This window comes from Tachypleus tridentatus, chromosome 3 (assembly GCF_004210375.1).
Source record: "Tachypleus tridentatus isolate NWPU-2018 chromosome 3, ASM421037v1, whole genome shotgun sequence".
Taxonomy (NCBI): Eukaryota; Metazoa; Arthropoda; class Merostomata; order Xiphosura; family Limulidae; genus Tachypleus; species Tachypleus tridentatus.
The window spans coordinates 73,436,410-73,724,767 of record NC_134827.1 but is presented as its reverse complement, the minus strand read 5'-3'; the positions used below and the strand labels follow the sequence as shown (position 1 = coordinate 73,724,767).

Below are 288,358 nucleotides of genomic sequence, written 5' to 3'. Positions count from 1 at the left end.
GTGTGGTGGTGTATTACTCTATACAACATTCGGGTTGAAACTGAGTTGTATGAGTAGTGGTAGAGGCTACGATATGGTGTGAAGGTGTATTACTCTATACAACATTCGGGTTGAAACTGAGTTGTATGAGTAGTGGTAGAGGCTACGATATGGTGTGAAACTGAGTTGTGGTGTATTACTCTATACAACATTCGGGTTAAAACTGAGTTGTATGAGTAGTGGTACAGGCTACGATATGGTGTGAAGGTGTATTACTCTATACAACATTCGGGTTAAAACTGAGTTGTATGAGTAGTGGTAGAGGCTACGATATGGTGTGAAGGTGTATTACTCTATACAACATTCGGGTTGAAACTGAGTTGTATGAGTAGTGGTAGAGGCTACGATATGGTGTGGAGGTGTATTACTCTATACAACATTCGGGTTAAAACTGAGTTGTATGAGTAGTGGTAGAGGCTACGATATGGTGTGGAGGTGTATTACTCTATACAACATTCGGGTTAAAACTGAGTTGTATGAGTAGTAGTAGAGGCTACTATATGGTGTGAAGGTGTATTACTCTATACAACATTCGGGTTAAAACTGAGTTGTGTGAGTAGTGGTAGAGGCTACGATATGGTGTGGAGGTGTATTACTCTATACAACATTCGGGTTGAAACTGAGTTGTATGAGTAGTGGTACAGGCTACGATATGGTGTGAAGGTGTATTACTCTATACAACATTCGGGTTAAAACTGAGTTGTATGAGTAGTGGTAGAGGCTACGATATGGTGTGGAGGTGTATTACTCTACACAACACTTTAGCAAAATTGTTTTGCATCATTTGTGATGTGAAACAGATAAGCTATAAACCAGAACGCACTTATGACATAACTGTGATTCATTAATTGGGTCAACTGTGTGTGTGTGGGGATAACATGGTGTGGGATTCGTTTAATAGAAACATTACTTAAGGACAAGATTGTGTTGTATCAACCACAATGGAGAAAAATATGGTATGAAACAGGTAAGGGGCCATTATAAATTATGTTTGGTGTTACACTGTTTGTATTACACCTTGCCGAACCACGTTCTGTATTCAACAATAAGACAAGTAGAATTTCCAAGTGAGACATTTTGTGTCTTGTATTTAAGTGAATACCTATGTCGCTAGATGAGGAAAGAATTAATAACGGTTCTAAACTGCTATCTTCTAAAGGTGCATTATTTCAGTACTTTTATAGAGATGTTTAACCCTTAAACAGCGGTAATGCTGTAGGTAGTAGCATCAGTTGATGATAGCCGCCATTTAAGGGTTAATAACTTGAATACCACAGAAGGTATATACACTGATAACATGTAGGATGTGTTTTTGTGTCGACACAAGACGGCTGAACTGTTCCCAATAAAAATGTCTTTTTCTATTGACACAACATAAATGCGTTGAAATGTCTTACAATAATAAAGATTTGATTTTTACATTTACACAACACGAGAGTCCCCCAGTGGCACAGTGGTATGTCTGCGGACTTAAGATACTAGAATCCGGGTTTTGATACCAGTGGTGGACAGAACACAGAAAGCCCATTTTGCTTAACTTTAACCAACTAAACACATCGTACGAATGTTTTTAATGAAATATTAGTCGTCAAAATTTGTTCTTCTGTTGATATAACGTCAGAATGTTGAAATTACCTGTTAATAATAAAGGATCGTTTTATGTTAACACAGTGTAAAAACATTGAACTAACTGTTAATAATAAAAGGATAGTTTTATGTAAACACGACGTAAGAACATTGAACTAACTCTTACTTATAAAAGGTCGTTTTATGTTAACACAACGTAAGAACATTGAACTAAATTTTGGTAATAAAAGGTCGTTTTATGTTAACACAACGTAAGATTGTTAGTTTGTTTTTGAATTTCGCGCAAAGCTACTCGATGGCTCTCTGCACTAGTCGTCCCTAATTTAGCAGTGTAAGACTAGAGGGAAGGCAGCTAGTCATCACCACCCACTGCCAACTCTTGGGCTACTCTTTTACCAACGAATAGTGGGATTGACCGTCACATTATAACGCCCCCATGGCTGAAATGGCGAGAATGTTTAGCGCGACGGAGATGCGAACCCACAATGTAAGAATATTGAACTAACTCTTACTAATAAAAGGTCGTTTTATGTTAACACAACGTAAGAACATTGAACTAACTTTTAGTAATAAAAGATCGTTTATGTCAACAGAAAGTTGAACTAATTGTTATTAATAAAGGATCGTTTGGTGTTGACACAATGTAAGAATGTTGAATTACCTCCTAGTAATAAATGATCGTTTCAGATTAACACAACGTTGAAACGTTAAATCAACTCTGAGTAATAAAAGTTTTTTTTGTGTTAATGCAACGTAAAAAGGTTGCCTTCTCTTATTAATAACTTTGTCAGTTACTGATAGAGTTAATGAATTTGAAACAAGTTGTTATGTATAGTCCTTATATTTGTTTAAAAATAGCTACATAGATGGTGGATGTGGCTTACGCATTCCTTCCCTCTGGTCAGGCCTGGCATGGCCAAGCGTATTAAGGCGTTCGACTCGTAATCCGAGGGTCGCGGGTTCGATTCCCGGTCGCACCAAAACATGCCTACCATTTCAGCCGTGGGGGCGTTATAATGTAACGATCAATTCCACTATTCGCTGGTAAAAGAGTAGCCCAAGAGTTGGCGGTGTGTGATGATGACTAGCTGTCTTCCCTCTAGTCTTACACTGCTTAATTAGGAACGGCTAGCGCAGATAGCCCTCGAGTAGCTTTGCGCGAAATTCAAAAAACAAACCCTCTGGTCAACAGTTTCAAACGACGAATAGCTGAACTTGGATGACTTCTACTTCTCTAAAGTTCATGTACCTCATTAAGCACGTAGTTTGAACCTAAATTTTAATTGATAAACTAGAGGAAACAGAACAGTCATCATCATATCTCCTAATTCGAAGTGTGTTTATGCAGCAACACGCTACGAGCCATGAACCCTTTGGTTTCGTAGTCCAAGCACGCTAACCACTAGACAACACCCATTTTCTGCTCAGGTTGAAAATAATAATACCAAGTTATTTTCACCGGTTTAAGTGTAAAGAAGTATGACATTGTAACTTATCACAGCTTGTTTATGATATAAGCGAAAAGCAGAGACTAGAATGAAGATTACATCACTCATCAGGATACCGCGCAAGACGCCACCTCAGAGGAGGTAGGGAAGAAATAGAGAAGATTACGTCATGTTCTGTTTCACAAAGTGTCATCAGAGGGTTTGTTGCTAGGTCATCATGAAAGCTCGACATGACAGTGGATCGTCAGAAACGACTACAGAATAGTTTAATGAACAGAGGATACTGACACCATGCAATGACATCAACAGATAGGGTGCATTGTTAAGCCGCCTTTAAATATACGGACGCTGCCTAGGCCCATTAGACCTAATTCCTAACCGTTTCTGTTCGTTACAGTTTACATACTAGTAACTTCTAATATATTAAGTGTATCTTCGCAAACTTTAGTGGACTTTCAGTAAACATTATAAAGCTTTTGCAGAAGAAAAATCAGATATTTAATGAAGTATTTTTTTATTAATATTTGTTCGTGAAAGTATCGATTCATTCTTTTTTAACTAGTACGAGATTAAAGCGATTTTAATTTTAAGATTAAAAATACTTTTCTTTGTCTCAAAAATCTCATATTTCACTTGAATAACCTCTTGAATGAATATATAACTTTTTTTCAGTAAAACTTTATATTTTTTCTGTTATTACGTTTATTACTTGATTCTTCAGCCTGTAGAAAATTCATCAAATATAATGAAAATAAGAAATTGCAAAATCAGAAATAAAATCAGTAGCTTTGGATATTTTTGCTTTATTATAAATCAAGAGGTTTCAAAGTACGTGCCCAGATAGTTCCAACTGTTAACATATCTCATAATTTTTTGTGTTTATTTTACTTTTAATATCTAAGGTTAAACGCAGTGTAAATAAAGCTCAAATCATTGACTGTCTGAGCCCGTCTTCGCGTAGCACACCGTAATACGTAAGACACTTTAGAGAGCAAGAACCTTCGTGCGAAACAAAAAAAAAAGTGTCATTCATACATACTCTTGCTCCAAGAACACAATACTGGTCTAAACAGTTTATGTTTCCTACCACACTTACAAAATAAATTTCCAAGGGTAATAGAATTGGAATTAGAATGTGTGAAAACATTTATTATATGGTTAATAATTGTGCTGGTTCAATAAACATTGTAAGTGTTAAGCCTCGCCGAGCCATTTGCATTGCAGGTATTTCAGTACTACTGTTCGTCTATTTGTATCTGTCGCATTTTCCATCATATGTATATGAAGGTGTTATTTAGGCACATACTGATAAATTTGTCTACCCTCTTGTTTTAAAGTTGCCAAGTTTCGAATGTGATATAATGTGGTTTTAAATTTACCTCAGTTTAGAAAATCAAAATAACACAAATACAATAGGCTTAATAATGTATTGGCCTACAAAAGTATACTATTTCAGCTACCGTACATTACATATGTGTATAAGAATACATGTACATATTATTATTTACTCATAAAAGTTTAACATTTAGTTATTTACTCTCAATGTTGTAAGAAATATGAGAAATACATTGAAAAACGTAGTGTCACTAAACTTTATCTATACTTGCGGGTGGGGTGTGTAGAGAAAATAATTTATGTAGGCTTCAAACATTAACGTTTGTCAAATAAAAATATATATGAAATTAAAGTATTAGTATCCTCAAAAGCCCTGTACTTTACTAGGATCTCTAAGTAAAGTATTTGTGGTTGAAAAAAATATCATTCCTATTCAGAGTTTCGACAACAGTCTTTCTTTTGCCTTCAAGTCACTTATAAACAACTGTCAGGATTACGTAGAGGGGAAAATTCTGTATCTCAGAACGGCCGGTATGGGTATTAACACTTTTATTAATGAAGCAGAGAAGGACGTTTCGACCTTTTTTAACTTGAAGATGACCTAAGAAGGTCGAAACGTTGTTCTCTGTTTTATTAGTAAAAGTGTTAATACCCATACCAGTCATAATGAGATATATTTTTACTTCAGGTGGGTTTCCTGTCATAACGAAGGGTAAACATGTATATGTAATTCTCTTTCTATTAGTTATGAACTTTAGATACTGAGTAGTAGTGGTACTAGTTAAGAACTTTCAAATGATTGATTAGAAGGGCGGAGCCACTCTATCTTCCTCGATATCGAGAAAGCATTCGACACTGTATGGCACAATGGTCTTCGGTTCCGTATGTATGAAATAGGACTACCGCGAGGAATTATTTGCTGGTTATCGAACTTTTTGGAAAATAGAAAATGTAGAGGGAACTTTCTCGGACTTTTTAACTCCAGAGGCTGGAGTCCCTCAAGGAGGGATGGTTAACCCTATTCTCTCCATCATGTATGTAATCAATATGTCACTTAAAGACCCAAACCATGGATACGCGTCTCAGTTTGCTGATGATGTAGCAATCTGGAAAAGTGCCCCTACACCAGAAATAGCAGCCACTAACTTACAATCACAACTAAATAGATTATGTGAATATTGTGAAAAATATAGAATTAAAATAAATACAGCGAAGACGCAACTAGTAACAATTCCAAAATCTACGAAATACCAAAAAGTTAAACCCCATATCTACATGAACGGAAAGCTTCTCCAAACTGCTACATCTGCAAAATTTTAAGGATTAACATATGATTCGAAACTTACATGGATAAAACATGTAAATAACATAAAAACTAAAATTTGGCGAAGAATAAACTATGCTAGGAGTCTAACTGGTAAAAACTACGGAACAACACCAGAAAATATCATTAAAATATACAAGTCATACATTAGACCTGTAATAGACTATGCAGCTCCTGCATAGATCAATGTAAGTGAAAAACAAATACAAACCAAACTCCAACCATTACAAAATATACTAATTACATCAGCATACACAGTACCAAAAACCACTTCATCAAAGTTCATACATAATTACTCAAATAAACAAACAAAACCAGATAGACTTCTGCATAGTACAATAAAATATTTTGATAAAAATTGGCGAAAAAATGAGTTGTTATGCGAACTAGACAGATATTGCATATATGATGAAGAGAGACCTGAACACCTCTCCCCGTTAAATTTATACATTAGATCATTAAGACAAAGTCATTTAAAATAATAATAATAATTGTAGTATTAGAATATAGATAAAATAAAACAGGCCACCTACGTTCTAGACTTATTAAAAAAAAATCAAAGAACAATATAAATAGACATTATCCTGAAAAGGACCTGACTATATTTATGATATCACTCCAGCCATTCTGTATTTAAATCGAAATATATTAATCTGGTCACTCTAACAAAGTTATGGAAGGAGGAAGAGGTCGAGTGTATCTGACCCTCCTGGGTATACACATAAATATACCCAAATACCAGAGAGAGAGAGAGAGACTAGTAGATTTGCTAAATATATTGATATTTCAACAAATCATAGAGGTGGGGGGGTATTTTATATTTAGCTTGTCTATATATCAAATTCTAGTTTCTAATTCGTTAGATACTTGCACATATTGTATAGTGGGCGTGATAAAATAGAAACTGAGTAATAGAACAACTGGACGTGTTATGTGACACACAATAACCGATACTTAACATTTTTTTCTTTACATTTCCGTTTAGATAAAAAAAATTAAAGCATATATGTAATTCTAAATATAAATTATAAACTACGTTTTGATGCCAGTATCATTGACGTAAGTGGTAAAAACGTTATTTAATAAAAAATTTGAAAATAACGTTCGAAACGTGCACTTTAGCCTCTGGAGGCGAGCAGGGGTTTCCATGGAGCAAGCTAACTGCCATATTGTAATTTTTAAATCCTAATGTATATTCTAAATCCTTTCAGGTAGACTGAAATTTTACGGACTAAGATAAATATCTTACCGCAGCAATTATCTTGCCCAGATATCCGTGTTCCTTTACTTGTAGGTGCTCGTTGCGAAGAAGCACTACTGTTAACACACTGACACTGCCACACAGGTAGAACACAGAAGCTAAACAGTGATACAAGAGTTCCTGAAAATAAAACAAATGCTCGGTTGCTTCTATAAAACTATGAAAAATAGGATCTCGGAATACCAAAGTTGTTAATATGCGTTTGTAGTTCTCACGAATACAGAAACAAAGTATTATAATTGTATAATTCATCTTGTAAAACTTAGAACATCGAGATATTTAAATTACATTTGGTATAAACGTGATTGACACAGAATACTGTTTTGTGTTTCATCTCTAAGAATAGAACAACAATAATGAAACTTTTTACCAAGTTTTCATTTAGAAGTATTATTAAACAGCTTTAGCTGGTGTTGTACCACAACTTTTTTTTCCTTTTAAGTATGGAGAACGAAATAAAGTTCTTACATAAATGGTTTTTGGAATGAAAGAGGCAGTCGGGAAGGAAATGGTACACGAAATTAACAATAGATACGTCGTCAAAAGGAAAGTACATATAGTGAGGAAAAAGAAGGTTTCTTCGGGTCCTGCAACAAACCATTTTCTGCCGAGTGAATTAAGAGGCCGACAGTAGTGGACCAGCAATCCTAAGGACACGATTCCCAGGACCTATAGTACATGAAGTATAAAAACGTAATAAAATCTTAACACAGTTCTGATAGTAGTTATTCAGAGATTCCTGAGACCTACGGTATATTAAACACATTAAAAACAAGAATAATTAAATCTTAATATAATTATTTTTTCTTGTAAAATTCTTAATATCATATTAAAAATGTGCTGAGTAAACAGATAAAAAAGCATACCTTAAGATAGAGCTGTAAGACAGAAGAGGATAGATCAGAACGACATTAACATAGAACTGTAACACAACAGTAAAGAGATCAGAATGATCTTAACATAAAACTGTGAGACAGTAGTAGAGATATCAGAGCGACTTTAACATAGAACTGTAGGACACAGTAGGAGAGAGATTAGAACGACCTTGATGTAGAACTGTAACACAATACTAAATAGATCAGAATGATCTTAACATAGAACTCTAACACAGTAGTAGAGAGATCAGAGCGATCTTAAAATAAAACTATAACACAGTAGGAGAGAGATCAGAGCGACCTTAAAACAAAACTGTAACATAGTAGGAGAGAGATCAGAACGACCTTAACATAGAACTGTAACAAAATACTAGAGAGATCAGAACGACCTTAACATGGAAATGTAACACAATAATAAAGAGATCAGAGTAACCTTAAAATAGAATTGTAAGACAGTAGTAAAGAGATCAGAACGACCTTAACATAGAACTGTAAGAGAGTAATAGAGAGATCAGAACGACCTTAAAATAAAACTGTAACACAGTAATGGAGAGATTAGAACAATCTTAAGACATAGCTTTATAGTGTTAATAGAAACTACAATGCTAGGAAAGTCTGAGGAATGGAAAGGCCTTTGGACATTTTGTGTTGCCTAACGGATATAAATGTTGTAGGTGAAGTTGAATAAAGTTTTCACACCATACAGAAACGAATGCCTCGTTCTTACCGTCTCTAAAGCCTTTAAAATCCCAGGGGGAGACTTCACGTATCCAGTATGAAAAGAGAATTGAGATGCTGTAATCGTTGTTGTGCGCGTTATTGTGACATCCTGTTGCATTTTGTTATTCCTGTTGAGTCCTAAGGAACGAACATGATTTTGTATGCTGCAAACCAAGAAACCAACACTCAAACAAAAGAACTTCACAAATTTGATCAGTTATAAATACATCCTGTCCGGGACAACAAAGTCACACACTTCCTCTCATCCGGTTCTCTAAGTATATGATGTAATTCTTAGTAATCGTTTTCCGGTGCACAAAGAAACCAAATAAATCATTTTCATTCTACACAATACCTCTCGCTTCTTAACCAAATAGATGCTTAGACATGAGTTTTTGGCACTATAGTTCACAGTGGTAAAAGTTCTTTATGGAATATTTTGTTTTTTTTATTATTAGGTGTATCAGCGGCAAGTCTGCGGGCTTATACCGTATAAATCAGGTTTAGATACCTGCGGTGAACAGAACACAGATATGTACATGAAAATTAACGAGCAACTGTCCCATAGGTTTACGGTATCATAACGCTAAAATCCGGGATTCGATTTCCCTCGTTGGACACAACCTATAACCCAAATGTTACTTTATATCGTTTAGCTCCGGGATAAAATATTTTGAATTATAAATGGATATTTAAAACGTGTACTATTGATTTCCGTTTTGAAAAAAACAAAATACCCTCTAGAAGTGGTTTAGCCAATTTATGAATAAACATAAAAACTAACTATATTTAAGAATAATTAAACTTTCCATTATATCTAGTTTTATAGAGGGTACGTATCTTTAATATCAAACACAGTTTTAAACTTCTGTATGATGTGGGGGTTGTATAGAGCGTAGCTCTTAAATACATGTTTATAATTACATTAATGAACATGATACTGAGGTTATGTTAACTGTAGTTATTAAATCAACTGTTAGAATTTCATCAGTCAGTGTCTTATACGGTTTGTGTAGACATACCTACATAATATACATCTGTTATGTAGACGTTAGCTGTTACATTAATCAACATTATACATCTGTTATGTAGACGGTAGCTGTTACATTAATCAACATGATACTGCTGTTAGATAGACTATAGATATTTAGTATTAGAATTTCAGTGAACAGTATGTAAAATGGAGATTATACAGAACTTATTATCACATTTGGAATTTCACTTATCAATATGATAAGTGGGTTATATTGGCCCTAGCTATTATACACCTAATCAGAATCAGCATGTTATTGGCAGTATATATGTCTAGAATTACATTAATCAGACAATATGTTATGGGGGTAATGAAGAACGTAACCATTAAGATCTATATTAATAAGCATGGTACAAGGGTTAAGAAGACTGTAACCATTAAGATCTACCTTACCCAGTATGGCACCAGGGTTAAGAAGACTGTAACCATTAAGATCTACATTAATCAGCATGGTACCAGGGTTAATAAGACTGTAACCATTAAGATCTACATTAATCAGCATGGTACCAGGGTTAAGAAGACTGTAACCATTAAGATCTACATTAATCAGCATGGTACCAGGGTTAAGAAGACTGCAATTATTAAGATCTACATTAACCAGCATGGTACCAGGGTTAATAAGACTGTAACCATTAACATCTACCTTACCCAGTATGGCACCAGGGTTAAGAAGACTGTAACCATTAAGATCTACATTAATCAGCATGGTACCAGGGTTAATAAGACTGTAACCATTAAGATCTACATTAATCAGCATGGTACCAGGGTTAAGAAGACTGTAACCATTAAGATCTACCTTACCCAGTATGGCACCAGGGTTAAGAAGACTGTAACCATTAAGATCTACATTAATCAGCATGGTACCAGGGTTAATAAGACTGTAACCATTAAGATCTACATTAATCAGCATGGTACCAGGGTTAAGAAGACTGTAACCATTAAGATCTACATTAATCAGCATGGTACCAGGGTTAAGAAGACTGCAATTATTAAGATCTACATTAACCAGCATGGTACCAGGGTTAATAAGACTGTAACCATTAACATCTACATTAATCAGCATGGTGTCAGGGTTAAGAAGACTGTAACCATTAACCATTAAGATCTACATTAATCAGCATGGTACCAGGGTTAAGAAGACTGTAACCATTGAGATCTACCTTACCCAGTATGGTACCAGGGTTAAGAACACTGTAACCATTAAGATCTACATTAATCAGCATGGTACCAGGGTTAAGAAGACTGTAACCATTAAGATCTACATTAATCAGCATGGTATTAGGGTTAAGAAGACTGTAACCATTAAGATCTACATTAATCAGCATGGTGTCAGGGTTAAGAAGACTGTAACCATTAAGATCTACATTAATCAGCATGGTACCAGGGTTAAGAAGACAGTAACCATTAAGATCTACATTAATCAACATGGTACCAGGGTTAAGAAGACTGTAACCATTAAGATCTACCTTACCCAGTATGGCACCAGGGTTAAGAAGACTGTAACCATTAAGATCTACATTAATCAGCATGGTACCAGGGTTAATAAGACTGTAACCATTAAGATCTACATTAATCAGCATGGTACCAGGGTTAAGAAGACTGTAACAATTAAGATCTACATTAATCAGCATGGTACCAGGGTTAAATAGACTGTAACCATTAAGACCTACATTAATCAGCATGGTACCAGGGTTAAGAAGACTGTAATTATTAAGATCTACATTAACCAGCATGGTACCAGGGTTAATAAGACTGTAACCATTAACCATTAAGATCTACATTAATCAGCATGGTACCAGGGTTAAGAAGACTGTAACCATTGAGATCTACCTTACCCAGTATGGTACCAGGGTTAAGAAGACTGTAACCATTAAGATCTACATTAATCAGCATGGTACCAGGGTTAAGAAGACTGTAACCATTAAGATCTACATTAACCAGCATGGTACCAGGGTTAATAAGACTGTAACCATTAAGATCTACATTAATCAGCATGGTATTAGGGTTAAGAAGACTGTAACCATTAAGATCTACATTAATCAGCATGGTGTCAGGGTTAAGAAGACTGTAACCATTAAGATCTACATTAATCAGCATGGTACCAGGGATAATAAGACTGTAACCATTAAGATCTACATTAATCAGCATGGTATTAGGGCTAAGAAGACTGTAACCATTAATATCTAAATTAATCAGCATGGTATTAGGGTTAAGAAGACTGTAACCATTAAGATCTACATTGAACAGCATGGTACATAGTTTAAGAAGACTGTAACCATTAAATCTACGTAACCAGCATGGTAAGAGGGTTAAGAAGACCGTAGTTATTAAATACATGTTTCGAATTACATTAATCAGTGTGTCAGGGGATTAAAGAGACGGTATAATCAAATATATCTTTAAAGTTTAGAGTCAGTAGATTATGAGAGTTATGTAGACCGTAGAAATTCTATAATTGTTTAGAAATGCATTAAATTGTATGTTATGGTGGATATGTAGACCAAAGCTACTAAACACATGTTTAAAACTACATTAATTATTGCAATATAGTAATTATGTGTACCGTAGCTATTAAATACACGTGTGAAATAACATTACTTAACGAATTTGATAAATACGTTTATAATTTAATAAAAGTAGTTTATTTAAGTGTTTAATACATCAACTGTGTTGTGTTTGATAGAGTAATGGAAATATTTTGTTTATCAGAAGAGTTCTTACTAATAATATTTAGAAATTTTGGTTATAAGGCTAGAAAAAAAAGTACACTTCAGATAATAAGAAGACATTTAGAGTGACACAGAGGTATGTCTGCGGGTTAAAAACGCTAGAAACTGTGTTTGAATATTCATGATAGGCAGAGTAGAGATAGCCCTTTGAGTAATTTTGCGCTTAACTACAAATAAACGATTTTGATTATTAGTTGGAGAATAAATATAGTTTTTCTAATAACGTTATTTCTAAAATATTTAGCATATGGAATGTTATTACTTTTATCTTTGGTTTTTAGTATTATACTTTTATTACACACACTGTCCTACTTTGCTAGTTCAGGATTTGTATCCAGGTTTAATCTAAATATCCTATGCTGCCCAGATCGTATAAAGAAGGCATTCCTGAAATTACGGAAGAAAATATAGTTAACAACGAAGATACCTCAACGGATGAAACATTATTATTAATTCTTTATAAGTAGTAAGGTAAGAAAATTATATTTAATTAGCGCTTTTGATTTTCAGGTTCATTTCAGTTTTCTACTCAGTTCGTAGCTTACTCTGATAAGAAATTAGCACTATCTAGCGTACAGGTATTTTCCATATATACGCTATACGTATTCGTTAAACCATAACGATGCGGCAAATATGTAGTATCAAGGAAAACTTCGTCTCTCTGCGGATGCAGTTCCTCCTAAACGAGGTGACTGATCCAGACCTTGGCATGCTAACTTAATAGATCAAAGACAAATAAACTTTCCAAAATATTAAAAAATAAAAATATTTTATGGAATAACCTTATATTGTTACTGCAGCAGCTGCTGTAAATGACAGTGTTTGAACAACACTTACACTACAACATAACGTTACAAGTCAAATATTGTAAATAAAACTTTCAGTACTTTGATTTGTTTCCTTGCGTAGATAGCCCTCGAATAGCTTTGCGCGTGAAATTGAAAACAAACAAACAAACATACTTGTTTCCTATAATAACCAATATATAGAGTAATAAACTATTTAGTCATAATGTTGAGAATAAATATATTGCCAGTTTAAAATTCCCATTCTTTTCTGATTAACACCATTTAACTTCCAATTTATAGTTGTGTTTAAATACGGCTCGGCATGGTCAAGTGTATTAAGGGGTTCGACTCGTAATCTGAGGATCGCGGGTTCGAATCCCGGTCGCACCAAACATGCTCGCCCTCCCAGCCGTGGGGGCGTTATAATGTGACGGTCAATCGTACTCTTCGTTGGTAAAAGAGTAGCCCAAGAGTTGGCGGTGGATGGTGATGACTAGCTGCCTTCCCTCTAGTCTTACACTGCTAAATTAGGGACGGCTAGCACAGATAGCCCTTGAGTAGCTTTGTGCGAAATTCAAAACAAACAAACAAACTTGTGTTTGAATAAGCATTTAAGTCTGAATTAGAGAAGTATTTTATTAACATTATATTTTGGGATATTTTTTGCTCTTTGATCTAGGATGTATTTTTCCATAGAAGTAAGTATAAGATTATTAAATTTCATGCATTAAATGTACCGAGTTCAAACAGTAGAAATCTCGACCACATCTCTACTGTGAAATTGGATACTTTGAACAAGAAGTAGTGCAAGTGCTTTGCTACTTTTGCGGGTGGGACAACGATAAGTCTAAGGGCTTGCAACATTAAAATCCGTAACTCGATTCTCCACAGTAGATAAAACAGATAGCTTTGCTCTAAAACAAACAAACAAACAAACAAGATATTTCTGACAAGTTCCTCGATTCAACTGCTATACATTTTGTTTTACAACAATTAACTTCAAAAGTAGAATGTACGTACATTATTTGTGAGACATCACAGATATAGACACCTTTCTCCAACTTGAAGATTCGTCAAAAATGTTTAAGTACGTGTGATACTTAACAATTCTGTGATTCTATTTACATTTATCGACGACAGCATATTAAGCAATGATGAATCACGTCAGTTTTGAGCAATAAGGAAGGTGTAATGTGAGGATCAAAATTTCGAATGTTCATCACTATGAGGACAGTCCAGTCAAATTAAAAAAAAAGTTTCAAGTGCATGACATATTTTGTAGAATTTCTCAATGAAGACTCTTTCTATAATAATATTGGCTAGAATTAATTTGAGGAATATCCCTTATTTTTTTTATTCATGGTAGTTTATTCTGTTAGACTAATAACATGCTAGAAAAAGTATATGTAGGCCAGTATTTTTTAAACTAAGATACTTATGAACTAGTGTATCTAATTTTTGAAGTATTGTTGACAAGTGTTTCTGTACAGGTGATACTTCTTAGGTGTGTGATTGTACTCAAATATATTAATTATTATGTATTGGGATATGATGAAATAGAAGTTTTATATAAAAAAATATAAATGGAGACTTGTATTAGATATTCAAACATACTTGTTAGAAACTGTTATTCATGATGTTAAATTTATCATAAAAGACTAAGATAGACATAAGATTATCTGAAATTTAGTATTTCACTTAAACACAGAGTTTAAACTGACAGTTTGTATAATTTGAAGCGAAAATATAATACATGTCACGGAAACATTGTTTCGAAATTATGTGAAGAAAATATGTTTTTAAATAGTTGATAAAATAGTTTTTCTGCACCTACAAAGTAAAATGTGCATGTTTAGTTTGTACTGAATCTTTTGTTTATTTATGTTGTAACACGTCTTTAATTTTATGTATTAAAATAAGGGTGGCAAACCTTGTTTTCATTAGCCACAGTTGTGGCTACTTTAAATTTATGTCAGTAAGCCGAGATCTGTATCTAGACTTAAGAAATTCCAGCGAAGAAAATGTTGACTCACACACCCATGTGGGTCCAAACATGGTAAATAATTTTGAAATTACTATCTTTATATTTGAAACACTCTCATTTATCAGAATAGTGAGCCACATCTCTCTGACAGGACATTTTTGTTTACCTTTTATGTGTTCTACACTTTGCAGGGTAAGCATTTCGTCTTCAAATCCACACTTATTCAAAAACAAAAAAGATGTAATTTACTTACTGAAAGTTCCTAAGTCAAATTGAAATGGATCATGCAAAAATCCAAATATCAATTTCAAATTTTTAAATTCGGAGAAACGTGATTCAAATTTCTGGGATAGATTTAGATCCAAATATACATGGAGATCATCTTTAGCATCAGAGAAATCATAGTCCTTATTATTTTCTAGAAAACTATTCAACTTTGCAAAATGTGTCAAATCATTCTTTTGTAATTGTTCTGCAAGGAGGTTCAAATTTAATTGTAATTCATGAATAGACTGTGACTGCCTGCTTATTATTTTACCTCTTCCTTGAAGCATCGTACTCAAATTATTCAAGTGAGCCATTATGTCGCACAGAAAGTGCAAATCACACTGCCATGACAAAGTTTCAATTGCAAGCAAATTTTCAATCTTACCTTTTTAAACAAGATATTCATTTATTTGAGGAAATAAGGAAGTAAATAGTTCTAAGACTTTTCCTCCACTTAACCATCTTACATTTGCAAAATCAGTAAGATCATCAAAAGTACAGTCATTGCTTTTATTCAAAGACTCAACAAACCGTCGACAAAGACAGAGCTTACACTTTTAATATAATTCACAATTTTTACAACAATGCCCATCAAAGTTTTCAATTCATCACTTTTAGACATCTGAGCACATAAATTTTCCTGATGCAAAATGCAATGGAAAGATGGCAGCGTGGACTTCACATTATTTTCAGTTAAATACTACTCTAGAAGAGAAACAAATCTTAATTTTGCCCCAGTCGTGGCGGGAGCACCGTCTGTTGTGACAGAAACCAGGTTTTCAAAATCCAGATTGAATTATTTTGACATTTCGAGAAATTTTTCAAAGATGTTTTTTACACATGTTCGATCTCGTAATCTACAAAGGCCAAACATTTCTTCCCTCATTTGAAGATCTGAAGTTACATATCGAACCCAAATTTTCAACTGTGCATCGTCACTAACATCTGTTGACTCATTTAATGCTAAAGAAAAATATAAACAGTCTTTTAGTTGTTCAAGCAGCTGATTTTCTATGTCTTTCGCTAACTGTAGCATTTTGCGGACAATTGTTCTTCGATTTAATTGCAAATTATTTGCCTTTTGAAAAATATCATCTTTTACTTTTGAATCATAATTCTCCAACAGACTTTCAATTACCAGAATCAATATTTCTTTTACTAGTTCAGCATCAGAAAATGATTTCTTTTTTTGAGCTCGAGTCAAAACTACTTTATAGCTAGCTAATGTAACTAGTTCTATCGATGATAAAAATCTTTTTAGGCTTCCCTTTTGTTCATGAAATTATGCTTTCAGAAGGTTAATTTTATTCATACGATTTTTGCTATCAACTGGAAATTTTACATTATATTCATTGTGAAAATTGTTAAAGTGTTGCTTAAGGTTGTATACTTTATTGTTCCTAAAACCTTTGTTATACAAAAGACACATTGGCTTATTATTTACTTCAATCACTGCAAATTTCAACTCCCAATTTTCATTAAATTCTCGTTTCACGTTTCTCCAGTCACGTGCCATTCTCTGTTCGTCAGTAATGCCAGAATCAATTAAACTGTCTTTATTTTCTGAGTGTTCACCATCTGGATTCTTTCATTTTCAAATTATCCACTTATCCATATTATGGGATTAAAAACAAAATATATATAAACACTTGAAAGTTGCACAATAAAAATGTTGCAAGCGCATGCAAAACAACGCACATTTGATAACAAACATCTAAACCAGACTGACGTTACAAAATGGGCAGCGTCTGTGGCAGTGATGAAGCGCGCGACATTAGGGATGACGTGAGGCTGTACAGTTGTTGATGAACAAATTTGCGATAAAAAATAAATGATGGAAAAAGTTAATTCCTAACTCGAGCTGGCCACATGTGGCCAGTGACCATAGAGTTGCCCACTCATGTTTCATGATAAATTCAATGTTTACTTTCATATAATGTTGCACAAACGTAAAATATAAAATGTGAAACAGTAATATGAACATAATATATAAATGTTGTACAAGAACTTATTCAGTATTTTATAAGAATATGTTTGTAGTATATTAGCGAAATTTAAGTTTTGGTTACAAATCACTATTTCTCTCAAGTGTGTGATTTTTACATTGTTGTTATATAGAATATTCTGTAATAATAAACAGTAATTATGTTGGACTTTAAAACGTGTAGTAATAATCCCTTTTAAGATTATAACTCACACCCTTCTTTGGTTATAAACTATGCTTATTTGTAAAGAAACGTATTTGATTGTCTGTTGAACGTTCTAGTATAACAGAACTTCTGATTTGTCAACAACAAATATTTAATTTATTAATTATAGTTTCGTTCAGATCATTACAAACTGGAAATAATGTATTTTGCCAAAAAAGTTTTATGTATTTGTATTATGAAAATGTTCTATTTTCAGATATTTCAATGCTATTGACTTCTTGTTCTGCAATTTTTAAGAGAGGACTGGTTATTTGGTCATGCTACAAATTCTCCTGTTAATGAACCTTTGTAATTTATTGTAAAATTAAAGTTTATCAGTGTCATTTGAGTTGAATCACATAGACGGTATTAGTAAATTAAATTCTGTGAGATATAGGATCACAAACATTTTGACTTACACGCTGAGAAAGTTTGTTAATAAGCTATTATCTATAACCACATGGTTTTATGAATTCTCTCTCTGTATGGGTGTTTGGGTATTGATGTTTGTCTACCCAGGAGGGTCAGGTTTCTTTAACATCTCTTTCATGAACTTTCATTGACACTATGTTTTGTTTGAATATCGCGCAAAGCTACGCGAGGGTAATCTGCACTAGCCGTTCCTAATTTAGCACTGAAAGACTAAAGGGATGGTACGCCATAATTGTATTTATAAAACCAAAACATTACCTTTCCAGGACAAATAACTATAAAAGTATGTAAATTGGCTATGTTACAATATTTGCCTTTTTCAAATAACGGATAAATTAAAATAGCGTGTGTGATAAAAACTGGCATAATTGTCTCATTAAAATAATTATTTTACTTGTAACTTCACAGGAACATATAATTGATGACAGTCAAATACTGAGACACCCTACAATTGAACTATTCATTTCTAGAAACACCATTGACCTTTGTAAAACTTATGCAATTAAATATATAAAGTAAAACTACAATCCTTTGTTGAGAAGAGAAAGCATGGTAACACTGTCTGCCTTTAGGAACACTATCCTCTTTTGTAACACACACACTATGCCCAGTAAGACCACCTACCTACCTATAATAATAGGGCCTCTTGTACCAAAATAAGCCATTACTCAATTCCTAAATCAGACACGCTCCTTTGTGCTATTACTTAAGCCATGTAACCCTTTGTAGATTAAGTAACAACTATATAACCTTCAATCATTGGCACTATTTGCATATTAATTAATAATTATATAGCCTTCAGGCGGCATTCTTTGGGTGCCCAAGTATTCCAATAACTACTCGTGTATTAGAGAAAGTAACGTGATAACACGTCTGTAGTGCTTAAAATTGTCAAGTCGGTTAACGACCTTCTCCAGTTTTTAAATATCAAACATCCTAACAAAGAGTTTACTGTTGAAAATCAAGTCTTTAACAACCATTTCTAAACAACATAATACAAAATAAAAACTAACAAACTAAATATTATGATGTTAAATGTGACAAGTGCGCTCGACTCACAATCTGAGGGCCGCGAGTTCGAAACATGATCGCCCTCTCAGTCGTGGGGGCATTATAATGTGATGGTCAATTGTTGGTAAAAAAGTAGCCCCAGAGTTGATGGTGATGACTAGTCTTACATTGCTAAATTAGAGTAGGCTAGCGCAGAAAGTCTTCCTGTAGGTTTGTGCAAAATTCATAAACAAACAAACAAACGCTAAATATTCCGAAGGATGTTGTTAGATTATTAATATTATATTTAAGAACGAAATTATAAAGTAACAATTATATCCACAAATTCAGTTAGAATGCATTTTTAATAGCGAGTAAGTTAAAATGGCATTTATTGAATATGTCGCTGGTGACACAAGTTCATGTGCTCGAAATACAAACAGGGATATAATTAACCACTAGAACACATTCTGCTGTCAAATAATAAACACTATAACCTACAACAGCGCTGCCTTTAGGAATGTGATGTTGTACCCACGTCCAGTTTCTTCTACATCACCCTCCATTCTTAGAAAGAATGCTAGAATCTCTTGATTGAAACAATTTGTTGCGAGTGTAATCATATTATGACGTCATCTTTGATCAGGTATATATTTCCTGGTGTTAGTCACAAGCGTGTAACAAAACGTTTACATACAATCTTCAGATTTTCACTAATGTGTGCCTCACCCAGAACCCAATCATGTCATTTAGAAAGAGTATTCCAATAACATTATTATGTACAAACAGTGGAAACAATGTGTAAGCTTTTAATTAAATTTTAACAAAAAAAAAAAGATAATAAATTATAAGTTCTTAAACAGTTTAAGTGAAAATGTTGAAGACACGTTGCAGGAGTTTTATGGACTTTTCAGATGAATGATTATATCTGATTCACTTGATTCAAGTCTGTGTTGTTTTATATTTACCACAATAGCCATCATAAATTAGCAATGACACACTAGAGGGAAGGCAGTCAATACCATCAACTGCCAACTCTTGGAGTACTCTTTTTACCAACGAATAGTGGGTATTGACCACAATATTATCGTGTTTCATGACTGAAAGAGTGAGCATGTGTGGTGTTGACCAACTTGTGATATTCAGGTTGCGAGTCGAGCATCCTAGTTATCAGGCCTTTTAGTCCAAGAATTTGATTGACCTAATAAAAAGAGACTGTTATAATCATGCAATTAAATGTATTACTTTTGTCTCACGGTTACTTAGATTTTAACGTTGTTCATGATTAAGCTTCCACAGGAAGTATGGCCATGTCTGGAAACTACTTTGAATAAGAAACATTACATTATTACTATTAACAATAAATCCTACGCTTAACATGGTTGATGCTACCATGTTTTTTAAAGGTGAACTACTAGTTAAAAGTCAGTTTGGAATTTAAAGTTCTTGCTTGAGACGATGGGTTCTATCAAAACATTGGCTTGATTGAATATCTGGTGGGTCAGTTTACAATGATCTTTGCGTATCTGTTTTCAAGTATGGAAGTACATTTTAGAACAGGTAGCAACAACAGTACCACCTAAATATAATAGATTGTCTGCTGATAACAGTAACAATTCAATGTTTTTTTAATATTTTATTTAAGGTGGTTTTCAGTTTTAAATGTTTAAAGTGACAAGGCCTCTCCCTTCTTTGAACATGTTTACTTGGAATGATTGCTGATATAAGAATGTAAAGGATTGTGGAGTACCACACTAGAACTTAGGCCTGATGTAAAATTTACTAATCTACAAGTTTGAGTCTCACCCCTCTCCTATGATTCAAACCTCTTGTCATTACAGCTAAAGGAAATGTTAACTCCTTTTCTGTGAGACATACAGAAATAATGTTGAATTACTTTCATATATAGCACCTGAACAATTAGTAATCTTTAGCTGTAAGAACTTTTGTAATTTAGAATGTGCTTAAAAATATTTTTGATGGTATGTAGTCTAAACTGAATTACAACTCTATTTATTGAAATGTTTTTTTAAAATAGCCTTACTTTTAAGTACTTATTCCATTCTAAATAATTGGAACACAAAACACCTAGTACAAATAAATATAATGAATATATTTTTTAAAAGTTCATTAGATTGTGATGAACTTGATGTGCAATGTTAAGCCTACCAACAAGTTAAAATAGTGTAACAAAAACATGCTAAATTCTGTAAACTAGTCATTATAAAATTGGACATTTGAGTTAAAAATACTGCAATGTAAAAAATGTAATCTGAAAATTAATGTGCATTTAAATAACATTAAGCACACTTAAAAACTGCAGGTGTTCCATATAAGAACTGATTTTTAAATTTTGGAGCAATTGGTAAACATGAGAACTAATTCCTTCTCTTTGTCTGAGTATAAAAAAACTGTAATGTCTTTTATGTGAATAGTTTTAATAATTGATTTTACTCTAATTCCTCATGATGCACTTCTCAGATGATCACAATAAACAACATCACACTGACAAGTCCATTGAAGTATTTAATAAAACAGATCAAATCTATCGTTTTTTCTTTTTCCCAGTATTTCTTTTACACTGATTTGGATTTCTGTGTTGACAGATTACTCTTTGATGTTGACGAATACCACGGTTGGCAGCTCGACTATAAACATCATTTATAGCAAAAGGAGAGAGGTTAGCTTCATAATCTGGGTGCAATGCATCAGTCTTCTGGGTCCCAAGCTTGGAAGGTCTGTTCTGAGGCACTGGTTGATCAGCACATAATAGAGGGTTGTTTGCATGCTTGCCACCCTGGGGTTTTGGGAGGGAGAACTAAGGAGAAGAAAACAGTACTTAATGATTTGAGATTCTGAAAATAGAACACTGTTGATCTGGTATCAGCTTTTTCAAAAATCTGTTTCAAAACGAATTGGTTTCAATTTTAATCTAGTATGATAACTTAAATATAAATAAAGGCATGGAAATTGAAAAAAAACAAAGAACCTTTAATATCTGTGCAATAATTCTTGATATTTGTCATCAACATAATTTTACTACAATGAAATCACTAATATAACGTACCAGATACACTTTGCTGCTGAAGAAATGCCACACACTTAGAGGTGAGTATTATAGATATGAAATTTGGTTATTTCATTATTTGGTTATGATTAGCATAAACAGGCAACAGTTGCTACTGATTGGATGCTTTCTTCATTTTACAATCAAGTTTTCAATAAATAATGATAACAAATAACTTATGTTTAAGAGTAATGTTTATTTTGTAATAGGAAGGAAAGCTTTTATACTGGTGACAAGCTTATGGGGTTGAAACATATACAGTTTTGTACAGATGCCACATACACAGCTTAACTTTGATATTGAGATGCCTCCATATTAGACGATAGTAGAAACAGGCAACAGTTAAAATAGTTTTCAAGATATTGTAATTTAGAATTTAAAAACAATAAAAGAGTGCTTTGTTATTGCAACTGTCCATTTTTAATTAACTAAAATGATGGATTTTAAACTTTATTCTAAAAATACAAAAATATATGTGTTTATAAGTTTATACTCCATTAATTTAATGTAAATTTAATTGTAACTAAACAAACTATGGATAATAAACAGTGTGGCATTATAAGTTATTATAAGAATAATGCTGCCATTAACTAATTCTAGCATGATGTTAATACAGGATAACACTGCCATTAGCTAATTCTAGTAAGATGTTAAGACAGGATAACAACTGCTATTAGCTAATTCGAGCATAATTATTCGTACAGAGTAACACTGCCATTAACTACTTCTAGCGCATCATCAAGATAAAATACTGCTGTCAGCTAAATCTAGCATAATTTTAATAGGGAATAACACTGCCATGAGCTAATTATAGCACAATATTAAGACAGAATAGCACTTTCATCAGAGTTTACATATACAGGTCCAATTACTTTAGAACACCCTTTGACAAGACAAATAATTCCCCTCTATTGTTATTATTATAATACAAGCTGTAAAACTTATTTTAGAAATTGCCCAATGCAACTAAACTGATATACAATTTAACTTATACTTTCACTAAATTACCTACTTTAGGCACACTGTCTTCACATATCTATAACAACATGCAACAGAAAAATCTAGCCCTCTAATAACAAGAATATTAAACATAATGAGAAAACCTTAGCAGCTTAGAGTAAGATGACTTTAACAATATTACAAAAGCCTAGTACAACAATTAAACTAAACATACAACTCATATGGTTATACAACGAAACTTTTTATAACTATTGCTTTTAAAATAATTTACTTTTAACAATCTTGTTATGAAAACCAAAGTCATTAAATTTTAAATAACTAAATAGCTCAAACTAAACAGCCTTGTATATCCACCATTGCTAAAGACACTGATTATAAAATGTACAAAGCATTGAGCATCTACATGTTACAGTCATCTAATGTTCTTCAATTATTGGCTGGTAATTCCCGTTTCAGCCTGTACTCTAGCTGACTTCAAGGAGGTAATTATAACATTGATAACACTAGAATTATGATGTATTTAGTTCATATAAAATACAAAAGAAACACACAAACTTTTTAATACCCCTACAACCTCCAAGGTACCTTTTAATATTATACAAATTTGGGTGAAATACACTATTTGTGTTGTGGTGACAAGAGTGGATTTTTTTTTCCTTACAAGTCTAGCATGCAAGCTTTTTTGTGCATTTTTATTTATATGCAACTTTAGCAATCAGTAGTAAAGCTTTTAAAGTGTTCTCTGAATTAAATCTTCATTGGTTTTGTATGTTTCGGAATTTTGCACGAACCGACATGAGAGCTGTCTGCACTATTCATCCATAATTTAGCAGTGTAAGACTAAAGGGAAGGCAGCTAGCCATCACCACCTGCTGCCAACTCTTAAGCTACTCTTTTACCAGTAAACAGTGGGATAGGCCATTCCTTATAATGTCCCCATGGATGAAAGGTTGAACACATTTGGTGAGACAGGAATCTGAATTCATGACCCTCAGATTACAAGTAAAGCATCCAAACCACCTGGCCATGCCAGGTCTGAATCTTTACTGTTTAAGGTGATTTTTGCATGAATGTTCTATTATGATTTTGTGCAATTCCTTGCAATCCCTATTACAAACTATTGTGTTTCACAATGAGCAAACTGCTTGACAATGGGCGTCAAATATTGTCATAACTGTCATTATTCTTGCATGTAAGAATTCTTGAGCATCAACAGTGTGATGTTCTTCAGTTCTGAATGTATTAAATAATTTTCAACGTACCAATATGTATATATTTTTATTTTCTAACTATTTTTCTACCAGTGAGACAGAACATTACATAAGTGCAGGAAGCTCTGTGATGAATATATTAATAAATAGATACCACTGTTTTTACTCAAAGGGTTTCTTCAGATTAAAAATCAAAACAGAAATTAGATTAGAATACAAAATGATTTGTTCTATATGGCTAAAAAAAGTGAAAATTACAATAATGTGACCAACATTTGTATTGTACATAAATATTCATTATCTCTTGGATTATTATAATAATTTTTGTGATGTCTTAAGTTTATAGTAAATCATTATTTAGTTAGAAATGTTATTCAACAGGTAAGAACATTCAGAAGTTTATAGAGTTTACATTAGCCAAAGTTTTAGTAGCTTGGGTGTGCTTTCTAAAATGCATTTAGCTAACACCTAGTAGTACAGGTAGCACAAACCTTTGTTCCTCTGATGTTGATTGGTTTTTTGAAGTTTATAAGTAAAGTCTTAGTGCCATTTTCATTTACAATAACTTCAACTCGCTTCAAGGTCTGATTCCCACAATTTGGACAAAATTTTTTGTCCATGTTGCTTGTTGTCCTAGAATGGAAGAAAAGTGTCTGAAATACATGTTGAGGTTAATAAAGGTAAAAGAATGATACTCTACCTTCTAAAACTTATTTTTCTCAAAAATCATCAGTCAAGAAAAGTTTCAGAAATAGTTCAGTTATCTGTCATAAACAAGTCAGTCTTTAACCACACATTTACAGTAGGAATTATGATAAACATAGCAGTTTTCTCATGCCTTTATTTTTGCATGCTGCCTATCCAACTTGCAAAGTAATTTTTATTTTAAGATTAAACATAAGAAAAAAATTCAGATTTCACATGTAAAATCTTTATAATGTTCAGACAGTTTTATCAAATGTTTCTTTAGAACATTTCATTAACAAATCTCTGTATGGATTCATTTGATTTGTAACTACCACATAAAATTAGAAAATTATTATAAATTATGCCATTTTCATTCTAGAATGACTAGAGATTATAAAATGAAACATGTTTAGACCAAATAACATAAATCTCATAACATTATACACTTATATCAGTTTATTACATTTATCATATTGACCTTTCAGCTATGCATGGCTAACAATACAGCAGTTACAATGATGCCAGGCACTCATGTTAATGTATCAAATAATATAAAAAATGATCTTTAGTATTTTCAAAGTGACCTGTCTTGGCTGTGTTTTAGAGGACTAGTATTTGGTGAAGTAGTAATTTTTCAATTATATTCTCACTATTTACAAATAATTTTTAAAGTTATTTTTCTTGAAACAGAGGAGTATATAGAAAAATAAAGCACACAAGTATCTCTTTCAGTTACAGCTTTTGTACCCATTGCTGCTTGTCTAGGCTTGCTAAGCCTTAAGAAATTCCACGTATGGAGAATGTGAAACACTGCATCTGATTCACTAAATATAGTGGTAGCTCAAGAAAGAGAAAATATAAAAGGTTTTTATTTTATGTTCTAGCTTGTCAATATGGGTATTTTGAGTTTCTAATTTGTACAAAACTACAGACTGTATTTTCACTGGTCAAAGGCCATGTCTTCCTGCATTTGTAGACTTGCATTCAAAATTTTAATGAATTACGGTTTTATGAATTTATTGCCTTATGTTTGGTTTCAAACTATAGATTATAACTCAAATTTTCATATTAAACATTATCTAATTTTGTAACTAATAATATTAAACAAACACACCCAAACAATTTTTGTGTCTCATGTAATACCAATGAATGCAGTACTGATTAAAATGTCAAAATACAGTCTTTAGTTTTGTACAAATTAGGAACTCGAAACTACCAATTTTTAAAAGCTAAAATACAAAATAAAAACCTCTTATTTTTAGCATATAATGAGATATCACTAATGTAGTGAATCAAACACAGTAGTTCCCTCTGCTTCCTTCCTTCCATTTCTTTGAATTTATCCTTTAAATACTTTTCATTCTATATCTGACATGTAAATAACCAATCACAATATCAGACTATCCCACAAGTGTTTTTTCCAGCCATTTTCAAATATCATGACATCATTCCTTTCAAGACAAGTCTTCATGTTGGTAAGTAAAGTCTTTAGCCTGTTAGGATTTTTTTTTTTTTAACCTACATACAGTTCTGTTACTAAACTTGATAAATTATAATGGATTTCTATGGTATTGATATAGTAATTTATTATTTTTTGGTTATTCAAATAAATATATAAATTAAACCTAAAAAAATGATTTTGTTTCACATCATGTACAAATTCTTAAGACTCAGCAACCTTTGATAACTAGCAACAGAATGCAAAGGTTGTAGGTAAAACTTGTAACTGTTTCCTTTATTTTATTTACTGTTTTAAGAAAAATAAGTTTAAAATCTTATTTGTAAACAGTAATGATGTATATATATATATATATATATAACTGAAATGTGACTGTATTTTATAAAATAGTCAATTAAAACACACCCACAACAGGTTACTTTGCAAATACTATAGGTCAGTTTTATATTTTTAGATACAGTAACATGAGTGCATGCATGTGCACAGTGTCATTGTAATTTATATCTTAGCCAGCAAAGACTGAAAGATCAATATAATAAAGATAATAAATGTATAATGTTTGACATATAAGCAATTTAGATTAAACATTTGTGTTTCAGTTATAATTTGTTGTCATTCTAGAAAGAAAACAATATAATTTATATTTACTTTTTAATTTTTAATGTTGGTTAAATTTGTCAAACATGTAGAGAAAAAACATTTGATAATTATCTGGAAATTTTCTCATGTGAAATATAAAATTATCCTGCATGTTTCTGAGCAACATTTTGAAAGAAAAAATTCAAGAGAAAATCTTTAATTAAAATATCTTAACACTTAATTTAAAAACCTTCTCTTTGTAAATGAAAGTATTGTACTGTTTACTAATAACTTGCAAAATTTTGTTAAAACTGTCAGCACATATGTCAAATTATGCACAAAGGTTTTATGTCAGAGTTCTATGAGACAAGAAAACAAATATATATATTTAATTGTGATATATATAGTTTAAGCTAGTCCTTAAAAATACATTCACCAAAATATTCAGTTTCTTTTGAATTTTGCACAAAGCTACATGGCTATCTGCACTAGCTGTCCCTAATTTAGCACTAAGACTAGAGGGAAGGCAGCTAGTCATTACCACCCACTGCCAACTCTTGGGCTACTCTTTTGCCAACAAATAGTGGAATTGACTGTCAGATTATAACATCCTCACAGCTGAAATTGCGAGCATGTTTGGTGTGATGGGGATTCAAACCTGAGACCATCAGATTTAAGTCAAAGGCCTTAACCACCTCACCATGCTGGGGCCCAGTATTCAGTTAGGTGAGAAAGTATTCATGAAGAATTCTGTATAGATATTTGAAAAATAATTCTTAACTTACTTTTTAGAGAATTTTGTGTTTTCCTGGCTGGTAAAGCATATGTTTCAAATATTTTTTCTTGTGTTACTAAATAAAGAGTAGCACATTCTGTACAAGTTTATGTATTATGTATCCAATATATATTTTTATTTCTACCATAAAGGATATTTCTGATTCTTAAAATTACAATTTTTATACTCAATAGATTTTAAACAGAATGACAAATCTCACCTAAAGCATGCGTGACAACGTAGCATAAAAGTTTTAGTATTTCTTATCAGCATTCCATCAATGGACAGCACTTTCAAACCCATCTGAATCAAAACATTCTGTGGAGGAAAAAAAATTGTTTAAATATACACCTTGTATCATTGTTTAAGTCACAATAAAAAATACTTTTTACACTTTACTTTATTGTAAGATGAATGTACTTTTAACATAATAACCACATACATATTGTGTATAGTGCTGGAAGTTGTTTTTTAATTTGCACTTTGGCAAAGCTAGTAAGACTATCTGATATTAAACATAACTTTGACCTACTGATTAGAGGGACAAAAACCAGTTAGTAGATCATATCACCAACTCTACTGTATTGCTTGCCACACTTGCACACACAGTTTAAAGCACAATAATATTTTGTGGAATTGCACAGTTCTGAATATCAGAGCTTGAATACAAAGGCCAATTACATCCTACTATTGTGAACTTATAAAGAAACTGTTGTTAAGGATAGTAGCTTATACAGTCATCCAAATCACTTATCAATTAGTTTATTAATCACTGTCTTTGGTTATTATATGTTAGTGTATTTGAAAGACCAGTGATAAGTATCCAGTAATAAAAATAATAATTAATTAATAACCAGACTCAAGTGGTTATATATATTAGTAAACATAACAATGACTGGTATTTGATCAAACTTGTACAAATAATCTGTGATGACGAGAAAACCCATTTGTAGAGAAAATTATATATTGAAAAATGCTGGTATGGGTAGAGAAGGCACTAGTAGAGAAGCAAACCATATATTCCAGACATCAGCAGAAAAATAACCAACATTTGGCAAAAACTAGCCACAAAATATGACATTCCGCTTAATACCAAATTTATTCAAAAACCAGGCACAAAACTGAGGTCTATACAATGTAAAAACTACACTGACAAAAACCACACCAACATTACTTATAAAATACAATGTGATAACTGCCATGACTTCTATATTGGAGAAACAAGTAGAAAAATGGAAACCAGATTCAAAGAATACAAAAAGTCACCTTTACATGTTTTCAAACACTACAAATCAAATAAACACAACATAACCATAGAAGACACCCAAATACTAAATAAAGAAATAAACATAAACAAATGCAAAATTAAAGAAGCCTTACTTATACAACAATCCAGCCCAAAATAAACCAATACAAAGAAACACCTTTATACCTATATTAATAAATATATCCAACACCTAAGCATGCCCTCTACATTCCTACACTCAATTACATAACCACTTTCAAACACGTGGTCAGCTACCGGTCAGTAACCCTTTCTTTTTTGTGAACCTGACAACAACCGAAGGTCTAAATGTTGTTTGCTCCTCTACTAGTGCCTTCTCTACCCATACCAGCCGTTTTTAAATATATAAACTTATACAAATACTTTTCTAATATGAATTATAATTTTTTCAATCTTAATTTACAGACTACCTTTATAGTTTTGTGAAACGTTTCTCCAATTTTTCTATTATTTATAAATTACTGGTGCCACTGTAACACCTACAGCATTATCTTATACAACCAACCAAAAACATTTCCAAGGTATGTTACTATAATGATCAGTTAACTTCAACACTTTACACCTCCTTCTCATTACTTTAATAAGTTTTGTCATAGCCAAAAGTCCCAGTAAAGACTTCTTTACTGAAAACTGGAAGGTTAATTCAACTGAACAAGAGATTTCACTCTGGCAAATTGAATTCTGAAAGTCATTTTCACCCCAAATTTGAAGATTAGTTATCCAAGGCCAGTCCAGACAGACAGTCTACTGATATATTTTAGTCTGAGAATTACCAAAGTAGTTAAAAAAAACAACACTTCCCTACACAATTAAGAATAATTTGTTTTTGCTTAAACACAAAGGTCTATCTATGCTGTAATCATTACAGGGATAATACTCAAAAATCAGCAGTTCAAGCCCTTCCACCCCAAGCTTACCTCTGAGACTTATTTTACAAGGTAGAGAACTGCTTAAATAACAACATTATGGTTCAAATTTCAATTATTTCTTTTTTCCTAGACATATTTCTGTGACACTGTTATTATGTTAAGAACAAAAAATTATATACCATTTACATGTGCTACTTTAAGAAAACTTTAAATTCTGAAATAAATACAAATTAGAATAATACATAGCACAAGCAATTTACTATATTTTATCAACATGCTCCTTTATGTGTTAGCAAGTCTTACACAAAAAACAAAACATAACTCACGAAGCATACCAGTGAATAATTTATGTCTCCTAGACTTAAGTACATGTAATGTGAATAAAATAGGGCAAGAAAAGTTAACATTTTTACCTACCTGAAAATAATGTATTTCCAGTATGTACTCATCTCTGTACAAATAGCATTTTCCCTCATGTGTTTATGTATTCCACCAGAGATTTACAATCTACCACTTTTATGAAAACTCCCATCTAATCTCATGCAAAATCATCTAAATTTGGACCACTTCATGATGATATCATCATCATGCAGCAAAACTCTCCACCAATAGGACTGTGAGACATCTTTATGTGCAATCACTCCCCTGTATTTTATTCTCATGAATCCCTATTCTTTAACTAGACAATAGAGAAATGTGCACACAAAAGTGCAAATGAAGTGTGAGAATAAATACAGAGGTGTCTCAAACATATATTTTCAGGTAAAGAAAATGTTAACTTCTGAAATTAATACTCTCCTCACTTCACACTGAATAGCTAGAATCACACACTGAAAAGATGGGTTTACTGATGCAAAGCTTACCTACATTAAATAACTTCAGAAAGTGTATAAAGTAAATCCAAGGGGTGTGTTGTTTGGTGGAAAGGGCTCCATAGGGGCTGATCCATGGGAAATCTCATTTCTTCCAGGATACACTATTTGTCCAGAAGGAGAATGAAAGAGGCACAGAAGACAATTATGCCAGAAGGAGGGACAGAATAGGTACATGGGCATTTGAATACTTCTACACAAGCTGCTCTACAGCCAATGTGTGCAGTAAGGTTGGGTCTTGTTCAGACCACACATGGTGTGCTCACATACTCAACCATCAGGTGTGATAGGTCAATAGCAGCTGTAGAAGGGCACTTATGACAGATATCCATGTTCATCTCCTTTACAACCAGTCTTTATAGGCCCCATGTTAGCTGTGGGAAAAGGGCACTATACAGAATAATTTCATTATCAGTATTTACATAAATACTTCTATTTGGCAAATGTTTATTCTAGGATCCTTGCTTGTTACAGAAGTAGGGTATATGAGTGATACATCACTGGTATGTACAATGAGTTCACTCTTAACTCAACTCTTAATGTTAGTTTCTACAGGTCCCCACCAGCTGCTAGAGTGGGGTGTATTTTATTTTTGTCTTTCATTATGATATAGAATGGAACAGAAATAGTGTGTTATCCATGGCTCTACTAAACAGACACTGACTGTAGAAAAAGAACTTGTAACATAAAGGTAGTCAAAAGATCAGTACTCTGAGTTGTATTATCAGTTCATTGGAAGATTGTGCTGTAACACAGTTATAATGTGGAGCAACCTGTGCTACATTCAGTTGTCACCCCAGCTCCATCTCTCACTGTAGAGAGACATCTTGTTTTAGCCACAGGCCTCAACTGATGAAGGCTCTTCATGGTCCACCAACCAAACATGTTAAGTGGCAAGGGTCTCCTGCACTCCATGCAAAAAGTGAGGCAGAAGATTTTGCTTAGGGGAAACCTGGAGAATATATTTGAATCCCTTTAAGTCTTCCAGTCAAAATAGATATTTTACTGGTTTGGTTTGTTTTGAATTTCATGCAATGCTATGGTATTTTACTGGAGGGAACAATGGATAAAAGAAGAACTTTATTTATAAAGGTTCACAAGTGACTGCTATAAAAGTGAGCAGAAACACTTCTCTAATGTAGCTTTTTACATGATAGTTCATGGAATAGACATATTCTGCATTGGGTGGGAAATATAATTATATATATATCAATAGATTTATATGTCAAATACATTATCTCACAGAAGGACAAATGGTAAAAAAGCTTTCCCTTATCCTGGCTGGTTGTGGATTTTGGGTAAGTATACCTTTGGAGGCAATGCTAGCCACCTAGTAGCATTCTCTAGTGAAGTTGAGGTGAAAAATAATTTTGTATTCTCATTTGTCTATAAATGAAAGATTGATTGGAAGGGGCTAAAGGCTGAATCCCTTTAAAGATGAGACAACTAGGTGGTGTAGACTGTGAAGGTGTGCAAGGTGGTTCACATACCAGCCTGAAGAATTTCATCTGAACAACAGTGAAAATGAGCAGCTGGAGAATGTGTGAGGTGTTGAATCTAATGAGAAGAAATGTGGAAGTGCTTAAGATCATTCATATGGAAAGAGACATATGGTATCCAGATGAACTGATGGACCTATCCTGTGAAGGTGGTAAGAGAGTCACCTCTATTGGATAAAGGGTCCTGAGGAATGCAAAGAATATAAAAGACACTGAAAAAAAGAAATGCATCACCAATAAAAATTAACAGCCTGGATAGGACATAAGAGTTGAACATGCCCAAAAAGCCATATACTTGAAACACAGAAAAAAAGGATAAGGATAAAATGGTATAACCACCTCATCAAACAGCAGAAGTCTTGCCAAGGAAAAAAAAAAACAGCTGAAGTAATGGAAAACCACATTCAGATCCTAGTCAGACAAAAAAGGAGGTTGGGAGGGGGATCTGCAGGCCATGAAAAAATAGAAGATGGCAGAAAAGATTGGTTAAGAAAATATTATGCAGTAGAAGAAAAGCAAGAAGATGGTAGATATTGCCACCAGATAATCAGTGATGGTAGAAACAGGCATGTGAAGGAGGTAATATGTTACAAAGTAGATCAGTTAGGGTGAAATGCTGAAAAATAAACCAATGATGATGAGCAAGTCATTTATGTTGGTTTATGGTAGACGTAGATGGACAACAAAAGTGGAACAAACAAAAGCTATATCGCTGGATAGTCTGACTTCATGAGAGATGGATCAGACAAATCCTACATTTGAAGATGAAGGAATGTTACTTCTTGATAAAAGAGTAATGTATGATGCAGGATCAGATAGGACAGAATGCTGGTAAGGGGGAGTTGGTCTGAGAAAAGGTAAGATTAAGTTTCATGTTGGGTTGGTCAATGAGAAGCTACTAATATGATCCTACAAAGGGTGTCACAAATCAGAGCAAGGACCTGAGGAAGAAAGTAGAAAGGAGAATAGACATACACGAAAAGATGAAACTAGTCCTCACTGAGTTCAAGACAGCTATGATGAGGTACAGGAAATCAAAAGAGAAGTCTAATACTGAGTAGTGTGGTGAAGGCACTGGAGGGGTGAGTTCCAAGTTTAAAGCAGATCCAATAGAAGATTTTTGGGTGAAAGAACTATTTAGAAAGACAGTCTGTGGCAATGTTCAGTACAAGTGGAACATGACAGGCTATTAAAAGTACTCAATTGGAATGGGGCCATAGGGAAGGTTCAAAGTCTAAAAGCTGGGGGTTCTGAACTACGTGCTTCTTTGACAGTTGATATGTGACATGACCACAGAAATTTGCAACTATGCAAATGTATTGTTACCAATTGATCCATAAGGAGGAGAAGGGAATGTGAAAATTCTTGATGGACAGTGATGGGTTTGAAAATAATATGTAGAGAATGCTTCTATAAGGATCAAGAGCTTGAATTCAAAATGTTATTTTGAGATACTCCCCATCATGAGAAAGAAGTATCTATAAACAGATGTAGATCCAAACTTGGAGGAAATAAGGGAATGATAGAGGTGGTATTGGAGCAGTTTAGCCACCAAGTAAAATCCTTCAGAAGAGGAGAAGGAAAATGAATAAGTAAATGGCTCACTGGAAAGGTTCCACTGATCGTTAAACATCTACTGTATGGGACATGCATGCAGCAAAGGGGAATAAGAGTTCCCAGATAAACTATGGCCCTCAAAAAAAGACAAAAGCTCTCATGCAAATTGGAGAGGTTGGTCACTACTAAGACACAAGTTGAAAAGCATTTCCAGTTGACAGAAATATTGGGTTGAGATGAGGAAGAACTTGGAAATCTTGGCAAACCACCATAAATAAGCTGCTTTGTAAAACTGAAATGTGTTCAGAGGGTTCTGCCTGTGAATGAGCAAGAAGAGTGGCGAACACAAACCATGGATATGTTGAATGAAATTCTTAATAATGCAACTGAAAACATATGGGGATGGTGCTATATCAAACAGATGAAGATAACTAAAAAGTGTGATCCTTGTGGAAAAAACAAAGAAAATCTTGAAAAACATAGCAAAATTGGGATATAGAGAAAAGCAACCAGCACATCATCCTCTGCCATTCACAGACAAAGTTGAAATGAACAATGGAGAGTGAAACTATTTGTCCAAAAATATTGGATGATCAAGGAACAATTGAAAGAGGAAAAATTAATAATTATAAGCCAATCCTTAGTCTTTTCAGGATAACAAAAAAGGCAGGAGTAAAGCAATAGGAATACAAGCAATAATAATTTCATCACATCTTCCTGCACAGCTAAATTTGTTGTACAATATGAAAGCTGAGCAAATTTATTGACATAATCAACTACACTTAAGCAATAATTATATAGGCTTGTGTTACATAAATTAATCAAATAACCAATAGTGATTAAATTGATTGTTCTAAAAAATAATTGCTAAACAAAAGTGGTTTATAATTAGTTCCTTTATCTGATTTTTCCAACTATCCATGCAATTCAAATCAAGAAAATAATTTTAAACTACTGATTTTCCAGTAACTTGTGTGTTAAATAATGTGTAATTTATTGGTTTTTACTTCGAAATTTAAAATTTGGTAGCTGTATTATTTAATCTTTTATAAGAAGGTGCAGATCTTTGTGACCCAGATTTTAGGAACTAATATATCTTTAATGGTGCATAAGGAGGCATGGATTTAGAGAAAAGATACATGAGGTCCATATCTTGTCCACTTATTTTTCAGAAATTAATATATGTATTACTTAATGCTATGTAAGAAGTTGCTGACCGAGAAGCGATTTTTCAAAAATAAATAAAAAAAGCCAGATGTCCTCAAACTACCAAATTGCAAGAGATTTCCATTTTTCATCTGATTGAGATGTTAATCATCATACAAGAGTTTTGAGGCTTCCTAAAATCAACACAGGTAGGGTTTACATCAATTCAATTAAGACCTCAGCCAATAACTGATATCTAAGCTAACACAACAAATTGAGATTCAATCAAATACCACTATTGTAAATTTATATGTGAAGGTTTATTTTTTAGATTCATTTTCATGGAAATTAGCATTGTTTAGAACCCTTGCAGCTTTTATATTATAGAACACAAAGTTGTTACAGAATCTATTTTTCATTCTTTACAAGTTAGGATTTTTCCGAGATGTTTTTATTATTTTCTGAAGAAAATGGTAAAACTATAAAAGTTTGAGAAGACATCTCCATTATCAATGCTCTATCTCAAACCATTATAAAGAAACAACTATTTTTATTTTCATATCAAACACATTACTAGAAATAAAGATATAAGTTTTGAAATTACTAAATTATAAACCTGATGAGTAATTCACAGAATACATTACCATTACGTTAAATTTGTTGGATTTATTTGGGTTATTTTAAAACTATAGGGTTCATTACAACTAACCCAATATTACTGTACATCATTATAGTGGTTTCTTCTTTCATAAAACAAAAATACCAAATATTTAAAATATCACACAATCAATGCACTCAGTGTGGAAAACTTAAATACTGTTAACACCAATCAGAAGACTTTTGAATTTTATTTTTATTCATTCCCTAATGATTTTCAAAGTTTGTAAGATGAAGATAGAACTACTGAAAGTTTATTTCTAAATGAATTGATGCTATTCTAACTTTTATGTTTAACTTAATCTTAGGTAACTGAAGAACATAAACAAATATGGCTTTTACTTTGGGTAAGTACTTGTTTGTCTAGTAAATAAAACTGCTATGAATATTCATTCTCCTTGATTTATTACAAAGTATCTGGTTAACTGCACATTTATAGATACAACACTAACTTAAACATGGCTATAAACATGTAAAACAATGTTGAATGTATAATAACAAGCATGGAAACATGAACACAGTAATGTTGGATCAAGTGACCAATTGTAATAACAAGCATGGAAACATGAACACAGTAATGTTGGATCAAGTGACCAATTGTAATAACAAGTATGGAAACATGAACACAGTAATGTTGGATCAAGTGACCAATTGTAATGACAAGTATGGAAACATGAACACAGTAATGTTGGATCAAGTGACCAATTGTAATAACAAGTATGGAAACATGAACACAGTAATGTTGGATCAAGTGACCAATTATAATAACAAGCATGGAAACATGAACACAGTAATGTTGGATCAAGTGACCAATTGTAATGACAAGTATGGAAATGTGTACCATTAGTGTTGCAACAAGTGACTGATAAGTGAATAGATTTTTTTGTTTCTTAGTATTGAACAAATTACTTGGATTTCACACAAGATACACTGTCACCTACAAATCTAAGATTTAAAAAAGTGACTCAGTTCTTAATTATTGTGCCTGAAGTTTAAAATATATGGATTACTATAGCTTTTACATTTTTTTGCTACTTGATAAAATTCATTAACACAAATTTATAATAAACTTTATCTGTTAATTCCAACTGTATTTCAACAGTTGTAACTCAAAACTATTTTAAAACCAATGATTAATCACTTTCTGACACTTATTTAGGATGATTCATGAAGAAATAAAAAGTTAATATTTTTATTCCTGCACAGCTGTAAGGAGTTCCACCAATAAACAAAACCTATTTGTCAATAAGTTTTATGAATTTTTTGCACATCCCAAAAAACTATCTTTTGCTAAGTACCTATCAATTCTTGAATATATTATACATTTTTTTGATTTAACAAATATTCCTAAGTTTTTGTATAAGACTTGAGTGAAACTTTGTTTTGATGCCATCTCAAGTGGTTTGATAATTTAACAAAACATAGCACTGAAAGCAAGTAAAAGGAAAATTTAAATGTTTCCATAGTGCAAGAATTAAAATGTGAAGTGATATTAGAATAAATATATAGGCCTGTTTATTTTATTGTTTCTACAAATGTTCCTTTTGGTCTCATTTAATTGTGAATTATGAAAATATTTATGTTAAAATATATTTGTATAAAAGCAACAGAGATACTTTTTAATTTGAAGATATCACATACCTCGAGACAGTGAATGTGTGTGTTTTCTTATAGCAAAGCCACATCGGACTATCTGCTGAGCCCATCGAGAGGAATCGAACCCCTGATTTTAGCATTGTAAATCCAGACTTACCACTGTACTATTGGAGGGCACCTTGAGACAAGGTAACCTTATAAAGTTTAGAGATGGGTTAAATGTGTAACAAAGAAAATTTAATTACTTGTTTAACACAGTGACAAATGTAAAGTATTTTGCAAACGTTCCGTATTCATCAGGTACAAGAAGTTCACCAACAAGCAGGAACATGTATATACAGATTGCAGTATGAAACAAACAAGTCAAATAACTGGTGTGCTTATGGCTTAATAAAGTCTTGTTGATGTCTGGTTCTTTGTTAAAAAAATCAATATTTCACCTTTCAATACAGATACTGTGGGTTTTATGCAGTTGCAATAGTCGTAGCTATAAGCTGCTTTTTAAGTTTACCAAATAAAATAAAATTCATCACTAAATCATAAATTTACTGCTTCTTGAAAATAGTAAGCCACCTAAGTTATTCTAATGATACCTTTTTTATTATAATTATTATTTTTTTTTATAATATTACATTTATGTGTAACCTACTTACACAACAAATGTAAATTAACTGGTTAACTGGATACTTAATAATTTCTATTTGCAATTGTGATGCATTTTCAATAGCATTATTACCTTGAATAGTGACAGTAAAATATATTAATATGATTTACAGAAGATGAGTTTGGTTTACTAAGTATTTTAAAAACAAATATAATGGTGACCATGAATCGATGTTTAATGGAGATCAGCAATTTGTGTGTTAAGTAGATAATGCCCAGACTATCTTCAAAACAAACTGTGCCAAAATTTTTGTTAGAATAATGTAGTGGTTGAAACATTTATGAAACTAGTTCACACCTGTTTTGTTTGGCTGGGAAGGTGGGGGCAGTTGTAGGAGAATTTACTATTCAATAAATGACCCATCAATCAATAAACAAATACCACTAGTCACCAGCTCTTTATGTGCAGAGCTAAAAGTGTAGTATCCCAAACAATACAGAATACCTTCATCATATCTACCTGCACAGCATAAACTGCAATATGTAATGCAACAAGAATACCTACATATCTACCTACACAATTAGATCTGTAGAATCACAACTAACAATAACTCCATCATATTTAAATACCCAGTTAAACTAGTAATATCACATGCAACAATCAGAACATCATCACTATACTTACTTGCATAGCAAAGTCAGTAGTAGCACAAGCAACAATAGGCACATGATCTTTAAGTGTTAGCTCTCCCATCTGCTTTTTGACTTCATCAACATTGCTTGGTGTAATCCAACTGTCTTCTTCAGTATCACTGTTACTATCTTCATCTTCTACACAGTCAAATTCCAGTAATTCTTGTTCTTGCTTTCCATCAACGAATACCATGTTTTCTTTTTCTAAAGAACTTGAATCTATTTCATTCTTGATATTTTTATAGTTATCTTCACTTATCTCAGGTTCTCTCTTGTTACACTGTTGATGACCATAAAAATGTATACAATGAAACAATGTGGATCCAGACAGGCTTATCTTGTTACACTGTTGATGACCATAAAAATGTATACAATGAAACAATGTGGATCCAGACAGGCTTATCTTGTTACACTGTTGATGACCATAAAAATGTATACAATGAAACAATGTGGATCCAGACAGGCTTATCTTGTTACACTGTTGATGACCATAAACATGTATACAATGAAACAATGTGAATCCAGACAGGCTTCTCTTGTTACAATGTTGATGACCATAAACATGTATACAATGAAACAATGTGGATCCAGACAGGCTTAATTTTATGCAAAAAAAACACATTCCATTCATTCAGACATTATATCATTTTAGGCTCTAGTTGATTTTGTTTCAGTGGAACTTAAGAGGAATAAACATATTAGGTTTGAGAACTTTATGGACTGCAACTGCCCATTCAAGAGAATGTATGATTCTATGTAGACCTGTGTTTGAAAGATGAACTGTCATCTTCTCTTTCAGAAGATAGTTGCAAGTAATTAAGCTCTCATATCAGCTCTAGTTGGCTCTCCATCTGACAACAGAATCAATTACACAGAAACATTGACTACTCTTTTTTATCTCTTTCATTGTACCAACAGTAAACACTAAAGTACAATGCAGCAGTATGGTTAATTTATTTTCATACTTCCTTTTCATTATACAAACAGAAAAAGAAACACCAAAAATACTATACTTTAACAATTACAAAACATAAAATACAATTATGATGCAATATTACAGAACATTTAATCTATTAAGCCTATGCTACAAATTGTCTTTATTAGCCAAAAACATAAAGCTTGAAAAATAATTATTCATAGCAGTGAATAAAATATTCTGAATGATTTTGTTTATTTGCAATTAAGCACAAAGTTACACAATGGGCTGTTTGTGCTCTGCTCACCACTCATTCTAGTAAGTCTGCAGACATACCTCTGCACTTCTGTGGGGCTATCACAAAAGAGAAAAGATTATACAACTGAAACACAAGGTACATTGTGGAAATTTTAACATTCTTTCTCACTGTAATTTATTTTAAAATTGCAATGTTTATTACACACATACATACATATCAGACTTTTCTTAGTTATGCAGAAACTTGCACAACAGGCTAAGTATGCTCAACATCCTCTACAAATGAACCCAGAATTTTGACAGTGAAAGCTTTGAAGTTCACAGACAAAGGTAGTTAAGGGTATTTATAGCTAAAAGGGGGAATATACAGTTTAAATGCATTATATAATTTCTGTAATGCATATTGGTGTATAGAAGATATTTTAATACCAGAACATCAAGTGTTCGTTTTCTATACTTAGACACAACATTTTATTCTTTGTGTTCTTCAGGAGAGTTCCACTAAAACACAAACTGTAACAGTACAAAGCTTCAAGTGGTTTAAGTAATAAATTCTAATTGAATATATAGTGTGCATTTGACATGCTTAGGTAATAAAGCTTATTATTAAAATAATTAACTGTTAGCTGTTACAAACAAAAGTTGTACTGAAGTTACAGGTTTATTATATAAAATAGGATGAAAGAATAAAACAGTTAAAGGCACCAACTTTTGCCATTTTACATCTGTGGTCATAGTTATTTGATAAGAACTTTTGTAATTTATGTCAGTGTAACTAGTGGCTTTAGTAAAGATTTTTATGGAGTATGGTTGTTTCAAGTCAGGTGTTACTTGTTCATGATTAGTTAAAACATTTGTAACTGCACTTACATGTTGTTTATAAAAATAGTCAATATGTTCTCCTGACTTTGTACGCAGTTATTCCAGTTTCTTCTGTGTACACATAACGGCGGATGTTACAAGTAAGCTGGTAAACACTGGATACCAGACATGCACCTTTACATTGTAAACACATTTTTTGAAGGTGGGCTTTATTACACTGTGTACAGAGATTTTGAAAGCTGATTTTTTAGGGTTGATCCTAGCTATTCTGGAACTTTAACTGGCAGTTTAAATTTCTTTGTTATAGTACAATTATTGTTTTCCTGAAGACAGTTTTATCAATTAGAGATGTTATAATAATATACATTTTTGTGTTATCTCTAGAAAATTGGTTTTTACCCTCAGTATTTATCTGTTTTTCATGCTGGAAGTGGTGTTAATTTTTTTTGCATCATAGACTTTGAAAATTTGTTTGATATAAAAATGTGGATATTCATTGCTCAGAAGAAGTGATCTTAATTCAGCTCATATATTAATTTTTTTCCCCACAGCTGTGAATGAATCTTAACTAACTTGATATATAGTATAACTGATTATAAGGTTTTGTTAGCTTTGTGTCCAGTGAGCATATGCTGATATAATTAGAACTAATCTTTTTGTCTACTATTTAAACACCAATTTACCAATTTAAACACAATATATTGGGTTGAGGAATAATTTGTGAGCGTTTTTTCAAGTTAAAAAAATATATTCATAAATGAAACGCTTTCGCAAAATATTTCATGTCATTTGGTAAATAATTTTTTGTTCTAATAGATGGTGTGTTTGATTTTCATGTCTTTAATTTTTGCTTTCATTTTCAGCTCATTAAATGGAATGTCAAGCGGACAAAATTGAGCATTTTCGACACCATCTGCTTTTCGCATTTAATTTCTTGCAATTTCGTTTACAACAATGCATACTATATACCTAGGTATTACATGAAATAAAGTATCATAATAAATGTTTTGGGTGTAACGTGTTCATGCATTGAAGTATTGTATAGTCTTGCATGTAATGCTTGAATGAAATTATTTAAAAACGCTCACGAATTATTCCTCAACCTAATACTTTTATATCACTTATAGTAATATCTGTTCATTGGGCCTGGCATGGTGGTTAGGGTGTTTGATTCACAAACTGAGAGTCAAAAGTTTGAATTCTTGTTACTGAATATGCTTATCCTATATGGTCAGCCATCTGTATATAAAAATTCTAGGCTCATAAAATTAACAGCTGATGTTAAACTAATTGGGATTAAAATCATTAAGAAATATGAAGATTACCTGTTTATTGATTGTTGTTATTTTTTATGGACTAGCAGGTCTATATATACCTGTGTTGATTTGTGTTGTCAGTCAAGAGGATTATCCTTTAGTTAGATCCTACTCTTCATTTATTTGTACATAAACTGTACATTTATACATTTGTGCTTTTAAGCATCAAGCAATTTTTAAAAATGATAAGAAGATTCTTCCTGGTATTAGTGGTAGTGCTAGTAATTGTCCTGCTTGTAGCCTCTTTTCAACTTCATATAAACAATATAGCTCCACATGCACAAAGTAAGGAGCTACACAGGAAGTTACTTAAACCAGCTTACTTGAATAGCCTTTGAGGGTATTTAACACTCTGATTAAAGGACAAAAACAAAACTGAAGAGAACTAATAACAAATTTTGATAATACCAGTAAAGCAAAAGAACTTAATACTAAAAGATCTCTGAGAGTGTTTGTATAAAAATGGAAAGTTAAAAATATTGGAAAAGTGCTTTATACAGGGACCAATAACAATGCCATTGATATAAGATTTAGTCATTGTAACTGTACATTCACTGACCAAAAGCTTATTTTGAAACAAGTTACAGTGTAAAGCTTTCTAATGATAAAAAAAATATTTTGTACAGAAACTTGAGAGAAAGGATCAAATATTAGAAGTGGCCTCTAATAAGTTTATGGCAAAAGGGAGGAAAATGAAAGTCAGACATGTAAAATAAAACTGATTCCATTGTTAATATAGATTAGGTGATTCTATCATGTAATAGGTCAAATGACAAGGATGAAATAGATGAGTTTCTTTTTCAAAAAATGATCACACAGGAATCAGATTGACTTCTTCCGAGATGCATGCTTATGCAAAGTTGTGATTTAAAATTTTTTTAAACAAGTAGTAAAACTGATGTTTAATTTCTTAATAAAATACTTCAATACAATTTCACTCATGTTTGTAATTAACAAGAGACTAATTATCATACAATTATAGTCAACATGTTATGTACCTAACTTTAAGATTTTAACATTATAATTTCTCCAATATAATTGATTATTACTTTGTTTATTCACATTAAAATACCAGGCTTTATATTACCTTCTCAACCTTACTTCACAGGTTCACAGTTCAGTCAGTACAAGTTAACTTTTACTGTCTAATTTCTTAAAGAATAGAAATACGGCACTAGTCCACAAACAAATACAGCGTACTGTCTGGTATGAGCTGTTTACAACCCTTGTGCATTTGTTTTTCAAATTTCAGGGCTTACCATTCAATAAAGGTAAACCTTCTGCACATTTTGAAATAGATTATTTTACATTGCTATCATCTAGATTGTAAAATCCAACAACAGCACTGTATGAAATTTTGAAAGGAAAATTATCTTTGTTATTACCCAGGAGGTAAAATTCAACTACTGCATGGCTAAATTTGAATATATTTTGAAACATGTATTATCTTACCTCGTTATTATCAGGGTTGTAAAATCCAGCTATGGAGTTGCATGGTTCAGTGTTGGTGAATTTTGATTCCACCTGTAAAAATTAATACCAATTATAATGTAGATAACATTAACAAAAATCAAATTAATAATTTTTATTTGAAAATGTAGTTTAAACCTCTACATTACTCCACTCCCTGTCTGTTTTCATTCAGTGGTTTATATTATATATATACACACACACATATACAGTTCATGTAATTACATAAAATCTCATTCAGGTAATGTGATTAGCCATGTGCATTATGATCTCTACAGAGAGAATCCCTCATGTGTCTCTTATTTCTTACAGTCTCAACTTTTGAGAGAAAAACTGGATTTTTATTGTAATATTTTATTATAATAATTCTTAGATCATAAATAACAATCAGATTTAACCCTTTCTTGATTAGTCACTGATCAAAATCCATGTCATCACATTTGTTAACTTACATTCAAAATTTTATTGAACTACTCTTTTGTGAATTTATGTGAATAAGTTTGGTATCAAATTGTAAATTATAATTCAAACTTTAATATTATATATGAGTTAATTTCTTAATTTAAAAGTAAATATAAAAAGAACTCACTTAAATACAGATTCTGGTAAGTCAGGTGATATGTTAAATGCAGCTATGGTTAAAATTACGTTTGTGATGTCAAAATATTAAATCTATAGTTCTGTAGAAATTAGGAACTCAAATTACCAAAACTGACAAGCTATAGTATAAAATAAGAACTTTATATCTTTTTTATTTTCCTAAGATATTGCTTATGTACTGAGTCAAATACAGTGGTCCCATTCACCTCTTTCTATTTTTAGAAATGGTACTGTATATATACTCACTTCAACATATAATATATGAATAATCAATCAACAGATTAGAATGTCCCCAAATTGGTCTTCTCAGTCAGTTTAATCTGTGAACAGACTACCACGCTCTTTCGATTCAACATTTCAATGAGGTAGGTTGTGTCTTTAGTCTACTAGAAGTTTCATATTTTTTAAAATCTTAAATACATCTTAGTTACTAAGCTTAATAAATTATAGTGGAATTCTGTGGTATCAGTAGTTATTTATAATTTTTTGGTTATTCAACTGTAACTATATAAAACCTAAAAATTTTTTTGTTTGATATCCTCCATGTGAGAAATTTAAAAAAAACTTCACAAAATAGGTCCAGCTGCAACAGCTTATAGGTCACAGTTATAAAAAAAATAATTGTTTGCCTTTATTTCTTGATTTATTGTTCTATAATTTAAGAAAAATAACTTTCATAACTTGTGTATAACTAGTAATAATGTATATACATATATAATGTATAATAATTTAATTACTGTACAATACAAAATACAGGTCCACTAAAACTCAGCCAAGACTGGATGAGTTTTACATTATTAGATACAGTAACATGATTGCACTACACTGCATCAATGCAAGTTATGTAATGTTCGCTAGTCACGACTAGAAGGTCAATATAATAAACAGAATATAACATTATGAGACTTAAGCTGCTTAGACTAAACATTTGTATTTTTTGTTATAACATGTAGTTATTCTAGGAGGAATAAAAACAAAAACAATTTATATTTATTTCCTAGTTTTTTTATGATGGTTATGAGGTCAGTTAAGCGAGACCCCACACAGGGTATAGAAAAATAATGAAATATAAAGTCTTACTGAAAACAAACATCTGAAATGTATTTCAAAGGTTTTAGAGATTACACAAATAAGATACGAGATTTTGAGAATGATGAATAGTCTTTAAATCATAACATGAAATCACTTTGTACTTGGACTAGTAACCAGATAGACTAGATGGTTTTACAGACAAATTTTTAGTAAAAATGTTTCATTAAAAATCTGAAATTTTGTATAAAAAGAATAACTTATAATCTTTGCTGAAAGTCTGTCAAATTTTGTAAACGTGTACACGCTGTATCAAAAGTTATAGGGTAAATACTTAATGTATGTAAATGTATATATGAACTTGTGTATTAATGTTATACTGAAAGAGTTAATCAAGACCAGCAAACAGAATATTAACAAAAGTAACTAGAAAGATTTTATAATAGGACAAATGTTTAGGGGAACAACTAATGGTAAATTAATGTATTTTGAAAGTAACTTTTCATTTGTAATACTGTTGCAATTCATTACAATATAAATTTATATAACTGTTGATTTCAAGTTATCTTAACTAAATAAGTCAAAAATTTTACATTTTAAACAAAAATATAAATATATTTGACATAAAATGCAGGTTTATAAAGATAATCTCTAATTTCGTTCAAAATGTAATGAGAACCTTTTTTATGATGGACATGAAAATCTGATATAATATCAAGTTACATCAAATTAATGACTATTAGAGTTGTAAACTGTTATGTAATTACTTACCACAGCAGTGTATGGCTCAGTTTTTAGGTGCTCTGTACCTACATATTCCTTTTCTAAAAGATATGTTAGAGCTAGGACTCTCAGGTCTACAGGAGACAGTGTTGGGTAGTCTCCTGACTTTTTGGCAAAATCACTAACTAAAATGAATGAACAAAACATACATTCTTCAATGTTAAACTGTATATATTTATACAAAGATAAATTTTTAAAAATGAAGATGAACAATTCCTAATACCAAAGTCCACAAATTTTGTTAAACTTACATAGTACTTCTGATTTAAAATTTTTAAGAGTTTAATTTCATTCTAAAGATCACCGATTAAATCAGAGTTAGAGTTTTGTCTTTTATATTAGACTTCTTTGTTTAGAAAGTTCATTGAATTATAAGAAATATTTCTGAAGTGGACTACTAAGATATTACCTCGGATGAAGACTAACAATGACAGGTTAACACCTCTGAAATGGTTTTTCTCCAGAAAGTGGAGTAGATTCCTATAAGCTTGTTTTCACATTAATTTAATTCTTAGAACAGGTAGAAATAATTCACACTGGTAGTGGCAGAAAGGGTAGGAAGGTGTGAAAATGTTAACTTTATTAGCTACCAAAACAATATCCTTAACTATACTAACATACAGTAACTAGTATCTCACACTGATGTGGTGGAGGGACTAGTATAGTTGTGAACATCCTAGACAAGCTTCCTTCAAAGAAGGCACTTGAAAAGGATAGCTCATGTATGGAAAACAAAACAAAAACATGATTGATTGAGCATTTGCATACAACATATAATACGACTAGGGCAATGGTAAAATCACATGGTATGTGTTCTATTTTTTAATCTACCCACCTTACATACAGAAATGGAGGCTAAGTCCCTTCTTATTGAATAGAGAGAACATACTGCCTCATCCCACTGGCCAAACCAATGAGAAATTGGCACATTATTTAATAGAAAATTATACTACACTAACATCAATACCTCTTCCCTACATCTCACTGCAATGTACTTCCCATCCTAATTCTTTCTGGAGGGATTGCACAATTGGTATGGAACCCTTCTAAATGACCAGCCCAAAACTAGGAAGCATTAATGGCAAGTGTCTTCTCATATTTCACTTGATCACTACATAGGGCAAGAGGGAGAGAAAGCTGAGTTGGGAAGACATAAAAGTTTTCAGAACTCAACTGAACCTAACCACCACAAAGATGTTTCACTGAAGAAAGTGGAGTGTGTAACTATGAAACCTAATTTGAAAAGCTAGTATACAAAAATAAGGAAGTTGGCAGACACTCTCCTGGTGCTGGTTTTTGATGTTACTTCATGTTAGGTACAGTCTGGAATGGACAATGAACAGTATTTATATATAACACTTCAGTAGTCTTGCAGATAGTGAGCATGTCTCTAGTCAGGATGAATGGCTTTAACGCTTCTGTTACCCCCGAGCCAAAAGATTTTAGGAAGTAAATATACCCTGGGAGGCAAAATCTGCTATTAGGCTTTTTCTAAAAAGTTAATTGTGTAATAGAAAAAAAAGCAGGTAAGTGAATAAAAGACACTTAAACATGGTAAGTAGACTGGAGATAGTTGATATTGCAAAGATGACAAAACTAATACATGGAGAAGAGTATTAAATACAATAGTGTTGAGCATAGTGCACACTACAATCTGTAGGATCTTATCCAAGGATTATGGAAAGTGCAAGGCCAGAGTAAGTCAAGTGACTGACTTAATATGACGAGACATGATATAGCCTGCAAACATCTCCATCCAAAAAGAAATATATGACCTGGACAAGTTGATGTATGCATCTGGTAAGCATAAAGGATGAGAGAAGATGGGTCACACGACAATAATAAATGACTAAAGAAATCCAAAAATGGAGCTGTATGTGCCAAGTAACATTTGACAGTTTGAACTGAATATAAAACATGATCAAGATCAGTAGTCATAGAGAGCTAAAAAAGATGGGTAAGAAAGAACTACCTTCCTCCTCAGTTATCCAATCAACTATCAGGAAAGAAAAGAAATATCTGTGAAATAAAGTATAGAAGGTACCCAATGCATAAAGATCAGATCTGCAATGGCTACAAACAAGAAACAAGAGGAATTAGGTTTTGAGAAGGAAATGGTATAATATACAAGTGGTCAGTAGGCTAAACAAGGCATAGGTGTAGAACCACATTAGAGTTCCACTTGGGCAAAGGAATCAGATAAAGGGTGTGATGAAAGAAGTGGAACAAAGTGGAAATAACAGGGGAAGGAAAGACAGATCCATGGCAAAAAACGTGAAAGATGGTCAATAAGGACACCCAATAACCTACTATGATAGAAAGTGACCATTTTCTATTAAAAAAATCAGGTAAAGAAGGCTCAAAGGTCAGCAGTAGTAGACAGCCTGATAAGTGGAAGTTGCTGATGGATTGGCAACAAAACATAGCAATTTTCATCAGCAAATGAAGAGAGTGGAAAAGTATCAGGAACAAAATAAAATGCTTACGCAGTTAGAGAAATCTGACCAACAAGGATGAGACTGAACAAATTACAATGTGAAGGTAAAAAAAAAGGCACTCTTGAGTAAAAAGGATATATATAACATTGTAGCATCAGTGATCAGGAATAAGGAAGAAATGCACTAGATCAGTTGGTGAACAGAAGAAAATGGAGGCTAGCAACAGGACTAGATATGGAGTGTCACTAATCAAAGTCACATCATATGAGAGAAGGCAAAGAAAAGGGTACACATATAGAAAGAGATGAGATTAGTCTTGACTGAAGGAATCCACAAAAAGAGCAACATAGTGAGGTAATGAAAACCATGTGGGTGGGGGGGGAAGAGTTTGGAGTAGCAATGGCATCAATCATTTGTGTGCTAAACTGGGAACAACCCAAGGAAGGACACCAGAATGGTGTGGTCACACCACAGAAAGAATCTTATGCAAGTGAGAGGTGATCCTTCATTCAAAGACCCCATAACATGACAGGCAGTTAAACAAGCTGATTTTAAAGTATCAAAAAACAAAGTAAAATATTCAGGAGGTATCTGGAGTGAATCCAACCTTGATGACTGATTTGGGAAATGACTGCAAAATTGTTGGAGAGGTTCATAACCAAATAAATCACAAGTCAAGAATGGAAATAGAAACATGTTTGATAAGCAGTCAAGAGTTTCAGAACACTAATGTGGAAAGCATGCTTTACATAATAACAAACCTCTGAGGCTACAGAGTTGTCCAGATATGCACTTAATCTCATAAAAGAAACATCAGTGAAAAGATGAAGATTTAGACACAGAGACAACAGTGGATTGCTGACTATAATATGGGCATTATCCAGCCACCATAAATGATCTTTGAGAACAGAAGGCTACAGCATCACAAAAATATGAAAGTGGATCATGGGAAATTATTCCACTGGCTGCTCAAAGTCCATTAATGAAGCCTTATGTGATCTTAGTCTAAAGGTAACAGATGCTTGAGAAATGCAGAGTCCTCAAAAGAGATGACACTGTCAAGCAGGAAGTATAGAAGAGGTAGGAGTCGAGGTGAATAAGTCATTTGTTGTCTTACAGATGAATGGAGAAGGCACAGCTTGACTAAGAGTAGAATTGAAGACTACAAGATGAACCAAGTAATAGGTAAGAGAATGGAACAACTTCAAATGTTTAACCAGCCAACACACTTAAGTGTCTTCTTGGAAGAGATGTGATAGAGCTAAGAAGGTAGCATCTCAAAAGAAAAAAAGAAAAATGGTGAGAAGGAGACAGGCATCTTCATGTAGCAATGGAAAAAAAAAAGTTCAAAACTTGTTTCATTGAGCAATCTGTTTACATGGCTTGGTTGAATACATAAGCTAAAGTTGAAAGCTTGACACTGGTATACTTGATCCTGATGAACAAATGTCAGGAAGAAAGGGCAAACTGACAATGATTAATAAAGTTTAAGGTTGGGAGTGATGAAAAACTAAGGAGGAAAGGGATGAGACTGGTATCAAACAACTTAAAGTTAGATGTCAAATATGTTAGAAATAATCTTGAAAACTTCAGGATAAAGATAGACAGCCAGATGGAATCACAGAAGAAAGAATGGAAAATATAAATAGCAGAGAGGAAGATCAGCATCATGTCCCAGAAGGTTTCAAAAGCAGAAGAAACAGCTAAGCAGGAATGAAGCAGAAGATAACCAAGGTAATGAAAAGCATCAACTGTAGTTTTTATGAAAAACTGTCAAGAGCACAGTATAGGTGATGAAGGAAATGAGTAAGAAAAAGGCAAAGCCACAAAACTGAGTACCAGAGTTAACTCTTTCTACACAGACTCAGTTGATAAGACAGAGTTCATAACAACTTTATACTCCTCAGTTTCTTCACAAAATTTAGTGGATTTTTTGTTTACTAAAAATTTATAATTAAGTATTTTGAATTAAGATTTCTGTGTGAGTTATTATATCAAGTAGTTTTATTCACCAGTCCAAGTTCAAACTGATTTTCTTGTTAAGTTTAAAAATATTAGGTTGAGGAATAATTCGTGAGCGTTTCTAAATAATTTCATTCAAGCATTACATGTAAGACTATACAATACTTCAATGCATGAACACATTACACCCAAAACATTTATTATGATACTTTATTTCATGTAATACCTAGGTATATAGTATGCATTGTTGTAAACGAAATTGCAAGAAATTAAATGCGAAAAGCAGATGGTGTTGAAAATGCTTGATTTTGTCCACTTGACATTCCGTTTAATGAGCTGAAAATGAAAGCAAAAATTATAAAGACATATGAAAATCAAACACACCATCTATTAGAGCAAAAATTATCTACCAAATGACATGAAATAACTTGCGAAAGCGTTTCATTTATGAATATATTTTTTTAACTTGAGAAAACGCTCACGAATTATTCCTCAACCCAATATTTTTATATTCATGTGAAAATTTTCAAATTTCATTTGTGAAATTTCTAAAACCTCTTAAATAACTATAAAATATTATTTTCCAGTAAAACTTTATATTTTACCTGTTTCTTTGCTGGAAAAACTAACCTTGCAACCACCAAAAAACATTGAAAATAAATTTAAATTACTTTCCCTCTAGAATGACTTAAAATTATAACATTAAAGGTTTCTTTATAATTAAATTTTATTGGTTTATTGTCCATTAAATTGTGCCTAAGTTACCATTCCTGCTACAAAATTTGTAAATCAATTGGCAAACATGGTGCTCATGTTATCCTACTGAATTACATATGTAAGGACTACTAATGAGCTGCTTGCAAGCATACCTCACAAAAATGTTATTACTCTTTACTTTATCTAACCTAACTTTAACCTAAAAAAAATAATTTTTATATTTTAGTTACTTTTATAACAATAAACAAGAAATTAAGTACTTTTTGTTTTGTTTTGCTATTGACTATTGATAACATTTAACCCTTCTTACATTTTTACACTAATGGTACTTGTACACTAAGTAGTTATTTATTTATATACGTAAAAACGGCTCATTTGGGTTGACAAAATATTTTACGTAGAGGAGAGAACAATGTTTCGACCTTCTTCGATCATCGTCAGGTTCACAAAGAAAGAAAGAGGTAACTGACTGGAAGCTGACCACATGTTTGGAAGGAGTTGTGTAACTGAGTGTCAGAACGTAAAGGGAGTGCTTAGATGTTTGAATATATAATTTTATATTATTATTATTTATATTATTTTTTATATAGGTATAAAGGTGTTTGTTTGTATTGGTTTATTTTGGGCTTGTGTTGTATAAGTAAGGCTTCTTTAATTTTGTGTTTGTATATGTTTGTTTCTTTATTTAGTATTTGAGTGTTTTCTATGGTTATGTTGTGTTTATTTCACTTGCAGTGTTCGAAAACGTGTGAAGGTGACTTATGTTCTTTGAATCTGGTTTCCATTTTTCTACTTGTTTCTCCAATATGGAAGTCGTGGCAGTTATCACATTGTATTTTATAAATAATGTTGGTGTGGTGTTTGTCAGTGTAGTTTTTACATAGTATATACCTCAGTTTTGTGCCTGGTTTTTGGATAAATTTGGTATTAACTGTAATGTCATATTTTGTTACTAGTTTTTGCCAAATGTTGGTTATTTTCCTGCAGATGTCTGGAATATATGGTATGCTGCAGTATATGGTTTCATGAATTTTTGATTCGTGAGATATATTTACTTATGTTGGTTGATTCTGCTTTCTGTCTTGGTGTGTGTGTATAATGTTTTCTACAGTTTGTGGAGGAAACTTATTGATGATGAAGTATTGTTTTATTTTGTCTAATTCATTGTTAATTTTATCTGGTGAGCATAGTTTTATGTTTGTGTTTATTTGGTTTCTTAGTATGTTGAGTTTTTGTTTTGTTTCATGTGCTGAGTCCCAAGGAATGTATAGTCCAGTATGGGTGATTTTTCAGTGGATTTCTGTTTTAAATTGTGTATCGGTTCTTGTAATTTTGAGGTTAAGAAATGATATTTGATTGCTTTCTTCTTGTTAACATGTAAGTTGATGTTGGGATGAACAGTGTAAATGTGATTGAAAAAAATTAAGTGTGTGTTCTGTAGATGTGAATTTCACAATCATGTCATCTACATATCTGTACCAGAATAGTGGTGGATGTAATGCTGTGTTAATTGCTTGTGTTTCAACTTGTGTCATAAAAATATTGGCTAGAACTGGTGATACTGGGTTGCCCATGCTTAGGCCATTTGTTTTTATATAGTTGTGGTGTTGAACATGAAGTTTGTCTTTATTGTGGTGAATTCTATGAGGGTTGCTAATTGGTTGCTGGGAATGTCTATAGATGGGTTATGGTTTCGGATATAGAGTTCTAAGGCTATCTTGCAGGCTTCAGAGGTTGGAACTTCTGTAAAGAGGGATATTACATCTAAGGATGCCAGATAGTAACATGCAAAAAAGCAGACAAGGTCTTTTTACTGTCACAATTGTTAACTATGTGACAAAAGATGTTAAAAATTCAGCCAAGCTAGCTGATGTATTTTACAAAAGAAAACCTAGGAGGTGGAAAAACCAATTAAAATATCTTTCCTCAAGGTCAATTCAGACTCAGAAAGAGGGAAATACACAAAGAATGTAGTGACAGGGAGATTAAAGTATTAGAAAACCCATGACACACTGAACAACAGCAGTAATGTTCTCTGGAGCCAAACAGTCTCCAGTGTTCACATACAATTGAGGGGGAGGTATTATCAACCCTATTAGAACTTCAGGAGAAGGTTGTAGTCACTATCACTTGAGAATTCACTGTTATTAAAATAATTCTCATTGAAATATATTTTAGTTAGGAGATGGCTCAAGGCTAGTACATTTCCAAAATAGATGCAGAAGACACATGTAAGGAATAACTGATGTGCATAGAGGTAAGGATATTGTTTTATAAAATTCAACCTTCAAAGACACTTAACATTCTTATTAAAATAAAATTACATTCCAGTAATTTATTCACAGCTTAAACATTTCCACAACACAAATAGACGAAGTGTAAGACTGTACCATTTCCATTAAAAAATAGTATTATAACACCAGAGTTTAAAATTTAAGAACAAAGTAATATTTTAAAGATCACTTAAAAACAATATTCAAAATTTAAGTATTCAATAAATAATCCTGATCTATACAACTCATCAAATCACAAGTTTTGTTTTGAAAATGATTTATTTTCAAAATCAATTAGAATTGTATCTTTTGAAACATTCAGAATCATCTAAAAATACAGTAGAATCAAAAAATTGGGTACAAGTTTATTACTGGCTAGCAGGTCCTTAATATACAACCTTACATACACACAAGACAAAATACTGTGATATATAAAAACATTAACAAAGAATGAGGTGGAACTTGAAAGACCAACTAGTCCTCAACACAGTGAAATAAAAAACAATTTAACAAGAGATTAACTATTTCTCAACAGTATATGTTTATATCAATTAGTATGGCATAAAATTATTACTAATAATCCATACCTTAATAGTATACAAGTTTTAAGTTCTTGATTTTTTAAAGCAATACTTAAAAAAATCCAGAATCTTTCTTAGTGTGAGAAATATTTTTTTTTCTCTAGGCATCCCTTCTCTAATTTATTCATCACCCTGCTGATAATTACAAAATTTAACAATGTACTCACTATAATATCATTGTTCAGATGCATTATTTTCTTAATCTTCAATGTTTTTGGTTATAGAGCTAACAAACAGACAAACAGACTATAGAGTTTCCTTTATCTGCTTTTAGAATTTTTATGTTTTTGTCTTGTTTTCACTATAGTCATAACAAACACAAATGAATACATCCAAAAAATGAAGAACATCCTATCAGACACTAACAAATTTAAACCAATACACAAATTTAACAAAGACACACGAAATGCAACTAAACAAAATACTACTAAAATGAAAAAAGCCAACAGAATTTCACAAAACTTTATTTCTACCTATGCAAAACCGATTCACGCACACCACAAATATACGACATCCCCAAACCTCATAAACCAGATTGTCCATTACGACCAATAATGTCCACATATGAATCGTTTAAGAAAATCAGACTCTTCTTACCCTATCCATCTGATACATCCTCTTTTTTTACAGAATTCAAGTTTTACATTTAACACTATTATTTATAGCCAATAGAAAGTGAAGGTTTTCATCAATGAAATGGCATATTATATCATGCTGTTTTCTGTTCAGAATATTGCCAGTTTTTTTTTTTTTTTTTTAAATCAAGCTTTGTTCCCATGGAAACAAAGTTTAGATTAAGTTGTTGCACAGCTAGAAAGCCAGAAACAATGACAGTCATGGGACGCTATACACTTTTTCAAATTATTATTGTTGTTTAATGCACTATTACCATTAGTATAAAAACAATTAGTGTTAAATAATAGGCTATCAAATCAAGAGCAAAAGGTCTAGGTAATTTATTTCATGTTTTACACATGTACTTTTATTATTATACAAGCAACTAAAATACAGAAATAAGAATCTCTAAGTTAGTTAAGGTAACATTATGTAAAATAAGTAATAAGTTCTTATAAGGCACATATGTAAGTGGATCAGAGCAACTTGGGGTAATGTAGTTTGATAGTGTAATACAAATCCCCGTTTTCCAAATGATTTACAACTTATAATGAATAGTAGCTAGATACAGTTCAAATGGCAATAAAATAATAAAGTTTAAAGCTATTTATGACAAACAAATGTAATTTCATGTTACAATACAAAATCATTTTAGGAAGGGAAAAAAAAAGTACTTTAGATTTATTTTCACTTTTTTTTGGCAATTTAACCAACCTTGTATGGAGTTAGGGTAGTGGAAATAACAGATGAAGTGCTACTAAAAAAAACATATTTAGGAAGTTTTGATATGAAAAAAAGTATTTTCAATTTTTACACAAAAGCCACTTTGTATTTAGACAAGTCCAAAAAAAAATGAGAGACTAAATATATTCACAGACAAATATTTTTCTAGTTTATTAAAAATACTTCACTAAAAAAATCTTGATTTATTTGTTTGTAAAAGACTTCTAATGTTTATTGAAACTTTGCCAATTTTGTGAAGATGCACGCGCTATATCCATCACATGTAGTATCGAAACTGCAACAACTTCAAGTACAAAGTGTTCATGTGGTTAGTCAATTTAATCAGGTCTGCATAGAGTTAAACAATGTAGGAACATAAAGTTTGTTAAAACACAGCAAAATACAAGGAAGTGACTAGGTGAAATGTGTCTAATGATCAACAGTTTTAGTTTATGTAACATGCATTGAAGTTTTTGATAGTGAACATAATCTAGAATCAATCACTTATTCATAAAAAAATAAAGATTTAACAAGTTTGTGAAAACAAAGTTTATTGGTTAACGCTGATTGATTCATTACCAAGTTTGATGAGCTCTGATGGTGGTTCTCTGAAACAAAGTTCAACTGGTAAAGACTGAAGTCTCTCTTTTGTGTGTTTATCTTTTATTTCTCCAAGTACTTCAGGTAATGTGTACAGTTTTTCACCAAATTCCTGTGAAGAGATAAAGACAGCTAAAAATACTTTCAGATTTCTGTTGTATAAAAATGCACCTTAAATACACAGTGAAATATTGTTGGAAAGTTTCTCGTATATCTATCATGTACTTACACCTTTAATATACTTAAGACACTCACCACAGAGTAACACAAAACTTGCTCTATTTTACACCCACACACACACGAATCAACAGTAACAGCACTTTTGTTCATAAACCATCAATATATTTATGAAGTTGTTAGTTATATTTTGATCATATTTATTACTAGCTATTAAATTTCACTATGAACTAGTAGTGTTATGGTTGGCTGGCTGGTTTGCTGTTTTATGGTGCAAAGCAACTAGGCTCTCTGTGCCAAACACCCAGTTTTTTGATTGATTGATTGATTTAGTGTTTTATGGCACAAAGCAGCGAGGCTATCTGCACCAAACATCCGTTAAAAATGTAAAAATAAAGTAAATGTAGTAAAAGACATAAATGGAAATGAAGGTAAAACAAAAAAGTATAAAACCAATGTTGACACCTAGTCTACAATGTTAAGAGAGAAAGCGGAGTATAAGAAGTTGTAAAATATTTACTCTAGCAAAAAGGTAATGATCATAACCCGCCAGGAAGACTAACAGATAAGTTCAAGAACCACCGTCAGTCACCTGAAGTTGGCCTTTCCAGTCCTGGTTCCGGGTTATGTGTCATAGCAGCCATTATCAAAATGTAAAAAAATAAAAGTTTTAAAAGACATAACAAATTCGCAATAATGAATAGCCAAATGTCCAGTAAAAAGATAAAAGTCAAGTAAATGGAGTAAAATTTGTAAAAGTAAATGAAGGTAAAAACAAAACAGCAATTAAAACAGAAAATGGCATAAAAACCAATGGTGACATCTAGTCTACAAAGTTGTAAAGTATTTACTCTAGCAAAATGGTAATGATCATAACCCTCCAGGAAGACTAACAGGTAAGTTCAAGAACCACAGTCAATCATCTGAAGTTGGCCTTTCCAGTCCTGGTTCTGGGTTATGAGTCAATATGGCCAGTACTAAAAGGTATAGTAGTAAAAGTGTGAAATAATATGCAGCAAAAGTGTAATAACAACTCGCCAGGACGACTAACGAGTAGTTCAAACAGTAGCGTTAGTCACCTGAAGTTGGCCTTTCCATTCCTGGTGTCGAGTTATTTAATGTTATGGCCATTGTCCAATGTCAAATTGAATGTCCTCTCCTCCCCTTCACGCGTCACCACGCGCGGCAAACACGTGGGTGGATGTTTAGATGCCAGAGAAGGTAACCAGACAGAACAGAACCTTCCCTGGGAGGTCCCCTCAGCCAAACACCCAGTAAAAAAATAAATTATTAAAAGAAAACTGAGGTAAAACAAAACAAAGTTTAATTTTTGAATTAAAAAAAAGCATTAAATCCAATTTTTATATCAAGTCTACAGTGATAAGAGAAAAACTATAGTAATACAAGTTGTAAAGGACTTTCTGTAGCATAACTGTAATTACTAACTCACAAGGATGATTAATGGGTAAATTCAAAAATCAGTGTTAGTTAACTGAAATTGGCCTTCCCAGTCCTGGTTTCAAGTTATTTGATGTTATAACCATTTTCTAACTTCAAATGGAACTAGATGTACTTTGATTCTTAAATGGAAATCATGTTACAAGGTCTAATGTATAAATTAAACAACTTAAATAGCATTAAAAAGATTAATGGCCTTTAAAAAAACTAAACATTTCCAAGGTGGATAGTGTCACCATCACCAATAACACTGTCTAACATTATGGATAAACCTTGGGATAAAACAGGTTTAAAATGGTGCCATAGTTGAGAGTCATAACAATGACAAGACAGTAAAATGTGGCTTATTGTGACCTTAATGTTACACAGACAACACATTGGTGCATCAGTCCTAGATCAAAGAAAATTGAGTTAAAAAACTGTGACCAATGCATAGTATAGTTAAAACAACTTTTTTTCTGATCCTTATGGAAGCAAGACGGCCAAAATCCAATATAGGGTTTTATTTGGAAAAGCTTGTTTTCACATTACTCACTCCAAGTCGATTGCCAACTGGCATGGAGCAGAGCTTTGAATACAGGTCCATAGTCCATGTATGGAATAGGCACAGCAGTGATAGTGCCAGAGCAGATAGATCTAGCAGTACTTTTTAGCTTCTATGTAATCCAGGACAAGAGAAATGGCATACAGTTCAGCAGTGAACACAGAAGCTGCAGAGGGGATTCTGCACGCAACCACCGAACCACAACAAACCATGGCAGAGCTCACACAGTCACCTGAGTTTAAGTCATCTGTATAAATAGAAATGGAAGAATGGTTCAAACGATGTTCAGCATATAGCAGACAGTATTTCCAATTGGGAGTGTCTGCTTTTCTCAAATGACTTAAAGATAGGTTACATTTGGGGACTGTAAGAAGCCATGGTGGGTTGGGCTGACCAGTGGATACAGTAATGTTATTCAAGGACAGACCCAATTCATCCAATTGCAACTGGATACGAAGGCCAAAAGGAGCAATGACAGATCATCTGTTCTTAAAAAGTATGGCTTACTGATGAATGAGAGGAGGTTGTTTGATTTGAGGAACCAAACAAGATGAGCATTAACCATTCTCTCTGAGGTCTTACAGAGACAGCTTGTCAAAGCAAGTGGATGGTAGTTTGAAGGAATCTTGGGATCCTTCCCAAGTTCAGAGAAAGGTAGGTCAATAGCCTGGTGGCCAGCATCAGGAAAATCATTCTCCTGCCATGTCCAGTTAAAAACAATCAGAAGAATAGCAAGAGAAGCAGGAGACAGATGGCACAGCATTTCATAGTGTATATCATCAGGTCCAACTGATGTACTGCCAGACCAACAAAGGGCCAGTCTGAGTTCCACCAGTGTAAAGGGACGATTATAGTCACAGAGACAATCAACTCAAAGGAAAGAGGTGATTGCTCTGCCAGAGTCTTGATGACTAAGAAGGTATTGGAAGAAGCAGAAGTGCTAAATATCCAGCAAAAGCTTTCACCTAGAGAACTGGCAATGCTCCAGGTATCAGCTACTTCCTGGCCATCAGAGAGCAAGATCCATGGGGGAACAGAATTATACTGCCCACTGACCTTTCAAATCTTGTTCCATATGACTCTGAAACTGATGGTAAAAGATATACTGGTTGTGAACTTAATCCAAGATTCCTTCTGGCTTTGATGTCTTACTCACCAAGCATGTGCATGAGCCTGCTAGAAAGCGATGCAGTTCAAGAGTGTGGGATATCTGTGGAAAGTATTCCATGCCCATTTTTGAGCCTTCCATGCTATGTGGCAGGCAGGATTCTACCACGGACGAGGATATCATAGAAAACATGTCAAGGTTTGAGAAATACATTGAACAGCTGCTTGTATAATACAGTCAGTTACTGCTGCCACACAGTCATCTACTGATGGCTTACAGATAATGGCAAGACCAAGTTCTGTGAGAGCAGTGATAAGCAGACAGTTTGCATGATCCAGCTTCCATCGGAACATGCAAGTCAGGTGGCACTGACCACGATCAGTCTCTCTTAAAATTATAGGAAAATTATCACTTCATCATGGATTATTCTCAACCCCTCCTATCAGTATCAGCACTTCCCCAGAGGGAAAGATGTCCATTAAAGTTCCCCAGCATTAAAAAGGGAGATGGCAACTGTTCAATGAGAGCATCAAGGTCTGATTGATAATGGATTTATCCAGGTGACAGATAGAGAAAACAGTGATAGTACGACCTAAGGAAACACAGATGCCTACAGTTTCCAAGGGTGTGTTGAGTAGCAAAGACAGGATGGGCACATGCTGATCAACCAACAGTGTCACCCCTCCATGCACTCATCCATCACACAGCATGTCATTTCTGTACAAAGAAAACTGCTGAAAGGTGACTGTATTGGCAGATTTCAGAAATGTTTCCTGTTAGGAAAGACATACAGGATTGTAGGAAGCAAGCAGTGTTTTGATGTCATCTAGATTACAATGTAAACCATGACAGTTCCATTACATCAAGGTGGCCATTTTTATTTACATGTAGGTGAATTGGGTGGAGAACCCTTCTGTTTATGGCCACATCTTTTTTTCCTTACTGTCCTTATTTGAAGGAGGTCTATTGACCTCCACGGATCCTGCCCTGGGTCGATTTGGCAGTTGTCTGCTGTTGGAAGGGAATTCAGTGACTGAGAACAGGAACAAATGATCATTTTGCATCTTGGGGTGGAAGAGGAAAATGTATCCGAGAAATTACCTGTACCTGGAACCAAAGGAAGTGGATTTTGGGATTTGTTGGAATGTATATAAGGAATAGAGATGGGTGTTGAAGTTGATTCATCAACCTTTTTAACCATGGAGGTCAAAAGAATTTTCATTTGTTTTGAGGATGATTCTTTAGGAGTTCCAGAGAAACCTGTTTGTACTCCCAGTGTAGTTGTGGAATGAAATGCAGCAGCATATGTCCGAGATGAAGTGGTGGACAGCAACTTTCATGCCTCAGGATAAGTAATGTTATGAATCATTTTCAAACGTTCCACCTCTTTTTCTTCCAACCATTTAGGGCAAGAACAAAAGGAGGATGGGTAAGAGCCATTGCAATTGATGCAACGAGGGTCCGTTTCACACTCATAGGCATCATAGTCCTTGCCACCACAACGAGCACATGTCAGGGAACCAAGACATGACATCTTCGAGTGACCGAACCACTGACACTGGAAACTTCGGAGAGGGTTTGGAATGTATGATTGTACCTTGTTATTAAGATAACTTGCCTTGAGGGTGGCAGGTGGATGTGGTAATGGTAAATGTTAGAATGAGGATATTGATCAGCATCGTAATTCCATCTTTGCGAGTGGAGATACGCCCCACTGCAGAAACCAGCCAGAACCTCTGACTCGGGGATGTTCATCAAATCCCTCTCAACAATAACTCGTCGTGATTAATTCAAAGTTGCATGAGGTGTAACCTCAATAGGTATATCCCCAATTACCTTTGAAGACAAGAGATGTGGATATTCTTCCAATATGTCACCAGGTTGAAGCTTCTTTACTGACTTTGGAGAGCCAGCAAGCCCCTCTAGTCCCTTCTGAATGAAAAAGGGAGACACATGCCCTAAAGATTTGAAAGAGAATGTAGGATAAGAAAATGAGGTACAACAGATGTTGAAGATTGCTGCTCAGAATCTTCTAGACATAGATGTTTACCCATAGACTGTTGTTTCACTATTTTAAGTTTTTATCTGGAGGATCCATTATAAGAAAAAAGGAATATTTCAGTGCCCACTGACCCCACCCACCATGAAGCCCAATCAGGGGAAGCACTACAATGTCAAACAAGGACACTACAGCAATGCCAGTGTTTCGTGAGCACAAAACCCAAACACCAGCATCAGATACAATGTCTACAAAACATGTTGAGAACATTCAAAGGGAACTTCAAGAGCAAGAAATAAAATATTACTCTTAATTTTATTTTATTTATTCTTAAGAGCATTTTCAGGGATTCTGCAGAGAAGTACATCTGTAATATATACGTAATATATCAAGTGATATTCATAATTTCTATACAGTTCAATTTTTTTCATGTGCTTCAAAATTACTGTTTACCTACTTATTGCTACCTATTACTTTGTTCAATTCTAACATTACTGATATCACTAAGTAAAACACTAAATGTACACAGTTTTAAAAATCATTTGAAATTCAATGCTTGTAAATTCTGTTGTCTTGTTCATTCAATACTGTATGATATGACATGAATAACTTAGAGTGCCTATTATTATTTGTTTACACAACAGTTTCAAGAACTTTATTTGGTTCTTGCTGCAACAAGTACTGCAGTGCTAATAAGTAAACATGAACCACAGAAATGGTTCATAATAGGGTCTGCAAAATATTTCACAAAACTCTTAAGAAATTTTATGCAAAAAGCATCTTTAACAGCAGAGTCAGTTCAAACATTTTAAAAACCTCTACTTCTGAGTGCTAAGGTTATATACAAAAATACACAAAATATGCTTGCCTGTTAGACTTACAAAGAGTATGTGCTCAAAACAGCAAATTTGTAATTACTATTATTTATACTTTTCCCACTACATAACAAACTTTTTTATATCACATCCAAACCTTTTGTAGATTATTAACCCTTTCACAATGGATCATGTGTCAAAGGATGTCATCACATTTGTTGACTTGCATTCAAAATTTTATTGAACTACTTTTTTATGAAATTATGTCAATAAGTTTGGAATGAAACTGTAGATTGTAACACAATCTTTAATATTATGAGTTAATTTCTTAATTTAAAAGTATATGTTAAAAGAACATCTAAATACAGATTTTAGTGTCATGTGGTATGTTGAATACAGCACTTCTTAAAATTAAATGTTTGTGATGCCAAAATACTAAATTTATAGTTTTGTACAAATTATAAAGCCAAATTACTAATTTTATCAAGCTAGAGTATAAAATAAGAATCTCATATTTTGTTCACATGTGGTTTATGTACTGAATCAAAGTTCACCTTCCATTTTCAAAAATGGTCTCTTATATACATTTACTTCAATATATGACACAAATAACTAATCAACAGCTCAGAATGTCCAAAGAGTGGTTTTTCTCGGACACTTTAATCTGTGAAAAAGCTACCATGTTCTTTTGATCTAAGATTTCAAGGAGGTAGGTCGTATCTTTAGTCTGCTTAAAGTTTCATATTTTGTAAAATCTTAATATATCTTAGTTACTAAGCTTAATAGATTATAGTGGAATTCTATGATATCACTATAGTTATAAATATATGATTTTTTAGTTATTCAACTGTATGTATAAAGCCTACAAAAAATTTTGTTTGATATCCTCCACATGCAAAATTTTAAAAGGCTTAGCAATCTACATACAGAAGCAACGGAGTACAAAGGCTGCAGTGAGAAGAGAATTGTTTGCTTTAATTCTTGATTTATTGTTCTATATTTCAAGAAAAATAAGTTTAATAATTTATTTCTAAATATTAATAATCTATATATAATATATAATAACTGTAATTTGACTATATATTACATAATATTATTCCACTAAAACAGTGAAGACAGGTTAGACTAATGGTCAGTTTTATATTACTGGATAGGTGACGTGAGTACATGCACACAGTGTTATTTCAAGTTACGTCATGTTAGGTAAACATGTCTGAAAGGTCAATATAAAAAGAAATATATATGTTCATATATAGTATCATGAGACATAAGATATTTAGACTAAACATTTGTATTTTTGTGTTGTAATATGTAGTCTCATTCCAGTATGAAAAAACAATTTCCTATTTCCTTTATGATGTTGAAAGGTTGGTCAAGTGACAGACCCCCATAAAATATAAAAAATAAGAATCTATAAAGCTTTATTGAAAATGAACATTTGAAATGTATTCAGGAAGTTTTAGAAGTTATCCAAATAATTTGATATTTTTGGGATGAACAGGTTTTAAACCATAACATAAAATTACTTTGCAATTGGACAAGTAGTGAATCAGATTCAATATTTTCAAACAGATCCTCAGTAAAAATATTTCATTAAAAATTCCAATTTTTTGTTACCTTTACTAAAACTCTACCAAATTTTGTGAAAATACATATGCAGTATCAAAAGTACAAATGTGCAGACGAACTTGTGTATGTTATACTGGGCCCGTAGTAAAGGGTTAAATAAGATGTTACCAAGATTGTAGGAGTACTGAAAAGTTTAATTGTTTCTTCTTTATTTCATGTAAACTAAAACATCATAATTATACTATAAATGATAATATTATAACTCCTTGAAGTTATCTTTCTTACAAATATTTGGTGTTCCTTTAAAAAGCTTAAATATAAATTACCAGCCACTAACAGGTGGCATTTATTGACTAACATATTACTACTCATTACTTTATATACTATACAATGTGTCTTTAGGAAGCCAGTCCTTACATTATATGAAATTTAAAAAAATCAAAACACAACATTAAATTTTATTATGCATGTTCACAGAATTATTACTTTAAAAACATGAAGGTTTATTTAAGAGACATTTTAAACATGTTTTATTTGAAAAGACTGCTTTTATCTAGTAAAATATTATCCACATTTGTGGGAAGTGTCTCTTAGTTTAGGCATATATTTACCCATTATTTTGCATTATACAAAGAGTTTTTGGTTGCACAGATGACATAAATGGCCATTATATTCTCAAACAAATCTTCGTAACAATATACAGCTGAAGCTTAACGTATTCCATTTGGAACTAATGTTATCAAATAGTCAATAGCTACAGTAAATCATCATGAACTAAGCTTATTAATATAAATTGGCTTTTGAAACTATTAAGATAGAAAATTTTAATTCACAGTAACATTACTGACATCAAGAACAGAAATTTTAAAATAAAGGCTGGGAAATATCAGTCCTAACTACTTTGCAATAATAGTTGCATGCATATCAAAAGAAAATCAGTGCTTTGGAGATGTAGTAATACACCATTGCACAAACATTCCTTTCATAATAAAATGGCCTACATTTATTATAGCTGCACAGTATCAATTAGTACACGCATCTATAACCATAGTGTACACAACACACACACACACTGCTACATGTTCAAACTGTGATGAATTGGTTAACTATTTTAAATTCTTTTTATGTTCACTTTTGTGATTATATATTATAGTTTTTGTCACTCTGGCTGTTAAAGATGTGAAACAAAAAAGATCCTCTTTTTTTTTTCAGGTACTTTACATTAGTTTTAAAATTACCAAAAAAAAAGGCTGTCCCAATGCATACCTGTTGATATTATTTGCTGCTAGTATCAATTTTCTCATCATTACTGATATTGTCCATTTTGTGACAAATCTTTTGAACTACTGATGTCAGTGTCACCAGCTTTTCTGTAGCAGAGACTGTCACCAATGGATTGAAAGAGAAGGTTAGTGAATTTTAGAGCCCTTTTCTGTCAGCAACAATGGCAATTGCCTTATGAATAATATCATTATAATGTATAAAGTTGGCTACCATATTATAGGATCATCTGCTCAGATGTATATCAAAAAAAGCTGACAAGTAAAAAATGGATTTAAAAACCCTGTCAATAGAAAAGTATGTAAGTTCGTAAACAAGGCTGGAGATACTATATACAATATTTAATCAAACTACGAATCCTTACTTGTAAGTAATATTACTATATTATTAGTATTTTGACTCCAAAAAAATGTAATTCTAGACAACAGCATGGAGCCTAAATATAGGCCTGTAACTTGATTAAATAACGTTTACATTACCTCCATCCCTTTGACCTTACTTTTTACCACCCATATTTTCAGATTTTTAAATTTCCAATTTTTCATGCATCTTGTAGCATACTACTGCAATGTTCCACTGCAAGGCCTACATCACCACCACGTTACTTACGATCGTTACATTTATCTCTATAGCATACGTAATATAAATTTACAAAAACTAAAAATAATCTTCATACTTTTCTCTCAGTTAAACTTACATGCAAAGAAGCATTCTTAATAAAAGGACCGGAATCAACAACTAAATGAGGTACTTTTTTCCTAATTTCCATAATCTTTCTTTAGATGCAAGTCCGATGTTCGTCGAAACTAATTCTCACTTTACGAATTCAGATTTGCAATGCACCCTTACGGCAAGTTAGTGGAAATATTAACGTTAATTACACTTTTATTTAAGATTTAAGTTATTCCAATGTTAAAAAGCGTTATTTAGACAATTACAATAGGTAAAATGTTTAAGTCAGTACTACGCATTTGAAAAATATTTTACTTTTTTTTTTGTAAGAAATAATTTAGGAGAGCTTAAGTGAAGGCTTGCTAAATATTTAGACAATAAAGGACAGCTTTCAGTGTTCGATTAAAAAAACAGAAGTTTAGTTTCTTTGATAGATTGTTTAGGCAAAGTATTCATGATGAAACTTTGTAGAATGGATGATAACTGCCTGTTGTGGAGACACAGGTGTAGAGGACGACGTTTCAAAAGGCGGTAGAGGACGGCCTTTTGATAAGCGGAAGATTTTCGACACGTTGTCCTCTGTAATTGTGTCTCCACAACAGGCAGTTGCCGCCGTCTATTCTACAGTTTCATCAAAAATTTAGTTTATTGAACAAAACAGTCTTGTTGGACTAACATGCTTCTATTTAATACTATTTACGTCACCTAGGACAATGCAACTAGTGATCTAAGAACAAGTTATTACAAATATTTTTTAGTCAACAAATGTACAACCTTTCAAGAAATGGAGGTAATAAAAATTGTCTCAGTATTTTGTTTGAGCAAAACAACTTTGGGCTATTTCCTCTGTTCACATCAGGGAATCGAAACCCGGATTTTAGTGTTGTGAATCCACAAGCTTACCACTGGACGTCCCAATAATTACAGTGGCGAGGAAAGTGTCTGAAGGTCTGATAAACAACGTTTTGCAGAGTCATTTAACAAATTTCAAAATTTTGTTGCATAATGAGCATGTTTTACCAGGCTTATCTTACTATTTTTTAAAATTATTTGAAGAGGTTACAGAATATTTAGTGTATCTGTAGTTTTAGAAAGCAAGGTGTCACATGAACATATATCCATAAGTGTGGGGGGATAGGACGGCTTATTGGATAGAAAATTGGCTTAATGGAAGAAAGCAGAGTCTTTTGTAATTGTAGTTCAGTCAAACTGGATTAAAATTATAAGTGGAGAGCTTCAGGAATTAGTGAGTGTTAGGGTCTTTGCTCTTCTTGATATACTCATATGTACCAATAGTACAGATGAAGGAATGGTAAATCAATTATTTTAAATTTCTGATGTTGTGATAAGATTTTGGACATTATTAGATGTGAGGATACTGCCTCGACTTTACAAGATGCTTTGTATTATTTGACGAGTTGAACAAATAAACGATAGATAGCTTTTACTTATAATGAATGGATGGTAATGCATGTAGAATATTTTAATTTGAATTATGAACATACTTTTATGAAATAACCTTAAAAGTGTTATGGAAGAAAAGGATCTTGGTGTTTTAGTTAATTTGTCTCTTAAGCCAGTCAAAAGCAAATATGATTTTAGGTTGCATCTCCATAAGTATTGCATAAAAGTTTAAACAGACTACAAGATAATTGTATTATTCATTGAATAGAACCCATTTGAGTAATCTATTCATTTTTGGGATTCTTACTTTAGAAAGAACATTGCATCGTTAGAAAAGGTATAGAGGAGGGTTAGTAGAATGATACTTTAGATGGAAATGTTTTCATACGAGGACAGGTTAAGGTCTACGAAACTGTTTTTCTTGAAAAAAAGAAGAACGAACCTGAATGAAGTGCTTATTTAAGATTGTTAAAAACTTGATATTGTTGAAGTAACATCTTTTTTATACTTAATGATAAGAATGGTAAGAACGAGTGATATAAACATAAACTAAGACAGCTTTATTTTTAACAGCGATTGGCTTTTGAAATAGGTTGCTTTCAAGTGCTTTGGTTGTGATTAAATTTTGATGGCTTATATAGTCAAGATATGATGATCTCTGCTCTCTCAGATCGTTTTCTTTCTTCATGAATTTTGGTGCCAAGATGTATTGATGTCTTTCTCTATCCGGTTGTACCATTTATCATGGCTTATGGTATCAAAATGTGATGTTCTTTTGCTTTTTAAGGTTTTTTTTTTATTCAGGGCTTGTAGCGTCAAGATATGATGATCTCTTGCTCTTTTAGGCCGTTTTATTTTTTCAAGACTTACAGCACCAAAATGTGATAACTTATTGCACTTTCAAGTGGTTTTCGTTTAGATGATTTACAGAGCCAAGGTGCATTGATTTCTTGCTCTGTCTTGCTGCTTTTTTGTCACGGCTTATGCCTACATGTGATGTTCTTTTACTCTTTCATATCGTTTCTTTATACCTTATAGCTCAGAGATGTTATAATATTTTGCTCTTTCATGTAATTTTTTTTTATGGTCTATGGCGCCAAGATGTGATGATATCTTGCTCTTTTCGGTCTTTTCTTTTCTTCATGGCTAATAGCGCCAATATATTATAATCGCTTGCTCTTTCAGGTCGTTTGTTTCATGGCTTATGACGCCAAGATGTGATTATCTCTTGTTTTTTCAGGTTGTTTGCTTTTTTGACGCTTTATAGCGCCCAAATGTAATGATCTCTTGCTCTTTCAGATCGGTTCCTTTTTCATTGCTTATGGCGCCAGGAGGGAATGATTTTTTGCGCTTAGAAGCCGTTTTCTTTTATCATGGCTTAAGAAGCCAAGATTTGATTATCTCTTGCTTTTTCAGATCGTTTTAATTTCTCATGGCTTATGTCATCAAAATGTGATGTTATTTTGCTTTTTGAGGTTGACTTTTTATTCTTGGCTTATGGCGTTAAGATGTGAGGATTTCTTGTTCTCTCAGATCGTTTTATTTTTTTCATGGCTTATGGCGCTGAGATTTGATGTTCTTTTGCTCATGGTCTAAGGCGCCAAGATGTGGTGATCACTTGTTTCCTGAAGTCATTTTCTTTTTTTCATGGTCTGTGGCACCAAAATGTTACAATCTCTTGTCCTCTTAGGTTTTTTCTTTTTGGTTTTCATGGCTTATGGCGCTAAGGTGTGATGATATCTTGCTTTATGAAGTCATTTTTGTTTTGCATGGCTTGATGCGCCAAGATATGATGATCTCCTGCTGTCTCAGGTAGTTTTCTTTTTACATGGCTTAAGGCGCCAAGATACAATGATCGCTTGTTTTATGAATTCATTTTCTTTTTTCATGGTTTATGACATCAAAATGTTGTAATATATTGCTCTCTCAGGTGGTTTTAATTTTTTTCATCGCTTACGGCGCTAAGATGTGATGATATCTTGGATTTTGAAGTAATTTTCTTTTTTTATGGTTTATGGCTCTAACATGTAATGATATCTTTCTGTTTTAGGTGGTTTTCTATTTTCTTGGGTTATGGTGCCAAGATGTAATGATATCTCGCTCGCTTTTTTAAGTTGTTTTTGTTTTTCATGGCTTGTGGCGCCAGGATGTGGTGATATCTTGCTTTTTCAGGCCGTTTTCGATTTTCATGGCTTATGGTGCCAAGATGTGATGATCTCAGGTTCTATTTAGTCCTATTTCTCTCTCATTGCTTAGTGTTCGATAAACTGAAATGCTATAATAGTATTCACGAAATCAGGGTTTCAACACGATGTAAGATCACTGAAGCTACTTCTACTTTCAAGAGTATGTCTATGAATAGAAAGTTTATATCATTTAGTGCAGTTTCATTATTTCTCTCCGTTTGGTTTTTTTTTACACACATACATGTTGTTTCATAGCAAAATGACACTTTTTCTTTTGGAGTATTTATTACCAGACGTATGTTTCACATTTAACATTCTTTTAATTAACCCTTTCAACACGAGTTCGGTTTATATGACCGACCACGTGCCATCTTTGTACTCATTTAAAAACTTTTGAGATTAAATACTTATAATTTTCAACATATTAAGTATATCTTTACAAAATTTGTCAATATTTCAGTTAATATTATAACTCTTTACCATACAAAGATAATATTTTTATTAAAGTATTTTTAATAAAATAAAATAAAACAGTTAGCAATTAAACCTGAATTCATTACCGTCACAAATAAACAAATAACGGCACCATCTCAGTGTTATTGGATCATCACATTGAGTAACATTGAAAATTCTGAGGGATCAACAGCTGCTAATAAACAAAGGAGACAACACTCAAAGAATGAGTTTTTAATACCACCTGCATAAAAGTACAAAAAGGGACAACCAGACATTGAAACACAGGATATAGTTTATCTGTCCCTAAGAGATAATAAGTTAGTTACTTATGGAAATTAGTGCACAAGTCCACAGGTTTCTTGCGGGAAGCCTTGCAGTAGGTTAATTGAAATTGGTTCAACAGCTACAATAGTAAAATTGTGTTATTTCACTAATTACGACAAATGATATAGTGTTATTTTATTACCAAGTGAGTAGTTAAGGCAGATCTTCACCGTTCAAAGAATGCTTCCTCACACTGATTGAATGGTTCACAGAGGGAAAATACGGATGATGACAGAGCTCAATCAAATCAGCAAAACATAACTATAATTATTTGGTTTAAACTATTAATTTGTTAATTAATTACATGTTCTAATAATTTCAATCATCCTATAAAGTATATCATACAATAATTAAAACTTACTTTTAAATTACAAATTGGATTATTAAAGGTTTTTCTTAACAATAAATAAATTATTTATAATTAAGTCGTCCTAAAAAGGACATTTAACTTAAACAATTCTTATCATAAATATCACTAATACTACTAGGTTCCTCAATATTTGGGTAAACATAGAGCGAATAAAATCTACCAAGCATATTAACAGTACTTGGAGTTGTAGTTGGCTCTGTTATCATATAATTTTTTCTTAATCGAAGTACAACTAATAATACAGAATCGAGTGTTATAGATACAACAATTTATCTTCGTGTTTGCTTTTCTGTTGAACAAACTATAAATAAATATAAGTTCTTTTTTGAGTTTAGGAATTGTATTTTCTACTTGATTTAAGATTCCACTTACATCTCCAGGTTCTTTTTAATGACCTGGTCTGATACAGATTATTATTGTATGAAAGAGAGAGCCTATAAAGCAAGATATCCGCTGTGTACCGTCAAGGACGTTATGTTAGCTATGTAGATAAGGACGTTATGTTAGCTATGTAGATAAGGACGTTATGTTAGCTATGTAGATAAGGACGTTATGTTAGCTATGTAGATAAGGACGTTATGTTAGCTATGTAGATACTGTAATTTGACCAAGACCACTTTTCACGAACCTTTAAAGTAGATAGATCTTGGAATATGAGTGATATAGTTTGTCAAAGTATTATTAGCAAAATAATTTATAAAATCGTTGCTAGGTAACGTTACATACAACTGGACTATGTTGAATAACGAGAAATAGAGTTAAACATATCATTTTATGATGGCAGGTGATCCAAAGCTGTTCGAGGAATCCAGCTATTAAATTTATTAGGATTTTTTTCTATTTTACAAAATAGTTCTTCTGCAGAATATATGATATTGGAATACCTTATAATTCTTTGTTGTTCAAATTCCTAAAATTTTCCATTTAATTTTTCACTGGAATAGTCTTACAGTTTATACACTGATGGATTTCTCTCTATTCTGTATATTGTAAATATTTCATCTGTCCATCAAGGTATATAATATTTTTTAAATTTATGTTTCACTTTACTAACACGTACTTGATTGCCTACTTTGTGAAGGTTTACTTTAGTGAGTAGTTTGTAAAATGTTTTATACACCTCAGACTGATTAAAATGATTAACATCTATTGGTCTCACTTTAATGTTACAATGATACGACTAATTACAGACTCTGATAAGGTGTTTCAGCATAGTGATATATTTATTAGTTTTGTCTCTAACACTAGCAATAATTTGACCTTTACAACACACAACATTAATTCTTACACGACTAAAGATATTACTAAGCTTAAAAGGTTGAAAACAGTCAAGGCATAAATGAGTGATTAATACAATAATATTTTATTTAAAATGATTCAATTTAAATACAGTACGTTTAGGTCTTTTAACAAGTGTATCATGTTTTCTATACTTTCATTTATATGCATTTTTAATAACTTCTTGGAGAATATTCATATCTGATAATCATTCTGCAAATTTTTTCCATGCTGTAGGGTTAAAATTATTTTGTTTTCGTGGGACGTCATTGATTAAGTCGATTATGTTAGTAGCTGGACCTATCTTTCACTAATCGCTAATCCTCCACGTCAATTCCATCACATTAGGTCACCATTGGAATGTATCAAGTTTAGTAGAATTTCAGTTTTCTTTTGTATATTTCTGAGGAACACTGTCTACGATCTCTAAATTGCGTTAAGTCAGCGATTCCATTATAATTTTGATGGGCTTCATGGCTTGTGAATGTAAGGTCTGGTGCTGTCATTATATTAATTTCTGTTTTACCATCTGTTGGTAATTTTTCATTTTCTATGAATTAATTCATCTCGTTATTTAGAGTTTAATACTTTATGTACAGGCTTTTCATAAGCTTTGGATTTATAACTGATGTTTCCTTGTCAACCAACTCTCTCATTAATGCAATGACTTGTATCATTTAAGTTTCTGTTTTTGTATGTTCGTCATAGGAACACTACCCTTTAAAACATTTAAAGCACACTCACAAATACACAGGACAAAGTCAGTTTTAACTCTAGTAATTATTCCTTTATGATCAAGACGATAAAGACAGCTGGTATGGATATTAGCACTTTAATTAAAATAAAGAACATCACGAATTATTCCTTTAATTCTCTAATGCATGGCCCGGCATGGCCTAGCGCGTAAGGCGTGCGACTCGTAATCCGATGGTCGCGGGTTCGCGGCCGCGTCGCGCTAAACATGCTCGCCCTCCCAGCCTTGGGGGCGTTATAATGTGACGGTCAATCCCACTATTCGTTGGTAAAAGAGTAGCCCAAGAGTTGGCGGTGGGTGGTGATGACTAGCTGCCTTCCCTCTAGTCTTACACTACTAAATTAGGGACGGCTAGCACAGATAGCCCTCGAGTAGCTTTGTGCGAAATTCCAAAACAAACAAACAAACAAATCTCTAATGCACATAGCAACTTTTGGTTCAATTCTAAGTGTCGTGATAAATAAATGAAAATAGACTGTGAATACAACATACAAAAATGTTTATTCATACATCCATTTAGATATAATATAAATTTTCTTCACAGTGGAGTGATAATTGTTAAACTCAAACAATCATGATAGAGTCGATTTTGGAAGTTGTTCAACCTTGGGATATTCAAACAACTACGAATTATCACAAAAAATTTTCAAAAATACATACATGATAATGGCCAAGCAAAGCGCCTCTGGTGATACTTTGTGAAATTACGATGTTATCATCTTTGGTGACACCTCCTTCCTTTCTGAAACAACCAATCAGTGAGTGTGTTCAAGCCCTAACTTCTCAGGTACAATCTTGTATAGTGGCATACAACACAAAGATTCTTTGATTTATGTGTAAGATTTAAATTTTTCAGTTTTATTTAGAAATTTTTTATAGGCAAACATATCCCAACATTTGTTACACAAATTTTAACTTGAACCCTCGAAAGCCAAGAACTGGAAAATAATTTTGGCTTATTTCTTAGAATAATTCATAGTCATTAAAGGTTGAATTCAACTGTAGATTTCTCTAAGATTTTCATCTAATAGGTTCAGCTATCCTAGATATATATCGAGTAAGTTTCGCGCGATCCACTTCACAGAAATTCCACTACAACTGAATAGATAGGTTGAACGATTATCATTAAACATTTGCTCAACAAATTACTACAAAATGTCACTTAATAGCTGAGAAAGTAACAGTTGTAACGACTTTCAAGTTGTCCAGGTTTCCAAGTAATTAATCACTCTAACTGTAAAGAATTAATTATTAAAAGGTATCCTGCACATACATTTTCTTGGTAAAACAATATTTGATAACTGTGAATACAAGGAACACCACTTTATTTCGACCACTGATCCTTTACTCAAGTGACTGTTTTAACTGAACAACTATAAATTAGCTGGCTATCACATGATACAGTTAACATGGTTCCTGTCGTGAAGCTTCACATGCCTGCACGAAAATCAAAGAGCTCTACTTCATTTTAGTTATTTTGTTTTTAACAAAATGGCTGTCCCAGATACTGGTTTAACTACTAAGTCTAGCTGTTACAAGTAAGAGGTGGCATCTCGGTCAGCCACTAGGTCAGACTAATTGTTCATCTACAGTCATTTTCTCACATGAATTCTCATTAACAGTTAAATATGTACCACCATTGCCATCGTTCTCGCTAGTTGAAGCAAGAGTGCATGTCACAGAACACCCAAAGTTAATTTATTTTAAACTTCAGTTTTTAAGGGGTTTGTAAATGATTCGGAATTGATGTGTTTAGTACGCATGTGCACACTACACAGTTATTGCAACCACATCCAGTAACCAGGCTTTAATTTTCATTTAACTTCGTTTTATTTTAATATTCCTTTTGACACACTGCTACTTTACCTATTTGTCTTCATGTGAACTCATGCAAAATGTTTATTGTAAAACATAGCCAATACACGTATTACTGTGGGCATCATAGTATTCTGCATTGAATAGAATATCATACATCATATTTACTAAGAACTGTACTTTTTTCATAACCTTAAGAGATTTGGAAAACAACCAGTTGACTGGTGTTTTCTCCTACAGTATGCTACATGACATAATGTATGTGCTTATTCCAAAATGTTCAGTCAGTGTTAAGAAATTTAACAGGCATATGCTTCATATTTTGCACCAACATTTCTGTCAGACTGGCGGTAATATAGTGAAGTGTGTTTTGTCAAGATACAACATTTAAAGCAAATGGATGTTAACCTTAGCCGTTAGATTTGTACTCATCACTCCAGGTAGACTAAATCTTGAACTCCATCGTTCAGCCAAAACGTGTCAGGAAGTAGATAAGATTCAACTCACTTGATGAAAATCTTGGTAAAGCAATGGTAAAACCTGCTATTCTATATTCATAAATGACAATATTATATTCGCCATTTCGTGATAGTTGCGCGCTACCTTTATATATGGAAAGAAGTTCTCATGCATGTCACTGCTTGTATGGTCCATTGTCATTAGTGTTAAAATGACTTTATTTGTTGCAGTGTATAAAGTCTGAACATAGTGTAATGGGTTAACCAGATAATCTATTGGTGTTTCTGCTGAACAGAGCAATGTTGCACTCTTTCAGCGTTATATTTCAATGTACAGTTATATGATCTGGGCTATTTGAGTCCGTAAGCTATTTTAGTGGAGCATGGTCATGACTCAGATGGTAAATTCCATACAAGTATTAATGCGTACAAATGATTAAACGAGCAGGAATTTATTTCTTTGTCATACAGTATTAACTCTCAGTAAGAAGGAAGAAATACTACAATCTACTACATCATCTCACGATCCATATCGTTATGCACTTGCAATAAAATCATACAGTTCTACTATCACTGACATCTCTTTGTTTTTAAAGGATAATTGTACCATTTCATAAGATAAATCAACAACAAAACTTTAACCAAGATGCACTTCATACACAGGAATGTATTTTCAGATTCACATATCAATACAAAATGGGCATAACCTAGGACAGTACAGAAGTTGGTGTGGCTATCATGGAGAAGTTGGAACAAACCATTAATAACAAGACAAGACAAAAATGTAGACTTTCAATTTTTATTCTTTCTAAGATAAGTGGACACTCCATCTCTGTCAAGTATGCGACTGAGAAACTGCAGTTGTGCATGCTTAAGTATATAGTTTCCTGGTTTCAGTTTCAAACCAGAATGTGTTGAAACTTCATTCTCATGTTCAACCAAGGACAGTTTATTCATCCACATAAATAAGCCACCTTTTTATTTGCTGTCTTTTAAGTTTAGCTTATATTAGTGCCTCAAAAGTGGCATGTGCATCAGACAGGATGAATAGCATGACATAGAATTCATACAGCAATTTTCGAGTTTTGAAAATAATCTTGGATTTACTTTCTACCCCAACTTGACTTTCTAATATTCAGAACCCAGATTTAGTGTTATAAACTAATGGGCACCTTATAATTCTTCCATACATTCATCAGAGTATGGTTAAGAAGAGACATTGACTAGCACACTATATTTACCGCTCAGCATGGTCAGGTGGTTAAGGTGCTCAGCTCGTGATTTTAGGTTTTCGGGTTAAAATCCCCATCACACATGCTTGCCTTTTCGTTAGTAAAAGAGTAGCTCAAGAGTTTGCGGTGGGTGGTGATGACTATGTGCCATCTCTCTAGTCTTACACTGCAAAATTAGGGACGGCTACCACAGATTGTCCTGATGTAACCTTGCGCAAAATTCAAAACACATAAATTTAGTATTCTTCTCTATTTTTGTCAATCACCAATGTAAACAACAATATGTGGAGATTTTAGTATTTCTTCCTTCAACATCTACTACTTGGTGAAATAAGCAAGTCTGAGCAGTAGATATTTTATCGGATTTGTACCAGTTGGCCATCTGATTATAGAATCACACCAGAAAACTCCCAGAATAATTCATCAAGTTCATGCTTCTGTCTTCACTTAGTATTGATTGAACAGTTCTCAGCTAGCGTCCTCAGAAGCTCTAGAAGTTATGTAGTTATTTTCACATTGGCATTAGGTGTAATATAATCTACTCAGATAGTTTCCGTTACTTTTCTGTTATTGTTCTGATAACCATTCTAGTTGGAAAGGGAATAACCAAATATCGAGTTAAAGTCTAGCATTAACGTAATATATGTGTTTTTTAGAGCTTTAGCTTTAAAGTTTATGCAGTTTTTAATTTATCCATTATTTTACTTTCAAATTTTATATGTTACTGTGATTTGATTTTTATTATATTAATGTAATTAACTGATGGACTTACACTGTACTCGTGAGTGAAACATTAAAAGTTTGTTTACATGTCTCTTACTGTTTCAACACATCCATAAAAATACTTCCTTTTGTACTTTTTCGTATCAGTGTTTGCACTTCCCTTGCATTTGTCTTAACACAGATAGTTGTTGTGTTTTTTGTATGGACTCTTTCTTTGTTGGTAGACTCAGTGAGAGTTTGAAACAGAGTTTCCCAAACTGGGTTCTGCGAGGGTGCTCTAGAGGACCTGCGAATGAAGTCTAAAATTTAATTAAAAATTCCTAAAAGTATAATTTATAGAATAAAAAATATTTTTGCAAACTTAAAATCATATGAAGTAAATCATTTAATTATGGGATACAACCTTTCATATACAAAACAAAAGACATCGACAAATTTGTGAAAAATGTAAATTAAAAGGAATTTTCAGGTCACTTAAGTTTGAGAATTGCTGCTCTAGAAGAACAATGGACCCGTACTTCTTCACATCATATCTGTCGAGCCTTTTGTTAAGTGCACCATCTTTTGATTTGCGAAAAGGCCATGAACTGAAATGTACCAATTATGAATGGGATGTGATGTTAATCTGCACATTTTTAAGCCTACTTACTTTTTCTCTGAACTTAGGTATTTGAAACATAAGTTGAAAGTAAGATAGGTAAGAAAAAGGCTAGCTTTTTCTCATTTCTCAAGGAGTTAAAGGATTACAGCTCTTAACTTCTTTAGAAAATTGTCATAAGGATTGGCTACCTTTTCTGTTTAACCTCTTTATGGAATTACAAAATCTCCTGTGATTGTAAGATGCTATAACCTGATATAAAGAGAACAGGAATGTTTGCGTGATTTTTTCAGAAAGATATACAAAATAGAAAAGTTTAACAGAAGGAAAAAAAAAAGATTTAGAAATTTATGAGAGAGAGAGAGAGACTGACTAAATCTTACTGTGCTATTAGTAAGAAACGAAAACTTAATCCATGTGTTGTTGAGTTTAATAATAAACAGTAATTTTGTTATGCAAATTCGTACAATTCAATTCTTGATAGAAATAAGGACAGTTTCAGGAAAGAGAAGTGAAACTTAATTTAATTTGAATTTCGCGCATAACCGATCAGTGATAGAACAGAAAGAAAACAGCTAATCAACATCACCTACCGTTAACTCTGGGGAAACTCTTTTACCAATGTATAGTGGGGTTCACCATAACTTATAACGTCCCAACGGATGAAAGGGCGAGTATGTTCGGTGATGGGGATTCGAAACTGCGACCCTCAGATTGTTAGCCATAAAGCCAAGACAGATCTTGGAAGATGCAACAATAGGACGATCTTAACAAAGTGGTTTCAGAAGCAGGTAAAATACACAATTGTTTATTTGTGTTTTATTACAAACAAACATGAAACACAGATACCGTATCTCCCAAAATCGAAGAGAGTAAATATGTTTGTTGTATATAAAAACGAAATATTACAATAAAAATATGTGAAAAACATAAGTGTAACCATACGTATATTTACAAGGAAACGAAGTAACAGAGGCTAGATAGCAGGATATTACTATATTTGGGATAAACTAATTACTCTTTTTCCAGCGATCTTACGTGTTTTTGTTAGAGAACTGACCACGTATGTAAGTGTTGTCACATTAATGTATTATACTGTTTTATAATAAGTAACTCGAATTATGGTGGCTTCGTAACGTTTTATACTGATGATCCAAGCTCTTTTCAGTTGTTCATTCAATGGAAACTCCTGAAAAAATAATATTTTTTCGATCGTTCTCTTAGTGGAAATCCTTGAAAAGATAATATCTTTTCAATTGTTCACTTAACGTAAATTTGTGAAAGGGTAGTGTCTTTTCAGTTGTTTCTTCAGTGGAAATCCCTGGAAGGATAATACCTTTTTAGTTATTCACTCGGTGTACATCACTGGAACCACAGAGCTTTTTATGTTGTTCACATAATGTAATTCTCTCGAAAGATAGTTTTTATTTGCTCATTTAGTGGGACTAAGTGGAAGGATAGTGTCTTTTTAGTTGTACTCTCAGTGGAAATCGGTGGAAAGATAGTGTATTTTCAGTTGTTCACGTAACGTAAAATACTGGAAGGATAACGTGTTTTCAGTTGTTTCCTCAGAGTCAATCTCTAGAAAGACATTGTATGTGTCTTTTTGTGTCGTTCACTTAGCATAAATCCCTGGAAGAATTATATATTTTTAGTTGCTCTTGCAATGGAAACCCCTGGAAGGTTATTATATTTACAGCTGTTCATTTAAAGGAAATTCATATAAGTACAATGTTTTTTTCGGTTGTTCTTTTACTATAAAGCCCTGGAAGGATAGTGTCTTTTGAATTGTTCATTCAATGGGAATCCCTGGAAGGATAGTGTATTTTCTGGATTAAATCAAGAATAATTCATAAAGTCCAGTGCATAACAATTAAATACAGTTCTTTCTGTATAACAGATTGGAATATGCTTTCTGTGACAGCTTCGTTATATATATACTAGGATGAGGACCCACAACTGTACTGCTGCTCGTGCAGCAGGGTTCGCCTTTCATCCTCATAACGTACCCACAAATTTAAATTTCTTAATAGTTGGTTATTAGCGATGACAAGACATGAGCCCCTGCTATTGAGATTCAGAACCCAACAGCGCTAAACACCGAATTTCTCTCCACCTTCATCTACTGATCAAAACTAATCCCATAATCCCACGTTCTGTAGGAGTGATAGACTCGTTTCACGTATAGCAGCTTAAAGTTCTTACATTTGTATTATTGCTTAACTAAAAATAATTAGGCAGATTTCGTTGAAAACATTTATTTACAAAATATATGATGGTAAAACATCACATGTGGATCATTACAATAAAATGGGTTTAAAAAACACATACAACAATAGCCTTTTTGGCTACAAGGTAGCAGCACTTGCTCTTTTTAACCAATCAGGTAAAAACTGTATAATAAAACATAATTAGCAGCTTTCATATATAAAAAGTCGGTAGGTCTTACAAAACAATCCATAAACAATCATAAAATACATTATGCATTTTAATTGTCTGTAGACTAGGAGCTTATTATGATTAATTATTTTATTGGTTAAATTACTCAGCTATAGATACATTATGACTTAAGAAGGTGTTACCATGTTACAGCAATAACAATTAATAATATAAATAAAACGTTACTTAAGTTGTCAAAAATAATAGTGAACGATTAGCAATGACTACAGAAAGTTACAATAAGAAAAGTTGATAAAAAATTAATAATAATGACGAAATCTTGGTTAAAGTTGTTATTACGTAATAGTGGTGAACCATTAATGGAAGTGCTAAGCGTTAAAGTTTTAACATTTTATAACGATAAACAATTGATAGTAAAGACAAAACGTTAGGTAATGATTTTAAGATGATGAAAACTTAACAGAAAAAATACTTATAAGAAAGAAAGTAACGTAAACAGTAATGTTGTTTTCTGATATTAAACAGTAATGTATGTTTTCTAATGTTAAACAGTAATGTGTGTTTTCTGATATTAAACAGTAAAGTATGTTTTCTGATATTAAACAGTAATGTGTGTTTTCTGATATTAAACAGTAAAGTATGTTTTCTGATATTAAACAGTAATGTGTGTTTTCTGATATTAAACAGTAAAGTATGTTTTCTAATATTAAACAGTAATGTATGTTTTCTAATATTAAACAGTAATGTATGTTTTCTAATATTAAACAGTAATGTATGTTTTTAATATTAAACAGTAATGTGTGTTTTCGGATATTGAACAGTAATGTATGTTTTCTAATGCTAAACAGAATGTGTGTTTTTAATATTGAACAGTAATGTATGTTTTCTGGTATTAAACAGTAATGCATGTTTTCTACTGTTGAACAGTGATGTGTGTTTTCTAATATTGAACAGTAATTATGTTTTCTAATGTTGAACAGTAATGTGTGTTTTCTAATATTGAAAAGTAATGTATGTTTTCTGATATTAAGCAGTAATGTGTGTTTTCTAATATTGAACAGTAATATATGTTTTCCAATATTAAGCAGTAATGTATGTTTTCTAATATTGAACAGTAATGTATGTTTTCTAGTATTGAATCTATTTTCTAACACATTTTATATTGAAAATTCACTCTGTATTTTCTTTAAATGAACAAAATTGATGTTTTTGACAACTGAAGTTTTTAAAGTAATGTTATGTTTACTGAAATTAATGAATATTAACATTTAGACAGTAATGACCGTTTTAAATATCCCAGAAAATGCAAATGATATGAAAACGACAAAGAAATTATCAATACTTAGAAATCCAAGTACCGATAAACTTTTGATTACAGTACGAGTAAATTGAAATTAACGTCTTTTACTTATGTTTATAGATATTTTACCACTTAAATTCAAAATCGAATTAATGTTGTATATTCTATTTGCGTTTTTCAAAGTTAAAGATTTTATAGTTGTTGATGAATTGATCGTACCTTGCTTGCTTACTGACGTCTGATGTGGAGACAACAAAATTCAACCAGTTCGTTATTTGTTTTATATTTCATCCCCTTTTTTAAATACTTATTGCATTTTAAATATTTTTTCATGTTTGGCTCGTTGCTGTTGAAGAAAAAACGCCATCAAACAACGTAACCATGATACTTTAACGGATCATCGTCTGGTCGCACAAACAAGTGGCTTTACACGCATGATGGCGCTCTTGTCGAGAATCACCGCACAACCACTGATGCCAGGTAGAGTTGATTTCATAGCAATTCATCCACAAGTCAGCGTATTCACACCCATTGGCTTAGACAGAGAAATAACACCACGCATGAGAAAATAACACATCTGAAATTTCTTTATAAATATCGTGTTAGAACACATAAAGCATAAATTATTTTAATGCTGGTTAACGTAATTCACATAATTTCAAAATTTAATATTCTGAAAATCGGTCAGATACATGAAACATTGGAAGTAAATCTCTTGTTTTAATGTTCTGAAGCAAAGTAAATAAATAGAGTTATAGCTACTTGATGCTGTCTTGTGATGAAGATCTATACCGAACAATAGCGTATAACACATTGAATCATTTCTCTTGGTAATTTTGTTGCAAGCTTGGCATGACCAAGTGGCTAGGGAGTTCGACTCGCAATTTGAGGGGCGCGGGTTCGAATCCCCGTCACACGAAACATGCTAACCTTTACAGCCCTGTGACCGTTGTAATATTCCGGCTAGCGCAAATAGCCCTCGCGTAACTTTTGCGCGAAATTCAAAACACAAACAAACAAAAAAACATATTTCCAGCGGTGCTGCCACCTGTTTCTAGCAGTGCTGCTGTAATAGGTAATTTAACACATATACTGTCTACTTCGGTTTGTCACTGATGATGTGGTGGCTGCGGTGTGTTTGACTCCAAATTAGTCTTTCGCGGGTATCAATTAGTACGAATAAATTGAAATGAAATGTTTGTAGCTTTTGCTATCAACATGAATTGCAATAATAAAATGAACCGAAATGAAACAGGCTTGGCATGGCCAGGTAGTTAGAGTACTCGACTCGTAATCTGAGGGGAGCGGGGTCGAATCCCCGTCACACAAAACATGCTTACCCTTTCAACTGTGGAGGCGTTATAATAGCACGGACAATCTCACTATTTGAGGTAAAAAGAGTTGGCGATGCCTTCCTTCTAGTCTTACACTGCTAAATTATGAATGGTTACCACAAATGCCCCGCATGCAATTTTGCGCTTAATCAGAAAAAACAAACAAACCAAGTGAAACTTAAAAAGTGAAAAAAAAAAACAAACTGAGGAAATGCACACACAAATTATTATATGTTCATATATATGAGATGCTTCGCCTTTAATCTTTTTTGTAAGGAAAATATGATTGAAATACTGACAACAATGGGTACTTACTACAGAGTTTCTTGTATTTGCACTGTCCTGGACAATTTCCACACGGCTCACCACGAGTGTAAGGAGTGTCAAATTTATCAGGGTGGTTACCTCTACAGAAAAATAAAAATGCACCTTTTCATAAAGTTCTTTTTGTTTTATTATTAAAGTATTTTTAGATCATTCTCGAGTACAGATAGCTTCAATTAAGAACTTAAAACTTAACTCTAAGGTATCTCAATTTGACTCACTTAACCTGTTACTTCGACTGAATCAAATTAATCACGAGTATAGATATCAATAAAAACTAATATATACATTGGACAGTAGTTACAAACGTAATTGTAATACGGCTGTTTCACTTTGTCAGGTCCACAGTAATGAAATCCACAGCCTATTTTGTGGGAACTGTACCACACCATCTACAAATAAAGAAAATACTGTTACAAATGTTTACAATACAATTTCAGAATCAGTAACACGTATAAAATAATACGTTTGAAAAGAAAATAAAACATTTTAAATAACAGAACATTTGTCAGACTAGAAATATTTCCATAGTTTATTGTATCGATTAGTGCATTTTATAAAACCAACACTGTATAGAAACACTCATGTATATATATTGCATGTACATAAGGATTTAACTGGAAGTGAAGTATTAGATTTTGTATAAGGTAATAAGGTGCAATGGTCGGTGTGTTAAAAGAACCAGCTCTCTACGTATTTCTGTATAATTAGTTTCAAAAATGCTATAGCGAGAAATACACTTTAGAGAAAGTAAAACATGAAAACTTAGAAATACACAAAATCTATTTTAACCCAAAGTTGTGAGTGATAAAACAAAAACATATCTGTCGGAAAGCTAAGAATTACAACATGTGTGCTTTTGTGTGTTACAGTATGTTGTAGGAACTATTTTCTCTTTATACAACGATGTATTTGGTTGGATAGTTTAAAGGAACTACCTTCCAGTGTGTAATGACATACTGGGTTGGATAGTTTAAAGGAACTTCCTTCCAGTGTGTAATGACATACTGGGTTGGATAGTTTAAAGGAACTACCTTCCAGTGTGTAATGACCTACAAGTCTAGGTATTTCGAAGTAATTATCTACGTGTGTGTAATGACCTACAAGTCTAGGTATTTCAAAGTAACTATCTACCTGTATGTAATAACTTACTAGGTTGGATAGCTTAAGGAAACTGTCTACCTGTATGTAATGACTTACTGGGTTGGATAGTTTAAAGGAACTACCTATCCGTGTGTAATGACCTACAAGTCTAGGTATTTCGAAGTAATTATCTACGTGTGTGTAATGACCTACATGTCTGGGTATTTCAAAGTAACTATCTACTTGTATGTAATGACTTACTAGGTTGAATAGCTTAAAGAAACTGTCTACCTGTGTGTAATGACCTACAAGTCTAGGTACTGTCTACCTGTATGTAATGACTTACTGAGCTGGATAGTTTAGAGGAACTACCTACCTGTGTGTAATGACATACTGGGTTGGATAGTTTAAAGGAACTACTTACCTGTGTGTAATGACCTACAACGCTTGGTATGTTGGAGGAGCCACCATATGTAAAGTTCTGGTGTTCTAGGTACCATATTTTGATTGCAAAAAACCATGGAACTTTCATATTGGCAATGAAAATATTTTGTCCACAGGATCCATACTCTGTAGTTGAAAAGTTAAATTTATCATGTTACTCAATTTATTTTGATTTCTGCTAATAGAAGATTAATTAGGGAAGGGGAAAGTTTAGTCAAAATGCAACAACTGTATTTATTTTTGCTTTGGAAGTTATGTGTGTACTTTGTTATTATTTAAACTTATATTTTGACATGTATTGCTCATAGTCGTATATCAAAATTGAAACTTCTAAGCTCAACTTATTTCGTAATCATAACAATACAACTACGCTTGAAGAAAAAATACTGTTGACACTGAAAATGTGAATAAATCTTTTAAATTACAAACGTGAGAAACCAGAAATAGTTTTAAAAGTATGCAGCATCATAGATGTACTGTTAATTTTACCTTCCACCCATCTTCCTGTCGTGTTGTCATGTGTTAAGTCTTTACAAGTTTCTGCCCACCTCTGGGCGTCTTCCGCTGCCCCCTGGTGCCAAGTCTGAAAGTGATAAAATATCTGGTGAGATTTCAGAAACCTATAGTAATTAATTAAATATTTAATTTTTGTTCAAAGTTGCTCCATGTTAATAGTTATTTCACACATTTTAAGTGATAGAAAATCTGAAGTCGAACTCAAAACCCAGACTGTGCAACTCGCAAAGCACAACACGTTCTGTATGTGTCCACAAATATTTTCAGTTGCACGCAGTTTTGTGTCCGGATTTATACGTACGATAATATCTAATTTGTAAAGCGCGTCCTGTGAACGACAGAGCAAGACGACTTTTTACATGTGTTAATGTTAGAAATCTTGTCGGTATCACATGTCAACCAGTGAAAAGCTGAAGGTTTCGTTTGATATGTTAAACGGCTCAGAATAAGGAAGTGCTACTTTCAGTTAAACTGCAAGTGCATCATAATTTTTTATACTCAATATAACTTAAACTCTAAACTATGTATGACGTTCCTAAAGACATGAAAAATATAAATATTTATTAATCACGTGATCGTATAGCTAATCAAACACAATGAAATCTTATATATATATATGCTTATAAAATAAAAAAACACACAAAAACTGTTATCATTAACTAGCAAGCTTGTAAAGAAATATTATTACTCATGTTTCTTATGGGATTTTACTAATTTAGCACTGAAGCTAATACTTTGTGTTTTTTTTTCTGTTATGTGAGATATCATTTCAAATTGTTCCATTTGTTGGAATAAAATCTAAGCAACCAGACGTAATGTGATAATTAGTTAAGGTTTTGAGCACCTAAAGAACAAAATAAGCTACAAGTTGCTACTGATTGCATTTTCGTTGTGTTCACGTTCTATAACCTACAGTATCAAATGAGTGGTATGGAGAATTCACATACGAGGAAACACAAACTAAAACCTTTAATTTTACACCTAAAACTAGGTATCCTAAATTTCATGTTAAATTTCTTCGTTCAACTTCTCATTACATTAATGAAAAAAACAACAACTGAGAAAAAACAAGCAACAAACAACAAGCTGGCGTATTTAACTCTCACTATGTTACACTGCTGGTATCAAAAGAGGTGACCAAACTTTTAAGGCAGAATGTAGCTCAGTGAAGAGAATGCCAGACAGTAGATTTGTGGGTCCGTCCATTACCGAAAAAAAATAAATTCAATACGCTCCGTACATTGGACACTAAGGTGCGACAAAAGGGGTAATGGTCAAATGCCACTGCTTCATGAGACAAAGTAGCCCCATATTGGCTGTGGGTGGTGTTAAAAAGCTGCCTTCTACCACTTTAAAATTGAAGACGGCGAGTTCAAACAGAATTTGAGTTGATTTTCGCGATCGAGTATCCGAAAAACAAACAAACGAAATTGTCCAGATGCGACTTACCATCTCGAGCATATCACTGGCGGATGGTTTCACTCTGCTTCTAAGAAAGTTATGAAATAACACAATCTTTTTCTGAGTGCTTATGTGTCGAGTTTCCAAATCTCGCTTGAAAATAGCGTCTCCAAGAAGTTTAGGACCTGTTTGGTATAATTACAAATTTCATTTCGGATAAAACTTCATCAAATTAAATTATGAGATAAGTCACAAAGACAGAAATTGTTAGTAGCGTTTTCAGTTAATTTTCGAAAACCAGGTAGAAGATAATGACCTTACAAATCAAAGTCAATAAAATGCCATTTTCTAAACTTTCGTTCAATATTTATAAAGAACCACCCAGACTTTCAAATAAAGGGTACACTGGTAGTTAAATCACTAAAGAAGGGGAGAGTAGCAGTTAAACCAGAGAGCATAGTAACAAATAAAACATTAAAACAAACGAAATATTAATACTAAAATAATAAGACAAAGGATATAATAGTAGTTACATTAAAAATAATGGGATTATTAGTGATTACAACAGAAAGAAAAGTTAAACTAATAATTAAGACAGTAAAACAAAGGGTATTTTGATAGTTAATAGTTAAAACAGTAAAACAAAGGGTATGCTAGTAGTCAGTAGATAAGGCAGTAGAAGAAAGGGTATTCTAGTAGCTAGTGGTTAAAGAAATAAAACAAAAGGTATATTAGTGTTTAGTAGTAAGTAAAAGAAAGGGGTAGTGGTATTTAATATATTAAAACAGGAACACAAAGGGTATACTAGTAGTTACTAGTTAAAGAAGTAAAACAAAGGATAAGGTTGTTTTACTAAAATGCAATGTAAAGCACAAGGTTTCATTAAACTAGAGAATACTGAGCTAAAATATTTCACTATAGAGGAGAAAACTTTAAACCTGAATCCTTCATTAAAAAACAAAACCGTAAAACACGAGACTCTACTAAAAAGTAGCACAATAAACTGGAAGATTTAATTAGAGAACAGCATAGTAAATTAGAACGTTTCTACAGAAACTAATCTAATGATCAAAATATTTATATTAGAAAGTAACACAATAAACCTAAACTACCCACAAGATATAAATAGAATAAATGTAAAAGTTTCACTCAAAAGTAAGTCGGTAAAGAAGGTTTCACTAGAAACTGCGTTAATCTTACTCTTAGAAGTTGAAAAATCAGAGAAACATTTGGATTTAACTTTAAATATTTTCAAAACATAAATACATTTTATAATTTTGCTATTTGCAAATAAATAAATAGACAAAATTATACTTGCGTAAACGTTTTGACAAAGTAAATGTCCAAAACATTGATATGATGACCGATACTAATATTGAAGTGGTGATCTTCATCTTGGTAATGGTCACTCACAGTTTGGAAGGTTTTACTGTACGTTCTCTCACGGTACAATACTGTGAAGTTTACTCTTGTCGCAATAACTTCAACTTTGATAATCTAGAAACGAAGTCCGTCTTCAAAGTCAGTAATACGTGTGTTCCAACTCGAACTGTTTCTCAGACGAATGTTAGAGCTTACTTTGCTACAGACGTCGGTCTCGATTGTGTTGTCGAGTCCAATCTTACCAGTTTCTTTGATCTCCTGTATATGTGCGTGAAAAGAAATGTTTACGTCTTGGTGAATATCAAATATTTTAAATTCCTGTAATAAAGCATAAAATTACTCCTTTTAACTGTTAAACATGAGAGTAAACTCCCATAAGGACTGCTCACCAGTAACTCGAAATATCTCTTCTTCCTAAAAAGAAACTTTGGAAAAAAGAAAGGACTTTCCTCTTACTTTCATTAGTTTGTTAAGTGAGTAGTTTATTTGTTGATTATTAAATGATTTTAGTGTTTCAAGAATGCCTCTGGTTTGGTCATTGTTAAACTGATTCCAAATAAAATACTTTTAAACATGTTAAAATAAAACTTAACAGCATGAATAAAAAAAACACGACATTCCTAATCTTCAATTTTTCTTTGATGTAAAGTCATAATAAAAAGGAATTTATCATAAAAGTGCTTCAGTGCAACACACTCAACTCACTTATCCAACCTGAAAGTGTATGCTTACTTGTATTTTCAGTCTGGTTAGTTTATAACGTCTGGTTTAGTCAGAGCCCTGAGAGTTAATGAGTTCAACTTTCTTTCGTCTGTATTTATGTAAAGTCTGCTGTACATATCAGGGATAGCTGGGAGAGGATAGAGATTTGGCAACCGTCCAGAAATAGTTCGAGCTGGTTATATTAAGGCTATTAACGTGTATGTTTATTTCTCTTGTTGCAAGGATTAATCCGAAAAATAAAAACGTAAAAAAGAATAATATTATAATATAAATTAAAGTTACTAAACATTATTCTGAAAAAAAAGTATAAAAAACTACAGATAAAACAAAGGTCTAACAAAACTTAATTTTCGTTTATTAATTGTCTTAATTTTTAAAGACAATTTAAAAGCAACGTATAAACAAATATCGATCTACTAAAAACTACTTTTTACAACCATTATTATCACCACAATACATGAAACAAAGAAGATATAATTCCATTCTACTGCCTCTGGTGGCTTGGCGTTACATTTGAAGGTTTATAACGCCAAGAGTCGTGTTTCGATACCAAATCTGGTCACAACACTGACAGCTCATCGCGTAGCTTTGTGCTTAAGAAAAGAACAAAGGCAATCTGTACATAGACCATTCTGAAAACAATGCAGGAGAACAAACATTTTGTTTGCTTCAGAATCTTGGGGTAAAACTACAAAAATAGGTATACACTCATGATCATCTCTAATTTTTAACTGATAAATTATAGGAAAGGCAGCAAGTCCATAGCACCTACCCGCAGCTCGAGTGCCACACTTGTCTGCCCGAATAATAGGATTTAACCATCATTCTTATAGCTTCCGCGGCATCAAGTCGCGAACCATGAATTTTCAGATTCATAGTTCTAGCATACTAAATAAATTTGTATTAGGAATTTGACAAAGGACTCCCTTAGAAATATTCTTCTAAAATAACGTTAACGTCTGTAACGTGAATGTAGTGAAAGTTACGCCATTTAAACATTATCGTGGAAAGAACGTGATTGAAAGTAATTGTCAATTGAACAATATGATTTAGATTAGCTATAGTTAGTTAATCACTAGTTATCTTGTAGTGTGTTTGTCACAGCAGAAATTGATTATCTTACCAACTTGATCACCATTAACCAGCTAGCTTACTACTAAAGCACGGCATTAATTAATTGATAGAGCATTGTTCAACATAACTTTTATGTTGTTATGCCAACAACGCTATATTAGTCTATGTGCTAAAAAATTAACCAATCGTCTTCTCGGAAAAAACACTAAAGAACTGAATAAAACAAACAAACAGGGTTTAAAGTTACAACAATTCCCAGGATTCATAGCTGATTAAATATATAACAATGCATCTATTATCTTTACTTACCTCTGTCGATGCCTGATTGTGCGCGTACCCTTCGCTGTAATTATTTTATCCCCGAATATTAGATTTTATTTCGTTTTCAATGATACTCAACTAGTAAGTGTTTAGCGAAAAGTTGAGTGTGGCAAAGCTGTGATGACAAGTTTTAGTTTTCTTTTGAATAATGTTGTTTGTTCATGAAAGTGTGATAAATTCAGGCGAGAGAAGTAAAGTTAACTCTAAAGAAAAAAGAACCGATATCATGAACATTGTGATTATCTGAAAAATATGGAGATCTATAATGGAAACCTTTTTTATTGATGTTGTAATGATCGCTTTTAGCGAAGAACAAATCTTAAACTTATACTCAAAATGATAAAAACATTTTTATTTATATTAACCAGAGATGGCCTAAATAAAATTGTAGCCTTGGCCAAAGTAATAAATCTTAATTTTCATCAGTCATATCTTGAAATTATAGTCAAGGTCATATGTGACAATGACGACTTAAACTACGCCAGTGCCTCACTGAAAAAGATGTGAGAAAATGGTTCTGTACAGCTAGTAGTGAAACTTGGCATGACGTATTGGTGCGTAAAACAGCAGTAATTTGCCTGGAACTGAGTGTTCAGAACCAGGTCACATATCTCTTTCTTAAGCGTTTTTCTCTCATTTCACACTCGATGAAATCTTTGAAATGCCGCCTTTCGAGTAGTGCACGCGCAAGGCTGAGAACTCTATGCAAACTTTTTAATACTGCTCCAAATTCACTCATACGTTCGTAACATCATCTTGATGTCACTGAACACAAGTGGAGCTTATAAAATGGTTGTACACAGAAGAGATGCGGCTATTCTGTTCAAACGTGCGCTTTCATTTACGATGAGAATTTTTAGTAAAATATTGTCTTTATGTCTTTTTAGTTTTACTTGTTTCTGTTAGATATCTATAATATTTTAATGTGGGACCATCAATTTAGAACCAAATAACTATTTGTATATCGGGAATGGACCAAACTGTTGTATGTATAGGATCAGTAACAGGTCAAAATGTCGTAAAGAACGGGTCTGAGGTAAGAAATGGGTCAAACTGCTGTATGTGTGTGAAGCTAGGAATGGGGCAAATTGTGTTTATCAATGGAGGAAGCTGCTATATGTGTGTGGTCGGTAATGGGTGAAAATGTGGCTAAGAATAGGTCTGAGGTAAGAAATGAGTCAAACTGATGGATGTGTGTGGAGCTAGGAATGGGTCAAATTGTGTTTATCAATGGAGGAAGCTGCTATATGTGTGTGGTCGGTAATAGGTGAAAATGTGGCTAAGAATAGGTCTGAGGTTAGGAATGGGTCAAACTGCTGGATGTGTGTGGAGCTAGGAATGGGCCAAATTGTGTTTATCAATGGAGGAAGCTGCTATATGTGTGGGGTCGGTAATGGGTGAAAATGTGGCTAAGAATAGGTCTGTGGTTAGGAATTGGTCAAACTGCTGTATTTGTGGAGATAGGAATGGGGCAAAATACATTTATCAGTAGGGGAACTGGTGTATTAGTGGGGTTAGAAATGAATTAAATGAAATAATCTTATAATGAGACCAATGTTGTAAGAAAACACATGTTGGTAGGACATCAACTAATACATTCTGGAGTGCGTATCACGATCTTAGAATTCATATTGAAGATTTTAATGAAACTTTCACCCTTCCATGATATACAACTATTAATCTAAGTATATAACTTCGTTTATGAACTTTACTGAAACACCCTTAATATGTTATACACGAAACAACACAATGGGCTATCTCTGATGTTCCCACCACAGGAATCATACTCCAAATTTTATACCTTCAGACGTAGCTCTAAGCTGTCGATATGTACGGGAGTTGGGGAGAATCACAGCTGTTTTAAAAAATAATATTATTAAGCAGAATCCAAAAACATCAGAAAGAAAACTTAACAATTACATACCCTGAAGAAAAGTAATTCTGTTATTATTTATTCTTATTAGTTTAGGTTTAGTTTACTCCAGTAAACCACCATCGTCTCTGTAAACAATATACAGTTTTAATTTAGTTATGATACCCACCACACAGCTGCAATTTAAATTATTCTTTTCACTCACTGTGTAATGATGGCTGTGCACGTGTATTTTTTAATGTAATTTACAGATGCCTAAAAACCGACATTTAGTTAGTTTCTGAATTTCGGTAAATAAGTAAAACTTCTCTAGATGTGATTACCATATCAGAGATATGGTAACAGTTTTTTAATCACCTAGAATGAAGAGTAACCAGCTTATGGTTTTTGAGAACACCCCAATAGCTACGGAGTTGTAGGAGTACGTTACACGGTTAGTGACACTCTGTCGTCAGGATGTCACATGCAGATGACATACGATCACTGTCGGGTAATTATGAAAATAGAATCTCAGTGCTCTACACACAAGCCGGTCGTGGTTATTAACCTCTGCTGAACACTTAACAGATGCGATAAACGAAGTTTTGTTATTGTTTTTAACTATCAAACTAGTTCTCAAAGACCATAAAAACATAATTATTTAAACAAAGAAGTCATCAGATAACAGTTTTAAATTAGAAAAGACAGGTTTTCGAAATAGATAAGAAATATATCTCGATAAAAAAGCATCAGCGTCTTTATTAGCTATTATCAAACATCTCTTCGAAATTATAATACTAAAGACAACAAGTTTATTAATTAACTAACCATAGTACACCATTGTCACTATAAATTAACCAGAGAATAACATTAGCCCCCTAGTGGCGTGGCAGTAATTCTTAAAACTTATAATGCTACAAAAATGTGTTTTTATGCTCATGGTGAGCAGAGTACAGATAGCCCATTGTGTGACTTTGTGTTTAACAACAAACAATGAAGAATAAATTAATTGTTTGTACGTAGAAATCTGGCAGACAAACACTTTGTCTAACAACTCGTCATATTAGAGCATTGTATCTACAAACTAAAATAAAATAAAGTTATTATTTCTACGAATTATCAACCAGATAACTGTTTTATGTAAGGACTCACCACAGTAGAACATGAACTAATCACAGAACAAGTAGTAACATATAAGACTATCATTATATCTGGAAACTCAGCACAGAATGTCACCACTCTTTGTATAGGAACGACCAAGGTTCTCAATAGGCATATAACAAATATGTACCCTAACCGAAATCAACATTGACAGAGAGTTTTATTTCTACCACTCACTTTTCTCTCCAAAAAGGTAAGAAACCATCTCTAAAATACCAAACCGGAAATTGGCCAGCAAACCAAAATGTTCATCTTCCTTCTTCTTGTTTCCTTTGAGATAACTCTACAACTACTTTATTACTAACGTTAATTTGAACCTAAGTACACCCTATGTGCTTCTGGGCAGTACACGGTGTTATTGTTTAGTCATAATAACTATTAGTAATTTTAAAAATAATAATCATCTAGTGTAAACGATGTTATTATCACTTCTTGAAATTAGCTTTGTTTCAAAAATCTAGTGTTTCTTTAAACAAACTTAAGTACAGGATGAGACGACAATTACAGCCTATAATCGATGAACATTAGATCACTGTGATATGTAGAGTATTCAAAGCTTTGTATTTCGGCACCTTTAAGGAGCCAAAACCCGTATATTATGTATGAAGTGAAGGAGGAAAGAAAAAATCAATAAATATAATGTTACATTTCACCACATACTTTCATAAAACTCATTAGCTTTCAGACACTTCACAAAATAGGTAATAAAAATATTTTGTAAACGTAAAACGATGTTAGGATGGCAGTTCCAAAAAGAAGGCAAACAAGAACATAAGGATGATACATATATAATTCCTAAACGACTTTCAATGTTAAAATTTAATGTCACACTGTAAAATGCACGAGCACAAAATGTTACAAGGCCGTAGCGAGAGTCTGTTGTAATTGAGACATGTTTTGACTCAGCTTGATTTTCCTGGACGTAAGTCCTAGGTTCTTAGTTACGCTATATTGTTGTCTACCCTGCTACAATCATGTAAATGATATTATGATAAACAATCTGTATACCAACAGTTAAAAATACATAACTTCCAAATGCAGTAGTATGAAAATTGAGTATGCATTTTACAGTGTGACATTAAGTTTTAATGTTGAAAGTAATGTAGGGATGTATAGGTGTATCATTCCTGTATTCTTGTTCGCATTCATTTTGCCACTACCATCCCTACACCATTTTACACTTACAAAATGTTTTTTATTACTTGTTGCTTATAAAAACAAACCATGGAACACCAGTAATGTCTTTATATAGTAAGACACCAGACAATCAAGTTATCTGGAAACTAACCAGATTATACCATTTTAAGCCATTTTACACATCACTAGCACAATAATTTTACAAAGAAAATGCCCATAACTGTTGTCAATATCTCAGGATATGTCAGAAGACATGTTGAACAAATTATGTCTGTACGTAGTTATTCTCTAAAACTTTATATATTACACCTTATAAACTAAACTAAAATTACCATATTAGCTTCAAATTAGATATATCTAGACATATATGGATCATGTATTGTTGTTATACGAACCATTTTCTCTGAGAAAGACGTCACATCCTGTCTGTACAGTGTGTAGAACGTTAACTGTATTACCTGATTCAACCAGGATGTTACTTTATTTCATTTTTGTTTATGACCTAGTACTAAATCCTACTTAATGCGTTACACAACCAGCATAAGATGAGTAAATAGAGATTCATGAGAACTAGTTCCTTATAAAATACTTAAATTTCTATTAAGTTAGTTTTTTGAAGGGTATTTTCCAGGAGTTGAGGAGTGGTTGCTTTGTTGTAAGACTAACAAAATATCTGTGAATTAGAAGCGGTATTAGATTCCTGAAGTTTTAAATTATTCTACTATTGGTTTGAATTATACAGAAAAGAATAAGTAACCCTTATTATACCTATGTTTTTTGAGAGAAAAATGTTTAATTCTGTTATTATAGGCATATTAAAGACACTTTTCATTTTTATATTTTATTACCCTGAAATTACGATAGGAAATAACAACAAACACATTTCCAGTTTAGATGCTTTATTTTTCAGACAAGAATATTAATATTTTCGATACCGAGCTACCACAAAAACTAACAGACGAACGACTTTGACACTTCCGAAAAGATGGTCCACCTATTCCCATTACATCATGTTGAGTTAACTTCCTCAAATAATGCCCCAGTTTCCTTTATTACACCATTTTCAGACATGGACACTATTGGATCACTTTGTCCAAGTACTGCTATCTTGATTACATCATAATACATCTTTTCCTGAATGGATTCCAACTCCTCCTAATACGTCATTTTGATGCTATTTTCTATGATTATAACATTTTGATTTCACTTCCTAGAGGTATGTCTCATCTACCCTGATTACTTTATTTTGATGTTATCTCTGAAGAGACGTCTTACCTATTTTTATTACATCATCTTGATGTCAGTTTTAGAAAGAATGTCTCAATTACCCTGATTTTTGAATTATGATGTCTAGGTGCTACTTATTAAAATATATCCTACCTCATTTGATTACATAATTTTGAGACATAGTTCTCATTAATTTATGATGTCAAAGTGCTGTCTCACTTTGAATTCATCGTTTCTAAATTAAAAGGGATAAAGCAGATAGTCCTCGACAAGCTTTGCACAAAATTCAGTAAAAACAACAACAACAAACATTTGAACCATAAAATATATCTTACAACAATTACTTATTCGTGACTCTTAAATTACCAAATTTAATAAAAATGTCTAATCGGTTATGATTTCAAGCAAATTAGTAATTACTTAAATTTTCTTCGGTTTCAATTTTATTGCCTTTTCATTATCCGATTTTGTACCAAGTATTTTTCTTCTCCTAATCCATATAACTTGGTAATTCTAATTTGTATTAGTTTTTTGCTCTGGTACAGAATGTTCATTTATATTTCTCATTAATGCCAATAATTTTGCTTACTTTCCTTCATCCTTGTTGAAGCCAATTATGTCTTTATTGCTCTAGTCACAAATTGTACTATAATTGGACTAATTTAGAGATCAGCAAAATATTCGTCCTATACGTTCATGTTAGAAATACTCGACATTTCAAAAGAGTTTTATCTTATATTTTCTCCTTACTTGGCTACCTTAACGGGTGGAATCACTGTACTGAAACTAATATTTGAGAAACTCTACTGACAGGAGATAATAAGATTAAAAACAATATTTACTGATTCTACCAACATTAGTAACTATAGTTGTTGGTGATACCATGGTTAGCAATTCTAGGTATTAGTTCTAAATAGATTAGCAACTGTAGTTATTGGTTTTACCAAGGTTATTAACTCTAGTTATTGGTTTTACCATGGTTATTAACTCCAGTTATTGGTTTTACCAAAGTTAGTAGCTTCAGCTGTTAGTACTGCCACGGTTGGCAATTCTAGATACCAGTGCTACCAAAGTTAGCGAGTGTAGATAATACTGGTGCTACCAAGTTAACAGTCTCAGTTACTTGTGCTACAAAGATTCGCAATTCTAGTTACTGGTGTTATCAGGACTGTAAGTCTAGTGACTAGTGCAAATAAGATTAGAAATATTAATATTTGTTGCTAGTAAGATTAACAACTCTTATGACTCGAAATATTAGAAGTATCAGTTTTATTAATTTACAGTATTACCGTTTACATTTTTTGTTTAATTTGTATGTTATGAGAGTGACTTTAATCAACAAAGTCATAGATCCAAAATGAATGAATTATAACTAGTCTAAAAAGTTTAAAACATATATTCAAAAAGCTGATATTATCTATATACGTTTGTATTCGGATATCAATTTCTATACGTTCTATAGAGAAGTAGGAGTTTTCAAAATTTTGATCACTTAGTTTCTATAGCATTATGAAGATAATACATAGTCCAGAAAATTACAAACATTTCTTTGTTTCTATAGCATCATGATGAGAATACATGGTCCAGTAAGTTATAAACATTACTTAGTTTCTATAGTCTCATGAAGAGAATACATGATCCAGCAAGTTATAAACATTACTTTGTTTTATAGCATCATGATGAGAATACATGGTCCAGAAAGTTATAAACATTACTTAGTTTCTTTTGCCTCATCAATAAAATACAGTTTCCAGCAAGTTATAAACATTATTTAGTTTCTATAGCATCATGAAGATAATAGATGGTCCAACAAGCTATAAATGTTACTTAGTTTCTAAAGCATCCTAAAGGGAACACATGGCCAGGCAAGCTATAAACATCACTTAGTTTATATAGCATTACAAAGGGAATTTGTGGTCTAGGAAGTTATAAATATTACTTAGGCTCTGTAGCATCATGAAGTTAACACATAATTCAGCAAGTTATGAACGTTACTCTGTTCTAGTTATTTCGTATTTTTGTTGTTTTTATCAGATAACGTTTTTGTCAGTCTTCAAAAATGTTTCAGCATTTCATAAAGTAAGCAGTTTGAACAGGTTAGTACTGGAGTATTCTGTTTTGTTTGTTTGTTTTCGAATTTCGCAGAAAGCTACTCGAGAGCTATCTGTGCTGGCCGTCCCTAATTCAGTAGTGTAAGACTAGAGGGAAGTCATCACCACCCACCGTCAACTCTTGGGCTACTCTTTTACCAACGAATAGTGGGATTGACCGTCACATTATAACGCCCCCACGGCTGAAAGGGCGAGTATGTTTAGCGCGACGGGGATGCAAACCCGCAACCCTCAGATTCGCACGCCTTAGCACGCTTGGCCATGCCGGGCCCCTGGAGTATTCTATCTGACCATTTATTACGTTCACCGAAAATTACAATCGACTAGCGCTGTCATGAAACAGATCATTTTAGCATGCTTTCTTGGTTTAACTTTCTACTAACAGAGCGTACTGAGAGGATCTATCTTTTGGAATATCATTATGTTGATTCTTTTGCGATCAGCCGAGAGAAGCTAAAGGCAACAGAACATAATGCTACTTGGAGAAGGAAATTACTCTCTGCTTGTATGTATGGGTGCACGTGCTGGTACCTTAGTTATTTTCAACATAAAATTTTGTTCATTTCTTTACGACGTATTCAGACTCGTTACTTCCACATCAAACGAAAAACTCAGTCTAATTAACTCTCGTGAAAAGTCTTATAAATTTCTGTGCTATCTCTGCTGTTATTTTGTGAAATTAGTTTTATCTGCGAGAACCAAACGTGGGTAATGCTGGGTAAATATAAAACTTTTAAACAGCAAAAGGCAGATAAACAAATAGATAGCTTATACGTCATACCCGAAGACTAAAATAACAGTTGATGTCATAACACAAGTTTATTAAGAAAGTTCAGTTCAAAATTAAATTAAAACATATTACCATTGAGCTACGGATTATTTGACGGTAAACTCATACTTGTGCATTCTTGAATAGATTTTACTGCAAGTCCATAAAAGCGAGTACTATAAATTAAAAAAATGAAACTAATGGTGTTATTGGGTAATCTGCATGGAACGTGATATTCCAGCGTGAGAAGCACGTGGTCTGTGTTTGTTTAAAATTTGCTTAAGTATATTTTGTTCAGTATGTTTCAGTTGACGATGATTCTTGCATCAGTTAAAAGATGGTTTATTATTTCAACTTATTCGTGTATTTTTACCGTTTTTGTATATTGAATATTGATTATAAGTGAACACGTTTGGTTGTGTTGAATTTTAATGTATTTAACTTATTTTATCGACGGTTTTTAACAGTTTCCAGAACTCTGAGTAGATCTGTAATAAGTAAGAAATTCAAATATAAACAGCTGTGTTCAGTTATGATTCTTGTTTATATTATTCATAATATTTTGGATTCTAAAACCTGCTCTTTATTTTGGGATCCAAAAAAGCAAACATTTCTATTATTTGGACATTAATGGGTATCGGAAAGAAGCTTTCTTAATCTTTGTAACAGCAGGAAAAGCGTACATATATATGATCTTCAAAGATCCCTTTACTTATAATATTTTAAACAAAGAAAAGTTTTACAATTCATTCCATGTTGTTGGGTTTTTGTTGTTTGTTTCTTGTTATAAGATTGGCCAGACATGGCCAGGTGGTTAAGGCACTCGACTCGTAATTTGAGAGTGATGGGTTCGAATCCCCATCACACAAAACCATGCTCGCCTTTCAGCCGTGGGGGCGTTATAATGTTACGGTCAATCCCACTATTTGCTGGTAAAAGAGAAGCCCAGGAATTTGGTGGTGGTGGCTAGATGCCTTTCCTCTAGTCTTACACTACTAAATTAGGGACGGCTAGCGCAGATAGCTCTGTGTAGCTTTGCACGAAATTCATAACAAACCAATCTCATAAGATTTTGTAGGTTGATATCATACAGATGTATAGATAATTTTGCTGTATAAACACGGGGCCTATAGCTTTTACGAATAAATAATTGCATTTTGGGTTTAATTGTTTAGTTTATGGTCATACTAGTGAACTAGTACATAATAAAACCTTCTACACTATGATGAATCTGATAATCTTGACATGATGAAAAATTGTAATGTGAACGTTATATAATTATTACACCCTTACTGCTCAAAATAATGGTAGAAGTACCATTGGTTGAAATCAACCCATGCACAAACATAATTAAAGTGGCCACGTTTGTACATGTTATTCTTATCATCAAGTGTAAGTTTTGAGCTGGAAGAAGAGTCCAGACAAAGGAATTACTAACACACATGCGCCTTGCACCCTAAACCATAGGTATTAAATCAGAATCAATATGAAGTTCTAATTTGCTGTTATTTACGTCATAAAGTGTCACGTGTTATCATCCTTGAAGTGAGAGAGAATAGTCACTTGGAACAAACAAGTGAAATGCATAATACAACCACAAGTGGAATTTTAATATTCTTGGTAAGTACTTTATTTATTTTAAAATTTTAGAATAGTTTCAGTTAGCTCCAAATATTCTCTTGATAAACAAAACTTTAATATCTTCCACAGTACCAGAGGAGGTTACTCTTCTTAAGAGCTGAATGGTAAGGATAGAAAAACTGAAGAATTTCTTGTATGAGAGAATTACACGTATTAATATGCAATAAAAAAAAAAAACAAACCCTTGTTCACAAAGTATTTGGATTCACATTAATTATTACTTCTTCCAGAATGTTTTGAAGGTGGTGATGTTTAAACATCAGTTGTTACTTGTTTTAGAGTCATTTAAAGGTGGTAGTTTTTAAACATCAGTTGTTACTTGTTTTAGTCTTTTGTTTGTTTGGAATTAAGCACAGAGCTACACAAGGGCTACCTGTACTCTGCCCACCATGGGTATCGAAACTTGCTTTTTAGCGGTGTGAGTCCGCAGACATACCTTTGTGCCACTGGGGGGGACATTTAGTCTTTTAAATATGGTGGTATTTATATATCAGTTATTGCTTATTTTTAAAGAATTGTGAAGGTAGTGGTGTTTACAAATCAGTCATTATTTGTTCTAGTATTTTGAAGGTAGTAATGCTTGCATATCAGTTGTTGCTTTTTTTAGTATTTTCAAAATGGTGGTGTTTATACATCAATTATTACTTGTTTCAGAGTCTTGTGAAAGTGGTGGTGTTTACAAATCAATTATTACTTGTTCTATTATTTTGAAGGTGGTGGTGTTTACACATCAGTTTTTGTTTATTCTAGAGTCTGGTGAAGATGGGAGTGTTCACACTTTTCAATACTCATGATATAATGTTTACACAAATCATGAACTGACGAAATAATTTATTTTAGGAATGTTAACCACATTAAAACTGGACTCTTAAAACAACCACAAGCATTTTTTCGGTAATCCTTCAAAGTTTTCTCACATTGTAGGTTGTTATTAGACCAACGTTATTATATGCATTAAACTAAAGCTTTTCTGTTAATGAATACAGTAATGTTGACTGAAACACGAATGGGCAGGTATGTATGGCACAGTTATTTTGTTCTAATCTCACGCATACGTCAAATATAAAGACAATAAATTTTCATAAACACGAAATCCAAATGCAAAGGCGATAACTTATTCCGATCGATTTTTCCTTTTCGTTATAATAATCACACAATGTTTCAATGCCCAAAACATTTATCTATAAGCAGAGAACCTTACAATGGGCTATATAATTTGTGCTTGATGCAGGCATCGAGCCTAGCATTTTAGTGTTATAAACGCTCAAGTTTACTGCTAAGACAACGAAAAAGGCAGGGGACAACTGCCAGAGGAGAACTAAGAAAGGAACTTCATATTAGTCCCAGATTGTTTACCAAAATGTTTTATGTTTTTTCTCAACATTTGAATGCTAATGCCTTATTAGTCCCAGATTGTTTACCAAAATGTTTTATGTTCTTTCTCAACATTTGAATGCTAATGTCATATTAGTCCCAGATTGTTTACCAAAATGTTTTATGTTTTTTTCTGAACATTTGAATGCTAATGTTTCAGTGAAATAAATAACACAGGTTTAGGATGTTTCCTCGATCAAAGTGAAACGGATAATACTTTAAAGGATAATATTTCCGGCTTTAGGTATGATACTTAATATGTTCAAGACTGGAAAAATCTTAACTGAACAAAGTACACGTAAATGTACAGAGATTATGTTGAATTATCATTTAATATTGTTTGTAAAATATACTTAAATATACGTATATGCGGGTACAGCGACAAGTCCGTGTAACAAACTATGGAACACAGTAAGTTTATGAGATATTGGATGTCTTGAATAGCATGTATGATGGTGTACCGATAAGTCGGTTTTCTGAAGATTTTCAAAAAATGCATGCCGTTATTTATATCGATATTTAAGTCAAGATATTATTATTTCTGTTTTCATCAAATTCTATAATATATGTAATGAATTTCTTTTGTGAATTCAGAAAATTTACAAAAATGTCGAGTCACATTTATATTCTATCCTGAGACAGGCAACATCGTCAACGTATCTGTACCAATATTTAACAGGTTTTGTATCATTTTTACCACTAAGCAATCTTTCTCCAAATTATCCAATAAAACTTCTGCAACCAAAGGAGACGAGTGAGGAACTCCTCGCTAATCTTTCGTTCTGTTTATACTTAGGTTGTTAAAAAATAATGGCGGATTGTGAATTTTAACTTTAATAAGAAATAAAAAAATTCAAAATAAACTTTATTAATAAAAATAAGAACTTAATGAATCTACACACTTTTGTCAACTAAAAATAAAATTATTTATGCCATGTCGATAAAACTCTGAAGTCCTAAAGGTCAGAAATTCTTTAAAAAGCCATTCTCTGGTGCTGCTTTGTTGTTGAATCTTTTGCCTTGTGAAAAAAGTAGTATTCGGTGGGCAACAGATCTGGGGAGTAAGGAGAATGAAGCAATGTTTTATAGCCCAATTCGTTGAGCTTCTGCAGCGTTATTTGAACAAAGTGTGATCGAGCATTATTATGAAGCAAGATTGGTCCTCTTCAATTGACTAATGTTGGCATTTTTGCACGCAACTTTTCTATGAATTTCTTTCCATTCTTGATAATAAATTTCCACAGTGATATTCTGGTCTTGGTTGAGCAAGCTGTAGTGGATAATACTGGCTTTTGGTAGTATTTTCGAGCCTCGCCATAGTCAAGCCGCTGCGCAGATCGCTCTCTGTTGTCATAAAGAATTCACTTTTCATCACAGGTGACAATTCAATCAAGAAATAGTACTTTCTGTCACACAAAATTAACAAAAAACACAAGTCAAAACGGTGATTGTTCTGATTTTCACTGAGTACGTGTGTAGCTTACTTGTCGAACATTTTACTTTTTCAGTTTGCTCGAGATGGTCCGAAATTGTGAAAATACCAACGCCCAATTCTTGTGTCAGTTCTCAAACAGTTTAACGCGGGTTTCTTTCCACTAATGCTTTCAGTTTGTCATTTTCAACAGCAGAAGGACGTTCTTTGCCCTCCTTAGCTTTAAGAATCACATTTCCATTGCGAAACTTCTGGAACCAATGCTGTAATATACGTTCGGAGGTGGTTCCTTCGCCACATGTTTGTTTTATATTATGAGCTGTTTGCGATGCATAATGACCAAGTTTGAATTTGTGCAGAAAACGATGGGCAATTTTTTCAATTAATTGTAAAGGTCAAAATAATGGAAAGTTTTAGAAGAGAATAAAAGGACTGATGAATAGAAGAAAATTTTAGCTATTCAATGGTATATATTAAGTCGTAAAAAAAAAACAGGTTTATTATTGCTATAAACGACTAAAATTTTAGTATAAAAATTTGCCATTATTTATCGAACAACCATATACATTTAGTAACTAAATTTGAAGCAATTTTGATGTAGGCAGGTGGTTATTATTGTTTTTAATTTCTGGGCTTCAACAGGGCTTATTTTCCCTAAATCCATTGGACCACTTACTATTTTTTTACATTCACTAACAGGTATAATGGTGAACATACACTGCTGGCCAAAATCTTAAGGCCAATAAGCATAAAGAAAAAATATGCATTTTGTGTTGTTAGACTCAACCACTTATTTGAGTAGAGCTTCGAAAGATGAAAATTAGAAAAGGGAAAATAAAAACAAATTTTTTTTTAGAATTTAATATGAAAAATGTGAACACTATGAAATTAGCCAAAATACTAGCTGGTTGAAAGTTTAAGACCATACCAAAAAGAAGTCCAAAACAGGGTAGGAAATACCCAACAAGATGTCTCGCTAGTGAGTTGTACGGCTGTCATTGCGAATAACTGCAAACATTCGCTTTGGCATGGTCGATATAAGCGTTTGCAGAAGGCTGGCTGGAATGTTATTCCAAGTGGTGAAGATGGCTTCACGAAGATCATGCACTGTTTGGAATTGACGTCCATTTCTATAGACTTCCCTTGTCATCCACACCTAAACATTTTCAATGGGGTTCAGTTCGGGCAAATACGCTGGATGGTCTACAAAAATCACGTTATTCGTCATGAAAAAGTCCTTTGTCCTGCGGGCATTGTGGATTGCAGCGTTGTCCTGCTGAAAGATCCATTCATTTCCACACAAGCGAGGGCCTTCGGTCAATTAGGATGCTCTCTCCAACATGCCAATGTAGCCAGCTGCTGTTTGACGCCACTGTATAACCTGAAGCTCTATTGTTCAATGGAAGGAGAAAGCACCTCAGATCATGATGTGTCGTGTAGAAAATGTTTGCTTGTTTGTTTTTTGAATTTCGCGCAAAGCTACTCGAGGGCTATCTGTGCTAGCCGTCCCTAATTTAGTAGTGTAAGACTAGAGGGAAGGCAGCTAGTCATCACCACTCACTGCCAACTCTTGGGCTACTCTTTTACCAACCAATAGTGGGATTGACCGTTACTTTATGACGCCTTTACGTCTGGGAGGGCGAGCATGTTTGGTGCTACCGGTATTCGAACCCGCGACCCTTGGATTACGAGTCGCACGCCTTAGCACGCTTGGCCATGCCGGGGCCTGTAGAAAATGTCTCCAGTGAGATATCCTTATCGTACCAGTAACGTTGGAGGCCATCTGAACCATCCAGGTTAATTTTATTTTCATCAGAGAACAAAACCTTCGTCCACTTTTTTACGTCCTATGTTTGGTGCTTCTCAGCAAAGTTTAACCGAGCTATTTCGTGGTGTGGAAGTTAGCGTGGCCTTTGAAGACATTTACGGTTTTTAAAGCCTTTCTCTCGTAGATGCCGTTTTATTGTTCTTGAGCTGCATTCTGCGTCCATAAGGGCCTTAATCTTGTTCGACGATCGGCTGGTGTCTTGCCGGATAACCCTTCGAACCTTCCTGCCCCACGCCGGCGAAATTTTCTTGGTTCGACCACTTAAAATTCTCGTTCCGTATCCCTCAGGATCTTTTAAGAAATTTGCAACAGCACTTTTACCACGCTAAATCTCACCAGCGATGGCACGTTGAGAGAGACCTTGCTTTTGCAGCTCGACAATTCTGTCACGTTCAAACTCTGTCAACGTTTTATCCTTCGCCATGTTTTTACCCAGTGTAATACAGGAGATGTCAGTGGGAGATGTTGACAACGCCAATGCTTGAACACAAATGACTAAATTTCGTTACGTGTTTACTGATTAACGCTTCGTTTCAGTATAGTCTTAAACTTTTGACCAGCTAGTATTTAGGATAATTTCATAGTGTTCACATTTTCCCTACTAAATGCTAAAAAAGTTTTTTATTTTTATTTTCTCTTTTTTTACTGTCATCTTTTGAAGCTCTACTCAAATAAGTGGTTGAGTCTAACAACGCTTAATGCATATTTTTTCTTTATGTTCATTGGCCTTAAGATTTTGGCCAGCAGTGTACTATAAAGACCTGAAGAAACAGTGTTGGTTTTATTCGCTTTCTATACACTTTTTTTTCTACAACATCCAGAGAGTTCTCATACCAAACTTAGGTTTAAAACCAGTTAGAGTTTTGAAAATATTTTGCATTTTCTGTGCTAGTCCGTAAACGGGAGTCTTAGTACAGCATTATTTGTTTTTTTCTTTTGGAATTAAGCACAAAACTACATAATGGGCTATTTGTACTTTGACCATCACGGGTATCGAAATTTGGTTTCTAGCGGTGTGAGTACGCAGACTTACAGCTGTGCCATTAGGGGCATTAGTATTGAAAATAAGAGATTTGATGGTATATTTTAGGAAGTCCATACAGGCGAGGATTCATAATTTGTTTCACTGACATATCATCACACCCCTACTGGCTCCCCTCCGCTGGTATAGCGGCAAGCCTACGGATTTACAAAGCTAAAATCAGGGGTTTGAGTCCCTTTGGTGGACTCAGCAGATAGCTCGATGTGGCTTTGCTATAAGAACCCCCCTACCTTCCTACTGGACACCTGAACGAGACGGCTTGCTGGGTAAAACGCAGTTCTACTGGACACTCTGAGTGAGAATGTTTATTAATAAAGGGAAGTTCTTACTAGACAATATGAGCGAGAGTGTTTACTGGGTAAAGGCCAGTTCTAATGGATATACTTTAACGCCTATAGAAATAAGGGTTTAAATTACTATTGCCTTTACCAATGTATGTGACCTTACGGTCTTAGAACATGCGTATTAAGTAACGTGCGAGAAAACGTGTGCAGTCTATCATGATGTATCTCAGAACGGTTGTTATGGGTATAAACACTGTTGTTCTCTCCTTATCAATAATAGTGTTAATACCTATAACAGCCGTTTTGAGATACATTTTAATTTCAAGTGGGTTTCCCGTCATCAACAGTCTGTCATTATAGTAAACGAAGTTATTAATTCAGAAGTCACGCGTGTTAATAAACCTGAGCTGAATCTGTGATAGAATAATTTTTAACAGTTAGGAAATTTGTTCTTCTAATTTGTGAACTTTGAAAACCCAGTAACAGTAGTCAGATAATGCAGGGAGTTTGGTGAAAGGATTCGTTATAAGGTGGAAATATGTTATTACGGAAACTATTTGTAAGTAAATGGTTTGTGTCAAGGCTAGAATTTATTGAAAAGAAACGAATACGTGAAGCTTATTAGGTAGTTTATTAAACAGTTGTTTTGTTGAAACGAAATTTATTTGTGTAGAAAAGTGTAAAGTGAAGAGTTAAAAGTCTGTTTAACTAACACCTTCAGTCTATTTAACTAATATCAGTACGAACGTTTAAATAGCATTAATATATACAATAAAGTAACGTTGCTGCGTACCTGTAGCTAATACCAATATAAGTGTTTCAGTAGGATCACTAGACGTGTAACTAATACTAATATAAGTGTTTCAGTAGGTTCACTAGACGTGTAACTAATAATAATATATGTGTTTCAATAGGATCACTTGACGTGTAACTAATACTAATATATATGTTTTAGTAGGATCACTAGACGTATAACTAATACTAATATATGTGTTTCAAAGGATCACCTGATGTCTAACTAACATCACTATGCACATTTAATTAGGCTCACTATGGATGTTTAACCACAATTTCTATGTCCGTTGCCCTCCACTGGCAGAGCGGTATATCTATGGAGTGTAACTGCTAGAAAGTGGGTTTAGATATCTCTTGGGGACAGAGCACAGATAGCCTTTTGTGTAACTTTTTGCTTAATAACCGAGAGCAACAACTGCCTACATTTATCTAATATCACTATGTACATTTAAATAATGTTAGTATGTAGGTTTAACGAGGTTCACTATGTTTATTTAGCCACCATTACTATGTTCACTTAACTAGTATGTAAGTTAAATAAATTGGTTTAAAAAATATCTATTAATAAAATTTCTAACATAATTTTAATTTCCACCATTAGAATAAAAGACAAGATAGATTTTGTAGAGAGTCGTTATTATGCAGCTGGTTGTTTCTTCAGGTTTTCTGGTTAATTCAAAGAAACGAGAATAACATAGTATCAAAATAGATAAATAATAGCAAATTAAAATATTTGAAAACATTTTGATGTGACATAAATTTAATTGATGAAGACCACACTCATAAACTTACAAACTAAACAATCATCTAATATAAATCATAAACAGAGTGTTAATAAACACTACGTCAATTTGATTTCAAATCGACAGAAGAGACATGGTAGTAGTTGAAAGGCCTTGTCGGTAATGAAAATATCTGTTATTGTACGGTTGACATATCATTATATTTATCGTCTCAGAAGTTTTCATTCGAATTTGCTACAAAAAAAAATCAAACCCGTGTATTAGCTTTCTACACTGTTTTACGAAAAACTAGTTTCGCGTCTGAAGAAAAGTAACAGCTTGTGTAAAGCAATCTCACAAATGAAATTAGCACCATTACTGATACACAAGCACCGGCGATCTGTATTATGTAATACAGTACTTCAACAATAACTGATATTAGCGATATTACTGACACAAGAACATCGACAATGTGTATTATATAACACAGCACTTCAACAATAACGGGCGGTTATGTCAGTTAGCATCCTCACTGTCAAATATTGAACAATGACTGGCACAATATAAAACAACAATAAAAATTAACAGTAACTTTCTACTAGACCCAAAAATATGATCAATTAAATAGACACTAGTTCCTTACATGACACAGAACTGTCAGTAACTTACACCATGTTAAAAAAACTAGATGTTATTTTCTAGTATTTGGTGCCTTCCTCCATTTTTTTCAACCCCTATTTTTATTTTCACTTCATGTCTTTTTATAATTCAGTTTTGTCATTATAGTCTTTTCATATCTTGTAAATCTTCTTCTTATAATATTAATGTACGCATTAAGCCCGGGCATGGCCATGTGGTTGGGGAGCAAGACACGCAATCTGAGGGTTGCGGGTTGGAATCCCCGCCGCATCAAATATGCTCACCCTCTCAGCAGTGGGGGCGTTATAATGTTATGATCAATCCCACTTTGTGTTTGTAAAAGAGTAGACCGAGAGTTGGTAGTGGACAGTGATGACTAGCTGTTTTTCTTCAAGTCTTACACTTATAATTACGGCTAGTACAGATAGCCTTCGTGTAGCTTTGCGCGAATTTAAAAACAAACAAACTGGACGCATCAAACATTGACCTAGTTCTCAATAAAATTGATTTTTATTTTAGTTTTTCTTTAAGTAATACAATTCTATCTTTAAGTCCTATTGTAAAGTCGCCTGCTTCTCTTCATGGTATTCTTTTAATTTTTTGTCATTTTCTTATAGTTTTTCTTTATATTTTCACTCTCCTTCCGTATTCTAACAATCTAGAACAAACGTAAAACGAAGTCAACTTACTTGCGCAAAATAACTGCGATTGTTAACACACTGACTGATCCATTCTAGTACCTTCTAGAAAACTGATTAACTCACTACGATCTTTATAACTATCTCGTATTCCCTCAAGTCTTGCATTACTAAATTAGGGACGGCTAGCGCAGATAGCAGTTGTGTAGCTTTGCGCAAAATTTCTGGAAAAAAATCTCGTATTTGTGAAAAATCTTCGATTATATGAGAAAGAATAACGTGAAATTAGAATTTTGTTAGTTTATCTTATCTTTACCTTTTACCTAACAAAAACAAATTACAAAATTAAAAAGACAGATTACAACACTATCTTGTATACTAACATCTTCTGTAGTGTTTTGACTTTTATTGGTAAAACATTTAGTCTATCGTTCACTTGAAAAATTTTCTTTCGCGCATTACCACTTTTTGGAGTTTGTTAACTGGATGACATTAGTGTTATTAGCTGATCGATATTGATGCCCGATTGAGCGCTCGTCAGTTTTATCATTATTTCGCTAAGAACAGGTTATTTTTTTACAAAGAGTCAATATACGTGACGAAGCTGTTTCCGACTTCTTGTTTTAAGAAATTTTGCATTTTAGCATATTTCTACGGTTTTTAACTCCTTTTTTGTCGACGATATTTTGGTATAAGTATATTTTGAAAGGGTTGAACAAGAGAAATGATAATTAATTTGACAGAACTGCAGTAAAGTCGCAAGAAAAAACTATTATTTACTATTAAGGGTGGATCTAGGACTTGGTAAAGGAAGAAATTCCAGCTAAAACTTTACTAGCATTACTTATGTTACTTTCAGTGATTACTTTAACCTACAACTTTTTACTACTAGTAAATATAGCAATAAAACTGGTTACAAAACCCTTGATAAAAACCATGCCTCGTGCCACATTGACTCAAGACTTATTATGAATTGAAGTTCACAATATAAATGCAAGTAAGTGAAGAAAATGTGCGATATTTGTTGTGTACGAGCGAAAAAGAATAGTTGTTTTCAAAAACGTTTTAGGAAAGTCGCTACCTATCCTGTTATACCACTTGTAGTTTCGTTTATTTTAAGCATCAATAACACGCAACCTATGCTTCGCACAAGCATTCTGACTAGTAATTAATAAAATATAAATTCTATGACAAACGCATGTCAAAGGAGTTGCAGCTGTTCTAAGTAATACTTCGATGGAAATAAATATTAAACGTCTAGACATATAGTTAGAGTCTCTGGAAAATGCCAAAGCGCGAATTTTTACCACGACCATTTTTATTAGCGTTAATACGTTCTATTAGCTTAGAAGTACCTACTTATTGACCTAGGCCTTAACTTGATTCACTTTGACTCCAGCTGTGTTGATTTCAAACAATCTGAAAAGTAAACGGTTAGTAATTAATAGTCCAATTCATTAAAAACATTGTTTCTTTATGGTAATGTAATGACATCTAGCTAGTTTTGTTTATTACCTTAAGAAAAACACACAAAACTTGGAGGGAGAATCCTAAATCTTTGGATCCTCTCCTAGATCTGCATCTAAATGTCTCTCAACAATAAAGATTCGTAAATGTACAAATGGCACGCGCTATAAAGAAATCACATTTAATTCCATTTCATAAGATCTTCTTTCTCATCAACATCATGTAATGTTCTGCCAAACCGTAATATATTTGTATTTTATTTTGAATAATTTACTACTCTTCCTATAAATTACGTTTTGTTTTGTTATTGGTAAAATACATTTTACTACTCCTCCTATAAATTACGTTTTGTTTTGTTATTGGTAAAATACATTTTTCTGACTCACACTTAGCATGTGTTTGTTTTCTTAACGCAAATCTGCACAATGGGCTATTTTTGTTGTATCCTTCGTTTATTTGTTTTAGGAGAACACGTAGCACATGTTTCAAAATAGTTTATGTTTGGAATTTATTCTGAAAGTCTTTATTACTTCTTGTACTGCTCCAGAGTAAATATTCTGACTAAGTACGCTGATTTAAAAAATAACTGAATTTCTAAAGTCAATATTCGGTTTATTTAAAAATATGTCCAAAACAGTTTAGCTTTATTAATCAGATTAAAACAGAATTTCCCTTCCATTATTCTTCCTAAACATTTTTTTCTTGTCCACGTGTTAATTATTTCTGAAGGGTTGTGCTACTGTATTCAGTATTAAGACATTTTTTTGCTAGACTTATCATTTTTGGGTAAGCGTCTGGTTTAGAGCTTTATCGATAAACAAAAATAAATTTATTTTTATTAAAAGGTGTGTCGGATCAGTACTGATAAAACTGTCATGCTGTATAGATTGAATAAATAGTTGTCATTCTGATCTGTTGTCTCGAAACATTCAACATCTGAATCTTCCATAGTAAAATAATCTGTCGTGTTTATGGTTCAGAAAATCATGAAGATTGTTGTTTTATATTTTTACATTTTATCTATGTCATTATACGTAAGTAGAGGTTAAGAGACTAAAACTATGAGGATAAGACGCAGAAGAAAAACAAATAAAGATCAGAACCTGTGATTGACAGTTAATCTCTCACTGTACCTAACCATTTATATATATGGATCGTCCACGCATCGCAATTTCTTCTACGATTTGTTTATTTGTCTCGGAAATTACGCAAAGGTACGCAAGAATTATTTTCGTCTCTAATCTTTAACTGGTAGATTAGAGGAAAGAGAAGTAGGTAGCCAACAACACACGTTGTCTAATTTTGGATTACTATTGTGTGTCTGAAGAGCGGGATTTGAGGTTTATCATGTATCCTTGAAGATCATATAAATCATTCTATCTTCTATAAGTGTATCATGTTTCTTTGAATATTATATGTACATTATATTGTCTTCTATAGGTTTATTATTAATCCTTCAACTTTATATATTATCATATCTTCTATAGATTTGTTATTATTCCTTCAACTTTATATATTATCATATCGTCTATAGATTTGTTATTAGTCCTTCAACTTTATATATTATCATATCTTCTATAGATGTGTTATTATTCCTTCAACTATATATATATTATCATATTGTCTATAGATTTGTTATTAGTCCTTCAACTTTATATATTATCATATCTTCTATAAATTTACTATTCAGTCTTGAACATTATATATGATCCTACCTTTACCATGCGTGTTTCAACATGCGCTCTTTTTGATTCCAAAATTATCCAAAGCGTTGGTAGTTGTATTTTCTAAGCCATAGTTGACTGGGCATTAATGACAACCAGGTGGTGATTTCTCAGTGTCCGGAATGTTTTAGACGGTTTTGTTTTATTCTGCACAGCACACCAATCGTGATGCAGGAAAACTGTGTCACGAGACAAACACATCTTGTTTATTATTTATAAAACTTCAACGTTGTTGTGGATAAGTCGATATTATACTTAACGTTTTTCTTTTTGTCTGTTACTTGTAGGCTGTTAGTTTTTGCTTCATTGCCACTATTAAATCCTGAGGTGTTAAAATATTTCTTTCTCACTTCTAGTCGTTTGAAATGCTAGTTTTTATATTCTTAGCTAGGGTTTATTGTTTAGGTAAGTTTTCGACCTATTAAAACTTTATATTCTTAGTTAGTGTTTAGGGACTAAGTATAGTATTATGTTATTTCTTTTGCAGTAGGTGTGTTGTGGGTATTTTTAGTCTTATTAATAAGTAAAATTAAAGAAGAGTAGGTGAGGGGTGTGTTGTCAGCCTGGTGGTTAGGGTACTTATAGGTAAGGGATGTGTTGTCAGCCTGGTGGTTTGGGTACTTATAGGTAAGGGGTGTGTTGTCAGCCTGGTGGTTAGGGTACTTATAGGTAAGGGGTGTGTTGTCAGCCTGGTGGTTAGGGTACTTATAGGTAAGGGGTGTGTTGTCAGCCTGGTACTTACTCCTCACACATTCTCGGTGTCACAGTTTAGCATCCTTTCTCCGAATTTGCTCATCTTTAAAGTAGAGCGTATTCGTTGATAAATTTTAGCCTAAGAGTTCGCGGTTGTTGGTGTTGACCAGTTGCTATTATCCTAATCTAGCATTTCAAAATTAGGGACTATTAACGTAGGTAGTCCTTCTAAAACAAGCGATATGTGTCCTCAATCTTCTACACTTATTTAGTGGGTTAGTATTTTAATTCCCTCGTTATGAGGTACTACGTTTATAATTTCTTTCACGTATATTGACTCTAATATCATTCTTTTTTGTTGTTTATCAGATCTAATGAATGGATTACTCTGTTACAGACGTGTGCTCTTACAGCGACGGTGTGTTTGGCCGAAAGTAAAGACTGTAAGTTCTTATTTCTTTTCTTAGCTTTATTAGTGATAAAATTGAAGTATTGTTTTAAACGATTTTTTACTGGTGATTTGTTTGTTTAGAATTAAGCACAAAGCTAAGCAATAGGCTACCTGTTCTTTGCTCATCACGGGTATCGAAACCTGGTTTTAGCGGTGTGAGTGCACAGACATGCCTCTGTGCCACTGGGGAGCTTTTTACTAAATGGCGTTTTTTACTGGTGAAATACACGTATTATTTTAAACGATTCTTTACCGATAAAATTTAAGTATTGTTTCAAAAGATTATTATTATATCTTTCTGTATTTTCCCTATCCTCTGTATAGAAATTGGCAGAGCTAAGTAAAGATGTTTTAAGAGTATACATCAACGTTTTCATTAAGTTAATATATTAGCAAGTTGTATCTCTGTCGCTATAGAACTATATGTTAACTTATTTATTTTGACGCTTTATTAAATTTAGATTTTTTTCAAATAGTACGGTTTTTCTATTGTGACGATTTCATTTTTAAACTCAGTTCTGCATTTTATTTCTTTAGCTAAATGTTTGTTACATTCTTGCACTTTTAACGTTAACTAGAACATCGTGAGGCTTACATAATATTTCTCTTTTGTTAATAGCCAGAAAGTGTCTAGATGATGAATGTTACAGCTTGCACCAAGACGAGCATGATTGGAGTAGTGCCCGAAGCACCTGTAAAAGTAAAAAGAGGGAGCTCATAATGCTGAAAGAGGGCGTCAAAGCAGATTTCGTAAATAAAATGATTGAAGAATCCTCGTTATGGACCCCAAATTGTGTCTGGATTAATATAAGGATAACTGGAAGAGAACTCACATGGGGGGATGATACACCTCTCGGTGAGTATAGGAACTGGGCAAATGGAGAACCTTCCCAGAAGAAGAGTTTCAGAGTGGTTTATCTTGACCCCAACCAAAATTATAAGTGGGTCAAGCAACATCCAAAAAACAAATGTTCTTTCGCCTGCCAGTATAAACTAGGTAAATTGAATGTTTTAGAGTAACAAAATACAATTATAATTGAAGACTTAATGTTACTAGGTTAAGAAAAATCTTACAAACAGTAACATTTGAATACACATAAAGTAGAGAAGAATATTTTATAGTTAAAGGTTGAATAGTAGGACTCTTTTAGTCTAGGTTATTGTACAGAAGAAGACTGTCATGTTGATAATTAGATGTAGGACAATTTTACTTCGTTCATTAAACAGAAGAAGGTCTTCATATAATAGATTGTCAATATGATAGCCTTACTTTAGAAGTTTCTCTGTAAAACCTTTTATTTTGTATTACATCATCTTGTATTATGCTTTCTTCCCCTATACCAATTATGACATGTCGCTGTTGTTTAATTACAGAGTCTACTGCCTTCACCGAAACAAAATCGTCTGTTACGTTGCTCTTACAATATCGTAGGTTAATCTTTCTAGTTCCACAGCTCATCATCTGTTATGTTGCTCTTACAATATCGTAGGTTAATCTTTCTAGTTCCACAGCTCATCATCTGTTATGTTGCTCTTACAATATCGTAGGTTAATCTTTCTAGTTCCACAGCTCATCATCTGTTATGTTGCTCTTACAATATCGTAGGTTAATCTTTCTAGTTCCACAGCTCATCATCTGTTATGTTGCTCTTACAATATCGTAGGTTAATCTTTCTAGTTCCACAGCTCATCATCTGTTATGTTGCTCTTACAATATCGTAGGTTAATCTTTCTAGTTCCACAGCTCATCGTCTGTTATGTTGCTCTTACAATATCGTAGGTTAATCTTTCTAGTTCCACAGCTCATCGTCTGTTATGTTGCTCTTACAATATCGTAGGTTAATCTTTCTAGTTCCACAGCTCATCATCTGTTATGTTGCTCTTACAATATCGTAGGTTAATCTTTCTAGTTCCACAGCTCATCATCTGTTATCTTTTCTGCTGTTATCTCATAGTAACTCATCCATTCTGCATCTTCATTTCATACTGTGTCTTTTGTTTTATTATACTCATCTTATCATTATTAATTTCTTCCAACGTTCCCGTTTCTTCATAGCTTACCCATTATGCATTTTAATTTTACGCTGTACTTTCCCTTTCCTCACGTACACTTCGTTATTAACCATGTTTCCACTATCCTCCTGACATAAATCTCATTTCTTCCATATTTGTGAGTTCTCATAAATAATCCCATCTTTGAAACAATCATTTTATTATTCTTTCACCTTTAGTTGGCAATCCTTACAATATACCAATATCAAATGATAGCAAGTAAATGTTTACATTTTAATAGTTACAAGCTCTATATTTTTATTTTCCTTTGGTTTGCACTAGCAGCTCAAAAATTTTCATTAAGTGTATTTATATTTATTGAATCCCAATCTCAGAGAGTCTAAGGAAAGATATTTTAAACGGGAAAAAAACTTCACTGTTTATCAACTTGTACTTGATGGTAAGTTTGTATTTAGCAAAAGGTACGTAAAAACGTAATTATTATGGCTTAAATATTCTTAGATTACTACCTGTGTTATGTATTTTTAAAAACATACACTTAAGGTTGATATCACCAATGTATTAACAGAATAATAATAATAATGTTATAATACTGTGAAAAAAAGAAGGGTGAGTGGGAAACCTTCATGCTGAGTTGATAAAGGTAAGGTTGTAAATGTGGTAGAACAAGATGCAGTAGCAAGAGTAATGATCACCAGGTGGTGTTATATCAATAGACGAAGACAGAACATGTAATAACGTAAATACTGATCATGTAAGTACACACAATAGTCTCGTGATCGTAACAAATTTATAAAACTCTTGATGACACGAGAAAATAACAATCTTTTAGTTTTGGTGCATAAAAACTAATTAAAAATGTTACTATAACTAACGATGATAAACATCGCATGATGCTGTGAACTGGCTGGTGTAAACAGATGACTGGATGTAGCAGCCTTTATTGAAATTACATTAAATTCTATGATCAAAAATTAGAATATTTCTAAAAGATGTGCTACGGAATAAAAATGAGTTTATTAGTGCTTTGATTTGTATACACTGAGTGGCACTGGAAGGAATTTACTATATGTGTGAACTGGTAAACAACAGGAGTTTATTTTGTGTTAAACAGTGGACGTTAAAAGTGATCTGTTGAACGTTAAAATATTAATTAGAGTGTGAGCTGGTGGACATTAGAGTCTTACCATCTGCGTGAATTTAGTACGTGTGTGTGTGAGCTGACGAATAATAGAAGTTTACAATATATGAGTAAACCCTGGTGGAAATATACTCGAGTTTTAAATGGAAGGACTCCTGAATGTTTACTTCAGACAACACAGTACACTGAGTTGTCAGAAACTTTTATTCATCATCTTTGAAATAATATTCAATAACAGATTACTTTCTCTTTCAAAATATCTTAATCCTGAAGGACGAAACAAAACAAAATCCGAATGTTTTATTTTTATGTAAAATGAGTGATAGAGAACAGGCATATTTCCGTGATAAAGCTGCATATTTCCATGATAAAGCACTTAGCTCTATTGTCATAGCCGAGTTAAAACATCTCCACCACACTTGTCAAAGTGTGTTTTTACAAAGTACGTTGTTAAGTGACCTTTCCCTTTTACATAGACTGAACCTCTACATTCACACAAGTAGCCAGCTTCTAGTAGAATATTCGCTGTTTCTTCTGTTACCTTAGAAATAAAAGAAAGAAATATAACTTTGAATACTGAGTGGAAAAAAACAGAGTTTAAAACAAGAGAATAAAACGATAAGAATCAAGTTCTGAAATAATATTATTGGGATTTTTAAGTAGTATGGAGGTCACGGTATTTAAATAACGACTGTCTGTCTGAATATATTTTCATTTTTTTGAATTAAACTTGATGAAAGTAAGTTGAGCTTTCGAATGAAAAAAGAAAATCTTTAGATTTTTTAACCAACTACATTTCAACCAAGATAAGTCATATCCAAAAATACTTCACCATAAAGTATCATTTTTCACGAGTTTCTTAAGCCCAACATAAATATGTTTATCAAAAAATTATTCGTCTCTTCTGACAAGTTTTCTGCAGCAATTATCTCTATTTAGGGGTTCTATACGATTTATTTATCAATAATTAAAAATATAAGACTAATAGTTCTATGGCATTTATTTATCAGTTACTAAATGTACCAGAATATGTAACTTATAACAACCACTTATCAGCTACTAACTGTACAAGAAGAAAGGAATTTAAACCATTCATTTTTCAGCAGACTAGTGATTCTATAACATTTGTTTACCAGAAACTAAACATACCACATTAATGATTCTATAGTTTATCTGCCAGTTACTAAACACACCAGCGAAACAAGTATAAGTACTGAACAGAAAGTTAATAGTTTATAATACGTGTATATCTATATATATATACACACAGAATAAAACATTACTTGGAATTTAAAATATTTCAATGCAATTTTATGAAATACTCTCATTGCATACATTACACACATGTATTGTTTAAATCCAGCTTTAAAAAAGTAATAAGACATTATATAGTGGTTCATAATGTATCTGATAACAAGTCTAAAGTAAATTCATGAGACGAATGGTGACCTGAGGTTGGAATAAACAGATCAATAAGCATGTTGCAAATGAACATCTTAAGACTATTCATGAGGTGCTGACCTTTGTAACCTTGAGCTACTGGAATCATGAGAAAAAGGGCTCTTGTACAACACCAATGACTACGAGTTGGGTTGCTAAGTGAATAACAGACAGTGCTGTATTCCAATAAGGAAGATAATGTCTACCAATTTCCGTCTATAACTCAGCATCAGGAAGAGACTAAAACAGCGACTAGAAGTTTTAGAGAATTCTACCCCACGGACATGAACACTTACATGTAAGTGCTCTTTTATATAAGCTATATATTGAGTAATTTTGTTAAGTGATGAGTTTGGAAGGTTATTTGTTTTAATATAGAATTAATAAAGCTGAAAATATCTGTCAGAAAATAACTGATAAATATTACATGACTTCTTGATGTATAACGTATTTTCATCAATTTATTTCATACATTTCCTAAAACTGATGATCTGTGAGTAAATGCTCTTCACTGCATTCTTGGTATTTTAAAACAAATATTGAAGTATATTGTTTCCAAAAGTTTATATTAGTAATTGACAGATTATAAAGAGAAAGGAAGACAGTTGAATATAAGATAGAAATTGTGAAACTAAAATCCGAAAGTAGGAAATTATATACTTCTATAATTATATTAAGTTATAATTATATTAAGGCAGAAGATGGGACATAAGTAAAAATATAATTAGTAGTTAACATAGGCTGCAAAATAAATAAGAGAAACAAGATGCCAATCATTAAAGGAATACATTAGAATAAAAAAGAATGTTTTAGGAAAGGACACATGCGATTAGAATGTTTTAACTATAGAGTACATGTCACACGTCCTACGATTATAGGATTACATAAAACACCTAAATGTAAAACATTTCAGAAAAATAGGTATAGTCTGTAAAAAATGTAGTCGTAGACGCAAACAAATATGTAATTTGAAATCGAATTATGAAAAACTAGAAGTAGTTCCATTACTTAATATAAAAAAAGACTGGGGCAAAGTAAACGTGTTTATTCACGGACTTACAAAGCAGCTATTGGTAGTAGATAGTTTAAGGAAATAGATAAAACGAAAACTAGAATCATAATATCCTCTTTTCTATAATGACCCTTCAACATTTTAAAGATGTTTATGTATTAATAGTATTGTTATAACAAGTATAAGTTGTGTTTGTTACTTAGATGACAACATAGTTTTAGCGCGATTTCAAGGAATACCTAGAAAGATTGAGACATGTATTTAATCATTTGTAGAAGTTAAATTTTAAATGAAACTCAAGTAAGAAATTAAATTAAGTAAGTTATGAAAAGGTATCTTTAGAACAGTAAAATGAACAAGTCCAGTAATTTTTGTTATACCAGCAACGTATCATAAAAACACAGCTAGTACAAGTCAACTGGAAGTATAATATAAAAGAAACTAAGCCATATGAACATATCAAGTTAGAAACTAAGCCATATGAACATATCAAGTTATCTGAAGAATTGGATATAGTTGAATGATAAATCTTGTAACAGAAGTAAGAGAGAACGTAGATATTGAAAAAAGCTTTTAAGATCAGTTAAACAAGCATATGTACGTATAAACATTTTTTTACTTTAATTGTGAGGGTAACTTTCTGATTCATTGTAGATTCAAAGATCCCATTGTAGAATGCAGAAAGAAGTATAAAAACTCTTTAAAAATCACCATTTTACACCAATATTTCAAAACAGTTGCTGATAGTAATTAATAAATAATGACAGACCATTAACGTTTAGTTAATAACGTGTTTGTTAACGAGCGTAAAGCAAATTTACGAGTCAAGTAATGGTCTAAGACCAGAAAATATATGTCATTTAGTACATCGTAAACGGTCATCTGAACTCAGTGATATCCACAAACATTAAGTTGCTAGGCTCGTGATAAGAGCTGTTGACGTCAGTGAATGGCAGCTACATACCAATAACCAAGATAACATCTATCAGATTCTGAAGCACAGTATATTTTTATTGGTATTCGCTTAACATCAAGACCACTGTAAGATAGAAACAAGGAAACTCGAGAACTGCAGGTATGAAACAAGCCTCAAGTCTCGTGTAAGTGATGTTTTATATAAGTTAAGTGATTTTTTTTACATTGAAATCTGTAATGTTTTTAAGGATTCATATTAGTGTGATACTGCTGAAAATATGCATTGCATTGCAATACTTAAACAATATTATATTTTTATTTCAAGTCCTTATTTTTCATGTAAATATCCTCGAGCTAGTGATCTGTGTGAGAATGCCACTGATTGTGCTCGTGAAAGTTTCGAACAAATACTATTTGTTATAAGTAACACCCGCACTGATAGTACCACTTATATGAAACTATGAATATTATATATATATATGAGATATTAAACATACAATATTAGAGGTTTTACGTAAGACTTGTGAACAGTTGAGAATGTTGTCATAATCTGGAATTTTATAGCCGATGGTGTGATAAGTATGTAATATCAAGGAAAACCTTCTGTTTCTCTGTTTACATATCTTCTTAATGATTTGAACTATCCAAACTAAAACTGGCGTTCTAACTTACAAACATACAGAAAAACATATCCAGCTACAAATGTACAGTGATAAAATATCCAGCTACAAATAAACAGTAATAAAACATCCAACTATAAATGTACAGCGATAAAATATTCAGCTACAAATGCACAGTGATAAAATATTCAGCTACGAACATACAGTAATAAAATATCCAGCTACGAACATACAGTAATAAAATATCCAGTTACAAATATACAGTGATAAAATATCTAGCTACAAATGTACAGTGATAAAATATCCAGCTACAAATGTACAGTGACAAAATATCCAACTACAAATGTAAGTGATAAAATATCCAGCTACAAATAAACAGTAGTAAAATATCCAGCTACAAATAAACAGTAGTAAAATATCCAGCTACAAATAAACAGTAATAAAATATCCAGCTACAAATAAACAGTAGTAAAATATCCAGCTACAAATACACAGTAATAAAATATCCAGCTACAAATAAACAGTAATAAAATATCCAGCTATAAATAAACAGTAGTAAGATATCCAGCTACAAATAAACAATAGTAAAGTATCCAGCTACAAATAAACAGTAGTAAAATATCCAGCTACAAATAAACAGTAGTTAAATATCCAGCTATAAAAAAACAGTAGTAAAATATCCAGCTACAAATAAACAGTAGTAAAATATCCAGCTACAAACAAACAGTAGTAAAATATCCAGCTACAAATAAACAGTAGTAAAGTATCCAGCTACAAATAAACAGTAGTAAAATATCCAGCTACAAATAAACAGTAGTAAAATATCCAGCTACAAATGAACAGTAGTAAAGTATCCAGCTGCAAATAAACAGTAGTAAAATATCCTGCTACAAATAAACAGTAGTAAAGTATCCAGCTACAAATAAACAGTAGTAAAGTATCCAGATACAAATATACAGTAATAAAATATCCAGCTACAAATAAACAGTAGTAAAATATTCAGCTACAAATAAACAGTAGTAAAATATCCAGCTACAAATAAACAGTAGTAAAATATCCAGCTACAAATAAACAGTAGTAAAATGTCCAGCTACAAATAAACAGTATTAAAATATCCAGCTACAAATAAACAGTAGTAAAATATCCAGCTACAAATAAACAACAGTAAAATATCCAGCTACAGTGTGAATAATAAAGATGTTGCTGCTGTTTAAACTTCCAACCTCTTTTCTGACTCACACCATTTAACTGATGATTTATTCTAGGGTTTAATTAAGTGCTTAAGTCTTGATTAGAGAATTTCACCGTTAAATACTTTAAGATATTTCGCTATTTTTGATGTATATGGTAATAATTTGTAGAATAATAATTCGAGAATATTATCAAATTTATTGCATTAAATTCACCAAATTCAGACAGTAGAAATCTTTAATCGATGAAGAAGTAAAGCAATTGATTTGCCATTTCTTGACTCGACTGCTACACATCCTCACTTCCGACTCAGTTCCCATATCTTAATACGGTTTTCTGCGAGATTTAACGCTACTGAAAATCCTCACAGAAACTGTGATAATTTTAACAAATTTGTGCGAACTTTCCGCATTTTGAAGTCTCCTTAGAATAAACCGCAAAATGTTTAAAAGTAAAACATTTAATTAATTGTAATTAAAAATCTCGTCATAACTAAATTTGTAAGAATTTATTTTAAGCACATAATCTCGGATCAGGTATTATACAACGTTTGTTTATCAGAAATTAGTGTTATATCATATCTAACACCGCCAGTTAATTTCCAGTGGATGATAGATATAAGGTATCACCTACCAGAAAACTTTTAAAACTATAATGGACAAAAAGACCTACTTGTACGCCATTATATTCGGATGGTGGACGTTACCTATATGGATATGGTTAACACCTACCTGTATTCGACCATTGACACCACAACTGTCCATCCTACTGGCCACATTGACTGTGTTTCCCCAGATGTCGTACTGCGGCTTCTGTGCACCTACTACTCCGGCTATGACTGGTCCATGGTTTATTCCTGATAGAAAATCAGTTATACAAAAATGTTGGTAAAGATGGAAATAAACAGTTACGAGTTTTCTATGGGTTCAAGATATCGGTGATGAAAGCTGCAGGTAAGATTCATAACAGCTTTATCTTATTTAGATCAATAATTGTGAGTCAGTTAAAACCTTTTATAAATTCGTTTAACAGTGCAAACAATTAGTTGAAAAATAAAGCACTATATCAGCACGTTACATAAGGTAGTGTAAACAGAACGCTATATTAAATTTGAGTAAGGATGTTATTTATTGCGCTAGAATATACTAAAGTATTTTATAAATCAATCAGGTAATGGAAACTGGTAATTTTTTCTGCGAATAAAATACATAATGAAATAAAAAACTACAAAATATTTCACAAATTTATTTTTGTTGTTTATTACTGAAATTAATTACTATAAGAAGCTTGATAAAACTAAAGTCAATCTATTTAAGTTGTTTGGTGAGCTGAAAAAAAAAACAACAGGCAAATTACAATTCATAATGAACTTTTCCACCAGGAAAGTCTGATTTCTATGTTATCTGCGGTCTACTTACCCACACGTAACCGAAACGTTTGGAAAGAATCTCTGTTAATCTGATCTAGAAGATTCATCATAGCAATGGCGAATTCTACCAACGTCACCAGGTTGTGTTCTATCCATGTTTTATCCTTCAAGAAACGAAAAACATACTGTTAGTTTAGATATAAAATGTTTCTTTCTGTGCTCTACCATAAACGTTAAAAAACTAAACCAAAGTTTTGATAACAATGTTTAAACATTTCTTATAAGTTCTTGTCTCTATCTTCCTTTGATAAAACAACTTCTGTAAATATCGAGTGATGACATTTAAAGTTAATGTGTGTTAATATTTTTATTAGTAATAACGTATGGCGATTATTTACTAAATATGGTTGTGTTTTCAAGTTTATCATTATAAATATTCTACTGTTAAGAACAATAACAGGAAACAGTATATCTACTAGGTATTAATGTACCACCAGTAAGAATGTATAGTGATCTTTACTTAACTTACATTCTCTCCTCTTCCAGGTTGTAGTCCGGACGCTGCCATATATGTACTCCCGATTGTTTTAATCTTTTCTACAGAGCTGAATTTGGGTTTGGACAGCAACAACTACACGTAATAAAAGTATTATGTGAAAGATAATGAGAACATTAGAGTAGATTTAGTCTTACGTCAATAATAAAGGTATTATATGAAACATAACAAGAACATTGGATTACATTTATTCTTACGTCAATAATAAAAATATTACGTGAAACATAACAAGAACATTGGATTACATTTATTCTTACATTAATAATAAAAATATTATGTGAAAGATAATGAGAACATAGGATCACATTTAGTCTTACGTGAACAGTAACAGTATTATATGAGAGCTAATGAGAACATTGGATTACAGTTAGTCTTATACCAACACAGTGTATGAAGCTGGTGCCATTTTTTCTATTACTACAGTATTACACTAAGTAACTAATTTGTCTTTAAGAATGTATGTTACAAAAAACAAAACTTGAACAGCAGGTCTCACATCACCAGAGAAGAAGTTTAAATCTGTCTATCAGAAAAAAAAAAATTATAAATGTAACCGTCACCAGACAGCAGATTAAAAGAAATCATCATAGTAGATTATAAAACATTCATCACAACACAGTTGGTTATAAAATATTCATCACAACACAGTAGATTATAAAACATTCATCACAACACAGTTGGTTATAAAATATTCATCACAACACAGTAGATTATAAAACATTCATCACAACACAGTTGGTTATAAAATATTCATCACAACACAGTAGATTATAAAACATTCATCACAACACAGTTGGTTATAAAATATTCATCACAACACAGTAGATTATAAAACATTCATCACAACACAGTTGGTTATAAAATATTCATCACAACACAGTAGATTATAAAACAATCATCACAACACAGTTGGTTATATAAACACTTCCTCACCAGACAACAGTTTATAAAATACTTTATTACAACACAGTGGAACATTTCTTTGCAACACATAATTTATAACAACTGCAGATTCAGTTTATGCCACACTATATAAAGTACTATGATCAGTATTTTAGTTGTACTAAGCACGTGTGAATAATTGACACAGATATCTTACCACGTCAAAATCACAAATAACTTCATTCAATAGACGTAAACATTCCAGACCTTGTTTGTTCACATCAGTCTCGTCATAAAATTCCTTGTAATTAGGTATGGAAGCAAACATTACAGCGACGCTTTTGTACCGTTCATGATAAAGTTCCTGCTGTAAAAATAGAATAAACAACGTTCGTGATAGGATTTTTGCTGTAAAAATAGGATAAACTTATTCAGTAAACTTGGAATGTTATAGATATCAACTCTACTGTAATCAAATAAAACACAATAAAAGTCATTCAGTAAAATCGAAACATTAAGGATAGAGTTCCTACTGTAAAAACAGAATAAACACAGTTTATGATAGAGTTTCTACTGTAAAAACAGAATAAACACAGTTTATGTTATGGTTCCTACTGTAAAAACAGAATAAACACAGTTTATGATGGAGTTACTACTGTAAAAACAGAATAAACACAGTTTATGATGGAGTTCCTACTGTAGAAACAGAATAAACACAGTTTATGATAGAGTTTCTACTGTAAAAACAGAATACACACAGTTTATGATAGAGTTCCTACTGTGAAAACAGAATAAACACAGTTTATGATAGAGTTCCTACTGTAAAAACAGACTAAACACAGTTTATGATAGAGTTTCTACTGTAAAAAACAGAATAAACACAGTTTATGATAGAGTTCCTATTGTAAAAACAGACTAAACACAGTTCAATAACAGAGTTCCTACTGTAAAAAACAGAATAAACACAGTTTATGTTAGGGTTCCTACTGTAAAACAGAATAAACACAGTTTATGATGGAGTTTCTACTGTAAAAAACAGAATAAACACATTTTATGATAGAGTTCCTATTGTAAAAACAGACTAAACACAGTTCATGACAGAGTTCCTACTGTAAAAAACAGAATAAACACAGTTTATGTTAGGGTTCCTACTGAATAAACAGAATAAACACGGTTCATTATAGAATTCTGCTGTGAAAACAGAATAAACACGGTTCATTATAGAATTCTGCTGTAAAAACAGAATAAACAACGTTCATGATAGAGTTTCTACTGGACAGCTACTGCTGTAAAAATAATAGAAAAAATCGCCATGACAGTTACTGATATAAAAATAATAGAAGAAACACCGTTTTTGATAGAGATACTGCTGTAAAAACAGAACAAACGTATTCAATAAATTAGGATTTTCACAATATCGTCTTTTCTGCATATATACAAGACACTATACTGATACATGACACTATTACACCAATACAAGACACTACTACACGTATACAAGACATTACTACACCTATACAAGATGCTATTACACGTTTACAAGACAATACTACACCTATACAAGGTACTACGACACGTATACATGACACTACTACACCCACGCAAGATAGTAATAAACATTATCAGGACAATACTAATCCTTTACAAAATATTTTATTATATACATAAAACACCGTCGTATTCACCCAAGACGCACTTGAAATACTTCAGTAAACTTTAGATTTTAAGAAAAGAATTCCTGCTTTAGAAACCGAATAAACTGATTCAGTGAGATCGGAACCTTTGTGGTGGAGATTCTCCAACTCTATGCTGTGTAGCAGTGTATATGTGTATGTATATATTTGTTGTATATCACTTTAGTTTCAAATACAACCTTACCTCTGACTTTTTGCTGTGTGGCAGAAAATGTTTTGTCACGTGACTGGGCAGCATATTTTCTAACAATAATTTGTTTATACTGCCCATTGTTTCCACCTCATCTTGTTCCACTCGGAGCTTGGCACGCCACAGAAAATCTGCCCTATACGTGTGTTCCATCTGGTGGTAAAATTATACACTTTCTAAAAATATGTTTTATATGGCAACATTTCTTGCAGTTATCAGGTTTTAAACACGCAGGAGCAATAATACAATACCTTAGTCTAGCAATATTTTATGACATCATATAAAATAAATTTAAAAAAATTAATTACAAGATTATAAGTCTTGGCTATAGAATTTTACGAATGACACTGCAAACCTTCATATATTTCATCACTGAAAATACTCGTGCGGTTACGAAGTGGACTGCGAAATTTCAATAATTTCAGTCCAGTACTAAACCATTTGATTAAAAAAATACCCAGTGTATACATACCAACACTATTTAACAAAATCTATAACTATTATCATAGTGCGTTAATAACGGGCTAACGTTAGATGAAAAATTATAAGTGCAAATGTGCCAGAAATCTGCTTAAGGTACAGTTTTAGAGGAAATAGCACCGACATCAAAAGCTGACAAGTGTTCTTCCTAGTTATACACGAAATAAAAGGCGTAAGACCAGTATGTAAATGAGAGAGAATTGGTCGGAACTCTGGATTTCGAGCCTATAACGTTCCGAAAAAATCTGCACTTTCATCGTCTACAGTTACTCTTTAATTACCAACAGTGTATGGATACCAGACGCAAATAGTAGTTTTAATAAACTCAGCCATTAATGGCAAAATTTGTTAACGTAAAAAGTAACAGTGAATACTATACTACTCTCGAAAGTAACTCGATGGTTAGTTACATCTTTATATGAAAACAAAGAAAGAGTTTACTTAGTTTACAACTGCTACAATTGTCGTAACACTCATCGTCTGATTTACTTCTCGAAGTACTTAGTTACTTATCATGCACTAGGAATATATTCACAGATTTTCCAAACAGCCAAATATGGCCTTGAGAGTAAAGATAACACAACGTGGCGTACACACACACACACACACACACACGAGTCCAGGTAATTTTTGTAGGTTTACCGGTTCTGTCCAGCTTACAGTAGAATAACAGCTTTATCTGTTGTAGCTACAATGTCTAAAACTTTCTAGCAGTAATTCCCAGTTGCACTAACTGTTTTAATGTTTTAGACAATACAACAGTCCTATTTGTCCTAGCTATAATCAATTATAGGCTTTTAAATGACCTGCTACTGGGACCACCACGTATATGCACTACAGTTCACCTTAGGGTTCTCTGAAAAATCTGTTCAAATCATTAGTCGTAAAGGGATCAAAAGAGGTTCTTATCCTTAGTCATATTAATTTGTAGGTCGAATTTGATGCTCTGGTCAATTTAACATCAGCAGATTAACCAAGACCTTAATTACTTTACGTTCCTGTAGACGGTCTTTGCTGGAGTGGAACTTACTGGTCCTAGAATAAATGATTTCATCGAACACCCAGATGACTGTTCCTATAGTTTTCTGTGTATCATACATCTATACAAGACTGCCCGTATAAATCCTCCCTTCGAACAATTAGACTGAAAGCGATTCTATGAAGTCTTCAGTACATTAAGAACAACTGTGCAAACAACAACTGAAATCTGTTCTTTGGTCCACATGGAGTTGTTTATGTCAAGTGGATCGTACTGTCTGTCTGTTGTTTAGCTAAAAATGTTATGACGTATTGGTGAACTTATCAATTTAAAGTTAAACAAGCGCATATCAAGTATCTTTACCAGTGAAAGGACAGTTTATATTTTGGGCTTTTTGTTACCTGTAGCTTACTTACACAGTTTTCTCAAGTATTTCAAACTTCTCCACTGAACAACAAACATATTACAGTTTTTATACCACCTCTCAACAACGTGGCAAAAATGCACGTTGGCTCTTGTGCAATACACACATTGGAGGAATCCGGTCTTTGTGTCACGCAAAATTTGATTGAAAACAACGTCACATCTTGGTTACATAATTGCGAAAATAAGTGTTTATGATGCTACATGCACAAACTCTTACATGCTGTATACTAAGCAGCGTTGAAGATAACGTTCGTCACTATACTCGAATATGCGCTGTCCTTCTAGTAATTCATGGTCACTGACTATCATGTCCTGCCTCTAGTAATTCATGGTCACTGACTATCATGTCCTGCCTCTAGTAATTCATGGTCACTGACTATCATGTCCTTCCTCTAGTAATTCATGGTCTCTGACTATCATGTCCTTCCTCTAGTAATTCATGGTCTCTAACTATCATGTCCTTCCTATGGTAACTGATACTTGAATGTAGTTTATAGCTGCATTATGTTCAGTTTCTGAAACATTCACCAAAAAAGACGATTTATCGGTTTGAGGCAAGAGAATCAGTTTTATCTACCATGTTATGATCCCGTAGCGTTGTATACACACCTTTGAGTTTTTTTTAAACTCATTAGCAATTTCAGTAACAGTCGAATAATGAAGGACGTAGCATACAAATAACGTAAAACATCACATATTACTACACTTCTGAAGAGCTAATTTTAGTTTACAATCACTGGTATAAATATACAGGACGAGCTGACAGTGTTGTTGAGGGCTATCGAATAACTCAGTGACAAAGAAGACACCATTTAGTGTTTGATCCATCTAAAATGAGGACAATTTAGAGTCAGGCAGGGAAACAATTTCCACAACAAAGAGAAATGGACCACAAAATACAGATAATATGAACAAACATTAAGAAAACTGCAAACTTTCTTCTTAATTACACGCTTAATCCGATTTTTGTTAACTACTGCAGTCTTTATAAGACTAATTGACACTCTATCTCTGCTTATTGAATTATTAGAAAAATTCCGTTCGTATTTCCTGTCTTATATAGGACGCCACGAGTGTTTGTTTTTACTAAGAGAACAGAATTCTGACTGCTTTAGTGTTTCAAGAAGCAGAACTCAAATCAGCTAACATCGACAGAATAACAATCGTCTAAGTGTATATGTATGGTATTTACAATAAATGCTGGGTACAGCAGGTAAAATATCAATAATACTAAATAGGAGGCTTAGACTCAACCATAAAAGTGAGGCGGACAATAGCAAAGCACGTTCTGGGCAAGACATTCTTCAGCTTATAGAACTATATTACAATTAGAGATTCCATTGAGACTTTCCACAACAAAGTTTTAGTATCCACAATAAATACAATGGAAGAGTTCTAGTCTTCACAGTGTTTAGGTAAACAATGTTCTAGTCTTGTTTTTTGTTTGTTTTTTGAATTTCGCACAAAGCTACTCAAGGGCTATCTGTGCTAGCCGTCCCTAATTTAGCAGTGTAATACTAGAGGGAAGGCAGCTAGTCATCACCATCCACCGCCAACTCTTGGGTTACTCTTTTACCAACGAATAGTGGGATTGACCGTCACATTATAACGCCCCCACGGCTGAAAGAGCTAGCATGTTTGGTGCGACGGGGATGCGAAGCTGTGACCCTCAGATTACGAGTCGCACGCCTTAACACGCTTGGCCATGCATGTTCTAGTCATCCCAGTGTTTAAAGCGACAAAATTCTAGTGTTCCCAGTCTTTACAAATACAATTTTTCAGTCTTTACAGATACAAATTTCTAGTCTTCCTAGTGTTCACTGAGACACTTAGTCTTAGAAATGTTTTCAAGTAAAGAGATGTTTATGCTTACAGTTTTTTAATTTTATATAATAAGCTGTAGCCTATTTAACCGTTAACATGCTCAGTAAGTATAAACAATCTTATATCCACAGTATTTTTTTAACATTTCACAACAGTTTCATAATTCTCGTCCTCGCGTGTCTTTAGACAACAAATTCATCTGAAATGTTAAAACTTGTGTTTGAAAATATATGTAAATATTAATTTATTTTTTGGAAATATAACTGTTATTTCTAATGTCCTCTATTTACAAAAGGAGTCACTTTCTAATTGACATTTTTTTTCTTTAGAAATTTGTGACATCGAGCAAGAGCCAATTGTATTAATTTTATACACTTTCAGAACAGCATACATAACTCACACATTATGAAGGGACAGCTGATAGTAAGGTTTAAATAATTTTGACCTACATGGCGCAATCTATAGTAATACTTTGTTTCCTTGATCTAATTATGAGTTATTTAAGTGGTCTGTAAAACTATTTATATTATAGAAATTTTCTATAAAAAGTGTCTTCCAACTGCTCTCAGATGAGTCACGTGGCCAAATAAAACTAGGTCGCTATGAGAGGAAAATTGGAATAAAAAGAACAGAAGTGTATTTGAAGAGGTCTGTTTATTTAAATTTCAGCCACTAATTTATAAAGTCAATTATTTCGTTCCAGACAACGCAACATCTCTACAAAAACTTCATTATATTCATACCCTCATGTGGGCAACGTCTTTCTTTTCTTGTTTATAGCGACATCTCTTGATTTGTAATATAATTAAATTAATTTTCCTTTTTTTTTTAAACAAAAGGTGTTATTTTCTCTTTGTAAAAAACCTGTGTGAAACTAATGTAATATGTTTAACACTAATAATACTTCAGTCGTCTCTTTTTTTTTATGTCAACAGAACCTATAAACCATATCCAACATAGAGTCACATGACACCAGTTCAAATAGCGAATGTAATATAAAGTTTAATAGTGTGTTATATTAAAATGTCTGTAGTTGGAATAAAATATCATAAAGTAAAGAAAGCGATATAAGTAATAAACAAACTGTGTCGAAATATCATGTAGTATGATTGGGTAAGGTTTCTCAGGAAATAAACGGGCCTCCTAAGAATGCATGCGCTACCTGGTGGTAATTAAGATAATGAGATATGAAAATAATATTTTAATAAATATATCAAAACTAAATATATATGTATTTTTAATATGATTATTTTTTTTATTTCTCTTGGTATTATGCACAAAACTACACAAAGGGCTATCTTTGTTTTACTCAACACGGGTATCGAAATCCGGTTTCTAGCAGTATAAGTCTACAGACATACTACTGCATAACTAGTGGCAGTTTAATAAAAAAAAACATTCAGAAGAAAAAATATATATAGCCTTACCTGTCGATCCAATACATGCAAAAGCACAAGGAAGAACACCAAAAATATGTTGATATGCAGGTAGAGAGGTATCTCAGTCAATCTGAAATAAACAACAACAAACAAACAAAAGATTGACTCTTAAAAAAAATCAAAACAAAAAAGAAAAAACAATACACACGCTCACTGACACAACTAAAGTTTTGACGTAGAGTGTTCTCATTTGGTATTACAACTGATTGATTATTTGGGAAGTTCGTGTATGGAATGATTTCAGCTACTCCTTCACAGAAAGAAAAAGTGTTGTCGTTTCTAATCAAATTACATAAAAGATTGAGATAGTACTTATACAATTTGGTACTTTAAGATTCTAATGAAACGACATTGGAAAAAATAAGAGCACTTCTCTCTCGGTCAAATTACCTATGGTTAAATGCCATTAGGCCTAGAGTGTGGCAGAAGAAAAGGGTAAAGGGCTCCACTAAATACTAGGAGAAACTTGCTGGATTCATATCTGACATCGCTTACGTTTCCGTTAATAAAGTTCAAGTATTAGCATTGGCTGACTTTATGACAGATTTATATTAATGCTCAACCAAAGATATTTTTGTTGTGTTTTTATTACTCCACGACCAACATGAAAAACTCAGTTCTTAACTCCGGATTTCAATAAATAATAGTTTACTTTCTTTTTATGTTATATAATAATCAGAACAAATGATCATAATAAAAACATTTACGGTTAAATACATTTTTGCCCATTTCTCATTATTTCTCCACGGCAGCTTACAATCACAGGTGTGTAAAAATGACATTTCATTTCACATCCATGATTTTTAGTTGCAATGAATAAATGATAAGAAATATATACAAAAAAAGTACATACAATTTGCAAGCCTATTGGCTGCCACTAATTCGCTGTCTCCGGCGTCTAATCCGAAATCAATTTTCATTTATTTGCTTACCCGTAATCTTGTTCCAAGGGTTTACCAAATAAATCAGATCTAACAAACACAAAGATGACTGCAAACGCTGTTATTCCACTAACCATGGACACGAATTTCAATAGGAAGTTTACCCTTAGAAAAACAGATACCACAGTCAGAGAAAGTACTGCCGTAAACTGGTGGTACTGAAACAGAATACAACACATTATTGTAGTAAAGTAAAACAAAACACACGATACTTGTTATATGTACTTCTATAATTATCTTAAGAAAAATAAGCCTTATAATTGTTATATATGATTCTTTCATCGTTTTGATAATAACAGTAATACATCTGATATTTATTACTATGGTTCAATCATTTTAATAATCATACACCGATACTTGTTACATGAACTTACATTTAACAGTAATATAAATATATATTTATATATTTTTAGAGAAAATTAATACTGTTAAAGTTAAGTAAATTAAAACAAAATTAAAATGATGGACTGCGATAAAAACAGTAAATCCAAACCTCTGACTAATTATATTAGTTTGTTATAACCAAAAATAAGCCGAAACAAAAATAAAAAAAAAATAAAAATGCTGCACTAATTGAAAGGATCCTAGGGTACAAACTATAATGTGGGATATAAAATTACCCTAGGTTTTGGAGGTGACTGAAGAAGTAGGACCCACATCGTGGTGGGGATACACTGTCTCTCAGTCTCAACTTCCATTTGCCAATCTCAGATAACAAAACAAAATAAAGAAATAGCAATAGAAATTAAAATTAGAGATGTAGAAATAGAAATTAGGAGAGCGAGATGTGGGTGCTCAAGCCCACAACGTTCCGCATCTATATTACCCTTTGTATATATATATTAGTGAAATTAAATAAATATATTTAAATGAAGTTAAATAAGTAAACAAAATCATGAGGAAGAACTGCGTTAAAAACAGCAAATGTCAACCTCTGATTAATTATATTATAACCGTAATTTTTAAGCCAGAACAAAATACATTAAAATTAAACAAAATACGCTGCGTTTGTTTTAAAAAAAATGTTAATCTAAGAACTTGGCACTATTTTATGCATCATGATTCGCATATAAAAGCACGACAGTCACAGTAGACTAAGTATATTGATATAATTCAAAGTTGTGTTAGTTAGTGCCTCTACCATAGTGGGGGCAGGAATGCTAACTTCAAGAGATATGTTACATCTTACTTGCCCCCAAATGGTGGTATCTTGTTTCCTTAATTTTTGTTTTTATCTTTTTCTTATTCTTATTTGAACTTATGAGAGCAGTCACCTTCCCACAACTGTTTGCAGGTAGTGAAGGGTGATACAGATGTGGGACGTTGTGGGCTTAAGCACCCACATCTCGTTCTCCTAATTTCTAGTCTAATTGTGCCTATTTCTGATGTGAGACTGGCGAATTGGAGGTTAAGACTGATAGACGGTGTATCCCCATCACAATGTGGGTCCTACTTCCGCAATCACCTTCAAAACCTAGGATACGTTTTAGAATCCCACGTTGTAACTTGTACCCTAAGATCTTTTTTTTTTTTAAATGTAGTGTATTTTCTTTATTTTTAATGTGTTTTGTTTTGGCTTTAAAATTATGTTTGTAATATATATATATATATTGTTACTTTACTTCCTACACCTATTCTAGCATGTAATGAGTTACATTTGTACGAAAAGAAAGACAGTAAGTTTAACACACCTGATAAAGACTACATGGTGTAGCTTGACTTTCATATTGAGTAGAAACATTGCCCACTAAATTCACGTGTATTTCATAATTTAACGGGCACAGCACCTAGAAAAAAAAATATATTAAACGCTATAATACATTGAATCTTTGAAACAGAGCTAGTGTGATATGCGTTTTACCTTTGTATACGTAAAAGGTGAAGAAAAAATCTAATATCTTCAGGTATTTTGCTTTTTATGTACATGTATATGTCTTGCATAAATTAAGCGTCTTCCCAGTAAACCTGTTATAGAACTGTAAATATAAACTAGTATTATTAAAACGAATGTACCATAGAAGCTTGACCCTGCGACTGTGTTTACTTCAGGGGTGGGGCAACTCCTTTATAAGGAGTTATTTGTGGAAATTAAGATAACTTGGGGGTTTGTTTGTTTAAAATGTTATTTTAAATATTTGTTAACGTGTATAATGTAAGTGTTTAGGCCTAATGTTAATTGAAATTGTAGGGTTACATTGGTCTTGGACTTGATTTTCCCCTGTGGTTCTATACAAATACTCTTTTGTAACCCCAGTAACTAGTTACAGTGTAACTGTAAAGTAAAAGCCTACCATTAATAAGTTACGATGTATACAATTATCGTGAACAAAGATCTACTTTATTTGTTCTTTTATGTCATTTTCCTGCTTTTACTATTTGTTTTGTTTTTTTGAAACGACACTTTATATGACATTTTCGGAACATAAGTTTTGCGGGTACTTTATTCTTATCCGTCGGATATCAGTATACCTGAATACCATATATACAATGAATTGTAAGTAGTACATGTCAAGGGCAGTTTACAAATAGACATTTGTAAGCTATTTATCAAATCATTAGCAAGGTACTAGACAATCAATTTGTATTATGTGCTATAAAAGGAAGAAGTTCAGAGTAAACCTTAAGTGTTTTCTTAAGTGGAAGTGAACTTCAAGTAAACATTGAACATTTTGTAAACTTTAAACCATAATCTACTAAAATAGAATTGAATTTCTAAGTGAACTACAGAAAGTTATGAAACTTGAAGTAGGTTTCTAAAATGGGAGAGAATTTCCAAGGGAACTAAAATGGGTTTGTTTTGAATTTCGTGCAAGCTACACGAGGGCTATCTGCGCTAGCCGTTCCTAATTTAGTAGTGTAAGACCAGAGGAAAGGCAGCTAGTCATCACCGCCCACCGCCAACTCTTAGACTACTCTTTTACCAACGAATAGTGGGATTGACCATCACATTATAACGCCACCACGGCTGAAAGGGCGAGCATGTTTGGTGCGACGGGATTCGAATATATATATCTACACTATGTATGGTGTTTTCAATTTTCTTTAGAATTTACGTGAGAAATACTGGAAGTAGCACTGTCTTTTCAGGGCATTAACTTATACATACGAGATAACCATCTGACCTCTAGTGTACATTATAAAGAAATAGATTCACATATTTACTTTTCAAATCATCTCAACCGTGCAGTAATACAACATCAATATCCACAGTTTCTACATCTACGTAAATTGTGTAGCGACAATAATGATTGCAAACCAAAACCAACAGACATGAAAACTTTTCTAAAAGACACTCAAACACTCAGGAGTGAATACTCAATCCTATAAAAAAACAAAAACAAACATCGAGCGTATTCCAAATGCATTAAAATGTCGTCACATCAGAAAAAAGATAAAATATACTGTAATAAAGAATTACACTATACTTACTGAAACGTGGCACTGTGTTTTCAAGAACCGATGGCTTATTACTTACATACATGACACAAACCTAAAAGGCACTCTCGTACACAGTAACTTATATACTGTAATAAAGAATTACACTATACTTACTGAAACGTGGCACTGTGTTTTCAAGAACCGATGGCTTATTACTTACATACATGACACAAACCTAAAAGGCACTCTCGTACACAGTAACTTAACAACGACAACAAAAATAAAATAAAAATACGAGATAGTCCAGGCACTCTAACATGTAGACAAAACCATACAAATACGAAGAAAGAAAAAAAAAGGCTTTCCACTAACAATAGATTTATCTGCATATTTATATATACTGTCTTACAATGCCACTTCCGAACGATTTTTATGTGTTCCGTTTGTTTGTTTTGGATTTACACGAGGGCTCTGTGCAGCCGTCCCTAATTTAGCAGTGTATAGAGGGAAGGCAGCTAGTCATCACCACCCACCGCCAACTCTTGGGCTACTCTTTTACCAACGAATAGTGGGATTGACCGTTACATTATACACCCCACGGCTGGGAAGGCGAACGCGGGCGCGAACCCGCGACCCTCGGATTACGAGTTGCACGCCTTACGCGCTTGGCCATGCCAGGCCTATGTGTTCCGTAATGACAATTACCAAAACAACAACCTAAGAGGTTTACTAGTGTAAGTACTCAAAACATTGTTTACAAGAATGTTACCTTATAACTATATAACAATTAACGTCTTGGTTAACCAACAAATCATACTTGATGAACAATAAAATTAAAATAATCACTGACCACATTTTTTTTTTTTTAAATCATAACATAGCTCTCAAAAAAAAAAAGTCTGTAATAATTTGTAAGAATCGAACAATATAGTATAAGTTATCAATACTTCTTACCGTATTTAAGAGACCAGCGACGAAGATAACTGATGTTATAAGTAAAAAGATGACAACTCTGAGAAGAACATTTTTCGTTGGATCAGTTTTGATACAGCTTGAAGTGGCTCTAACATGATTAAAATTCTGGTGATGAAGACAAATAAGAGGGACAAATACTTAATGTTTTATTTTTCAGTTAAATTGAAAATATTTGTTACGTAAACAATACAACCAGAAAAACAAAGAAACAAAGTGTAGTACAGTATTTATTACCATTGCGTTATAACGAATATAAAGCACCAAACTGGTGTTTACTTTATAGTACAATGGATATAAAACAGTCTATAGTTCACCATACGTCACAACTATACTAAAACAATATACAGAATTATACTGTAGTACAATACTGGTGATAAGTATCTTACAACAATATAATTCACTACATTGTAGTACACCTATCAGTTACAATTACCTTACAATAATATAAACCCTATATTGTAGTACACTATCAGGTGCAATTATACTATAACAAATACAACACAATGAGCAACTGTACTATAGAGTACAATATTTGTTATCATTACAACGAATATAAAACAATATAAATTCCAGTACATTATTTGCTAATATTACATCACAACCGATATAAAGTACCACATTGTACTACAATACTTGTCACCATCACATTACAATAAATATCTTTACATTACTATGAGGCAGCAAATTTAATTTAGCGGGATTGTGTTATTATTCTTACTTGCTGGGGTACCTGTACCCTGGATGGACGTTATATAATTTCAAGATTAATGAAATGTTATCTTAGGACACAAAGGGCTGTTTCCTTTACAGAAATTAAAAGAACAAACAAACTAAAACGCCTATAAGAACAGTAGAATACAAAATGTAAAACCGTAAATTTGCACGTACCTCTTCATGGGCCCAGCAAACCTTTATGCTAAATTATGTGAATATCCATCAACAGAGACGAAGTAGTAGTAAAAGACCCCGCAAAAACACTCAATAAAACCCCAAAATGCAAAACTGAAAATCTTTGTGTATTTTCCCAAGGACCTAATGAACCTTCATCCCAAATTTGGTGGAGATCCATCCACACCCTACGAAGTATTTACTTGGGCATACAACAGACAGTACTATTATATTTATGGAGATGGTGTCAGCGCATTAGATTTGCGTGTGACGTATTCATGACGTCATATTTGCACCATGCGAATGGAGAAAAATAAAGTTCTCCATGAAGGGAAACGGAGATAAAACGGGAAAATCGTGAGCCCCATTACAAATCTACATGCACACAGGATAAAAGAATTCTTGAAGTTGGGGGTTGCACGTCGCGTAATAAAAAGGTTTTTCCAGTATCATATAAGTAAGAGTTCCATTATAGTATGAAAATACTTCTTGTTTTCTCATGTTTAATGCTGGAAGGTTTTCGGCAGATATTAAAAGTTGCTTAATTTAATTATTCTATAGTACACAAGTTGTTATTTCTAAAGAAAACATATTCAGCGACAAATGTATTGATGAAATTATTATGATCTGATCGATAGAACAGCGACATTTATAAAAAAAATATCAAAGAACGGAGGTTAGTTTTAACCCGTCCAGTTTGGTCAGTTCAGCTTTGACCAGTCTATGTTACAACACGTTCGCATAATATGAGTTAATATTATTTATGTACTTTAATTTAAAAATAAATAAAATACTTTTTATCCCAGGAACCCAACTAAATAGTTTCCAGCTTATTTACAATGATAAACTGTCAAGATATATTGCCATATAAACGTTAAAATATGAATTTAGTTAACTTAATGGTGAAAAAAGAATTAAACAAGATGTACAAAGTATTTCAAGTTTACCTTGGGTCAACCTTCGTCTGGGTTTATACAAACGTTCTCTACTTTATTTTAATGAATGTTTTAGTACTCCTACCAGCCGTCTTGAGATACAAAGGTTGAGTGCATTATATTAAAATGTTTATGTCGTCATTTCCGGTCATGTTTTAACTGACGACCATACGTCTTAACATAGATATGAATTGTGTCGTTTTTCTAAACGGAGATCCTTCTTCATTATTTTATGTACTGTTGTTTGCAACATGTGGATGGCTTTCTTTACTGACCTTTATGTTCGTGGAATATCACCTGTTATAAAATATCCTACTTTGCTTACCATGACTGGGGTATAAATAGTAGCAGATCTCTTTGCGGATGATCGTGGTGCCCTATGCTGATCCACATTCCCTTTATTTTCCAATACCATTCGGTACAAGAGATATATTCATCATGGAAATTCTAAACTTACAAACTGAAAACATCTCCATATTTTGTGTGTATTAATATTTTGTGCCAGAAATGGTAGTCAGATACCTCTTCCAAAAGTGATCAACTTTCGGTGGCGTAACATTACGTATGTAACACCAGTCGATGTACTTATAATAATTAAAGGAAGTAAAACTTAAAACTTGTTTATTGTCAGATATACAGTTAACCTGGTGAAACTTTATGACTGTACATATTATACTTTATCTCGCAGATAATAAACAGTTTTAAAAAGGTACTTCTAATACATGTATTTACATTGCGACTGCATATTGGCTGTGGACATCACGGTTTAATACAATGTACTCAACCATTTGAGGCGACAAACTGGAGCTCTTCCACATACTGTTTATCAACTGGAAAAAGACTATTTGATTCTGCTAATAACTTGACAGCTGTAGTTAACTAATAATAATATGCAAAAACGGCTCGTTTTTTGTTAATAGAAGCTCATTATGCAATTATTTGACTTTAAATACATGTGACAATTATACAAGTATCAGATAGTTTAAAAATCACATTTAATTAAAAAATTATTGCTAAGTCGCTTCTTAGTTTTTTGACTGAAATAATGTTTTGTTGTTAAGTGCAAAGTTACATAATGGGCTATTTGTGCTTTGCCCACAAGGGGTGTCGAAATATTGTAACTTTGCAGACATATCACTGTGCTACTAGAGGGATGGGCTGAAACAATGAAATAATCTCGATACAATACGTAAAAATATATTGCTTGACCACAAACAGTCACAGAGTTTATTGCACTTCATCACCTTTAGATACAAAATACTATTGAAGTAAGGTCCTTATTAACAAGTAGCATTTTCTCAATATAGACTGAATATTGTTTGTTTTTGGAATTTCGCGCAAAGGTACACGAGGACTATCTACGCTAGCAGTTCCTGATTCAGCAGTGTAGGACTAATAGAAAAGCAATTAGTCATCACCACCCATCACCAACTCTTTGGCTACTCTTTTACCAACAAATAGTGGGATTGACCACATATTATAACGCCCTCACGGCTAAAAGGGCAAGCATTAGCTACTAATAGGTGTGGGAAAGTTAACCGCATTTATATATAAAGTTATAATTAAAATGTTTATTTATTTACCTATAAAACAAAGAAATCTTACCTGGAAATGCTGGACACATGAAAAGAGAGTAAGCGACCCCACTAACAGCACTGCAGACGTTAAAACACCAATAATTGGAAGAGTCCTGTTTTCAAATTAATTATTACAATTAATTAAGTTATTAAAATCTAAATTAACACAACAGTAAAATGAAAGTTCGTGATTAACCCAGTTCTGAAACTAGATATTGATTTCACTTATTGTTGACTAAATAAATATCTGATGGAAAAGAAATCTGTAATTGTATTGCCACATGTTTTTATTATTAAACGGGTTCTTTTGGAATATTTTGTAAATATAATGCCAAATCCAGTTCATGTAGCGATAACGAATTAATTCAGTTCATGAATAACATTGGCTACAGGGTATGATACTTGTAGGCCTAACTTTACAAACAACATTATAACAGAACCTCTTGCACGTAACTCGTTCGTAGTGGCATGCTCCTTCCAACAAACATTTAAATTAGAATATTTAAAAAAATAGCATACAACAACATTATATAGATTTTTCAAAACCATCACCCCAGTAGAAAATATTTTTAAATGGAATCTCGAGCAATATCTTGAAATATAAAATGACTTACTCATTATAAACGCATTAAGGTATTGTTGTTTTTTCGTTTTCGAAGGCTATCTGCAGTATAAATCAATTCTTGAGCTAGTATTCTACCAATAAATAGTGGGATTGACATTTACATTATAACGTCTTCATGGCTGAAAGGGCGAGCATGTTTGGTGGGATTTGAGATCGCGACCCTGAGATTATGAGTCGAACGTTCTAACTCATGGTGGGCATCACCTTGACGTGTTAACACTAAATTTAGTATACATCAAATATGTTTTATAGATAGATTTAAAAATTACTTAATATGAAACAAAACAGTGATTTTATATGATTGTTGTTATCTATATTTTCTAATACTGTAATTTATTTATGTCTTAAAAGGAACTGTTTTTTTTAAAGATGTAATGTGATCACAAGTTCACATTAGCCCTAGAAATATCTAAACAAGGATAGATTCTAAAAAACTAAGTGAAGAGTCAAGTTTGTTTTCGGTTGGGTTGAAAGTTAGTTGAGATGCAAAATATGTTAATTGAGTTAAAATACACTGGTTGGTTTGTTTAAACAATAACGCCATGAATCGGTGTTACCTGTTGTGCTACTTTGTACAAGTAAGTGGATTAATTGTACGTTAGTTCGTTTAGAAGTTATGCACAAGTTTACACAATAAACAATGTGTGCTCTGCCCACCATGGGTAACGAAACCCAGTTTCTAGCATTATAAGTCTGCAGACATTCCGCTGTGTCACTGAGGGACCATACATTAGTCGTAGTATTATTAATAGAGAGGATTAACTTCATCTGTAAATGTAAACCTACTATAAGTTACAAAGTACATACAACTGTGAATACGCATGAGATAAACTGGTTTCGCCCCATCAAGTGGATCGGACTTAGAATTATTTTCCGTAATAGTCTAAAAGAAACCGCCAAGAATGAAAGACGACACGACATTATTTTATGTTCATATAAATAAGTGTTTGTGAATGATTTTTTTATATAGAAAAGCCAAATCGGTTTATTTGTTGTGTTTACCGTAGGGAATCAAACCCCTGATTTTAGCGTTGTAATTCTGAAGACTTCTCGTTTGTCCATTGCATTAAAATGCTGTAATTAAAATATAATTTGGCGGTTCTCAACAGGTCAAATTACTCATCTTTTCCGCTTATGTGTTATTCATTTCGTTGTAGTTGCACTTATTTCATATTAAAAGGAAAACAAGTAGCTAGAAACTAGTTAGAAATATAACTTAGAACTATAATAAAATCTGAAACTCATACGTTTCTCGCCCAGAAAACAAAGATGGTTTTCCATTCCCGAGTTATTGACATATGAAAATTAAATTCAGATTTTTAAATTACAGAATAATTTCCGAAAAATATCAGTTTTTAATCTTAAGATTAAAAAAGTGATATTTATACGCAAATAAATCTACAATATAGTTTATTGTATTTAACTAATCATACAATTATTAGTTTACAGATATACAATAAAGAAATCTACTTCGAGATGTAAAAATAAAGCAATTATTTGAAACATAATAACAGATTTTACGACAAAACACTTGTTGCACAAAATCACAATTCTATGTATACGTACAAAGGCAACGTCAGTATTTGAATAATACAGCTGCAGATAAAAAGTGCACTAGCGCATGCCATGTACAAACGGAAATGCGTGTTATGTTGACTTTGGTAGTGAGATTCCAGGTCCTGCTTGGTAAATCTGAGAAAAATAGGGTTGATGTCTTCCGTTGAACTCACACATTGGCTGAGAATAAAAAAAAGGTGGAATTTTACTTTTAGAAAGGTCGTGTTTAATAGAAGAACACGTTTACAAATATGACATTCAACTATAGAGAGAATTAAAAATGTTTTAAGACATGCGGAATGTGAACGGTTTATTGGTTTAGTGTATATTTTTCTCCGTATTCACATTTTGTAAGACATTATTTTTTGTACTGAGTTGTATTTTTCAATAACTATAATTTCTTAGTAGCACAGTATTTCTAAAATCTAAACGTGCACACTAAAATACCTAGAAACACACGAAAATAACTAATCATTTTTGGAAATGAAGGTGAAATTGTGATGTTTTTTGTGTATAATTGTTTCTCATGACATATGACACTCTTGAGAGTGTCGTGAAGGTGTCTTTCACTTAGGATATTACGTAGATGGTTACTACAGTGTTGCATACTATACTCACACGCCACCCACACTAGTGAATTCTTCAGTTTGCTCTAACCACCCACTACTTCTTTTCCTTAGAACTGAGAAGTTGTATAAATCTCAGATGATTGTTTTGTATTTTATACTGTTTGAAAAAATAAACTACATATCACAATCCGGAATATGATGTTATTACTCTGAGGAGTATTAAAGCCAGCCTGATAGAAAAACAACAATAGAAAACGTGGTTCACATAGTATGATAAAATAAACTATTTATTTAAAACTAGTTTGATTTTACAATATTTCTAGCATTCTATTATAAGATTAAAAACAATAAATCTACAGTTCTTCAGTACATAGTGGATTGAAAAATTACCATTTTCAGTGCCGGATTTACCATGAGGCCTCAGGCCCTCTACCAGGTTGTTTTTTTTATATTAATATTATGAAATGTAAACAGTTAGGCTAAACCGCTTTTTATTTCTCATTACAGCTACCGTACTGTCAAAATCTTTAGTGCGATTTTCGTCGCCTGGTCGTTTTGATGATTTTGAACAATCAGGACCTAAAAAAAAATAGTACATCAGAATACAGTGTACAACACGAGCGCATTGGTTGTAGTGATGTCAAATTAGGTCTGTTAGATTATGTCAAAGGTAAATAAGTACAACAGAGTCAAATAGATCACTTTAGAACTTTTAGTTTCATACACATTATCGATTATCTTGTGCAAAAACTTGGAAAGAGAATTGAGGTTTATTCTTATGTGACGAAACATTTCAGGTTTTTTTGGATGATAATGTCTCTAACTGATAATACATTTCAGATGATAATGTTTATTCTAACTGATAATACATTTCAGAAAATCTGAAATAGATTACCGTCAAAATGCTGAAATTATTCTAAATGGTCCAATTGATCAAGTGATGTCTCTGAAGTTTGCCCAAGAAAAACGATGAATTATCTTTCTTTAACTTAAAAATTTCTCAAATTATAGAATGCATTTTTTCAAAAGCAGAAAAGCTTACACTTAAGAATTATAAGAATGACTGGTAGATGGCTACATTCTCACTGTTATTTCAGATATCACTAGTTCTGATAATTACATTTACAGAAGATCTTGAAATGTCTTTTCTTCAGTTTTAATTGTTTAGTTATATTCCTATAATCTCTCAGCATTGTTAAAATTGAGATTAAATATCTATATATCCAAACATGTTACAAAAATACACAGGCTTTCATAGGATGTCCTAACTTTTTTCACATGACTATATAGTAAAATATAGATATAAGACGTTTCTCTTCCAAAATATTATGAATTTGAATGGGGGTAAAGGTCTCCATAGATTTAAATCCAGACCTGGCCATTGCATCATTGATAGATTGTTTTCATGCACTAGGGGACATTAAATTAGACTATTTTCTTTGTGCATCTTTGATTTAAACTACTTATCGGAACTTAATAAGTGCGTTTTTAGTTGCGACTATTATATTAAAACTTAATATGTCTTTCAATGTAACTACTTTATTGGAACATAATGAAAGTGTCTTTCAATGTGATTATTTTATTATAACTTAATAAACGTGTCTTTGGCAGCGACTGTTATATGTTTGGCAAGAGTTATCGAGAATTAATTATATTTAAAGTGTATGTGAAGGATCTCGATACACAATAGATAAGAACTTACTGACTGCTGAGGATAAACAAGATATACCGTGTTACACCAAATGACATAAGAGATATGAGCTTACAGCTGATGATTCACAAAAGCTATAGATGATACGTAGAGATAAGTGTTTGATAATGACACATGATAAACGAATTAAGGTGTTACCCACACCTGACGACATAGGAAATATGGACTCACAACTGATGTTACAAATAAGAAAAGGAATTATAACTGACGATACACGAGATATAGGTTCTTATTGAGAGCTGATGATATACAACAGATAATGACTTAGTAATAACAGGTGATACACATTAGATAAGGACTTAGTGGCAACTGGTGATACACGAGAGATTATAACAGTTGTAACTGGTGATATACGAAAGATAAGGATTTATACAATTTAATACACAAGGGGCAAGTACTTATAGGTGGTGATACACAGGAGGTAAGAATTTGCAGGTGTGATAAACAAGAATTAAGGATTTACGGGTGGTGATACACAAGAAGTAAGGATTTACAGGTGGTGATACACAAGAGGTAAGGATTTTGTGACAAATGATGATACTTACCGACAGTTGAAAACGTTGCTAGAACCAGGTAAAATGTTACCCTCGATTAACGCTAGACTCTAAAACGAAAAGATCCATCAAGATTGTGTAAAATTATTGTGAACAACTCAGTAAAATATTTATCGAAGTAATAGAATAATAAATAAAACTGTGAAAAAGGTAATTGATTATTTTTTTGTGATGTCATAGCATTACTATGAATGTTGATTATAGTCACATATTGACCATTAGTCAATATTAAGTCTTTTAAACTGTGGATTAATAACACAGTAATAATCTGTTGTTTATAAACTTGTGTTTGACGCTATTTCTAACTGTATAAATAATATTTAAGATGATAATTCTACTTAACTGAAAGTTCGTATTTCTTACCGTCACTCCAATACTTTTGGCAAGTTCTGTTTCAGACATATTAGAGAAAGGTAAATCTGCTCCCCAACATTCGACAGACTTGCTCATTTTAGTCATGGACTTAGGTCTGACCAGGACACTTCTCCTTTTGGTCGTAACCCCATCACAGTTATCAGTCTAGGATAAGAACCACATAACAGGTAGTGAATCAGACGTGTATTAACACACATTAAAAGAAAGTTCCATACTTTACGAACTGCAAATGACATGAAGTTAAGAACTGAAGTGAAAGAAGAAAGTTGCTATCCAGTTTGTTGTCATTATGTTTGTAAGTTTCTGAAGAGTTAACAGTGGAAGGAAGAAGGTTGTTATGCAGGTTGCTGTTAATATACACATGTATTTCAATAATAAATAATGTAAAGATGGTTGTTATTATTATTAGAGGTAAGTACAGGGAAATGATTACAATGAAAAACGTACCTTTGGAGGTATAATAAGATATGTTTCTACTTGATGTTCTTCCAGATACTGATCTCGTGAATGGCCGTATCCTGGTTCAACCTCGAAGTTGTTATCTAAGTGGTGAAGAGTTGTTTGGGTAATGTGGACACGCCTATATCCGAAAAACACAAAAACGTTCAAACTATCTTTATTATGAACACAGTTCACTGCATATACATTATGTGCTGTTTTTATCTGTTTTGTTAAGGTTTATATTTTAGTACGAGCAATCTTCAGCGGTTAATCGAATAGAATGTCTATTGACTAAAAGAACAATAACTTTGCTCTAGGCTGTTAATTAAAAGGTTTAGTTGGTATTTATAAGTTAATAAGACTGAATTTTATCAGTAATTTGTTTCAATTCTAGTAAACTAATGATACTTTTACTTGGCACGGTGTAGTGATTTAGTATGTGACATGTGACATTGCTCTGCGAATGAAATTGCCGAGCTTGATCTAACGTAATTAAGCCACATCAGGAAGCTCAAAAGCTGGCTGTTACTCTAGTACTTCAAGCTAAAAAACAACAACAAACAAATATCATCCTGTGTATGCCACTCTTTCATGTCGGGGATGCGTTATAAAATGACAGTAATCCAGTTATATATTTTTACGAGAGTATTCCAAGAGATGGCATATGCATGTTATTGTGTTCTATCACTCTCAACAAACAAGGAGCTCTGAATGAAATATTACTGTAGTTTTGTGTCCATCGTATAACTACTTTAACATTGTTAATAGAAACGTTGTGTTGAATGCTGAAATGAAAGAAAACTTCCTAAAGTATCTTCATGAGCGACCATATGTGGAGGAATCCTTAAGAATTCACTCTGAGTACTTCTGAGAAGCTAATGTGAGCGAGTTTATAAACTACCAAGGAGCGAGGCTGTTGACTTCAGCGATGTACTAGACATTTATAAACTCACTGCAACTAATCATCATGTGTTTAACTCTAACTATTTAGTTGTATTAATTCCCCTCCTTATCAGTTTGTATTAACTCCCTTTATCGATTTTAATTAATTCCTGCCATCTAGTAGTTATAGTTCCTGTTACTTAGTTGTGTTAACTCCTATATCTAGTTGTACTAGCTCCTGCTATCTAGTTGTACCAACTCCTGCTATCTAATGGTACAAACCCCTCCATCTAGTTGTACTAACTCCTGCTATCTAGTGGTACTAACTCCTCCATCTAGTTGTGCTAATTCCTGATATTTAGTGGTATTTACTCCTCCAACTAGTGGTATTAACTCCTCCATCTAGTTGTACTAATTCCTGCTATCTAATGGTATTAGCTCCTGCTATCTAGTAGTAATAATTCCTCGATCTAGTGGTATTAAGTCCTGTTATCTGGCAGTATTAACTCCTCCATCTAGTTGTACTAACTCCTGCTATCTAGTGGTATTAACTCCTCCATCTAGTTGTACTAACTCCTGCTATCTAGTGGTATTAACTCCTCCATCTAGTTGTACAAACTTCTGCTATCTAGTGGTATTAACTCCTCCATCTAGTTGCACTAACTCCTGCTATCTAGTGGTATTAACTCCTCCATCTAGTTGTACTAACTCCTGCTATCTAGTGGCATTAACTCCTCCATCTAGTTGTACAAACTCCTGCTATCTAGTGGTATTAACTCCTCCATCTAGTTGTACTAACACCTGTTATCTAGTGGTATTAACTCCTCCATCTAGTTGTACTAACTCCTGCTATCTAGTGGTATTAACTCCTCCATCTAGTTGGACTAACTCCTGTTATCTAGTGGTATTACCTCTTCTATTTAGTTCCACTAATTTCTGCTATATAATGGTATTAACTTCTCCATCTAGTGTACCAATTCCTGCTACCTTGTTGTATTAAGTCCCATACACAGTGGTATTATCTCCCCTATGTAACTGTACTAGCTCTCCCGTGTAACTGTAATAAGCTTCCTGTCTATTATATTCCTATTTAACTATTAACTCCTAATACTTAATTGTATTAATTGCCTGCTATATAACGACAAAATACACTTTTGTGTTGAAAAAACACAATCAACAGTTTAACAATTTATTATGTTTTATAGCCTCAAGGTGTCACAACTAAATTATTTAATGATCTACGTTTTCTACACAAAGAAGTCAGTAGCATTTCGTTTGTTTCACAGAAAAGCTGAATATACAAGAAACAGTAATTTAGGAATATCTTTTTAAAACACAAATTACTACAACCGTTTAACAACAGTGGAGAGAACTTAAGTTATTCATGGTAATTTGATAGTGCTGATTTAAAAATTGTAGACAGAAATTGTTTATCTCTTCTACATTTAGAATCATTAAGATATCTCAATATTTTATCAACATTGTGTAAAATATCATGCAATAAACTTAACAACAAATTTTTGCTATGAGATTACGTTTATTTGAAGAATTTAATTGGTGAATGGTAGATATAGTTAATAATTTTAAATAATGACTACATTATGTTGGTGGACAATTCCAAATATATTGTTCATATATGTTATTTTTTCTTGATATAATTGTAGCTACTTTTACTACATTATCAGTCTTGCCTGCTTCACCACGAAACACTCACGAGAAGCCCTTCGACTGAGTATAAGACAAGCAAAGTTAAACCCTTCTCTCTCAGTTGTCTCTCACTCATTTGGTCACTTTTCCTCGCTTTTCGCACAGTGAAAACAAGGTCCGACCTTCTTAATCGCCTCATACTAATAATATAACCAAATTCTGCAAATTTTGTAGAAATGCTGGCTGCCTCTAGTTTATGTGAAATCCGAAAGTGCAAAAATCACCCAGACAGTTTCTGCTACATTTATGGAAAATCTATTACAATATCTCGAAGGAGAAATATCACACACAAAGTAAAGGTAACTTACTACAACTATGTTGGATGTAAACTTCGAGAAATGTCACACATAAAGTAAAGGTAACTTATTACAACTATGTTGGGTGTAAAAGTGGTGAACAAGAAGAACATTGTGCTCCAAACGCGTTTTTTACTGTTTGAACATCTGGTTTGACACGATGGTTAAATTAGCAGTGAGCAAGTACGCCATTTACAGTTCCCATGATATGGCGTGAGCACAAAGTTCATCTAACTGACTTTTATTGTTGTGTGACTAATTATTTTGAATATTCAGGTAAAACTGAACAATACATTGAGTATCTAGATATCGCATCTGCAATGAGACCAGTATCACATGGGGATTGTCTTCCAGTACCGCATTCACCAGCAAATAGAGAAACAGAAGATTTATTCTGCTAAGAAGACAATACCCACTTTCATCCTCTTCATCTAGTTATTCTATTTCTGTGGTACCTCAACATAAGATGCCTCTTCTGATCACACAGCAAGAGCTAAATGATTTGATTTGTAACTCGTTTCTTCAAAGCAACATGGGGAACTTCTTTGCTCTTGTTTACATCAATGGAAGTTATTACTTTTAGGAATAAGAGCTTAAATTTACTAAAGTCGCCATCAAAGTCTTGCATCTCACTATAGCATGTAAAATACTTTATATGTTTCTGTTGATGAAATAATTCACTACTGAACATTAACCTCCAGAATGAAGACATTTTTATCCACTCATCTAAAGTTAGTCTGAAAGCTGCACTTTTTAATGGGAACACTAAGCTATCGGTTTCTGTTGCTCATGTTGCGAACATGATAGAAACTTATCAAAACATGTGGATCATACTTAAGGCCACCAGGTATAATTATGTGCTATTTTAACTATATATACAAAAATATTTTGAACAAATCTATCATAACTTGAAAAATATAGGTGATCAGTAATTTCTAACATGATTTTTTGAAATCAACTTCGACCAGTTACTCAGAAACAGTTGAATTTTGTAGGGAATTTGTTTCTCTTGCCTGGTGTAATCTTTACTCCGTTAGTACAGAAAATCATAGATGTCTCTTAACCTTCTAAAGTGAAAATAAATTTATTACAACACGATTTAATTGGGTTATATGTATAATTTATAAATAAATAAAAAATACAAATGTCAAACAAGAAGTAAAGAATTGTCTATGACTGGAAAAAACAAGAAGGGATCCTCATTAGCCGTAGCACTTTAAATTAGATTAAATAGAATTGGAGTAAATTAGTCTATAAGATCTTTCTTTTCTTTTTATTAACTATGTTTTTCTGTACCTACAATACCAAGCGTGAAATGTGGGTGCACACGATTCGATTTTATTACTCATCAAGATCTCTACTAGCATAACCTCATACTGAAATTATTTTGGGTAGGATCTATGAAATCTTGACAATGGTCAGATACATCATTCGAAGTGGTTTGACCTCCTGAGCCCAAAATTGTAACTAGATGTCAAATCGTTCAAGAGATGACTAAGATATGAGCTGAAGTAAAATTTAATAATAGATAAAAGCTCGGAGACACCGTTTCATGAACTCATATCATGCAGCTAAAAATGAGAAGGATCAAAAGTTAACATCTTGGTTTGTGCTTTTTGTTTAATATCGTATTCTGTTGGCATTTTCGAATCTAAGCAAAAGAACTTACAATAATTATAATAATTATAAAATCCTCTACTGTAAATATATACAGGATGCATCAGATCACACGTCATTTTGTCACTTGTGGAGACCGAGGACTCCAACTAACACTTTTCCATGGTGAATCCCAGTATATTATTCAAACTTACCCAGGAACTCCACCTGACTCCATATGATTTGCCAATGTTACATCATCAGACCACACGTCATATTGCCACTTGTGGAGACCAAGGACTCCACATAACACGTTCCCACTGTGAATCCCAATTCGCATGTCTACATTGACATCAGTTGCTTCTCGTACAAATCTGTATAGTATCATATAACAATAATATATCTGTCTTAATCTGTAATGTATAAATATATCTCCACACTAGCTATATTATAACAAATAAAATAAATACTTTTTTAGAACAGCTTATGTCAACTTTTTAAAATTTTGATGTAACCATACAGTATTTGCGTTCAATAATAAATAGGTCTAATCAAATGAAAGAGGAAAATACTATACAACGTTATATATTCATAATATTAAAGAATAAGTATATAAGACAAAATATAGAGCAATGGTTCATATACAGTGACTTAGAACATGTTTAGTGTGGTTTGCAAATCTAAGAACCACCACAGCCAGCCAGTTGCATTTAGGGTGCCACCATAGCATGAACTCACAGAACTTCAAAGAAGGTGAATATAAGCTGCTCTTGCGTGCAACTGATGTCTGAGTATAGGAGTAAGTTTGGTGGTATTAAATGTTCTGAACAAAGGAGATGTAATTAAGGGGTAAAAATATTCTCAATATATGATGCAGCTTTCATGGTATAAATTTCCTGAATATAAATACAAATTGATGGTATTAATGCACTGATTATAAAATACAACTTAGGGGTATTAATGTATTGAATATAGAATACACTCTGATGTATCAATATACCGAACATATGATGCACTTTGGTGGTATTAATGTACTGAACATAGGATACAACTTAGGGGTATTAATGTACTGAACATAGGATACACTCTGGTGGTATAAATGTACTAGATATATAATACACTTTGGTGGCCTTAAAGTACTGAACATATGATGCACCTTGGATGTATTAATGTACTGAATATAAGATACAATTTGGTGGTACTAATATACTGAGTATAGGATACAACGTAGGAGTATTAATGTACTGAACATAGGATGCACTCTGGTGGTATTATTGCATTGAAAATAAAATACAATCTGGTAATATCACTGTACCGAATATAGGATATACTTTGGTAATATTAATGGACGGAATATAGAATATAACTTGGTGGTATTAACATACTGAATATAGGATATACTTTGGTTGTATTAATATACGAAATATAAGACAGAATTTGGTGGTATTAATGTACTGAACATAGGATGCGCTTCGGTGATATTGATGCACAGAATATAGGATATATCTTGGTGATATTAATGTACTGAATATAAAATCTAATTTGGTGGTATCAATGCATACAATATAGCTTTCGTGGTTCGAAACATTTTGGTCTACATATAAAATCATACTAAATTCCCCCTAAGTTATCTGGAGAACAATCAAACACATCTTAATGCACTGACGTGTAATATTCACCTAATATCAAACCATAACTTTTTGCTTTTGATGTCATTGTAAGGAGTTGTTTAACAAAATACACATTTGGGGTTTAATCAATCACTAAAGACAGCAGGTAGGTATATCCACTATGAATAGGTAGTTACATATTGCTGAACTTTATAGACAGATTGTCGTCAGAAAATAACGATATGGCATTTGTTTAGCTGTTTCATTTGGATTTAGTTTATTATTAAGTGCTTAGAAAGCCATAAAAAGAGTTGTCTGATTGTGAATTTGGGAACAATGTTGTCCTGTTGTTGTTGATGAAATTCTCTGTAAAGAACCACTCTTCTCTCATATGATAATTAACCATTTTGTAGGCGTGATAAACAAAGATTTAAGACATGTCTAGCATTTATTTTGATCAGCTAAGGCACCCAAAATAACTTTTACTGAAACACTCTGGGAATCTTTGAACGCCACCTAGGAGACAAAAAGAACAAACTTTAAATCTCAGATAAGTGGTTTTCATCAAAATGTTTACTAATGGTTGTATCAGCTACACTTTACACGCTGTAACCAGTGCTGGATATAGTGTCTATTTCTAATAGTATGCAGAAGCTCTTAAAGGAATTTACATTAGGCAATAACTTTTATAAAAATGCAAAACTGTACTGTTTGAATGTACACTTAGAGTAATGTTATTTATATCAATATCTTGTATTTATGGCAAAACTGCTTATGCTATCTGCTGTCATCCCTAATTTTGTACTACTGACCACATGGAAGACAGCTAATCAGCACAATATCCTCCCGAAAGAATTGACTGTTACTCTTTTAACGCACCCACAGCTGAAATGAAGAAATTGTTGTATCGTAATGATTCAAGGTCGGATATCACTAGCTTTGAAATTCAGAGCTCTACAACAGGGTCAACAATTTACCACTATATAAACATTGCGAAATGCACATGACTGAACACTGTCATGCATGTGAAGTTGTAAGATTTCATTGTATAACCCCTTACCTTATTGCTTCAATCATCTGTAGTCCCATCTGCACACAGTTGTAGGCGTGGCTAGGTCTGGAGACGGGTAGTCCTGATACACAGTAGTAGCAGTCGCCTAGTATTTTGATCCGCATGCATTGGTTTTCCTAAAAATATCATTGCCGATAAATTATGCATTTGTCTTATGACTAAAACAGACAGAAAGAATAATATGTTTGCTTTCTGGGTAAATTGAATCTGAAGAATAATATGTCTTTTTTGGGTAGAGAGGAGAGACTACTGATAGATAGCTCAAATATGTTACATACCATTGAAAAAAAAGGAATGAATAAATAGTTCATTCACTAAATTTATGAAGTTAAGCCTCATAAACATTTTTGTTATATTTTGAAAGCAAGCCTAGCGATTAAGTTTTAATAGTGATTTTAACCGTAAACAATAGATTGTTTGTTTGTTTGTTTTGAATTTCGCACAAAGTGCTAGCTTAATTTAGCAATGTAAGACTAGAGAGCTCATCACCCACCGCCAACTCTTGGGCTACTCTTTTACCAACGAATAGTGGGATTGACGCGAGCATGTTTGGCGCGACAAACCTCGACCCTAATTTTAGCAGTGTAAGACTAGAGGGAAGGCAGATAATTATCACCACTAACTCTTGGGCTACTCTTTTACCAACGAATAGTGGGACTGAAATTATAATACCTCCACACTGAAAGTGCGAACGTGTGTGGGGAATGGGGATTCGAACCCGCGATTATCACATGAGAAGTCAAGCGCTTTACTTACTTGGCCAACAATAAAACAAGTACGCTTTACATATCTCATACTTCTATTTTTTGACATTCAAGTAATAAATGTTATTTCTCAATCAAAAGTTTGTTAAGCAGTAGATAAGGTAGCTTGATTCTTGTGGGAAAGAACAGCGAATTTTGTTCATTTACTGACTGAGTTTAGTTTACTCTTTGACATTTCATTTTTTATCAGTAATTATTGTTTCATATGCCGGATGTAGAAAGACAAAAACAGACTTAAAAATCCGGAAATAAAAGGCTCTATGCTTTCTTTTCTATCTACAAGTGAGTACTTAACTCAGGCTTAGTCGTTGTAATGTAACGTTAGTACGGTAATATTTACACTAATTTCTTCTCGTGAAAAGGAGTTGGGTCGTCTGCTTTTAGCTGCTCACTTTTTTTTTAAAATGAGGCTGAACTTACTGAAAATCTGCTAATCCTGGACTTGCAAATTTACTTACTTACTTTAGATAATCAGAAGCGTTACATTTAATGGCCATTCTAGCAGTTGCACAAAGGGTTGGTTGTTTAGTAAGTTTTCTAGTCAACATATGGACAATAATCGCCTATCATGTACAAAAGTTGAGTACCCCAGCAGAGAAGGCTAAGTAAGTTTCACTTGCTCTGTCGAAGAGTATAGTATATTGTTAGACAAAGATGTGAACAGACCGGTGTGAAAGTTTCATTCAGTATTCAGACAAAGATCTCCATAAACGTGAAATGCATTGTTCAGTATTCAGTCAAAGGCGTGCATAGACAGTTGAAAAGGTATCATCGAATAGTTAATAGCAGTGAACGTGCATCTACTGACCCGTCAGAATACATAGAACACTAAAAACACAATTGACTATATACCCAGTGTTTGACACCAGATGGAAGTATTGAATTATTTATATATTTTTAATCTAATGTTGCTGTGTAAAGTTAATGAATGTTGGTATACATCTAGGTTTTTGTAATAAGATAAATTGTTGTTTTGTAGAGACTAGAAATAGAAAATGACAGACTAAATAGAAAACAAAGCTGTATGTACCACGTTCTATCACCAAGTGGCGTTAGTTTTCACTTTAGTAGCGTTAATCTATACATTAGTGGCATTAATCTATACCTTACTACCGTTAATCTGTATATTAGTGGCATTAATTTTGACCTTACTACCGTTAATCTTTACACTAGTGGCGTAAATTTACACCTTAGTACCGTTAATATATATCTTGGTAGCATTAATATATGTACTTTAGTGACATTATTTTATACCTAAGTGGCGTGAATCTTTATTCGTTCTAAGGCAGAAAACTTACCTGAGCTAATTGGTCGAACTTCCCGAACAACTGATTCAGAGTTTGTACCAAGTCCGAAGCGGAAAGCTGTTCTGACAAGGGTGTGAAATTCACTATGTCAGCATATAAGATACTGAAACCAAAAAGAAAGACATAGGACAGCAAATAAGAAACATTAGACATGCAGATCATCAACAATGATGATGATAGATAAAAAAATGAAACATGAACAAGCTCTGCTGCCTGCTGAAGTGATGGAACAGAGGTAGAACACCAAGACAACACCACCCACCGTCACCTCTTGGTCTACTTTTCGGCAACGAAAAGTGTGACTGACCATCACATCTTAATGACTCATGTCTAAAAGGGAGAGGATGTTCGGTGACGGGTTTGCATTTTACAACATACAGACTGCGAGTCGAACACCCCTAACCACTAAGCTACACTAAGCCTACAAATATAAACAAATAATACTAATTACTAAAAGCACTCACAGTGCTGTTTGTCAATATAACACATCAAATATAAAGTAGTTTCTTGAAAGATAAAGAAAAAGTGAAGTGGATTTAGGAATTATAATTTCAAAATAATAGAATTTCACCAAACAAAGAATAACATGAAAAGGAGTGAGCTCAAATGAAAAAAAAATCATAGCAAACACTTTCATAATGAAGAAAATGAAACATAAACAATGAGTTGATTTGGTGCAATTTGGAAAATTATGTATGTCTTTATTTAGGCAGTTGTAAAAGTAAAACCTCATTGAATGTGCTATATAGTTTGACGTATGATATTAAAATTACTTTTTCTATTAATGCTAACAGTATGATTACTGAACTAATCTATTTCTTCTATTCATGTTTTACTGAAGCCGCTCATTGTAAAGCAGTGACACTTTATAAAGAATCAGTAGTCTTAAACTGTGCTTCTTTTATGTTAAATTCGATTGACTATAATTTTTCATAGTTTAAAATTAAAGATGCTGGAAGATGGTCAGACCCAAAGGAGGGAAGCACAGCGCGTCGGTGTGTTACCAAGCGTTTTCATTCGACTTTGGTGACGCTACCAGGAGACGACTTCTTGTGGCAGGAGACCAGGTCAAGGCCGTCATCGCTGCCCAGCAGCCAGAGAAGACCGCTACATCGTGACTACCGCTCTGCGGGACAGGTTAGCTACGGCTCGGTCACTATGAAATGACCTTTAACATTCCACTGGAAACCGTGTGTCAACTCAACGCAAACAGTTCGCAATCGTCTGCTCGAAGGACGTCTTAGGGCCAAACGGCTTGCAAGAGGCGTTATTCTGACACCGTGCAGCCAAGTTGGAGTTTTCAGCTCAGTACCTGGACTGAGAACTTCGTCAATGGGCCACCGTGCTGTGGACAGACGAGAGCAGGTTCACTGCGTCTCGTGATGATGAGCGTGCAAGAGTGTGAGACGCCGAGGAGAGCAATTTTGCACCTGTAACATTGTGCAAGTCGACTCTTATGGAGGAGGTTCTGTAATGGTCCGGGCAGGCATATGCTTGGGTGGCCGCATGGACTTACTTATATTTGACAGGGGCACTCTGAACGCACGACGATATAAAGACAAAATTCTGGAACCCATTTTGAGGCCTTTTGCCGGTGCTGTCGGCGATGGGTTCATTTTCATGCAGGTTAACCGGCGAGCCCACGTCGTCAGACTGTGTATGGACTTTCTTGACGAGGAAGGAGTAGAGACTTTTGAGTGGCTCGCCACATCTCCAGATTTAAATCCGATTTGTTGGGATACATTCTCGAGGCGTGTTAGTGAACGCCAGCACCCTCCTGAGAATGTACAGGAATTCCGACAAGCCCTGATATACGAGTGGGCTGTCATACCCTAAGATAACATCGATAAATTGGTGTCAGGAGTGTGTCACAGCCCGTGGACGTCACATTAGATATTGAATGTTTCAATCATTTCTTGAATAAACGCACGCAAACTGTTTAAAGTATTGTTTCATATGGGATATCAGTTTTGGTGATATTGATCATTTTTAAGAATCTTATTTCTCCATGTTTTACCGTTTATCACACATTGAAAATGGATACAGATGGAACTGAAATGAGGCAAATTACCCAAAAAGTAAAAATTATTATCACATTTGGAACACTGAGATAAATTATATAAGAAAACGTACTTGCTTCTTTAATTTTTTGAGCAGTTTAATATAGTTATAGATATAATTCACTCTAGATGGCAACACGTCATAAATGATGATATACAAGGGTAGCCGTTTTACAGACGGGTTCCATCTTACCTCACGTTCTCCTAGCATTCCAAGGGAATGGACAAACATAGGATGTTTATTTCAGTTATACATCTGTGTATTAAATAAGCAAGGCAGAGTAATTCCGAAATACAGATATTTATGTAACAGATAAACGAAAAATATAATTAATGACAGTTATTAAAAACATTCAACCACTGTGATTTCCAAAGCATGCAGGATAAAGAGAAAAAGTAAGTGCTTTTGTAAAGAGGACATTACAAAAGCACTTGGATTATTTAGTTCCCTTTATTATTTAATATTCAATAAATACTCTTTATGGAAGACTGTAATATTTGAAACAGCAAATCACCTCAGGGAAAGTACTTTTTGCCAAATAATAACCAGCTATGTTATGAATAAATTATTTACAAAGTTCACCTTAAGTATATGTTACGGCATCATCACATATTTGGCTAACATATTAACCTAATGAGATCTAATATTTTGATAACTGACCAAACCTCTTTAGGTAAATATGACACCGTCATCACGTATTTGTCAAACATGCCAGCTTAATGATATCTAGTTTTTCGCATTTAGCCAAACCTTTTAGATAAACGTCATCACGTATTTGTCTAACATGTTAATTTCATGACATCTAGCACTTTCTTATCTGAGTCTTTATTGAAAGAGTTCAACGATTTTTTGTTGTCAATGATACGTTTGGTAACGCTTGTATTTAACGAAACTGTAGGATGACTGTGAAGAATATTCTTTATAAATAAATTTGGTAAACCTGTCTTTTAGAAACAGATAAAGCATATACTGTGTGTTCAGCTGATACAAATATGGTTGATAGATCTGTGTTTTATACAAATAGATGATAGACTGCACTGTGTCTCCATTTGTTACTGATTCGTTTGGAAGCTCTACCTACTTCTAACATTTTCAACACAGATCACTCATCCTTAGATTCTAATTCATCTAATAAATATACCTTAAGAAGTTTTCTTCCCCCTATCGACTCCTTCCCATTGTGATTAACCAATGTTTTATAGACACAAATGGGATTGGAGAACTGCTGGACCTGGAATCCAACTGGTCATTAGTGAGGACAAGAAATAACAACACATTACCAAACATTACTATGCTACTTTATCGAAATATCACTTTCGTGTTTAATTAATCCGCCATTTTACTTTGAAATTATTAATTATTTTTTATAATAGAAATATACTCAAGTTCTTATCGTAATTAACATACATAGCTTGTATTTGACATTACAAGCTCATGTAAATGTACTAATATACAACAACATTGTCGACTTCTTCAACACTTAACACATAATGCTAATGAACTGGCTGTATTCTATTTTCAGAGATGAAAGACAATAACACATTTTTAAACAAACTCCAGACTTAAACTTTACCTATTTATATTTGTTGGTAATTACTTACTTTAAATGAATTTTAGTGTTCTAACGTAAGGAGATACCATCAGATTAAACTTTTTGTCTACCAAGATAGGCAACAGATCAATAATAATGAGACTAAACTCTTTGTCTACAAGGACAGACCACATGTCACTGGTGATCACACTAATCTTTTTGTCTACCAAGAGAAGCCACAGATAACAGATAACTAGATTCGACTCTTTGTCTATTTGGACAGAACATATATAATAGATTATCACACTAAACTCTTTGTCTATCAAGAGAAGCCACAGATAACAGGTAATCAGAACAATCTCTTTGTTTATGAAGAGAGACCCCAAGCTCAAAATAATCTATTATTTATTGAACTTTTAGAAGTTTACACAAATCAAAAATATATTAAAATAACCATAATGTTTTAAGTTAAAAATTAATTATGAGTGAAGTATACAAGAATTTCAGCATTGTTAATTAATACTCTTGTTTACACAGTAACTGCCATAGCTAGGATAATCTTACACTTGTTTGCACAGTAACCACTACAGGTAGGATAATCTCATACTTGTTTACACAATAACAGCTATAACTAGTATAATCTCACACTTCTTTACACAGTAGCCACTATAATTAGGATAATCTTACATTTATTTGCACAGTAACCATTAGAGCTAGGATGATCTCACACTTGGGTCTACAGTAACCACTACAGCGAGAATAATCTTACACTTGTTTACACAGTAATGACTAGAGCGAGGATAATCTTACACTTGTGTCTACAGTAACCACTACAGCGAGAATAATCTTACACTTGTTTACACAGTAATGACTAGAGCGAGGATAATCTCACACTTGTTTACACAGTAATGACTAGAGCGAGGATAATCTCACACTTGTGTCTACAGTAACCACTACAGCGAGAATAATCTTACACTTGTTTACACAATAATGACTAGAGCGAGGATAATCTTACACTTGTGTCTACAGTAACCACTACAGTGAGAATAATTTTACACTTGTTTACACAATAATGACTAGAGCGAGGATAATCTTACACTTGGGTCTACAGTAACCACTACAGCGAGAATAATCTTACACTTGTTTACACAGTAATGACTAGAGCGAGGATAATCTTACACTTGTGTCTACAGTAACCACTACAGCGAGAATAATCTTACACTTGTTTACACAGTAATGACTAGAGCGAGGATAATCTCACACTTGTTTACACAGTAATGACTAGAGCGAGGATAATCTCACACTTGTGTCTACAGTAACCACTACAGTGAGAATAATTTTACACTTGTTTACACAATAATGACTAGAGCGAGGATAATCTTACACTTGTGTCTACAGTAACCACTACAGCGAGAATAATCTTACACTTGTTTACACAGTAATGACTAGAGCGAGGATAATCTTACACTTGTGTCTACAGTAACCACTACAGCGAGAATAATCTTACACTTGTTTACACAGTAATGACTAGAGCGAGGATAATCTTACACTTGTGTCTACAGTAACCACTACAGCGAGAATAATCTTACACTTGTTTACACAGTAATGACTAGAGCGAGGATAATCTTACACTTGTGTCTACAGTAACCACTACAGCGAGAATAATCTTACAGTTGTTTACACAGTAATGACTAGAGCGAGGATAATCTTACAGTTGTTTACACAGTAATGATTATAGTTAGAATAATTGCTCAAATGTGAGAATGCTCTACTTCTGATCTTAGTTGAGCTACAGTGGCGGAAGCAAAATCACTTTGATTGATTAAAAATAATATTTGAATTTACTTCGAAAACATCGTCACCGTGGTTTTAACGATTTTAAAATAAATTAGAAAAGATTGCATCATACTCTTCCTGTTTTTCAAGTCATAGAAAAGATAATATAACATACCTGACGTTATTGTGCCGTTGTACATAAAGTTCGTGGAACCCCTGTCTCGATTGTGGTGTGGTTGATTGGCATGCATCTGCTAATTTTAAAATAAATTTTCGTTTCACTTCTGCCGCAATGTAAGCTGGGATTACACTAAGAAGAAGTCGTTCCTAAAACAGAAAATACACTTTCAATAATGACTATAACACACTACATATTTCATACAAGAGGAGTGTGGTAAATTGTGTTGAACAAAACGCTCTGTTTGTCAGTGTTTCCGCTGTGTTGGGGTCTGTTGTTGAACTAAACGCTCTGTTTGTCAGTGTCTCTGCTGTGTTGGAGTCTGTTGTTAAACTAAACGTTCTATTTGTTGGTGTTTCCGCTGTGTTGGAGTCTGTTGTTAAACTAAACGTTCTATTTGTTGTGGTTTCCGTTGTGTTGGGATCTGTTTCATTACTAAAGGCTCTGTTCGTCAGTGTCTCCGCTCTGTTGGAGTCTGCTGCTTTACTAAACGTTCTGTCTGTCAGTGTCTCCGCTGTGTTGGAGTATATTGCTGTACTAAACACTCTGTTTGTCAGTGTTTCCGCTGTGTTGGAGTCTGTTGCTGTACTAAACCCTCTGTTCGTCGGTGTCTCCGCTGTGTTGAAGTCTATTGCTGTACTAAACCCTCTGTTCGTCGGTGTCTCCGCTGTGTTGGAGTCTATTGCTGTATTAAACACTCTGTCTGTTAGTGTCTCCGCTGCCATGGAGATCAATGAAAGCTATTTTTTTTTTCCAAAATGTCCTAGTTTTTGGCTGCAACTGTTTAATAATATCACTATGCACTAAAATCTTTCCTGTTTGTTGTATTTTAATGCAAAGTTACACAATGGACTATCTGCACTTCGTATGCCTTGTGGTATAGAACCCCTGATTTAGCACTGTCAGTGCTTGAAACTATCGTTGATCTTCAGGAGTAAAACCCTTTTTTGGTAAGAACAGTGACATATTCTACCAGATACAAGCCTACATATGATAGTATTGCAATGCCAAATGGCCTATCATTCGCTTCTGACTGACTACAGATATACCCATCTAAAGAAACACACTAATGTTTTAGCCAATACAAATAGTTTGATTAATTCTCTGTGTTATTGTTTTAACTTTAAAATCAAGTAACAGATAATAAGGTTTATTTAAAGAGAGAAAACAGACTTAAAATCGTTGTTCATGAAGACCACCGTCACCTGTTGTTCTTTTTCATACTCCAGTTTAATTCTGGATTCTATAACACTTCTCGTTCCAGCAAACGTTCGGTCTAAAGCTTCGTCTCTCATCAGTCTATGATAGTAGCCTATTACAGCTGCACTCAACAAAAACAAGGTATTGGCTACGATCTGTCATTGAAAGAAAAAAACATCCATTATAAGTAGGAAGTCAGTGGATAATAAAACTTGACAGAAACATTCTTCATTGCATTTAGTATTTTATTAGTAGTTTTGAAAAAAAAAACATCGTTTTATATAGATCATAAATAGTTTCAAATAAGTGACGTTAATATTATTACCTACGAAAGCTCCTAGTGTAAGAAATAAAAAAGATCGCTAGATAACACAATAAATAGTAAAACACTTACCTGACTTCCCAAATAATCTGTTTCCTTATTAGACACCGCGGCTGACAGCGCCACCTGTGAGATGACAGTTATTAGGGAGGTAACAGAAGCCGCCATCCGAGGAAGGGGTAACATAGTGTTTACCACAAAAACCATAAAATATACTACAAGTAAGCTTTCCATGCTAGATTTCATTGTCTTAAAATAGGACCAAACGGATACTGTTACTATCATGAAAATCCACACAATGAAAGCCAATGTCCAGTGGAAATGCTCCGCCACGCTCTCTAGCGGCATAAGTGAAACCAACATGACCAATAGCACTCCAAGTGTAGCCACCAAAGTTAGGTAACGATACGAATCTTCCCAGAAGTTCTAGAATGGAATAAATAATTTAGAATGGTTTATTGAAGTTGTTAGTGATGTTTTTTGTACTAACAAATTTGGTTTATTGGAGAACATTTGCTTTTTTTGTATTTACTTATGATTAATCTGGAATTTTTTTAAAATATTAGTTAATTCTACACACTTATTTATTTAGATGGTTAAAATAGGAAATGATAAATCTACATATGTCAAAACACAGGTTCTAGATGTCACCCAAAGTGACATAAATCTAAGATACCTCTTACATAAAAACGAGAATATTTAATTAGAATTTGTGATACCAATATCTAATGTCATATACACCCGTTAAGTGACCTACTTACTGTATAATACGTGATGCTATTTCACAAACGAAGGATACAATAACAAACATTATACTCAGGAGCAACATTTCTGTCAGTTATTAGCTTATAAGTAAAAAGTTCACATGCGTTTTGTTAAGCAACACATATACTAAGTACATGTAAGCAAAGTAGTATTACAAAACAATGTTTATTGACGTATTGTTGGACAAGAAATATCAAATACCTGATAACAATATTACGTCATAAATATCAGGTCAGTTTATCTTTAGTTTTTTTGTTTTTTGTTTTTGAATTTCGCACAAAGCTACTCGAGGGCTATCTGTGATAGCCGTCCCTAATTCATCATCACCACCCACCGCCAACTCTTGGGGTACTCTTTTACCAACAAATAGTGGGATTGACCGTTACATTATAACACCCCCACGGCTGAAAGGGCGAGCATGTTTAGCGCGACGGGGATTATCTTTAGTAAAACGATAAATAATAAGAACGCTGAAGATAATTAAATCATATAAGATATTAGATATTATACTGAAAATACCACATGCGTTAAGCTCTAATATTAAATACCTCTGTGTAATATTAGTGCATATGAAACGACCATGACAACTTTTGTTAAACAATACAGAGTGTATATCACCTGTTTCTAGGCAATTTTAAACATGTATTAAATACTTGTGTTAAACCCTAGACATCAGGCACACATAGGATTTATAAACAACACATAACAAATATGACTATATTCTATTAAACCATAGAACCAAATATACCTACATTTTGTTAAACAACTGATACCATTTATAACTATGTTCTATAAAGAACAGATTCCAAGTATAACTACACGTTGTTAAACAATAAATATCAAGTGTGACTACGTTCTTTAAATCAACAAATAGCAGTTAGATCCTATTAAACAATATGTAACTCGTACTAATATGTATGTTAATCCGTTAACTCCTGTTATCACTATAATGTGTTAAACAGTTTTTGACAAGTATATCTTTATCATATTACCTCATAACATAAGTTTTATCTCAGCATTGTCAGACCACACGTGCATAGAATTTTTACCAAATTTTAAACTACAGATAGTAAACAAATTTATCGAATGTTACCCAATAAGACATGACGAATAGTTCCTTAGACATTTATAATGTTTACTGACTTTATTCCACAGATTGTATTACTTAGACATTTATAATGTTTACTGACTTTATTCCACAGATTGTATTACTTAGACATTTATAATGTTTACTGACTTTATTCCACAGATTGTATTACTTAGACATTTACAATGTTTACTGACTTTATTCCACAGATTGTATTACTTAGACATTTATAATGTTTACTGACTTTATTCCACAGCTTGTATTACTTAGACATTTATAATGTTTACTGACTTTATTCCACATATTGTATTACTTAGACATTTATAATGTTTGCTGACTTTATTCCACATATTGTATTACTTAGACATTTATAATGTTTACTAATTTTATTCCGCAGATTGTATTACTTAGACATTTATAATGTTCACTGACTTTATTCCACAGATTGTATTACTTAGACATTTATAATGTCTGCTGACTGTTATTACATGGATACCAAAAATAGCTCACTTTTAAGGATTTTAAACAAATTTATTTGCAGTAATAATTTAGCAACTGGAAGATTTTGGATTCGTTTATATCTTCGTGAAGTTCGAAGTTAAAGACGATTACGAAGTTTGGGATATTAGTTGCTAATTGTTTCTATTAATTATATGAAAACTGAAGAGTAGTTATTGCCTCTATTACATTCTGAGAATTATTTTCAATTTTATTAATACATACGATTGAAACAGATTTTTAATGAAACTACATTCTGAGAATTATCTTCAATTTTATTAATACATACTATTGAAACAGATTTTTAATGAAACTACATTTGGAAATAATATGAAAAGATCATTTTGTAGTTACGATTTTTAATTAAAAATTTTTAGAAGTCAAGTTACTTACATGTTCAAATGCGATATGAGCCAGAAAAAGGAAAGAAAGTCCATAAAGTAGAGAAATCATTAACATGTATAGAAACAGGGAATGATGTAGACGACTACAGTATCTTCGTTTCAAGTCCTCAGTGTCCACAGGTGGACTCATCTCAATGTTCTATCGGAGAAAAAAATGGCATAAGCTGAATATAGAACAAATGAATGTGATATAAACTCAGTATAAAAGAAAAGACACTGATATAGGCTGAATATATAACTAATGAATACGGCATAAGCTGAATATAGAACAAATTAATATTGTATTAGTTGAATATATATAATTAATATGGCATAAGTTAAATATGAAACAAATTAGTACAGCGTAAGTTCAACATTGAACAAACGTATAGACCATAACTCAATACGAAAACAAATGAATATGTCATAGGCTGAATGTAAAAGAAGGGAGTCTACGATATACGTGTTTTATTTTAAAAACCAATTCTTAATGAATTAAATTACGCCAGAAGCACATTGGAACATTTTGAGAATGTAAAAGGTGTGTTAAAAACAACAACAACTTTGTACATGTGCTAAATCTAATATAACAAATTAAAAGTAATTTAGTGTAAGTTCAAAACAAAAAGTTTAAAGAAAAATAAATATATTCTAGAATAAATTTTGATGATAAAAGAAAGTAGTGGATGCTTAATGAATCTTTAAAAAAGGACGTGATTGAAGTTTAATATGAAAAAAAAATTATTATGACAGTAAATGAAGAAAATAAGCCTAGGCTAATTAAAGGAGGAAATATTTTTAGGAAATCGTGTAGTTTGGGTGTAATAAAAAGAAAAAAAATATTTTAGGAAATCGTGTAGTTTGGGTGTAATGAAAAGAAAAAAAATATTTTTAGGAAATCGTGTAGTTTGGGTGTAATGAAAAGAAAAAAATATTTTTAGGAAATCGTGTAGTTTGGGTGTAATAAAAAGAAAAAATATTTTTAGGAAATCGTGTAATTTGGGTGTAATGAAAAGAAAAAATATTTTTAGGAAATCGTGTAGTTTGGGTGTAATGAAAAGAAAAAAAATATTTTTAAGAAATCGTGTAGTTTGGGTGTAACAAAAGGAAGGAATACTATTTCAAAACTCAATACGAAAGATTAGTTCACATGTTTGAATTTCGTGCGAAGATTCTCTACTAAAGAAGATACTTGAAACTGACAGTACAGTGAGGGGAAAGTATAGCTTACTGACGAGAAGATGATAAAAATGATATTTCAAATCTCGTTTAAATTTCTAACAAGCTCTTCGAATAAATGGACATCACTTACCAAGGAAACCATTCACATATCAGAAATAAAACTACAACACAAATAAGAGATTCTGCAGTTCGTCCATCATTCAAACTGTAAATGCGGTGTTATGAAAGTAGCCCAAGAGATGACGGAGGGTGATGTCGACTTGTTGTAAACCAAGGAATTCAACACATCTAACATTTTTAAATTTCATAAAATAATTTAAATTAAAAGAACTTAAACTTCTCCCGTAACAAACGTTTAACTCCTACACAAGTGTCAACACTTTTGGATTCATAAAATAAGATTATGTTACTATAGTAAAATATTAGTTCACATTTATCTGAAGTTCGTATTGAGGTCGTTTCCATGAGCCTAAAGTCTACCCATATCACGACTTTTAAGAAGCCTACTTGAAAATAACAACCATACTTAATACCCAGTAACTCTTGTAAAACCATCCTTAATATCCAGTATCTCTTGTAAAATCATCCTTATACCCAGTAACTCTTGTAAAACCATCCTTAATATCCAGTATCTCTTGTAAAATTATCCTTATACCCAGTAACTCTTGTAAAATCATCCTTATACCCAGTAACTCTTTTATACCCATCATTAATGCCTAGTAACTCTTGTAAAACAACCTTAATATCCAGTAACTCTTGCAAAACAACCTTAATATCCAGTAACTCTTGTAAAATTATCCTTATACCTAGTAATTCTTTTATACCAATCCTTAATAACCAGTAACTCTTGTAAAACTATCCTTAATACCCATTAACTCTTGTAAAATCAACCTTAATATCCAGTAACTCTTGTAAAACAACCTTCATAACCAGTAACTTTTGTAGAACTATCCTTAATACCAAGTAACTCTTGTAGAACTATCATTAATACCAAGTAACTCTTGTAGAAGTATCCTTAATACCAAGTAACTCTTGTAGAAGTATCCTTAATACCAAGTAACTCTTGTAGAAGTATCCTTAATACCAAGTAACTCTTGTGAAATCAACATTAATATCCAGTAACTCTGTAAAACCAACCTTAATATTCAGTAACTCTTCTAAAAACAATCTTAATATCTAGTAACTCTTGAAAGCAAATGTGTGCTCTCACTACGGTATACAATATCTAATAATTAAAGTTCTGCCACGATTACAGAGTTTTAAAACACATGGTGGAAGAAAACGAACTTTTTTTATGGACGGCAGAAGTCTACAAGAAATCGTATCTGGATGATGCGAGAACATAGCAAGGTGGGATTTCTCACCACTCTTTTTTTTATATTCTTCTCGAATTGTGGTTTCACATTTCTCGTTAAGAAAATTAACCTTGAAAATTAGGTGAGGGGTCGTGACGTCATGAGATATTGAAGGTCACATGAGTTATGGGGATATAAATACTTTTGTGCTTGTCCACAAGAGAGCGTTATATTAATTACATGATCTGTTGATTAATGGTGAAGTGATATTAATACGAACATAAATAATTACATAACTCTTAGTTCTGGTAAAATTGTACTATAATTTTCGCACTAAAATTTAATTTTTTATTTCCACCTTTATTTGACCTCATGACCTTGAGTTAACTCGTTGATCGTGCTAGATGGGTTATACTGAAAAATGAGTAACAGTGTACTTTATTAATTTTATTTCCTGATCAAGTGAAATAAATAAAACATTTCTCTCGTGTGTGTTTGTGGTCGCCATCTTGAACTTCGATAATGTCGGTGATAACAGAACGCCTAGAAACAAACACTATCTTAGAGAACTAATCACATAAATGTTGCATAGACCACTGTTATATTTATCGTATTCCAGCTGCCTCAGTGATTACTGGTTGGATGAAAGGCTTCATCGGTATTGGATATGGCAGATATAATATATTTGATATAATATAACATATTCATCTTTGTTTACGCTCATAAGTTCTTGGAATTAGTGATATAGTTTTTCTCCCACCGACGATGTAAACGCGTTATGAGAAAATTAGATTACTGATTCGTCTTTTCTTATGAATAAGAGTAACTATTGTAATACAAGAAACGGTTGGTGTTAAAATAAAACAAGTAGATAATAATAGTGTGTTATTAATATTTAGCCTCAAATCTCACTTGACTTAAGTAGAATTAAAAATATTTATTAATTTAGTCATAGCAAAACAGTAGTAAATATTGACACTAGTTGAAGACCATGTTACCTGTTGTATTTCTTGTTTAAGAAAAAATTGAAACAGATTCACATCTACATGCATATCTGTATGTTGTATTTGTTTACTTGGTTATGGTGCTACACATCTATCTTAGGGGGATTCACATTAAAGTAATGACGGAAGAAAATGGCCCAGAAAGTCTATTCTGCCTCGTAGGAATTATGAGGAAAATTCTGTTTGAATGCAACATAAAGTTTAAATCACCGTAAAAGGGGTGGTATATGATAATTTTTAAGTTAAATATTGTTCCCTTAAGTGAATGGACATTTACGTCGAAGATGTTAAGATGTTCTACAATTTAGAGATTGTCCCTAACCAAGCATTTGACAGTCAGAGTAGGTTAAGACATTAGTGAAACTAGAGTAAAGGAAAATTACTTCAAGTAAGACAGCACGTGGGCTCGAGGTAACTATGGTTTGAGAGTCAAGATGTTAATGTTAAATTCGAAGTGGTGAAACACGATCCTGATGAGAAATGTTTTTGTGTTCTTGTATCTTGCTGTACTATGTCGTTTGCTTGATGTAAGTCGTGCTTAGGATGTCGAGTCAACTCACTAAATAAAAATATAGCGGATAATTCAGAAACTGGAATGATTTATCGTTAGCGTCGTCAAGTGGTGCTTGTTTATAACATTATCCGTGAAGTGCAGTTTATTCTAAAATGTGCTAATACGAAAACGGATATTCGTTTTAGTTAGTATTTACTTTCATAGCTTCAAATTTCATAGACGTGTAATAAGTTATGTTACAATGTAACAATGCGATTGTTTTATCGGTTTAAATGTACTGAGTTTATTTTACGACAAAACTTTTCACATTCCTAATTACTCCCAGTGGCACAGCGGTGTTTGCGAAGTCACATTACTAGAAACCGGGTTACGATACCTGTGGTCGGCAGAGCACAAATAGCCCATTGTACAGCTTTGTGTTTCATTCAAAACAATCAGTCAACATTCCTAACTTAAATCAGTTAAACTCAACTTTCAAAAGTCTTGTATCAAATCGGGATCGCTGGCAACAAAGGTTCATGCTAGAAGTAAACGCATTTAAAAGCTGTTCCATATACTTCAGCCTAATATGGCTTAGTGTTTAGGGATATCTATTCAGAGTATACGAGTCACTGGATCAAAATCCGATGCCAGAAATACTTGCTCTTGTTGGCCATGAGAGCGTTAGAAAATACAGCTAATCCCACTTTTCGTACGCAAAGAGTAGCCCAAAGTTTGGCGGTTGGTGCTGCCAGCTGGTTATCTTTCCTCAGTTTATTTACTACAAGATGTTTGGAAAGTCGCTGTGCACTTATATATTTATTAACAGACATGTTTCAATATAAAATACAGGAGGTAAATATGAATGACAATTATAAACAATGTTGAAAGTGACCTCCGTTGACATCAATACAGGCCTGGATCCTTCTTATTTTGTTTCTAAATACCGCTATCAGTTGCTGGCTTGAAATAGACTAAACAGACATATGATTACAAAACTGCACAGTGACTTTCCGAACACCCTGTATATGCAAAGAAAACCAAACACTGTTTCTGAGCCATTCACTGACATATAACACATTTAATGTTTACTAAATGTTCAAGTCAAGTACAATTCATAGTTAAACTGGAAACCAGCTATTTACTTCTCTGCTTCCAAATATTATTTGTATTTAATATGTAAATATTTATTATAATTTAAAATTATATTGATTAACTATGAAGGGTACTTTTCAAAGTTAAGAGATTAATGACTCCGATTTTACAAGTTACACGTTTTTTAAAAAGTAAAACGTTGTTGAAATTTTAGTGGTTTTTAGATAATTATATAAGATAAATATATGAGTTTTACAGAAAGGCTTTGAAAACATAGAAATGAGACATCTATCAGCATTACACAGTACACGGTAAAAATACGTAAAGGTGAATAACAAAGGCTTAATCAAAAAACAAAGAGAAACGTCGTTACAGTCAAAAATAAACCAGAAAGGATCCGTTACAAATACTAACAATGGAAAACATAAGGCAGATTAGATCCATTACAAACATCAATGATACAAATTTAACAACATAGAAGAAATAAGGCAGAAAGAATCGACTTTGTATACCAACAAAACAAGTTTCTCTATGTAGACAAAATAAGGTAGAAAGGATTAATTAAAACAACAACAACAATATAGATTTCTTTACGCTCAAGAAATAAAGCTGAAAATGGATACAGTACAAATACCAACAATACACACTTCAATATATTCAAGAAATAAAGTTAAATAGGGACCCATTACAAATATCAATAACATAGATTTCATTACACTAAAGACATAAGTCAGGAGAGATCCACTACAAATACCAACGATACAGATTTCATTATACTCCACAACACTAATGATCCTTCACTTGTGTATAAACAAATAATTAAAACTATTTGTTTGTTTGTTTTTTTAATTTCGCGCAAAGCTACTCGAGGGCTATCTGCGCTAGCTGTCCCTAATTTATCAGTGTAAGACTAGAGGTAAGGCAGCTAGTCATCACCATCCACCGCCAACTCTTTGGTTACTCTTTTACCAACGAATAGTGGGATTAACCATCACATTATAACGCCACCACGGCTAAAGGGCGAGCATGTTTGGTGCGACTGGATTCGAACCCGCGACCCTCGGATTACGAGAGTCGAACGCCTTAACACACTTGACCATACCGGGCCTAAACTTATTTATATCTGCTGTAAATTACATAGGGAAATCAAATCCAAAGATTAGCTTTTCTAAAGAAAAAACGTGCTAAGAAAGGTAATAAAAAACATTCATTTCTGTTTGTTTTTTTATGGCTATTCTTGTAAGGATAAACAAATGAGAAGCAGAAATTCAAAGACAGAAATACAGTGGTACCTCGGTTCTCGAACTTAATCCGTTCTAGAAGGCTGTTCGAAAACCGAATCAATTTTTCCCATAAGAAATACTGTAAATTAAATTTATCTGTTACAGACCTCCAAAAATTACGAATTATGAAGCATTTTAAGTAAAAATATTGCTTATTTATACATGTATAATAATACTTACATGCATAAAATCAACCACAAATACTATAAACACAATAAAGAAACAAAAATAAATGAAAATTTAACTGCACTTAACATAAAAACGTCAAGTAACTCTCCTTCTGGGGTTCTTTCTCTTTTCTGTCTCTTTGCACCGCTACAACCTGCTTGAGACTCACTGGACCTATTCCTCACTAAAAACGTGTCTAATGAGGTTTGTTTCTGCCTGCATTTTAAAATGTTTCTGAAGTAAGACATGGCATTGTCATTGAAAAGGTTTATGCTGCGGTTTGCTACAGCTTTGTCAGGGTGAAAGTTTTCCACAAAACTTTGTAATTCTCTCCATTTTCCACACATTTCCTTGATTAGTGAACTAGGAACATCCTCCCTTCCCTCCTTCTCATCTGAAGACACTTCCTCAGTTGCCTTCTGTTGCTGCTCCTTCTGAAAGTCTTGGAGTTCTTCCATGGTGAACTCAGTATTATGGTCTTCCACCAACTCCTCTACATCATCACCACTCACATTCAAGCCCATACACTTGTCTAGTGAGACAATATCCTCGACAACAGGCTCAGCCTCAAAGCCTTTAAAGTCTCTATCTGCTACTGAGTCTGGCCACAATTTCTTCCAGGATGAGTTCATGGTCCTCAAAGACACTTCCCTCCAGGCTTTGTCTATGATCCTCAAGCAATGGAGGATATTAAAGTGATTTTTCAGAACTCTCTGAGGGTTAACTCTGTGTCAGAGGTCACTTCAAAGCACCTTTGAAACAGTGCTTTGGTGTAGAGTTTCTTAAAGTTCGATATGACTTGCTGGTCCATGGGCTGAATAAGAGGAGTCGTGTTAGGGGGCAAGAGCTTCACCGTATTGAAACTGTACTCCCCCACCAACCCGTCCTCCAAGCCTGGTGGGTGAGCAAGTGCATTGTCCATCACAAGATGTTTTTCCGTGAGGTAATTCTTTACACTTGGGGCAAACACTTCATGGACTCACTCCATAAAAAACTGCCTGGTTACCCATGCTTTACTATTAGCCCTACAAATGACATTTAGTTTACTTTTCAGGACATTATTTTTCTTAAAAACCCTCGAGTTCTCAGAATGGTACACAACCAAAGGCTTAAGTTTTAAGTCCCCACTTGCATTACTACATAACAATAGAGTTAGCCCCTTCATTGGCTTGTGTCCTAGTAGTGACTTCTCCTCCTTGGCGACATAGGTCCTCTTTGGCATTTTCTTCCAAAAGAGGCCGTCTCATCACAGTTGAACACTAGTTGGGGAATAAAACCCTCAGCTTCTACATAGTCCTTAAATTCCCTAACAAATTTATCAGCAGAACTGCCACCCTCCCCATGTCTCACCACACTATGTATGCCACAGCTCTTCCTAAATTTTTCAAACCACCCCCTGCTAGCCTTAAAGGCATCCCTTGTATCAGCACTCGTTATAGGGGTGTTTTTTAGGAGGTCAGCATGCAACTGCTTTGCTTTCTCACAAATGATGGTCTCAGAAATGCTATCACCAGCTAACTGTTTTTCGTTTACCGAAATCAACAACAGTTTTTCTACCTCTTCCATTAGTTTGTAATCTTTGTTTCGTAAGCACTGCCACTCCTTTTGCAACATCAGCTCCTTTGATGACCTCTTTATTTTTCAGTATGGTGCAGACTGTAGACTTCGCCATATCAAACTGTGTAACAAGGTCAGACACACGAACACCACTCTCTTACTTCGCTATGAGTTTTTCACCTTTATTGTGGCTCTAACAACTTTTCTTTTTGGTTTGCTGCTTGCATTATGCTTCTTTGACCCCATGGTGGCTTATTTAATCAGAATATTTAGAAAAACAACAAAAAGAAAAACGAGAACGTTCACAACAGATTTTAGCGGGGGTGTGGACTGAGCAACAGGTGCGGGTAAAATGTTTTGGGCAAGCTTGGCGTGGGCCGAAAATGGTCGAAGGGTCATTCGGGTCATCAGTCGAGTTATTTCGGGGGTTCAGGCCACGACAGCTTGATTCGGGAACCGAGTTTATGTTCGACAACCGAGACATTTTTTTTTCTCAAACAATATGTTCGAAAACCGAATTGTTCGAGAGGGGAGTCGTTCGAGAACCAAGGTTCCACTGGATTAAAATAAACGAAATTGACAACAGTGTTAAATTTTTCTCACTAGGGTGTAATGTACTCCTCATCTGTAACGCTGAGATACTTTTAAATTTAAATTGTTTCAAATAATCTTCTCAATTTAACGCTGAGTTACACCTACAAATATACATTGTTCCGCGTCCTCAGTGCAATGTAACGCTGAGTTACACCTACAAATATACATTGTTCCGCGTCCTCAGTGCTATGTAACGCTGAGTTACACCTACAAATATACATTGTTCCGCGTCCTCAATGCTATGTAACGCTAAGTTACACCTACAAATATACATTGTTCCGCGTCCTCAATGCTATGTAACGCTGAGTTACTTTCACTCACCGAACTGTTTCAAGTACTCAACTCAGATGAACACTGAGTAACCTCTACAGACGAACACTGAGTAACCTCTACTAGAATACAATATTTCAGCTTCTCAACAGTTTAAAATTGAATTACGTTTAACTAACATAAATAATTTCTTGTACTTAACGCAGTGTAACGTTCAATTACTTCTACTATCACAATTTTTTCCCAATTAATCAACTCATTGTAACAATTACAAATCCTTAGCTAACTGTAACGTGAAGCTACTTAAACTAAAATTCTTTAAAATGCTCCTCAATTCAGTATAACGTTGAATTACTTCTACTAAGTTAAGTTTTACTAAGTTCTTATCTCAGTATAACGGCGAATTAATTCTGCTGACTCAGGTGTAGTCTTGACCATTTTGGATTCCCGAGTATAGTACCTTAAACAGGGCCCTATGACGATGAAACAATTCGGAAGCAGAGTGATAGAAATAATTTCGGGAACCATTTTCTATGTGGGTCCTCGAGCATTTGTCCAGATTGCTTAATAGTTATGAACACCTATGTCTACTATCATAAACCTTTTTAAGTCATTACCGTAGTAGAACATTGAGTTAGTCGTAGTAATAAAAAGATTTTGAAGTCCTCGATTCATTGTAACGCTAAGTTATTTCTATTAATATAGAAATTGTTTCAAGGTTTTAACACAATGTAATTCAAAATTCTACTAATTCCTCAAGTCGGTATAATGCTGACCTATTGCTACTACTATAAAGTGTTTCTAGTCTTCCTTTCATGGTAGTAATATGTTTTTTGTCTTGTTAAGCACATAGCTACACATAACTCTATCGACAATTCATATAGACTTACCTATATATCAAAAGGGGGGGAATGCTGAACGACTTGTACTTTCATTAAGGTTTTAGAGTCTTCGACCCTGTGCTCCTAGTAACAATCATTATTTCTATCTGATCCTTCTCCAAAGTTCCAGGAGTATCTCTAACGTCCACCCAGTGTAACACTGTATCACGTTCTAACTGTACCGAGGTCTATTTGAGAGAAAGATATGAATAGTTGAAAGTCAGAAGAAATATAAAATTTCTCATCTGTCAAATTAAACATAAAACACGTTAATGTTTGTTGTCGTTATTGACAATATTATCATCAGTAGATTAAACCCAGAACACAGTCTAAACTTAAAACTAATGTTACCATTTTTGACAACGGCAGTACCTGTAGATATAACACGAAACACGTTCTGATGTTTGTTTATTTTTGAATTTCACTCAAAGCTGTATGAGAGCTAACTGCACTAGCCGTCTATAATTTGAAAGTGTAACACAACAGTGAAGGCTGCTAGTCTTCACTACCCACCACCAACTCTTTGGTTATTTTTTTACCAACAAATAGTGGGATTGATCGCTCATAATAACGCCCACACGGCTGAACGAACGAGCATGTTTGATATGACGGGAATACTAACCCGCGATGCTCAGATTATGAGTTGAGTATCCTAACCATATCGGACCAAACACGTTCTGAACAGTTAATTAATGCCATCATTTCTAGGAACTGTAATATCCGTAGATTTAACATACAACACTGTCTGAACTGATAATTAATGTCATTATTTCTAGGAACTGCATTATCCGTAGATTTACCATAAAACACTGTCTGAACTGATAATTAATGTCATCATTTCTAGAAACTGTATTATCCGTAGATTTATCATACAACACTGTCTGAACTGATAATTAATGTCATCATTTCTAGGAACTGCATTATCCGTAGATTTACCATAAAACACTGTCTGATCTGATAATTAATGTCATCATTTCTAGAAACTGTATTATCCGTAGATTTACCATAAAACACTGTCTGAACTGATAATTAATGTCATCATTTCTAGAAACTGTATTATCCGTAGATTTATCATACAACACTGTCTGAACTGATAATTAATGTCATCATTTCTAGGAACTGCATTATCCGTAGATTTACCATAAAACACTGTCTGAACTGATAATTAATGTCATCATTTCTAGGAACTGCATTATCCGTAGATTTACCATAAAACACTGTCTGAACTGATAATTAATGTCATCTTTTCTAGAAACTGTATTATCCGTAGATTTGCCATAAAACACTGTCTGAACTGATAATTAATGTCATCATTTCTAGGAACTGTATTATCAGTAGATTTAACATAAAACACTGTCTGAACTAATAATTAATGTCATCTTTTCTAGGAACTGTATTATCCGTAGATTTACCATACAACACTGTCTGAACTGATAATTAATGTCATCATTTCTAGGAACTGTATTATCCGTAGATTTAACATAAAACACTGTCTGAACTGATAATTAATGTCATCATTTCTAGGAACTGTATTATCAGTAGATTTACCATACAACATTGTCTGAACTGATAATTAATGTCATAATTTCTAGGAACTGTATTATCCGTAGATTTACCATAAAACACTGTCTGAATTGATAATTAATGCCATCTTTTCTAGGAACTGTATTATCCGTAGATTTACCATACAACACTGTCTGAACTGATAATTAATGTCATCGTTTCTAAGAATTGTATTATCCGTAGATTTAAAATAATATACGGTCAGAGCTAATAATTAATATCTTCATTTCTATGAACTGTATTATCCGTAGATTTAAAATAAAACACGGTCGGAGCTAGTAATTAATATCTTCATTTCTATGAACTGTATTATCCGTAGATTTAAAATAAAACACGGTCGGAGCTAGTAATTAATATCTTCATTTCTATGAACTGTATTATCCGTAGAATTAACATAAAACTGTCTGAACTGATAATTAATATCGTCTTTTTCACGAACTCTGCTATCTGTAGATTTAACATAAAACATTGTCTGAACTGATAATTAATATCATCATTTCTAGGAACTGTATTATCCTTAGATTTAACATAAAACATTGTCTGTACTGATAATTAATGTCATAATTTCTAGGAACTGTATTATCTGTAGATTTAGCATAAAATACTGTATGAACTGATAATTAATGTCGTAAGGAAAGTATTATTCGAAGAACATACTGACAGTGTACGTTTCTATTTTTAAAACAATGTCTCATTTAAAAATTAAACATGATACATGGTCCAAACTGATAATAAATACTTTTATTCTTAAGAATATTATTGAAAATTAATGTTATCGTTAAACGAAACACAAAATACAGACCTAAGTGATAATAAATGTATTTATTCTTAGAAGTGGAGATTAAACTAAAACACGACCTTAGCTAATAATGAATGTCTTTATGCATAGAAATGCTAATATCCATAGATTAAACACAAAATACGGGTTGAACTGATATTGGCTGCCTTAAATATAGAACACAAAACACGGTTTGAACTAACAATGAATACATTGATGTGTGTTTTATATATTAATGCTTAAGAACATTAATATCCGTAGATATTAAGCTCAAAAGTCGTTTCGAAATTATAATTAATGCTTTAATTTTTAAAAATGGTTTTATTCGTATATTAAACAAAAAATCTGAACAGATAATGGATATCTTTATAATTATTAATTTTACAATTCGTAAATTAAACACAAAACACTTCTGAAATGATAACCTCCCAGTAGTACAGGACCTAATACTTTAGAAACCGGATTTCGATAGTTATGGTGAGCAGAGCACAGATAGTCATTGTGTAGATTTGTGCTTAATTACAAACAAAGAAACATTAAAATAACTTTAAAATGAATTACTGTGTTAACTACGTAAGTAAAGAAGGAAACTTCAAACCACTGAAATGATAAAGTTATATATTTATTTATGGTATATATTCTTGAATATATTATTAGTCGTAGACTAAACAGAAAACATCTTTTAAGCTGATAATGAATATCTTTTTTTTAAGAATGAAAGCATTCGTGAATTAGACATCATATAGGTCGAAACTAATAAATAATTATTGAGAACAGTTTTATCCTTAAATTAGACAGAAAAACACGGTCCGTATTGATAAAATATGCCTTCATTCTTTAAAATATTATTATCCCTAGTTTAAACCTAAAATACGGTCTGAATTATTAATTAATGTCTCCATTCATAAGAATGACATTATTCTCAGATTATACTCAAAGCACGTTCTGGACTGACATGAAATGCCTTCATTCTTAGTAATGGTGTTAATCATAGATTAAATATAATATCTGATTTCATAATGAATGACTCAATTATTAAGAATATTATTCACTGTAAATTAAAAACAAAAGGCAAATATACTGACACTAAACCCCTTCATTCTTAAGAACGAAATTATCCGTAGCTAAAATAATAAACATGGTCTAAACTAATGATGTGCATTCTTTTTAAGTCTGAGCTGATAAAGACCGTTTTTTTTTGGATTGGTATTATATACATATATTAAACTCAACTTACTGTCTATACTAATAATGAATATCTTCATTCTTAAGAATAGTATTAACCATACATTAAACATAAAATAAGGTCTAAACTGATAATGAATGCATTCATTCTTATAAATGGTATTTTTGGTAAATTAGACACGAAATATGACCTGAAATGACAATGAATGATTTCATTCTTAGGAATATTGTTATTCGTACGTTGAATATAGTTTATAATAGTAATAATATTAAGAATAGTACTTTATATAAATTAAGCACAAAACACGGTCTGAGTTGATGATGAATACCTTCGTTCTCAATAATATTGTTGACAGTTGAGGAAACATAAAACGCGTTCTAAACAAATAATATATACCTTGGTTCCCATGAATGACATTATCTGTTAATGCAGTCTGGACTGGCAATGAACATCTTTATTTTTAAAAATGTTATGATTCGTAGATTAAACTGATAGTGAATACCCCAATTCTTAAATATATTGTTATTTGTAAATGTATTGAATTCATATGATTGTCTGTACTGATAATAAATGTTTTCATTGTTGAGAAAGATAACGTCCATAGATTAAGCACAAAACACGGTTTGAACTGATAATTAATGGAGTCATTGTTAAGAGTATTGTTATGTCTAAATTAAACACAGAAACACCTTCTTCACTGTTAATGAATGTCTCATTTTTTAAAAGTGTTACAATCTGAAAATTAACCACGAAACACAGTCTAAGTTGATAATTCCTTCTTTCATAAAACATTATTATTCTTAGATTAAACGCAAGAAGCGGCCTGAAGTAATAGTAAATGTTTTGATTGTCAACAAATGTTATTATCCGTGTATATTAAACTGAAAACACGGTCTAAACTGATAATGAATGTTCTCATTTAAAAAAAAAACGTGGAGTAAATGGGAAAAAAGACACAGTGAGAACTGGTAATAACATTCCTTTTTTTTAAGACTAATATTATCCATAGATTAAACAAAAAACAATTTCAACTGTGACTACTTTCGATGCTTGAAACCCTAATTATGAAGTCAGTCAAAGGTTAAACTTCACCAATTTTGATTTGTAAAAATATATGCAATATTTAGATTTCAGTTTACAGAAAATAATTCTGGTTTGAACTTCTACATTGCTATATAGATCTACAACACTTTTTTTATATATTTAATAATGAGGAAAAGGTGCAACGTTTTCTCAATAACAAATAAATGCATGAATCATGTCCTCTTTTTACTAACTTTATCGACCACAAGTGTCGTAACTCTTAACTTAGAAAATAAATTGTATGATCTGATGTTTTGTGTTCCATGTAACTAAAATAATTATTACATGTATGCGAGTGAACAAAACACTTAACTAAGTTGTGAAGACAGAAATGTTTATATGCTTATAAAAAAGATGTATAATTGTGTATGTACATCATTTGTGAAACAAAACTTTAGGCATAAGGATCTTTTTTTACAGATATATTCTCACAAAACAAACCATGATTTTCATATTTTTAACGTGTTCAAACTGAATTTTAAAATATACAAAAATGTCAAACATTAGAAAGAATCGGACTCACTAATCTTATGGGTCAATGTGCTCACATATAGTCCCCCGCTAGTATAGCGGTAAGTCTACAGATTTACAATGCTACAATCAGGGGTTCGATTCTCCTAGGTGGGCTCAGCATAGCCCCATGTGGCTTTGCTAAAAGAAAACACACACATATATAGAGTTGGCTAACCCTAAGACGACCTGTGCAGTACTAGAGAAAGTATAAATTTGATCACCCAGAAACCACCGGTGTAGTGCATAAACAGCGCTTGTAGAGTTAATAGAAGTGTAGGCTTGGTATGGTTCTTATATATGTCTTTTTAGTTTGTAGGTTTTGAAATAAAGTGAATGTTGTATTATCGATAGAAAACATGCACGTGAAGAACGTGTGTCACATGATCTAATGTGCTTATTTTAAATTGCAAATAATTATCGAGTAAATGGAAGACAACCAGACTTCTGCTATAATGTGTACTACCTTTGTTCACAGTGGGATTAAAGTTCTCTACAGATAAAGTCTTAACATAGCTTTTATTTTATTTATTGCATCTGCTAATAAATGGGGATAATTTAAAGCTATGAGCAGAAAACAGTCGTTTATGGTTCATGTACAAATATACGCATAGTGACTGTAAAGTCACGTATGTTGGTAAGACAAAACGACACATAAAAACTAGTCTGTGAACATTTAGAAGTATTCAACAGAACCAACCATCTATTATTTAAAACCAGCCACTCATCCATTTTTTCACATTCTTAAACCATAGGTCACAATATCACATTTACGAATTTCTCTACCATCACCACAAGATCTGAAAATCTTGACCTCTACACTAACAAAAGTCTACTCGTAGCTGAAGACCGCTCGACCTTTAACATTTCGCAAATTTCTTTAGATCTAAAATTTTCTAAATTTTCAGACCTAACTCAGCTGTTCTATTATATAAATATACATCGTTTTATCCGTCTATTTAAGTAAACTAATGATTATGTTTCTATATTCTAATTGTGGCGATAATCATCTTTGTAATCGGTTTTCAGATTTCGCTGAAGGTAGAATAAATTATTCTGAAACGTTCGACTCTTGTAACTAAAATGTATCAAAGTTGTACCTTCGAGTTAAATCTTATTGTGTGAAGCTTGTTAACTTTTCTAAAAAGTAAAGTAAATATTGTGATTTTGAAATAGTCGTAAAATATCATTAAACAGGACAGGTGCTAAATGGCATGTTTTACATCGCTTGTTTGTGTGTTGTTAAATGTAAACTTACATAATAAGCTAACTATCTTTTCTCCACCAGCCTTGCGTATCGAAACCAGATTTATAACTATATATATAAATAACTCATCAAACTTATCGCCGATCCACTTAAACGGCAAGTATTTACACACCTAAATAAACTACGAACAACAATACATAAATACGAAAGTTGAAATGAAACAGACTCAGATAACGAAGTTCTTTTAGTTGTTATTTTTGCTGTTTTTAGGCTTGAAAAGGTAAGACATGGATTAGGTGACATGATAGAAATTAAACAATAATTTGGGAAAACAATTACTTAAGAACTCTTAGAACGTTAAGTGCAATCCTAAGATAAAGACATTTTGTAGTGGAAATTACAGTTTATTAGTTCAAAGCTTCATCCACTGCTAACTTATAAACACAAGTCAAGAGGAAGTCCGTTTTATATTTCCTACAGTCATGTCGCAGTGTACACGGTTTAAATAATAAACATAATAAAAAGGATATTAATGTAATGTGTAGCTACAACCTAACGAGTCCTCCACTACCATGAACCATGGATAAAGCTGTAATTTATCTAGTTGCATCTTGGTATTAAAGTTTGGATGGCTTCTGTTTGTAAGAGGATTGAAAATATTTTAATTACTTTAATTTGTTATTTTCTATAATACATCGTTTTGTAAACGTAGAAGATGTATTATCCAATCAGATAATAAGTTTTGACATAACGTGGAACGAGAAGTGTTTCTTACGTATTTTACGTAACAAATTAAATATGTTTAGGTTTCGGTCTTGTTTTACTTAAGTCACAGGGATTGTATTTTATTAAAATCCTGATTATTTAGTAGTGGAGTTATTCTGTTTAGTTTGGACAGTTTGTGGTAAAACATATTTTACAAAGTATTGTGTTTAACAACTAGTGATGGTTTCATTTATATAATCTTGATATCATTGGCTTTGCACATAAATATTTCGTGTAATATATAAGAGTTCATTCGTCTATTTTTAATTAAGCACAAAGCTACACAATGGACTATCTGCGTTCTGCCCACCACCGCTACCGAAACCCGGTTTTTAGCGGTGCAACTTCTCAGACATGCTGCTGTGCCACTGGGGAACGTGTAAGATATGGATATAGTTTGAATAGCTTAGGTACATGTAAATTATGAAAAACAAACTGTATTTTTCGTCACCACATGCATTGTAAGTTAAATCCAGCTTACAGAAAGTCATGTACGAAGATAGAGCTTTATATGATAACCCGAAAGTAGATCAAATTATAATAAAAATTGTTTGTTTGTTTTGAATTTCACGCAAAGATACTCGAGGGCTATCTGCGCTACCCGTCCCTAATTTAGCAGTGTAAGACTAGAGGTAAGGCAGCTAGTCATCACCACCCACCGCCAACTCTTAGGATATTCTTTTACCAACAAATAGTGGGATTGACCGTCACATTATAACGCCCACTCGGATAAAAGTGCGAGTATGTATGGTGCGACCGGGATTCGAACCCGCGACCCTCAGATTACGAGTCGAACACCTTAACCCACTTAGCCATGCCGGGTCGATAATCAAAATACAGGATTTTACTACACTCACGACCCTCAGTGGCACAGCGGTATGTTTATATACTTACATTTCAGAAACTATGGTGAACAAAACACAGATAGCCCATCATGTAGCTTTGTGCTTAACTACAAACAAAAATTCACTACAATGATTATGACGTAATGAATCAGCTATGTTACTACCCCTTCTAGTGAGCTCCACTAAGACTCTTAGCGGTTGCTAAATTTTCAAGCACCCTGGGCAGTTTTACCCAAATACTTACCAAGTCTAATTTGGTTGACATCCTCTAATATCCGTTTCCCGACCACCCCTACTGGGGAGATCTTTTTTTTTTTTTTTAAATACTGTTATAAATTATTCTACAAATACTTTATAAGTTAGGATTACTGTTTCTGAAAATAACATTTTTATCAATAAATCTATTCATTACGTCACTAACTGAATGACGAGGTACTTAGCTACCGACAATGACAATTATCCAATCTAAAGTCAAGGTCGACATAACGAAGTATGCAATAAGTATTCCTCGAAGAACGAGAAACATATTCCCCCGTGATATGAGGATGATTCCGGTTCAGAACCTAACCAGTACAAGAGTAGAAAGCATAGAATACTGAGTCATTGTGGACAGAAACCATATCCAGTGTGAGAGGTAAAGATTAACCGGAAGGGGGCATACTAGAATCCACCAAGGTTCAACATTATTACTCAAGATAGTATTATGTTTCAAGACGAATATTTTTTATTTGTTGAGTATGCTCAAGTCTATATGTATAATTTAGTGTCCCTAAAGAAGAAATCTTCGAAATATTTGGACTGCATACCTCAGCGATCTATAATATTTAAGATTACAGGTACATCGTGCACTCTTAGAAACGCCATAGGATTGAGGATTTCCTGCCTGCATCAGTTCTTTAACCTGAGCCTCAAGACCTTTCTTATAATATATATTTAACTCTTTAATATATTCGAGACTCTCCTTACAAAATTCAAAATGGACATGCACATCAACAAATACTGAGATTTTTCTATTGTAATATATTATCTCCAACTGTCTTCTATTCATCCTACCGATCACATTTTGCTTTTGAAGAGACTACGTTTTATGTGTCGTTTGTACAGTGAGATAAACACATAGTTCATCTCTTCACAGTCTCATATTAATTTATGATATTGATCAGTCAAATGACTTAGAGATTCTTTTGGAGCTTTATATTTCGTGCTATGATTTTTCTCACTGTTGATAATACGGTCGACTTTATATGTAAAATATACGCTGACCCTCCAGCACGGCATTTTACCCAGCGATGACCCTTAGTTTCAGTTAACTTGGATAACAAGAGACTGGCTAGTGGACTAATCTTCAACGTTCCAACACCACGATTTGTCACACCTAAGACCAACCTGTATTCCTTCTTTCCATCTTTCTAATTTGAATAGTAAAATAAAGCTGTTGGACTTTTGTATAAACTGATAAACCTGGTAATCGGGCTTCTTTCTTAGTAGCTTCAAACATTTCTCTTCTTGAGCCAGTGATATTATTACTAGATCTCAGGTATAGGTATACTACAGTTGAGCCTTTACGCAGATAGTCTATATTTGAAATTAAATTTACTTTAGTCAAACCACCAGTAACATTGTAGGCCATTATTTACAGTCAATAATCTTCTGTAAAAGCAAAAATTATATTTGATTTATGGTTTCATATAATGGATATTTTCTAAAAACAGAAAATTACAGTCGTAGATTACAATATGGGTTTCTGCATCTTCTTTGGAGAATTAATTTTGTATATTATTAGTTGATAAATTGTATGTTCTATAGAAGTGATAAATTTCTGTAGCAGTTGTCATTGGTAAACTTCACGACTTCTGGAAAGGATCGATTTCTGTGATAGTTATCATTTGGAAAAATTCACGATTTTTAAAAACACGAAATTGTTGTCATATATACAAAGCAACACAATAAGCTATCGAAATCTGACTTTAGTATTATAATCTCAGAAGGGACCAAATGAGAAATTACTTTTGTGGATTATAATGTTGGACATCGAATCTCTTTCTAAAATACTTATGTTTAACCACAGAATGTGATCACGTACACTCAATCTCAAATACAAACAAGAGAATAGTTTAGTTTATTATATATATATATATAAATTCCATTTGGCTTTACTTTAGAAATTTGGAAAAGTTTAAATTATGAAAAATGTGTAACATTTACGTGTTGAATATCAAATACCAGAAATAAATATTTCTTTTTTATTTCAGGTGATTTAGCAATAGTATTAAAAAATGAAGTGACGTTTTCGCAGCTTATCAACATTCTTACGAATGACAGACTGCTGGTGCAGTTACACACAAATCCTTTCATCTGCTGTGATTCACAGAGAACAAAGAACGCTCTTTATAACGCTCTCAAAGGCGGTTATTTAACCACCAATCATCAGACAGTGTCATGCTCAGAAGTTGTTACATATAAAAAAATTAGCGGCTGACATTGGTTGTTTATATAATGTCATGGGCGTTTCCAAAGAGGGAGAAGTAAACGTGAGTAAAAACAGTTTGTCTAGAGCGCCGTGGGATCACTTGTTAGTCTGAGAGTCACGTAGACGTAATGGCTCACACAAAGCAAGCTTGTGTTCCGGAAAGTAACACGTTGTGAGTTATGTTCTGTTGCACGTAAAAACAAAGGTTCGAAAAAAGGATTGGATTTCTGTATTGAAATAACTACAAAAATGGGGGTAAGGGGTTAATGTACAACACAGTTTTTATCGGTTTTGAGAATGACATTTAATGAGAGTCAAAAAATAATCTATTAATTTATGTTATTAGTAAGAATAAGACACGTTAACATTCATCACTAGATTCAAAGAACGCGTATGTTTTAATGGAAGTATCAAATATAAACTTATGTAAACCATACATTATAAGTATCATATGATTTAAAAATAAATTTGTTTAAAATACCGACTATAAATATTTCATGATCTAAAGATGTATTTGTTTAGTGCTACGCTTTAAGCGAAACAGACTTTAAAGTAAAAACTTGCTGTTCGCTTTGAGGATCTCATGTTTAAAAACCAACGTTGTTTAAATACACGCACTAAAATATCATGCTTTAAAATATATGTTGTTTAAATACACTCACTAAGGATCTCATCCTCTAAAACTAACATTGTTTAAATACAAACACTAAGGATCTCATCCTCTAAAACCAATATTGTTTAAACACAAACACTAAGGATCTCATCCTCTAAAACTAACATTGTTTACATACAAACACTAAGGATCTCATCCTCTAAAACTAATATTGTTTAAATACACACACTAAGGATCTCATGCTTTAAAACTAATATTGTTTAAATACACACACTAAGGATCTCATCCTCTAAAACCAACATTGTTTAAATACACACACTAAGGATCTCATCCTCTAAAACCAACATTGTTTAAATACAAACACTATGGATCTCATCCTCTAAAACTAACATTGTTTAAATACAAACACTAAGGATCTCATCCTCTAAAACCAATATTGTTTAAATACAAACACTAAAGATCTCATCCTCTAAAACCAATATTGTTTAAATACAAACACTGAGGATCTCATCCTCTAAAACTAACATTGTTTAAATACACACACTAAGGATCTCATCCTCTAAAACCAATATTGTTTAAATACACACATTAAGGATCTCATCCTCTAAAACTAACATTGTTCAAATACAAACACTAAGGATCTCATCCTCTAAAACTAATATTGTTTAAATACACACACTAAGGATCTCATGCTTTAAAACTAATATTGTTTAAATACACACACTAAGGATCTCATGCTTTAAAACTAATATTGTTTAAATACACACACTAAGGATCTCATCCTCTAAAACCAACATTGTTTAAATACAAACACTAAGGATCTCATCCTCTAAAACCAATATTGTTTAAATACAAACACTAAGGATCTCATCCTCTAAAACCAATATTGTTTAAATTCAAACACTGAGGATCTCATCCTCTAAAACTAACATTGTTTAAATACACACACTAAGGATCTCATCCTCTAAAACCAACATTGTTTAAATACAAACACTAAGGATCTCATCCTCTAAAACTAATATTGTTTAAATACACACACTAAGGACCTCATGCTTTAAAACTAATATTGTTTAAATACACACACTAAGGATCTCATCCTCTAAAACCAACATTGTTTAAATACACACACTAAGGATCTCATCCTCTAAAACCAATATTGTTTAAATACACACACTAAGGATCTCATGCTTTAAAACTAATATTGTTTAAATACAAACACTAAGGATCTCATCCTCTAAAACCAATATTGTTTAAATACACACATTGAGGATCTCATCCTCTAAAACTAACATTGTTTAAATACACACACTAAGGATCTCATCCTCTAAAACCAACATTGTTTAAATACAAACACTAAGGATCTCATCCTCTAAAACTAACATTGTTTAAATACACACACTAAGGATCTCATCCTCTAAAACCAACATTGTTTACATACAAACACTAAGGATCTCATCCTCTAAAACTAACATTGTTTAAATACACACACTAAGGATCTCATGCTTTAAAACTAATATTGTTTAAATACACACACTAAGGATCTCATCCTCTAAAACCAATATTTTTAAATACACACACTAAGGATCTCATCCTCTAAAACTAACATTGTTTAAATACACACACTAAGGATCTCATCCTCTAAAACCAATATTGTTTAAATACACACACTAAGGATCTCATCCTCTAAAACTAACATTGTTTAAATACACACACTAAGGATCTCATCCTCTAAAACCAATATTGTTTAAATACACACACTAAGGATCTCATCCTCTAAAACCAACATTGTTTAAATACACACACTAAGGATCTCATCCTCTAAAACTAACATCGTTTAAATCATATATAATAAGTTTCACACACTTTAAAAACAAACTTATTGAAGTACATATTCTAAGTATTACCATATATCACAGTTAAACGTGTTGGATTTACACACCATAATTATTACCTGCTCTAAAATAAATTTTACAAAATTCACTCTGAATACAGTATGTTGTAACAATAAATTTATCCAAAGTCTACATTATAAACATCAGATGCCAGAATCTGAGCTTGTATGAATCATACACTGTAAGTATTATATACTCTAAAGCTAAGTTTCTTGTATGAATCATACACTGTAAGTATTATATACTCTAAAGCTAAGTTTCTTGTATGAATCATACACTGTAAGTATTATATACTCTAAAGCTAAGTTTCTTGTATGAATCATACACTGTAAGTATTATATACTCTAAAGCTAAGTTTCTTGTATGAATCATACACTGTAAGTATTATATACTCTAAAGCTAAGTTTCTTTAAATCGTACATTAGAAGTTTTAAAACAAAACTTGTCTAAACTACACACTTTAAAATTTACATGCTCCATAGCTAAACGACCGTAATGTACATCACAAATATTGCATTTTATAAGGCTACGTTTCTTTAAAACTACAGTAATACATTTCTAAAACTTATGTGGTAAATATTGAATGATGGAGAGCTAAACTTATCTCAAATACGCCTCGTACGGTGTAAAGTATATCTTGTCTAAGGCACATACTGTAGTTGATAAACTTGAAATTGTAAATACATTCTAACTGAACATCGATAGTAGATATTAGTAACTTTATAACTGAAAACTTGAAGAAAAGGAAACTGATGAATTAGGGTTATCTAATCAGTATCACTTATCAGTTCTCACACTCCTATATTTTTATTACTGTATTATACTGAACATGTTGTTATGTAGCATACAAGACTCTTACTGAAACATTTCACTCACAAGTAGACAACTTTAATTTGTTTTGCACCTAGGACAGCGAGGTTATATAACTTCTCTACGCACTCCCCAAAAAAAACAATTTTAACATATACTTTATGAAGGTAACACCAGGTAAAATCGTAACTTTAAAACAAGACGATTTAAGACAATAAAAAACATCTATAAATGTATACTGGGAAAGAGAGAGACGGGTTATATACTTGGCTACTTCAGTGACAGAAAGCTCGTCTTGTTAGCCAGAGTCTCTTTCATCTTATAGGTTGTTTCACTTAATATTATGTATGTTACTATACGATTGTTTACTAGATAATACGTTGTGTAGATACCTAAGACATGTTAATAGTTATTGCCTTTAACTTTATTAACTGCCGATTTTGAAAACTGTTTTCACTTATAAACACATGCAAACACTCACACACTTATATGTATATATATATGTGTGTGTCAGGTAATATGAAAGCCAGTACTATGCCATGTTAAATCCATACAGAAGTTAATATCTAGTAGATAACGTTAATGGCATGTTAAATCCATACAGAAGTTAATATCTAGTAGATAACGTTAATGCCATGTTAAATCCATACAGAAGTTAATATCTAGTAGATAACGTTAATGCCATGTTAAATCCATACAGAAGTTAATATCTAGTAGATAACGTTAATGGCATGTTAAATCCATACAGAAGTTAATATCTAGTAGATAACGTTAATGCCATGTTAAATCCATACAGAAGTTAATATCTAGTAGATAACGTTAATGCCATGTTAAATCCATACAGAAGTTAATATCTAGTAGATAACGTTAATGCCATGTTAAATCCATACAGAAGTTAATATCTAGTAGATGACGTTAATGCCATGTTAAATCCATACAGAAGTTAATATCTAGTAGATGACGTTAATGCCATGTTAAATCCATACAGAAGTTAATATCTAGTAGATAACGTTAATGCCATGTTAAATCCATACAGAAGTTAATATCTAGTAGATGACGTTAATGCCATGTTAAATCCATACAGAAGTTAATATCTAGTAGATAACGTTAATGCCATGTTAAATCCATACAGAAGTTAATATCTAGTAGATAACGTTAATGCCATGTTAAATCCATACAGAAGTTAATATCTAGTAGATAACGTTAATGCCATGTTATTTCAGATCTTTTGTACGTTTAAACACATTTAATATGTGGTGTTATAATATCAATACCTAAGTAATGTTAATTTCTTACACAAATATAGGGTATTTATTTACCCCTATGAGATTTAGATAAAAAAATGTTGCATCTATATTTATGTAAAATAGTTTAAAACTTTTCATTTTGTTGATGTTATTGTTAGATAGAAAAAAGAAAAACAAATTGTTTCTAACCTGATAATTTTAAGTTTCGTATTCAATCGGTTCAGTTTTCACAAACCACTTAAGTCTCTCTTACGTTAATTCTTCACTTGTCGGTTCCCACTCGAATGATTGGAAGAGACCGGCGATCTCGCAAGATTTTCTTTGCGCTTGTTGAAATCATAGCTTTACTGCCATCTGTCGAGTATAAAGTAAGCAAAAATTAAATGACAGAATTATCTCGGTTCTTAAGCTTACCTTATTTAGTATAAAACAAAGGTTGTTTTTAACATTTCTCTCATTAGAATATTCTGTAGTCAATGACGCAAAGTTATGGAGATGGGATAAGTTGATATTGTGTGAAAAGAAATAACATGTCATGATAAGAAATAGTAGTTGAACTCTTGATTCTAATCTATGTAGGTACCTAAGTTGTCCATATGTAGTTTATAATTTTGTCTCTACAAGAGTATATTGTACCCAACATTTCAATTATTTATGTTGTCTAACGGCCCACTGACTTATTCATTCATCTATCTACCAGTGTATGTGATAAAACACCATGTGCAAATCACGAAACCAAGTCTTTCTTGTTGAATATTGTACTCAATTCTCGCTATTTTATTCTACTATGATTACATAAAAGCAAATGTATGCCATGTCCTGTGCTTCAAAATTCACGTGTATGGCATTGCGTTTTTCAAGTAGCTTTGAAAACGAAGTTCTTGGTACAATGAACACTGGACATTTCTTCGAATGAATGTGTAAACAGTCTTAATTTAACTAATTAAACATAGTTCAGTGTTTAATTACTAAAAGTCGACGGTAACGAACAAAGGTTCGTTTAAATTTTTATAATTTACAACTGAACGTTTATTCGCTGAGAAAATCGTGCAAAATAAAACTCAAAGAAAACAAAAAACAGGTAATTATTTTGTAAGTGTTATTCAAAGAAATATCTCATTCTCTATGTATTATAGAGAAACGTTTTGAACAGTTATTAAATATTCTACTTGGAAACCACCGATCCATTAGATGGGATCAAATAATTTCTAATCATGACTCACTTGAGCGAATGTTCTCTAATGTAAAGTTTGTTGGCTAAGGAATTCCTAAATGTACTTTTGTCAGTCAAAAAACACAGCCTTGGCAACTCAAAGCCTCTTTGTACTCGTGTCACGTGAGATTTTGTATTCACGTGTTTACAGTTACAAACATTATATAAACACTATTAGAAATTGATCACGTTACATTTTAAAGCCGGTTTATGTTATGATAAGGTTAAAAATGTTCAAAGAACAGAACGCTAATAAAAATAAGAAAATATTTTGCTCACTTGCTGTTATAGCTCCTCGTGTTTAGAAGGAACGTCTTACTTCACGTGTTTTAGACGTAAGTCTTCCTAAAGGAAGTAGAATGAACAAGTACGTCTCTCGTACACGGTTTAACCACTAAACAATAGTCAGAAGTCTCAGCATCGTACAAAAAACTTGTGAACATCCTGTTGATATAGAGCGTGTCTAACGTTGGCTAGATAGACAGGGGCGATAGTTCATGTAAATGTAAAGTTATAGTTTCTGAATTTCCATCTTCCGCTGCGTTTGTTTCAGTATTAAAGTTGAGTAAAAACATCAAAACTTGTTGAATCGACTTTAGATATGCATTGTTCAGCCCATCTTACTTACCTGGAATGGAGTCATCTACTTCACTTAAAGGTATAGAGCACGAACATCAAATGTTGATACAGACAGTTGACTACAGTCTATTTCTAACTGAGTCTTCTGTTTTGCTAAAGGTTATAGAGCCAGAACATCGAATGTAGACACGTACGATTGGCTCCTCTCTATTTCTGAAGGAGACGTCTACTTTACTAAAGGTTATAAAGCCGGAATACTAAATGAAAATACGTATGGATGAAACCCGTTTCCATATTTCATATTATATATATATATGTGTATGTATAAACTCTTCTACTTCACAAGTCTTTCCGTAGAGAATCACCTGAACTGAGACCAGTGATGTGACAGAAGAATTTACACATGTTAAATGAAATATTAAAAAGAAAATTTATTTCGAATATTTATATTCATAACATGTAAACCAACATCAATTTCATAACATTCAATTCGATATCGATTTTATTGTCTGAATATTAAAATAAGAATATACCCAAAATATTTACCTTGACCGTATAATAAAGAACCATACTTTATGAAACTTTTTCTCACTTGGGTGATGACAGATATATTCAACCTTATACTACAAGATGGCGACACTTGCTATGTCCAAATCTGATCAAATCAGCACGGTTTGGTGCAATATACATAAATAAATAATAATATCAAGAACTCACGATATGCGAAAAAATATGTAATTTTAACAAATCATCAGGCAAAATTTATCAGTTTAGAGCAATAACAAATGTCATGATAATTATTTCTTTTATTAATATGTCGGTTAATAGCTATTGTATATGACGTCGTTGTTAGGTAATAAACTCAGCTGTGTTAACTAACTATCATAAATTAATATTTTATTAATATGTTGGCTTATAGTTGTTACATATACCGTAATTGTTAGATAATAAACTCCACTATATTATTAATTACCATAAATTAATGTTGCTTGTTTTATGTATGAATGATCCGGATTCTGTATAGTAGGTGTTTGTAACTTGTTGACGATAAATGCCAACAATAAAAAAACAGCACACAGTCCGTTTGTTTTAAAATGATACTTAAAATAAGCGATATATATATAAATGATTGTTACACTGTTGGTTATTGCAGTTGTATGAAGACCTTTAAATAATTGTTTCTTTTTATTTAAAATCGACAAAGTGTGGTTCAGTTACTTTAGAACACAGCTGACCGGACAAATTTTTCCACTCTTCTCTTTTATTACAATAATTTTTTTGGAAATTTCACTTTAAACTCACCACTGCAACTGTTGGTTACCACAGTCGCACCCAGAGTTATAAATAATTGCCCCTTTCTACATCAAAATTTACCCAGACTGGTTCAATTCCTTTAGACGAGACGGATTAATTTTTCCCACTATTATTACAATACATTCTGCGAAAATTTCTCTTTAAACAAGATACTGCGAGCTCTTCCCAACTGAACTCACAATCATGTTTGTTTGTTTATGAATTTCGCGCAAAGCTACTCGAGGGCAATCTGTGCTAGCCGTCCCTAATTTAGCAGTGTATAGAGAGAAGAGAGCTAGTCTTTCAACAACGAATAGTGGGATTGACCGTGAATATATAGCGCCTCCACAGCTGAAAGAGCAAGCATATTTGATGCGACGGGGATTCGAACCCGTGACCCTCAGATTACGAGTTGAACACCTTAACCCACCGGGCCTCAAAGAAGCCCTACTTATACAGCAACTAAAACAAAAATTAAACCACTATAGAGGAACTCCTTTATACCTATAGTAATTAATGACCTAACATCTAACTGCAAGTCCCCCTGCAATTCCGTACCCGTCACTTTCGGTCAGTTGCAAACTCTTTGTTAACCTGAAGTTGACCTAAAAAGGACGAAACGTTGTTCTGTACTTTATATTAATTAACTATTAATACCCATACCAGCTCTACTGAGATATATAAAAATAATTAAATTTACCACTCGCGCCATGTAAACCGTTTGTTTGTTTAAAATTAAGCACAAAGCTACTCAAGAGTTTATCTGTACTCTGCCTACCACCAGTATCGAAACCCGGTTGTTAGTCCGTAGACATACCACTGTGCCACTAGGGGTCCGTGTAAATGGTCTAAATCATACCATTCACATCAAACATGACACAATCGTGTATATCTAAGAATTGATTTAGTAATATGTGTAGTTTGTAGTTACAATAAATGTTGTCGCTGCTGGGTAACAAACTCAACTATGTTATAAACTACAATAAAATAAATTAATATAATTATTCTCGTGTGTAGTTACATAAACTGCACTAGTTCTTACATGAAAATTTCAGATACGTTACTAACTACCACAAAGTTATGTTCACTTAATGTTTGGTTTGTAGCTACAGGATATGCCGTTGTTGTTAATAATTCATCTATGCTACTACCTACCATAATGTAATATTCTATTAATATGTTAGTTTGGAGTTACAAGATATGCCGTGATAGTTAATAATTCAGCCATGATATTATCTCTAAAAAATTAATATTCTATTAATATGTTAGGTTCGAGTTACAGAATATGCCATGATAGTAAAAATTTGAACTATACTACTATCTATCATAAAATAACACTCTATTGGTATGTTACCTTGGAATTACAATGTAGGTCATTACAGTTAATAATTAAGCTACGTTATTATCTATAATAAAGAAATACTCTATAAATATGTTGAATTGGCATGTGGTTGTATAACAAACTGAACAATATTATTAAAGACCTTAGTTATTTCCTTTTAACGTATTGGTTTGGAGTTACGTAATAAATTTAGGTAAACATTATTTTATCATTGAAAACTGAATATGTATGTATATATGTATGTATGTGGAGAAAATATTAATACTGAAGAATTAAGTAAAATAAAATCAAATTAATGAAAAGTAAGGACTGTGTTAAGAACAGTAAATCTAAACCTCTGGCTAATGTTGGTTTGTTGTAAACAAAAACAAGCTGAAACAGAAATAAAAAACGCTGCACAAATTGAAAGGATCCCCGCGATTATAATTTATATGTTGAACACGTGTTTCTGCTTTTGTTACGACATCTTCTCATAACTCACCTCGATCCAACTTTGTAAGTTGATGTAATTCTGGTTTTTTTTTTTTGTCTAGCTGAAAATCTAGCACATGTAGAGAGAATCGTGTGAGATGTTAAGCTATTTTTAGAATTCAAAACTTGTTTAAACGAAAACCAGCACACCCATACAGGTTAGTTCGAACTCTTCTACAGAAAGGAAGTAAACTTGCTTCTATTTCACGAGAATTTTGTGGTAATTGAAAGCGAGTCCGTGTGAAGGGGATGACAGTAAGCTGTATTACACAAAGCTGACACATTCATTAGGTAAACCAGATGTAACTCTCCGGGACATTTAAAATAAAACAAGTGTATTTTTGGTATGATTATCATTTTGTGACGTACATTCTAGTGTGTGAATCACAGGAAGTGAAAACGTCACACCGGAAGTAGAATTGGTGATATATTTAGATGACATCATAGAAAACGTTGGTGATTTGTTCCTACGTTGTTTTTTTTTCCTTTATGATTATCTGTTGAATCTGGAATGAAACATCAATAAGACGTTAAACATTTCCACTTCTCTGTGTATCGTCTTAGTTCTCTGGTGTGTGATAAAGGTAAGTGGTAGAATAGGAAAATATATAAATCTGTTTTATGAAACACAGTTGCTGTCTTTGTTGGTTTTATGATTCTCTAACATAAATAAAATGATTTTTTCATCCTTTATCTCGGATTGCTGTAAATCAGTCTCGATCCAATTAACCAAGTTCTTACTTTTGCTGTGAATTTTTATATTTTAAACACTTTTGTGGTAGCTTAATAGCATTTATATTATTAATTTGTTGGAAAAATAGTGTAAAAGATACTGTTCAATTGGATCCAATGTAAAATTTGCTGTAAAAAATAGTAATATGATTCAGATCAGAATAATTATATTCTTAAGTTAGGTATGTTAAACACTGATAATAATGAAACAAGTTAAACAGAATAAATTAACGACATTGAAAAAGAGTTATTCTTAATACAAGTAAATGTTAAGGAATCACACAGTACAATACTCACTTTTTCATGTTCACAATACTGGATTTATATCTCCTCTTAACAAAACTTAGACGAGTCTATTAAAATCAACACTGGATGTTTCTCTGGCCAATGGTAATTGGTTGATATTTAAACATGTTTACTATTAGTTTTCACAATGAATGTTTCTATGGACAATGATAATTTGTTGATAGTTAAATATGTTTAACTATTAGTTTTTACAGTGAATGTTTCTGTATACAATGGTAATTTGTAGACAGCAGATAGTTAAACATGTTTAAATATTAGCTGTTACAGTGAATGTTTCTGTGGACAGTGATAATTTGTTGATAGTTAAACATGTTTAACTATTAGTTTTTACAATGAACGTTTCTGTGGGCAATGATAAGTTGATCGTGTATATGTTTAAGTATTAGTCACTTGATAATGGATATTTCCGTGGAAACAAGATGATACATTCTCAACCATTACTCATGTTATACTGACAGTTTCTGTGGTTACTTGATAATGATCATTTTTGTTTTCAACAGTAACTTGATGATATGTTGGCGTGTTTCACCTTTACATCATTATATGGTCTATTTCTTAAGGTAGTAGTAGTAAATGATATGGTGTTGATACTTGTAGTCAGTATTCTCGTGATAGTACGGGGCCTGGCATGGCCTAGCGCGTTAAGGCGTGCGCTTCGTAATCTGAGGGTCGCGGGTTCGCGCCCGAGTCGCGCCAAACATGCTCGCCCTCCCAACCGTGGGGGCGTTATAATGTTACGGTCAATCCCACTTTTCGTTGGTAAAAGAGTAGCCCAAGAGTTGGCGGTGGGTGGTGATGACTAGCTACCTTCCCTCTAGTCTTACACTGCTAAATTAGGGACGGCTAGCACAGATAGCCCTCGAGTAGCTTTGTGCGAAATTCCAAAACCAAAAACAAACTTGAAAATATTTGTTATTGGTAACTTGAAACAGGTAGACTTGGTTTGTCTATCTTATTTTAATATGAGAAATTAGTACTATGTCTTTTGTCAGTTTGGCCTGATAGAATGATTTGGTATATTATCACCTTTGAAAGTGAATACATTTGTGTTGTATATTTTCACTTAGGACTGAAAAGGTTTGTTTATTATACTGTCACCCGAGTCTAAGCATGTTTGTTTAGTATATAGTTACTTGATACTGAAAAGGTTTGTTTATTATACTATCACCCGAGTCTAAGCATGTTTGTTTAGTATATAGTTACTTGATACTGAAAAGGTTTGTTTATTATACTGTCACCCGAGTCTAAGCATGTTTGTTTAGTATATAGTTACTTGATACTGAAAAGGTTTGTTTATTATACTGTCACCCGAGTCTAAGCATGTTTGTTTAATATATAGTTACTTGATACTGAAAAGGTTTGTTTATTATACTGTCACCCGAGTCTAAGCATGTTTGTTTAGTATATAGTTACTTGATACTGAAAAGGTTTGTTTATTATACTGTCACCCGAGTCTAAGCATGTTTGTTTAGTATATAGTTACTTGATACTGAAAAGATTTGTTTATTATACTGTCACCCGAGTCTAAGCATGTTTGTTTAGTACGTAGTTACTTGATACTGAAAAGGTTTGTTTATTATACTGTCACCCGAGTCTAAGCATGTTTGTTTAGTATATAGTTACTTGATACTGAAAAGGTTTGTTTATTATACTGTCACCCGAGTCTAAGCATGTTTGTTTAGTACATAGTTACTTGATACTGAAAAGGTTTGTTTATTATATTATTACTTGTGACTGAATAGATTTATTTACTATTCTGTCACTTGTGACTGAATAGGTTTGATTATTACATCGTCATTTGTGACTGAATAGGTTTGTTTGGTCTATCATCACTTTGGAATAAATAGAGCTGTTTAATTTGTTGTCACTTCAGATTGAATAGGTTTGTTTAGTCTATTGCCACTTATAGTAAGTTTATTTAATTTGTTATAATTAATTGTAATCATTCTTCCCCAGCTTGAAAAAGGCGTTTACGCCATAACAACTGTAGCTATATTATTATCATTATTATTATAATTTCTGAATATCCCTAAGAGATCGTCCCCAGTGGCTCAGCGATATGTCTGCAGACTTACAACGCTAAAAACCGGGTTTCGATATCCGTCGTGGGCAGAGTACAGATAGCTCATTGTGCAGCTTTGTGCTTAATTCAAAACAACAATCCTAAGAGAACAGACGATAGGCTTCGTATTAACGTGTTGTGATAAGTTCTCCTAATGCAAAGCAATATTCTTTCTCCAATGGTCACTATATATGGTTGGTTGGGAACAATATTAGCTTTTAATTATGAAATTGATTCTTGCATGCAATGTTAAATATCCATTGATAAATCGAACTATTGGCTTGTATTTAAATGATATGAGTTTGTGTAAACATTGAACTGTGAAACCATGGTTCATCCTTTTAATTTCTGCACCAAACAACATCTTCAATTTTTTCTGGTATTTATATAAACTTCCTTTCGTGTACCGCAACATGTTACACTCACTGTATACGTAGCGTGCGATGTCACGTGAATCCCACATGTGTAGTGTTACACAGAGATGCACCACCTGTAAAATATACCGCTACCAGTTTATTGCTCGTGAAGAAAGCAACAAGTAGTGACTGAAGCATCTTTTCGTAAATTCCATTTAACTTTTATATCTTATGGATAAAAATCGGCGTTCAATGGTAAATACGGGTGTTATGTTGATAACATTTACTGAAGGTAAATTCCTGATGTTATATTTAAACGGATATGTGCCTTTATGCAGTTCTCATTTGAGGTACAGGTGAGTAGGTTTCATTATCCCCCCTTACCCCATACGCAGTTCCCATCTGTCCTTTTTAAGTAAACTTAATGGCTGCTTAATATTAATCAGTTCTAATCTCAGTCCGATATAAGTAAACTTAATGATCTGTTACAAGTAAATAGGCTGAATAATCTGTTTAATCAGTAATCTGTTTTGATTTCAGTTCCAAATAAAAGTGCTTATTTGTTCATTTGATTCATACACAGTCCTCATCTCAGTAGGTTTAATAATTCCTTAACTTTATCCAGTGCTCATTTTGTCTGAAAAAATGTCATTATTTAAACAGAACAGTAAAATAGCCATTATTCAGACTTGGTCAACAAAGAAAAAGGGCAATCAGACCAATAGATTAGCCACTATTCAGACTAGGTTAAGAGAGATAAGATGCAATCAGACCAATAGAATAGTCATTATTCAGACTAGGTCAAGAAAAATAAAGGGCGATCAGACCTATAGAATAGTCATTATTTTATATGGATCGACAAAGATAAAAGTGCAATCAGCATGGTAAAATAATCACTCTTCAGACAAGATCAATCGTTCTTGCAAATATTCATATCCAATGTAATTCACGGATTTGTCCTACATTTTCCCTGAGTTAAAAATGCGATATGTTTTCATACCAACAAGGGCGTAATACTAGGGTCGGTTCTTTTTTATTCTTTTTCGAGGTTCTGTTACTTCTCTCCAGTTCTAGATCACTGGTTGTGTATTAATATTGTGAACTGTCTACCTTCTACCGATAATGACACTTTTATTAACATTAAGATGTTGTGTTAAAAATAGTACAGAAAGACAAGTAAAATTATTTCTTGCTTGCTTATAAAACCATATCGTGGAATGTTGGCCCTAGAAACAGTTTTAGCCATATACCATAAAGCGTGGTTTAGCTGTACTAACAGACAAATGTAACCGAAATGCTAGAAAACAACGTAATTCACTAGGTTTTCGAAGAATTCTAAAAGCAAACCTAATTTTAGCACAGTGCAGCGGCTTTTAGACGCGGCAAAGCAACTCATGAAACGACTTTCAGTTTTTTTGGTTTTTTTTTAAGTAAACACTTTTAGCTCATAGCTCCGTCATACCTTGACCAATTTGAGATCTAATTACAATTTTGGACTCTGGAGATCAAATCCTTTCAACTCGTAGTTCTAATCCTGTATAAAATAATTTGAATTTGCGTATAGGCTGTTAGATATCCTGATGAGAAATAAAATCGAATCGGATATGCGCATGCTTTAACTTAGTGTTGCTGGTGCACAACAATGAAGCTAATAAAAGGAAAAAAAGTATCACATTAATTTACAGTAATTTTGCCTAAAATACTTTCAAGAGAAGTGTAGAGAAAAGTCTGGATTTCGTCTTGCCTCGATAAGAAAGAATTGTAGAGAAAAGTCTGGATTTCTTCTTGCCTCGATAAGAAAGAATTGTAGAGAAAAGTGCGGATTTCGTTTTGCTTCAATATTAGAGAAGAATTCGGATTTTGTCTTGCTTCAATGTAAAAGAACTGTTGAGAAAAGTCCGGATTTCGCCTTGTTTCATTATTAGAGAATTGTAGAGAAACGTCCGGATTTTGTGTTGCTTCAGTATCAGAGAACTGAAAAGAAATGTCCAGATTTCGTCTTGCTTCAATATTAGAGAATTGTAGAGAAATGTCCAGATTTCGTCTTGCTTCAATATTAGAGAATTGTAGAGAAAAGTCCGGATTTCGTCTAACTTCAATATTAAAGAATTATAGATAAAAATTCAGATTTCGCCTTGCTTTAATATTAGAGAATTGTAGAGAAAAAATACGGATTTTGTGTTGCTACAACATGAAAGAATTGTAGAGAAAGCTTCAGATTTCGTCTTGCTTCAATATTAGAGAACTGAAGAGAAAAAAATCCGGATTTTGTCTTGCTTCAATATAAAAGAATTGTAGAGAAAAGACCGAATTTTTTCTTCCTTTAATATTAGAGAAGAATCCGGATTTTGTCTTGCTTCAATATTATAGAATTGTAGAGAAGTGTTCTGATTTCGTCTTGCTTCAATATCAGAGACTTGTAAAAAAAGAAATCCGGAATTTGGCTTGCTTCAATATGAAAGAAGTGTATTCTCTATTGTTTCAATATAAAAGAATTGTCAACAAAAGTCTGTTTTAACATAAGCTATGCAACTTCGTCTCTTGGTATTTTATCATGTCTTATCAACTATTTGATCAAAGATAAGTGACCGAAACGGTAATGAAAACCGTGAGATTCTGTATCACTTTTGTTTTTTTAAAGATTTATAGAATAGAACCAATAAAAATATGATAATCAAAAATATTGATTAAAATGTGACAATATAGACACATTTATCAAGATTACTACCAGTAAAGTTTTCAGTTCTGTAAATTAGTCAATAGATTTTTTATAGTACATATTGTTATGTACCTGTTATACTGACCATAGTAACAAGTAAAACAGTAAAATTATTTATTTTAGAAATTAGTCTTTCCTGTTGTTTATAATACCCTTTGTTATACCATTTATCATTTATAATATCCTTTGTTGTACCATCTATTATTTATAATATCCTTTGTTGTACCATCTATTATTTATAATGTCCTTTGTTGTACCATCTATTATTTATAATGTCCTTTGTTGTACCATCTATTAGTCATAATACCCTTTGTTATACCATCTATTATTTATAATATCCTTTGTTGTACCATCTATAATTTATTATATCCTTTGTTGTACCATCTATAATTTATTATATCCTTTTATGCAGCCCTGTTGTTTAATATCCGTTATTGTAACCCGGGTTATACTGATTATAGCGGTCAACACAATCACCAACCAAATTCGTTGTTCTGGTAACCTTTAACTAGATATGATGGTTTTTGCAAATGTGCTGTGCTATAGTGACCACATGTATCAATTACAATGTACCCCCCACCTCAGCTGCACAACTGTTCGCCTGCTGACTTACAATGCTAAAAATTGGTTTCGATATTCCTGGTGGTTAGAGCATAGAAAAACCTTTGTGTAGCTTTGCATATAACGACAAACAATAAACATTTTGAATACTGCAGTTAATTTATCTTAAGTAGTACGTAACATAGTTTAGCATGTTTATAGATGAAGTAACTGTGATTTGAATACAGTGAACATATTTTTAGAATACAATTATCAGCAAATTACTTCACTTTATCATTATTCTCTGGAGTGACTCCAAACGATGTTCAGTTTCAGTTTTCTTTTTACTTGTTATCTCTCTTTACTTTCTTTTCGCACAAAGAAAATATTAACTTGGCTGGTTGCCCATAGCTTATTTTGTTTATATTACTTTTCAATACTTAAGTTCGAAATAAACTCTAAAATTAAAAGACAGGAACTAAAATGTAATCACAACCATATGCCAATCACGACATGAAGGATTAGATTATCGCTCTGTTACAAAGATTTGTTACTTATTAATTAAAAAAAAAACATCGAAAGACTTGCTATAAAATATTGACAAAACATATCATTTATAATAAGAAGAAATATTACACACTGTTTATTTTATATCTAAATTTTAATACACATAAAGCAGCTATTTTAATAAAGACTTCATTGTAACTCAGATATCATTACATAAACATCAGTTACTAATATAGGAACTTCTTTGTAAGTCAGGTAATAATATACATAACACCAGTTGTTGAGGCAAGAACTTTGGTATAATACAAAAACAAATTACATAAGGATCAATTACTGAGATTTAGAACTTGTAATAACACAGTTCCTACAAAATAAGTACTATTTGTCGTAGAGATTTCGATATAACACAGAACCTACTAAATATATACCATTTACTGAGATGGAGACTTCGATGTAACACAGAACCTACTAAATATATACCATTTACTGAGATGGAGACTTCGGTATAACACAGAACCTACTAAATATATACCATTTACTGAGATGGAGACTTCGGTATAACACAGAACCTACTAAATATATACCATTTACTGAGATGGAGACTTCGGTATAACACAGAACCTACTAAATATATACCATTTACTGAGAGGGAGACTTCAATGTAATACAGAACCTACTAAATATTTACCATTTACTGAGAGGGAGACTTCGATATAACACAGAACCTACTAAATATTTACCATTTACTGAGATGGAGACTTCGATGTAACACAGAACCTACTAAATATATACCATTTACTGAGAGGGAGACTTCGATATAACACAGAACCTACTAAATATTTACCATTTACTGAGATGGAGACTTCGATGTAACACAGAACCTACTAAATATTTACCATTTACTGAGAGGGAGACTTCGATATAACACAGAACCTACTAAATATATACCATTTACTGAGATGGAGACTTCGGTATAACACAGAACCTACTAAATATATACCATTTACTGAGATGGAGACTTCGGTATAACACAGAACCTACTAAATATATACCATTTACTGAGATGGAGACTTCGGTATAACACAGAACCTACTAAATATATACCATTTACTGAGATGGAGACTTCGATATAACACAGAACCTACTAAATATTTACCATTTACTGAGATGGAGACTTCGATGTAATACAGAGCCTAATAAATATTTACCATTTACTGAGAGGGAGACTTCGATGTAACACAGAACCTACTAAATATTTACCATTTACTGAGATGGAGACTTCGATGTAATACAGAACCTAATAAATATTTACCATTTACTGAGAGGGAGACTTCGATGTAACACAGAACCTACTAAATATTTACCATTTACTGAGATGGAGACTTCGATGTAATACAGAACCTACTAAATATTTACCATTTACTGAGATGGAGACTTCGATGTAATACAGAGCCTAATAAATATTTACCATTTTCTGAGAGGGAGACTTCGATATAATACAGAGCCTAATAAATATATACCATTTACTGAGAGGGAGACTTCGATGTAACACAAAACCTAGAAAATATATACCATTTACCGAGACAGATACTTTGGTATAACACAGAGCCTAATAAATATATACCATTTACTGAGAGGGAGACTTCGATATAACACAGAACCTACTAAATATTTACCATTTACTGAGATGGAGACTTCGATGTAATACAGAACCTACTAAATATTTACCATTTACTGAGATGGAGACTTCGATGTAATACAGAGCCTAATAAATATTTACCATTTTCTGAGAGGGAGACTTCGATATAATACAGAGCCTAATAAATATATACCATTTACTGAGAGGGAGACTTCGATGTAACACAAAACCTAGAAAATATATACCATTTACCGAGACAGATATTTTGGTATAACACAGAGCCTAGTAAATATATACCATGTATTCCTATACCACGTCATCAGTATAACACTGCTATACTTTGTCTTTTGAATTTCGCATAAAGCTACTCGAGGGCTAGCCGTTCCTAATTTAGGAGTGTAAGACTAGAGGGAAGGCAGCTAGTCATCACCACCCACCGCCAACTCTTGGTCTACTCTTTTACCAACGAATAGTGGGATTGATTGTAACATTATAACGCCCCCACGGCTAAAAGGGCGAGTTTGTTTGGCGCGATAGAGATGCGAACCCGCGACCCACAGATTACGAGTCGCACGACTTAACACGCTTGGCCATGCCGGGCCACCGCTATAGAGGCACCAGTTACTGAAGAGAAACTTCAGAGAAATACAGGGACTAATGTATCAAACTGAACATTGCAGAAACTAATATAATAAACTGAACAATACAGAAACTAATATATCAAACTGAACAATACAGAAACTTACGCAAATTTCAAAATAATGTTTTTTTATCACATTATTAATTTTTATAAATCGGGGCAAACAGCTCTTACTTAGATCAAATTATTATTCCGTTTATTACAATGAACATTTTTTATTATTGTGTTTGTTAACTAAAATAGAAACAAATGGAAGAAAGGGAAGAAATTTTTTTGTGAAATCTACGTCTTTCAGCCACAAAACTACGTGTTGTTGTCTTTCTTTTATGTATTGCGTCTGGAGCATCTTGTTCCAAGTACGAGCAGTAATCAGCCGTCATGTTGATGTTACACCTTCTCTGATACTTCCTCTCCATTTCTTCGATGTCTTAATAAAATATTGTTCTTCGCTGATGGCACTGAGGTTTTCAAAGAGATAGTCAATATGTGAGTGTAAGAAATGAATTTTCAAGTTAATATTATAACCCAACATTTTTAATTTATCGAGCATGTTATTAACAATATTTTGTAATATGAGACTTTCGAACTTTTTTCTGAAGTAAATATCCTAATCTGAGATTTAACAAAAATTTACCAAAAATATAACAAAATATCTTTGAATCACTTAGACAGTCTCTTGTTGACATAGCGACGAATATATAATACTTAAAAACAAAAAGTAATGTCAAACTGCAAACGAATACTATTCAGAGATGACATGTCACGTAGCATGTTAACCGTTCATATACTGGTGGTGTAATACTGAGAAGAAAAAAGTAATGTCAAACTGCAAACGAATACTATCCAGAGATGACATGTCACGTAGCATGTTAACCGTTCATATACTGGTGGTGTAATACTGAGAAGAAAAAAGTAATGTCAAACTGCAAACGAATACTATCCAGAGATGACATGTCACGTAGCATGTTAACCGTTCATATACTGGTGGTGTAATACTGAGAAGAAAAAAGTAATGTCAACCTGCAAACGAATACTATCCAGAGATGACATGTCACGTAGCATGTTAACCGTTCATATACTGGTGGTGTAATACTGAGAAGAAAAAAGTAATGTCAAACTGCAAACGAATACTATCCAGAGATGACATGTTACGTAGCATGTTAACCGTTCATATACTAGTGGTGTATTTCTCTTGTGTTCTAAAACGATCGATAAGACTCTTATGTTGCGACTGTTCTAAAGAAATCTAAAGTCAGACATTTTAAGCATGACAAAATGTGACCCGGTTCCAATGAAAATTATTTATGTAAAAATAAATGTGACGTTTCATTAAAAATCTGTCCGTGATTAAGAAAAATAGATAACATTTTAGGATTTAGCATAAAAGAATTACGATATGACGTGTAGAATTTTAAGACAATAAAACATCGTAGGTTTCTGTAAGTTGTTACACTTTAAGACCAGCAAATTCTGAAAAATGCTGTATAATATGTTGTACTTCAAGAATACTGAGAAGCAACTTATAACTTGTCACACTTAAAGATAAGTAGAGTCTGAGAAGTAGTTTATAATTTGTTTCGCTTTAAGATTTATAAGGCCCTGCATGGCCAGGTGGTCAGGGCACTCGAATCGCAATCTACGAGTCACGGGTTCTACACAAAACATGCTTGCCTTTCAGCCGTGGGGGCGTTACAATGTTACGGTCAATCCCACTATTCGTTGGTAAAAGAGTAGCCCAAGAGTTGGCGGTGGGTGGTGATGACTAGTTGCCTTCCCTCTAGTCTTAAACTGTTAAATTAGGGACGGCTAACGCAGATAACCATCGAGTAGCTTTGCGCGAAATTCAAACCAAACCAAGATTTATAAAGTCTGAAGAGTACCCTATAATCTCGTGTACTTTTAAGAACGGTAAATTCTGTGAAGTGGTCAAATTAAAATCAATTTTTGCTTGCAAGCTTTTGTTCTTCTAGGTGCTGTCTGTGTTTGCTATTTTTTTTAAGTTCAGTCACTTAAAGTTTATGTTGAAGATAAAATACGATTTTTCTCTTATAGTTTCCTAATTGTAATTGTTTTCATCTTCATTACTGTACTTTAAAAATTCGTAACATTGCTCTTTATTATTGACATCACTTGTACTTTTTTCTTCAAAAGTCACTTATCTTTTTAATAAAGTATTTTATATGACAGACTAAAATATTCATTTTCTTGATTTGTTATTTTCAGTGTTTTTTAAGTAAAAAACATCTCTGTCTTATACTTCAGAGCAAAAAGAACAAAGTTGTTGCTTATTATTTAAGCATGTTAATATTTTTTTCTTATTTAGCTAGTGACAACATTCTTAGTTGGAACTGCCAGAAATACGAAACATCACTATGCGTAGCGCCATCTTGTGGGTAAATGTTTTTTTTATTTTTGTAATACAAAGTGTTTCGAACTGTCCGGACATCTGCAGCTGTAATGTCATAAGAAATCGAAAGACAGTGACTTGTAACCAAGGAGGGATGAATCTAATTCCCACACAGGAGATGGACAAAAGCATCAAAGTTCTTCGTATTACAGCTTCCCCAGAGGTCCCTAACAATCTAACTGTCGGCCGAATATTCCAAAAATTCCACGTTCTCGAAGAAATCCACATCACGCATTCTAATGTTCCTGCTATCGGAGAGGGTTCCTTCTGGCCATGTCAACACCTGATGGTTCTCAATCTCAGTTATAATAAAATAACACGTCTTCATTATTCCAACTTCATTGGTTTAACAAACTTGGTTACCCTTGACCTAAGTAATAATCTCATCTATGCCACACCGTCCGCGCCCTTTTATCACCTAGAAAACCTAAATACTCTTTCGCTGGCAGGGAATATTCTTGACGGACTTGTACCTCGGTTTTTCTACATGCTGTCCAAACTGAGGAAGTTAGATCTTAGTGGAAATGCATTAAGTGAACTTGATCCAGACCATTTGAAGGATATCAGCGCAGTGAAAACTTTGATTCTTCGAAACTGCCATCTGACCTCTTTACATTCTTTAGTTTATCAAAAAGTTTCAAATCTCGAGGTTCTGGACTTAAGGGACAATGCTTTATATTACATTAAACCGTTTGAATTCCAACACCTAAAACGACTGCGAATTCTTCGGCTTGATAACAACTACTTAGGAGATATCAGGGAGAATACGTTTAGTGGTCACAAACTAGACTTATTGAGTCTCTCGAAAAACAATATAATCTCGATAGATTCTTGTGCTTTCTGCAACAGTAGTGTAAGGAATTTGGACACATCTAACAACCATTTAACACTGGTAAAGAAAAGCGTATTCTCACCTTTATCAGACTCGTTGAAAATATTAAATATTGGTTTTAATAAGCTGGATCACATCACTGTGGCAGAAATAGTTGATCCTTTGAAAAAACTGCAAAGGCTTTCTCTACCAGGAATGCAATTAGAAGAACTATTTGCTACCACTTTTGGCTCAAACCGAAACTTGAGATATTTAAATTTGTCCAAAAATCAGCTAGAATTTTTATCATCTGCTGTGTTAGAACCATTAACAAACTTAGAGGAGCTTGATATTTCCAATAATGGGTTGAAAGAATTACAATTGTCAACACTGAAAATAATTAATGAAACATCATCCTTACAAAAAGTGTATCTACATTCTAATAGATGGCACTGTAGAAAGTGTAATGTTGAATCCCTTCTTGCATACCTTAACAACTCTGCTTTCCTCGAAAAACTTCAAAACGAAAGCTTAGTTTGCAGTGAGCCACAAAAATTATTAGGGCGAAAGCTTGAGACACTTTACCAAGAAGAACTTGAAACCTGCCCACTTCATGTTACCCTTTCTTACACTCTGATGACTCAGTTACATATTGGGATCGTGATAACAATCTCTATATTCGTTCTCCTCCTGATACTCTTAATGTTAGCCTGGCTCTTCAGTCGGAGGCATTCAGCTGTATATTATACACATGAAAATGTTACAGAAGAAGATAAAACAAAAAACGGAGATTTTAGAGAACAAAAATCAAAGAAAGACATGGTCATGCGATTCTTCTAATAAAAACACACGAAAAGAAATCGTAAACATTAACTTGATATTCGTGATTTCTCAAATCAGTAGATCTGTTAAAATATATAAATGTGTTTTGGTACTCCTCCGCAGAAAATGTAGTACTTTTGGAGGGAAGTACTCGCTGGTTTCATATTTAATATTAATATAAAAATTCATACGCATGTTTTGTTTTTCTGCGCTAAGCCGCACAATATGTGTTGTGTTCGTCTCGGAGATCAGAGCTGAAATTTAGATTTATAAACCATGAAGTTTATCGCTCAGTGACCTGGGAATTCTTTTTTGATTGAAATAATTTACTAATATTAAAGTTCCTTATTATATTGTATTTGTTGAATGAACGTCTTGTGTAACTTGAAACAGGATAAACCAGAAATTTTATAAAATCTGTATATAGTAGATAAGAGGTTTCATTTCATATATAATTACGTAGTCTTGAAAAAAATCTTAAATGTAATATAGCTGAAAAAGTTACTATATGTATATGGTTGAACAGTTTACAATGTTGAATAACAGGGAGTAATTACTTGATCAGTTTATTACGTTGAATAACAGGGTGTATATAATTTAATAGTTTACAGCGTTGAATAACAGGGTGTATATACTTGAAAAGAACTTGAAACGTTCCGTGTAAAAGTCAAGGTAGTTAAATCTTTATGAGAATAATGAAATATGATTTTTTTTGAAGTACTACATAAAAGTGAGTTATGTGGAAAGACAACTGAAATTATACAAACGTAGTCTCCAATCTTTATTTTCAGAAAAGATATAATTTCCCAGTTTTAAAACTGATATACAGTACTATGCAAAAGTGTTATGACAAAGTCAAAAATTAGACTTCAGGCTACTTTCAAAAACAATGGAAGGTAAACCACAGATGAAACATCAAAATGTTACTAATCTTCATATTTAGTACAACATAAACAGAGTGTAAGTGCTTTAGCTCAGCAAACAGTTAATATTTCGTGTATCCCCATTTTGCTTATGTAACTGCAGACGGTCTTTCAGGTATTGTTACAACATATTTAATCAAAGTGTCCTTTGAGATTTTACTACAAATGTCTCTAATAAAATCCCATAAAGTTTAGTTGGAAGGAGCTTTTGATTTCTCAAGTTTTTGATCTATCAAGTCCCAGATATGTTTAATTAGATTGTGACTGGAGGGGCTCTGTGGGGGCCATTGCGTCATTTGAATGACTCCACCAGCTTCTTTTCTAGTTAAGTAATTCCTGCGTAGGTTGTATGAATGTCTGGGATCATTAACTTCTTGGTAGTAGAACCTCTTACCAATAATAGTCAAACCTCTGGGTATACCATGATGGATTAGTATCTGATGGTGATTGCTCTGATAATTATTCCATCTACTTTACTAATATCTCTTGTCGCCTCAACAGAAAAAATATCCACAAACCATAACCCGGTTTCCTCCAATGCTTTATGGTAGTGCTATGCATTGAGATAAGCATTTTTCAAAATTCCTCCGCCGGATGTACAACCTAAGCTTTCAACCAAATATTTCAAACTTGGACTCCATAACACCATTTTTCAATAAACAACAGTACAATTTTCGTACTTTTATCAAATTTCGTTCTCTTGACAATAGTTGGACGTTTTTCAAATGTTGCACGATCAAATATTTCATTCCCATTCAGTCTTCTTGCTACTGTAGATCTGGACACTTTTCTGTCATTTGATACATGGTTGTTTATTTCATGTTTGATATCAGTGGCAGTCTTCATTCTGTCCTGAAGGCTGCATAAACAAAGATACTTAATATCAGTATCATCGAATTTAGCTGTTTTGCCTCTTTCTTTCCTATTTTCAAATTTACTTGTCTCAGTTTCACAATATAGGGTGTACTTCACAGTGTTTGGGGAACATTTCAAGTAGGAGAGTCCAACCAGCGTCACGTAAAAGTTTTATGCAAACTGTCTGTTCTACTGACAACTTTCTACACTTTTAGGGCCTTGGCATGACAAAAATAATTCATATATAGTCTTAAACACTGCTTTTACCAAAGTTTATTTGTGGAGTACTATTAAATTGACTTATTCTAGCATATACCAGTACCATATGCTAGCTCCTTACTAGCTTCTTTCTATATAGTTAAGGCGATGCACTCATACCCCAAATTTAATCAGTATGTTCTTTCAAGCAGAATCCATATGACATGTCCTGAGTACAAGTACACTGGACTTCTAAATAATGATAAATTTTCTCATCCTGGCTCATTCAGTTGTCAACAAGGATCAGTGAATCATAACTATAGTGTTGAAATTTACATTATGTAATGGCATGGAAAAATCAGCCCACAAAACGGAAAGAATAACAAAATATTATCTTGTCCAAACACTTTTACACGGTACTTTATGTTCTTGTGTTATGTACTGTAAACAAAATTGTTGCTTTGTTGTACGTAACGATTTCAAAAATAAATATTTTCCTAAAAGCTGTCATCACTATTTTCTCAGTCAAAGTCATGATTTCTCTTCTCAAAATTACAGCAGTTTTTATTTTAGTATTTATAATATATTAATATATTACCGAGTAAAATGCATATGGATGTTGATCTATATAGTTAGACGTGTATATCTCGGAGTACGGTGAATGTTACTGCTTGAAATGTTTATGTTTTCGAGCAAGATAAATGTTCGTGTTTACAATATGTATGTTGAGGTTAAAGGCGACAGCTGATGTTTATTTGCTTGTTTTATTGTAAAATAAATGTTACATTTTAATTTCGGTTGTAATTATTCTTCATCATATTTTTGTCCGTGTTTGAACTAAAGGTTTGCTCAATGAGTTTGTTTTCAATTGTTGTAATCAGGAAATAAAGAATTTTTTTTTCAAATTAATTGACTTGAAATTTTGTGGATCTATACTACTGAGAATGTAAGCATGTAATTTTTGCATCTTGTTCAGGTAAAGTGTAAATATTCACTTTCACATTTGTAAAACAAAACCATTTCTTATCAGTGTACGTCAAGCATGAAAACGAGCAGATATCTTTAAAAACGCTTCATATTATGTCCTGAAAACATTTAATGTACCTGTGTTATCCAGTTTCATGTGTTGTATACGTTTTAAACGTTTCACAACGATTAATGTGTTTTTAAAAAATATATTTTCCCTTTTAATTGGCCTCGCATGACCAGATGGTTAATGCACTCGACTCGTAATCTGAGGGTCGCGGGTTTCAGTTCCCTTTCAGACGTAAGGGTGTTATAACATTGCAGTCAATCTCACTATTCCTTGATAAAAAGAGTAGCCCAAGTGTAGTCTTACACTGCTAAATTAGGGACGGCTAGCACAGATAGCCCTCGTGTAGCTTTGCGCAAAATTAAAAAAAACAAAGCCAAAACTCTTTTATTTAAATATTATTTTAAATGATAAAATTTGAGCTCCTACGTATTTATTTATCTATGATTTAGAAAGAGAGAGAAAAGCAGCAAGACCTGATCTCACTCAAGCTCTTTTTGAAGTTATTTCATAAAAGAAATTCCTACTAATGTAGTTGAAATTACCAATATGATTGTAATGTATATAGTTGTAATGTTTTCACAAAAAGTATACAATAGCTGAGATACTTCATTGGAAGTTCAGGAACAGTAGAGCCACTCCACAAGAAAATAGCTGTTAAAGTAAAACGGAACTTAGTTATGATATAAAACTGACAATGAAGTAAATCATACCAGATTTACTAGATGAAACAATACTTTATTTATCGTTTGATGAGAACATTCACTAAACACTGGAGTTCATCATGGGGACGAAAACCAAACTGAGCAGAAAAAATAATGTGATTAATTTGTCATGGTTTTTATGACTGTGTAATATCGCATTCATAAAACCACTAAAAGTCATGCTCTGTAGACATCTTAAGTTCTATTGTTACATCAATAAAATATTATAATTCTTTTTGAAGCAAGTTGTGCTGGTATATTAAAAACGTGTTTTTTTGTAATTGTTAATCATAGTCAATAATATTTAACCTATAATTTATTCTTTCAGTTGAGCTTCTCTGATAAGCACCGATATTGAGGTCTGGGTTTCATCGATATTGTAATAGAGTAATCTGGATATGGTTAAAACGCTGTGTTGTTATAGGATAACTGTGAAGTTAATACATTCGGTAAAGAATGATTTGATTAATAGTGTTGTTATAGTGTAATACCACAGTTGCCTCCAGCTAAGTCGTCCTACACAAATATCAAATGAAAATTGTGAGTTCGGAAAGAAGAGCTTTCCCTTCAAACGTCTGGGCTAACAGTGCACTCAGTTTGAAGATCCGTAGACATATGATGATGCCCAAACATTCCAAGTGAGTGACCAACCCTGCCAAAGTCAAATTGTTATGTAAAACCCATACATATATTAAAACCTTGTTCAGGCCAAAGTACGAAACCGTGGCACTTTCGATTTAGAAATATTTTTAGGGTTAATCCAAAACACATTATGTTTCGGTGGATTGAAAATAATTTATTATTTAGCAATTAAGTTTGGCAGTATCTTTAAAGTAATGCAAATAGTTTCTTGTATTATATTTAGTAAATATACAAAACTAGCTTTATTTATTACGTCGTTATCAGACCTAAACAGAATTTTCGACAGTATTTTAGCATCTGTCACACCCCGACATATCCTACAGGTAGTAGAATATAATACTGAAATTTAATTGACTCATATTGCTTAATTTAGGTCTCTAAAAATAAATAAAATATAAATTTAAAATAAGTGAATAAATGACCAAAAATAAATTAAAAATACATAATTGGAAGAACAGATGTGATATTTATCACAAAAATCTAATTAAAAGCAACCGACACGTGATTAATAACATTCTGTACGATAAGTGAATCAGATATGTTTCTGAAGAAGAACAGAAATCTCATAACAACCAAAGTTATGTTATAAGGAAAAGATATTGAACAGGATTCTTACTTTAAATTTGTAGTAAATAACTACATAGTATTAAAATACACATTTATACGGATAGTATTGTCTATATATCACCTGTGTAGTGAATTCTCGCAGAGCTACTTGAGACCGTTACCCGTCCCTAAATTTGAAGTGATAGTCAAACCTACCAATGCCAACTCGTTGGCTGATTCAATGGAATAACATGATTGGACTGTTACTCTCATAACTCACCAGAGGGCCCCAAGTGTTGAGTGTATCTACGCTATTTCGCGTTCCGCTTAAGGCTAAATATATATATTTGTGTATATATATCTGTGTTTGCAGAATTCTTTTTATAACTGATTAATGTGGTGTACTTAATATGGCGAAATCGTACTTCGTGAGCTTCTCTAGCTTCTATTTTTTTGATTACCACAATGAAGTTTGAATCTTGCAACTAATTACTTGATTAAACTGCATTATATTCCTTCGCCTCAATACTTGCTCTAAAGTTGATTTGTTAGCTAAATGAAAAGCTCTGAACTAAAACAATCCGATAAATTTATTTGAAATAAAAATATAACAACTAAAAACAACAAAAAATTCACATGGCGAAACGATTGTATATTTTATGTGCCAAATTTCTAAACATGCTGACTATAGTTTAAAATTATTAAATTGTTTTGGGAATTTCCAATAATTGTTTGTTTATTTAATTTTAAAATTTGGCGCAAATCTACATGATGGCTGTCTGCTCTAGCCATCCCTAATTTAGCACTGTAAGACTAGAGGGAGGGTAGCTAGTCATCACCACCCACCGTCAACTCTTGGGCTACTCTTTCAACAAATAACAGTGGGATTCACCGTAACATTATAAAGTTTCCACAGCTGAAAGGGTGAACATGTTTGGTGTGACGGGGATTCGAACCCGCGACCCGAGGATTACAACTCGAGTGTCTTAAACACTTGGTCATGCTGGACCATAAAATAAATAACAGAAAAATCTACAAGTTTAATCATAAATATATCAATATAGATATCGATACGTTGTGAACATAGAGTAACCGTCTCTTCAAAGAAATGAGCAAGTCATTAATTTACTTTCGTGCTTTCCTTGCATCAGCTCCTTCAGTAGTATGTATTGTTGTAGTATCTATTGTAGTGGTATGTATTGTTGTAGTATGTATTGTATGGTATGTATTATTGTAGTATGTATTGTTGTAGTATGTATTGTAGTGGTATGTGTTATAGTAGTATTTTTGTTTTAGTATATATTGTAGTAGTGTGTATTGTTTTAATATGTGTTGTAGTAGCATGCATTGTTATAGTATGTATTGTAGTAGAATGTATTTTTTCCGACACAGAAACTTAGAAAAGGTTATTTGAAGTACTACTGAGAAATACAATATTTTCTCAGATGATCATTTCATATGGACTTTCTTCTTCGATTTCTTAACAACGATTCTGCAGTTAGATTATTTTGTCACAAACCATTAAAACACAGGAAAACATTGTGTTGTGTTGTCGAAATAATAGATTGTTTTGAAATATTATTAAAACACGAAATAACATAGTCATAACTTGTTGAAAAAATACCGTGTTTTAAAATAGTATTAAACAAAAAATATAGTTCCGTAAATTCTTGACACAATATGACATTTGTAAATATTGTTAAAACGTGTAAGAATATTGTGTTATGAATCGTGGAAAAAAATCAAGGTTTTGAAATACCATCAAAATATTCATTTATTGTGGAAATATAATCGCTCTTCGGTACAATGTAAAAAAATCGAAAACTATTGTACCATATACTATTGAAGACGATAATCGTTCCATCTGTTGTTATAACAAGAAGTTTGTTTCTCAGTGTTAGTAAACCAAAAGATACATTTCCGCTACATCGAAAATAAATGTATTGTTAATGTTTGATGCAACATAAAAATTTGCTATTTTCGTACATTATCATAAATAGAGAAATATTGTTTACACATGACCATATATTATTACGCTTACGTTATTGAATATATTGTAAAACATAGGATGCCTCTTTACAATACAGCTCGTTATATTACTCTATTTTTCTTTGTATCGCTAATTTTTAATTGCCGTTTCTGTTAATAACTAGAAATCTTTACTCACAATTGAAAAAAGCTTCCTCCCTCGTAAGGCTGCTGGTCCTTGTACAAATCATATTGTACATGTCTATTGGTTTCTACGAAGAGATTGCTAAGCGTATATATACAAAAATACTTTTTTTATCTCCCTTGTTGTCAGTATTAATATTAATTTTTTAGGGTGTTACGTATTGGTGTGTCCAGAAAAAGAGAGCATTCTCACATGCACCGCGTGTATGTTTCTTTGGAACAGAAGGACTTGTTTTATGTCTGACACGTTCTAACGTTTTTTAGAATAGAAATATTTCTTAAGTTAAAGATTATTGGTGCGTTCCAAAAGAGGAGCAATATGTTAAATACCTCAGTGAAGTGTTTGTTTCTTTACTGAATTTTGCACAAAGCTACTCGAGGGCTTTCAGCGCTTGATGTGTATAATTGGGCTACTCTTTTACCAATGAATAGTGGAATTGACTGTTACATTGTAACATCCCACTAGACCATACTCGGCTCTAAGAGAAGTGTCTTATTTCAACAAAATAGTGTCGTGATCATGACAGGTTTGTTAAATTTCTCTTAAAGCTACGTGAGGGTTAACTGTTGTACTAGTCTATAAGAAAGATGGAACGTGTTTTATTATATCACAGTATTAGGTACCACCTCCTTCTGGAGCAGGCGCGGGTAGTTGTGGACTTTAGATAACCAAGTATACGTTATTAGATCCTTCTAAAGTAAGACTTTGAGTTATTTTGTTCATCGCTAGTTCGTTTGAAGGTAAGGACAAAGCTTCACAATGGGCTATCTGTGCTCTGCTAACCACGGGTATCGTAACCCAAGTTTAGCGTTCTGAGTCCATTAGTGTATCCTCTGCAACATAACACTTCTTTCCTGATTGGACTTCAACGCTCATTAAAGCCATTAATGTTTTATAAACTTTCAATTTGAAAATGCATTTCTAAAGTCAAATAACCAAAAATATAAATATTATTTTTATTGCGCTAGGAAGACGCACACGTTATAGAAAACTGCCAGAAATGATTAAGTTATCAAACTCTGTCACACCACTAAGTTTACGGAACTGCTATTTCCTGTTATGGGCATCCGATCCGGAATAGTGATGTTTGGTTTGAAAGTTCTTAGGCTCGTCACTTTATGTAGCTACAGGAAACCTCTAAACCCAGCAAGGTACTGAAGTTGGTATACTGGAACAAGGTAAGAAGTCATTGTTGAACAGTTTGTCCTCTGGATAGCGTATTTCAAGTGATAAGTTTACATATATATATTTATACGATTTTTCAGAAGTAGAAAGATAAAGTTTCTTAACCCTTTTTAGGGCTAACGTAAAATGACTGGCTGTTCGCAAGAGCTTTGGATGGATTCTGGGTTATTTGAAATCTACATGATTTATTTGCTATTATGTTTTGTTAATTTTTATTACGACTGTTTTTATATGTAGCATAATTTGCAACTGAACTGGGTTATCATTTACAAAATTTATCTTTCCAAATTCTCCATGTTGTAAGAGCTTCTCCTTTTTATTGTTTATTGTTCGTCATGGAACAGAAAACTTTCAAAAAAATTAAAAACAACAGTGCTTTTATAACAATGACAATGTGTGTTTTTTTTATATAACAAAGCCACATCGGGCTATCTGCTGTGTTCATCGAGGAAAATCGAATCTCTTATTTTAGCGTTATAAATCTTTAAACTTACCGCTGTCCCAGTGGGGGACTATATGTTTGGGAGCTTACATTAGATGGTTTGTTTGTTTTGATATTTCGCACAAAGTAACTCGAGGGCTATCTGTGCTAGCCGTCCCTAATTTAGCAGTGTAAGACTAGAGGGAAGGCAGCTAGTCATCACCACCCACCGCCAACTCTTGGGCTACTCTTTTACCAACGAATAGTGGGATTGACCGTCACATTATAACGCCCCCACGGCTGGGAGGGCGAGCATATTTGGCGCGACTCGGGTGCGAACCCGCGACCCTCAGATTACGAAGTACACGCCTTAACGCGCTAGGCCATGCCAGGCCCTACATTAGATGACACTGTCTTATGGAAATATATTAATACAATAACACAACTACAAGAAAGAAAATGAATTTAAGTTCGTACAAAAACTACTCTAAAAGTAAAACCATGCAAAACCGAAGTGAAGCGTCGTGTGCAAGAAAAGCTATTTAAAAAAAAAACCCTCTCAGTTTATCATGTTTAATTTAGAAACGTTAGCAAAAACTAATCTTACATAACTTTTTAAGTTGATATTGTAACTGATTGCATACCGGTTATAAGGCCAAAAAAGCTAAAAGCAGTGATTATGTCTTAGCTTAAACCTTTATTAGACCCTCCGATCAGCATTCCAGAACATTAGTTACTGAATAAAGAACAAAGATTAAAATATCAGATATAGTAAGTCTGTTACTGTTCGACGTATATACACGAACATTAGAAATAAGCTAGTGGGTGAGGCTTAAACAACTAACTGTTACTTCATCCATAAATTCAGAAACAGTTTGTTTGTTTGCTTTTAAGCAGAAAACTACACAATGGGATTTTCGTACTGTACCTACCGATATCGAAAACCTATTTCTAACGTTATATGCCAACTTTATGGTGAGCTACCAGGGAGCGTATAAAAAGAGAATTAACACTATTTCTATAAAGACAGTCTTGACTGTCGTTTAAGCCACCAACCATTATTCCATACAAAGCCCAGTCTAGACGGCATAACCACAAAGATGCATGACATGGTATTTCTCAGGCTGTTTGTTTGTTTTTTAATTTGGCCCAAAGCTACACGAGGGCTGTCTGCGTTAGCCGTCCCTAATTTAGTACTGTAAGACTAGATGGAAGGCAGTTAGTCACCACCACCCACTACCAACTCTTGGGCTACTCTTTCATAAACGAATAGTGGAATTGACCGTAACATTATAACGCCCCCACGGCTGAAAGGGCGAGCATGTTTGGTGCGACGGGAATTCGAACCCGCTACTCAGGCTGTATTCACGAACATTTTAAGAAAGAAACAACAATAAACAACGGATGTTTTATATCGGCGAGTTAATGTAGTCTGAATTATTCTCTTGTTTTATTTTTATGCGGTTGCGTATCATTATTTCAAGAAGCTCTAACGGCCAACCATTACTTTTCAAGGCGTTTTGTAAAAATTTAATTTTTGAGTGAATCAGAATGTATTTGGTGTGAATATAGTTTGTTCTGATAAAGAAGTTAATCGTAAAATTGTACTTGTTTAGTTGTTATTATAGAAGATTGATACTGACAAATGAGCTTTCGGATCTTCTCTAAACCTAAAAATAACATACTTTTCTACATTTAGAAGCCGTCTACCAATGCACCTTGTGCGACTATAAAGTCACTTATATTGGTAAAACAAAATGATAGTTGAAAATACAGAAACGCCGCCGTACAGACGTATGTTTATCTAATAATAGTACACATATCTCATTAAAAAAACTTAGAACATTGAAAATTTTCCAAAAGTATTGCATAAGAAAAGTGTTCAGATTGTGTTCTTAAGTCATACGCAACTCAGTGCATCAAAATGATTTAATGTACAGAGCTCAAAGCTTCCATTAATTTTGTTCATATAAACCATTATGTTTTATATATTAAAAGTGGTACCGTTTATAGAAAGCATAATAGGTTTTCAAGAACCCCAATTTTTCAGTAGAACATTTAAAAAGTACATCAATAAAGATATAGCCAAACCTTCAGGTTTAGTCCTAGTGAAAGTCGGGTTCTTGTTACAAGGAGAGTACTTAAAGTTCTGTTCTGTGATAAAGATATGGCTGTTGTGCATACTGTAGTTGTTTTAATAATTGTTTGATTCTGGAGGACTCAAAGTGTGACACTTTTTATAGATTTTTGTTTGCGGTATCGTTCAGTATATGGCGTAGGTGTTTTGGTGACATACATAGATAATTACATATACTCTACGTACATTATAGAAAGAAGATGTACTTATGAAGGTATGGGACTTTTTCAAGCGGAATCTCTCAGCCTTTCCCACTCGCACATGATGTCAAATTTGTGAACACGCTATTTCTACTGATAATTTCAAATTTTTAATATCACGGTTATCAGACTACCAGCTCTTCTGGTTTTGATGAATTCATTCAGTTAAACTTCAACCATTGAAATATTTTCTTACTTCTACCTTTATACATTTTGCATACAATTGTCTTCATATTGAAATATGTACTATTTTTTCTTTCTTGTATTTGCTACATATGTTACAGTAAGAAATATTTTAAACTGTTGATTCCTAAACATCCAAGCCTCGCATGGCTAGGTGGTTAAGGCACCCGACTCGTAATCCGACATTGGCGGGATCGAACCCCTGTCGCACCAAACATGCTCGCCCTTTCAGCCGTGGGGGCGTTGTAATGTTACGGTCAATCCCACTACTCGTTTGTAAAAGAGTAGCCCAAGAGTTGGCAGTGGGTGGTGATGACTAGCTGCCTTTCCTCTAGTCCTACACTGCTGAATTAGGGACGGCTAGCACAGATGGCCCTCGTGTTGTTTTGTGTGAAATTTAGAACAAATCAAACATAACCACACTGTTTTCTTTTACCGTGACGATCCTGTCCTAAATTAGACTTCTTTATACGGCTAATGAATCTGTTACGTATTGTGTACTATAGCTTCAACACAAATCCTATAACTACAGAAGTATGCATTGTGTACTATAGCTTCAACATAAACCCTGTAGCTACAGTATTAGGTATTGTAGACTATAGCATCAACCGAAATACTCTAACTACAAGATAATGTATTGTGTAGTAGAGGTTCAGCTTAAGTCCTTTAACAACAATATTATATACTGTGTACTATAGTTTCAACCCTAACCCTATACCTACAAAATTATGTATTAAAGCTTCAACCAAATCATATTTTACAATCAATTTATAACCAGAGATTTTTTTAGAATTATAAAATGCTTTCAGATCAATTAAGATCAAGTTTATGTTTAACCTGTTGTTTTAATACCCCTTACCCGCCAGCTGAGTGGTAAGCACGAGGGTTTATAACACCAACATTCAGAAATAGATAGCTTCGGTTAGCACAACACAGACAGCCTTTTATCTAATATAATTTCTTGTTATTTCGATTATTTTTCTACCTGGTATAATATTTTCTCAAAATTCCAAATAATTTAGATCAACTAATTTTATGACAAATGAAACACCATCTTTTATAAAGCACTAACGATTATTCATACATAAGATAGTAATAAATATTTCTTATGAATGTTTATTTATTATTTGTGTGAAACAGAACAAAAAGGAAATGATCAAACAACCAGTGCTGATTCTTCAGGTTTTTTTCTTGTTTTCGACGACTTCCATTATTTTCTCTTGGCGTATGCTTTATCTTCCTGTAATTGTGAAGTATGGAAGTATGAAACTGGATCATAAAAGATTTTTACCATGTGCAAGGGAATGTCTAGCTACTTCTTGGTGTTCGTGTTTCAGGTGAATATCCGATATGTTATCAATACTAACAAGGGGATATTTAGCTACCTCGAGGTGCTAATGTTTCACGTGAGTATCCGATACTTTATTAATACTTACAAGGGATCATATTGCCTTTTAGTGGTGTTTATATTCCAGGTAAGTATCCCGTACATTCTTAATACATACAAGAGAATGTCTTTGCTACCTTGTAGTGGTCATATTTTGGTATCCAGTATATGTACTTAAAACTTGCAATGGTGCGTATTTTTACTTTGTGATATTTAAGTTTAAAAGAGCTAGACATAAACATTTATATATATATATTCATACCCTCCACAACCTAGATTCTTCAGAACATTTATTAAACATTAGAAGAAGTTTACATTTTGAAGTAAAAAGTCGAAGATTGTTATTCCTAAGTTGCGTTCAGAATCATTTCAGGTGTTTGAAATATCTTATTTTAACATTTTCTTCTTAAAAACATTTTAGTTTTATAAGATATTTTATTTTAACATCTACTTCTATTGATGAGACGATTCATCCAATTAAAATAGTTTTGCTATCTTAAATAAGTTCAATCATAAATTTGTAATTAGTCATTATTAGTTGTATCTGAAGAAAGGTTTTCAGTAAAATCTTACAATTGTTAAAATGTCCTGGTCTGGCGCTGCCTTATAACTTCTGCTTCCGTTACTGATTACTCTTGCGGCCTTATTACCGACACCACAAAGTCGTTATAATAAGTTGTAACAGTCAAGTCAGTCTTAGAGCACAAATTATGAGGCCCTCCAATGTGGACTTTTAAACAAATCATATCCAACAAACTCTATTGAAATTACATCAGGAATTTGAGAATTAGTTTTCTAAAAAGGATTCCAATTTATTCAGTTGTTCAATTTAATGTATAGCTTGAAACTGAACCTTTGTTAGCTTCAATTTATTATTTATTATATTGTTAACATCAAATATGTCCGTTTAATTTCAGAGACTTTTGTCTCTGGAATTTTCTTTTTCTAAACATGACTTCACATTTTGCTGTTCCAGATTTTCAGATTAATTACGCTTTTTTTCTTTTCTTTACGTCTTGTATTCTTTTGTTCTGCAATGTTTATTCGGAATGTATATTTGTTTTTATTTCTCCAGCTACAAGTAAACGTCCTCTAGTGACATTTCATAGTTCAACTGTTGAAAGTGTTCCAAGAACCGAATATGCAAATGCTAAAAATATTCGTCTTGTCAACAGAGATCGTATCGTGACGATAAGCCATTTTCTTCAGAATGTCCTTAAAAAGTTCGATCAACTCTCCGTACTAAAAACAAACCACTTATTTGAATCAAAATGACTACATTAACATGAGAAAAAATATGATTAAATTGGTAAAATAAATAAATATTCAACATTTCAAGAAACAACACACAGAGATAATTCTTATAACTGAAGAAAGAAACTGTAAACTGTTTATAAAGAACTTAAACATCCACTCTTCAGATATTCTAGAAGATGCACAAAGAACACATAATTTATTTCGGTAGAGAATATTAACACTTATTAAATCTCTTGATGACGAGTAAAAAGCTGGTTTTGTTGTTGAATCTTTTGGCGATTTGTAAAGAGCTGGTTTTGTTGTTGAATCTTTTGGCGATTTGTAAAGAGCTGGTTTTTATGTTGAATCTTTTGGCGATTTGTAAAGAGCTGGTTTTTATGTTGAATCTTTTGGCGATTTGTAAAGAGATGGTTTTTATGTTGAATCTTTTGGCGATTTGTAAAGAGCTGGTTTTTATGTTGAATCTTTTGGCGATTTGTAAAGAGCTGGTTTTTATGTTGAATCTTTTGGCGATTTGTAAAGAGCTGGTTTTTTTTGTTGAATCTTTTGGCGATTTGTAAAGAGCTGGTTTCCATGTTGAATCTCTTTACTCTTAAATAACTTTACAAGACGCTACTGAGCAAAATTTGTTGTCAGTATTTAGTTCTTCAAAATATTTGTATATTTACTTGTAGCAATGCCTACGTAGAAACCAATAACGTACACTGTCATTTGTACAAGGATCAGCAACCTTCCGAGGGAGAAAACTTTTTTTCAATTGTGAGTAAAGGTTTCTAATTATTAACAGAAACAGTACTGAAATACTAATAAGATACACGCTATAATACAATAAAACTACAGGAATGTGGTATTTTTCATTCTTTATTTGACAATATATTCAATAAAAGTATGTGAAACAATAAGATATGACCACACGTACACAATAATCCTCTATATATTAAGATAACATATAAAAGCAGCATACTTGTACGCTTGGCCTCATATATTTTATGTATAATAATTTTTGGCGTTTTAACATTATATAAAAATATGATATTATACTGTTTCCACAGTATCTCGAAACACTATATTTTTTTCGGAAACATGTGAAATAATATTCTTTTGTGTTGTAACAAGATTTCAAAATATAGAACCGTTTCAACAGCATATGACACAATGTTGCTCTTGTATTGTAATAATTCATAGAAAAATAAAATATTGCTGTAGAATCATTATAAAGAAATAAGAAGTAGAGAGTGATACAATTATAAAACAGCCTGCTGTTCTCGTTATGTTTAATCACAATTCCCAGTGTCAGTAACTCCATAAATCTGAAACAATGAATCATGTAGGAAGGGCTGATACAATAAAAACATAATAACTAATTTCTACCCGGAACATTTGTCTAACAAACAGTTATTCTAACGTACTGAAACATGAAACTATGTTTGTCGTAAAGCGCTACTTGTAGATATTTCTATTATTTCTTTTATCAAAATCCTCTGTTTATTATAAAACTAAAACTTAATTGTATGTTTTACTTTATAATTTAACAAAATATGCAGTAATATTATATGCATATATATATATATATGTATACACTTTTTTTTCACATATAAAGGTCAGCTTGGATGTCACCAGAGGTAAGTATCCTGAACGGACACGATTTATTGTATGAACACCACTTTCGATATAATCAGGGTAAGTATAATTAAAGGACACGATTTATTGTATGAACATCACTATGGATGTAACCAGAGATAAGTATCCTGAACGGACACGATTTATTGTATGAACACCACTTTCGATATAATCAGGGTAAGTATAATTAAAGGACACGATTTATTGTATGAACATCACTATGGATGTAACCAGAGATAAGTATCCTGAACGGACACGATTTATTGTATGAACATCACCGTGGATTTAACCAGAAATAAGTATCCTGAACGGACACGATCTATGATATGAACACCACTTTGAATGTAACCAGGAGTAAGTATCCTGAATGGACACGATATATTATATGAACATCACTATGGATGTAACCAGAGGTAAGTATCTTGAATGGCTATGACTTATTCTAAGAAGATAAGTTTGGGTGTATCAGTAGGTTAGTATCCTTTATAGAAATTATCTATTGTAGGAAGGTCCTCAAGAACCGCCGAATCACGAGTATTAGTTTGGACGTAACCATAGAGATACGAAATAAACTAGAGTGGACAACGTCATTTACTGAACCAAATGTTACGTTTTTCTTGTCCATCTTGTTAGCATATGTTTATTAAACTATAACACATCATATCTTTTCATTGTACTTGATGATTTGTCCAAAGAAAGTATTGACTCAACGAGTCGCATTCCATTTCGAAGCGTGAACTGAACTAGAATCCAATTAGACTATCATAATGATAAACAAATTTAGTACTAGACCAACACTATCGCTTCCTTGCTCTATAGTAAAACAAACACCTTTCTCCTCCCCAACGTTTGTGCTCCATCCTCCTCTGTTCCCGCTCATGAACTTCACCAACACTTTTCATGAAACATTCTCCTCCAATCCCGGCTTCAGGTGTACAGCTACATTTTATTTATTTATTCATGTTACATCCAACGACATTCTGTGACAGATTTGTTTTCAAGTTTTGGAATTAGTATGAAAAATTACACGTATTTTAAAACAGATAGGAAACAACCTCATGGCCGTGCCACACTCTAAAAATCATTGCTTTAAGAGCCACCAATCCATTTCAGTTGGCCACAGAAGCGACCATTAGTGGTACTTGACTGGTCTAAAACAGAGTCTGGATAGTTGAGCAAACGACCTGTGGTTTGGCTGCACCTACAGTATTCATTGAAATTATTCAAAAAGTAGGCCAAAAAGTACTGTTGCTTACTGGCTAGAATTCCCTAAGCAAATCGAAGGTAATTGCTAATAGGTTATCAAATTGAATTGCGTGGATAAAATTGGGTTCGTCCTTTTATGGTCATTTTAATACCACCAATTATTTAAAATATAAAGCTAATCAAACTTTCATGACCTTTAGTTTGACTTACCAACGTGATATGAGATTAGAGATCACAGTGCCAAAGTGTACTTAGCTTGTAACTACCTATTACTGGTCTAAACTAACTATGAGTATAAATGCTGCTGATTAGGAGATACAGGCTGATAACATGACAGGTAACGATACTATGGGTGTCTCGAAACAGACTGATAACATAACAAATAACAATACTCTGGACGTCTCGAGACAGGCTGGTAACATGACAGGTAACGATACTCTGGACGTCTCGAAACAGGCTGATAACATGACAAGTAACGATACTCTGGACGTCTCGAAACAGGCTGGTAACATGACAGGTAACGATACTCTGGACGCCTCGAAACAGGCTGGTAACATGACAGGTAACGATACTCTGGACGTCTCGAGACAGGCTGGTAACATGACATCTTGAAAATACAGGGCTGACATTCTGAGTTTTCACTGACCTGTATAATCGTAACCAAACAATATAAATTAATAAGTATTATGTTAAAGACGTATTGACTGACACATGAGTGTGATGGGTATTTTAACAGGTATTATTCATGATAAATATTTTCTATTATTAAATGTCTCAGGGCTTGTACTGCTAGAAACCGGATTTCGACACTCGTGGTAGAGAGAGCACAGATAGCCCATTGTGCAGCTTTGTGCTTCATGCAAGCAAACAAACAAACAAGTTACAAGAATGACAAAAACTTCATTAAATAATAAGATCTTGGTAGTTCATGTTTTCTCCCATTAACGTAGGTAGCGTATAAAACTACAAGAATCACACACTCAGAGAATATCCCCAAGTTAAAATGTAATACAAGTAGTTAACTTCGGACACTAAATTACTAACTAGCAATAAGGAACCATATTATAAATAAAAGCCTGTTCCCCATTCTCCTGTAGACCAAGTTGTACACTGTCTGTTCACTTGTAAAACAAGTGTAAAATATTTGCACTAACAATATTTAAAAAAGTGTAAAAAATTAAATAAAAAATAAAAAAATAAAATTAGAAGCACCGAAAAGTAAGGAGCAGAGTAGAAGTGGGTAGATAACATTACAACACTTGGTGTTTTTTGATACAGTGCAGTTTGTTGAGTATTTGTAATGTAGAAAGTATTAGCTACTGATAAATCTCAATTCAAGTCTGTTATTAGATCCAAATTCAAAGTAAAATATGCATGAATAAGAGGAACGATGGCCTCACCCACTTTGAGGTCCCATGCAGTCAAAAACCACTAAGTGTTGTAATGTCATTACGCCCATTCCTACCTTCTTTCATTATTTTTGGCACTCCCTTTCCTGCTTTCTAATGTTTTATTTTTAAAAATTACACTTGTTTCAGTTTTACTTTTCCTTCTAAGTCTCGAAAGTTACTGGGTTCTTGGCTTATCCTGCACTTCTCCTAGAGATATCTCTCGACATTTTCTGGCTTTTGCCGATATGTTTGTTATAGTTTTCTTTCATCTAGCCGGTGGCGACCTCTTCTTTGTCTGGATTAATGGCTAAGGCTTGTTTCACATATTCAGCATTGCAATTTTAAACTTTATCTCTATTCATGAAGTAATACTCTCTTCACTGAGACAAAACATTTTCAAGGTTATCATGTTCTTTTATTTTGTTTCATTTAAAAGCATATTTCAAAATCCTACTGTTTCAAGTACAATCTTAGATATCAGAAGGTCACAAGCTATTAAAGGTCACACATTGCCTGTACACGATGCTCTTGCTTTCAATCCAGAGCACTCGAGCAAAGCTGTAAGGCTTTGGCAGAGATAGCTTTGGTCTTCACACAGGAGACTCACATCTTAGGAACCGACTGCTTTGATATAATGCTTTGTCCCATATAAAACCCTTGTGTTAGATGTATAGAACTGTAAGATTTGCATTCACAGGCTAGATCTTAGTTAGAACGTAGATCTGGAGAATTTGAACTGTCCACGTTTTTTTACTATCTAGCTGATACAGCTGTAGTCTAATCACGTAGCGCATGTGCATAAGAAATCATTTACTCGCACATGATATGAGGACGGGTTGTTACTTGGCATCTCATAGAACGTACTCATAATCATAAAATATGACTACTAGTTTATTGTTAACTCGTTATTAGTGTTGCGAAATGGTTTCTGTTATTACTTGTTATTACCAAGGTTATAAGCAAAGCTAAGAAAAAGCGCTTTTAGACAAAGTAGCGTAATTCAGTCAAATGTACTTAAATTTGCAAGAGAGAGCTACAACTTTCCAATAACATTATTTAGGCAGTCGGACAGGCAGCTCGAAAAAATCGTTATTTTGTGAAATTTTATTTTACTCTACCGACTTTCTCAAGCAGTTTAATTGCTTAACTTTGCAATTGGTTTGTTTACTATTCAACGGTGTGTGTGTGTAGAGTGCTCATTAAGTTTTGTTTACATGCTGTTTGCAGTGTGTTTTAAATTTTAATTTGTATTGTAGACCTGGCCCATTCCATATAAATACTACTATACTTATTAAACTAAATAAAGTTACATATGAAAGTCTAGCAGCATCCACACAATGAAAAGAAATTTATCTTTAAAGTTAAAAAATAACTTGAAGGGTTATTGGAAATAAGACTACACATAAATGCACGACCCTGTTACTTGTAAACGAAATGAGTAACTTTAAACGTTCTTCAGTAGGATTGAAAGAAATAAAAATAATAGGTAAAAATCTACGGATAGTCTAGTAGAAATCTATATAAACCTGGTATAAATATATGCTCTAATATCTGCCAACTTTTAGGTAAACTCTTGTACAAACATCTGAAACCTTTGTTCTCTCAGAACCCCGCACTACCTTAAATATTTCAATAAAACCTCGAGTTTTTAGTTTATTAAACAGTTATTGGTGTGTAATAGATCAGTTACCCAATGTACTGTGAAGATAATAGTCGAGTCCACCTGCAACTACTACCCAAGTTGATAACAAGAATAGTTCAATGTGTTAATTAAAAGTATGTTGTTATTCATGTAAGGAAATCATAAAAAGGGTACCTAACCCTAACTTGATCCAAGTAGCCCCTGATAAAAGTTAAACTTATAAACCATCTTTAACAATGTAATATTCCCATTTTAAGAATTATAGTGAAAAAGAAAAGATATTTAGCAAATTCAACTTTAAATTACAAAAAGTTGAAAACATGTAGCACAGTACAATTTTTTAGATATTACAATTGAAGTTTACAACCAAAACTTACAGGTCTGCTTTGATTCAAAACTTTCCCTTCAGGTAGCAACTAATTTAACTTTAGTTTAACAGTTTAAGCGTAGAATGGAGTACACTTTCAATAAATATTAAAAATTGACTATAAGATGAAGTTGAGACTTCCTCTGTGGACAAAGACTAAATCTTTATGATCGTCCAGTAAAAGAAGCAAGAAAAGTTCATAAGATACACTATTAGTATGATAAATGCACCATTTTAAATCATTTTGAAAGGCAGTTCATTTCCATACATGCATTTGTTTTTATTTGTATCTCAGCGATCTCTGGCGGTACTTGAAACAGCTTAAATAAAATTTTCTCGATCTCCTTACATTTGCAGTGACACTGAAAAAAGACACTTTTAATTGTATTTAGAGAAAGTATACGAAATTTATAAAAGTATAAACTTCAGAACCGGATATTGTATGGCTTATGATGAATTAGGAAGTGCCTGTTAAAATAATTCAATGGTAAATTTACTAAAAACAATAACAAATAAATATTAAACGTGTAGTAAATGAATCACAACATATACGTCTAAAGGGCTGTTTACAACTGTCTTTTGTCACTTCATGTGCTATTTTATTTAAGAAAACTGCAATGTGTTTGTTTTTAAGCAACGGAGACTGAGTATAATGCATTGCTAAGAAAAATATGTGGGTGTTGATCTAATGGGTGCATTCAACACAACAGGGTGCTGACACTTGCTAAATAGCCACGTATTTTATCCCTTTAAATGCCATCTATCAATGGATTTTTGTGACTTTCTATTAGAAGCGTTAAAGGGGAGATATCAATTCAAATTAATATAATCGACATGATGCAATAAAACCATGTATATGTATATAATAGAGATGTGAGAAAGAAAATTTTAAAAATAATTATAAACCAAACAACAATAAATGTATATTAAAATTTAATCTTTTTATTTGGCTTTCTGCTCATAAATATTTCTTTCAATTAGTCGATCGAAGAAGTCCATTTTTCTTGGTGAAATTCACTCACAAAAGACATTTGTGTTGTTATTAAGTCTTCCTCAAACTGATTATACATCGATATCAATATGAAATTTTAACAGTTGCGAAAAATTACTAATTTTCTTTCAGTTTATTTGTGTGTTTTCCTACAGCAAAGCCACATGTCTACCACAGAGAATCGGTCCCCTACTTTTAGGATTGTAAATCCAAAGACTTGCCGCTATCCCACCAGGACACATTTATTTTTCAAGGGAAACATTGTAGTATACTGTTTTTGTGTGATTGACTGTTCAGGACTTACAGAAAGTACCAGACAGACACTTGGCTATTATGTAAATGTATGACGTTTTTAAAACTTAGCAGAAAAAAATAATTTTATATGTAAATAATAAAATATTTTTTGTTATGTTTTGTGGACGTCAGGAAATTTGGCGCTAAGTAAACCAGTTAAGCAGAGCTCAAATTACCACATTTTTAAGCCAGAATATGTTGTTGATGGAGATAGAATATGTTCTTCCCCAAACTTTTCACATACCAAATTTGAAGACAAGTACCCTTGGTTACAAGTGGACCTTGGGAAGGAACACGTAGTTCAGTCAGTGACTATATGGAACCGTCAAGACTGCTGCCGTAAGTTTCAGACCTAAAAGATTTGACTACATACAATACATTTATTATTAAGTGGTTATAATACTGAATTTGTTTATTTTATCAAATATCAAAAACGCTTTATCATAAGTATGCACAGTGCACATATGCTGTGTCAAACCATTAAAGGAATTTATAATACTTCTCTATAGTAACAATGAAACAAATAATTTATAATACTTCCCTATAGTAACAATGAAACAAATAATTTATAATACTTCCCTATAGTAACAATGAAACAAATAATTTATAATACTTCTCTATAGTAACAATGAAACAAATAATTTATAATACTTCTCTATAGTAACAATGAAACAAATAATTTATAATACTTCTCTATAGTAACAATGAAACAAATAATTTATAATACTTCTCTATAGTAACAATGAAACAAATAATTTATAATACTTCCCTATAGTAACAATGAAACAAATAATTTATAATACTTCCCTATAGTAACAATGAAACAAATAATTTATAATACTTCTATAGTAACAATGAAACAAATAATTTATAATACTTCTATATAAACAATGAAACAAATAATTTATAATACTTCTCTATAGTAACAATGAAACAAATAATTTATAATACTTCCCTATAGTAACAATGAAACAAATAATTTATAATACTTCCCTATAGTAACAATGAAACAAATAATTTATAATACTTCTCTATAGTAACAATGAAACAAATAATTTATAATACTTCTCTATAGTAACAATGAAACAAATAATTTATAATACTTCCCTATAGTAACAATGAAACAAATAATTTATAATACTTCCCTATAGTAACAATGAAACAAATAATTTATAATACTTCCCTATAGTAACAATGAAACAAATAATTTATAATACTTCCCTATAGTAACAATGAAACAAATAATTTATAATACTCTATAGTAACAATGAAACAAATAATTTATAATACTTCCTATAGTAACAATGAAACAAATAATTTATAATACTTCCCTATAGTAACAATGAAACAAATAATTTATAATACTTCCCTATAGTAACAACGAAACAAATAATTTATAATACTTCTCTATAGTAACAATGAAACAAATAATTTATAATACTTCCCTATAGTAACAATGAAACAAATAATTTATAATACTTCCCTATAGTAACAATGAAACAAATAATTTATAATACTTCCCTATAGTAACAATGAAACAAATAATTTATAATACTTCCTATAGTAACAATGAAACAAATAATTTATAATACTTCTATAGTAACAATGAAACAAATAATTTATAATACTTCCCTATAGTAACAATGAAACAAATAATTTATAATACTTCCCTATAGTAACAATGAAACAAATAATTTATAATACTTCCCTATAGTAACAACGAAACAAATAATTTATAATACTTCTATAGTAACAATGAAACAAATAATTTATAATACTTCCCTATAGTAACAATGAAACAAATAATTTATAATACTTCCCTATAGTAACAATGAAACAAATAATTTATAATACTTCCCTATAGTAACAATGAAACAAATACTACTGTATAAAATTCATTTACCTTCCTCCCTTCATTTGTATATGAATTAGGCTGATGATGGTTCATCATTTAGCCTGAAATTCATATTATTGATCAATTAGGACAGTGCTTTGTCACACTGAAATGAACCGTAGAGTTTGAAATGCTCCACATTGTTCATGGTTAGGATTGAAATAATATACTTGAATGTTTCACATATCCAGCAAGTCGCTATATAAATTGAAGCTGGTAAATAATACAAAGCTGTTGCGAATTAAAAGTGTTTTATAGTAAAATGTGAAAGAGTTTACAAACCAGTGTGACACTTGTTCAGAAGAAGCCAGACCATCTAAAACATAAGTAGGTAAGAATGGTCAGTCGATTTTGGTTTGTCTCATTCATATTACACCTGATACAAAGTTCAATAAAAAAGTTTCATAACCTTAACGGGTCATCTTTCCTGTTCACGAGTAGGAAAATTGTCAAAGCCAGTTTCTATTATGCCAGTGAATTGTATTCCACTCACAAAAAAACACAAAACAGTTTGTACAAAAACACGTTCAGTAGACTAACGACCAGGGTTGGATTGAGAACTCTGGAGGCTCCCATGCAATTGCATTGGTCGTACTCCCTTTAAATCCGGCACTGCTAATGATACGTAAATACTGCAATGGCGCCAAGAACACGTCCTGTAGATTGATGGTACTTGTATTATGCAATAGCTCCAACAAAACATTCAGTAGACTAGAAATCTATGGATCGAAATTATTTTGGGGGAGACGAGCCGCTCTTATATCAGAAGCAAATAATAAGTAAATACACATTAAATAGAACTTTGAATCAGGTCTAATACTGATTCTATTCACAAGTATGACGTGGTGGTAAAGTTGAATAAGAAGTGGTGAGCGTTCCAGTCTTAACGGTTTGTAGAATGGCTCTGTAAATGCCACATGCCATAGTAACTACCTCACTCTTCAGCTTCTTTTAACTATATTTTTGGCAGTATTTTGAAATTATTCGATGAAATTAATTTTTATGGACATTTCATGCCCATTTATTTCATGCTGGAATGATGTTCCGGGTTCCAGATGGAGTACTTTTTCATTTATATAGCTATAAGATGGCTGTAGGGGTTAAGCTACTGTCAACGCGGACCAGCGAATGGGCTCTGACTGTGGCGAGATTTCATTGGTCATAGAAAATGCAGGTCAATCCTGTTTTGTTTGTTTTTTTCCTAGATACTAACAACATTTGGAATTATATTCTACCACAAACCTGATTTATCATGTATCATATTATCCTATTGTCTCACAGCTATGAACGTGAAAAATATGTTATTATGGAGCCTGAAACAGAGTCTCAATATAAAGAAAAATGATGAGAGATATACATGTACATTTTCAACTTATGACCCTTTATGTTGTCATATGTGATGTAATCAACGCTGAGTTCTAATAATGTATGATAACACCGGCTCCACCGAGGTAAACTGGTTGACACATTCACCAAATGTTTACCCTGCACATTCATGAGACTTTAATCTCATCGGACACATTATAGAATTTGTTTGGACTACGTGTTCTGAATCTTTTAATGACTCCTGATATATAATAAACATTTCTTAGAAACACATCTTTCAGAGAAATGATTGACAACACCTCGCTACCTGATCAACACTACAATTTCAAGCAGGTGATATTGGTGTCATGTTGATCTGTTTTTGTAGTAACCTTACTCTATTTAACTGAAATGTCCGGAACTTTCTGGCTTATTTTGGAAATTCACAAAAATCTGCACGAGGACTAACTGCGCTTTTTCTAATATAAAAGCCAGCTGACGATCATCACTCTTCACCAACTCTTTGACATTATAACAAATAGAATGGGTTTTCACCATCACTCACATGGTGCACTTATGGTCTTAAAGTACAGATCGGCTTTCTGTGACAATACGTCGCAATCCACGGACTTGCGGATTCAGTCCCGTACACTAACTACTATCACACGCCCAGCTCAAGTCATGATTCACAAGCAGGTATTTCAACTACTCTCACAAGCCCAGCTCAAGTCATGATTCACAACCAGGTATTTTAACTACTCTCACACGCCCAGCTCAAGTCATGATTCACAACCAGGTATTTTAACTACTCTCACACGCCCAGCTCAAGTCATGATTCACAACCAGGTATGCTAACCACTTTCACATGCTCAGCTCAAGTCACGAACAAACGATATATGGTTATCTATATCAAACATCCATTTGTGTGTAGTTTTAATAATGTATTATTTCTATTTTTCATGTCACAAGACGGATTATTTGATATCGAATTTTTATAATTGTAAATTCACCTTATTTTAATTGAAATATTACCACTTCTAATCATTCTTTAACTGGTTTGTACAGTGTTGAAATCGATGTTATGAAAAATACATGTCGTTTGTTGGTTTCTATAACGTGTCATGAAGCGAGTTTTGATTCTAGTAATAACAAGATAACCACAAACAAATAATTACTTCTCAATAACGAACAGCGAACTCCCATTCATTTGTTTATTAACAGCTAGTCTGTTTCCAACAAATCATAATGATCGTTTTATGATAATAAGAAAAAAATATCGTTCCATAAAGACGCTAGGAAACAACAAATATGTGAGTTATGTGCTGACATAAATGATCAAATATAAACACGATTAATACCTGCTTAGACAAATTACCAAAATATTAGTATGATTATATGGCTCGGTTTGTTTTTTTTCAACTGGTAATTGTTTTGCGTAGAGAAACATGCTTCATATTTTGGTATTTTATTTCTTTGGCGACGTCGTAGTTTATATGAAAAAAAACTGAATTGTAGAGAAACAGTTGTGATTTTTAGTTTTGGTTTCTGCACGTGTAATTGTTTCTCTTCGTGTTTAACCCAAAGCTTACATATTATAATACTGACCTTATGGAAAGTCGTGTAACTTACGGTTTTGTTCTTATTTTATTTAACAGGGTTTAAACTACATGATTTCGAGATTAGAGTTGGTAACAACAAGATTACTGATGACTACGTCACGAAGGTATTTGACGCAAATGGATTATGTGGTCGTCACGTTGGTGGTGGAATAGAAACTGATCCCTTTACAATGATGTGTGAGCCATGTTCCTTGGCTGGTCGTTACGTCACAATACAGATCACGCATTTCTGCTCTGACTGTCCAGAGCCAAATATTAATGTTCTTCACGTGTGTGAGGTGGAGATTTATGGATTTGAGGTCTAACCTAAAATATATAGAATTCCGATTACGTAAATCATATAAATTCAGTGTTAAAATATGATTTTCTAGTATCTTATAAATGTCATGTTATAAAAAAATTATAGAGTAGAATATTACTTTTCGTAACATATAACGAAAAAGACATTATAGTATATGCTTTATATAATTGTCATCATTCTACAAGCTATATCAATATCTATCTACATAAACAGTTATTTGTTTAGAACTATTGTAATAATATTCAGTTTTTGTCTGTCCTGAAAATGTATGCGCACTTTACCATTTGAATGTATATAAGTGCGTACTTCATTTCACTGATAGTATTAAATATAGTAAAATTTAATCTTAAGTAATCTAAAACAAAAAATGTACACAAATTACAACGTTAATTTATCTCTATGTCAGATACAGGCCGTATATAATGAAGGTTTAAATAATGTTAGGCCTGAGATAAGTAGATTTATGCATTACAGTGTCTGCGATTACAATTGTTTTGTATTATTCTCTAAATCCTGTATTTATAGAGCCACTGTTGTAATAAAGATACTAATTTCACCGTGAATGTTTTGCAGGTTTCTGTCTGTAGATCTGTGCAAACTATTATAATTAGATTGTTTTTATCACAAATTATTATTTCTAAGAAATTTACATTTTTTGAAGAGGTATGAAATAAATTGTTGAGCAGGAAATTCCGAGATACACAGTGTTCTTAATTATTTCTACACAAATTAAATAAGCTATATCCTGTTTCCAACAACATCACTTATATAATGTATAGAGTGAATAGACTTTATACGTAAGAATGATCGAGGTACTCGATATGCATAATTACACATATGCATGATAAAAAACAACGTCTGAGAGTTTTGTTTTAAAAGATAGTTATCACTCACTTTCACTTGTTTTTATACCCAGCAAACCGAAAAATAAGACAAGAGACCATCGCTAAAATACAAAACCAGAAAATAACCAACCACCAAACTGTTCGTCTTTATATATTTCTGAGCAGTGCACGATATCATTGCTTAGTTGAAATAACTATTAGTAATTTAAAAAAAAAATCATAAACTAGTGTAATCGGTGTCATCATTACCCTTTGAAGTTAGTTTTTTACAGAAATCTGTTGTTCCTTTAAAACACTTGAGTGCAGGATGAAACAGCCAATAATAGATTAACATTAGATGACAGACCTCGTAACTAGCGTCTGTAATAGTTGGTAATAATAAGATACGTTTTGATTCAACTTGGTTTTCCTTGTACGTAAGTCCTAGGCTATTAATTACGTTGCATCCCTTGTCTACACTGACATTATGAGAAATAAACTGCATATCAACAGTCAGGAATATATTACTTCCTACTGCAGTAAATTATATTTATATCAACATAAGCCTTTGAACCCTAAGGTTACAGAGTATCATTTCAAAACTCATAGTATTCTCTAAATAATTACAGTATGTGATAATCTGGAAATATATAATTTAGCCCTTTAACAGAGATCACAGTACAGTACAAATTTAACAATACAAGCAAAATGAAAGAACAAACAAGATACAGAGAAATGTATACACACAGGAACAGTAAATAATTGTGCACGTGTCCACTCTAATGGATTGACCCATACTGAAGAAAGAATGTTGACTATAATTTCGTATTTATTATGCGCAAAAACACAAGCTAGTTGTGCACAAAAAATAAGATGTGTTATAAATGTATTTTTATTTAAGATATGTGAAATGACGACGTCAGTCGCATTCAGATTCTGATCAGTCAGAGTTCAAGGTGATGTTCATGTGAAGAATGAAAATACTTTTTTCCATTTTTAAAGTTTCCACATTTCATTTTCATATCCTCTAAAATTTCCAAAATGCGTATATGTAGTGGCTAATATTGAGCTATTGGTAAGCTTTTGACTTAATGCTGGTTTAATAGGCACTCAATATGACAAGGATTGAGATCTTTCGGGACTGAACTTCTCTCACTGAGACTCCAGAGTCAGTCTGAAAACTAACGCAGTGAGGTTTAAAATGTCTAATACATCAACCAGAAATGTATCTTCAATCCATAAGTTCTAGCAGGTGAAATGCGAGGCTAGCTCCAGACATTTTTAAGACAGTGAGAAGTCCCCTTTCTCAACAAACAGAAAGTCTTCATTGATCATCAAATTCCTTTCTTCTACGACAGCTTAATAACACTCATAGCTTGTTTAATTGTTTTTTGAATTTCGCACAAAGCTACACGAGGGCTATCTGTGCTAACCGTCCCTAATTTAGCAGTGTAAGACTAGAGGGAAGGCAGCTAATCATCACCACCCAACACCAACTCTTGGGCTACTCTTTTACCAACGAATAGTGCGATTGACCGTCACTATATAACGCCCCCACGAGCATGTTTGGTGCGATGGGGATTCGAACCCACGCACCTGAGATTATGAGTCGAACGCCTTAACCCACCTGGCCATGCCGGCTTCCCTCTAGGCTTACCCTGCTAAAGTAGGGACGGCTAGCGCAGATAACCCTTGAGTAGCTTTGCGCGAAACTCATAAAAAAACAAACTAAAAATGCTCATTGTGGTAAATTAATTTAATGTATGTTGGAGTTTTTTTTCGTTTTATAAAAAAGTCTTTCGTAATAATAAAAATAAATATTTTCGAAATCTGCATAAATGAATTATGAAAAATCCGTTATTAAAACAAAAACAACTTTTATGAAATTTAAATTCACAAGTCTATGTTATCTGACATGAAATATGAACTAGCTGGCTCATATGAATATCTAGTCAAGGCATTCTGTAATGGTTTAGACACGTAAAGAAAAAAAAAAAAGAGTATAATAGATCGTCTTACAATTTGGGTTGTGTTTTTAAGGACTGGGCCCGGCATGACCAAGCGTGTTAAGACGTGCGACTCGTAATTTGAGGGTCGTGGGTTCGCATCTCCGTCGCGCTAAACATTCTCGCCCTTTCAGCCGTGGGGGCGTTATAATGTCACGGTCAATCCCACTATTCGTTAGTAAAAAAGTAGCCCAAGAGTTGGCGGTGGGTGATGATGACTAGCTGCCTTCCCTATAGTCTTACACTGCTAAATTAGGGACGGCTAGCACAGATAGCCCTCGAGTAACTTTGTGCGAAATTAAAAAATAAACAAACAAATTTTTAAGGATTATCCGAGGGGTTGCATTCATATTTAGTTTCTGTATTTTACTTGGTTTAACAATGAATAACGAAATTTATGTCAGTAAAACAAATGTATTTATTCGTGCACCTTATGTAACAATTAAAAACATCTTACTTGAAATAATAAACATACAATGTTAATGTCAACACACAATTATAATCATTTCAAAATAACGACTCTCTATGTTTCGACGTGTCACACGCCATCTTCAGGAGTGAAGTTGCAATTGATGAATTTCACACTTTATATTTTTTGAAATATCAAGTGATCTGTCAGTAACTATGCATTTATGTATAAATATAAGAACAGGTTTCGCCACATTCTTAAATAGATATTCCCTGTACCTTCATCTCTTTAGCAATTTATATTTCTTTTTAAATTTCATTATTTCCAAAAATTCTTGAGTATTAGTTTCTGTAATATCTTGAGGATGTTACGTATTATTATTTATTTCGGACGATTCTTCGATTTATTATTTTACGTACGTTAACGTATTACTATTTCAAGTAACCAGAAACTTGAATTTAGTAGTTACTTAACTATTAATATGTATCAAATTTTGTTATTTGCCATCAAGATTGATAAACACAATTTCCTTTTTTAACACAAATATGCCCGGCATGGCCAAGTGGTTAAGGCACTCAACTCATAATCTTAGGATCGTGGGTTCGATATAAAGTGACAGTCAATCCCACTATTCGTTGGTAAAAGTGTAGCCCGAGAGTTGGTGGTGATTAGTTGCCTTCCCTCTAGTCTTATACTGCTAATTTCTGGACGGCTAGAGCAGATAGCCCTCGTGTAGCTTTGAATGAAATTCAAAATAAACAAGCAAATACATTTTAATATGCAAACATGAAAACAATACAGTTTATAATAAGGATTGTTACTAATAGTTATTACAAATGATGGTTTTATAAACTATACCGAGTCTTATATCCGATCTAGAATTGAATATTTTATTGATGGTCCAGGTTGACAACGATCAAATTAATACTGAGTTGATAGAGTTACCCCAACCTGAGCTAACTTTTTCTTCTTGGCTGGCCACACACTTAATGTCCTCGTAGAAATAAGGTTCTAAACATTTTACTGTAGTTGGACGGTTTTTGATGTTCGAAATACATATATAACGTTCCTGGTCAAATTCTGTAGTTTTCCTATTAAACGACGTTAATCACAGTTATAGCTTCCTAAGCCTATAGCTGTCTAATAATAATCTTCTTCACTGTCTCTCGACTGCCGATTTTTTGTACAACTCACACGAGACTCTAGAACCGTCACCAAAGCTCGCGACAATAACATAAATCACTGGTATTATAAACAAATTGTTGATACTTACGCACACGAACGTTCTAGAAATTGCGGGAAGAGGCAGAACTGATGCAATACGAGGGCTGTTCAAAAAATACGCGGACTAAAACTGGTCTAAAACTAAAGTTGGTCTAAAACTGTCATCAATTTTGTGTATTTTTGGAATTGCCTTAAATCTCGAAGTAATAAAATTAACAGGAATAAATCTAAGTTTCTCTGCATCTGTTAAAGATAAACAGTTTTTAACAATGGCTTTCAGTAATTCGTGGTACGTATTTGTAGGGTTGTGTTAAAAGATTTTTCATAAGTAGCCTTACTTGATAAATATCCTACACCTTTAATCTATAGAGTATTACAATCTGCCCTCCTTTGGAAATAACATTATCTTTATTATATCTTAATTATTTTATGGCTTCTGTATCAATATTTTGTTTCCTTCCCTAAGGATTGAAATTCTTAAGTTCAGGATATTCATTTCTGATGATAATTTTAGAATTTTAATCAATTACTTTATCCAAATTAGTTTCTATATCTTCCTTTTAATCTATTGACAGTTTACATGCGAGACTCCCAAACTGAAGATCTTGTCTTAGAATCCTCGTCTCTGAAGATGCTCTTTCGACTGTGGGAAAGTTATAATGTTTTGGTTAATCTCACTACTAATTGGTCAGGTAAGAAACCAAAAACAGCTGATTTAGTAGCTGATCTCAGACATGACCATCAAAAGTTCAATATCCTACTTTTCCACTGGAAATCTCAAGTGCCTTTTCAGGTTCTTTCTTCATTAGATTCATTACATACGGCTTCCTCCCCCTCATTAGTCGAGATGAAATGCTCTATAAAAATGTGATCTCTCTCTGACTCAAAATCCAATTCCAATTCAAGACAAAAAATAAAAGATTTAACTGTAAAGTCACAGCTTATCCATGTACTGACTGAACTTGCATACACAGCTCATGAAAATTGGCTCTTATATGTCAGTGGATGAACATAATTACTGAGTACGCCAACCCAACTGGAGCTTAACTGTTTCAATGCTGCAAACACATACCACTGCTAAACCCAGTCTCTAACACGGAGAGTCCTTACCTTTACTGTTTTGTTTCTCATGCTGTATGACAACCTTTTCTAGTGCTTGATGTACAAACTAATGTACATCTGTCAGTGTTGCCCTCAGCCATTCTTCTTATACTTGTTGAACTGTTGCACTGTAGAGCTATAACATAGATCACAAACCACGTCTACAGAGAAGGTTATGTCTGGCAAATGTCCAGTTAATTTCTTTTCTGCTATGAGGCATTTCTTCATGAACCTATGTTTGGCAGCCTGTATCATTCCTTCTGCCAAACCATTGCATACCTTCACCACCCAAACACTATGGACAACTTACAGAATAACTGGCTACTGAAATAAGTTTCCTGAATAATACAAATTTCTTTAGGGGTAACAAAAACAGACATACCAGCAACAGACAGAATTAAAGTGTTGAACAATGAGTATGCTTCAGCACACTTAGTGAAGTAATTGATAAAGGCTACTTTATATGGACTTGCTGACTCTCAGGAAGAGACAAACAATATCCAGGAATATCCTGTAGAGATAGAAATCAATATGCCTTCATTAGATATTATACTGTCTATGCCAGGTTGTCCTTGGGCAGCATATGCAAAGCAATTTCCATCATTACTGAATGTCATAACTCAAATCCATTTATTAGTATTACCAATGGATGCAATCTCTAGTGTGAATAATACCCTAATGGTATCTTGTTCTTGCATTAATCCTTAAGGCTCAAGAGATTATTTGCTGCAACACAGAGACATTGTATAAAAACTTATGTAGGAGTGACACTAATTATATATCCAATATTTATGTTATACATTTTACAAAGGCAGATAGTGTTACAGTCAACTTATAGTTTTCATTTTTATTGTTAAGAGAGGATAAAAAAAATATATATGACAAGAAGGAGCAAAGAATGATAGAGTAGATTCTACTGTAATGTAGGCTATGAAAGTACTAGCTTTATGTATTGTTTCTGATCACTGGTATTGTCCCATTTTCAACATAACAAGCACCGCTGTATGCCACAAACTCCCACTGCATTCAATACATCTGTTTTTGTCTTTAGGCTGTATGGTGCAACTATTTGTCAGAAGAGCATTTCTGCACTTTTTTTAATTCATTAAATGATTGGTCTCAAACTTGTATCTTTATCCTCAGCATCTTTCAGTTGAGTGTTGAACTGCATCAGTTGTAGATGTCACATCTTGGTTTGTATTCAGTAGTACCTGAGAAAGGTCATTTCTAATACCTTGCATTTCCTCCCTTATCATAATTTTCCCATACTTGATTAACACATGATTTTCATGATTCTGCTTAGAGATTCATGATGTTATGTTATACCTTGCAGTTTTAATTATGTGGGATAACTAATAATAATCCAAATACTTAAGTAACTTCTCAGTCATTAAATGAACTAAAAACTAACTCAGTATCTGACTGATTCTCATATTTTAATGTAGCTTTGCTTTTAGATATTTAACAAAGTCTTTCAACCATTAATATTCATTAACATTCTATGTATTCTAGGATTATTTCTAAGCACTTTCTAAATCTAGATTTCTCCCATTTTATCAGCTTTCTCTAGTAGACAACTAAATTAAAACTTTGAAAATATTGTTGAAAAGGGAGTTTTTATTGAACTTAAATATTAACAAGAAACAAAGATTTTCTCAGATTCTGTTTAGGTAAACAAGCATAAGGGTTTACCATATTCTATTATGTTACTTGTAATCCTATAAAAGAATTACAAAATGCAGGGCATTTAATTTTCTTAAATTGAGCACAGCAGGTGATACATATTATCAGGAACTTTGCTTTTAAGCCAAGGCCTTTTCATAGATAAGAGCTAGTACATATATCAACCATTTATAAAGTTTAGAAACATCCATGAAGTGAAATGAATTGTAAGATGTATTTCTAAAAAAAACACCAAACAGAGATGAGTCAAAAATTGATGGAGATGGGAAATTTTTCTCAAATTCATAGGATAAGAGTACATATGTGGTATACACAGTATTTCTAACAACAAAGAAAGAAGTTCTGAAATTTATCAGTAAAACACATTCTTGATGTTAAAACATTAGCCCTATAGCTTCCTAAAATGTGTGCCAACTAGTTAAAAAAAAAGAAAAAAGCAAAAGCTACAGAACACTAATGAACAATATATGTACTGGTTTTCATTTTCACAATACATATTGTTATTATCCATTACTATTATATGGAAAGTAAGTGTGCATAACTTACAGATAACTACTTAATCAGTTTTCTAAAACATAACTGTAAGAAACTGTTACAAAACTCAAAAATTTACATTTATCATGAATAACAAACTTTGATGTTTTTTATTACTTTTAAGAAAGACATAAATGTTTACACTCAATCATCTACACTTGTATTATTTTCACAGACACCAAACATGAATGAATATAAACTCAAAACAATGAGATATTTTTTATCCAACCATTGTTCTTTTTCTTCCCCTCATTCTCACTTCTTCCAGTTTATTTAACACTTCAGATGATCCTTTCCCGCAGTTTCTGCTATAACTTTGTAAAAGAGTTTTAAAAAGTTCTTCTGTGTTAGGATGAGTACTAAGAAAAGCTCGTTCTAGTACATAGAGATCCACGCCTTTATCTTCAGCACTTCCATCCACATAACTGAGACCAAAATCAATGATGATGACATCTTGTGTTGAACAGTCTTTACCAAGTTTTACAAGCATATTTGATGTAGTTAAATCTCCATGAACAATATTGTTTTTGTGTAGAATTGCAATTATCTGACCTACTCTTTCCATCAGTTGTTTTAATTCTTTTAGTACATCATTCTTATTAGATTTTTGTACACTGTCTATGTGCATTCTCATTGTACGAGTATCTTCTGAAACATCTTCCATGATGATTACACGAGTACTGAAGTCAATACTGTAAACTGCTGGAGTATGAATACCTGCAAGAAGTGTAATAAAAAAGTATCTCAATAAAAAATGTCTCACAATATGGGTAATGAATACTGGAAGAAGAGCAACTATGAATATTAAATGGTGAGAAATTTCTCACAATATGAGCAATGGACATGTGAAAGGAGATATGTAAACTATTTAGATAAAAAATATCCTATCTTTAAAAAATGGAGTTTTCATATCTGGAAGGTGAAATATAATAGAATCCATTAAACTAAGAAACATGTTTCATAGAATGAGATATAATACTTGGAAGGTATAATAAAAACTATTCAAATAAAGTTTTCTGACATTATGTGGAACAAATATTTAGAAGTGAGATACAATAAAAATACCTGTAGAATGTTTATATATATATCTTATTATCTATTTATAATTTAGATTCATGTTTCTGATTAATGGTTTAGTAATAGTGCACAATAATGGACTCAGACTGATCCACAATGTACAAAGTAGTTTCAAACATACAAACAATTCACTTCCGAAAGATATATTAAGTACCTAATGTTAGATGATATTTAAAAGTACATAAATTTATGTTATGGCATATAGGTCACTGTTCACTTAAAATCAATGGATAAGAGAATTATAAAAACATATAACATCATGTAATTACATAACAAGACAAAACATGAAACAGACAAATGGCACTGTCACATATACAATATACACATCTTGTCCAGCTTTAATTTGCTACCTGTTGATTTCTTAAATAGTTTTGTGTGTGTGTTTTAATGTATTTTTGAATTATCTCACTACATTGTATATGAAAGCTATTTTACTTGAGCTTGACTTCAAATTTCATGAAATAGCACTTTTTTCAAAGTGAGCTACATTAACTAAAGTCATAATTTTTCTGATAAATACCTTCCTCCTCTCACATAAATAGCTATTCTTGTCCACTGCTTCTCTCTATATGCAAACTAATTTTTATGCATGTTACAACCCTTAACCCTCCCCCCATTAGAACTGGTTAATTCCAATGTGTCTGTTATGCAAATCATTGTGCAACAACCCTCCACCAATAAGAGCAAAACATACTCCCATTATGTATGTGACTCTCTTCTTTTTAATTATACCAAACTATAACTTTTGATTTTTGCAAAAAAATAAAAACATCAGTTTTCATGGTGAGGAAGTGTGAGAGGAGGTAAGTGCTTGTCAGAAATATATTTTTAGTGTAACAAAAATGTAACTTCCAATGTAGTACATTACTATCTCTCACATAAATAGCTAGAATCCCACAATGAATAGGTGAAGGGATTAGTCAAAGGGAAAGAAAGAAGCATACTTTGAAAGTATCTAAAGGATGCACTCTAAAATGACATAGATTTTAATTTCTGATGAGGGATACTGCACCATTGTTGATCCAATCCTAGTGGAAAGTATCAACAGTCAGAGCAAAAACATGAGTACTGGAGACAAAAAAAAACAGAGGTAATTTGTGGTTGATGGCATTGCAAAAGCATCTATGTGAGGAGTACCCCACTGAAGGCAAAGTCATTGAAAAACAAGAAGATCAAGAGACCATTTTGTCAGATATGTTTGGTCTGGATAGGAAAGCCAATCTGCAACAAAAGTGAAAGCACCTGGAACATGACTGCAATGATATGAATATCTTGTATGTGGGCCCAAATGAGATCCAGTCAACAAATACAGTGATTAAAAATGCCATCCTAGTGACTGAGATAAGCATTCAGTGTAGAATTGTCAGAATAGATCATTACCAGATGGATAAAATGAGCCAAAGCTCATTATACATTAGGAAACTCCATGAAAATGATATGGTAAGACCTCTCTGCCACAGATCAATACTCTGAAGCATAATGTTGATATACCCATGCCCCTTATGCGAGTCTTTTCCAACCACCATTGCAGGTCTTCCATGGAAGTGAGCAGCCAGGGAGAGGGGGAGAATATAAAAATGATACAGACATACTTGAAAAATATGATAGAAACCAGGAGACAAGGAAGATTAGTTGGTGAATCCAACCTATAACAGCCGCTGGAGAAATGTTCCTGGTAAAAGAAGGGTTAAATAGGTTAATAAAGCTGTGTGGACAACATAACTTTAGAAAGCATAAACAGGCAGAGAAAACAATGCAGACTGAAGTGAGAATAAATATCGGAAATGTAATGGAGATAAACAAGAGTGAGAGTGACATCACTCACACAAGCTACTCATATTTTGGGAAAACTATAATCTGGATACAGAAGGGTGAAGGATGAAGATAAACAGCCATTGACAAGCACACATAAAACAGGGCAAAAAAGTAAGTTATCAAGGTCAAGTGGTATAAAGAACATGTAGCCAAGGGTTCAAAAGGAGGTAGGGTAAGGGCATGGAGAACTACAATGAGGTCTTAATGAAGAAAAGTGTAAGGCAAAGTAGATGAAGGAGAAGAAAACAGTGAAACAAAGAGAAAAGGGCAGGAGAAGAACAAAAACTCTATGAATATGAAAGGTACTGATAAGGTTGCTCCATAACCAGCAATGGTAGACACAGATAAACCACTGTTGAACAGCCAGGTAAAAAAATTTGGAAATATGAGGAACAATACACTGGGAAAGAAAGTTACCATGGTGCAGAAATTAATGGCTGTTTTCTCTGATAAACCATTAAGGGTGAGTGATGCACCAAATTGTACAAAAAGGATGTTAGACATGTGAAAAGACTGGACAAATTGATGCATGAAGCTGAAGAATGGTGATGGCAGGATGACATATAGACAACTGAAGTTACCAGATAAAGGACTGGAAAAGTGTGACTAGTAATGGAAGGGATGCCTGAAGGAGGGTAAGAACTGAAAACCACAGCTGAGCAGGCCATAAAGAGGGAATGAGAAAGACTCAACAAAGAGTGGTTTGGATAATGGATGAAGTGCAGGGTAGAGGGCAGATGGGCATAAAGGTAAATGTTGCACCAATCCTGACTGAAATTATATATTGTCAAAAACAAAGAATGTGGAATTAGGGACTAAAAGAGAGTAGTTTAGAATTGAGATAAGTGGCAGAAGTGGAGCACCTTACTAGGCATACAACCATTAAAAACACCTGGGGATCAAGGGACCCCTTTGTTTTGAAATTCTTGTTAGGACAAGACAAACAATCTGCAATAAGACTCAAAGCATCCAGGACATAACATGCCAGTATGTGTATGTGATATGAAAGGACCCAGAAGAGGAATTCCAATGTTAAAAACAAAGCAAACATGAATGGTGCCCCTTTTGAATTGATGTTAGAAATAATGATCAAATTGTCTGCATGGATAGTGTACAATGTACCCCAAAGGTAAAGAGAAGAAATGATCCAAAGCATGATGGCTTCCAAAAATTGATCAATGACCTTTGATCTCTTGGAAATCCATAAATACCTGCAACCTATCATTGAACCATCTGTAAGAAGATGCAACTTGGGATGGGATAGCAGAAGAGGAATGCCAGCCATGGTGGTGTTCATGGCAAGAAATCAGGCTAAATGGACTTTCAGTAAGAAAATGAGAAGAATAACAAAGTCTAGAACATCCCAAGCAAGATTCCATTAATCTTGTAACACTCATTGAATACAAACACGTGAGCATGACCCAAGGAGATGAAGGCTTCCATGAAAGATCAAATCTCCTAAAAAGATAGAACCTCACATGCACTGAAATGAGGAGAGAACTGTGTATAAACACTAATAGCTAAATTAATCTCAACCAGAGAAAAAGGCTAGGCCTAACTGAGATAGAAGTTGAAAATCACTCCCAAATGGTCAGGATAAGAAAAGACTTCTCCAACATGATTATCCAGCCCACAGAAACTGTCTCTTGAAGGATTAAATGTATGTATGTGTATGTGAGATATTTGTTGGGATGAAACTAAAAGCAGCTTGCCATTCATGTAATTATGAAACTGCAGACCATGATAACGAAGAAAACTGGTAAAGGCTCAAAGCACCTGATAGAATATATGGGGTGAGGAAGCCAGACCAAGTGGGAGAGGTCAAAATGCAATGGTCAAATCAATATACTAAACATTCGTGGAAGAAAACAAAGATAATACTTGAATATCAGAGAAACATGGATATGAAGGTAATCATCTAAAACCTCTACATTCTTCATTCAATGACCCAAGAAAAATCCTCACCAAAGAGTGAGAAAAGACTCCATGATGATATGTCCCCTATATTCTTGGGATCTTGTAACAACTGGGAACAGAAACTTAGAGAAGAATGTAAAACTAGTTTGATAATGTCCTTGTAAAGAACTCAAACTGCATGGGCTAGATGTTGGCAGGAAAGTGTATCCCAAGAAGAAATAAAGGAAATGGAATTGTGGAATAACAGAGAATGCATGAGAATATGAAGACATATTCCTTCAAATAACACCTGAATCACCCAAGAATTCACAGGATTCGTGTGTAACAAAACATGGCAAAAAATGCTCCAACCATGTCAGAAGTGATGTTGTACTTACCAGCACAGTTGGCAGTGAGAGTTTTGGCAAGAAGCAATTTGACAACTAGCTGTCAAAACACAGAAGGGCATTAAAGGTCAAGGAGAGAAAAAAAGGAGAATGGCAAGACACAGAAATGGAAGAAGCTAAAAGCTGCAAAAGATGAGAGATCAAGGAGGAAGTGAAGAATCTTGATGAGCAGCCTCCACCCTGGACTCCAATAAGTCAGGAAAACCTCAAAAATAAAATAAAAGGTCACACACATAACACGAGTTAAAAGTGCATCCCTACCCAGGAGGTAGGTAGGTATTCAATGTTTATTGGCACAAAGCTACAAAACTATCTGTGCTAGACAAAATGTGGTATAGTATAGGTATATGGCAATTAATGTAAAAAGTAAAATATGTAAAATTAGGAACTGCCAGGAAGACTAAAGCAAGAAGTACACCTGAAGTTGCCAGGCTTCTGGACGTGCTATATGTGTAGTGTGATTGGGGAATGTCAGGCAATATACGATAGGTCAACACCAATCCAAAACCAGGTAGCTTCAAGAAGAATTTGGCTTTTGAGCTGCAATAGCAGAATAATCCCTACCATCTTCACCTCAAACCAAGTGAGGAAGAATAAGAGTTCAACATCTGAAGTGCAACTGAGTGAGGACTTATGTTGGCTTGTCCTGCACCAATTCAATACCACCTAAGAACCCAACATCTGGATAGTAGTAGGATGGGAAAAACCAGCTAGAGGGGTGAATCTTATACAAGAATAGAACACCATCACCCTGTTCTCCACTGAGTCATAGTGGTCTCACTCAAGAGGAAGCCATCATGGTCCATCACCCCAGCTGCTAAGAAATGGTAAGTAACAAGAACTCCCATATTCTACTTACAAACAGAAAGTGCACTTAGGGGTCTAGTGCAGTCTAACACAGTAATATAGTGGAACAAATGACCACAAAAACCTTATTTTGAAAAATAAAACCAGTACTTGGTTTTAAACTACTAGGTATGGAGAATGGGCAAGGATTTCCTGCCTCTTATACTCATGTTAGTCAGTAAGTGGGTTTTGTCTAAACTCAGCCTTCCAAAAATAATAAGCACCACAAGGATAACTCATGAGAGCCATTTTGAGGAAAAAAGGTAGAAAAAGAAAACTTAGAGACATTACAAGGTGTGGAGAATTGTGACAAGAGCACAGGAATAACTGTTTGTAAGTTTAGATGGTGAGAAATGACTACTGAAAATCCTCACCTCATAGACAAGAATTATAGGAAAAGTCCATTTCAAAGCCTGAGAAAGTCCAAAGCTACATGCATGACTCCACCATCTACAGGACCATGACAAACAAAAAGCACCCAGTGCCATCTTGGTAGCCTGTCTCGAATGAATTATGTCCTGTTGTTCAACAATAAATAGCCTGAAAATTACTATCTCTGTGTAATTCATGTTGTGAAAATAACAGTTACAAAGTGCACAAAGGCAGAAATCTAATAAAAAGTTAATTTTGTGCATGCTCACCAAAAAACTGATGTTGAGAAAACTCACTAAAGCAAAACAAAGACATGTCTTAACACACAAGTGTCAATTTGAGAAGTGGTGATAGAACAATAAGTATACAGATAACCAGGTGTGGAATATTTTCACATGCTCACTTACATACAACAAAACAGCAATATCATGTCTTAAAGCCAGTGATGAAAAAAAAAGTTTACACATAGAGGACAGCAGTGAAAGGAAAAAGCTAAATTTAAGAAGATATTATACATCATATTGTAAAGTATACTTACATTCTCTACATATTACCAATAGCCATTTGTAAGTTTGGTAAATCACTGCCTGCAACATATGAGCTAGGAAATCAAGCAGAAAAATAAACTTATCATAGTATTAGACATTTCAGAAAACTCCTCATGTCAAGCAGTGCAAAACAATTGTCACATTGTCATACTTGCAAAATTTGAATACATTTCTCATAACCCTCCCCAAAAAAGATACAGCACTGTGCAAATGTATTAGGGCAAAGTAAAAAATTAAATTTCAGGCTACTTTTAAAGAACAATGGAAACATCAAAACTCTATTAATCTTCATATTATCTTCTGGGTTGTAGAATCCTTTACCAATAATAGGCAAACTACTAGGTATACCATAATGGATTACCATCTGATAGTGCTTGCACTGGTCCATTATTTCATCTATTTAGCAAGTTTCTCCTATTGCCTCAGCAGAAAAACATCCCCAAACCATCACACAACACCCATGCTTCGTTGTAGATGCTATGCACAGAGGTATCTTTCACCTTTCTTCTGCTGAATGTACAACCTGGGTTTTGAATAAAGTGTTTCAAATTTGGACCCATCTGTTCATAACACCCTTTCCCAATCATCGACAGTCCAATTTTCATACTTGTTAGCAAATTTCTGTCTGTTGACAAGATTTGGAGATCAACGTGAAGGTTTTGTAACTGATACACAACCAGATATTCCATTCTTGTTCAGTATTCATGCTACTGTAGATCTGGACACTTTTTTGTCATTTGATACATAGTTGTTTATCTAATGCTTGAGATCAGTGGCAGTCTTCCCCCTGTCCTGAAGACTGCATAGCCAAAGATATCTGACATCAGTGTCACTGAGTTTAGGTGTTATGTCTCTTCATTTCCTACTTTCAAACGTACCTGTTTTGGTCACATGATCTTTACAGTGTTTGGAGAGAATTTTAATTTTGCAACAATTTGTCAGAGAACTGAATAAGCAACATGCAAAGCTGTATGTAATCTCTTTGCTCTACTAACAATTCTCTTTGCTTTTCAGGCTGTAGCATGACAACAAAACTTAATATGTAGTGTTAAACATTCTTTTTATCAAAGTTTATTTGTGGAGTGCTATTAAATTGATTTCATATGTTCTTTGCTAGCTTCTTTCAATATAGTTAAGACACTGCATGTGATACCGTGACAGTTATTTCAGACCTTAAATTCAATCAGTATGTTCATTCAACAAGACCTACTATGATATGTCATTAGCATGAGTACATGGGAGTTCTGAAGAATAAGTATTCTCATCCTGGCTCATTCAATAGTAATCAGTGAAGCATTACTACACTGTTGGAATTTGCATTATGTTATGGCATGGAAGAATTAGCACCATAAAATGGAAAGAATGACACTTAGGAATATTAAACATTATAAAAATTGTAATACCAAATTATCTAACCCAAAGATTATAAAAGCCCACAAAATATTCTAAATTAAACATTTTAACAGAATAAAAATGGTACCTAAACAATATTCTAAGAACTTCTGAGTGAAAAAACAGAAGAGCATGTATAACATGTCAACCAAACTACATCTACAATATTTATTGCCAATGATACCAGGAATCATCAGGCCAGCTGGCATACAACATACGTAGTGACAATCAAGGAACCATTTACATCATCAATTTCGTGAGCATCAGTTCTTACGGTGTAAACCATATTAAGCAATTGAACTTTAATTATTAACAATCTCCTTTAAATCATTTACAAATCATTACATGGGCAGGAATTAATAACATAATATTATTAATTACTGTTCAATTTAAATTAACTTAGTGATTAATAGTACTTTCTAAATGATTAATCAACAGGTCCATTAATTAACTACATTAAATTTACCATAACTAAAGTATTCCACAAACCATTGCACAAGACAAAAAAGTATTACAAGACCCTCACATTGTAATGTAACCTCCCTAATTTATCTAAACAATCACTGTGCCATGGTGGCTCAAAGTTGGACATACACTTGAACCAAAATAAACATAATCCTAGAGAGCCAATTATGCAACTTTATGCTTAACAGACAAAATATAATGATGTTATTTTGATTACTGAGTTGTTGATATAATATGAAACAGCAATTTTAATTGGTCATTTTTGTGACAACAGGGTTGACACTACAACTTCAATTTGTCAGTTGCTGGAATAATCAAAAACAGTAATAATTGTAAAACGAAACTTAAATTAACTGATTATTTTTGGGACATTAAATGATATAATTGTAATTTTGACATATTTTACTATCTCTACTTACATTACTGCATCATGATTAACTGTCTTCAACTCATGTTCAATAATTTTTTTAAGAATGCTCAATTTCAATATAAAACACAAGAGAACAAGAAATGCAAAGGAGAAAATAAAGTATTTTCAAACCAATGAAGAAAATATTCAGGTTTGTCAAATGAGCTTTATATTTGAAGTTTTAACACAAGCACCAAAAATATATATGCTACAAAAGTCCTGTAAGTACCATGACTGAATACAGAAAAAAACACAAACTACTGAGGAAACCATCTATGGTTCGGCTTGTTAACATGGTGGGAAAAACAAGTCAAAAGCTACATTGAGTAGCAGTTCAAATCATAAGCACTACACCAACAACAGCTGCATATAAAGGAAGCTGGAAAGGTCTCATTTCCAGAATTTAGAAAGAAAAAAATCTTACAAATAAAAGAAGAGCTAAACATATATATATACATACAAATGTGTATTGAAAACCAATAGTTAATACATTATTATTACAATGAAAATGTATTTCCAACAGACCTTCTCTCACACAGTACTATCTCAATTTTTGACTGCCCTCAATCCATTGATAATATACATTTTTGAAATCAGTTCACTAATCTTTACAGCGTATCAGTTTTGTGCCATTTCTGAACACGTATACAGCATGAAACTACTCTACATCAATAATATCGTGACACCTATATTGGCACAGCTAGAACCCTCTGTTATTCCTCACTTTCCAAAATCGGCATGTTTTAAACAAACACTGGCTGTGGGGAGGAAGGATGGAAAGTTTGTGAAGGGAGGCAAGTATCTATCATACATACATTTTCAATGCAAGAAAAATGTTAACTTCGAATATGCTCTTACCTTCTTCATACAAAGCATGACACCCACACTGCAAAATGAAGGGGCCAGTTTAAGAACACAATACAGCAACCAAATGAAAAGAAATTGCCCAGAAGGAATAACTGTGTTCCAAGATGAATGAAGCACACAAGTGGGATATCACATTACTTCAGGAAAAGGATTTTTACCCTTGAAGTAAGAAATGAACCTCAATCAGACAGATTTTATAAGTCATTCTAAGCATTAGGAAGATGTGCATAAATGCAAGTCTTTCTAAGGGATGCAATACACAGTAAAATATCAAAAATAACGTGTACAACCTGAACTGGAAAGATGAGGCTTATAATTCATCCTAATTAGAATTAGGAAACAAATATCGGAACATACTGTACTATAGATATAGTATTTACAGCATGTGGCCTACATTATACAGACTCAGCAACTTATCTGTAGGTAATTATATATGTAAAATGGCTGATATGGGTAGAGAAAGCACAATGCAGATAAGTGAAAAATGTTTCGACCTCCTTTGGTCATTATCAGGTTCACAAAGAAAGAAAGAGGTAACTGACTGATAGCTGACCGTATGTTTGAAGGAGGTTGTGTAATTGAGTGTAGGAATGTAGAGGGCATGCTTAGATGTTAGATTATATTAATTAATATAGGTATAATGGTATTCCTTTGTATTGGTTTATTTTAGACTTGAGTTGTTGTATAAGTAAGGCTTCTTTAGTTTTGTGTCTATGTTTGTTTCTTTAGTTAATATTTGGGTGTTTTCTGTGGTTATGTTGTGTTTATTTGATTTGTAGTGTTCAAAAACATGTGAAGGTGACTTTCTGTGTTCTTTGAATCTGGTTTCCATTTTTCTACTCGTTTCTCCAACATAGAAGTCGTGGCAGTTATCACATTGTATTTTGTAAATAATGTTGGTGTTGTGTTTGTCAGTGTAGTTTTTACATAGTATAGACCTTAGCTGAAAATAGTGTGTTATATGTCAAGCATCTGGAATAATAATAAGGAAGTTAACTTTCTGTTGAAACTAGACAAATCCTCAAAACAACTGTAGGAGCTAAAAGTACAACAAACCAAACCCAACATTATGGAGTTGTGATGTTGCTGTAAGAATGGGATATCTGTAAGTGATGTCATGAGCAGAAATCATAACTCACTCAAGTGTAACTGCAGAGAAGAGATTTCCTGTATCCTGCATTATGAGGAAGACAATGTCTCTAAACTTAACCACAGGAGCAGGTAAAGAAGCTCTTACAACTGGAATTAATGAAAAGAGAGGCCCCTGCTGTACACATCCATAGGAAGAGGGCAGTGTCATCCTAAAGCCAGTATTACAAGTAAGATTTTGCATAGGCTGAACCTAATGCAACCTACTATCCTATTTATATGCAAAAACGACTTCTGATGATGACCGAAGAAGGTCGAAACGTTGTTCGCTCTTCTATGTAAAATATTTTCTCAACCCAAACGAGCCGTTTTTGAATATAAATTTCTCAACAAGTGGGTTTCTCGACATCACCGACTACTATCCTATTATTCTTTGTACTGCTGTCCACCTGATAAAAAGCATCCAGGGGAAATGGAAGAAGTTTTGCCCTCTTCTCACTAAGTGGATAATCATGATTATGAATTATAATTTTCTAAACTCAGTGAGAAGGAAGTCTCCAAGGTCCACCATCCCAGTGACTGGAAAGTGGTAAGGGCTCCCATGCTCTACTGGAAGAAAAAAAGGAAGAATAAACATGGTTCAGAGTCTAGACCAATGTCACAACAGAGACAGAGCAATGACTATCCAATGAGTGACCCAGTTAAAGGTTTAGCAGGGATAAGCAGAAATCCCTTTCTGCTTTAATCAAGTTTAATATCAATAAAATACTTTTAGTAATTTTGTGAAACATTTAATTTTGACAGTGAGTACTTTCTTCAAAGTACTTTGTTGGTGTAAGTACAATATTTCACTGTAAATTTGAACTGTTTATTGAGCACTTGGGCTGAAGTTTTCAGACATCACTAATTTTGGTTGGCTGGTTGGTTGATTTAGTGTTTTATGGCACAAAGCAGCTAGGCTATCTGCACCAAACATCCGGGAAAAGGTAAAAGTAAAGTAAATGTACTAAAATTCATAAAAGAAAATGAAGGTAAAATAAAACAGTTTAAACACATAAGTAGCATAAAACCATTGTTGACATCTACTGTACAATGTTAAGAGAGAAACTACAGTAAGAAAAATTGTAAAGGACTTTCTGTAGCATAATAGTAATTATCATAACCTGCCAGGAAGACTAACAGGTAAGTACAAGAACCACCGTCAGTCACCTGAAGCTGGCCTTTTCAGTCCTGGTTCCAAGTTGTGTCATTATGGCCATTTTAAAAAAGTAAAGAAAAAAGTTTTAAAAGACGTGTAGCAAAATTTAAATAATAACTTCCATACGATGACTTACAGGTAGTTCTAACGGATAGTTCAAACAGCAGCATTAGTCATCTGAAGTTGGCCTTTCTAGTCCTGGTGTTAGAGATATTTAATGTTATGGCCATTTTCTAATTTCAAATTGAACAAGAGAGACTGTGATTCTTAAAAGGGAACCATATTAAAAAGGCTTAATGTATAAATTAAAAACTTAAATGACAGTAAAAAGATTAATGGCCATTAAAATCTAAAAACTTTATTAAGGGAACAGTGTCACCATCACCAATAACACTGTCTACCATAATGGACAAACCTTGGACAGAACATGTTTAAAATGGTGCTGTCGTTGAGAGTCCAAAATCCAATATAGGGTTTTATTTGGAAAAGCTTGTTTTCGCATTGCTCACTCCAAGTCCACTGCCAGCTGGCACGGAGCTGAGCCGTGAATACAGGACTACAGTCCATATATGGAATAGGCACAGTGATGACAGTGCCAAAGCAGATAGATTTAGCTGCCGTGTCTGCGAGTTCATTCCCGCAAAGACAAACGTGGCCTGGTATCCAGCAAAAATGGATAAAACTAGATGTTAAAGAGAAATGGGCCAGTTAGTTTTGAATAGCGGTGAGAACAGGGTGTGAACCAACGTGAGGCGATTCCAGGGCCAGTAGAGAACTAAGGAAGTCAGTATAAATAGTGCAGTTGGAGTACTGCTTACCTTCTATGTGATCCAGGGCAAGATAAATGGCATACATTTCAGTAGTGAACACAGAAGCTGTAGAGGGGATTCTGCATGCAACCACTGAACCACAACAAACCATGGAAGAGCCCACAGAGTCACCTGATTTTGAACCATCTGTACAAATAGGAATGGAAAGATTGGTCAAAAGATGTTCAGTAAATAAAAGACGGTACTTTCAATTGGGACTATCTGCTTTTCTCATGTGACTTAAAGAAAGGTCACATTTGGGGACTGCAATGAGCCATGGTGGGATGGGCTGACCAGTGAATACTGCAATGTTATCCAAGGACAGACCCAATTCATCCAACTATACCTGGATAAGAAGGCCAAAAGGAGAAATGGCAGATCGTCTGTTCTGAAAAAGTATAGCCCATCGAGGAAGGAAAACACAACCCCAGGTGGGATGTTTTGATAAGTAACGAAGTTTCGAAGCATATATGGTAAAGACAGTTGCAAATGGCACAGGTACAAAGAAGGTTCATGAGACTACGTATAAGCTCTGAACTGGCATGGTGCAGAAAACCCCAGTGCAGAGCCGAAGTCCTTGATAATGAATGGAGTCCAGCATCTTTAAAGCTGAGGGTCTGGCAGAGCCATATACCAGTGATCCAAAGTTGTGTTTTGATAAAATAAGAGCACGATATATCTTAATACAGAACATCGATCTACTCCCCAAGTGGTGGTAGAGAGGACACGAAGAATGTTCAGTGCTCTTGTACATTTGACCTGTAGCTGCTTAATGTATGGTATAAAAGTCAGCTTATGATCAAAGATAACCCCCAAGAACTTTGTCTCAGGAACCACATGCAGTGCAACTTCACCAATACGGAGTTCAGGATCAGAGTGAATACCCAGTTGGTAGCAAAGTGCATGCAAATGGTTTTAGAGAAAGATAAATAAAAGCCATTTTCTGTGGTCCACTTCAGTACATGATTGATGGAAGTTTGTAGCTGCTGCTCAATATGTCCCATGTTCGATGACTGACATGAGATGTGCAAATTGTGGACATAGAGCCCATTTGCAACAGTGATAGGGAGTTGTTCAGTGACATCATTAATCTTTATACTGAAAAGTGTGACACTCAAAACACAGCCATGAGGGACTCCAAGTTCCTGTACAAAAGAACGGAGAAGTGTCGAACCCACACAAACGTGGAATCTCCTGTCCATTAAAATTTATAATAAACATGGGTAAATGGCCATGTAACCCATATGTATGGTGGTCTTGCAAAATGCCACACCTCCATGTTGTGTCATAAGCCTTCTCAATGTCAAAGAATATTGATACAAGATATTGGTGTTTGAGAAAGGCTTCTATGATTGATGTTTCAAGTCGAATTAGGTGGTCTGTGGTGGAGTGCTGTCATCGGAACCCACACTAGGTGGGCAAGAGGAGGTTGTTTGATTCGAGGAACCAAACAAGATGAGCATTAACCATCCTTTCTAAGGTCTTACAGAGACAGCTCGTCAAAGCAATTGGACGATAGTTTGAAGGAATCTTGGGATCTTTCCCTGACTTAGAGAAAGGTAAAATAATAGCCTGGTGCCAGGCATCAGGAAAAACATTCTCCTACCAGATCTGATTAAAGACAATTTGAAGGACATCAAGAGAAGCAGGAGATAGATGGTGCAGCATATCATAGTGTACATCATCAGGTCCAACAGATGTACTGCCAGACCGATGAAAGGCCATTTTCAGTTCCACCAGTGTAAAGTGACTATTTTAGTTAAAGAGACAGTCAGTTAAAAAGGAAAGAGGTGAACGCTCTGCTCGAGTCTTGATGGCCAAGAAGGTGGAGGAACAAGCAGAAGTGCTAGATACCCAGCAAAAGCTTTCACCTAGAATATCAGCAATGCTCCGGACATCAGCCACCTCCTGACCATTAGAGAGTAAGATCGAGAGGGGGACAGAATTGTAGTGCCCACTGACCTTTCGAATCCTGTCCCATATGACCTTGGAACTGGTGGTAGAAGATATGCTAGTTGTGAACTTAATCCAAGATTCCTTCTGGCTTTGACGTCTTACCCACCTAGAATGTGCACGAGCCCGTTGGAAAGCGACGAGGTTTGAAAGTGTGGGATATCTACGAAAAGTATCCCAGGCCCGTTTTTGAGCCTTCTGTGCTAAGTGGCAAGCAGGATTCCACTGTGGACGAGAATATCGTGGAAAACGTGTCGAGGTTTTAGGAATACACTGAGCAGCTGCTTGTATAATACAGCCAGTTACCGCTGCCACACATTCGTCTATTGATGGCAGGATCAAGTTCTGTGAGAGCAGTAAAAGTGGACCAGTCTACCTGATCCAGCTTCCACCGGGACATGCGGGTAGGGTGGCACCAACCACGGCCAGTCTCTCTCAAAAGTATTGGAAAATGATCACTGCCTAGTGGATAATTGTCAACCCTCCATGAAAAATGGGAGAATAATGAAGGGGAGCAAACTGAGAGATCAATAGCGGTAAAGGACTGACTAGGTGCATGAAAATAAGTGGAAGAACCTGTACTGAAAAGAGAAAGATTGTGATCAGAGAGCATACACTCTACACAGCGCCCCTTCCCATCAATAACAGCACTTCCCCAGAGGGGATGATATCCATTATAGTCCCCCAGGAGTAGAAAGGGAGACGGCAACTGTTCAATGACAACATCAAGGTCTGATTGATCATATGTCTCTCCAGGGCACAGGTAGAGAGAACAAACAGTGATGGTATGACCCAAGGAAACACGGATGGCTATGGCCTCCAAGGGTGTGTTGAGTGCTAAAGACAGGGTGGGCACATGCTGATCAACCAATAATGCCACCCCTCCATGTACTCGTCCATCACACAGCCTGTCATTTCTGTACAGAGAAAATTGCGAAATGGTGACTGTATCAGCAGGTTTTAGAAATGTTTCTTGTAAGGAAAGACATACAGGATGGTAGGAAGCAATCAGTGTTTTGATATCATCCAGATTAGAACGTAAACCTTGACAGTTCCATTGTATCAAGGTGGCCATTTTTAATGACTGTTTACTACCACGTCTTTTTTCCTTACTCTCCTTAGTCGGAGGAGGTCTATCAACTTCCATGGATCCTCCCCTGGGTCAATTGAGCAGGTCTTTGGTAGTGGAAGGGGATTCCAGTGACTGAGGATGCGAATGAATGATTGTTTTGCATCTTGGGGTGGGAGAAGATGTATCTGAGGAAATGCCTATAACTCTAACCAAAGGATGTGGATCTTGGGGTTTGTTGGAATGAAGAAAGGGACAGAGATGGGTGTAGAAGTGGATTCACCAACTTTTATAACCATGGAGGTCAAAAGGCTTTTCATTTGTTTTGAGAACGATTCTCTTGGAGGCACAGAGAGATCTGTGTGCACTCCCACTGTAGTTGTGGAGCAAAGTGCAGCAGCATATGCCCAAGATGAAGTGATGGACAGCAATTTTCGAGCCTCAGGATAAGTAATGTTATGAATTATTTTCAAATGCTGCACCTCTTTTTCTTCCAACCATTTAGGGCAAGAACGAAAGTAGGACAGGTGAGAGCCATTGCAATAGACACAATGTGGTTTTCACACTCACAGGCATCATGGTCCTTGCCATCACAATGAGTACATGTCAGGGAACCATGACATGACGTCTTTGAGTGACCGAACCTCTGACAATGTAAACATTGGAGAGTGTTTGGAATGTACAGCCGTACCCTGCAATTAAGATAACCTGCCTTGATGGTGGGAGGTGCACGTGGTGATGTAAATGTCAGAATGAGGATATTGGTTAGCAATGTAACTCCATCTTTGCAAGTGGAGATATGCCTCACTGCAGAAACTCCTTGAGTGGAGAAACCAGCGAGAATCTCTGACTCAGAGATGTTCCTCAAATCCCTCTCAACAATAACTCCTCATGATGAATTCAAAGTAGCATGAGGTGTAACCTCAACCAATTGCCTTTGAATTCAAGAGGAGTTTACTGTGTTGAGATGTAGATGTTTCCACCAATATGTCTCCAGATCAAACATTCTTTACTGACTTTGGAGAGCCAGCAAGTCCCTCCAGTCCCTTCTGAATAAAAAAGGGGAACATTTGCCCTAAAGGTTTCTCTGAAAGAGAATGTAGGATAAGAAAATGAGGTACAACAGGTGGTACAGATGTTGAAGATTGCTGCTCAGAAACTTCAAGACGTGGTCATTTACCTATTAACTGTTTTCTAACTATTTTATTTAAATTTTTATTTGGAGGATCCATAGGAAAACAGGAAATTTTGGTGCCCACTGACCCCACCCACCATGGAGCCCTATGAGGGGACACACTACAATTTTAAGTAAGGACAGTGCAGCAGCACCAAGGTTTCGTGAGCAAACACCCATACACCAGCATCTGACACAATGTCCACAACACCTGTTGGGAACGTCCAACACTGGTACTTGGTTGACTCTAGCCCAAGTGGACCAGCCAAATGACCCAATGGGGCCACCCAAAGGCTGCCCGTCTACAGGAAATTCAAGGCCAAAGTGGTGTGTTAGCGTTGAACCCCTCAACCACTAGGATCTTCTCCTTCACTTCACGGGTCGCCATGCATGGCAAACGTGGGTGGATGTTTAGATTGTAGAGGAGGTAAACTGAAAGAACAGAACCTTTCCTGAGAGGTCCCCTCATCACGTACAGGAATCCACACCAAGGGGCTGATTTTGGTATACAAAATGCTTCTGTGAATGAAATTCTGCGAGAATGTTTACCACAAATTAGACCGTATAAATTTGTTTTTGCCTACCAGACCTACATGTGACTGAAACAAGGCCAGTGTTTTTTAATTTCTTATTATTTTTGTGCTTTATTATGGGAAATATCTGTTTTTTTTAGTATAATTAATAAAAAATGATGCAAGAAAGCTTGATACTCTTTACTGTTATTTAAAATTATTTTTCAAGAAGTGTTGGAAATTTATGTAACTATTTTTTTAGAGCTGTCCCACTTTAACAATATGTTGTTTGTTACTAAGAGTAAGGCCTGATACGAAAAGAAAAAATATCAGTGTACTCTTTTCTGGAAATACAGTAAAGATTGCTCAGCTATATTTTATGATGACCAAATGGTCAATGTTATAGTACTTGTTTGCTGTGTTTCAGAAGTTTAATTTACTTTAACCCTTTTGCAATGGGGTTGATATTACACATACATGTTTGTCTACATGCCAGTGCACATTAAGTATTTTTACTATTGCATTTGATACAGCATGTCTATATTCACAAAATTTAGCAGCCTTTTAGTAAAGATTACAAGTATTTTGTACACAAAAAACCACATTTTTTAATGAAATATTTTTACTAAAGATTTGTTTGTGAAAACAGTGTTTCATTATTAGTCTGAGAGCAAATTGATTTCATATTATGATTGCAAAACTATTCTTTGTCTCAAAAATCTCAATCATTATTTGCTTAATCTCTAAAACCACCTAAGTACATTTCAAACATTTATTTCCAGTAAGACACTATATTTTGTATTATTTTCTATGCTCTGTGTGCGGTCTGTCACTAGACCAACCTTGTAACCATCATAAACAAATTATGAAATAAATATAAATTGTTTTTTTTGTGCTATGATGACTACATATTATAACATGAAAATACAAATGTTTAGTCTAAGTAGCTCAAGTCTCATAATGCTATATATTTACATATATATTTATTTTTTATTATATTGATCTTCCAAGTCATGCCTGACTACCATTACAAGACTTACATTGACATAGTGCATATGCACTCACATCATGTATCCAGTAATACAAAACTGAACTTTCCTCTTCCCTGTCTTGGCTGTGTTTTATATATGTATATAGATTATTATTAAGCAGAAATAAATGATTAAAATTATTATTCTTTTTTTTTCACACCAATAAATCAGGAAGTAAAGCAAACAATTATCTCTTCTCATTTTGAACTTTGTACTCAATTGTTGCTGGACATAGGTTGCTAAACCTTTTAAAATTTTACACATGGAGGATACCAAACAAAACTTTTTTAGGTTTTATACAGTTACAGTTGAATAAACAAAAAATCATAAATAACTACATTGATACCACAGAATTCCATTATAATTTATTTCGCTTAGTAACTAAGATGTATTTAGATTTGAAAAGTATAAAACTTCAAGCAGACTAAAGACACAATCGACTTCATTGAAATCTTGAATCAAAGAATGTTGTAGCATTTTCACAGATTAATATGGTAGGAAAAACCTCTCTGGGGGACATTTGAAGCTGTTAATTGGTTATTCATGTCATATACTGAAGCAAGTGTGTATAAGGAAAGAGGTGAATGAGGCCACTGAAGGCGGTTCAGTACATTAGCCATATCTCAGCAAAATAAAAAGATATGAGGTTCTAATTTTATATTCTAGCTTGTTAATATTAGTAATTTGGTTGGTTGGTTGGTTGATTTGAATGAAACTATAGACTTAGTATTTTGACATCACAAACATCTAATTTTAAATATATCACACAACTCATTAAAATATATATTTGGATATGTTCTTTTACTATTTATTTTTAAATTAATTTATCTATAATACTAAAGTTTGAGTTATAATCTACAATTTAATTCCAAACTTATTTACATAATTTCATAAAACAGTAGTTCAATAAAATTTTGACCTGTGACATGTCATGAAAGATTTAATTCAATGATGTTTGATACAAAAAAGACTGCAGACCTTCACAGAGGAGCCATTTGTTTTATCATATTTTTCAGGAGTCTCAAGAACCACAAAGCACTATCAGATACATCATGATGGTGAACAAACCAACATTGAAATGAAAATGGAAACGAGCAGAAACATTTCAACAAGAAATAATTAACCTGATGAACATAAAATTGATGCATGAAGCATATTGTATAAAAGAAAGAAATGAGTTATGTTAAAGTTGTTAAACCATGATAGGTTCCATTTGTAACAGCTACTCGAAATGGGATGCAAAGTATTTCCCAAGTACTTGGAAAACTGAAATTAGGTTATAAGGAAAATGCAAAATTTGGTTTGATTAAGGACACAGCTCGACAATGGGCTATGTGTTTTTCAGATCACAAGCCTACAAACTTACCAATGAGGGGCAGCTGCTTAAAAAGTTGAGAATTTAAACTCTAGAGTGTGAAGAAGAAGGTATGAACAGAAAGAACCCTCATAAAAGTGAAATCAGTCAATTATTACAAAGATCTGGTGGAGGACGTTTATCTGAGAAAAAAAGATAATTAATAATTTGAAGTATGGAATTTATGAAATAGTAAACAAAACAACAATTAACCTTGATAAGATAAGAGATGAAACTGATACATGAAGCATATTGTATAAAAGAAAGAAATGAGAATAGTGAGCAAAAACTAAATGTAAAATAGCATACACATTGGCTATATAAAAGTTCTTATTATACCCATAATTTATGCAATTCAAAGATGAAACTATTGCTCAAGTATATGAGATATGTACAAGCTAAATCCTTGTTGGGCCAATGCCAATCCAAAATATATTTGGGAAAGAGATGGAACACTCTTTAAATATGGTACAAAAAGTCAACTAAGTTGCCTGACAGAAATGATTCTTAAGTTAGCCAGCATATTACCAAAATTGAAATTACAAAAGAAAATAGAAAATTCCTAGCTAAGATGAGGAAATACTTTGGTGGTTAGGGAATAAATGCAGTTATTTAAATAAAACAGGTGATTCACAGACAGATGCAAATATTCTGTTGAATGTAACATATAGTGTGACAAGCTTGAATTGTTACCAACTGAGGCACTAAGAAAAATATTATTGGGATTAAGGATCGAGTACTAAAGATCTACAAGGTGAAGGAAGGATTCCCATGGCGAAATCACTGAGCATTGGGAAAATATAATATAGTATTTTGCAAAAATAAACAAAACTGAAATGCCAAGCAATGGCAGAATATCCAACTTATTTATAAACAGAGAAGAAAGACAGGTACAAGAACTCATGAAAGCTTTGTGGCAGATTATTTCACAGTCATGTACAGGATGCAACCCAGACTTAACACACCATCTCACAACAAGGTATGCAGGACCGCCTGAATCTGATAGCTCTGCTCGGAAGTTGAGTTTCAAGCTCTTTCATTCTTTTCTTGAAAAGCAGTATCCAGCATACTTTACAGATGCCAAATTAGTTCATTACTATTCCCTCATTTGGGAATTATTTGAAAAAATCCAACTTCCTAGAAATCCACTGCATTCAATAGTTAATAGTGCTATTAAATGTAACAAGTATAGAGTGAGCATCCTTGGATTAGAAATAACTAGAAAATCTGTAACTGAATGCTGGATGAGATATCTATTACATCTATTACACCCTTGCCTTTAACCAGCCACTGAAAAGAGCCTTTTCTATAAATGTTGGCTTGGGCAAATAATCCACATCACCAGCTGGATAACAGTGTAATTGTAGTGCTCAAATCTCTAAGGCTTCTGAAAGAAGCTGTCTATTGCCATTTGGTAAAATTAAGAGTTGCTGGCTGAATATGATGCTTACTGGTAAATTTTACGACCATCAGAGGATTCATCACCAAGCAGATGAATGATCAGCTCCCAGGCAGTGAACATAAAAACATAAGTGAAGAACTAAAAAAAACAAGGCAGATCAAGTGCACCAGCAACATGATCGACTATCTTTGTTGATACTCACACAGGCATCAAAACTTGGTTTTTAGTGTTATAAGCCTTAATTCTTACTTCTGAGTCACTGGGGTAAGAGGGCATATGCATATAAGGAACAGTACTGACAGCTGGTTCCTGTGCTATTTTTCATACCAACTAGTCTTCTTCATAGCTCTTTATACACTCAGAATGTGAGAAGCACTGCATTGCTAGTGTTGTGTTTCAAACTAAAAGAGAAAGAAGTTTTAAAGAAAGAGCTTAATAATCTTCCTGAACACCACACTAAGTGGATAAAAAAGAAAATAACCATAACTATACAGAAATATTACTTAAGACCAATTTAGATTCTGGTGGCTTCTATTTCTTATGAATGACTGAAAGCTGAACAAAGTTAAAAGCCAAAAATAGTAAAATTAATGCCCAGAAGTTTGAAATACAGATCTTTTCCAAATAATTAAGGGGAATATACCTGTAACTTCTACCAATAGTACAACTGACATACTTACAAAACAAATGTCCAATGCCAATCAACTAATTTGGAAAAACAAAAAAATCAAGCTGAAATCTGTGGTATGTGATGATTCAATCAAAGATGAGGGTAATTTTAACCATAAATGGGACAGCACAAAATTATAAGAAAGAAAACTAAGCAATAGCCCATAAATGAAATTGCACTGCTCAGGAGATAACAACAAATGTTTTATGACATCACCTGAAACCACTATTGATATTTTTTCCAGATATTTGATCATTAAATTTAACTAAAATGATGGTTGCATGGTTGTGTACATTTTGTAACAAACTTTACACTGTATTCATAGACTCAGATCTTGAAACTTCTGGACACATTGAACAAACAGCAGTGTTTTTTCAGTAAGTGAAAATATATGCACTATGGATTTACGTGGTTGAAACATTTAACAGAATATATCATATGTGATTTATGACTCATCTATTCTATAATCTGTTGACAAATATTATGTAGCAACTACATGACTGAGCAATCAGGCTACTTCAACATGATTTTTTATTGAAATTTTGAAAAAGTAAAAGTTGTTTATGTAATACATGTTATAATAAAAAACAAGAAAGAAAAAATCTCAATATGATCAAAGCACTGTTAATAACTTCTAAAAATGGTTAGTTGCTCATTTAATGAATTTTGTCACACTCCATATCTCATACAAAATTTTCACTTGTGGTTATCATGAAAACTGAAAATATAATCACACTAGCAGTACTGTTATGTTTATTTCATTTTTTTACATAAAAGTCCACAACGGTTTACCTGTAGAGGCCATTTATTGCTATTTAACTTTCTTCAATATTTCAAATAAGTGATTTGTCCATGTCTGTTTATTAAACAATTTCTATGTTTGGTTTATTGTTTACTGTAAAACCAGTAAACTGTTGTTTACAGTGCAGCTATTATTTTAACTGCAGCAAGTGAACTACCACATGACAAAACCCATAGATACTTTTTATAATGTTCTTAGTCACATTCAGTTTCTTCACTTTTTTTACCTTTAAGTACATACCAAAAAAGACTAAGAAATCCAGGTTCTGAACATGCTATATCTTTGGTTGTAACAACATATATATTTTCAAAATTATAACTGTTCTGATATTTATTTTACCAGTAGTAAAATGGGTTTGGTGAATTTGAATGTTTTTTTTTTTCATGTTCCTACGCCAGTTTACTTCAAAGTAAGAAGGAGAACCAAACACAACAGTTATAAAAAAAATAATTTATTCTTAAAACAAACATTAATTCTGTATCTTACTAAAACTGGGTAAAATTTACTTACCTAGCATCCGACATCTAACAAGCGAACGTGCTTCTGCTTTCATCCTTTCTTTTGTGAGGCTTTCATCTAATGTTGGATGGCGGTACGTTTTCCTAAACCTCTCTTTAAAAATAGCCGGTTTCCCGAGAAAAAAACCTTTATAGATTTTAGCTTCAGCACCTTGTTTTACAAGCTCTTTGTCACCTGCAGTCTCCATTTTTATAAAACGTTAACCATAACTTACAGTATGATTAAACTTAAAAAAACAACGTTTTCAGATTTAAGTTCGATATTCAACCAATAAAATAAACAATACAGAACAACGTTCAGGACATCTAGTGGAGATATTTTAACAGATAGCGAATTCTGGGCAATAAAGTAATTAGACTGTAAATAATTTAATAATCATCATCATCATAAACACGTAAACATACACACAAACGTACACTGCTGGCCAAAATCTTAAGGTATGTGAACAAAAAAAATATGCAGTTTGCGTTGTCAGACTCAACTACTTATTTGAGTTGAGCTTCGAAAGATGAAAATAAGAAAAGGGAAAATAAAATAAAAAATTTTTAGCATTTAATAAGGAAAATCTGAACACTATGAAATTATCCTAGATATAAGCTGGTCAAAAGTTTAAGACCATACCAAAAAGAAGTCCTAAACAGGGTAGGAAATGCCCAATAAGAGTTCTCAGTAATGAGTTGCACGGCCGTCATTGCGAATAACTTCAAGCATTCGCTTTGGCATGGTTGATATAAGCGTTGGCAGAAGGCTGACTGGAATGTTATTCCAAGTGGTGAAAATGATTTCACGAAGATCATGCACTGTTTAAAATTGACGTCCATTTCTATAGACTTCTCTTGGCATCCATCCCAGACATTTTCAATGGGGTTCAATTCGGGCGAACACGCTGGATGGTCTACAAGAATCACGTTATTCGCCATGATTAAGTCCTTTGTCCTGTGGGCATTGTGGATTGCAGCGTTGTCTTGCTGAAAGATCCAGTTATTTCCACAGAAGCGAGGGCCTTCAGTCAATAAGGATGCTCTCTCCAACATGCCAATGTAGCCAGCTGCCGTTTGACGCCCCTGTATAATCATTGTTCCATGGAAGGAGAAAGCACCCCAGATCATGATGGAACCTCCTTCACTGTATCGTGTGGAAAATGTCTCCGGTGGGATATCTTTATCGTGACAGTAACGTTAAAAGCCATGTGGACCATCCAGGTTAAAGTTTTTCTCATCACAGAACAAAACCTTTTTCCACTTTTTTCCGTCCCATGTTTGGTGCTTCTCAGCAAAGTTTAACCGAGCTATTTCGTGGTGTGGAAGGAGGCGTGGCCTTTGAAGACGTTTATGATTTTTAAAGCCTTTCTCTCGTAGATGCTGTCTTATTGTTCTTGAGCTGCATTCTGCATCCGTAAGGGCCTTAATCTTGTTCGACGATCGGCTGATGTCTTGCCGGATAACCTGTCGAATCCTCCTGCTCAACGCCGGCGAAATTTTCTTGGGCCGACCACTGGAAATTTTCGTTCAGTATCCCTCAGAGTCTTTTAAGAAAATTTCAACAGCACTTTTACTACGCTAAATCTCACCAGCGATGGCACGTTGAGAGAGACCTTACTTTTGCAGCTCGACAATTCTGTCATGTTCAAACTCTGTCAACTTTTTATCCTTTGCCATGTTTTTACCCAATGTAACACAGAGATGTCAGTGGGAGATGCTGACAACGCTAATGCTTGAACACAAATGACTAAATTTCGTCACCTGTTTACCGATTAACGCTTCGTTTCAGTATGGTCTTAAATTTTTGATCAGCTAGTATTTAGGTTAATTTCATAGTGTTCACATTTTCCCAATTAAATGCTAAAAAAGTTTTTTTATTTCCTTATTTTCATCTTTCGAAGTTCTATTCAAATCACTGGTTGAGTCTAACAGCGCAAAATGCATATTTTTCTTTCGTGTTCATTGACCTTAAGATTTTGGCCAGCAGTGTATATATGTATGTCGTTATTTCCACCTTTAAAGATCAAATGCATTTAAATAATAATAAAAGTTGAAAGAAAGAATGATACCAATTGTTGCATGAAGCATTACATAAAATATAAAGTAAAAAATGGACCTAAATCCGTCTAGTTGGTTCCATCTATTTAAATCTACATTTAATCAAAATAAAACACTCAAAGCTAACCATTATCATTCAGCTATCTTTCAAGCCTTTCCTTAAACTTCCCCAAATTGACTGCATGCACCACATCTGAAGACAACCCATTACAAACTGTAATCACGATGTCAGAAAAATAAAACCGGTCTTAATTTTATACTAAAATACTGAAGAATGACCCATAAGGTAAAGGTATACAAAAGAAAGACTGGCGTTATGTACTTGTCATTGTTTGGATTTTGGGTCAATTTTTATGGGGCCACGTCTTTATAGCTCTACTCTTAGAGTAATTTCATAATTTCAATTAAAACAAATTTCCGACAAGAATCAGCTAGGGATGAAAGTGAACATATCATATGACTGGGTAATAATAACATGGCAGACTATGGTGTCTCGACATTACATGGAGAATACAATTCCTACCACTAACTTCAAACTATTTCTTTTTTGTTCCTTTATTCAAAAGTTTAGTAGGCACTCCTATATAGCTTTTTTATTTATTGAAATATTATTTTTTCTTATACTTGTTTGTTTACTTTTTATAAGATGGCATAGGTGAGTTACTACATTATAGAATATATTGTAGTGCTTTGTATATTTTGCATAAAATAATAAGAAAATAGTTAGTCAAAGATAATGAAGACTGTTTTGCTCTATCAGACGATGTAAAATTATAATTACTGCTACAACTGTAGGTGCTAGGCCTGTTGAAGGAAGATGATGATGAAGTAAAACAGGAAATCTTGGGTTTGGCTGTTCATCTGTTTTCGACTTTGGGACGCCTTAAATAGCTTAAAAGCGGCATAAACACCAAAGATAAAGCTACTTTATCAGGTAACTTTTTATGTCCAACTTCTGATGACCCGTAGAGAAGAAAACCGAGATATCTTTTGTATTGCTTTCATAAGGGCGTCCATGCCATCCCTATATAGAAAGCGCTAACAAGGTTTTCGATATTGTGCCCTTGTTTCCACATAATACACTGAGTATCTATGTCATGACGTAATGACCGATTTCATCATGTGAATAAAACATCTAAATTAAATAATCGAAAACACGGCTTGCAAAAACACGAAAAATAAAACTTACACAGAAAGTTAAGTTTTCTCCTGGCTACATGTTTGCTATGTTTCGTCCTATGTGTAGAAGGGGTGATCACTTAAGGCTGTTATCTGGTTTACCAAACGAAAAACTACCCTTTCTTTAACTGCGTCACAAATTATCTTTTGCACAACGAACAAGAATTACTGCCAATTATGAGCACAGTTTGGCTTGTTTTGTTTTTTTTAATTTCGCGCAAAGCTACACGAGGGCTATCTGTGCTAACCGTCCTTAATTTTGCAATGTAAAACTAGAGGGTAGGCATCTAGTCATCACCACCCACCGCCAACTATTGGGCTACTCTTTTACCAACGAATGGTGGGATTGACTGTAACATCATAACGCCCCCACGGCTGAAACGGCGAGCATATTTGGTGTGATAGGAATTCGAACCAGAGACACACAGATCACGAGTCGAGTGCCTTATCAACTTGGCCATGCCGGGCCATGAGCACAATTACCATACACTCTTGCAAAATGGAAAGTTGTCTAGCTTAACTACTTGTCTGTCTCATTGCATCTAATCTGAGAATACTGAAAGTGCAATGATTTAAAGACATGTTTTACACATTAAAATCTACAAAAAAGACCAAACTTTAATCGTGTATCACTCAAAAAGTCAAAATAACTTTTCCTTACGCCAATTAGCGTTCCACTTACATGTATACAAGCAAAAACAACACTACAAAAATTATCTGCGGTTTACCTTCCTTCTTCAGGATAGATAGCCTAACATACTACGTTTGCAAAAGCAAAGCAAGGTGCATAAAAGAACCCTTTAACAAAGATAAACACACCACAGAATATACACTTTATGAAACATCACGTCACAAATAATAAACCCTTTCAAACTGTGAAAAATGTACAAAAATATACCCTTAAACAAAATAACCACTTATTTGTCATAAAAAGAAGATATTAACACACTAGGAACAAATAATACAATACAAAGACCTAAAGACGAAAGGTGGAAGGCTTTCGAAACGTCGTCCTCTACACCTGTATCTTCTCAACAGGCAGTTGTCGTCCATTCTACAAAGTTTCAATACAATACAAAATGAAAACTTTTATCCTAAGCTTTACACTAACATTAAAACTTAAACTAAGAAACAAATTAGTTGAACATTATTCAGGATAAAATATAAATATGTGTATTATAGAAAATCCTAAACCTAAGCATGGTGAATATGTACTTACATGTATATACATTGTACTGATTGAAAACATTAAACCTAAACATAAATATCCCAAAGCAAGATATATTAAAGGTGCTAAAATTAAATATATATATATATAAACTGTTCACTAACTTTACACTTGAAGTGTGAAGATAGAGCTACTCACCTTTTGGGGATTCAACATCAAGTCCTCAAACGAAACTGTGGATTTTCAATGTGCTATATGGTCTAACAGATAGTCTCTCTGACTCTTACAAGAGCATTATGAGTTAATGCCATATCCTCTCAAATATTATATACTTCTTCCTTCAGTTGTATTGGTGGCTTTCTGTAGTTTAAGAGACATTCTTCTACATAGTTAAGCAATGGCCAGGTCTTCGTTTACCTGATTTCCTATTCTTGGTAAGGTTATTCTGATACCATTATCTGATAGAGCATGATCTGCTATGTACCCCATTGGACTGTTACCTTGTCCTTGGAGCCAATGGCACAAAAATGCAGATAATGAGGTTTAAGTGCACATGGTAGGGGATACTATTACAGCTGGTTGGGCTTTCATCAACAATACCAAATTAGTGGCCGTCAATTAAGGTGGTTGCTCCTAGAGTCATGAGCAAAGACATACGATCTATGGAGTGATCTTTCCAGTTGATGAAATTATTCTGGTGTCAAAGTTGCAAGAACATTTTGCCAAGATGAATCATGCAGTAGTTTTACTATCTCTACTATCTATGAACTACAGTCTACAGAGACATCTTTGAGTCTCGAGCATGACTTACACCTCGGTTGTACTCACTATGGTCACCAAGGATGTGATAGTGATCCACAGTTAGCCTTATCACTAAGAGCCAGGGATCAAGGCCATGTCATCACGTTTCTTCACTTGCATTAAACATTTTATTGCAGTACTACTTTTATGAAAGTATGTCAGTAAGTTTGATATCAAATTATAGATTATAATTCAAAATTTAGTATTGCATGTAAGGTAACTTCTTAATTTGAAAGTTGATATAAAACACATATATGACGTAATGTGTTGAATGCAGTATTAGTTCAATTTAGATATTTATGATGTCGAAATACAAAATATATAGTTTAATTGTAATTTGTGTAATGTTAGCCTAGCACTGTTTAAAGGTCAATATCATAAAAATAATATGCATAATTTTACAATATTTAAGCTTTTAGACTAAACATTTGTGTTTTCTTGTCGTAATTTGCGGTCATTTTATAACGAAAAAAAGCAATATTTGTATTTATTTTCTAATTTTTATGGTGATTACGAGGTCAGTCAAATTGACCAAACGTGTACAGAGATTTGACAGTGAAAGTAACAAATAAAATTTTATAACGGTTTTTTCTTAAAAACATTTGATCATTATTCGGAAGTTATAAAATTTTGCATGCAAAATTTGAAAATCGTATGATGAATAATAGTTTTATTCTTGTCCCTCACAAAAAATCTTTTGTATTTCAAATCATTGGCCAATTGCCTCTCTTTATGAGAATATGTTATTTCTTTGTTTCTTGTTCATGACTGTCTTCATCTTCGCCTGCGGGTGCTTGCCATGCCACCTACTGATGAAATGTTTCACATTGTCAGAGCTTTTCAACTAATGGCAAGTTGCTCATATCCTTTCTGCCCAATCCTAGATTTGTGGTTGGAGTGTGATGGTTTCTATGAGCCTTTTCAACTGCAAATAAGGCCCAGCCTTACCAGGTAGTTAGGGCGCTCAACTAGTAATCTGAGGGGCGTGGGTTCGAGTCCCCGTCACATCATACATCCTCACCCTCTCAGTCGTCGGGGCGTCGTAATGTGACGGTGAATCTCACTATTCATTGGTAAAAGAGTAACCCAAGAGTTGGGGTGGGTTACGATGAATAGCTGCCCTCCCTCTAATTTTAAACTGCTAAATTAGGGATGGCTAGTGTAGATAGTCCTCGTGAGCTTTGCGCGAAATTAAAAAAATAATCTGTAAATGTCTTAAGTCTAGAATAGGATTCTCCCTGATCTGTTCATGTTACTTGCAGGCTGCCCTGCTTTGGTCCCTTTGTGCAGTAAAAATGTTATTTTTACTTAAAGGATTCTAAGAGCTACTCACTGGAGTATAATCATGTCCGGCTATTCACTTTTTCACGAGTAGTATAATAATTCCACAACTAGCTTTCAGTCAAGGCACTAAAATTTCAAATTCCTTTATATTCTATGGTATCTTTTGGTTTGCGATTTTACCTCAGAGTAATTAGTTATGGCTTGCTAACTAGGACATTAAAGGTACTGCGATACGGAGAGTGTTCCTCCATGAATGTAACCCGAGTTCATAAAACCAGAAAGCAAATAAGACAAAAATGCAAAATTCATAGATTTTATTAAATATAAATTTAAAATATAAAATTTAAGAAAATTAAAAGGCAGTTGATTTTTGTTGATGTGTATTAAACTCATATGAGAAAATAAAAAAATGTGTTAATTTTTCTTACCAGCTCAGAGGTTATCCCTTCTATAAGTTAATCTGAGAATATCAATTTTGAAAAAAAATCCAGAGAGTAATTCAAAATGACAAAATCATCTTAACGAGCAACCTATATGTATATTCCAGATAAAGCTCGAATCTTAATAAAAGTTTATTCAAGTGTTTCATTCCCTGTTAATCCAAGCATCATTTGAGTCCTTTGGAAACTAAATTGTGCAAGAATTCAAAGTTACATGAAAATACATTTGCTTAAGGCAAACAGCGAACTTAACAATTGTGTAAGCTCTCAGAACCATAAAAGTAAAACTTTAAATGAGATATAGTTTGCCTGTCATTCATAATTAAGACTAACTATTATTAACTGTAATTTGTGTAGAATATTTTAAGCAACACTTATGGTGGACTTTATTATATGAATACACATTAACTTCCAAAATCCCTTTAAATCGCAAGTGACTATTTCACAATAAATATTATAATGTCTGGATGAATAATACTTTTCTCAGTCTAATACTTCTTGTTATAATAAAGTACACTTTAGTTACACTTGAAGAACAAAATATACTTTCAGATTACAACTCCAAAAAAGTATCTGAACATAAAAGAAAATTTAATTTAAAATGTTTTATGTGCAATTAATATCTTTATACAATAGTTTCACTTCACTGAGTACTATATATATTATTTTATGTCTCAATGACCTAATAAAAACCAGCAGCTATATTAATTCAAAGATGGTTTTAAGAAACCACTTAAAGAAATATTGTGGTGAAAAAGCATTTCTCTTACAAAAACTATAACTTTGAACTTGTGAAAGTCTAACAGAAAAAATTTTAAAATTATTCATTGGTGAACTTTACAGCTTAGAATAGTAAGTATAACACAAACCTAATTAGGTAGCTTTAAGATATCACAAAAACCAAATAATATTAAAAGATCAAAATCATATGAATAGATTTTTAGAGGAAATTTGGCACCCAAAATATCGAGAAAAAAATCTAATGTCTTTATTTTTTTGACACTTAGAAATAGCAATCACAACTGTAATAAAAATAAAACTGTGGCAAATTCTTTTCAAATTTCCTATTAAACAGAGTCTCTACAAAATGAGTTAATATTATTTCACATGACTGGACGTTTCCAGGATGGGAATATCTTTTGTACTTAAAGGAATTGGAAAATAAAAGAATGTAGATCAATCTGAAAACCTAGAATCACCCAAAAGAGACTTGCAACAAGTTGTATCACCCAACTATGAAAAGCAAAGTGTGGAGTCTTATAACAAATGAGAAGTTACAAACTCAAAGGTCAGTGGCAAAATATATTCACGTACCGAGTTACAGTATGCAAAATAATAATAAAAACTTATACAACTGGAAAAACAATAAAAATTACGTATATACAACCAGCTTCTATGCTACGTCCATTAAACCACTGTATAGCACAGGCTGGAGAATTAAACAGGTATTCATGTTACTTCATACGAAGACAAATTCACTCAAGTCCTGAGATACGGTATATATATATATTTCTATGTGGTATGGCTACTGAAACAGGCCTGGGAAATTTTCATCGTTGAATAACATATGGATTAAGGACAAAATAAAGGGAAGTGTGGTTGGACTTGAAAATAAACATCTTTGTAAGACCTTCTGCAACGGAAAGTATTTTTCAAGGCTATTGTCAAGATTCAAGATGCACGACTATTAAAATAATGACTGAAAGTAGCAACATGGAATGTAACAATATAGTCAAGCTTCAAAATCATTTTAATATAATGCATTTACAATAAAATTTGTGAACACATTTTATATTTTGTTTACATGTGTATTATAAAAGCATCTTTCAGCCAAATAAAGAAACAAACCAGAAATATATCCTGCAGTGTAAAAATTGGTAAAAAGTATCGTGATGCACAGAAGTTTACATTCAAATAAATAAATTTTTCATTATGTTTTATATTATTTGAAAACGCTTGAAATTTATATATACACATTTTACAAGCAACTGAAAGAAATCCGGACAGTACAAAGATATATTAGGTTATATTGGCTATCCAATTTCTATCAGTAATCATATCATCCTTTAAGATATGTTCTTCCCACCTTGATGGTTTATGACGTTAGAAATCCGGTTTTTATATACATGGTAGGAAGTGCACAGATACCTTTTGTGTAGCTTTGTGCTTAAAAACAGTAAGCACAGTTTTAAGATATTTAATTATATTATCTTAAAACTAATGGACATGTTCAGCTTCTGATTTTATAAAACCATGTATTATTTAATGTCGACATGTTATGTGTGTATAAACTTCTAAAGCAGGTGTTTTTAGGATTTAATGACATAAGAAAATTAAAAAGTAGCAACATCTAATCAACGGTAAGAATTCGTATGAAAATGAATTTATGTTAATAGAGCTTAACACATAAAGGAAATTCTAAGATAGAATATTGTAATTCAATGGTCTTAACTGACACACTACTTGCACTAACAATGATGAACCCTCTACGAAGGATATAAAACAAAAGGGTTTCATTAATAAACTTCTCCAACACTTCAGAACAAACTGACTACAGTCTGCAAAAACGAAGTTTAAAAATAAAGATAGTGTGCTATTAAATTTGTTAGCAAAAAGTTGATCCAATTTTGGAATTTTCAGTTTTAACGGGAACTTGTAACTATGTGGACTAAACGAGTAAACAACCAATTGTCAAGTTACTGACCAGAGAGAGAGAGCGGCACCTGCTTGCACACGGAGAACCCAGCATTATGATTTTAATAAACGCAAACTAACGTGGCAGGGGTTCAGTTTAGAAAGAGAGAAATCTGAAGAATTTTCTCTCCAACTGGGGTGTTCAGGAACGTTGTGGTTCCTCTTCGTCCCCTCACGTGAGAAATTGTTAAAATTTCCATGGGGTTTTCCTTCATTTTAATTTTGACATTTTTAGGGTGGAGTGGGGTAATTGAGAACGATAAGAAAGAAGGAAGAACTGGACGAGGGCGGCATGAGTGAAGTGAGCCAGACCTAGGACGGAGTACAATGGCGGCGGGCGAGTTGATTTAAAATTAACTATGACTTGATAAACTATAACTGAATAAAAGAATCAACGGCTCTTTTCAGGATCATGTAAGAATGTGTCTGGGACCTACAGATCTGATGCCAGAGATTTTGCTGTGGGGAAACGGGAGTACCCCGAGAAAACCCACTTTCACGGCCTGAGCGAGCGCCGAAAAATCTACCCAGACCGTGCCCGGAAGTAGCTGGGAAGAAACACAGGAATAAAAAGAAAACCAAAAACAAAAGAAAAGCTGATGGACTGTGACGGTGGTATACATGGAAACTGCTAGCTGCGGTTTTGTAGATCAGGTAGTAGCTTCGTCATGAACTTGTTTTCACACTTGTATCCCATTGGTGCAAGTGAAAACGTGGTCTAGTGGTCTAGGCTGTTCTTCGGTGAGTTGTTCTTCGCTGGTCTGTGATGCTTTGTTTCTTCTTGTAATTTAGGTTTGAGTTTTCTGCGTGGAGGTAGTTTGTTTTTCTGTTTGATCTGACGCGTCGATAGTTGTCTTGCTAATGGTTTGAGTCTGGCTGGTTGTTGAATTCTGTGGAATTGGGACTGAAGTCTGGCATGATCTGTCACTTTTCTTTCTTGGACTGCTGAATCTTTGCGTGTTGCTAGCAGAGGAAGTTGACGTCTTCTGAGTCGAGTTATCTGTATCTGTGTTCGTGTTTCTTCTAGTTTGATCTGGACTCGGAGGTACTTTTGTAGCTTCTCGTTGGAAGTTGTCCGTTGGTTGTTTATGATATTTGGGTGCTTTGTTTGACCAAGTGTTGAAGGGTCGTCGATGTGAACGTTCGGCTTTAAAGTGTAATATGTGATAATAACATCCGTCACGTAAGATACAATCAGCACCATATTTCGACGTTGTCACTATCTTCATGAAGTTCGTAGGAAGATTAGTGTTCTCAGAAAAAATTCGATGAACAGCATATACATTGGCCTGAATTTGAGGTTCTATGGCTTTGATTTCTTCTGGTTGAATTGATGGGTCGACGCCCCTGAGGAATACTGAATGAAGACTGACTGGACTTTCGGTAAGGGAACAACTTACATTAAATTCGGTGTTACATGACTGACACAGATAAATTTGGTCTACGGTAGTGGCGGGTTGGATGAGAATTCCGCCCCGGCGTAAGATTCGGGTCCTGGACGGTTCAATGGTTGCCCCTGGCTTAGCTTGGGCGATCAACGTGGCGACTTGAAGCGGCGAGAAGTTCGACGGTAGATCGTCGACGATTACCGGCGGTACTAACAGCCTGTCTGGCGTGGATGAACGTTTCGTCTTAAAAAGCATGTTGGCAGAGATATCAGGACGTCTGAGTGTTGCTCAGTGACTAGCTCTCCTCGGACCGACATAGCCTAATGGTTTCATCGTTCATTATTATTCAATAGAATGTATCTATGATTTTAATAACAGGAACAGTTACTTTTATAATGTGTCCACAGCCAATAGTGTGGAGGGTATTCATTGGCACCGAGGCTCAAACCATGCACTATTTTATTTGTAGCCTGGCATGATTACACTTCGACATATCTTACCGAGGCAAATCAGTATTTCCTATAACCTCAACCTCGAAGGAATAAATTTTAATAATGTTTCAGAATATATAATCATTTTCAACTTAAAATTTAATATATTTCCATTACATTGAATAACCCATAGTTGATCAGTGATTAGCGTATTGTGTGATAAAATATATTTTATGTCATTTCTTCTACTCAGGAAGGATTCTTTCATACTAAGCATGAGCTTAAAGTTTAAAAACTGATCCAATAGTTTAAGTCACTAATCATTCCTTTTAGCATGTCTTTGTAACTATCTCAGTTTTGAAATAACCACTAGCTATGCATCTGGATTCTTTTATTCGACTGGAGCCAAATCGAAGACCTTTCACGTACTAGGCATGTGACCTAACAACAGGGTTAACCTACTAACATTTGCTGGTACAACACATTTTATTAATGCCAACTATAATAATTTAAGCAATTGCTAAAAATGAGCTTCTTAAATCAACTACCACAACTGGATTATTATACTAAGTTCTAAAGGTAAAGACTTTTTTTTTTTCTTGAACCATGATGATCTCTGACTTTATCTTCTAGTGCATAAGGTAAATAAGCAAGTCGTTAAATTTTGTTGAAACTACTGTTTGTAACAAGTTAGCTGAATGTCCATCATTGGAGGTAAATGCTGATTAATTTTTCTTCTGAAAAGAAAATCTAAATAAATGTTTTATGATGTTTTATAAAATTAATTATGTTGTAGTAACAATATATGTATGACGAATGTCGATCCTGATTTTGTTACGTCCTTAAAAACAACATTGTGTATGTATACTTAATAATTTCATGTAAGTCGTTCACAATTAGAATTGACTTATATGTATTTTTCTGTTCTTCATAAATCCTTATAAATTGAACTCTGAAAAAGAAAGTCGAAGAAGTATTCGTACATCGTGAAATGTCTGACCCCGCAGTTTATTAAATGTAGTGGTAAATACAATGAATTTTATAATGAAGAGCAACTTTACTGAGGTATAACTTTAACAAAAAATGCTTAAATATTTTCACTAAATTTTTAAAATGAGCATACAAAAGGTGAGAAACACCAATAATAATTGTGTTCTAACGTTATCAATTGCGTTAGAAAGGCATTTGTTTAAAACACCACAAACAGTTATTCGTGTTTATTAATGTGATAATAATATTCCGTTTTTAATTTATAATTCATTCGCATTTTGTTTTCGAATATTCATAGATTCTGTAAATATATATGAAAATTATGTAAAATGCCAACACGACCAGAATTTGAATTTATACTTCCACAATAATTGAGCATTATAACTGCTGCTTTACCTAGTCTTTATTATAACAGAATTTGTTGTTTTTTAATCTCAGAAAAGCTACACGAGAGCTATCTGTGCTAGCCGTCCCCAATTTTGCAGTGGAAGATAGGAGAGAAGGCAGCTACTCATCAGTGATGTCGAGAAAACCCACTTGTAGAGAAATGTATATGCAAAAACGGCTCGTTTGGGTTGAGAAAATATTTTACACATAAACAAACGTAAAATTAAAGAAGCCTTACTTATACAACAACTTAAACCCAAAATAAACCAATGTAAAGGAACACCTTTATACTTATATTAAATATAATAAAATAAAATTATATATTCAAAAATCCAACACCGTCCTCTACATTCCAACACTCAGTTACACAACCCCTTCCTAACATGTGGTCAGCTTCCGGTCAGTTACCTTCTTTCTTTGTGAACCTGACGATGACCGAAGAAGGTCGAAACGTTGTTCGCTCTTCTACGTAAAATACTTTCTCAACCCAAACGAGCCGTTTTTGCATATGCAGCTACTCTTCACCACTTACCGCCAACTCTTAGGCTACTCTTTTGCCAACGTAACATTATAACGCCACCTAGCCATAACAATCGAACACAATCCAATCCTAGGTTTTCTTCTGCTGCTATGTTAAAAGAAGATTCTTCAATTCGTGTCGACGATGAAACTCTTCCTAATGTTCCATACCCCGACGAGTCACTTTTTCAATTAAAAGATTAACAACTTATCCAGATTTCTAACGTAAAGAGACTCAGCATGGCAGATAGCCCTCGTGTAGCTTTGCGCAAAATTCAAAACAAACAAACCTCAAACATTATACAAAGTATCCCATGTGTGGTTTTAAGCAGAACTATGAATAATAAAAACAGGTAGAGAATAAACACTAAAAGATAAATTTCTCTTGTGTTAGAAGAGAGCTGTAAGGTTTTGAACTGTTGGACAAAATTCTATACGTTAAATAAGGTGTTACAATAAAATTGGTATATTAATATAGTTATGATGAGAAACACACTGGAAGTAAAAATGTATTATAAAGATGTCTTTAGGATACATATTAATATATTGTTCGGTATAAACATTGTCGAATATAGTGTTATAATACTTTTGATACATCAATATACTGAGGCCTGGCTTGGCCAAGTGTGTTAAGGCGTTCGACTCGTCATCTGAGGGTTTCGGGTTCGAATCCCCGTCGCACCAAACATGCTCGCCCTTTCAGCTGTGGGGGCGTTATAATGTTATGGACAATCCCACTATTCGTTGGTAAAAGAGTAGCCCAAGGGTTGGCGGTGATGACTAGCTGTCTTCTCTCTAGTCTTACACTGCTAAATTAGGAGTAGCCAGCGCAATCAGCCCTCGTGTAGCTTTGCACGAAATTCAAAAACAAAACAATCAATATACTGTTCAGTATAAAGATTGTTGAATATAGTGTTATATTACTCTTGATACATCAATATACTATCCATTATAAACATTGTGAACATAGCATCATAATACTTTTGATACTTAATATAGGTTCAGTATAAACATTGTTGAATACAGTGTTATATTACTCTTGATACATCAATATACTGTTCAGTATAAACATTGTTGAAGAAAGCATCATAATACTTTTGATACATCAATATACTGTTCAGTATAAACATTGTTGAATACAGTGTTATATTACTCTTGATACATCAATATACTGTTCAGTATAAACATTGTTGAATACAGTGTTATATTACTCTTGATACATCAATATACTGTTCAGTATAAACATTGTTGAATACAGTGTTATATTACTCTTGATACATCAATATACTGTTCAGTATAAACATTGTTGAATATAGTGTGAAATTACTCTTGATACATTAATATACTGTTCAGTATAAACATTGTTGATCATAATACTTTTGATACATTAATATACGGTTCAGTATGAACATTGTTGAATGTAGTGTTATAATATTTTTGATACATCGATATATTGTTCAGTATAAAGATTTTTAATGTGGAGTTACATTCTTTTAGTCCATGTATATACTCTGTTGAATATAAACAATTGTGTTATATTTTAAAATTAAAGATAGAGATTAGTATCATGTCTAATAAGATATTCAATGAAATTACTAGAGACAACTAAGAAAAGAAAAATGCAAGTTTCATGCCATATTAACCCCATGTTTATCTTATCTATTTATTCTCAGGACTACTTGGGTCATTTGATAAGTTTTTCACACTGAATTGTGTATATAAATTCTGCTTGTGGGACCTTTCTTCAGTACAATAAACAACAACTTAAACATAAACCTTGATATTTCACAAAATTTTTACTGGTTCCTGTGAGCACAATATGCTTGGTTTTAAAGGGTTAGTTCTTCAACAGAGGTATATGTATAAAGCCTCAGTACATTTTCACTTCCAATATTAACACATAAATAAAACAAAACAGTCATGGTGTTAGGATTTATAATACATACTTAGTTTATTGCAACATTTCATCAAAATAATGTGGAAAAACAAGCAACAACCCATTTCTTATTATATAAATAAATAGTCTATAAATTAAGTTACAGATCAAAATAGGAAACACACATTTAAATGATATTGAGAATTTTATAATTATCAGAACAAAGAAAGGAATAGTTCATTTACTACGTTTTCAAGTATACTTCATTATATGCTTCCAAACATATAAAATTAACCAAAAATAATTTCTTTATTATCCAAACTAAGAAACATTCTATTATTAACTAACAGTGTATCTTACAAAATAAAACATCAGCATCTTCATAATAAAAATCTCAAAACCCTCTGGAGGTTAGATATTTTTGAAAGAATTTTTAGTTTATTATCCTTTCCAGACAATGGCTTCAAAATATTCCTTCCCACAGACTGTTGTATAATAAATTCTATTAAATAATAAGTAAAACAATATTATACCTATAACAGGCTGAAACAAAAGCTTGAGAAATCAGACTAGAAACGTCTTTTCGTAGGAGTGTTAAGATAATAAGTAAAACAATATTATACCTATAACAGGCTGAAACAAAAAAAAAGAATATCTTGTTTCAATACTATTATCACAATGTACCATTATTTCAAAACTGTCCTTAACAGGTCTAAGGAGTAAATTAATGCCTGAAACAAAGATTAACATAAGGGTATCCAATGTTATTTTCATGAATAATTTTACTATGAGTAACTTTAGTCTCATATCCATCATAAAAAGAGGTACTGTTACTAGAACAATGTTAAATAATAATAACATATATACATGTGTGTGTTTATATATATATATATATATATACACATACACACATATGCCATGACAAAAAACTTGCAACTTACAGAAGTAGTTGTCTGAAGTACAGAAATAATTTAATTACATCTGTAAAGGATACACTACCTATATATGGTATATTGGAATAATGTATTTGGTTTTAGGTGGATAACAAGTGAAGTTTAATTAAGGGTTCCAATTTCAACAGTAAATGTTAATTAAACACTCCTGGCACATAAATTTAAATTTATGTTTTTTTCAATAAATACCACAAATGGTTATTCAGTTTACTGGACAAAAAAAATTTGTAGCTACTTTTATCACTACATTTCTTTACAATATAACTCTGAAGGAAAAGGTACACATTTCGTCTATTAGGTGGTTGTATTATAATTTTATACAAAATAATAGTTTCTTTTACAAAACTTTAACATCAATATCCTGCTATCATATGTTTTGCACTTGTAGAAAGCTTAAGTAACTGAGTTGAAAACTTGTATATTAATTTAAAAAAATTATAAAAATGTAGTGATGAGTCTGGGCCAAATAAATTACTTAATTATATGTTTGTTTTGAATTTTCAGACAAAGTTACATGAGGGCTATCTTCACTGGCTGTCCCTAATTTGACAGTGTAAGACTAGAGGGAAGGCAGCTAGTCATTACCACCCAATGCAAACTCTTTTACCAACAGATATGTGGGATTGATCATAACACTATAAAGCGCCTATGGTTAAAAGGGTGAGCATGTTTGGTGAGACAAGGATTCAAACCAGCTACTATCAGATTACGATAAATTACTTAATACAACTATCTTTTGTACCTGTTAGTACTCTCATAAGAGAAATTAGTGTGCAGAGAATACGTGTTATAATAGCACATTCATTATAGTATTAAAAACAAAAATTCTGAAAAATGCCAATTTTAAGGTATTTACATAAAACTATAAAACAGCTAAGCATTAACATAAATTTAACTAAAAAGCACTAAACAGAAGTTCTAGGTTTAATGTATAGGAACACTACTGTTTATACCATTAAAGAAATTAGTCAGTTTAGTCTGACTAATGCTCAATCAGTAAATTTGCTGTTCTGATGCTTAATAAGTAGAAACTTCTAACAATTAAGGATCACAAATATTTGGCCCAAGTTTATTTGGTGTTTTTATTTGTTTCAATAAACAATTGACAATAAGTATCCAACTCTAATTAAGGTTTAACTATAGTCATCATAAGGGCTTTGATTTACAGTTGCAGTGTTAAACAACTCTCATGTTTAAATATTGCATCAAAATCTATGTTTAGTTCTCGTATAGTGTATTATTAAAATAGTATTAAACAGACATTTTTTGGGTAGCTTGTTCCTTGAACTGAAAACAGCTCTGAAATGTAAATACTACAATGAGATGTACCAATAAAACTGTTTGTCAGATATAAAAGCCTATTTAGTGTTCTATTATTAATTTACTTATATTGTGTTTATCATTCATTGATATTAAGGATACTGATCATTGTGTTTGGAATCCACTGCAGTCAAGGCTTTGAAAATGTTTAGAAGGCCTAAGCAATAGACATATGAAATAGCTGCAGCCAGAAGAGTGGATAAAAAAATCACATGAAACAGAAACAGTAGAAAATATAAAGTTAAGCATGATAGGAGTGAAAGGCCTAACAGTTAATATGCAGAGTGAAATTAATAGAGTTTGGAAGAGATAAGAAGAATAATGGCTTGTATTCTAAACTAATTCAGCATGCTTGTGGAGACTTTGATAAAATGTAAATACTGGAAGTACAAAAGAATTTATTGCCAACAAGTCATAGACACCTACTGTAGAAGATTCTTTAGCCCATCACATCCACACACATACACTATACAAGTTTATGGCACTGCTCTACTTACAACTAACTTCCCTCAAGCTCAGTTTCAAAACTAATTTATTGTACACTTCAAAAGTTCTGCAACACTTCTACTTTCATTAGGTGTGAAAATTTATTCTCAAAATTATATTACAATGTGTATGGTGCCAAATAAAATCCCAGCAAAAGACAAGAAATCACTGGCTGAAGGCTCAAAGGTTCTTTATGACCATTTAACACAATAATTAAAGACAATAAAAGATATTTATGCTACATTAGGCCATTATCTTCACTGAACTTAAAAAGACAAACAAACTTGAAAGCTAGCTTTTATTGTTTAAATATTTATCAAGCTTTTCCTTAAAATATCTTAAACTTTGTGCATCCATTGCATTTGAAAGCAACCTAGTCCACATGCTAACAGTTCTTTTTGAAAATTAAAATTGCCTTCACTGAAGTTGATACCTATTCTGCCAAAACTTATATTTGTAGTCCCTACCATTATCAACATTAGGTGTTAAAAGAATTATGCAATAACACTATCACTTTCATTAAGTAACTTAAATCTCTCATTCATGTCTCTTCTAACTCTTCATTTTTCACACACACAAAAAAAAACAATTTCAGAGATCTTAACCAGTTCTTAAGTGACACCTTTGTATCTCGCGTCACAGTAGCCCTCTTCTGAATACATTTCTAATAATTCAATGTTCTTTCTAAACTAATGAACCCAAGACTCAACACAAAATTTCAAATGTGGCCTAACCCATACAAAGTAACTTCTTTAAGGTTTGTATTTCATATTTCTGTGGATATCATGTTCAATTCTTTTTTTACTATCACACGTAAATAGCACATTGCTTGGATGGCTTAGAACAATGAATCACACAGGTCTAAGAAATCAATTTAACACAAAGATACATACCCTATAACTCAAGTACTTTAGAAAGGTGGACCTTTCTTCTTCCCAGCTAACTAAATAATATGGTTAAGGTTAATTCCACTGAAATTATATTTCTAATTCAAATTATGATAATCCATGTCTATGACTTTGCATTATAATAATAATTAAAAGTCACATATCATTTGCCAACTCCACACACAATCCAAATCCTTTTATAAAACAATAACATGCTACTCACAGCCAGCAATATGGAAAACCTTAATATATTATAGACTATTCATTCACCTGTATCATAATTAAGATAATTGTAGATAATTTGTAAATTTCTCTCACACCTTGAACCTTAGTGGCTAGTGACAAAAAAATTGTATATTAAAAGATGTTTTTCCAAAATTATTTTCATTATTTTTGATAACATCATGAAGAAAGCTAAGCATGCAACATGACTAAACAGAAGTCATAAATTATTGTAGTATTTTCTTTTAGTAAGAGTTCACTTTCATAAACATAAAATTTCATGAAATGAAAACTTCATACACACCTATTACATTTGTTTTTATCTTTAAGTACAAAATCCAAAATCCACAAACCTGGTTATTTTATAGAGCTCTTGGAGTTGACCATAAACATTACTTACAAGTTACACAGTCTGGAACAAACACATCCCTTGTATAGATCATTGCTATAGTGTTGGAATATTAAGTTTCAAGTTCCAACCTCCATATATTTGAAATCAGTAGAAAATTGTATTATAAACACTTTTATATAATTATAACAGTCTGAAATTCAAAATATTAATTACACAAGCCACTGCGACATGTTATAAACTATAAATATAAAATCACCAACAGATGATAAGGGTATTTGAAGTACCTAGCTACACAATGGGCTGTCTGTGCTCTACTCAACATGGGTATCGAAACCACGTTTGTGATGATGTAAGTTTCCAGACGTACTGCTGCACCACTGGTGCACAAATTATAAAAAAAATTTCATATTCTTATAATTAGTATTTCAGCAAATCTGTAAACAGAATATTTCTTTCGAAGTGTGTTTTTACAGAATATTTTGAGATTCACAATATTCACTTGATAAAACATCCATCAATTCCAATATCAGTTAACCTACAGAAATGGAGATAGGTTTCACAATGTATCTTATATTTTAGATATATTATAGAAGAGCTAAAACAAACTGATATAATAATAAGACTTCTTACACTTCTACAAGTTTTTTTTTCTATGTTCGCTCCTATAAAAAAATGTAAACAACTGTTTACAGTTTGGTGCAATTTGCATTCAAAATTTTATTGCACTTTCAAGTTATTACCACAATGACAAGGAAGCTTGTGTTTTTTAAAACTAGAAAGCCAGGTGATACATGAATAGTACTGTATTATGAAAAGGATTCTGTTTCAAAATTTTTTGCAACAGTTCTGTAGATCACAGGATTATTTTAAAGCTTTGCACTCCATGCATTTACAACTTGAGAGTAACAGGAAAAAAAATTAAAATCCATAAAAGTTAATCCAAGTACCATTAACTAGTATTTTTTCATTTCATCTTTTGGTTTCAACATTCTTTCTAATTATTAAAATATTAAAACAATCACTCATGTAAATCTCTTGCTGATTTCAAGTGACTGTACTTAAATAACCCTTCACCAGGTAAGCCAGGTGAATATTTCATTCTATACCACATACGGTATGTGAGGAACCAAATTCCAATAGCACACAGGCCTCCTGCTAGCTTCTGAACCATGCTATGATAATACAGAATGGTTGTCATCAACATCACATCCCAGACAAGCAACAAAACAGTCATAAAAACAAACATAATCCGAACGTATGGTGTAAACTGTTCGTATGATGTCTTCAGTTTATAAATTTGTTCTTCTGACAACTTCTTTAATGGGCTTTCATCTTCAAATTCATTATTTCTCACAATAATTTCACCAATGCGCTCCCATCCTCTAATACATTTTCCTTCTTCCATTATGATTAAGCAGCAATAAATCAATAAAAATGCATGTCCAGAAATGTCAAAGCACACCCACTTAAGTCCATGTTTTCTACAAAGAACTTTTGTTTTGTAATTTTTTCCATGCTCTGGTGGGTAACAATGACCAAACCACTCCTCCGTGTATTGAAAGAAAGTTGTGCAGAAGAACCAAACCACAGTTCCAACAAGCATACGACTTAAGTGTTGACGCACAAGCACTTTATCACCACAACAGTATATCCAACTTGTCAAGTAAATGAAAGTCCCAACCGATGTTAAAGTCCACCCCCATCCAAGTTTAACAAAATATTCATTCAGAAAATTGTCTTTTCGTGAAAAATACGACCTTGGAAATGGTATAAAATCACATACCAAAGATACAAAAAACAAAATGCTAACATAAATGCCGATTTTAATCTCTGGCTGAAACAGGACAATTTTCCTACAAACATGCATAACAAGCATTACCACGAGTTGAATGAAAGTTATTGGGTTTGGAAGAGGTTTCCTACCAGCAGGGTATTTGCTTTGTTGAAAACTTTGCCATTTTAAACCCGTCGAGATGTGACGACTATCCTTTCGTCCTCCTGCCATATTTATCCTAATCTCACAGGCCTAATATCAGATTCATGGTCCGCCTAGAAGTCAGAACATCGAAGACGTTTGTAAAACCAGATTTATCACAAAGGGTGTTTAATTACTTATTTCCATTTACTAATTTATCGAATATTTTAAATAGTGAATTTTTTGTGTTTTTCTTATAGCAAAGCCACATCGGGCTATCTGCTGAGTTACCGAGGAGAATCGAACCCCTGATTTTAGCGTTGTAAATCCATCGACTTACCGCTGTACCAGTGGGGGGACATTTTAAATAGATTAATTATTCAAACTACCACACTGTTAATTACGGTTATAATATTATTTCCAGATTTCACTGAAGATGAAACAGGTGTATTTCGAAACGTTAGTGTCTGTAATATAAATGTTGTGCAACTTTTAAACAGTTTTTATCATTATTAAAAAATTTTGTTTTCTTCATGATAAATCTATTCTCAATTTTATAACTAAACGTTATTAGACCAACACACCACGACTTTTCATATGGTGTGAAAATATCGATTTAAAGATCAAAAGCTAAGTAAGAATAAAACTCAACGGCCATAGGATAACATTCACGGTCATGGCTCTGAAAAGTAAAAGTAAAATAGAAAATAAATAAGAAGGCCTTTATTAAAATAAAAATCAAGGAGAGAGGGAAATGTCAAAGTGAACCTGTCCTTGCCAGGTCTACAAAAATACTTAAGTCCCGATAATGATCATCCAAAAGACAAAGAAAAAAAAGCGGCCCTCGATATCGAATTTCTTGCATATTGTAGACAAAACAGCCTGACATCAACGTTCCTTCGTTTCACACCTGTATATTAAAAACTTCAAAATACACCTGTATATGTCGCCTACTAACGTCAACTTAGCGAATAACTAAAATCGAAACTCAAGCGCTACAGGTAACAACTGTCTAACCAATAATGTCAAAACTAAAATCTCCGAAAGTTCCATTTCATATGCTGATTTTGTTAATCTCACGTGCCTAATTAAGTTATTAGAATAACCAAATAATTATAACTAAACAAGTCTAAAATAGGAACCTTCAAGAACTTGCGACTTTATTGACCTACACTTCACGTTTTAATTCTTATGATGTAATCTTTAATCTGAATGATATTCAACTTGATGTTTGTAAATAAGCTCTAATGAAAGGTCTCGAGTTCAGCATTCTAACTTTCAAATTTAACTACGGTAATTATAATTATTATTTTGAAAAGGCGTAAAAAACCTTTAATTCATTTCCGTTATTCACTAGTCCCTAGACTAATAAAGCGCGCGGTTATGTGAAAACTTCAACTTATAACACTGTTCTTTCCTCATTCTACATATACAAGTTATATCATCCAAAGTATTAACAATTAAACGTTTTTAGTTACTTGCTCTTAAAAATTTGTCCAATAATAAAATTGCTGTCAATGTGAAAATAGCCGAGAACATTGACAACAGGACAATTTAGTGGAAAATCATTTCAAAGATATTTAGACTTTTAAGTTTTTGATAAAACGTAGGATCTTATCTTCTATCTCAAACGTTAAAGATGGTAACTAAATTGGTGTCTATTTCTTTGAATTTGCAAGGGTTACTGTGTAGCGACTTTTTGTTGTCAATGTGAAAACAGCCGATAACAGATCAGACCCAGAAGTAATATATGGTTTATACTGGCAAAAGTTAATACCATGACGGTGATAGAGCCAATGAAAAAAAAAAGGCAAATAATTTTTTTGCCCCGAAAACATGCTGCAGTTGCCCAGACAGTTATTTGTCCAAGAGGAGATTATTTCTAGTATTGTGTTTTAATTACAGGCAAATAAATGTTCACCTTTACACTGGAATTATATTTGATGTGTTAAATAAAACGGAAGTAAATGAGGTTAGTGGTGATGCTCGAGCTGTGTCTCTCAT

General features: G+C 33.1%; 7 protein-coding genes, 1 long non-coding RNA gene and 1 pseudogene across 20 annotated transcripts in view; 3 read left to right on the top strand and 6 right to left on the bottom strand.

Annotated features, from left to right (window-relative positions):
- LOC143247181 (CKLF-like MARVEL transmembrane domain-containing protein 8) overlaps nt 1-8,821 on the bottom strand; it is a 13,392-nt gene extending 4,571 nt beyond the window's left edge. The window contains exons 1-3 of the mRNA XM_076494827.1: nt 8,597-8,821; nt 7,463-7,663; nt 6,983-7,114 (exon numbers count right to left, since the gene is read on the bottom strand). Coding sequence (XP_076350942.1) covers nt 6,983-7,114; nt 7,463-7,663; nt 8,597-8,707 — 444 coding nt within the window. The 5' untranslated portion in view covers nt 8,708-8,821. The remainder of the gene's footprint in view (nt 1-6,982; nt 7,115-7,462; nt 7,664-8,596) is intronic.
- Nucleotides 8,822-21,514: 12,693 nt separating this feature from the next.
- On the bottom strand, nt 21,515-65,418 carry LOC143247184 (RNA-binding protein NOB1-like). Of its 2 annotated transcripts, none has more exons than XM_076494831.1 (8): nt 65,268-65,418; nt 55,599-55,731; nt 45,699-45,835; nt 43,281-43,352; nt 38,509-38,862; nt 27,960-28,057; nt 24,731-24,872; nt 21,515-21,819 (listed from the first exon to the last, which is right to left on the bottom strand). In XM_076494831.1, exons 1-8 carry the CDS (start codon nt 65,337-65,339, stop codon nt 21,547-21,549), a joined length of 1,281 nt encoding a protein of 426 aa, XP_076350946.1. In that variant the 5' UTR covers nt 65,340-65,418; the 3' UTR covers nt 21,515-21,546. The 2 variants fall into 2 exon arrangements, with proteins under 2 accessions (XP_076350946.1, XP_076350947.1); XM_076494832.1 differs by having other exon boundaries at nt 38,509-38,796.
- Nucleotides 65,419-79,082: 13,664 nt separating this feature from the next.
- On the bottom strand, nt 79,083-89,434 carry LOC143247180 (cysteine-rich venom protein LEI1-like). 3 transcript variants are annotated; one of them, XM_076494826.1, is made up of 8 exons: nt 89,132-89,434; nt 86,961-87,283; nt 85,691-85,827; nt 84,215-84,308; nt 83,706-83,851; nt 82,487-82,590; nt 82,190-82,281; nt 79,083-81,075 (listed from the first exon to the last, which is right to left on the bottom strand). In XM_076494826.1, the coding sequence occupies exons 2-8, from the start codon at nt 87,034-87,036 to the stop codon at nt 80,930-80,932; spliced, it is 795 nt and encodes a 264-aa protein (XP_076350941.1). In that variant the 5' UTR covers nt 87,037-87,283; nt 89,132-89,434; the 3' UTR covers nt 79,083-80,929. The 3 variants fall into 3 exon arrangements, with proteins under 3 accessions (XP_076350941.1, XP_076350938.1, XP_076350940.1); XM_076494823.1 differs by lacking the exon at nt 89,132-89,434 and adding an exon at nt 87,758-87,913; XM_076494825.1 differs by lacking the exon at nt 89,132-89,434 and adding an exon at nt 87,731-87,801.
- Nucleotides 89,435-111,262: 21,828 nt separating this feature from the next.
- Nucleotides 111,263-112,882, top strand: LOC143247179 (uncharacterized). Its single transcript, XR_013026421.1, has 3 exons — nt 111,263-111,391; nt 112,077-112,122; nt 112,750-112,882. It is a non-coding gene; the product is annotated as an uncharacterized LOC143247179 (long non-coding RNA).
- Nucleotides 112,883-115,474: 2,592 nt separating this feature from the next.
- Nucleotides 115,475-190,658, bottom strand: LOC143247177 (adenylate cyclase type 2-like). Of its 3 annotated transcripts, XM_076494820.1 has the most exons (25): nt 190,146-190,658; nt 188,843-189,007; nt 173,694-173,872; nt 163,873-164,022; nt 161,202-161,555; nt 160,813-160,962; nt 159,605-159,756; nt 154,053-154,164; nt 151,979-152,106; nt 149,524-149,682; nt 144,834-144,966; nt 144,375-144,530; nt 144,003-144,061; nt 141,187-141,357; nt 139,024-139,108; nt 135,575-135,700; nt 132,934-133,029; nt 131,234-131,400; nt 130,290-130,371; nt 125,148-125,306; nt 123,487-123,636; nt 122,361-122,462; nt 121,881-121,995; nt 121,194-121,318; nt 115,475-115,825 (listed from the first exon to the last, which is right to left on the bottom strand). In XM_076494820.1, exons 4-25 carry the CDS (start codon nt 164,011-164,013, stop codon nt 115,673-115,675), a joined length of 3,075 nt encoding a protein of 1,024 aa, XP_076350935.1. In that variant the 5' UTR covers nt 164,014-164,022; nt 173,694-173,872; nt 188,843-189,007; nt 190,146-190,658; the 3' UTR covers nt 115,475-115,672. The 3 variants fall into 3 exon arrangements, with proteins under 3 accessions (XP_076350935.1, XP_076350937.1, XP_076350936.1); XM_076494822.1 differs by lacking the exon at nt 123,487-123,636; XM_076494821.1 differs by lacking the exon at nt 173,694-173,872.
- Nucleotides 190,659-193,699: 3,041 nt separating this feature from the next.
- On the top strand, nt 193,700-209,977 carry LOC143247175 (uncharacterized). 6 transcript variants are annotated; one of them, XM_076494814.1, is made up of 3 exons: nt 193,700-194,135; nt 203,396-203,538; nt 205,376-209,977. In XM_076494814.1, the coding sequence occupies exon 3, from the start codon at nt 205,425-205,427 to the stop codon at nt 207,108-207,110; it is 1,686 nt and encodes a 561-aa protein (XP_076350929.1). In that variant the 5' UTR covers nt 193,700-194,135; nt 203,396-203,538; nt 205,376-205,424; the 3' UTR covers nt 207,111-209,977. The 6 variants fall into 6 exon arrangements, with proteins under 6 accessions (XP_076350929.1, XP_076350928.1, XP_076350927.1 ...); XM_076494813.1 differs by having other exon boundaries at nt 203,348-203,538; XM_076494812.1 differs by having other exon boundaries at nt 203,296-203,538.
- Nucleotides 209,978-215,137: 5,160 nt separating this feature from the next.
- Nucleotides 215,138-234,129, top strand: LOC143247176 (fucolectin-7-like). The gene is made up of 6 exons (XM_076494819.1): nt 215,138-215,344; nt 219,433-219,629; nt 221,611-221,695; nt 222,537-222,558; nt 228,580-228,786; nt 233,302-234,129. The coding sequence occupies exons 2-6, from the start codon at nt 219,445-219,447 to the stop codon at nt 233,568-233,570; spliced, it is 768 nt and encodes a 255-aa protein (XP_076350934.1). The 5' UTR covers nt 215,138-215,344; nt 219,433-219,444; the 3' UTR covers nt 233,571-234,129.
- A 7,298-nt stretch (nt 234,130-241,427) lies between these two features.
- LOC143247174 (EKC/KEOPS complex subunit Tp53rkb-like) lies at nt 241,428-265,428 on the bottom strand. 2 transcript variants are annotated; one of them, XM_076494809.1, is made up of 3 exons: nt 265,015-265,428; nt 248,299-248,361; nt 241,428-242,064 (listed from the first exon to the last, which is right to left on the bottom strand). In XM_076494809.1, exons 1-3 carry the CDS (start codon nt 265,208-265,210, stop codon nt 241,568-241,570), a joined length of 756 nt encoding a protein of 251 aa, XP_076350924.1. In that variant the 5' UTR covers nt 265,211-265,428; the 3' UTR covers nt 241,428-241,567. The 2 variants fall into 2 exon arrangements, with proteins under 2 accessions (XP_076350924.1, XP_076350926.1); XM_076494811.1 differs by lacking the exon at nt 248,299-248,361 and having other exon boundaries at nt 265,015-265,381.
- Nucleotides 265,429-280,266: 14,838 nt separating this feature from the next.
- LOC143247173 (acyl-coenzyme A diphosphatase FITM2 pseudogene) lies at nt 280,267-286,672 on the bottom strand (annotated as a pseudogene). Its single transcript, XR_013026420.1, has one exon. The product of XR_013026420.1 is annotated as an acyl-coenzyme A diphosphatase FITM2 pseudogene (transcript).
- Nucleotides 286,673-288,358: the final 1,686 nt, after the last annotated feature.

Excerpts from the sequence above, each read along its gene's own strand:
- LOC143247184 (XM_076494831.1), bottom strand. The coding sequence starts at position 65,339 with ATGGAAATTAGGAAAAAAGTACCTCATTTAGTTGTTGATTCCGGTCCT. Across the intron at positions 55,732-65,267 it reads TTAAGAATGCTTCTTTGCAT|GAATTTGGTGAAAAACTGTA; the intron begins GTAAGTTTAACT and ends ATCTCTTCACAG. Across the intron at positions 38,863-43,280 it reads ACAACCCTGATAATAACGAG|TGTAACAAGATAAGCCTGTC; the intron begins GTAAGATAATAC and ends GGTCATCAACAG.
- LOC143247180 (XM_076494826.1), bottom strand. The coding sequence starts at position 87,036 with ATGAAGATCACCACTTCAATATTAGTATCGGTCATCATATCAATGTTT. Across the intron at positions 82,591-83,705 it reads TTGTAGGTCATTACACACAG|ATGGTGTGGTACAGTTCCCA; the intron begins GTAAGTAGTTCC and ends CTTTATTTGTAG. Across the intron at positions 82,282-82,486 it reads GTTTGTAACTACTGTCCAAT|AGGTAACCACCCTGATAAAT; the intron begins GTATATATTAGT and ends ATTTTTCTGTAG.
- LOC143247177 (XM_076494820.1), bottom strand. The coding sequence starts at position 164,013 with ATGAGTCCACCTGTGGACACTGAGGACTTGAAACGAAGATACTGTAGT. Across the intron at positions 154,165-159,604 it reads CAACGGCACAATAACGTCAG|TATCTTATATGCTGACATAG; the intron begins GTATGTTATATT and ends TTTTGGTTTCAG. Across the intron at positions 125,307-130,289 it reads TGCATGTATTGGATCGACAG|ATGGAACACACGTATAGGGC; the intron begins GTAAGGCTATAT and ends TTTTACCACCAG.
- LOC143247175 (XM_076494817.1), top strand. The coding sequence starts at position 205,425 with ATGCGTAGCGCCATCTTGTGGGTAAATGTTTTTTTTATTTTTGTAATA.
- LOC143247176 (XM_076494819.1), top strand. The coding sequence starts at position 219,445 with ATGATCAAACAACCAGTGCTGATTCTTCAGGTTTTTTTCTTGTTTTCG. Across the intron at positions 221,696-222,536 it reads GAGAAAACTTTTTTTCAATT|GTCAGCTTGGATGTCACCAG; the intron begins GTGAGTAAAGGT and ends TCACATATAAAG. Across the intron at positions 222,559-228,579 it reads CAGCTTGGATGTCACCAGAG|GAAATTTGGCGCTAAGTAAA; the intron begins GTAAGTATCCTG and ends TGTGGACGTCAG.
- LOC143247174 (XM_076494809.1), bottom strand. The coding sequence starts at position 265,210 with ATGGAGACTGCAGGTGACAAAGAGCTTGTAAAACAAGGTGCTGAAGCT. Across the intron at positions 248,362-265,014 it reads TGTTAGATGTCGGATGCTAG|CTCATATGTTGCAGGCAGTG; the intron begins GTAAGTAAATTT and ends TTGATTTCCTAG. Across the intron at positions 242,065-248,298 it reads ATTGGTAATATGTAGAGAAT|GTATTCATACTCCAGCAGTT; the intron begins GTAAGTATACTT and ends CACTTCTTGCAG.